The sequence below is a fragment of the Hyperolius riggenbachi genome, chromosome 5 (assembly GCF_040937935.1).
Source record: "Hyperolius riggenbachi isolate aHypRig1 chromosome 5, aHypRig1.pri, whole genome shotgun sequence".
Lineage (NCBI taxonomy): Eukaryota > Metazoa > Chordata > Amphibia > Anura > Hyperoliidae > Hyperolius > Hyperolius riggenbachi.
In genome coordinates, this window is record NC_090650.1 from 307610808 (window position 1) to 307899165 (window position 288358).

General features: G+C 43.7%; 3 protein-coding genes across 4 annotated transcripts; 1 reads left to right on the forward strand and 2 right to left on the reverse strand.

Moving 5' to 3' along the window:
- Positions 1-45300: 45300 nt before the first annotated feature.
- On the reverse strand, positions 45301-143816 carry VAPA (VAMP associated protein A). Its single transcript, XM_068237167.1, has 6 exons — positions 143453-143816; positions 76790-76942; positions 65470-65573; positions 63817-63897; positions 55500-55646; positions 45301-52516 (listed from the first exon to the last, which is right to left on the reverse strand). The coding sequence occupies exons 1-6, from the start codon at positions 143532-143534 to the stop codon at positions 52400-52402; spliced, it is 684 nt and encodes a 227-aa protein (XP_068093268.1). The 5' UTR covers positions 143535-143816; the 3' UTR covers positions 45301-52399.
- Positions 143817-143969: 153 nt separating this feature from the next.
- On the forward strand, positions 143970-163513 carry LOC137517697 (uncharacterized). Its single transcript, XM_068234704.1, has 2 exons — positions 143970-144198; positions 158557-163513. Exon 2 carries the CDS (start codon positions 158558-158560, stop codon positions 161222-161224), a length of 2667 nt encoding a protein of 888 aa, XP_068090805.1. The 5' UTR covers positions 143970-144198; position 158557; the 3' UTR covers positions 161225-163513.
- A 19373-nt stretch (positions 163514-182886) lies between these two features.
- On the reverse strand, positions 182887-258740 carry RAB31 (RAB31, member RAS oncogene family). 2 transcript variants are annotated; one of them, XM_068237168.1, is made up of 8 exons: positions 258620-258740; positions 253446-253600; positions 226456-226535; positions 222766-222847; positions 208231-208302; positions 204655-204761; positions 192039-192148; positions 182887-184488 (listed from the first exon to the last, which is right to left on the reverse strand). In XM_068237168.1, the coding sequence occupies exons 2-8, from the start codon at positions 253479-253481 to the stop codon at positions 184391-184393; spliced, it is 585 nt and encodes a 194-aa protein (XP_068093269.1). In that variant the 5' UTR covers positions 253482-253600; positions 258620-258740; the 3' UTR covers positions 182887-184390. The 2 variants fall into 2 exon arrangements, with proteins under 2 accessions (XP_068093269.1, XP_068093270.1); XM_068237169.1 differs by lacking the exon at positions 258620-258740 and adding an exon at positions 253908-253923.
- Between the last annotated feature and the right edge of the window lie 29618 nt (positions 258741-288358).

Sequence of the window (288358 nt, forward strand, 5' to 3'; positions counted from 1 at the left end):
GCTGCTTGCACACCAAGACGTTACAGGCGCACGTTAGTGCGCCTGTAACGCTCCCCCAACGCACAGCAATGTAACACAAGTGGGCTGTTCACACAGCCCACGTTGCGTTACATGTAACGCTGCACGTTCTGTGCAAAGTGCAGCATGCTACGGCGTTGGAGCGGCTATAGCCGCGTTAGACTGTTTGCACATGCGCAGTGGGGGGCGGAGGAGGCGGGGAGAGCCAGCTACAGTAGCCGCGCACATGGCTACTTAATATTCACTGCACTGGCGGGCGCTGATTGGCCGGCGGGACCACGTGATGCGGAGTGTCTCGCTCCGCATCACGTGGTCCCGCTGGCCAATCAGCGCCACTCTGGGAGATATTATGGGCATCGAGCAGCCTAACGCGGCTCACTCTACCGTCGGCTTTTGCAGCACCATACGTTGTGTTAGGTGCACGTTATGCGACCTTAACGTGCCACCTAACACAACGTCTTGGTGTGCAAGAAGCCTAAAAGAATCAAAAGAACTGGGCTAAAACTGTGAGAATAAAAAAAATAAAGAGTTGTAAAACCACATGCAGAAGAAAAAGTTTTTCTTATTTGATCACTAGTAGGGAAGCCAATGAGATACAAACAAAGTTGATGCAGAATTATGTAAATTGTGTATGCAAATATATGCAGCTTGAAAATGTCAAGGTGGAATTTGATTAGTCCATTTGATTGGTGGCTGGATGGTGTAATGGTTAAGGGCTCTGCCTCTGATACAGGAGACCAGGGTTCTTCCTGTTCAGTAAGCTGCACCTATTCAGTAAGGAGTTCTTGGCAAGACTCCCTAAGGGCTGGTGCACACCAGAGCGGTTCTGGAGCGTTATTTAAAACGCTTGCAGGGAGAAAAACGCTTGGCTAATGAAAGTGAATAGGATGGTGCACACCAGAGCGGTTCGTTTTTTCCTCAAACGCAAACTCGGGGGCTGCAGCATTTTTTAGATTTCTGAGGCGTTTCTGCTTCAATGTTAAAGTATAGGAAATTGGAAAACCGCTCTGAAAAACGTTAGATCAGAGCGGTTTTCCAGGCGTTTTTGTTACAGTAGCTGTTCAGTAACAGCTTTACTGTAACAATATATGAAATCTGCTACACAAAAACGCTCCAAAAAACGCTAGGCATGTTTAGAAAACGTCTCTAAACATGCCTAGAATCGCTCTGAAATCTGCTTCAAAATCCTCTAGCGTTTTGAGGATCTGCTAGAGGTTTTTGGTGTGCACTGGGCCTAACACTGCTACTGCCTACTGAGTGTGCTCTAGTGGCTGCCTTACAGGCGCTTTGAGTCTGCCAGGAGAAAAGCACTTTACGGCCTCTTGCACACTGCAAGTGATTCAGATTCCGCTTTTTAATCAGTTTTTACATCCGTTTCAGATTCCGATTTGCAGTGTGCAGGTAGCAAACTGCAAATTGGAATCTGAATCGGATGTAAAAACTGATTAAAAAGCGGAATCTGAATCACTTGCAGTGTGCAAGAGGCCTACAACTGTAGGGATTATTATTAGTAATCAGCAAAAATATGCGTACAAAATTTGTAAAATCCCAGGCCCATATACAATTCACTTTTTCACCTGAGTTATCTCCTAGGAGTTAATTTTCATATTCTCTTTAAAATTACTTTTCAGCATTTTAAAATTGAAAAAGTCACCAAAAGTTGGTGAAAAGTACTATTAAATGTATTTTGAGTATTTTCTTGCTTGCTGGTGGCTTAAAATACATTTTATGACATGTTGTGAAAACATCACGTTGGAGAAAACTCAGGTGAAAAAGTGAATTGCATATGTTTTTTTCTAGGAGATAATCTTTCATCTTTAATTTAAAATAGTTTTCCAGCACTTTTTAATTAAAAAAGTACCAAAAAGTAGGTGAAAAAGTAATATTAAAATTATTTTGAGTATTTTCTTGCTTTTTGATGGCTTAAAATGCATTTTATTGACAAGTTTAAAAATATCACCTAAGAGAAAACTCAGAAGGAAAAGTGAATTGCATATGGGCCTGGGGGCCATATGCAATTCAATTTTTCTCCTGACTTTTCACCTAGGTGATATTTTTACAACTTGTCATAAAATGCCTTTTAAGTCACCAGCAAGCAAGAAAATACTCAAAATAAATGTGATAGTACTTTTTCACCAACTTTTGAGTACTTTTTCAGTTGTAAAATGCTGAAAAGTTAGTTTACAGGGAAGATGAAAGTTATCTCCTAGGAGATAACTCAGGTGAAAAAATTAAAGGGGAACTGAAGTAAGAGGTATACGGAGGCTGCCATATTTATTTCCTTTTAATCAATACTAGTTGCCTGGCAGCCCTGCTGGTCTATTTCTCTGCAGTAGTATCTGAATAACACCAGAAACAAGCATGCAGCTAGTCTTGTCAGATCTGACTTTAAAGTCTGAAACCCCTGATCTGCTGCATGCTTGTTCAGGGGCTATGGCTAATAGTATTAGAGGCAGAGGATCAGCAGGGCTGCCAGGCAACTGGTATTGTTTAAAAGGAAATAAACATGGCAGCCGCCATATACCTCTCTCTTCAGTTCCCCTTTAATTGCATATGGGCCTGGGGGCCATATGCAATTCACTTTTTCACCTAGAGTTTTCTCCTAGGTGATATTTTTAAACATGTTAATAAAATGCCTTTTAAGCCACCAGAAAGCAAGAAAATACTCAAAACAATTTTGATATCACTTTTTCACCTACTTTTGGGTACTTTTTTAGTTAAAAAGTGCTGGAAAGTTATTTTAAATCAAACATGAAAAATTATCTCTTTGGAGAAAACTCAGGTGAAAAAGTCAATTGCATATGGCCCTCGATGTCTTACAGTCTCTCTCATCTTCTTTTCTTCTCTTACCCTTTTCTCTTCTTTTTTTTTCCAAGTTTATATCTTTTTTAATGTACAAGGCTTCACACTGACATTTTCATGATTATTTGCATGATTATGCTCATGGTTTTCTTTTCTTTTGTTTCCCATTATACTGTTTATTTGTGCTACAATGGTTTTGTATATTCTCAGTATTTTGGTGCTTTTACCAGACTGCCACATCATAGACAATGTAAAGATTCCTTTACTATTGTTCTCAATAAACCTTTTAGTGTAAAAAAAACCCCTAAAATTTACATAATCCTGCATCAACACAGAAAGGGCACCACCCCTAATCACTGGTGCCCTTACTCAGTTAACTGTCATTTCCAGGAAATATTGAAAAGAAATATCACTTTACTGAAAGAAACTTGTTGCTTTTAATTTGACTCAGTATAGTTCAATTATTAGTTGGCAACATTATTTTAACTTGGTCAATTTGTGTTTATCTGCACATAAAATGCTGTCACTCAGTGTTTCTACTCGGTTAGAATGTCAGCATTTGCTTTCAGTCAGTGAATTAGTGCAGTTGTGCTCCTGCCCTGTTCAGGTAATTACTCCTTTAGGAAGGTGGAAGCTTCTGAACAGCCGCATGACAACAGTTCTCCAAACAGAGCACTGCTGCCAGGGTAGCAAATAGTGCAGTTATGGAGATCCTCGAGTGCAGGGCCGGTGCTACCATAGAGGCAAAGGGCCCCAGAGCCTGTAGGGGCCCCCAAAGTGTCTCCCTCCATCTTAACTGTTGCTCCCCGGTGTCTCTGCAGAGTCTTTGGCAGAGCACCTTTATCCTCCATTGTGTGGGGGTGGATTGTTATTCTCCCGCTATATACACAGTAGGTCAAGCTTGTTTTCTATTACAGCCCTGGAAGATGTTACTGATGAAGTAACCTCTGATTCACGTATCGCATACAGCCAAGTACTAGAATCATCTGCAATGTTTCCATGATCTAATATTGTGTCCTTGTTCTTTGTGTAAAGATGTTCTACCTTCAGCTCAATCCACAAAGCTTGAGGGTCCACCAATCATACACCTTGTACATACTGTATACTGGAGCAGATGGTCATTATACACATCATATTGATATGATCATTCTTATTGTATCCACCATCTTTAATGGAGTTTATTTTACTGTTTTTAATCTCTTGTCTGTTGTCCAGAAAAAAAAAGACAAGGGGTATGGAATTATAATAATCATATATCCCTGTAGTAGTGTGAGTAATTAGAATTCATCTTTTCGTAATGTTTTTCCATAGCTTGTTATACACCTTCAAAGATAACTGGAAGCAGAAATTCTGCAGTATAAATCGTATTTATCCATAAGACTGGGCAGCGTGGTGGCGTAGTGGTTAGCGCTCTCGCCTTGCAGCGCTGGGTCCCTGGTTCGAATCCCAGCCAGTTCAACATCTGCAAGGAGTTTGTATGTTCTCCCTGTGTCTGTGTGGGTTTCCTCCGTGCACTCTGGTTTCCTCCCACATCCCAAAAACATACAGATAAGTTAATTGGCTTCCCCCTAAATTGGCCTTAGACTACGATACCTGCACTACAAGATATAGACATACGACTATGGTAGGGATTAGATTGTGAGCCCCTCTGAGGGACAGTAAGTGACAAGACAATAAACTCTGTACAGCGCTGCGTAATATGTCAGCGCTATATAAATACTTAAATAAATAAATAAGACTTTGGTCCTTGGAGCTGTGATGCAAGTAAACCTGTTTTCCTCTCAAGTCATTCCTGTAGCTGACTGCAGAGGGGCTTACAAATAATGCAAATCATTTTTGAAAAACAAAACATTTATAAAGCAATAAATTACAAACGTTATTGCTATTCAGTGCCTAGTCCAGTTACAAGAGCAAGAGAGCCTGATCCAATTAACTTTTTCTCCTACGTTTTTTCCTAAGAGATAATTTATAATTTTCTGATTAAAATAACTTTTGCACGCTGCAATTGAAAAAAGTACCAAAAATGTGAGAGTTACACTTAGGAGAAAACTTAGGAGAAAAGTGAATTTGATCGCGCCCAGAGAGAGAAATGTGGCTTGCAGACAGACCATCTTCATTGGGCTCTATTCACAAAACTTCTCAGAAATGACTTATCAGCCGGTTCTAGACTTTTTGCTGCCTGAGGCAAACTTGTGAGAAACTGCCGCCGACCTCGAGCCCCCTCCCCGTCCCCAGCCATTTCACTCTCATCACTTCCTGCGATGCTGTCCACTTACAATACAGTGGGCGGCATTGCAGGAAGTGAGGAGAGTGGGACTCACGCTGGAATGCGGAAGAGGTGAGTCATCCCCGCCCGCTGCCTCGTATTAATTTGTTGCTGCTGTACTTAACCACTTGCCGACCGCACGCTTATACCGTGCGTCGGCAAAGTGGCAGCTGCAGGATCAGCGACGCAGTACTGCGTCGCCAGCTGCAGGCTGATTAATCAGGAAGCAGCCGCTCGCGCGAGCGGCTGCTTCCTGTCGATTTACGGCGGGGGGCTCCGTGAATAGCCTGCGGGCCGCCGATGGCGGCTCGCAGACTAAATGTAAACACAAGCGGAAATAATCCGCTTTGTTTACATTGTACGGCGCTGCTGCGCAGCAGCGCCGTAAGGCAGATCGGCGATCCCCGGCCAATCAGCGGCCGGGGATCGCCGCCATGTGACAGGGGACGTCCTGTCACTGGCTGCACAGGACGGATAGCGTCCTGTGCAGCCCGGATCACCGGGAGGGAGAGGTAGGAGAGGGAGGGGGGAGAATGTCGCCGCGGAGGGGGGCTTTGAGGTGCCCCCCCCCCGCAACATGCCTGCAGGCAGGAGCGATCAGACCCCCCATGCACATCATCCATAGGGGGGAAAAAAGGGGGGCGATCTGATCGCTCTGCGTGCACCCTGATCTGTGCTGGGGGCTGCAGAGCCCACCCAGCACAGATCACAACAAACAGCGCTGGTCCTTAAGGGGGGGGGTAAAGGGTGTGTCCTCAAGTGGTTAAAAGCTAGAGAGGGGGAGCACAGGTGAGGTGAGGGATGGGGGGTCCGACACCCTCGCGCCGCTGTGCCCAATACTGCCTTCCTGCCCGCTACCCCTCCTGCTCTGCGGCCCCCCACGGCCAGGCGGGTGCCGCCCCCCTGACTTTGCCACCTGAGGTACCAGCCTCATGAGCGAACCGGCCCTGCCTAATTGATAAAAATTACCTTTCAGCACATCTACTACCAAAATAATCACTCAAAGTAAGTTGTTCCTGATTAACTTTATTTCAATATTACTTTTCTTACCTTATTTATATTATATTTTCGCTCTTTGGGAGCTTCAAAATGTAACATAGATAAGGTGAAAACAGAGGAAACCGGTGCAAAAGCTTTGTGAATCATGCCCTATGTGTTATAGACAAAACATTCATACAAATGGGGAGAAAATGTGTTGGTATCTGTCCCTGAAAAAAGAAGGTTCCACAACTGTCTCTAAAATAACTCCAAGCTAACAAAAGTAATTGGCTCAAGGCATTGCTTATTCCAGATTTAACAAAAATCCAGCTTTGCTGTGGAATTTAATTGGCAGTATTTCAAATAATATTGCCAATTAAATGGTGTGGATTACAATTATGGGACTCTTCTTTTACACAACCTTTTTGGAGGGGTTCACACTTAGGATGTGCAGAGGACACACAAGTTATTTTCCCACACACTGACAAATAACATTTATATTGCGATTTTCTCCTGGCTAACCCAAAGTGCCAGAGATGCAGCCACTAGGACGTGCTCTATAGGCAGTAGGGAGACTTGCCTAAGGTCTCCTACTGAATAGGTGCTGGCTTACTGGGAGAGCCCGGATTTGGTCTCCTGTGTCAGGCAGAGCCCTCCATGTGTTCACGTCCTTTGCATCACGTGCAGTTAAAAAAATTGTTAATGATGTTCAATAACGTGTACGGTGTGTGGTAAAATTACACATGGTTTTCCCACATGCTGAGGTCATTTATTAACAAGGGTTGTCAGACCTAATGCGATTCTGCATGTGGAAATATCGCGTGTGAACCCAATGTTTTTTCTTAGCCATTCCAAGATGATTTTACCTACATGTTTTGGGTTGTTATCCTGTTGGCGCTCGTTGTTGTTTTTATTTTAAAGTGTATGGGAGCTGCCATCTTACTAGTGATATTAGCACTGTGCACAGAACAGGAATAAAATATCACAGCAGGGCCGAGCTGAGGTAGAGGCGAGAGAGGCTCCAGCCTCAGGGCGCAGTGTAGGAGGGGGCGCACTACTCACTCAGCTATCATTCCCCTATTGTGTTTGAAGCAGAGAGAAATAAGAAAAGCAAATAAATGGCAGTGACTGCGAGCCAGATAACTAGAGATTAAGATGTTGGAGGTCCTGGGATGTCTCTTAGTTTAATATCATTCAGTGTGTGCCGGCTGGGGTGGGAGGAATGGGGGCGCACTTTGGTGTCTCAGCCTTGGTTGCTGGAGGACTTTGTCCCGACTCTGTATCACAGTAAACTCAGGCTGTCATCTGAAACTACTCGCTTCTGCAGATGAACATGTCTAATGTTAATTAGGACTTTTGTGCATTTAGACTTGTTATGTGCAATTTTTTTTTCTCTAGCAGAGTACATTTTGATATCTTCACCCAGAGGAAGGCTTGAACTCATGCAGTGTGACTGATCCATATTTAGAGAACCGTATTTAGAGAAGTCTTTAAATTTTGCCATTTTGACCTCTTATTTTGTATTTTGTTTGATGTGATGTGAACTTCAGTAACTAAGACACCGGTTTGCACGTCTTGATGTATATATACGATTTCTCAGACATGATTCATCATAGTTGAATTTCACGCCCCATTTGTAACAGAAAACCAGGACTGTGGGGGACAGGCGCATTGTTTTGGAGATCTGATCAGTCATGTCACTCAGTATCCGTTCTACTGTTGCTCATACTTCAGCACTTCAAGGTCAAAGCCTTTTACACTGAGAGGTGATTAGATGACAAGATCTCCTGCCCCAAGGCCAGTCACATTCCAAGGGTAAACACAATGTCTATACCACACCTGTACTGTCATGCAAAAGAGGAGGCAGGTGCACCAAAATACATGTGTTAGAATACAGGTTAAGGGAGGATTTAAATGATCTGCTGCGTTGTTCAGCAACTGTAAACAAACAGAATTCCCAAATTAAAGGATAAACCTACTCTTTAGACTATTCCCACTAGAATTTCTTTCTCATGCAGGCGATTTTGGTGCCAGGCAGCACAAAGTCGTTTAAAGTAAGAATGCAAATGGTGTGCAGAGAAGAGTAGCATTCTGCAGGTTTTTTTGTCATGTAAAATCTTAATTGAAAATGACAAGACTGCAGAGCCTCATTGTCTACAAACTATTGCAGGCCAAAGCCTAGTGTGTATGTTGTATAAGGTCTTTGGCTAAGACTACGTTCACAGTGGGGCACTGCGGTGCAATGTGACAAGGAATTTTAACACAGAAAGTGAGTTTATGAGACATTCAGAGTGCATCTGGTTCAATCCAATCCAATGTACTACAGTATGCCAATGCAGTGCCTTCATGCATAATGCACACAATAACAGTGGCAGTAAAGCATACTTTTCATTGACTGTATGCTTCACTGTAGGCAACGCAATGGGTGCATAATGTGTGGCGCAACTATTTTGTTCAGTTGCGTTCCTGTTTTTACAACACAGCTCCCTTTGTAAGTCCAACCTAGGGCTAGTTCACAGTGCACATGATTCCTGGCACTTTACAGCTCTAGAAAAATGCTAGGAGCATGTAAAATCCACTGCTTTCAATGAGGCCATTTCACAATACAAGCATGACACTGGCTTATCTAAAAATACCTGCAGAGGCTTCTAGTATGAACTGGTCTCATTAGGATTCATAGTGTTTACAATGTCCCTTGCATTTTAAAATGCTAGAGTTGTTTATGTGATCAAGTAAAAATCTAATCATGTCTGCTTATGTTTATAGTACAAATGTATCAGGTGTCTTTGGCCACTTTCACATGAATGGCTACCTGACAGCAGTACACGTAACTGCTTGTCTGCTGCTCCTGTTTATTTACTGGGTGGGCACTTGCCTCCTGTTGCAAGCATCCAGCTCTGGCAGTGGTCTCACATCTGACCAAATGGCAGCCACCCCTAGACATGAGATTCAGCTGTTTTGTACTGTGTAATAACTGCACCGCGGGTCAACTACAGACATGCATGTGGTTACCAATGCTCCCTTCATTTGATATTATTTTGCAACCGTAAGGTGCTTACATCCGGGCATTGAGTGGCGGCTATTTGCTATGTGTGTTCAGTCCCAGAGTACTCCCCTGTTGCATTTTATCTCATTTATATTCTACTTGATCCACCATTCAAACTTCCCACCAACTCGGTCTTCGGGTCTCTGAGTACTTCTGAAGATGAGCTGCTCGCAGTAGTAGTAGATTTGGGTGCACTCTTGTAGTCCTTTTGGTAAGCTGAAGCGAAGAGAGGTCAAAGAAGGCGGCAAATGGGCCCCTTGAGGCCCCAAGCCCCTGCCTAGGCTGCCTGGGTGATGATCCTGCTCTGGAGGGGACCTAAAAGCTTCTTCGACAATAACATTGAATGGTACAATGGGGGGCCCATCGGTAGAACGAAGGCTATGCAGAGAGGATCTGGAAGGCTCTAAGGGATCCAGAGCCTTCCCTCTTCTTAGGAGAGTATGTACATTTTTGGTTACAGGTATCCTTTAAAGAATTGTGAATAGGCTGTTGTGTTGATAGAGAAGTAATTTGCCTATAATCATGAATATACAAGTCAATTTTCAGCAAACATTACCCGGCAACATGTATTTGGTGCTGAACACTGTAAGGCTTGGTGGTGTATTCTCCACAGTCAGCATGCAACGCATGAGCTGACGTGGAGGAGGTACACACACTAGCACAAGGAAACAGGCTATCCCTAGTATAGTGGAGGGGAGGACTGACTCCAAAAGGAGATTGTGGCGCACAGGGCCGGTGCAGATCCGACAGCCACAAACAATGCTTTCGCTATAACGTCTCAGCGTAAAGTAGCGCTGAGCGCATAAACCAGAACTGAGGAGATCAGGACAGGTAGACAGAATGAACGCTTGCTAGCTAGCCGCTACTTAGTGACAGCAAGCGTCCACAACAAGACAGACTGGAATGAGGCAGCCAAAGCGTAGCGGCGATGGCGTGCCTCACAAAGACAGGACAGGATAGTCAGGAATTAGTAGGATCAAGATAGATGAACGTAACACAGATAAATATACAAATAGTATGATTTCCTAGCGTATTACAATTACAGCTATCAATGAAACTATTTGTAACGTCTGACTAACATATGTATATATCGGCAATGAACCGATATATGACAAAAGCAGGAACACTGACTTAGGACTGGAACGATACAGGGAACAGGACTCAGAAGGATTCGCTATCTCTTCGCAGAGATGAACGCAATCCACAAACGGTAACAGGACAGGATTCAGAAGGATTCGTTATCTCCTCGCAGAGATGAACGCAACCCACAAACAGGACCAGGAACAGGATAACTAGCTCAGCACGGGTGATCACGATACGCGCAGCCACCAAAACGTGCTGGAACTGACTAACTGAACATAGGATATAAACAGTTCGTGTACGTATATATCAGCGTCACTGATGTATCAACGTACCACGAATACAAGGAAAATAATAAACGTGCTGGTATGCATATATATGGGCAATGAACCAATATATGATGCAAAACCAGCAAAGTATCTTTAGAACAAGAAACACGATCGGGGGCTGAAGCGACAGCAAGACAGGCTTAAACTGAAGCTATGAAAACCCGAGGAGTCCTGCAGGAAGCAGATCTTTATACTGAGGTCATCCAATGGGAGCAGACATGCAGATTCCCACACAGGTGAATGATAATCAGTCACAAGCTGACAGCAGGGAAAGGCAGACAAAGCTATGCAGCTTGCATGGAAAGAGATCAGAACTGCCTGAGCTGCAGCACTACTACTTCCAGCAATACCTGCTGCAGCAGCGATCATGACAGTACCCCCGCCCTTAAAAGCGGATTCCAGACGCTTTTCAAAACTGGAATTCCCAACAAAACAGTCTGACTGATAATTCATGATGACCGGGACAGCCCGGCAAGACCAAATTCCAGAATCAGTCCCCACAAGACTGGACCCATCAGAACCAGAACCTACAGAACCATGCCCATCAGTACTACAAGTCTCAGTGTGACACCCATCAGAACCATGATTTCCAGAAGAAAGCCCCCCGAAGCTCTCTGAGCGATACCCACTGCCTTCCAGGGACTGTCCAAAAATGCCAAAGCCTTTGCAATGCCCACCGGAACTGTCTTTACCAACACAAAACCCACTGTTGAACCAGTCCAAGGTACCAGGACAAGCTTCCTCAGAGATCTCCCAGAACACTTTAAAGCTCCAAAGAGATCCCAAAAGGTCAGAACGCCCTTTAGGCTCACATGGAGAACTGTCAAGAATCCCCATGGAACCTATGGCAATTCCCGAGTCAGGGTTACAAGGACAAACATCAAGATCAGGGCTTTCAGGGACCAGAACCATCTCTGGGCATGCAGGCAGACTGGCAACATCAGAACATGTCTCCCCTAAGGAAGCATCTGAGTACGCTAACACCTTAGACACACTTGGGCATTCTGGCACACAAAGCACATCTGGGCACACTGGTACAAGAGAAACTTCTGGGCATGTCAAGGAACTGTGAACCTCAGGGTCAGCCAAGATAGGACCGAAACCAGGACTGGACAAAAATTCATCATGACTAGACTTCACAAGCACTGGACTCTCACTAAAGAATGCAGGAACAGACTTGGATGTCGCTGATTCTAGCAAGGTTGTTAACAAATCAGGTTCAGGGGCATCAACAAGACAGGACAAGTCTTCTGATGTATGACCTGAGCTAGATAGGAATTCCACAACTTCCTCTGGACTGGACAGAGACTCATCTAGTACCTGGGATTGGGGCTCCAAAGTAGCTGCAAAACAAGTCAATATTACAGCATCCCCCACTGAACTGGGCAAATCTGAGAAATTCCCTGGACAGGAAGGGAACTCCGGAATCTCTGCCACACTGGCCAGAGAATCAGAATTTTCCAAAATACAAGGCAGGGTTTCAGGAACGCTTACTAAACCAGACTGAAATTCTGAGACTTCTGTTATTTTGACCAGAGAATCAGAATTATTCATGTTACAGGGCAAGACTTCTGAAACATTCAGAGGACAGGGCTGGAGTTCCTCGGCTGTTACAACACTGGAGAGGGACTCCACAATATTGGTTAAATCAGACTGTGTACAGGGCAAGGTATCTAAGACACTTGCTGACGAGGACAATATTTCAATGACTTCTGCTTCATCAGACAAAGATTCATCAAGTTTATTTAGAGTGGACTCTAATTCTAAGACAGCTGCTAAACAAGTGAATATTGCTGCAACACCCACCGAGGTAAGCAGTGCCTCAGAGTCCTCTGCTAGAGGGTTTGAAGTATCCAAAGTACTGGGTGAAGCATAGGACTCTGCGACTCCAGCTTCACTGGACAGGATCACTGAACAGTCCATATTGCAGGGCAAAACCATGGAAGCACCTGCTGGACAGCATAAGGATTCTGTGACCTGAGCTTCATAGGAGAGATCTACTGCACAATTCATGGTACAGGGCAAATTCACTGGAACATTTTCTGAACAAGGCAATAATTCTGCGATTTCAGGTTCACATAGCAGATGCTCTGAGCTATTCACAAAACTAGAGCGAGGTGTAGAAACAGGAAGATCAAGACACAATGTTTGCGCATCTGAATCACCATTCATTTGTAAAATTGGAAAATTCAGATGCTGGGGTTCTGAGGTTTCTAGACAGGATTGCTGGGACTCGGAAACTGATGTAGTGCATCTATTGGCATCTGCTGGATCAGACAGGAGTTGAACTTTATTAACACAGGTAATTTCTGCAGAAGTGTTTGCAGAGACAGGCAAGATTTTTCTGGTGTCTGTTTCACTGAACAAAGACTCATGAGTACTGGCTAGGCTGGACTCAGAAGTCAGCAGGACCTCTGGATTCTCTGCTGAGAAATTTGTGCAGGGCAAAGTTAAGAAAGTATCAGTGGCTTCTGTTTTACTGGGAAGTAACACTGAGTTATCCATGGTACAGGGTGGAGTTACAGGATCATTCACAAGACATGGCAGGGACTCAGTAACTGGAGAAGTGGGACAGTCTCCAATTGACAGTGTGTCTTCCCTGGTATCAACTGATTGAATCGCATAAAAATCGTCCAAAATCATCTTCCACACATCGATCAATGGAGCCACAAAGTCATACCCACACACACCAGTTTTTATTAGGTTATAGGCAGACTTAATGCATGCATTCAATACTAATTCACTTTTTGCACTGTAAAATTGACAAAATGAACTTGAATCATTCTTCCATTCATTGACCAGAGCTTCCATCTCGCCTTTCTCAAATGGAGGATTCCAAGCATACTTAACAGGCAGATCACAGTTTGCAAATGTGGTTATGGCAGAAACATGCATTGGATTATTTAGCAGGCGATTGGCAGATTTCTTATTCCTAAGGATCTCCAATACCTGTAGCAAGTGTTGGACTGTAGTGTATGCAAATTTTTCTTGCTGCACGAATAGATTGATTTGTTCAATACTCTGTAATATATCCTCATAATCATACTCAGATAATTCTTTTAAACAAAAATCTTTATTTTCCCTAGCCAGTGATGAAAGTTCATTAGTAGTTTCATAAGTCCATTTAACTCCCCTGAAAGACAATTGCATTTCATTATCTGTTAATGGCAGAATCTCATTGCAGGTCTGATGCGCAGTCGCTAAAGATAACGATTCTGCAGATTGGACACGTTTCTTAGAACGTTTGCGTTTTGCCTTAGACCCTGCTGTTTTTGGTGATTTATTCAAAGCTGCAGGAAAATTATCAGTAACACTTTCTGCTTGCTGATCATTTTTGCAAGCAATTGAAGGAGCAGCTGATTGGCCTGCTGCCAGGAGTTCATTAAGAGGAAAAGGCAATGGATCTATGCGCAACCAATTGTGAATTACAAAAGCTACAAATTGCAAAGGACTTTGTCTAAACTGAGTGTGATCTAAGACATCGATTGCCCAATCAAAAAGTTTGCCCTTAAAAAGAGCACAAACGATCCAATCAGACCAGGTAGAAATTGCAGAAGCCCGAAAGTCGGGATTGGCCAGAACTTTAACCAATTCTGATATAAATTTGTCTGTAACTTCAGGATCAAGCTTTTCAAATTTTTTAAAGGCGCAGGACCCCTGACCAACAGTGTCATAATTTCTGGAAATCCCCCCCACAATAGGGATTGGTAACGGGGTTTTCATAATGTAAGGCTTGGTGGTGTATTCTCCACAGTCAGCATGCAACGCATGAGCTGACGTGGAGGAGGTACACACACTAGCACAAGGAAACAGGCTATCCCTAGTATAGTGGAGGGGAGGACTGACTCCAAAAGGAGATTGTGGCGCACAGGGCCGGTGCAGATCCGACAGCCACAAACAATGCTTTCGCTATAACGTCTCAGCGCAAAGTAGCGCTGAGCGCATAAACCAGAACTGAGGAGATCAGGACAGGTAGACAGAATGAACGCTTGCTAGCTAGCCGCTACTTAGTGACAGCAAGCGTCCACAACAAGACAGACTGGAATGAGGCAGCCAAAGCGTAGCGGCGATGGCGTGCCTCACAAAGACAGGACAGGATAGTCAGGAATTAGCAGGATCAAGATAGATGAACGTAACACAGATAAATATACAAATAGTATGATTTCCTAGCGTATTACAATTACAGCTATCAATGAAACTATTTGTAACGTCTGACTAACATATGTATATATCGGCAATGAACCGATATATGACATAAGCAGGAACACTGACTTAGGACTGGAACGATACAGGGAACAGGACTCAGAAGGATTCGCTATCTCTTCGCAGAGATGAACGCAATCCACAAACGGTAACAGGACAGGATTCAGAAGGATTCGTTATCTCCTCGCAGAGATGAACGCAACCCACAAACAGGACCAGGAACAGGATAACTAGCTCAGCACGGGTGATCACGATATGCGCAGCCACCAAAACGTGCTGGAACTGACTAACTGAACATAGGATATAAACAGTTCGTGTACGTATATATCAGCGTCACTGATGTATCAACGTAAAACGAATACAAGGAAAATAATAAACGTGCTGGTATGCATATATATGGGCAATGAACCAATATATGATGCAAAACCAGCAAAGTATCTTTAGAACAAGAAACACGATCGGGGGCTGAAGCGACAGCAAGACAGGCTTAAACTGAAGCTATGAAAACCCGAGGAGTCCTGCAGGAAGCAGATCTTTATACTGCGGTCATCCAATGGGAGCAGACATGCAGATTCCCACACAGGTGAATGATAATCAGTCACAAGCTGACAGCAGGGAAAGGCAGACAAAGCTATGCAGCTTGCATGGAAAGAGATCAGAACTGCCTGAGCTGCAGCACTACTACTTCCAGCAATACCTGCTGCAGCAGCGATCATGACAAACACATCTCACAATTGAACCCCTGTAAAGTTTACTTTCCATTTCAGATTGCAGACCGCAATGAACATAAAGGGTTCTTTATTCAAGGCTGAAATTTGTCCATACTTTGCGCTACCAACAGACCAGATATTTGCTTCTCTTGCATGAGTAGTTAGTTGCACAGAGCAGAAAACCAGGTTTAACTTCCGCATCTGTACTGAGCCCCCTTCAGGATCTGGGACACTCCCAATCAGACAGATATTCTCCGTTAGTAATCCCATGGCATGGATGTGTGTTTAGATGCACACAAAAAGTTTGCACTGAATGCGCTGGGAAGTGCGTGTGGCACATGGCAACGGATTGCAAAATTGATGCGTTGCAGAAACGGAAGGTACCTCGTCTGCATCCATTTGTAACGAGTAACATATGCGTTGTCTGGTAGCATACAGCTCGGCTTGCATTAGTTATTACGACAGAATCCAACGCTACATAGAGCAAACCAAATCACATGAATGGGTCCCATTATGGGACCAATGCAGGACATTGCTTTGTATTATAACTTACATTATAACGCACTGCACCACACATAGTATAAATGCACCTTAATCTTAGCAATAGGAAGTATTGGACTGGATTTGATCATTTTTCATCAGAGTGGAATTTCTAGATGATCTGATTTTAATGTAGCCTGAGTCCCCATTCACACTAGAGTGTTTTGCTGGCAATTTCGGCAAAACGCTCAAGCGCTAGCGCTTTTTAAAGGCCCGTTCTCAATTGGGCGATTTGCATTAATCGCCGGCAATTAACGCAAACACTGGCAAAGGCGATTTGCCAGTGATCACGTTTCAGTGCTATAGAAGCACTAACCACGATCGCGGGAAAATCGCCGCAGTGTCCAGTGATTTTTCCGCTTTAACTACTAGCCGTCCGCGTCACGCCGATGGGCGTGGCTGCGGCGGCAGCCCCAGGACCGCCTAACGGCAATCAATGTAAAGTCCTGGCGCTCTGTTTTGCAGGAGATCGCGCGCAGGCTGCACGTGCATCTCCTGCTTGGTGGGCGGAGCCTAGCTCCGCCTTCGGTCTCCGAGCAGCGATGGCCGCTCGGGAGACTGTTACACGGTCAAATCGCCGTCTATAAAGCTTGTACAGCGCTGCGATCTGGTGCAGCGCTGTACTGGGGAAGCCTCTGACAGCCGATCACAGTGATAGGCTGGCGGGAGGAGGGAGGGAGTGGCCCCTGCAGCACAAAGATACACATTTTTAATTAAAAAAAATATTTATAAAAACAAAAACAAACACCTGGGGTGCAATCAGAGTGCTCTGTTGGTGGGGAGAAAAGGGGGGGAATCACTTGTGTGCTGTGTTGTACGGCCCTGCAGCTTGGCCTTAAAGCTATGTTACAAAAAAAGGCCTGGTCTTTAGGGGGGTTTAACACTGTGGTCCTCAAGTGGTTAGATCGTGGAAAAATCACTCCCACAAAACTTTGCGTTTTTAAGTGTGAATGGGGCCTAAGGCTGTGTTTCACAAGGATATTCACTTTTCTATGTGTTTTTCCGCATGTGAATTTCTGTATTATTTTATGTGAGTTTTTATGCACATTTTTTTTCCTGCGTCTAGCGCAGGTGCCCAAAATGTTAAGGCCAAGGGCCATGTCATCATTGTTGAGAGTTCTAGTGGGCCGAACTGGCGTAATTAAACACAATTTTTGCTGATTGCAGTTAGGTACACTATGCCTGGGACATTTTATCAAATAAAATATTTCCAAGGGAAATAACTCATGTGCACTTATCATGTCCCATTCAGCATGCAGGCATAGTAATACTGGCACAGTAGCAGCTGCTAGATAGTGGCTGTTACGGCTGTTGACATATGGCACAGTGGCAGCTGCTAAATAGTGCCTGTAACGGCTGTTGACATATAGCACAGTGGCAGCTGCTAGATAGACAGTTACTGCCGTTGACATAGTGGCAGCTGCTAATCAGTAGCTGGTACTGCTCAAGTGGTGGCTGGTAACCTACAGGTGTGCAAAGGTGAAGGCAGAAAGGCGATATGAAATGGCCCCTGCATGTGGCACCACAGCTACAGCCTGCAGACTACTTACATTTAAAGAGACACTGAAGCGAAAAAAAATATATGATATAATGAATTGGTTGTGTACTATGAATAATTACTAGAAGATTAGCAGCAAAGAAAATATTCTCATATTTTTATTTTCAGGTATATAGTGTTTTTTCTAACATTGCATCACTCTATAATATGTGCAGATTACACAACACTCAGCATTCAAAATGAGTCTTTCAGAGCAGTCTGTGAAGTAACGAACTCTCCTCTAGCAGAGGAAAAGTAAACAGTTCAATTACAGTTGAGATAATAAAAGTCAGATAACAGCCCTCTCCATGACTAAGTTAGTCGGAGAGCTTAATAGCTTTTTTGCATAGAGATAACAACTGGAGTTTCTCAACTCTTCCTGTACTGGAAACAATTACACTGATGTATCTAATCTTAATGGGTTTTTTTCTTAGCTGTACTACACATACAAATCATAATATCATCATTTTTTTTCGCTTCAGTGTCTCTTTAACAACTGTAGAGAACTTCAGGGGCCAGAAAAGGCTTGGCAGGCTCCATTTGGTCCCCAGCCATTCTTGGTCTAGCGTAATTGACGATCGTTGCATGGGAAAGGAATGCCGTGTCCCCCCAAAAAATCTTCATGCTGCCAGTTTTTTCCCCACACGCAGAAAATTGCATAATATGGAAATTGGCCCATACACTTGCATTGCTGCTCGGTTTTTTTTTTTGTTTTTTTGTGCGGAAAAATGCAAGGATTCACACAATTTGGAAATGCAACTGTAGGCCTTGTTTCTATCTGTGCGCTTCTTTCCGTTTTTTAGCAACATGTATCAATCTGTAATATTGATGTGCTGATAAAAAGCGGACAGAAGCGCACAGATGGAAACAAGGTAATAAGGGATGGCAGCTCTTTTGCATGCAGCATTTGCAAACATTAGCGCAGTGCTTATGCAGAACTGTGGACAGAAGGATCGATGCCCAATCCCTCCCTTTCTAAGAAGAACACAGCTTGCACTTCCAGATGTCTTTATTGGAGAGGATCATTTGAGAAAGCACACCTGACCAGATAGTTTGAAATCTATCTACATCGTTAATGTAAAGGTTTCCACTCCTGTCCTTCCAAATAAATCTCAGCTGCCACCCCCAACCTCACAACAGGGACCCCAATAAGTTCCAGCGATAATATCATGGCTGGGGTTCAGTTTGGGTCCTAGTGAGCTTTTGGAGGAAGGCTACCATGTCATTGAGTACCCCGGCCCCGCGCATCTGGCGCCACCATAGACCGTAATAGGAATTACGGCTATAGCGGTGCTCAGTGAGTAACTTCGGCGCCGTCAGAAGACGGAGCTGAAGTTACTTTTAAAACACTGTAATTCACCTTCCAATAGCTGGAAGCCAATTTACATAATTCTCCACTATCCACGTCGACCTGGAGGGAGAATAGTAATTACCGCCGCCGGGACTTGTGCAGCAGCAGGATCAGCCATATACCGGCTGTATCCTGCAACCAAGTCTCCTGGCGGTGAGTTCATCTGTGTGCCCCACAGTGACATGTGGGAGTGGATATGGTGCTTGTCCAACTCACGCTCTGCCTTTTCCACCTTCTCCCCTACCACAGTATATTTACGAGCAGTGGGGGTTGTGATTATGTGATACAGCAGGAATGTGGCAAAGTGGGTGTTACATGGACTGTTGAGATGGGGTACAAGGAGTTGTGGAGGGAGAAGTTAGGGGAGCAGCGATCACAGCTGTAGTGGCTCAAAAGAGCTTCAGCTCCATGGAATGTTCGGCCAGATGGTAGGCTCACACCCAGAAGATAAAGACACTCAGCAGTTAGGTTAGACGGAGGGAGATTATAATTAGGGGTTTGTGAACATGGGTTTTGGCTGTGTTTAAACTTCAGTGTGATCAGTTTGACCATACTTTGCTGTTAAAGTTGAAAATAATGATCACCATTTTGCTTGATAGTGGTCTACTGCCAAACATCTGGAATATACTACACCCAGGGCCAGATTTAGCGTTAGGCACACTAAGCACCAGCCTAGAGGCACCAATATGCTGAGATGCGGCTATCCGGTTTGTAAACCCATGTTCACCATCCTGGTGTTCACCCCTGGAGCATAGAGAGCTGGATGGGCATCTGGAAGTGCAGTTCAATCCAGCTCACCTATACAGCTCTCTATATTCCCTCAGCAGTGACCAATGCCCATCTTAATGCAAGTAGCATAGAGGCAGGCTGCATGGCAGAGTTCAGGGTGCCAGAACTTTTGTACCTATAGGCTACTTAGATGTAAATCGGGCCCTGACTACACCACATACACATCTTTCTTCGAGTCTTCTGATCTCCAGGCCCCATATACAAGAAGGTCATTTTCTGTGACCACTTGTCTGGAAAAGATCGACCAGCCAGCATAAAGCGTGCAAGCATCAATGTGGGATATACTGTACTAGCCAACAATAGCGTTACATCTGCAAGACTTCAGCTTCTAGGAACCCTGCAGATGCATTTCCATGTGTTCCAATTATTAAATTGTATTCTAATCACTTTTTTTTGTATCAACTTAGGGACTCCATTAGCTGGAAGTTACATCCTGTTCTAGTGGGATTTGTAATGGTGCCAGAGAGAGAGATTCCTCTTGGTGTGTGATCTTTTATTGAACCAGCATGAAACAGTGTGTAAGTATTCTTATGTTTGAGCTTTCAGAGCTCAAGAGGTCTCTACTCCAGATGTGGCCGAGATAAGCACATCTAAAGAGGAAAGTGTTTTTCTAGGTCTGGAAGCTCTTGCAGGCAACCCACTCACTATTATTTTTACTTGAATCCGATAAAGTAAACAACAAGAAGTCATTGTGGAGCTATCAGCATTATTTTGAAACATAAGCCTTTGAGAACTTTTCAAATGGTTACTAACAGAAATTCATGCACATAGGAGTAAGAAGGGGCAATTTTTGCCTGTTAGACAACATAGGTAAACACTAAAAAGACAGCCATAATTCTATACTAAAAAAAGAAAGTGCCTGGAAGTAAAGGCTCCTACAGATGCTCAGTTTTGTCCCACCCACAGTTTTAGGAACAATCGCTGTACACACATGCTGCTCAACTATGGAAAGCTTTGGTGAGACAATAAGCGTAGGTCAAACAGAAGGCATTTGTTTGTATTCGTTTCACTAGGATTGGAAGAGCACTTGTTTTCTCACCGTGGTACAAATTGCATGTATATTTATATTATAGATTTTGCATTCACAATAAATATTATTGCAGTTCTTTTTGTATCTCAGTTTCAGTATTTGCTGCATACCGTGGTCCGCCACTGGTCATTTACCCAGTTCCATAAGACATCCTCTCATTTAGAGTACTTTCACACTTGACAGGTTACATTCTGTGGGACAATAGAATCGCTTAACTACCATGATGTGATTATATTACGATGATACATTAACATTAGTGCAGTTTAATCCATTGGAATATTGTGAGGCATGCTGTAACAGCATCTAAACACAAGGACAAAAGTGACCATAAGGACAAACTGTACTCCTTTTCAAGCCTGTATTTTTTTTGTAATGCTACATACACACTTGAGATAAAAGTCTTTGGCAAAGGCAAGATCACAGACCAATTTTACCCCCTTCCATGTAGTATAAGAGCCATACTCTACACAGCCTATTCTATTGAGCTGAACTCCTCATCAGATAAAATACTTTGCAAGATGTTGCACACAAAGATGCTGTAGGCATTCAAAAGATCAGTATCTGCAAAACATCCGTTCCTGCAAAATGCATTCATAGTCTATGATATCCACGGATCCTCATACACACCTTGTTTAACAGACATTCATCTGCCGATCAGATCCACCAGGATGGATCCTCAGATGATTGTCAGATATGCAGAAGAATGTCTGTTAAACAAGGTGTGTATGATGATGATCTGCAGATATCAGACTATGAATGCATTTTGCAGGAACAGATCTTTTGCAGATAATGATCTTTTGAATGTCTACAGCATCTTTGTGTGCAGCATCTTGCAAAGATTTCTGTCTGATAGGGAGTTCAGCTCCATAGAATAGACTGTGTAGAGCAGGTATGTCAAACCGGTCCTACGAGGGCCGAAATCCTCACACATTTTTGATACAGCTCAAATGAATTGATGGGTCTGAATCAGGATAGGTGTGGTTCATCAGGTAGAACACACTACTTTCTTTCTCAGTCCATCCTAAACACTGGCATGGATCTGGCCCTCCAGGCCTGGAGTTTGACACATGTGGTGTAGAGTATGGCTCTCATACTACTTGGAAGGGGGTAAAATTGGTCTGTGATCTTGCCTTTTCCAAAGACTTTTATCTCAAGTGTGTATGTAGCATAACACAGATAAGGCAATGTAGGAGGTAGGGCAACTGCAATAACGCGGCTTCTTTTCTTCCACAAGACATCAGGATTCTGGCCAGATGCTGTAGCTTGACAATGTCAATGCATATTCCAGGCACCCAGGTATTTCCTTCTTCCTGCATGAGTAATTAGCAGCAAAGAGCAGGAACTACTGTATTTTTCAGCATATAAGATGCACCTAGGTTTATAGGGCAAAAACTAGGAGAAAAAAAAAAAATATAAAAATATATATACTAAACCTGGTGCGGTCATGGTCCAGGAACATCTTGTAGATGTTATCCCCCACTTAGTGTCCCCCTTGTACCTCATGTATCCTCATGCGCCCCCCCCCCCCCACACCTGTATCCTCCGCACCCCTGTGTATAATTATAAGCAGGGGCTTACCTAATCCATTGGCTCCAGTGACGATCAGAGACCTCTTCTCTTCCTCCCTAGTCCCAACTTCTGCTAAAGACATGATTCTTCCAATCCTCCACGAGCCCTCCGCTCGTCAGCCAGGACCCTCTTCATATTTTTGGCCAGCTGCTCTCCCCTCCGTGTATGTGTGCAGCCACCAGTGGGTTCTTACCGGTAAAGTAACACGGAGCTGCTCTTGCATGGAGGAAAAGCGTGCAAGACCAGCTCCAATCTACTGCATAGCCTGCGACCGCACTCATACATGAAGTGGTGCACAGCCGCGGACAATTTTCAACTTCAATGTTGAAGATTGTTTACAAGGTGCCAGTGCAGGACGGGAGTAGGAAGACAGAGGAAGCCTTTGGACCATCCAGAGACTTCCACATGCTTTAGTAGGTTTCTAACTTAAACAAAAATGTGACAGGTACCCTTTAAGCAGCCTGTATCTCTGTGCCTTTGGGCCGGTTCACACTTGTTGTAAAAACGTATTCGTGGCTGTTTTTGGGCCCAGACCAAAAACAGAGCATGGATACAAATATTAAAAATAGCAGCCGTCTTTACTCACTTAAACGGATCCATGGGCGATCCAGGATATCCGTTTTGAAAAACTGAACAGAGTTCGGACTTGTCGGGACTTCATAGAGCCCAGATACACAGAGGGGTAATGGCAGGCTATGCAAAAACAGATCTCCCTCTCCACAGACACAGAAAAGGAGGGAGATCCGGATTGCATACTGCCTGCTCCTCCCATCAAAGTCATAGGTGTCTCATGGTAGGCTGTAGAGGGAAGCAGTGAGGAAGAGGGGCAGCGGGCACATCAGCAGGGAAGGGGGTCAGATTCCCCCCCCTCCCTCACCTGGGTCCCCCTTTCCACGCTCCCCCTCCAGCTAGTTACCTTTAAGTCAAGCCTATAGCGAGCTGCGAGCGGTGAACTCACTCACTTCCTTCCGTTCCACCGCGTCACTTCCTGCAATGCCAGCCTCTGTACTTCAGTGGACGGCGTTGCAGGAAGTCACATGGTGAGCAGTGGAACAAGGAAGTGAGATCCCCGCTCACCATAAGCTTAATTTTAAGGAAACTAGCTGGAGGGGAAGCACGGAAGGGGGGACCCAGGTGAGGAAGGGGGGGGGTATTACTGGAGCTGGGAAAAAAGGGCGCAGGCAGCTAGTGGACAAAAAGGGCGCCGCCATTCACTCTCATAATAAATAACGTTTAATGGGCGCCGAGCAGGAAAAAAGGGCGCCGGACATAAATAACGTTTACAAACGGCGCCCGGAGATTTTAAATGATTTATAAGTGTGCTTGTGGTGATTTACGTTTATAAAATGCACCCGTGCCGAATAACGTTTATAAAAATGTTATCCCTTACTGTTTGTAAAACATTATTATTCACAAAATAAAGCGATCAGTACGTAACGTAAATTGCAATATATTTTTTGCAGCCACAATTAGTAAAACATTATTATCCACATAATAAAGGGGGGGTCTTAGGTTTAGGCACCACCAGGGGGGTCTTAGGTTTAGGCACCACCAGGGGGGTCTTAGGTTTAGGCACCATCAGGGGGGGTCTTAGGTTTAGGCACCACCAGGGGGGTCTTAGGTTTAGGCACCACCAGGGGGGTCTTAGGTTTAGGCACCATCAGGGGGGGTCTTAGGCTTAGGCACCACCAGGGGGGTCTTAGGTTTAGGCACCACCAGGGGGGTCTTAGGTTTAGGCACCATCAGGGGGGGTCTTAGGTTTAGGCACCACCAGGAGGGTCTAAGGTTTAGGCACCATCAGGGGGGTCTTAGGTTTAGGCACCATCAGGGGGGTCTTAGGTTTAGGCACCACCAGGGGGGTCTAGGGGTTAGGGATAGGTACAGGGAGGGTTCTGTGTAAGAGTAGGCTTAGGTATAGTTTTAGTAAAATTTTAGTAATACTTACTAATGTTTTACAACACTTATTACGAACGTAGTTATATTTATATCATCGTTATAAAGAATATTTTCAGATTTTATTATAAGAACAAACCATAAATGAAGGTTATTCACAATAATATACAATTATAACAATTAAACATATATTATTGTTTCTTTAATAAACATAATTAGAAGTTTAACTTTTGAAACAGGGAAGATTGACGTTTTCACAATTGCCGATTTTTTTCATTTGCCCTTTTGTCCCGGTTATAAAACCATTTAAATTATGTCCCTATCACAATGTTTGGCGCCAATATTTTATTTGGAAATAAAGGTGCATTTTTTTCAGTTTTGCGTCCATCCCTAATTACAAGCCCATAGTTTATAAAGTAACAGTGTTATACCCTCTTGACATAAATATTTAAAAAGTTCAGTCCCTAAGGTAACTATTTATGTATTTTTTTTAATTGTAAATTTTTTAATTTTTTTTTAATTACAAAAAAAAAAAAATGGGGAGTGTGGGAGGTAATGAGTTAATTTTATGTGTAAAAGTCATTTATTTGTATGTGAAAAATGTGTAGGGTGTAGTTTACTATTTGGCCACAAGGTGGCCACAGTAACTTTTTGTTTTAATGCGACCTCCAAGCTTCCTTCCGGAAGCTTGGAGGAAGAATAAGGAGGCTGGACACGTGAGTTTTTTCTCACAATGATCGCGCTGCCCATAGGAGAGCAGCTGATCATTGCGGGGCTTAGATCAACGAACGGGAATGGATTTTCCCGTTCATTGATCTCTGGGCGAGCGGGCGGCGGCGGCGTGTTTACTAGCGGCGGGCGGCGTGTTTACGAGCGGGAGCGCGGGCAGCGTCGGGAACGCGGAAAGTACGTGTTTCTCCGTCCCTGGTTTTTAAAGGATGGAAAAAGGGGCGGAGAAATACGTACGCGCGGGGGTAAAGTGGTTAATGATTTATAATTTTGTAAAACATTATTTGTAAACGAAATATAGCACACTATTTTTATAAACGCTATTAATGATTAATTAGCGTTTACACCCCGCGCCTTTTTGTCCGGGCGCCCTTTTTGTACGTACGCGGTCTGACTCCCTTCCCCACAGCTGTGCCCGCTGCCTCCTTCAGCATGGCAGCCACTTCCCCACCCACGGCTATGGGGCACGGAACCGTTTTTGAAAACTTAAACAGACTGGAAACATGCTGCAAATGTGCAGCACGGATCCATTTTCCATCCGTTTACGATCCAGTTTAAAAAACCGTAGCCCAGACCACAGATTGTGTTCTGCAACCACAGGTAGTGTGGAGCGAGCCAAAGAGCTGATTCACGCTACAAGAGCTTTTTAAGTGCTAGTGATTTGAAAAGCTCTTGCTAATGCAATGCTATCGGGAATTTTTACAAAAATCACATCGCTCCAGTGAGAACAAACACATAGCATTACATAGTTACATAGTTACATAGTTATTTTGGTTGAAAAAAGACATACGTCCATTACATTATCAAAAGCTTTTAAAATCACAAGCACTTAGAAAAGCTCTTGTAGCGTGAATTAGCCCAAAATAATCACCTTGATGAGCAAGTTTTCTGACAATAACTGCTGGTTACATACTCAAATATCATATGCTCACTTTGTAGTTAGCAGGTTGGTGGAAGGTTTCCTTTACAGGATGCCCTTCCTGCTTGTAAACAGTAAATACATATTTAGCAGAACCAATGTATATTACTGTGGGGAAAAGACAGAAACTCAAAAATATTCTGTGCAAGTCTATAACCAGCCTGCAGAGACATCCACAGATGAAAAAAATAACATCTTTATTCAGGTTTGTACTGCCACCTGGTGGTACATTATTTTAGCAATAGTAAAACATTTACTGTGAACCTAGCATCCCATTATGCAGTTCACATTTTAACTGGTTTTGAAGGTTTCTTTGTAAATCTGCTTTGAAAAAAAGGAGATAACACAATTCTAAAAAGAAACAATGGGCCTGATGCATGTGCCAGCAGTAGTATTGGCGGGCACAAGTAGCGCACAGCAAAGATATTGGTACTCATCACCAAAACAGAGTACCTCTTGTTGTGCAATTAGCGCGTCCCTGGTCATATGGTTATTGTGAACATTGCAGTGGTAAAATGCGTTATTCAGCAATCTAACACCTTGGCCCAAATGCAATTAAGTTTTTCTTCTGAATTTTCTCCCAGGAGATTTTTCTTAATCTTCTTTTTAAAATAATTTTTCAGTACATAGCAATTAAAAAAAAAATCACCAAAAAGAAGGTAAAGAGTACTATCAAAATTATTTTGAGTATTTTCTTGCTTGCCTGCGTTTTAAAGGTATACATGTAAGAAAGGTGCCTGTAAAAAAGGGCGCAAGGGTTCACAGTTACTAGAATCTTCCTAAAATTAGCGATATTCTACTATTGAATTCCGACAGTAAAATATCAGTAATATTTACTGATATTTTACTATTACTAAACCTAACCCTACTCTCACACAGAACCTTCCCTCTACTGATGCCTAACCCTAAGACCCCCCCCCCCCCTCCCCCATGGCGGTGTCTAACCCTAAGACCACCACTGGTGGTGCCTAACCTTATGACCCCACCCCCCATGCTGCCTAACACCCCTCCCCCCCAGGCGTGCATTACTGCTGAGAACTGAGATAAAGAAGAGGACAGTGAGGGAGACATAGAGCATCATGAGGCTGGAGGAAGCCCCAAGCAAGTATAAATACACCCCTAATGGTCATATCAAGTACACTTTAAGGAAAACGGGAATGCTTCACGTTGAATAATGGTAAATATAATGTATTCTTTACTATAGTATTTGGCCCCTATGTGGGCAAGTTTATGCATTCTCATCATTCTGCTTTTGAAATGTAATGACCCTTTCTACAAATAAATGTATTATGTTAAAAAAAGGACCACCAATCTCAAATTTTTTTTAAAATGTACAATACGTGTACAATACCAGTACTGGGATATTCGTCCTAGAGTAAAATGCAACACAGAGTATTTTTTTTTTCCTACAATGCTGCCATTTACAGCAGGGACTGCAAATCTCAGTATTTTCTTAAGAACTTAAGAACTGAAGTCAGTTTATTTCACATACAGTACAAACTAAGCTTCAGTGCAACTTTTAAAGGGACACTTGAGCAAAATTTAGGCTACTGGGACAACCCTAGTGGTATGTTGCCAATAGGAAGAGCAACACATATTATGTAGTGTTTTTGTTTAAATAGGTCGGCTGGATAGGATAATTTACTGCACTTGCAGATCCTGATATCAGAAAGAGGCAAGCAATGTCCTCCCTATTCAGTTGGGCTGTGACAACAGCTGATATCTGTCCTCTGTATTCTGTAAGATCAAAGCCCATTCTAGTAACCCAGTCTCAAAAGTACGGATATGTGCTATGGGAGGTCTTCGGTACAGACAGCTTCCTGTTTATTTACCTAATACTTGTTGCTTTCCCTATTAGCAACATGCTACGAGGTTATTCCTAGTAGAATAAATTTCACTATAGTTCCCTTTTAAGCTGCACATTATGTGGTACCGCATGGATCATGTTAAAGGCCGTTTTCCACGGGCAGTTGATAGGCAGTGAAAAGACTGTCAAACTCTCACAACTGCATGCTGCTGCCTGGCAACTGCTCTGAGTGCGTAGTTCAGCCGACTGTGGAAAAGGGCCCTAAGGCATCAGGGAAGCCTCTGGATGCTCCATGCTTCTTCGATCCTTCTCAAGTCCACCACTGGTCATCCAAACCCCCTTATTCACGGCCATGCTCCCATCCGCTAACTAGCATGGCTGCACTAGGCAGGCACACAGACCTGCGTAGTAGCCAGGAGCAAATTGTGCATGGAGGAAAAAGCTGAGCACAAGTGGCTCCATGCTCCCGCGCAGTCTTGGGCCTGCACAGTGCAGCCACTCTCATTCATGGACGTGAGCAAGGCTGAGCAAAACTATTCACTCGCCCTTGTCATATAGGTTCAGAGGGTCCCAGCACTGGAATGGTAAGCTTGAGAGGGATGGTGGAAGCCTTTGCATTATCCAGAGGCTTCCCTCTACTGGGGTAAACATTTTTGCAAATTTTGCCTTCAGATACACTTTAATATGGTTCTGATTTCTCTATTCATTTTTTACCCCCGTGTGCATACACACATGCACATGTTCTTAAATGCTCCTAGGAGGCTTTTTATTATTTCCGCTCCAGCAAATGGGGCCATTAGACTCACAGCAACCCATATTCACTAAAATACCAATTCCAAATTCTAATTTTTTAAGTAGTTTAATTGATAAACTATGATAGAACCAGGTTTTTCTTTAAACAAAAAAAATAATTGTCGAAACTGAAACTAAAATAAATTTTACACAAGAGTTTTAATATTTGCCATTTAATTTATGTTCCACTTTTTGTGAAGAAAAACTTGGTACACACTTTCAATTATGAGTGGCCAATCACTAATCAATTTTACAACTTCTATGTAGCATGAAGGTCAAGGGTGCATACACACATCCAATTATGATTGGCCAATTTTACCACTTCCATGTAGTATAAGCGCTTACCTACACAATCTGTTCATAGTACTCAAAATCTGTTAGCTCTAATATTACATGTAGGTGGTCAAATTGGCCAACGAGTAGCCAAACACTTGAGCTGTAGGCATAGATATGAGAAGAAATAGGAAATGAAGTGTGACAGTGCACTGCTGAGGCCTGCATGTCCTTATGGCTTACACTGTGTGCAGTAGTACAATAAACCTGCACACAGGCAATAACATAGCTGTGCAGTGTTTTAACATGTTCTTCGTAAATCACACCGCAGTATCACGTATCACAGGGGTATTTCTGGTCAATAAGGAGCTTATATTTCTGGCTTGTCATACTGCCCATCAAAATCTATAGGAAGTGTGTTTGATTGGCCCAATTCAAAGCTGCACACAATTTGCATCCAAGCTGGAATTGCCAGTATCTCATTGACCATCCATCTCCACAACGGACTGATGGTCCTAATCTAGTAGGGTTAAGGTGCGTACACCTCCAATTTTTATTGGCTACTCATTGGCCAATTTTACCACCTACATGTAATATTGGAGCCAACAGATTTTGAGTATTATGAACAGATTGTGTAGGTAAGCGCTTATACTACATGGAAGTGGTAAAATTGGCCAATCATAATTGGATGTGTGTATACACCCTTAAAGGGATACTGTAGGGGGGTCGGGGGAAAATGGGTTGAACTTACCCGGGGCTTCTAATGGTACACACTTTCAATTATGAGTGGCCAATCACTGACCAATTTTACAACTTCAATGTAGCATGAGAGTCAACAGATATTAACAATGTAGCATGAGAGTCAACAGATATTAACAATGTAGCATGAGAGTCAACAGATATTAACAATGTAGTATGAGGCTTTATCTACACAATCTGCACATAGTAGTCAATATCTGTTGACCCTCATGCTACATAGAAGTTGTAAAATTGATCAGTGATTGGCCACTTTATAATTGAAAGTGTGTACCAGGCTTTAGCCTGTCTGCATAATACAGGAATGGATCCATGGATGGAATATATTGGAAAATTGCCACCATTGAGTGGAAAGGTTTTTTTTTGTTTTCCAAAACAACCCAGGATAATATACAGTAATATAGTAAAAGTTACTAGAAGCTGAGTAAAATAGCTGTTTTGCAGCTGCATTAGCGTACGTGCGAAGTGAAATTTCTTTGTGAGGCCTACTGATAATTAAAAAATATAAAAAAAAAACCTGTATACAGCAGGTGTGTGCCTCAGATGATCGCTTTAAACATGACATGGTCAGGAAGATGCTAGTAATATTGAACAGCAAGAAGTAGGCAGCGCTCCTTGGCTGCAAATGAAATGAAACCAACAGAGGTGTGCAGCACCCCCCCCCCCCCCAAGAACTTATACACACCTTTAATGCAAATCAGATGCAAACTATGCTCTAATCCTTAATCTAAATAAATTAAATGCAAACAAATACACATGAATGCAACTAGCCACAAGTAGACTTAAGGCTCATACACACATCAGACCATAGTCTTTTGAAAATGAAAGATCACAGACCAATTTTTCCCCCTTCCATGTAGTATGAGAGCCATACCTACACAGTCTATTCTATGGAGCTGAACTCCCCATCAGACAGAAATCTTTGCAAGATGCTGCACACAAAGATGCTGTAGACATTCAAAAGATCAGTATCTGCAACAGATCTGTTCCTGCAAAAGATCCGTTCCTGCAAAATGCATTCATAGTCTATGATATCTGCAGGTCATCATACACACCTTGCTTAACAGACATTCATCTGCAGATCAGATCCACCAGGATGGTGTAATAGATGCGGACTGGCAGCGAGGCAGCTGGTTCCGCATTCAGCTCAGCGGTTTACACGCGGCGGCATGCGTCTGATGTGGCTGGGCCTTCTAGTGCACACAGATTGAGGAATGCGCGCGCGCTGAGAGGCAGAACCTTTATGACAAACGGAGAGGGATCTGGTCAGCTGATCTCAGAGCGGGCGGCTATTGGTTGATCAGCGCTAGGTGGCGCCAGGGAGCGCCGCTCTATATATAGTTATTGCTGGTCAGTCTCAAGTTGTCTGCCGTTGCAAACACTTACGTGAAAGCACTCAGACCATAGTCACACCCCAGCTTAGTATTACTGTGTCATTACTGTGTTATACTTTAGACCAGTTCCAGGGTGTTGAGACCACGGACCTCACACCCCAGCTTAGGAATTCTGTGTCAATACTGTGTTATACCTTAGACCAGTTCCTGGTTGTTGAGACCACGGACCTCACACCCCAGACTAGGAATCTATTTGTTACCGGTTATGACCATTTTCTCTGTTGACCTCGCTCTTGCTTTCTGATTCGGTACCTCAGCATATCTGCCTTCCTGTTGCCAAACCCTGCCTGTCCCCGGTTACTGAATCAGTCTACTGTCTCTGTACTTTCTCTGCCCGTGTGTTGTCGACCTAGCCTGCCCGACCTTGCGAGCCATCACTCTCTCTAGAGAGATTAGCCTTCAGTGCTACCTGTGACGCCCATCTTCCAGGGGTCAGGTAGCCACAGGGCCTTCTTGCTATTCAGCCTGGGGCTCCATCCCCTTGGAAGTCTCAGGCTGCTGGAAGGTCTTCATACTTCCCAGAGGGAGGTATTCCTCATATTGCCAAGGACCGCCTGCTCCTCGGGTGGTCCTACTCAAAGTCATTACTGTTGCACCAAACACTCACACTATATAGGTGTCCAGAGGTTAGTCATATCTGTATTATTAGTGATCCTGCAGATCATCAATAATCAGATTCTCTCTGTGTGCTGACACCGATCGTTACAGATGGATTTTCAGATCTGCAGATGATTGTCTGATCTGCAGATGAATGTTAGTTAAACAAGGTGTGTATGATGATCTGCAGATCTCAGACTATGAATGCAATTTGCAGGAACGGATCTTTGGCAGGAAAAGATCTTTGGCAGATACTGATCTTTTGCATCTGTACAGCATCTGTGTGTGCAGCATCTTGCAAAGATTTTTTTCTGATGGGGAGTTCAGCTCCATAGAAAAGACTGTGAAGGTATGGCTCTCATACTACATGGAAGGGGGTAAAATTGGTCTGTGATCTTTCATTTTCAAAAGACTATGGTCTGATGTGTGTATGTGGCCTAACATTTGTGTACAAAAGGAGGAAATGGCAGCACTTTCAAATATAGGCTGCATCTCTTTTGAATGGTTTTGAATGAAAGTTGTGTAAGTTGCCCATATTTGGGCTCTGCACATCCATGCATGTAATAATTTTGAGTTAATGAAAATTAAATGTTAACTGCAACATAAAAAAAGGTATGCCGTTCAGAAATGAGCCAATTAAAATCTTCAGCTAGCGTATTTGACTGGTCCACTCCCACCATGTGTACATTTGCATAAAATTAGCATGTCATAGACCATGCTTGGCACTGCAAAACTATTGCTACCCAACAGATTATTTTTTTATAAACCCTCCTGGCGGTAACCCCGACCTGAGCTCGGGGTAGGAAATACATGCTACTAATGGTAACCCCGAGCTCAGGTCGGGGTAGCTAAAAATAGCTCTGTGCGTTGTGCAGGAGTCCCGCGCACCGATCGGCGCTGCTCAGCGGGACTCCTGCATCTGTCCCCCGCAATGTGGCATGTGTGTTTGGCCGCTGGGATCCCCAGATCCCCTGTAATCTAGCGGGGACCCGGCGGCCATGTGATCAGGGGTAGTGGCAGCAGCATCGGCTCTCCCCTCTTCTTCTGCACGGAATTCCGGCCTCCGGGTCCACCATCACCCCAGAATTCTCCTGGGGACCCGGCGGCCAATCAGAGCTGAGCGACGTGACGTCGGGCGGCGTGACGTCATGGGGGTGGCCGGGAAATTTGAAAATGATAATTTTTGATTGCCCCTAAAGTGCATTGTATTGGATACACATGTATGAATTACATGTGTATCCAATACACTGTTGCCACTTGCATCCCTGCTGTGAGCTGTGATCTTTGTGATCTGCTTTGATCTTTGTGATCTGCCTGGATTTTTTGGATTTCTGTATACCAACCTCTGCCTGAATTCAGACTACCTCTTTGCCTGCTGATTTTGCCCGATTGGATTTCCATGTACCGACCTCTGCCTGAACTTTGACCTACGCAGTGATGAGCAAATCCGATCCGGATGCTACTCGGATAGTAGCTATCCGGATTTCTCCCAGTAATGCATTGCGGCCTGGGCGGGGGGTTTAATCCTTACCCATCATGACGTCTTCTTCGTCCGTCCTTCGGCGCCTCCCACGATGCGCTCCACTCCGGCGTCACGTGACTAAAAAACACTTCCTCCTTCCGGGTTGAAGGAGAAAGTGTGTAGTCACGTGACGCCGGAGTGGACCGCATCGTGGGAGGCGCCAAAGGACGGACGAAGAAGACGTCATGATGGGTAAGGATTAAACCCCCCGCCCAGGCCGCAATGCATTACTGGGAGAAATCCGGATAGCTACTATCCGAGTAGCATCCGGATCGGATTTGCTCATCACTGGACCTACGCTCTTTGCCTGCTGATTCTGACCGATATTGGATTTCCGTGTACCGACCTCTGCCTGAACTTTGACCTACACTCTTTGCCTGCTGATTCTGACCGATTTGGATTCCCGTGTACCGACCTCTGCGTGGATTTTGACTACTCTGGGCAGCACGGTGGCGTAGTGGTTAGCTCTCTCGCCTTGCAGCGCTGGGTCCCTGGTTCGAATCCCAGCCAGGGCAGTATCTGCAAAGAGTTTGTATGTTCTCTCCGTGTCTGCGTGGGTTTCCTCCGGGCACTCCGGTTTCCTCCCACATTCAAAAAACATACAGATAAGTTAATTGGCTCTCTCTAAAATTGGCCCTAGACTACAGTACTTACACTACATAATATAGACATATGGCAAGGGATTAGATTGTGAGCTCCTTTGAGGGACAGTTAGTGACAAGATATATATATATATATATATATATATATATATACGCTGTACAGCGCTGCGTAATATGTCAGCGCTATATAAATACTAAATAATAATAATACTCTGCCTCCCGCCTGTACCGACCTCTACCTGGAATTTTACTACGCTCTTCTCCTGCCACCTGCCAGTCACCTGCTATGGCGTCATCTTCAAGGCATCTCACAGCGGAAGCGCTGATGCAGTTAGAGGACAGCGATCCGGATATGCCGTCGCTGGAGGACTCCAGTGACAGTGATGCGCCTGGCAACCTGTCATCAGACAGTGAGAGTGACAGCGACTCCATCCCCAGCGACACGGAGGTCAGTGACGCACGAGTTTGATGCCCAGTCAACACCACTCGGACCCCACCACCACCACGTTTCCCTTTTACTGGGGAACCCGGCCTGAAGGTTGCTTATGAACACTGCCCCCTGGCCTACCTGCAGCTGTTCTTCAGTGACACGGTCATTGAAAAAATCGTGGTGGAGACGAACCGCTACACCGCACAAGAAATTGTTACTTCACGAAGGCCCCTTTCCAGGACCAGGATGTGGGAGCCAATTACCAAGGAGGATTTGTGGCGGTTCCTTGGACTGATTATTCTGCAGGGGTGGTGGGGAAACCCCTGCAGAAATGGTACTGGTTGACCAACAAGGTCATCGCCACCCCGTTCTTTGGCATGGTCATGTCAGAGTACTGCTTTGGACTCATTAGGAAATTTCTACATTTCGCAGACAACACTGCCTTCGATGAGTCCACCCACCCTGCGCCAAAGCTAAAGAAGATATGGGAGGTTCATCAGCTGGTCGTGGAAAACTTCCGCAACACTAATGTTGATGAAAGTCTGATGGCCTTCAAGGGCAGACTGTCCTGGATCCAATATATCGCATCCAAGAGGGCCCGGTTTGGAGTAAAGTCCTACACTTTATGTGAGTCTGCCACCGGATACATCTGGAACAGCATACTGTACACCGGGAAAGAGACACAATTCAACCCTGCATTCAGCAACTACGGGCTGGCGACTTCATCCGTGCTGTCCTTGGTGGAGCCACTTTTGAATAAGGGGTACTGTTTGACGACGGACAATTTTTATAGTTCTCCTGAACTGTTTGAGTTTCTCATCAGGAACAAAACCGATGCCTACGGCACCGTTCGTCCTAACCGGCGAGAAATGCCTACTGCCTTCACCAAGCAAAAGCTGAAATCTGGGGACATTGTGGCTTGGCAGAAGGGAAAAATGTTGGCACTCCGCTGGCATGACAAGAGGGACGTGTGTGCGCTCAGCACTGTCCACGATACATCGTCTGTCATCACCAGAACGCGAGGAGGGAAAGTCCTGGACAAGCCGCAAGCCATCCTGGACTACAACCATACAATGGGTGGGGTGGACAGAGCTGACCAGGCGATGACATACTACCCCGCAGTGCGGAAACAGAAAAAAAACATTATAAAAATGTTTTTCGTCATCTGTTGGAACAGGCATTGTGGAATGCATTCATCTTGCATAAGCAACGCAGTGAAAGGCCAGTATCACATGCTGACTTCATATGGAAACTGTGTGAAACCATATGCCTGAAGTACCCAACTTCATCATCAGATGTGCGAGTTGGGCGCCGTGCATCATATGTGGTAAATCCTGAGCGCCTCACTGGCCGCCACTTCTCTGAATACATCCCACCCACTCCAAAAAAAAGCGACACCAACAAGAATGTGTGTTGTTTGCTGCAGCAAGACGGATAGCAAGGGTAAGAAAGTCCGCAAAGAAACCAGTTTTTACTGCCCGGACTGTGATGTCGGCCTGTGTCCCATTCCATGTTTTAAGATTTACCACACACGGGAGGTGTACTAGGGATATATTGTACTAATTATTGTATATACTGTACTGATTATTGTGTATATATAATCTGCTGCTTATTTGTACAGTTTTGCTATTTCAGTTTATTGATAAATTTATTTTTTTCAGTAAATTTGTGTTCCAGTGTTTTATTTATATGTAAAATGTCTACCATGCTTTTATTCTGACATATTTTGGTGAGTTATAACTTTTGAATCAGAGGCCCTAAAATTCTTGAAAACAATGTACCGCTTTTGACTCCTAATTCCAGACAGAAATGAACCGCCAGGAGGGTTAACCTTCCTCGTGGTATGATTATGTCCAGATTTTAAGATCTAAAAAGCAGTGCAATTTTTTTCACAAGTTTTTAGAACAAAAAAAATCATACTGCAGTGAGATCTACAGCAGCCCTACACTAAAGGCTCATTACACACATCAGACCATAGTCTTTGGAAAATGAAAGATCACAGATCAATTTTACCACCTTCCATGTAGTATGAGAGCCATACCTACACAGTCTATTCTATGGAGCTGAACTCCACATCAGACAGAAATCTTTGCAAGATGCTGCACACAAAGATGCTGTAGGCATTCAAAAGATCAGTATCTGCAAAAGATCTGTTCCTGCAAAACATCCGTTCCTGCAAAACGCATTCATAGTCTATGATATCTGCAGATCATCATACACACCTTGTTTAACAGACATTCATCTGCAGATCAGATCCACCAGGATGGATTTTCAGATTCTGATCTGCAGATGAATGTCAGTTAAACAAGGTGTGTATGATGATCTGCAGATCTCATAGACTATGAATGCAATTTGCAGAAACGGATCTTTTGCAGATACTGATCTTTTGTGTTTGTACAGCATCTGTGTGTGCAGCATCTTGCAAAGATTTTTTTCTGATGGGGAGTTCAGCTCCATAGAAAAGACTGTGAAGGTATGGCTCTCATACTACATGGAAGGGGGTAAGATTGGTCTGTGATCTTTTATTTTCCAAAGACTATAATCTGATGTGTGTATGAGCCTTTACTCACCTCCCCAGGACCCAGCGCTGCAATTGTCCATCCATCCTCCGGGTGGCACAGTAACCCTACAATGAGATCGCTGTCTGTCGTCATGAGGACAGACGGCAATCTCGCCAGAGGCATCCAGAGCCTCAGGGGACCAGAAGAATGGCTGCCAGCATCCGGATACTGGGGGAGGCGCGTTATGGTGCCCATTCATGGTACAATTTTTTCAGTTAGATCATTCAGTTTGATTATTTTGTTATATTGAGTATGAACCTATCCGATTTTTATATAAAAAAAAAAAACGGGATAATCGTTCATTTTTCTTGATTGTAAAAAAAAAAAAAAAAAAAAAAAAAGATTTTCATCTTTCATTCGATTCGATCTTTTAGGACGAACAAATTGGAAAAACCGAATGATTTTATTGTACCATGTATGGTTTTTATTGTACCATGTTTTTATTGTACTGCTCCTGGCTTCTCATTTCCACCCCGAGCCTGACTCAGGGTTACCGCCAAGGAGGTTAGAGCGCTAGTGACAACAACTAATGAAGAAAGACTGGTTAGGAAAATATACATACAGGAAAAGCACACACAAACATTAGTCATCCCTCTGCTTTAATTTGTGCGTATATAGATTTAAAATACATCACTGACCCAGGCATAGCGGTCTTTATATTGGACATACAAAACAGATAATGAAGGACAAGTTCATTGTGTTCCTGTTAGAAATAAAATGTATGTTTTAAGAAGAAATAATCTATGCCAAAAACATCAGAAGGGAAGAAAATGGTAGCACTGCAGTATCTCATATTCCACACCCACATTGTTAGAGCTGTGAGCAAACCACTCACAAACAAGGAGACACTCATGGGCTGGACACATTGCTCGGCTGGAGAAGACAGTATTGGCCGATTTGGCCCACCATTAGATCCGGTTACTTTACATTTTATGCATAAAATTGCACCAATGCAGATTTACGTATGTGCATCTCATTGTCCACTCTATTGCTATCATCAACTATTTGTCACACGTTGTGGGAAACTATTAGCCAGGATGGATTCTTTTCGCCCATTGTCAGAGCTACCAACCTATTATATCATCATCAGATGGTGAACAAACTCCCATTCACTTGGTCTAAAGCCGTGTAAATATTCTATATAGTTCTCAACTGAGGTGGTTGATCAGGATTGCCTCTGCCAAAAATCGAGCGCATGTAATGTCGTCCTGGATTCCCTTCCATGCATTGGTAAGCAATCAAACTGGGGAATCTGCTCGGCTGAAGACATTGTTTGCCTACACACCCTGCCCTCTCTGACATGTACCCCCACCATTGCCATTTCCCCTCCACAGTAACAGAACCTCTGTGCAGGACTCAGTCCCAAACGGTCGCTTGAGGGATCAAGTTCTGATGCCTGCGGACAATAATCCCAGTAGGCATGTTTTCATCAAGATATTTAACTGCTGTAGTAGTGGGTTGGTCAGAGAATGGAAGGCTGGATAAAATTTCTTGGTGGCCCATCATCTGCAGAATACAAATAAAAAAATGTGGTACAGAGTAACCTGGTAACTACTCCTTACCCAGCACTGCTAAATTAACAAGCCTTTCTCCTCCTGGAAGACCAGAGTCTATGTGCTATGCAGGAGCTCACAAACTCATGATGAGGAGCCCCCCACAAGTTAGGCAGGAATTACCATTCTCTATATCATTCTGCATAGATTTTAATAAATACTTTAGTGTTCAAATGTTTCACCACATATTTGTTAATCCAGATCATAATGTATCTAATAGTGCTCACCAGTTCTGTAGATTACAATCAGACAACCCCCATACTTTGCACCATGCCTTGGCTATTCTGCAAATGCAAACACTCCTCTGTGTTTTCAAGAAGGGAGGGCTTATTGCAGACAGACATCTTTAAATCTGGCCACTAAAATTTACTTCCTACTGAATACACTTGGCTGTCAGCCTGTGCAGTGAGGCTACGTTCACAGTGGTGCGGCAATCTTGACTCTCTGTAATGCAGCCTGCTTAACTGCAATGCGTGATCTATGCAACATTCACAGTTGGTTTTGCATTGTGGTATACTGTATGTTAGGCGTGCGGCATCATAATGCACTGCATGAAGCGCTTTACCGCAAAAAGCGTGTTCAATTACACTGAAGCATACTTTTCACCGACTGTACACTTCACTGCATGTGACGCAATACGCGGTTAACGTGCGGCAGGGTTTCCCTGATCCATTGTATTCCTGTTGTTGCAAGGATTGCAACACAACGGTCACTGTGACCGTAGCCTAAGCAGTCAGACAAGAGACTGCTACTTGATAACTTGAAAGATACCTTAAATGTGCAACGCCACTTTTGTTATAAATAAATAAAAGTTACGGAGGCCATTTTGTAGTTTAACTAAATTTTTTAAATATCAGCTTGCTACAAAACAAAATGGTAATTACAGTCGCTTAATCTGGACTGCTACCTCAGAGAGGCAATGAAAATTTTAAGATATTTATCAATTCTATCCTCAAGTCCTACCAGCAGTGCATGTTTTGCAGGTAACATTACAGGACACAATTTAATCAGTTCAGAAATGTGCAATTTGGCTACTTAGGCAAATCTATACATAAAAAAAACTGCTGGCATCTGACTTGCACTGCATTAATATGTTATGAAGACTGCACATATATGAGGCTGGAGAAAACCAAGGCATCATGTAAGACTGCTCATAGCAATCAATTATAAGTTGATGTATTTCTATTGCAACTTACAAAAAGAAGATTCACTTTTGTTAATCATCATCCATTTACTCCATCTCACATATGGCAAGAAAATGTTTTCAGTCTGCTTTAGTTTTAGGCCAAACTTTACCAGTTGCACAACTGTACATTTGCAGCATATGTTCAGATACATAGTATTCATCAGTGTGTCACCTCGTTCTTAATATACATCACTGTGCATTCGATCAGAGTCCAGACAAAAGCATAATCAACTGCTGGGGAAACAGACCAAATGGGACATCCCTCCCGGGGAATTATTGGTCCACGGAGTGATGCACCAATGAGAATTCTCCCAGGGGATGGAGAATTCCCATTGCTCCATTTCAATCCAGTGGTTTACACTCCTGACTGAGCTCCCACTGCCATAATTGGCAACACAGAAGAAGGTGACAAGAACATATACAGCAAACAGTATAGTGAGAATGGACACTGTCTGTTGTCATAGGCTTTCATAGTTTCTGTCTTCTGCACCATATGTGCACCAAAATTGTGCAGGTCGAGACTTTGCATTGCAATTACCAGAATGGGTCCAATGAATCTGTTGAAAATGCACCACTGTGAAGGGATTGTGAACCAGTCCTATGCTTTACATAGCATCAGTTCACAAAACTATTTCTGCTTTCCATAAATTGGCCAAAATTTGTGTTGACATTGCATGTAAACTAATTGGCCAAAATTTGTGTTGTCATTGCACGTAAACTAAGCCTTACTTGCATATAGAACACAGCCACTTTTTAGAGTATCCAAGGCCTCTTTTCCACAAGAGCAATTCAGCTCCAGTTAGTTGCTCTTGTCCACCAGTCGGGAACTTGCTAGCACTTGGCACAAGTGATAGACAGGCGGTCCTTACCACCCCCCCCCCCCCCCCCCCCATATGTAGTTGCATCTGAGCACATAGTTTGCCATGCTCATACGCGACAGGTAACACTGCCACGTGTCAAACATGACACGCGTGGCATTACCGAATGCTGCCATTTGGCTGCATGTAATTGCAGCTGAACAGCGCTTGTGGCCAGCTGCTTGATAAAGGAGTAGTTCTGCAGTCCACTGAAAAGAGGCCTAACAGGTGGGAATTGCAAAGTTTGCTGTTAATCAAGCTTAACAACTTCAGCTATGTGAAGTTAATTATTAAGAATAGTCAATTAAATACAAATTCCACATTGATGCAAATTTTATGCTAATATTTTGAAAATGTATGCAGATGGAAAATGAACCAAATTCCAAATCAGCAGCTGTATAGTCCATTCTCAAGCTGCAGACATTTCCATAAAATCCGCACGATAATTTGTATCATATTCAGATTTGTAGTTCACTGAGCAACACTTATCCTTGCAGTCTGATAGGAATTTTCTTGGCTTGCAACAAAATAATTTGAAATTATTTTTATTATCCAATTATAAAAAGATTTATATATCAATAAAGTTAAAGAGATTAAGACAAAAACATGATTTTACATTTACCAGGGGCTTCTTGCAGCCCCCTGAAGTCGTCCTGTGCCCACGACGTCCCCCCAATTCCCTCTGGCCACCCGTGACCAATACCAGCAAAGCTTGCTCATTGCCAGCTACTGTGTAAGCACGGCCCTGAGCCGCATGCACACCGATCACACCATCACGGCCACGACCGCTCTGCACATGCTCAGTAGGGATTTTCACGTACTGTGCATGCACACAACGCTCCAATCAGGGTGCGTGCAGCTTGGAGCCACACATTTGCAGTAGCCAGCAACTGACCAGCTTTGCAGGAGTTGCCATGGCTGGCCGGAGGAAATCAGGACATTGTAGGCACAGGATGACTCCAGGAGGCTGCAAGAAACCCCAGGTAAGTTAAAATCATTTTTTTTTTTTTTACTTAATATTCCTTTACGAATTCCTTTAAACCCATCTTATAAGTTGACTATTCTATCTAACCAACGTTTGATATGTATTAGATGTAATCTGAATGTCACACAAATGGCGCTCTATTTTACTGCTGTTTAAAGAGACTCCGAGCAGTGCAGAAACTATGGAAAGATGGATACCATTTTGAAGCTCTCTTTCTCCTCTTTCCAACGATATATAAACCGCCGCCCTACGCCTTTTAGTTTGCTATTTTCGCGATCGAAATCGTGGCCGTCACGATTTCAATTGCGAAAATATTGAAAACTAAACGGCGTAGGGCTGGTTTATGTGTCGTTGGAAAGAGAGCTTCAAAATGGTATGCATCTTTCCATTGTTGCTTGTATTACACAAGACGACTTTTTCCCCCAAAGTCGGCAGCTCCATTCAGCTGCTGACTTTGGGAAAAAGTCGTCCTGTGTAATACAAGCAACTATGGAAAGAAGCATACCATTTTGAAGCTCTCTTTCTCCACATAAACTGCCGCCCTACGCCTTTTAGTTTGATATTTTCACGATCGAAATCGGGGTGGTCGCAATTTCGATCGCGAAAATAGCGAAAACTAAAAGGCGTAGGGCGGCGGTTTATATATCGTTGGGAAGAGGAGAAAGAGAGCTTCAAAATGGTATGCATCTTTCCATAGTTTCTGCACTGCTCAGAGTCCCTTTAAGGTTTTTTTTAAATTCAGCTGAAAAAAAAGATTGTTTTACAATGTTAACCACAAGGTTTTTAATGTGTAATTTAAAAAAAAAAAAAAAAAAAAAAGGTCCATTGTTCATTTGTCATGTCCAATTATTTTAATTGAGAATATAAAGGTATTTTAGCAGCATAATTTTCACCATTTTAATTGATCAAAAGCATGAGACTTTTATAGAATAACTGGACAATATGTATGGCTGATTGAAAAAAAATAAAAAATTACTAAATAGTCATAGAACACTCATTTTCTGCAGGGCTCTACAGACAACGCTACACCTTTTATGTCTGTCAGGGAGCTCACAATCTAAACCTTACCATAGATTTTATGTGCGTACCATAGTCTAGCGGGCCAAATTTAGGGGGGGGGGCAGAGGTACAGTTAAACTTACCAGTGGGCTTTGGGACTGTGGATGGAGACTGACTGGCGCAAAACCTAATGCATAAAATGTCTGTGCAGATCAGGCCCAGGCTAAGGTTTGAATCTTGGACCAAAGCAATCCAAATCATTCATGCTGTCCACTAGCCACTGAACTGTGACCAAACATTTACTTTGAAATGAATAAATTATTGTGTGTGACTACTACAGGAAAGGACACTTCCTCTACCAAATTTTGAAATTATTTTTGATTCCTTAAAAAGGACTAACACCTTATAGATTTCTACCATAGTGCTCAACAATTTTCAGTAAAAAAATATTAAAAGTTGCATAAAGAGTACAGAATCTGTAGTGTGATTTAAAGCTACCTCATAATATAACAAAACTCCACTCTCAAAAGTTACAGCAGATCCCCAACAAAAACGCCAACAAAAAAATATTTTAAAGAGTATGTGGTATACTCCCCTCCACCTGGGAAAGTCCATTAAAGCTGATTTACCCTAGTTTCTTGGGCAGTGTTCTACCCAGGATTTTTTTCCAGCCGGTGGGGTGAGATGAAAGAATGCAGGGCCGATGCTTCTGTGTGCAACTCTGCTTACAGAATAGGAGGAGGTGAGCCAATGGCAGCCAGGTGCTCACCAAAACTAGTCAGGTGGAGCACCCGGCTAAAAAAGAGCCTGGGGAGAACACTGTTGGGTACTGTAACTTCTAGTTCCAGACACTCATTGGAGACAGGAACATTAACTCTAGAGTTGGGCGAACTGTTAGCGCAACTGCAGCCGAACTGTTCGGCTGCCCAACCTGTCATGTGGCTGTGGCTCTTACTACTTCCGGGTCGCAATGACCCGGAGTAGTACGTCTGCGCTGGCCCGGCGGAGCGCATCCTAGATCGCGCTCCCGTTGCTGGGCACTCTCTGCGCATGTGTGTGACGTCATGAGTGACGTCACACACATGCGCAAAGAGTGCCCGGCAACGGGAGTGCGATCTAGGACGCGCTTCCCCGGGCCAGCGCAGACGTACTACTCCGGGTCATTGCGACCCGGAAGTAGTAAGAGCCACAGCCACATGACAGGTTGGGCAGCCGAACAGTTCGGCTGCAGTTGCGCTAACAGTTCGCCCAACTCTAACTCTTGATCTTGGTAGAGGAGTTTGCATTTGTAAGCAGAATGTGGCAGGGATACTGAGGGACATGTCTGCATTTAGACTGCTTGGTGAGTACACTATTCTCCTTCAGACACCTTACATCATGGGTGGCTGAAAACGGTGAATTTATCATCTGTCAGCTGCTCACCTGCACTGGTGGCCAGGTGCTTGGTAACCCCCCCCCCCAAAGAGGGTTACATCTGAGCACAGCCATGTGACATATTGCGATGTTTTGCCAATGTGTAACACAGACACGCACCACCCTTACAAATGCCGCAAATCAGCTGCAAAAAAATTGCAGCAAAAAGACGCTCGTATCCGGCATCCTGAACTGCCCAACAAGCATCAAGTTATGGTCACAAGGGGTAGTTTATAAAAGTCATACTGGCTGTACTATTGTGTGATTTGTGTTATATAAAGGTGTATTCCATTCAGAGGAAAGTCATCTGATAAAGATAACATTTATGAGCTTATGGAACTTGAGCGCTACTACAAGGAAACAGATAAGAATTAACAGATTAAAGTAATCCATGGAGAGTGCGCGCTCCACCAGAACTAGGACATTTTTGGTTGCCAACAAAATAGGTGGCTGATGTTATGCAGGTTGAGCACAGCTGATATAATTTATTAAAGGGATACTTAAAGAGAATCTGTATTGTTAAAATCGCACAAAAGTAAACATACCAGTGTGTTAGGGGACATCTCCTATTACCCTCTGTCACAATTTCGCCGCTCCCCGCCGCATTAAAAGTTGTCAAAAACAGTTTTAAAAGGTTTGTTTATAAACAAACAAAATGGCCACCAAAACAGGAAGTAGATTGATGTACAATATGTCCACACATAGAAAATACATCCATACACAAGCAGGCTGTATACAGCTTTCCTTTTAAATCTCAATAGATCATTTGTGTGTTTACCTTCTGTCCCCTTCTTCTCTCATGCACTGAACAATACAGGCTTCCTGCAGACAGCTCTGCATGTGCCTGTGTTTGTAATTCCTCAGTATGTGTCAGCCAGCTACTTTCACAGCCTAACAGAGGAGGATTTTTATCCAGCTCTCTTCTATCACTGATAAGATAGCAGAGAAGCTGCTGGCTTATGTAAATAAAACACACACTGGAGTGTGCATAGAGGAGCAGACCAGCACGGAAGAGTTGGCAGCCTTCCAGACACAGGCCGACAAGTCTGAAAAAGGGGCCTTAATAGCCTCTGTTTTTGCTTGGAGATCTACTTTCAAACATCTCATCCCAATAACCTATAAATTCTTATTCAACCATGATACATTTTCCACCATTCTAGAACTGCTGTAAAAGCAGGTCTTTCCCATTATACAATATATATGGATGACAAAGCCTTCCCAGCAAGGTTGGAGACTGGATGAGTAATCATTCCACTCTTCTGTGCTCAATTGTTCATCAAAAACCCCAAAGCAGTCCAGACAATGCACTGTGACAACCTGACACAGAACTTCATGCTATCGTCTTTATGCAAAACACAGTGATTCTGGCAGTTCAGATGGCCATATACCATAGACTTTTCACTGTACAGCCTCATTCAATCTTACCACCTCTAAGTTGAATGAAACCTAAACAACCTTTTCAAAGTATTCTCAATTTGTTGGACATTAAACTACAAAGAGGTTACAAGACATACAATTGTACAATTAAGACTGGATAGTGTATGGGTAGCTTAAGACTTTTTTCAACATGGAGGACATTCACATTTAACAGGTAACGGTTTTCTGGAGTTCTAAAACCATCTGAAAAATGTGAATGTTTCCTCGTAAACAAGGCATTAGTTGTAGATTTCAGGTAGCCCCACCAATGTGCTGGGGTTTATTTCCATGAGCTTGTTATCTCTGCTATACTAGTCCATGGTGCCAAGCATTCAGATTCCGTTAAGAAAACACTGACATTGATCATGTGATGTTCTCAATTGCACTTTATTTTATCATTCTAAAAAATGCATCACCTGCCCCGGTATCTGTAAGGGTGGCCATACAATATTAGGTGAGACAACCAATCTATGTCTCCAGGATATTGATCGTTTACCTGCTTACCAACTTGTACTACTATATAGTAGATCAGATTTCATCAGGAATCTGAACTGACAAATTGCGTGCCGCCCTCACTCACTGCCCCACACCTACACCTGACCACTCAGAGAATGGCCTTTCTTGATCAAAGTTTGATTGATAAAATGATCAAACATCGATAGAGGGCCAGAATTTTTTATTGAATCTAAAATCAAACTGATTAACCCATTTCTGTTAAGGTGCCACTACATGAAATATTTGTAGTCAATTGACGTGCTTGCAAATGTGGATAAAAAGACTTGGAGAAGATTTTATTTATTTTAATCAAAACTGGAGTTTCACTCGCACTGTCTGCTTCTCTAGCAAGTATAGAAGGTGGGAAGAGTGATGGAAAAGTGTGCGATCCCCAGTAAATACACAGTTACTTTAAATGCAACATGAGAACTTTACTGCAACAAATTAACGTACCCATAGAGCAACTATTGTTTCTGTACAATGATGCAATGTGTAACTTTTTCATAAAGTACAATATAACAGAATGCAATTTTTTTAACATGAGGTTTAGAAAGCAAAATGGGTAATGTAGGAAAACAGGCTTAGAAAAAGAAGGCACAACAAATGATTAACAATAATCATAAACAGGCCATGCTACTGATCCATAATAAGATGCATATGCAGTAACAACAGGACAAAGCATTAAACACCATTAAAAAAAAAAAAGAAAGTTTGTAGTGTAACTGGTGAGGTCACCATACTTGCCTCCTACTCAGGTGTGTACTGGTAGATGTAGTATTCAGCAGCACATGACACATCATAGAACTACACAATGCCATTGCACCTATCTCTGCAGTGAAATGGAGACAATCAGGCTTATCCAATAAGGCAAAGTGCACAGCACAGATTGCAGTAACCCATAGCAGCCGATTAGCTCTCATTCACTTTTTTTTCTGACTATAATGGAAGTCCGATTGGTTATTTTGGATTACAGCATATACTTTTCTTTCCTAAAATTCGTCTTAGAAAGCTCTCACGTTGAACCATTTCATGCAAAATGTTAAAATTTAGATTTGAGTTCAGTTCACATGGATGTATAAACATTATAAAGCTCTGACATGGAACACACAGGTTAATTTACTAAGGCTGGAGAAAAGTTATAAAACAAAACTGGAATATGCACATCTGAATATAGTGAGAATTGCTGAAAGGTAGGAGAAATTAGTTGGTGTGTTGCTGCAATAGCAAAAAAGAGACTTTCTATAGCATAACCCATCTAGGAGAGCCTGAAGTTTTCACCACAGATTTGTGCCCATGATTGCAACTACACAATCACCAATTTACTACCCTTCATGCCAGTGTTCCCCAACCCTGTCCTCAAGGCCACCAACAGTGCATGTTTTGCAGGAACCTACAAGCCTTCACGGGTGGGGTGAGTAGTGTCTCAGCAGTGCACATTAACTACCTCTGTGGATTTCCACAAAACATGAACTATTGGTGGGCCTTGAGGACAGGGTTGGGGAACACCGCTTTAAAGAACACCTGTAAGGGAAAAAAATGCACCTGGGGGGTACTTTCCTCGGAAGGGGAAGCCTCTGTATCCTAATGAGGCTTTCCAAGTCCTCTTCAACATCGGGGATCCAATGCGGGCAGTCCCCAAACAATACAGCAATATTTACAATCTGTGCTCCTGTGCAAGAGCAGTACAGGCTTCCCCTCAGGGTCCAGTGGAAATGGTCAAAGCCGATCGGGGTCGTTCTACGGTGCAGGCGACTCGAGTAGAGTGCACCGAATTGGGTTTAGCTATACATTTCCACCAAATCCCGAGGGGAAGCCTGTACTACACCTGCGCAGGAGCGCAGATTGTAAATATTGTCGCGCGCTGCAACTGCTACTGCGTTTGTTGGCAGATTTTAAGGGGGTGCCTGCGCTGGATTCCAGAGGCTGACAAGGGGGAAGCCTCATTATGATCAAGAGGCTTCCTCCTCCCTAGGTAAATACGCCATAGGGGCACTTTTTCATTACAGGTTTACTTTAAGCAGTACTCACAATATTTTAATATGGCCTAGGCGAGCTACCCTCAAAACCAGCGGGTAATTAAAAAATGAAGCTAGCAGGCATGGTAATAGGTTTCACATTTTGCCAAATTTAAATTTGGCAAAATGTAAAACACTGCATGTATTCAACAGGATGTGGAAACGTCTAACATTTTGTTCTATTGCCTTTAAATCTATTTCAAGTGTGATCACCTTAGTGCTGGCTTACATGTCCACATGACTTGTAAGCCGTGGATAGCATTTAAAACAAAACAACAAAAACACAGGGCTGTCAGCACAACTGTTGTAATATCACAATGACATAACCCCCAAACATGTCTGGCATATATACGGTACTATGACTGGCTAGCTTGTGGTTTGTTTCCATGTTATGCTCAAGTAATCAAGGTAGCATAACAAGCCGCCAGCTGTAACTGGATATTTCCTCCAATAATCACAGTACTTTGTGGAAGAGAGTGGGGGCTGTCGCAGCAAGTTCCCATTTATAAGAAAAAAAATTGCCACAATTCAGTATCTAATGAGATACAATATGTCAATCATACATAACCTTCACAACACTATTCCTTAGATTTATGGTTTGAAATGTACCATGCAAGGCTTCAATAAGGTTAGCTGCCAATGCAGAACAGCAAGGAAATCTGACTCCGGAGCAAAGAGACTCACTACTGGACCACAAAACAGTTTAATACAGGAACCTGCTGGGTATTGCGGGATCAGCTGTAGAGATGCATCATCAGCTACAAAGAAAGATTCTATTTCCCATCGGCCCATTTGGAAGATTATTCCAGGAATTAAATAAAAGTGGAATACCCCCAAATTCACAGCTGAGCTCCAAAATCCTTTTTTTCTAACCGATTGAAAGAGGTCAGTAGTATTCTTCTATATGGCAAATTCAGAAACTGTAGTGATAAGGTAGGCATGGTTTATGCATTTACGCACTTGCAGCCTGCTAGGTAGTGGATGAAATTCCTGCTGCTAAATTGGGCTTAGTGTAAAGTTGTAGCCTTCACATGGGTGTATTGATGACGGGATTCCCTGTATGAACATGGCAGGAGGAAGCATGATGGAATCCAGCAGCTGTAAGACTCTTTGAGCGACAAGGGAAGCAGCAGGACACAAGTCTGTTTTAACTCTGCAAACTGTACTCAAAACTGAATTTCAAGAACGATCCTATTTATTAAATAATTTTGTCAGATTGGGCTTTTTTTATTTTTACCCCCGAAAAAAAGCTATGGCCTCATTCCATACAGTATATGCATTGCCAGGCATTTTAGCGCAATACTTACAGTATGTGATACGTAAGGCAATCACACTGCACTTTCTGACTGTTCCCACTTAGGTGCTGTGCAGCAGTGTGTTATAAGTATGCACTGCTGCATGCATTTTTGCATGCAGCACAGCACTGCCCCATTCAATATGGTTGAAAGTGGTCAGTGCTGCAACGGACAGTAATGCATTTCTTGTGAGTTGCTGTATAAATGCACAAACCTGTGCACTGCATCGTAGGAACAAGGCCTAAACCATGATGTAAGATCACTGGCAGAGTTCTCAACCCCCCACCACAAAAAAAATGGTATTATTAAAAGGTTTATATTTTTCATATTGTAGAGCATGGTGCAATGGGAGTGGTTTCAGAGCTGGGTGCCTCTGTCACTATAGTAGACCGTCCGGCTCCAAACACACTTCCATTGTGCTGTGCACTGTATTAACAAAAAGAATGTGTTGTAATGGGTAAAACCTGCTATAATTAGCAACTTTGTTAGCCAGAAAAGAAATCTATTATGGAATTGCAATCAAAATGTCTTGAACAGCAAAATGCTGCAGAAAACAAAACTTTACTGCATGGTCTGTTAACATTGTACTTTTCCTTTACGGCTGTAAAAAGAATTTAAATAATCAACAAATTTCCTGTTTGGGCTGTAAAAGTAGTCTAAGGGCTCTTTTCCACTATGAAATGCGATCGCGTTTCAATTTCCACCATGCGATTGAGCTACTATACTCATAGTACAGCTCAATCGCATACAAAACGCGGCAGGACGACAATTGCGCTTTGACCAAAATCGCATCGCAATCGGATCGCACTAATGGAAATTGCTGCTGCAGTGGCATAAATGCTTACAAGTGTATGGCTGTGTTGCAATACCAGACAACAATAGTAACGAGGCGATGGTTTAGGAGCTACTAAAACTGAATTGTGCCCAAATAATGCACACATATTTTTTTTTCCTGTTACAAGTTAAAACTTAATCCCAGATCTTAAAGGAATACTATCAAACAATGCTTTTTTTTAGCAAATATGATTAAAACATGTAAAAACATTGTAAATAAAGGACTCGCCATATATTTATGTTTGCAGCGATTTTTTTTCTTAATGTATGTAAGTATACGACAGCGTGCCCTGAGGACACTGACGGCAACGCGGCAAAGGAAGTGTTCCGCCCTCCTTTGCGACAGAACACTGTGCACATATGGAACTGCAGGACAGTAGCAAGAGAAGGCAGAGCTCCTCTTACATGCTATTGGCTGAAGCACTATTGTTTAACTCCTGGCATCACCTACAAACTTGGATTATTCCTTTACCGCGTTGCCGTCCGTGTCCTCAGGGCATGCTGTCGTATACATACATTAAGAAAAAAAAAATCACTGCAAACAGAAATATGTGCAGAGTGCTTTATTTACATTGTTTTTACATGCTTTAATGAGGTTTGCCAAAAAAAAAAAAAAAAAAAAAGGCAGTGTTTGATAGAGTTCATTTAACTTCTCCCCTCAAGCTGGCCCAAATATAGATTATTATAAATATTCATTTATATAGTGTTGACATCTTTTGCAGCACTTTACAGATTACAGTTATATCACACTCTTCCCCAGAGGAGTTCACAACATGATCCCTACCATGGTCGAAATCTCAAGCCTATTATATGCTAAGGGTTTTTTTTTGTGTGTTTTTAAGGGGGAGCCAATAAACTTATCAGCATGTCTTTGGGATGTGTCTGGAAACCAAAATGCCCAAAAGAAAACCACTCAAACACTGGAAGAGCATGCAAACTGAGAGGTAAGCGTCCTGGTCAAAGAAAGACCCTAGTGCTGCAAGAGTGCCATTTACTACACCATCATGCTGTCCCTACTTCTTTAAGAAAAAACAGTATATCACTAATCTGCAATCCAAAGTAAGTTAGATGTAAAATACTCATATTTCTTACTTTTTTTCTCATAATTTCACATGTGATTAGGCAGTTTAGTTACCAAGTAATGCCTTCAGTGGTGAAAATCCAAAGCAAGTTATCTTGCTGCTGAGTGTTGAGACTGGGAGCCCCATAGCAGCAATGTAATGCTGCACGGGGCACGTAGTGGTAATTTGGGGCTCCGGCAGTTGCCAGACCTGGAATCACATCTCCCTCCGAGTTGCGACAACTCGGAGGGGGAATAGTATTTACTGCTGCCGGGGAGTTTTGCGGCCCTGCGCTGAACTGCATGGCACTGTAACAATATGTACTCGTGAAAATCTGCTGTGCAAATGCATGATGTTTGCCAGTCAACCAAAAAATTCATGAGCCTCCTGCAATAATGAGGAACTTGCACAGGGAACTCTGTCACTCCCCACAATGGCATCAAACCTCACACACCTTCCAAGGATCTGGCATCCTGCAGAACAAGTATGGTTGTCAACATCTATGTTGAACGCTTTCCTCTACTTGTTTATTAGGTGCTGCTCAAATAAGCAACTGCAGTAAAGTTTTTCTAGACAAGCAGGGTAATAGTAGGGAAGAATCTGACCTAGTAAATCTTCCACAACCTTACAAGCAAGATGCTCAGTAGGTCAGGAGTGAGAAGTCAGCACCCTAGGGGGTGTGTGTCATTTAACTGGCATGGGGAGAGAGGAGAATGCAGCTTAGAGGGAACTGGTACAAGGTGACACTTGTGGCCAAATTGCCATTTTATAACAGATTGCCATAACCTATGCTTACATACTAGACACCACCAGCAGGGCAGCAGAAACAGGTTAATGCTGTAGCAGGTTTTCAAAAATGCAACAGTTCTGATGGCTTCAAACAGTGATTACAAGTCCATCTCAGATTGTAGAAGTCATCTCGGATAGGCTGGCTTGCTACAAAGAGGTTTTGTACAGAACAAGACTAGGATACAGACAATACAATAAGCTTCCACTGCAGTATTTGTTGAGATGGTGGACTTTACCTCATCTAATACTGATTGGATCTCCACACATACTTTCATTACTTCATTGCGCCTACAGAAAAAGATGTTGCTTTTTACAGACATAAAGAAACCATTATGTTACAGGTACCAAAATTAGCAGCACAATACACTGAACTCTCAGACCCTTTTCTACTAAATAGACACAGAAAGGCTAGCCATCAGGAAAAATATATATATCTATAGAGTTATCTGGTTTTATTCCTTTCAACCTTCATTATAATGGGACATGGATGCAGAAAAAAAAAATATGCCACATCTGCCTCACAGAGAACCTGAACTGCCAATACAGATATACATTGCAAAATAAAAGATTCAGCTTTTACACAGAAGAGAGACAACCCCCAAATACCTCAAATCTTATACCTGAATTAGATTAGCAATCTAAGGAAACAGTGTTGCAAAAAGTTGACAATTTTTTTTAAAATGATTAAAATAATATGTACAAAACAGTATTTCTGAAACCCATTAAAACCACAGAAATGAAGGTTTGTAGATTACATCTCTCCCCATAAAGGACTGGATGTGCGATGAGCTCCCATTCAATGCGTGAACACACTTTTGTCCCGCAGACAGTTTTTTTTCTTTTGTTTTATTCTGTTTATCGACTTCAGATTGAAAACTGTGATGCCAAAAATGCTGCTGTACATAAACTGACATGGCAGCTAAACAACTTTCCGGCCAAGAAGGGAACAAAAAGAGTGGAAACACTTCATGCCTTGAATTACAAGATGAACTTCCCTAAAAAGAAACCAATGAAAATTGCTGCAATAACGACGACGAGAGATGGGATGGGAATTCCTTGCTCTTTCACAATTCCTCGGCCCTTCCCTCCGTCATCCTGGAAAATAGAAACCAGAATATTAGCGATTACCTTATCTTAATATTAGAAATAAGAATTCTCACGACTTAAAGGACCACAATCGCAAAACATTGTAAAATACATACATGTAAGATGTACATTTGTCCCAGAGTAAGATGTACTATAGATTACTTTTTTTTCCTATGTTGCTGTTGCTTATGGTAGGCAGTAAAATTCTGACAGGTTTTGAACTAGTTCATCTCCTCATAGGATTCCAGAGGGTTTTCTTTTTTTTCTACAAAACCACTCAATCGAAAGGATCTACACAAGGACACTGGCCAGTCAGTCTCCTTACTCATTTGCACACTATTTTGGCTGCTGGACGCATCAGTCGATCTGGAAAAATTGCTACCACCCCAAACGTGTGGTCCGTTCAGCAGAATGGACCAAACTGATCCATTCCAACCAAACAATGTAAATGAATCATATTGATTAACATAGGATCTGAACGGACCCTTTTTTATGACAGTGTAAACTGACTAAGTGACAACAGAGGAGAAAATAAATATATAGTGCCAGTTACTCTGGCACAAGTGTACATTTTACACATTTGCAAACACGTGCATTTTAAATGTTCATGAAAGTGGTCCTCTGAAGTACCCACAGAAAGGAATCGCACACAGTGCAAGCTTACAGTTCAAGATCCGCCAAGACACTCCAGCTGGAGCTTGACATAACAGCCCTCAGCTCCGCCCATCAGTTTTCTCAAAGGCACTGGGAGCTGGGAAGTGCTAATGGCATACAATAGACTTCCCAACAGTATTCCTCTCAGTGGTTACAAAGGTTTTAAAGGAACCTGAAGCAAAAGGTATATGGAGGCTGCCATATTTATTTCCTTATAAGTGGATCCAAGATGAAAAACTATAAACAAGTAACTTGTCTCTATATATCTCATCTAAAGTTTAGATAGTTTACACAGTAAATCTAGCTGTAAACCGTATATTATTATTATCTCCTCCCCTCTGCTCTGAAATCTCTGGCTGGTAACGCCTCCTCTTCCTTCGGGAAAAGCCACCTTTTCCCCAGACAAAGCTCCCATGAGTACTTGCTACAGAATGCTTAGGCGCTGGAGGAGCTGTGGGTGAGGCTGGTTTAGTTTATAGGGAATTAAGGTATTTAAAGAAAAAAAGTATTTGGCTTGAGGTACGCCCTATATATGTAAACTATATGTAAGGGGCACAGTTATGCAATGAGTAAAAGTTTATCTCGGATCCACTTTAAATACCAGTTGCCTGAAAGACCTGCTGATATATTTGGCTGCAGTAGTGTCTGAATCACACCAGAAACAAGCATGCAACTAATCTTGACAGATTCGTCAATGTCAGAAATACCTGATCTGCTTCATGCTTGTTCAGGGTCTATGGCTAAAGTATTAGAAGCTGAGAATCAGCATGGTAGCCAGGCAACTGGTATTGGCATCCTCCATATCACTCTCACCTCGGGTTCACTTTAAATAAGACCTTAGCTGCTTATGTGGAAGTTTAGATTTACTAATGCTACCCATACACAAGTGCCATGACAAACAATGTCGCAATCGATATCTCCCCGTTGGCAATGTTAGTTGTTTGCCAGATCAAGTATGTATGTAAGCAATAAATAAATAATCCAAAGTTGGAAAGTTAATTTTGGCACATACAAATGCTGAAGCCTACAAGTTTTTCCACAGAAAGATCTGCCGAGCACCTTCATATGGCAAAATTGTTTTTATGAGGTTATCGGCTGTGTGCAGGGATGACAGGGCAGGTGCCTGATCAGTACAGTAGCATATCTTAAAATCCAGGAACAGCAAAGTACAAAAGAACAGGACATGTTCTGATGAGAGACACTTCCAGATAGAAATCAGACATCCCCTGAAAATAAGCCCTCGCACATATATTGGAACAAAAATTAATAGAAGACAGTGTCTTATTTTCAGTGAAAATCCGGTCCTACATCTCCCAGTGTGTATTGCAGCGGCCAAGGTGACACTTCCACTCCTGGAGCATTGAGCTCCACTTTCAGAAGATGGAGCTGTACAATTCGAAGGGGAACTAGGGAGCAGTCCCCTGAAGGTAATAATGCTTTTAATCCCCCACCTAGTGTTTGAGCAGGCCTATTACTGCTTTGTTTTTATTGATTTAAATAAAAAAAAAAATTGTATCTAAAAATAATTTGCAGTTATCCAATGAAAACTTAAAATGTGCATTTTAGGAGAAAACTGTAAAAGCGGGTTGTGGGTCGGGTTGAGTGTCAAATTGCAGGTCGGGGATTAGATTCACCAGAGAGCGGGTTGCAGTTCGGGTGCGGGTCTGAACAATTATACGTGTGCAGGCCTCCAACTCAGTGTGGCCCGTATATACCTTTTCACTTTGACAAAAACCGTACACAAAACTTCTATTTCCAGAGCAGCTGCCTTAGCTTCCAAAGCGATTTTTAACCTTAGTGGAAGTCTGTTGAGATCAGCGTTATGATAACTTATAGCATACTTTACTGCAGTCATCATAGAAATTATACGGCTACCAATGACACGACTAGAATGCTTTTGCTGCAAAGGCTAAACTATTTTCATTGGGAAGGTATTACAGTATTTCAACACAAAAGCAATAGTTTACCTTAAGGGTTGTCTCACTGTGTGTCAGGGCAAAACATAGATGAATAGCCCGAACTTGAACAAACTCCAACATTTTGGAGCTGCAATCAAATAACTGACCTCAGTATCATACCATATCTGCGTGACACAGTGTTGCCAACTAACCAAGCATCTGACCAATGTGGCACTGGCCCAATGACGGTCTGTCCTATCTGATTGTTTACCTATTCACCCAAGTGCTAAATGCATCAGCAAAGAATTGTACTCATTTTTTCAATGGTGACAAAATGTTTGTATCAAGAATTATGTGCCATATTGCTGCTTCAATTCTTCATTTTGGGAGAAGTACAACATACAAGAAAGATATTAGTAAGTTATAAAAATGTTCCTTACTCTCAGCATTTGATTTTCATCTGACAGTCTTATAATCTCAGACTGAAGTTTCTTGCACTCTTCCACAAGTTTCCGAGTTTCAGTATCATCCATAGATGAGCTACCTTTTGTCGGCAGACAGGTAAACAATTTGGTAGCTTCATGTGTCTGAAAATAGAAACATGACATGTCAATATTGTTTATACAGATATAAAAACAGTACTCAACACAAGCAGACTTAGAGTAATACCATAACAATCAGTTCCAGCACAGGTGCAATTTAAAAAACAAAGCAGTCTAATTACCATTAGTAATATTTTAATTTCATTTTTGTTCCGGGTTCATTAGGTCCAAAAAAATCATCATTCTGCAGGATACCATTCTAAAAGGTTTATTCACTAAAATGAGCATGCTACCAATATGGATGACCAATGAGATGCAAATAATTCCTACTTGACGCAGGATTATGCAAATTTGTATGCAGCTTTAGGGCTCGTTTCCACTATCGCGAATCTGCATGCGTCCAACGCATGCAGATCCGCACATGTAATGCAAGTGGATGGGCCTGTTTCCACTGTAGCGTTGTTGAGGTGCGTTTTTTTCAGCGTGAAAAAAACGCACAAAAGAGCCAACGATTTCGCCTGCGTCGGGAATCCGTGCGAATCGCCGCTAATGTATTTAATAGTAAAAACGCATGCGTTTGTTACATGCGTTTTTACCCGCGATTTCGCACCTTTTTCAATTTTATTTAGCCCTGGCAGTGTCATGGTTAATTTCGCATGGCACCCTGCCATGCGAAATCGCGGGTAAAAACGCATGTGGAAACGCATCCGCATGCGTTTTTACAAGCGTCGGAATGCGGCCGAAATCGCGTCGCAACAGTGGAAACAAGCCCTTAAAAAAAAAGTAAATTAAACCTTGTGCTACTTGGCTGGTCCATTTTCAAATTGCATAAATTTGCATACAAAATTTACATCATTCTGTATGAACCCGGAATTATTTGCATCTCGCTGTCCATCCCTAGTAATTAATCTTATAAAACAAAATGATTAAGGTTGCCACACACCCTACATTTTTTTTTAAATATCTGTTCAATTAAAGAATAGCAATCAATTTTTCTGACTGGTTTTAACAATTCAAAAATCTGATCAGTATACCACACACCTATGTTCAATTTTTCCCCAATCATGAATAAAATAACTGAAAGCTCAGAAAAAATTGATTGGAACTGTACATCAAGTAATTGACAATCCATCACACACCATACAATTCTTGATAACGTTGTCTGAAATTTCCAGCATGTCCAATATCCAAAAATCGAAACACAGAAAAACAAAGCAAAGCTCATTTTTTTGGGACAACCTATTGAAATTAACGAATTGGTAAAAAAAATGGATCTTTTAATTGTATGGTGTGTGGCCACTTTTAGGTTTCAGTTATAAATCCAATTCAGGGAAAAATACTCGGTTTTACTGTCACCCCACTCATAATCCTTAGGTGTAGCGGTTACCTGAACGGCCATTGAGCAGAATGGGAGAAGATGGTTAGTGGCTATAAAAGCCAACAGTTAGTGAAGGAAGAGGATGAGTGACAGATGTGTCATCCTCCCATCCCAGAAGAAATATCAAGACACCAGATTGCTTCAGGAGCACACAGAGCCCTGGCCAGGTTACAGTGCCATTTAATCTAATGAGCATTTGGGGGATTTTGGGTGCCCCTTACAATGTTAGGTGGAGAAATAATTTTTCTGTAAATAGGCTATGAAGTGAGCCAAAGCAAACATGACCAATAAACACTGGATACAAATGTTGTACAATTTAGTATACTAATGTTGTATAATGTATGAGGTTTCTGTGGTTTTTTTTTTGGGGGGGGGGAGGGGGGGTGACAAAATGACTACACAACATACACGCTACACTGAGTTCTATATTAGTGATTCACTACCTTCAAATGACAGTCTCGTGCATGAAGTATGTGGCTGCAGGAATAGCTCTGCTGTCTTTGCAACCCTCGGCACTCCTCCCTGCTTTCCACCAATAGCAAGTTACCTCTTTTTTTAAATTTTCCAGCTTTGCAGTTAGTGTGAGCCATGAAATCTCTATGCCTACAATAAGTAGAATTTTCCAAAAGGATATTGTATGCTAATCTGTCAGGTCAGGCTCTGCACTAAACAGAGGAAATTGCTCTTCCATAAGGTAAAGGAACTGTCCTATTCCCTTTTATTAATTCTGATCTAGTGAAGGCTCCAAAGAATCTGGCATATTGAGAAAAACCTGTAATTCTTGGTTTATTGCTGCTACGTGGAAAGGGTGCAACGAGTCTCACATTTCCAGGTGCAGCAATGTAAGATGCTAAGATCCCTTTGGTAATTGCAAACGGTTTCTCAACTTTTTCTAAATTCTGACTGTCTTGTGGTTTCACATGTAATTTTATCATCCCCAAAACTTGCTAATAATTTAACTTTTGGTTTATTACTGTTAGTTTCTTATGCATTGTGTAAGCTAGAAGCAGCGTGGTAATGATTAACATTTTTGGAGTGTAAACATGCTCAGTTTTTGTTGCCCAGCAGTTTATGTTGCCCCTTTCACAAAGAACAGTTCTAGTGTATATGTTTAGTATGGACTCATGGCAAGACAGGGCTGACAGACAGAGAAGTAGAAGCACATGGAAGGATGATCTTTAGGCTTTATACTATGGCAGGATGTATATAATGAAATGGTGTAGAAAACTGCCTTATGAGGCATGGTAAACAGGAGGAAATTAAGTATAAAGGAGTTCTGTGGAACAATGAGATGTGAAGTATATGGGGGTAAAAAGTGTATTGATTGAGGTACATGAAATAAATGGACCCAGAGATGAAAATTAGTTAGACATGAGCACAGAAAAAGATCAGGGTAATTAAACATGGAGGTAAAGAAAACAATGGCCTATTGCTGCAGAATCCACAGCGTTTCCCCACAATTGATTCAAGCAGGGAAACGCTGCCTATTACATCAATAAACTTGCTGTCTGAATCGCACTGTGGTTTATCACAGCATGCATCCATATACCTATAGGTGTGCATGGCACGGTTACAGGGAATCGGATACATCCCACAAGACGCACGCTGGTATAGTAAGCTGCGTCATGAGGCACAAGACAGAATGAAGCCTAATGCCCCTTGCACACTGGCAGTGTGACTCTGCATTGAGTTACCTTTACTTATTGCAAGGTGCCCCAAGTGCAATGTTAGTCAATGGAGTCTTGCAGAGTTAATGCGATACGCCAAAAGCATCTGATCTGCCGCAAAGTCTGCATCACGTTAACACATAAACTGCACTTACTGCAGAGTGCACGAAGGGAGTGTGGTGCGGCGTGCATGTGTGGTCCGACGGGAATCCCAGTGACATACTTCCTGCCCATTAGGGAGTACGTCAATAGCTGGAGGGAAGGCTTATGCATATGACCCTGTCCCGGGTTCATATTAAGCTTCATATCTGCAGTGCGATGCAGTTCCTTCACGGCATCGCACAAATCCAGTGAAAAAACAGCCTAAACAATAAAAATGGCCGAGAAATAATAGAGGTATATGCTACTGACAGTACTAATGTAAAACAAAGAAAAATGGCAAGAGACTAGGTAGATGCCAGTTGACACTTGGCCAAGGGTGATGTTCAGGACCATGTTTACAGTGTCCCAAAATTTTTGAAAACTGGGTTGTACTATCTCATGGCCAGACAAAAGAAAACGATGAAACCCCTGCGGTTTCTTTGGGCAAGTTTATATATAATATTCTACTTGCTTTAGGGGGGGCAAAATGTAACCGCCATGACGTAGATCGGCGATCCCCGGCCTCTGATTGGCCAGGGGTCGCCGGCATCTGATAGGCAGAAGCCTATCCTATCAGGCGCAGGACGGATATCCATCCTGCGCCGCTCAGAGGGGAAGGGAGAGGGAGGGAACGGGCAAGAGGGAGAACGCTGCGGAGGGGGGCTTTGAAGAGCCCCCCCCCCGCTAAGCAAATGCAGCCGGCGGCGATCAGACCCCCCCCCCCCCCCAGCAGGACATCCCCCTAGTGGGGAAAAAAGGGGGGGTTGTCTGATCGCCCTGCTGCACTCCTGATCGGTGCTGCGGGCTATAGAGCCCACGCAGCACCGATCATTGAAAAATCCCCTGGTCGTCAAGTGGTTAAAAAAATAGGCTTTTGCTTAATTTACCATAAAAAAAGGCTTGCTGACAGTATAAAACCAACCCACTAACGAAGTATTTCTTGCTTTATGTACTTAGAATACTTTCTCTAGGACTAAGTTTGCATTGCCTCCATGTTAGGAAAATAAGTCCTAACAGCAAACCTGAAATGTAAGTAGATTAACCACTTTAGCTTTCAGGACGTAGCTCCTACGTCCAAAAATGCATGCTGTACATGGGAGCTACGTCCACGAAAAAAAAAAAAAAAAAAAAAAAGACGGAGCCACGGGGGTTCACAGGGCTGCTACCGCCAAGGTGCGCAGGGCCGCCCATTAGCCCGGAGATCAATGAATGGAAATGCTGTTCCCATTTATTGATGTAAGTCCCTGTTAGAACGATCGCTGTCTTCTATGGAGAAACCACCATCGTTTTGTTACACATCCCCTCTTCACTTACTGTAAGCAGGAAGCCAAAAAACAAAACAAAAATTCACTGAGGCCATCATGTGGCCAAATAGTAAATCTACATCAGCATACTTTTTTTTTATGAATAGACACACTTTTCCTTTTGATATTAAATGTTTACCTCCCACACACCCAAAAATACTCAAAATGTTTAATACATTTTTTTTTACAATAAAAAAAACAAAACATAAATAGTTACCTAAGGGCATAAACTTTTTGTAATATGCATGTCAAGAGAGTATATTATTTTTTAAATTATAAGCTTGTAAATAGTGATGGACGCAAAACTGAAAAAAGCACCTTTATTTCCAAATAAAATATTGGTGCCATACGTTGTGATAGGGACATAATTTAAATGGTGTAATAACCGGGACAAATTGGCAAATAAAATAGGTGGGTTTTAACCACTTTACCCCCAGCGGTACGGATTTCTCCGTCCCTTTTTCCACCCTGTTACCACCAAGGGACGGAGAAATCCGTACCCGCCGCTGCTCCCGCCGCTGTCTGCGCTCCCGCTCGCTCATTCGTGCGCCCCCGCTCTGAGATCAATGAACGGGAAAAACCTTTCCCGTTGCTTGATCTAAGCCCCCCGCAATGATCAGCTGCTTCTACGAGAAGCAGCGCGATCATTGTGAAAAAAAAAGTTGCCCAGCCTCCCTGAACTTCCTGCAAGTGTACTTCCTGTACGCTTGCAGGTCGCATAAACAAAAAAAACTCACTGTAAAATAGTAAAACTACACCCTAAAGCATTTTTCATATACAAATACATTAGTTATACATTAAAAATTAACTCATTACCTCCCACACTCCCCAATTTATTTATTTTTTGTAATTAAAAAAAATACAATTAAAAAAAACAAATAGTTACCTTAGGGACTGAACTTTTTACATATTTATGTCAAGAGGGTATAACACTGTTACATTATAAACTATGGGCTTGTAATTAGTGAAGGACGCAAAACTGAAAAAAATGCACCTTTATTTCCAAATAAAATATTGGCGCCAAACATTTATCCTTCAGCCTTCAGTCGTTTTCACTTTATGCATCCGAGCAATGTTCACCTCCCATTCATTAGCCTATAACTTTATCACTACTTATCACAATGAACTGACCTATGTCTCGTTTTTTTCCGCCACCAATTAGGCTTTCTTTGGGGGGTCCATTTTGCTAAGAGCCACTTTACTGTAAATGCATTTTAACAGGAAGAATAAGGAAAAAACGGAAAAAAATGCATTATATCTCAGTTTTCGGCCATTATAGTTTTAAAATAATACATGTCTCCACATTTAAAACTCATGTATTGTATGTGCCCATTTCTCCCGGTTATTACACCGTTTAAATTATGTCCCTATCACAATGTATGGCGACAATATTTTACTTGGAAATAAAAGTGCATTTTTTCCGTTTTGCATCCATCACTATTTACAAGCTTATAATTAAAAAAAAAAAATAGAAATATTTCATGTTTACGTAGATATTTAAAAAGTTTAGACCCTTAAGTAAATATTTATGTGGTTTTTTTTAATTGTAATGTTTTTTTTTATTAATATCTAACATTTGATGTGGGTATTTTTGGGAGGGTGGGATGCAAATCAATTTTTTTTGTACAGATTGGTCTATTTTTTAATTTTTTTTGCATTTTCATGCAGTTAGCTTTTTGGCCACAAGATGGTAGCCATGAGTTTGTTTACAATGACGTCACTCTAAGCATAACACGGACGCTTAGAGTGACGTCGGGGGAAATAGGAACAGAAAAACCTCAGCTTCCGTGCGAAGCTGACGGTTTTTCTCGGGGGGAGAGCAATCAGAGATCGGGCACCATAGCCCAATTCACTGATTGCCTGTGATTGTTAAAATTACAGAAAAATTAGTTGAAGAATTTCTCAACTTGTCACATGCCAGTTAACTACTTTGGCCTCCTGGACATACTAGCTACGCCCAGGAGGCCATGTGCGCTCCCGCGCGCCCCCGCGGCCGATCACAAGCGTTCGCGCGCACTCCCGGCCCGCTAGCCAGGCAATCAGTGAATCGGGCTATGGTGCCCGATCACTGATTGCTCTCCCCCCGAGAAAAACCGTCAGCTTCGCAAGGAAGCTGAGGTTTTTCTGTTCCTATTTCCCCCTGACGTCACTCTAAGCGTCCGTGTTATGCTTAGAGTGACGTCATTGTAAACAAACTCATTGCTGCCATCTTGTGGCCAAAAAGCTAACTGCATGAAAATGCAAAAAAATTTTTTTTAAAAAATAGACCTATATGTACAAAAAAAATTGATTTGCATCCCACCCTCCCAAAAATACCCACATAAAATGTTTAATAAAAAAAAACATTACAATTGAAAAAAAAAAAATTTACTTAAGGGTCTAAACTTTTTAAATATCTACGTAAACATGAAATATTTCTATTTTTTTTTTAATTATAAGCTTGTAAATAGTGATGGATGCAAAACGGAAAAAATGAACTTATTTCCAAGTAAAATATTGTCGCCATACATTGTGATAGGGACATAATTTAAACGGTGTAATAACCGGGAGAAATGGGCACATACAATACGTGAGTTTTAATTGTGGAGGCATGTATTATTTTAAAACTATAATGGCCGAAAACTGAGAAATAATGAATTTTTTCAGGTTTTTCCTTATTCATCCTGTTAAAATGCATTTACAGTAAAGTGGCTCTTAGCAAAATGTACCCCCCAAAGAAAGCCTAATTGGTGGCGGAAAAAACGAGACATAGATCAGTTCATTGTGATAAGTAGTGATAAAGTTATAGGCTAATGAATGGGAGGTGAACATTGCTCGGATGCATAAAGTGAAAACAACTGAAGGCTGAAGTGGTTAAATATATGTTGTGCCTAAGATAGGACTGAAGTGGAATGTGAACGGTATGAGTATATTTTAGATATGGTTCTCTAAAGATTTGTTTGAACAGGCTAAAGTTGGTTGTCTAAAGATACTCATCAAATAGAAGAAAGACTGGGTCTCTACCTGGATTTATGCAAAATTTGTGGATTTATTAAAAGTACCATAACCACAAAAAAACCACAACGTTTCGGCCAGAGGCCCTTCTGAAGTGTCTTTCTTCAATTTGGACTTTGCTCTTATGCTGGATACACACGGTGCATTTCCGCACTCTATGCGTCCGCCGATTCACGTCTGCTCGATTATTTCCAACATGTCCAATTCGCGTTTCGATGGATTGTTAGGTCGATTTGGCATACTTTACATGTAAATCGACTTATCGAAATGCGCTCGGAAATAATCGAGTCGACGCGAATCAACGGGCGCATCGAGTGCGTATGTATCCAGCATTAAATACCCTTGGAGGATCCAGGTGTGGACTGGTTGACTCCCTGGTGGACTGACCTTGCAGTTTGAGCAGCAAGACCACATAGTTTGTCTATAAGATACTGATCAACCGTGTGCCCATTTACCTGAAACTGCCCCTAGGTAACCACTCTGTTGGGGATAGAACTGAATGGATCAGTTTACAAGCTCAGTGTGCAATTAGTGGCTCACCTATCCTGTGCAATAAAATACTTCAAAAACACAAACATTAAAATTAAAATGTACAGATGGGGTTATCGCTAAACATCCACACCTGTCCAGTATGACCATTTTTGTTTTCCTTCTAATCAAGTACTTGGCTGAGGCATTGAAAGACTGCATCTTTATCTTAAGACATAGCAAGTTTAAAAATGCTAACTTACCGGCTTTTCATGTTCATGTGGCATTTCAAAAACACACTTTAATTTAGAATCCATAAGATCATCAGGTTTTGCCTCTTTCCACTGCAACCACAAAATGATCACATTAAGCACTGCAATATCAAAAGCTATTGATCATACCTTATTACTGCAATTATTTACCCACTAATAATTTCCTAAAACCTTCCAGCTTCAAACTGCACATCTGCAATTCCAACACAACAACTGCACATATGAAAAAGTTCTTACTAACAGTGATCATAAAACACTATGGGATTGATTCACTAAACAGTGCTAGTGAATAACGCTGTAGCGCAACATGAATTATGCGCGGTAAAAAAAAAAATTAAAAATCACACAGCGTGCAGAATAACCACACAAAGCGCGGTAGGGATAAACAGCGCGCTTTACAAATTGACAGCGCGCTACAACTAGATAGCGCTTATTACTTTAAGCACATAGAAGTTTACGCTCGTAATGTTAACATTTGTCAGCTGTTTGCATATATAAGCTTTGCTCAACAGCACCTGCTTCAGAATAGTTTGAGATGGAGCAAGTAAGTGTTATTTGTTTGTATGTGTCCTTTACATTTCTCAGCAGTTTTTGGCATATCTGTATTTTTTCATTTTTTTTTTAAAGTAGTAATTCAATTGTATTGGTCATACGTACAATGCCAAGCAACCATAACTTTTATTGATTGTATATCACTGCAGGCAATGTAACATGGGGATACTGTGTAGTGTGACTTGTGTTGTGTGCCGTGTAGTGTGTGGTATGAATGCATACTGTGAATTTTGATAGTATAAATCAAATGTTATTGCTGACATAAATGTTTAATGTAAGACACTGTGAAGCTGCAGCAAACTGCTGGGGACACTGAAGCTGGGACACTGTGTACTGGAGCTGACAGAGATAAAGGGGACGATTGGCCTAGATTCCCTGAGCTCTGCAGGGACACCTGTACTGCTAGACCCCAAGTTACCCCCTTCCCCCCAGGTTCCCCTCATAGGGAACATTTACATGGTGTTGTTGGCCCCTTACAGATGCTCGAATGTGCTCGATCGCATAAATGAGTATTTATGGCATTTAAAAAGTATGAATAGTCCTGGACAAATGTTATTTTATTAATATATACATTTTTGCTTACATTTTCCTATAGTGATGGAACCGTTTGAGGTTTGGCTGGATGAGTGCAGGTTAGGTAATGAAAGCTTACTTTGCTATGTTTTTAAAGCATGCACTATTAAACTATTATTTATTTAACTACACACTATTTAACACATAATTTTGTATGCACGTAATTCTTTAACAGTGCAAAGTATTTTTTTATTGGAATTTCCAAAAAATTTTAACAATATGCCAAGACATATTAAAACAATATATACAGTGCAAAGTATTACTCGCATTGAAAACAACGCTCTTTGTTTCACTACCTACCTCTATCTAATGAATGTGCGCTATACCGTACTTGCTGATAGCGTGATTGCTTGTAGCGTTATGCCGATAGCACACACAGCTTTACGCCGTACGCGTGTTATGAAATAGCGATGTTTAGTGAATGAACGCCATTGAGGGCATAAGGTAAGCATTCATAAACCGATTATCTTTAAACTGTTTAAAGAGAAAAACAATGAAGTTCAGGGAGAATAAACTTACCACTGCTTCCATATCTGTGATATTTGAGGGTGCAAATATTGTCTGCACCATGAACTTGTGCTTACTTTTTTCATTTGGATCATAGTCAAAAGGTTGTAACATTACTGTGAAGAGAAAAAAGGTAAAGGCATAAAATAAGGGATGCATACTTGCATAAAGAATAGATTAGGCTGCATAACATACTAGGCACATTCAACCACGTACAAATTAAAGTCTTTCCAGTCTTGCAAAATTCCTATCTTTCAAATCAATGTGATCGGCATAAAATGTACACGATCAGTCAAATGTTTAAAAATCCAATTTTCCGCGTTTTTTCAAAATTGAAATTCAAGCAGTTCAATGTCTTATTACACTCTGAAATGAAGGCATACAAAACAAATTGAAGTTAATAAATAAATCATGAAATCCATGTATAAATCAAACCGTATTCTAAAATGTTTTACTCCGCCATTGGTAGAAATTGCTGCTGAACTCACCAGTGACATTTTTACAATGGAAATCAAACAAACATTCAGAAAGTTCTTCTCAACTCTGTTGTAAAAGTACCCATAAACGTGTGCCACTTGTTATCTTTGCTTTCACTCTTCTGCCCTGTTCTTCCCATATCAGCTCAAGGTGGTTTAAGTCTGGAGACAGTGCCTACTACTCCATATTTACACGCTTAACATGTTTTTTTCTAAGGTAGTTCTGGCATAGCTTGGACTTATATTTTGGGTCATTATTTTGCTCTAGGAGAAACCCCTGACCAGACAGGTGCCTATCAGAGCACAAGCGCATATCAAAAGATACTGCACAGATGATATACATTCCCAGGCTTTATAATGAGCACCAACTCCAGCAGACAGTGCAGTGAAAACTACCCTGTGTAGTGTGTGGCCTTTATTCCCAATTTGTCTGACCTGTTGTCCCTCCCCCCTCACAGTTTAGCACACTGTGCAGGTTCCTCCTCCCCTTTGTGTGGTAAAGGAAGCACCCTGCTGCTCTGTAGTATGGTGCCACACTCTGAAATGTTGCATGGGAGAAGAGACACGAATTATATCCACTAATTATGTATTTTGTATATTGGTGTATTCAAGTGCTCTGTATTATGTACCCCATGTTTGACTGTATTATGTACTACATTTGTCTGTATTATGTACCCCATTTGTCTGTATTATGTACCCCAAATGTGAACCAATGTTAATGAATGGCCTAATTCACACTTCAATGCGTTTTTTGCATGCAGAGAACTGATAGCAGTGCAGCACTGTGTGCATTTTCTCTATTATTATGTTCTGTAAAAACACAGGGTGAGCAGAAGAAGAAACACAGAAAACTCACAGACCAGTGCCGCCTCAAGGCTTGATCAACCCTCCATTGCTGTAGAACAGTTGTTCGTGGTTAGCTCATTTCTTGTTCCATGCAAAAGGCCATTTTGTAGAATTCTGAAACGTACATTATTTTTTTTAAACCTTTGGCAGTTCACCATCTACTGTGCCGCTTTGTGCTCACGTGGCTTGGAGCGCAGAACACTCCAGACCACGCGAGCGTGACCACAAGCAGTGCGCTTGCGCAGGTGCAGAAGATGCCGACAGAAGGGACCCTGGGACACCGGAGCTGCGGCAAGGGACATATCTGCTGTCAGGGGCTGGAGGAAGCCCCGGGTAAGTAGAACTCTTTTCGTTTTTGTTTTTTTGTTCAGCTCTTCCTCATTTAAGTTATTCACTGGACTTTTAACAGCTTGAATTTCAATTTGAAAAAGCGAGAAAAACTGGGGTGTTCTAAAACTTTTGACTGGTACTGTAGGTTTATCTGAGTAGTAAGTAATGTGAGCGAGTAGTACAAAATGATGCAGAACATTAGTTTGACAGCTTTTGGCTGAAAGCTTTCAGAACAACAGGTACTGTGTGATGAATGGACTAGTAACCGATCAGCATTTTCACTTAGGTGTGCGCATAGGTCTTCTACTGACTCAGGAAGTTCTAGGTTTGTCCAGCATGAATAACGCAAGTCATGTGTGATGGAAAGACAGGGCAAAAATCACAAGTACAGAGGACAGCCCTGTTTTGCCGTTCCTTGGAATCTGTTTCTGTGACTGTCAAGTCTATAAAGATGCAGCAAAGCATCCATGTGTGGAATAGAGAACAACATGCAGCCTCATCATTCACATGTTACAAAACCACAGGTGACCATTTAAAATTCCGACACACCTACTGCCTGAATGCAAAATTGTTGGTCAACATTTACTGGTGCTTTGAAAAGACACCCAGCAGGTATTCCATTGCATAAGGAATGGTTCACATCAGCAGCTAAAACAGACCTTTTATTGTTTAGGACAGCAGATCAGTAGATTTTGGGGACAGATGTTAAGTATAGGAGGCGTTCATACTTTTTGAATAGATCCACTGTCTCAAACCAGTACCGATGTATGTACACACGATTATTTATATGTGCTTGTGTAGGCAGATGTGTGTTGTGTCTGCCCGTTTGTGGAACTGCAACCATTTGTGTATATTTAGGAATGCAATTGTAAATGTGTGTGCGTATTGGTCTTAGGATCTGAAATCTGGAGAGGCCCAGTTATAAAAACATTAACACAATATGTCAAAAACATTCAATGGGCACACTGCTAAGTGCTGCATTGCATCTATATCTAGAATGGCAACGTCATTTTTATCACAACTCGGCCCAGCTGTATTTAGTCAGCATTCCAATGCACATTTATTATGGTGAACAGTATGAGAGATGCCTCAAAGTGCAGCGCTCAAGAACTGCTGTCACCAATCCAACTGCGTTTCTGAGCAATATCTGTGGAATGTATGGGTGACGGGGGATCAACAGTTGTAGAGCTGTTAACTGCCAGTTATTTCATTTCAAGTTAGACAGGATTTCACAGAACAATGAAACTGGGAGACGGACCAGCTGACTGTTCTGATCTGGGCTGGTCATTCTAATTGAAGGATTGCCTTACTTGATATTGTAGCACCGATGGAAAAATCATGCACCAATATGGGGAATGATTTGTTCATGGGAACCAGTTAGGACAAAGTTCATTTTATTGCAGAATAGGTGTTTTTATAGGGAACTAAGAGTCCATTCACAAATCGTTTTTTTCCTGCAGTTTAACATTCTCGGGAGAATTGCATCAAACCTCTGGTTAGGATGGGTAATGCTGCTGCTCACATCTCATAGTTCTGTGTCACATACAGCAGAATGCTGCCCATCTCCTACATACAGGGGTTCCAGTGGGTTTTTTAAAGAGATTAGTTAACCACTCTTCGACCGCCTAATGCCAATTGGCGTCCACAGAGTGGCTATGTTCTTCCAGAATCCATATGGAGTCATCTCGCAAGGAGAGAGTTTAGATGGGAGTTCTCGCTCACATGAGCGCCCGTCACTAAGCACAGCAGGACACAGATCAGCCTGCCATACCTGGGGCTTCCTCCAGCCCCATCTGCCTGGATCGCTTCCACTCCGCCCTCCTCCACTGCCCGCAGCTACAAGAACTGGGTACTTGCACTTCCGTCATTCGGAGCCAGTCTAGTGCAAGAGAAATGAGCTGTTTGCGTATCTCTCCAGAAGCCGCTGGAGAGATCCGTAGAGGGCGCACTTCTTCTGCGTAGGCTAGCTCCGATGACGTCAGTGAGGGGACCTGGTTCTTGTAGCTGCGGGCAGCGGAGGATGTTGGCGTGGGAGCGATCCAGGCGAATGGCGCTGGAGGAAGCCCCAGGTATGTATAAAACCTTTTTCATCTTTCATCTCAGAGTCCCGTTAAAAGCTGTGAAATGCACAATTATAAAAAAATAGCCTGGTCACTAGGGGAGTATAAACCTCTGGTCCTCAAGTGGTTAAAATCCCAGTTCCCTGGATGGAGGCTCTCCTGGCAGTCCCCTAGATTTCAATAAATGCCACTCAAAAGCTGTCCCAGCTTCAAATTCTCCACAGAACCCATTATACTCCGAAACAATTGTTTCATATGAGTTTGCTGGACTCGCCGGACTGCCCAAGATGCAAGAGAGATAATGGAGATTTTATCCATATGCTATGGAACGGCCCTCGACTTCGGCAATATTGGTCTGGGGTACTTGATATTATAGACCAAATGTATCAAACGTCTATCCCTAGAACAGTACTGGTCTATGTTCTTGGGGCGTTTAATGATGGAAACATATCAGTCCATGTGAAGTTGGCCATTATGAGGTCCCTATTGTCAGAAAGATGATTTTGCAATGCTGGAAACAAGAAAACCTCCCAACGGTGGTGAGGTGTGTGGGACTAATTAACGCCACCTTGAAACTCCAGAAAGTTATATATGCGCACAGAGGCTTTACCGCTAAATTAGAGAAGATTTGGGGTTCTTGGTTTTCTGCTCACGATTATGTACATCCAGACTTTATCAGAGACCAGATCCTGTCTAATATAGGTGTGTCCAGAAGAGGTGTAGGTGCTGAATGAACTTGGTGGTCTACTTGGTGCAGTTTGACTGCCTCTTTTGTATGAATCCAAAAACCTGACAATATTTTTTGGGGAAAAAAATGCATTCATCTCTGTGGATTTTTCTATACTATATGGCAATAGGATTATGCTGATTGGAATGTAATATTATTGTTTATTTCTTCTGCTTGTCACTGGGTGATGGTATTCAGAATACGACTGCATTGACTGTTGTACAATTTTCTTTGTCTAATTATTTAATAAACAGTTTTCTTGATTAAAAAACAAACAAAACAAAAACAAAAAAAACCCAGTTCCAGAGAGATTTTCTATTCTATCAATGGTTGTAACACTGAGTTCCATATAGTACCTGATGAATTCCAACAGGTATTGTTTGTTTCAGGTCCCTTCGACACGGGAGGCGTTGGATCCACCGCCTGTCAGCTGCTCCAGCGCTCTGTTCTGGAGTTTGCTAGCACTCGGCATGGGCAATGCAGAGGTATTCACCGCATTACATCACATCTGAGCGTGGCAGCAACATGATGTGCGGTTTTTGGGAAAAAGCAACCGTACTGCGTGTCAAGGGTGGACAGGCATGGGGTTACAAACGCTGCCATTCGGCTGCATTAAGCTGAAGCCAGAAGACACTCAGTAGCGAGTAGATGGAAGGCTGAACTGCCTGACAAGAGTGCAGTTTAGCCTCCAATGTCAAAGAGGCATGAGGATTTAAGAGGCTCAGATGTTAATGTGAATATTTCAGTTATTGCTATACACGGTACAATAAAACGTTCAATTTTCCCGTTTCATCAAACTAAAATGGTTGAATTGAAAGTTGAAAAAAAAAAAAAAAAAATTCTATCAAGAAAAAAAGAATCATCCAGAATTATCCAGTTTTTTCAATAAAAATTCGATCGAACATGTTGGACAAATCTTTATATTCAATCTAACAGAATAATTCAAAGAAAATTATCTAATCGAAAAAAATGAAAAAATTGTACCATGTATGGGCACCATGTATGGGCACCATTAGGGTCATTACAGGGTTAGGTAAAAGGTATTTGGTTGCTTTCTTGGCACATGTCTTTCTAAATCACCTAAAGGCCACGTATCAAAGCAGAATAAAGCCAATAGCAGCTCTACATTAGTTGTCTATCATTACACAAATAATTTCATGCACACAAAGTTAGGTTTCAGAGTGTGCAATTCACTCTGCTACTTGCACTTTAAAAATGGCTATCCATGGACTAAATCTAGATTAGTGCTGCCTCTTTCTGAAAAATGTTTAGGGCCACTTTACAATGAACATGTTGCGATGATCTTTAAAGGGGAACTGAAGTAAGAGGTATACGGTGGCTGCCATATTTTTCCTTTTAAATCAATACCAGTTGCCTGGCAGCCCTGCTGGTCTATTTCTCTGCAGTAGTATCTGAATAACACCAGAAAAGCATGCAGCTAGTCTTGTCAGATCTGACTAATATCAGAAACACCTGATCTGCTACATGCTTGTTAAGGGTCTATGACTAATAGTAATAGTATTAGAGGCAGGGGATCAGCAGGAGGGCCTGGCAACTGGCATTGCTTAGATGTAAATAAATATGGCAGCTTCCATATACCTCTCACTTCAGTTGTCCTTTAACGCAACACTATTGCAAAGGATTTTTTGTTTTTATTTCTCTATGGGTCCGTTTGTTAGTTCACATATATGCTTTTTCATGCAATGTGTTTTCACAATACACCACTGCATGTATTTTTGTGCAATGAGAATCTGTTGTACTTTAACCACTTCGGTACCAGCAGCCTCTGCCCCTTAAGGACCAGAGGCTGCGGGTACACTAAAACGCCGCATACCGACGAATCGCCGCAATAATACATCGCTCCCGCCGGTCACGCCGATCTGTTCCCGCAATAATCCGTCGCTCCTGCCGGTCACGCCGCTATGTCCCCACCGGTGTGTGCTGCTCTCTCTGCCGTCTCTATGACGGCAGAGCGCTGTGCGCCGGTCAGGAGCCGCTTTCATTGGCTCCTGACCCTGTCATTACTATAAGCCAATCCCATTGGCTTACATTAAATGACAGGGCCAGGAGCCAATGAAAAATTCTCCTGCCCGGCTCACAGTGCTCTGCCATCATAGAGACGGCAGGGCAGCACATTGCGGCGGGTAGAAAGTGTCGAGAGCGGTGGGAACGCGTTGAATGGGACGTAGAGCTTACCTCCGGTCAGAACCGCAGCGCCACCCGCCCGACGTAGATTTGTACTGCGTCTGTCCGTAATTGGTTAAAATAAACTCAAACATGCATGCATAACAACATAGGTTAAAGCAGGGGTCAGGAACCTTTTTGGCTGAGAGAGCCATAAACGCCACATATTTTAAAATGTATTCTGTGAGAGCCATATAATGTGTTTCAAACTTGGACAGTGCACATGCACAGCAGAGGGCTCACGTCCCTGTTGCCATGGTGATGTGTACACAGTTGATCCGCTGGGCTGCGGAAGTGTCAGACGCCTTCAGCTTCTCTTGGGTTTCAGCAACATCAGCAATTTCCCCAAGAGCCAGACAGGAGAAATGCTGACTGAGGGCTGGAACCCACAGGAGCGCTTTTGGCAGCGTTTTGGCAGCACTGCGATACGCTAGTAGTTTGCCAAAACGCTGGGCTAATGTTAATGGATGGGGCAACTTCCACAGGAGCGTTTGCATTTCCCAGAAACGCAAACGCAGGACCTGCAGCATTTTGGGAGCGTTAGCGCTTCAATGTAAAGTATTGAAACGTTAGCAGAAACGCTCAGCAAAACCTAAACTGAGCGGTTTTGCTAGCGTTTTGCGGTTCAGCACACTGTAACAAAATGAAAAATAATTCACAGGACCAATCAGGATAAAAAACGCAAAACGCAAAACGCTAGGCACCCGCTGGGGAAAAAAATACAATGTTGCAAAACACGACCAAAAACGCGCATGAATCCGCTTGCAAACCGCTCAGACAAAAAACGCTAGCGGTTGCGTTTTGCGTTTGCGGTTTTCAGTGGGTTCCAGGCCTAACAGCTTGTACAATTAGCTAGCTGACTTGGGGGTTGATTCACTTTGTAGGACGAGATCATCCTACTTTAGCCCAATAGGCTGCCTGTCAAGTGATAGGCAGCCTATTGGGCCATTGAAAGTGCAGGGATCTCGTCCTACAAAGTCACTGGACCTGACAGGGTTCAGGGTGGGACAATTGGAGCAGCTGTTAGTTTTGGGGGGAGTGCAAGTAAGTTAGTAGTGCATACTACAGCAGTAGCATGCCTACTTTAAAAATTTTACTTGTGCAGTGTAGCTTAGTGAATCAACCCCTACTGATTTGTCTGTGAGCCACATGTAATCATCAAAAGAGCCATATAGCTCCCGAGCTATACGTTCCCTACCCCGGGTTAAAGCATACACATTAAAGCACATATATTAGTGTACATATATAGCGTACATATTAAAGCACGTGATAGTAAGTACATATTCTATGTAAACGAGTCCTTACCCGATAGGCTATAATGCTGATTTAGTTAATAAATAACTTAGAACTGATCAGGAAAGTCTGAACACCTGACCTATAATCTTGCCCTAAACATGCATTTTAGAAATTACTTTAACCACTTAACGACTGCCTAACGCCGATAGGTGGCGGCTGGTCGCAGTGGTGTTTCCATGGAAACTGCTGCTCATTCGAGAGGCCGTTCCATGTCAGTTCACGGCGGGGGGCTCCGTGAACAGCCTGCGAGCCTCCGATCGCGGCACGCAGGCGAAATGTAAACACACGGGGAAGAAATCCCCGATGTTTACAGCATACGGCGCTGCTGTCACAGCAGCGCCGTAAAGGAGATCGGCGATCCCCGGCCTCTGATTGGCCGGGGATCGCCGCCGTCTGATAGGCTGAAGCCTATCGCCGTCCTGTACCGCCCATAGATAGGAGAGGGAGGGAAGGAGAGGGAGGGAAGGAGAGGGAGGGGGAGCAGCAGCGGCGATCAGACCCCCCCTCCCCCCAACAGGACATCCCCCTAGCGGGGAAAAAATGGAAGGGGGGGGGGAGGGGGAGTCTGATCGCCCTGCCTGCCTGCTGATCTGTGCTGGGGGATATGGATGTTTCCTTTTAAACAATACCAGTTGCCTGATTCTCCTGCTGATCAATTTTCTGCAGTAGTATTTGGATCTCACACCTGAAACAGGCATGCAGCTAATCCAGTCTGACTTCAGTCAGAGCACCTGATCTGCATGCTTGTTGAAGGGCTCTGGCTAAAAGTATTAGAGACACAGGATTAGCAGGAGAGTCCGGCAACTGGTATTATTTTAAAAGGAAAAATCCATATCCTCAGTTTAGGTTCCCTTTAAGCAAGAGATATGCAATAGAATCAGGAAGCTACCATTTTTAAACAGTGGTAAGCAGTTGTAGCTGTAAGCACGTCTCATGACAAATGCACCTTGTTACTCTGAACTTTGCTATTTAAATAGCAAATAAAGGTAAGGCCATCTTCCAGCTCCCTCATTTACCAGGCTTTTGTTGATGGTCTGCAAAAAAATCCTTATCTTTGTGTGGCTGTAGAAGTGTTTCAGCAGCTCCCCAGTCTCGTGACCACATCATGATGAAGAGTGACAGAGGTTCGGTAAGGGGTTGTCTGCACCTCCATTTCACAGACGTGCTGGAAAAAGCGTTACACAGAATGTTTGTAACACCATTGACACAAGCATTTCCAACTTGCGTACTAGTTTGGAGTCTCGCTGAAGTGATGCCCAGTTGTAAACGAGCATTATACAAATGCAGCTCTGATCACAACACCAGGATCCCAGCAATTCAAAGCTGAACGAACTCAAATGAATGCAATGTGACACTGTAATTCATGGAATCACTAATAATCCCTTTCTCAAGGATTTCATGTGACACCGTGTCAGGAGCTGCACAGGAAATGAACTCAAAACAGATGACAAATAAGGGCCGGTTCACACTTGCGGTTTTGCAAAAACCGCACCGGATGTCCGGACCGCACCGGAGCCGGATCGGACCTGAACCGTACGGTTCCTGTCCGGATCCGGTCCGGTTGCATACGGTTTCCGTGCGGTATGAACACGGTTGCGGTCCGGATCCGGATAGTAACAACCTGTATAAAAACAAAAAAAAATGTTGGGGTCTGGGAGGTCAGCAGAAGGGGGACCTGTGGAATCAGGCCCTCTGCTGTTTAGCACTCACCTCCACCTCCGACATGCTGCCAACATCTCCGGATCCGGATCCAGCTGTGCTGCTCCACTCCAAAATGCTTGCCCATGTGTCCCCAGCCAATATCGCCGCAAAAATCCGCAAAGGAAGTGGGGTAGAACATCCGGATTTTTTGCCAGTGTGTTGTGCGCTCTCCGGTTCTCATTGGTTTCCATTGGCCGGATGGTGCAGTCCGGCTCCGCCCCGGATACGGCTGCCGGAGGAGCCGGACCAAAAAATAGCGCATGTTGGAACGGACACCGGAGTCCGGATCCGGTCCGGCTCCGGTCCGGACGAAACGGACACATGTGAACCCTGGCATAGACTTACATTGCTATGCCGTGCGTCCGTTTCGTCCGGCCAGCATGCGGTGCGGCTCCGGCACGGCTATTCCGGATAGCCACCGCTAATGTGAACCGGGCCTAAGGCTCCACTCCAAAGATGCCCCGTAAATTGAATCAAATCTCTATGTTAATGCTCTCACATTTTACTATGTACCTAAACATGAGAGGCATTCCTTTGCGTACATTTCAACTGGATGCATATGCCTTTTATATAAAATGTGGTTTCATTCTTTTGCCATTTTAGGGCTAGCTTTTATTTCTTAAAGGTCCACTGTCGCAAAAATGTTAAAATGTAAAATACATGTGAACATATAGAAATAAGAAGCCCGTTTCTTCCAGAGTAAAATGAGCCATATATACTTTTCTCCTATGTTGCTGTCACTAACAGTAGGTAGTAGAAATCTGACATTACTGACAGGTTTTGGGCTAGTCCATCTATCCATAAGGCGTTCTCAGCATAGCATTTATTCTTTAAAAAAAAGACACTCCTTGAAAAAGATTTATACAAAGATGCTGGCAAGCTCACTGCACACTTTTTTGGCAATTGGACGGAGCAACTGCCATTCACCTAGTGCTTTTAAAAATAAAGAAAATCCAGAGAATCCCCCATGAACAGATGGGCTTGTCCAAAACCTGTCAGTTCCGTCAGATTTCTTCTATCTTACTGTAAGTGACAGCATTATAGGAGAAAATTAATTTATGGCTCATTTTACTCTGGAAAAAAACATACTTATCTTTACACGGTATGTTTACATTTATATTTTAAGATTTTCACGACAGTGGTCCTTTATCTTTATTAGCTGTAGTTAAAGCGGACCCAAACCAAACATTTTTTTAATGCAAAATATTTAGTTGCACCACTCTGACACATACAAATATAAATAAACACTCCTTCAAGCCTATGAGCATTTCAGTGCATGCTTTTCACCCTTCTCTTTTCATAACTAGGGTTATACAGGTGGCAGCCATTAGCAATTCCTTCTATGCTGGACACCATCTACTCCACCAGTTTGCCGGATTCTGTCCCAGCAATTTGAAAGGAAGGGAGGGGTTTCTCCAATAAATGTAAAATATTTTATATTTGTCATCATGCAGCTGAAAAAAGGCTGCTATTTATTATTATAATTTAGAAAATAGATTCCATTTCTGAAATCTTGTAATTTTAATTTGGGTCCAATTTAATTAGTATTTGTTTATATTTTTGCCAGATTTACTCATTTATAGACAGATGATATAAATTTAAAGGATAGGTCATTCGTTTTATGTTTCATTCGTATTCTGTTTCTGCCAACACCATTACAATAATAAATAAAGCAAAGAACAATAATGTGAATAAAAACCAGATATGATTACCAGAAACTGTTACTGTGGATCCAGGATCTATGATACCACTGTTTGGCCGCACACAGTAGCGCCTTGGAGCTGTAGTTTTCACTTTGAAGCATACTTTCTTGTCAGATGGGTTCCGCAGTTTGAGGTTTGTGGTAACAACATCTGTAAATGGACCTGAAAGAGACAGGGAAATATTGGACTACAGTACTTTCAAATGACAGATTACTGTGAATCAGCTAAATTTGAAGTAAGGATGTTATTGACATTACATTTGTGTAAAAAAAACAAAAAAAACAAACAACATCTATTGCAGATACAGAAAACAATAGCTGCCACTGGAGCATTGATGACACACTTATGCAATGCACAAGCAACTACCAGCAGTAAATACAGCTTAAAGCGGATCCGAGATGAAAAACTAACTATAACAAGTAACTTGTCTATATATCGTATATAAAGTTTAGATGGCTCGTGGGTGGCTGTCAGGGCGTAAATTTCAATCAACCGACGCCGTGCGTTCGCCACTTTCGTCACTCCCGACAATCTCGCCGCTGTCTCCCCGCAACAGTTCACTTGTTCTGCTGTGTATAACGGCAGAGCCCTGTGAGCGGGTCAGGAGCCGATTAAGTTGTTCCCATCGATAGGCAGGGGCAGGAGCCACTGAAAGCTGCTCCTGACCGGCTCAAAGGAACTCTGCCATCATAGAGATGGCAGAGTGTGTGGCCCATGTTCCCAATATGCGGCAGTGAAGGAGAGTATGTGCGGCGATTTGTCGTTATTTTGTCAGTGTTACGCCGTTTCTGGTACCAATAGTCTCTGCTACCTGTTATCTCTGTTGCCTGTCCTTTTTCTGTACCTGCTTGTGCCAAGCCCAATTCCGGGCACGACCAAGTCGTGCTTGGTGATTAACCACTTCAGGACCACAGTCTTTTCGCCCCTTAAGGACCAGAGCCTTTTTCTCCATTCAGACCACTGCAGCTTTCACGGTTTATTGCTCGCTCATACAACCTACCACCTAAATGAATTTTACCTCCTTTTCTTGTCACTAATACAGCTTTCTTTTGGTGCTATTTGATTGCTCCTGCGATTTTTACTTTTTATTATATTCAGCAAAAAAGACATGAATTTTGGCAAAAAAATGATTTTTTTAACTTTCTGTGCTGACATTTTTCAAATAAAGTAAAATTTCTGTATACATGCGGCGCGAAAAATGTGGACAAACATGTTTTTGATTAAAAAAAACCCATTCAGTGTATATTTATTGGTTTGGGTAAAAGTTATAGCGTTTACAAACTATGGTGCAAAAAGTGAATTTTCCCATTTTCAAGCATCTCTGACTTTTCTGCGCACCTGTCAGGTTTCATGAGGGGCTAAAATTCCAGGATAGTACAAATACCCCCCAAATGACCCCATTTTGGAAAGAAGACATCCCAAAGTATTCAGTGAGAGGCATGGTGAGTTCATAGAAGATTTTATTTTTTTGTCACAAGTTAGCGGAAAATGACACTTTCTGACAAAAAAAAGAAAAAAAAAAAAGTTTCCATTTCTTCTAACTTGCGACAAAAAAAAAAATGAAATCTGCCACGGACTCACTATGCTCCTCTCTGAATACCTTGAAGTGTCTACTTTCCAAAATGGGGTCATTTGTGGGGTGTGTTCACTGTCCTGGCATTTTGGGGGGTGCCTAATTGTAAGCACCCCTGTAAAGCCTAAAGATGCTCATTGGACTTTTGGCCCCTTAGCGCAGTTAGGCTGCAAAAAAGTGCCACACATGTGGTATTGCCGTACTCAGGAGAAGTAGTATAATGTGTTTTGGGGTGTATTTTTACACATACCCATGCTGGGTGGGAGAAATATCTCCATAAATGACAATTGTTTGATTTTTTTTACACACAATTGTCTATTTATAGAGATATTTCTCCCACTCAGCATGGGTATGTGGAAAAATACACCCCAAAACACATTATACTACTTCTCCTGAGTACGGCGATACCACATGTGTGGCACTTTTTTGCACCCTAACTGCGCTAAGGGGCCCAAAGTCCAATGAGTACCTTTAGGATTTCACAGGTCATTTTGAGAAATTTCGTTTCAAGACTACTCCTCACGGTTTAGGGCCCCTAAAATGCCAGGACAGTATAGGAACCCCACAAATTACCCCATTTTAGAAAGAAGACACCCCAAGGTATTCCGTTAGGAGGATGGTGAGTTCATAGAAGATTTTTTTTTTTGTCACAAGTTAGCGGAAATTGATTTTAATTGTTTTTTTTCACAAAGTGTCATTTTCCGCTAACTTGTGACAAAAAATAAATTCTATGAACTCACCATACTCCTAACGGAATACCTTGGGGTGTCTTCTTTCTAAAATGGGGTCATTTGTGGGGTTCCTATACTGCCCTGGCATTTTAGGGGCCCTAAACCGTGAGGAGTAGTCTTGAAACCAAATGTCGCAAAATGACCTGTGAAATCCTAAAGGTACTCATTGGACTTTGGGCCTCTTAGCACACTTAGGGTGCAAAAAAGTGCCACACATGTGGTACCACCGTACTCAGGAGAAGTAGTATAATGTGTTTTGGGGTGTATTTTTACACATACCCATGCTGGGTGGGAGAAATATCTCTGTAAATGACAATTGTTTGATTTTTTTTTTACACACAATTGTCCTTTTACAGAGATATTTCTCCCACCCAGCATGGGTATGTGTAAAAATACACCCCAAAACACTATACTACTTCTTCTGAGTACGGCGATACCACGTGTGACACTTTTTTGCAACCTAGGTGCGTTAAGGGGCCTAACGTCCTATTCACAGGTCATTTTGAGGCCTTTGGATTCTAGACTACTGCTCACGGTTTAGGGCCCCTAAAATGCCAGGGCAGTATAGGAACCCCACAAGTGACCCCATTTTAGAAAGAAGACACCCCAAGGTATTCTGTTAGGAGTATGGAGAGTTCATAGAAGATTTTTTTTTTTTGTCACAAGTTAGCGGAAAATGACACTTTGTGAAAGAAAAAAACAATACATATCAATTTCCGCTAACTTGTGACAAAAAATAAAATCTTCAATGAACTCATCATACACCCAATAGAATACCTTGGGGTGTCTTCTTTCTAAAATGGGGTCACTTGTGGGGTTCCTATACTGCCCTGGCATTTTAGGGGCCCTAAAACGTGAGGAGTAGTCTTGAACCCAAATGTCTCAAAATGACCTGTGAAACCCTAAATGTACTCATTGGACTTTGGGCCCCTTAGCACAGTTAGGCTGCAAAAAAAGTGTCACACATGTGGTATCGCCGTACTCAGAAGAAGTAGTATAATGTGTTTTGTGATGTATTTTTACATATAACCATGCTGGGTGGGAGAAATATCTCTGTAAATGACACATTTTTGATTTTTTTTACACACAATTGTCCATTTACAGAGAGATTTCTCCCACCCAGCATGGGTATGTGTAAAAATACACCACAAAACACATTATACTACTTCTCCTGAGTATGGCGATACCACATGTGTGACACTTTTTTGCAGCCTAGGTGCGCTAAGGGGCCCAACGTCCTATTCACAGGTGATTTTGAGGCATTTGTTTTCTAGACTACTCCTCACGGTTTAGGGCCCCTAAAATGCCAGGGCAGTATAGGAACCCCACAAGTGACCCCATTTTAGAAAGAAGACACCCCAAGGTATTCCGTTAGGGGTATGGTGAGTTCATAGAAGATTTTATTTTTTGTCACAAGTTAGTGAAAAATGACACTTTGTGAAAAAAACAATAAAAATCTAATTTCCGCTAACTTTTGACAAAAAATAAAATCTTCTATGAACTCATCATACACCTAACAGAATACCTTGGGGTGTCTTCTTTCTAAAATGGGGTCACTTGTGGGGTTCCTATACTGCCCTGGCATTTTACAGGCCCAAAACTGTGAGTAGTCTGGAAACCAAATTTCTCAAAATGACTGATCAGGGGTATAAGCATCTGCAAATTTTGATGACAGGTGGTCTATGAGGGGGCAAATTTTGTGGAACCGGTCATAAGCAGGGTGGCCTCTTAGATGACAGGATGTTTTGGGCCTGATCTGATGGATAGGAGTGCTAGGGGGTGACAGGAGGTGATTGATGGGTGTCTCAGGGGGTGGTTAGAGGGGAAAATAGATGCAATCAATGCACTGGGGAGGTGATCGGAAGGGGGTCTGAGGGGGACCTGAGGGTTTGGCCGAGTGATCAGGAGCCCACACGGGGCAAATTAGGGCCTGATCTGATGGGAAGGTGTGCTAGGGGGTGACAGGAGGTGATTGATGGGTGTCTCAAGGTGTGATTAGAGGGGGGAAATAGATGCAAGCAATGCACTAGCGAGGTGATCAGGGCTGGGGTCTGAGGACGTTCTGAGGTGTGGGCGGGTGATTGAGTGCCTGCAAGGGGCAGATTAGGGTCTAATCTGATGGGTAACCGTGACAGGTGGTGATAGGGGGTGATTGATGGGTAATTAGTGGGTGTTTAGAGGAGAGAAGAGATGTAAACACTGTACTTGGGAGGTGATCTGATGTCGGATCTGCGGGCGATCTATTGGTGTGGGTGGGTGATCAGATTGCCCGCAAGGGGCAGGTTAGGGGCTGATTGATGGGTGGCAGTGACAGGGGGTGATTGATGGGTGGCAGTGACAGGGGGTGATTGATAGGTGATTGACAGGTGATCAGTGGGTTATTACAGGGAATAACAGATGTAAATATTGCACTGGCGAATTGATAAGGGGGGGTCTGAGGGCAATCTGAGCGTGTGGGCGGGTGATTGGGTGCCGGCAAGGGGCAGATTAGGGTCTAATCTGATGGGTAACAGTGACAGGTGGTGATAGGGGGTGATTGATGGGTGATTGATGGGTAATTAGTGGGTGTTTAGAGGAGAGAAGAGATGTAAACACTGCATTTGGGAGGTGATCTGATGTCGGATCTGCGGGCGATCTATTGGTGTGGGTGGGTGATCAGATTGCCCGCAAGGGGCAGGTTAGGGGCTGATTGATGGGTGGCAGTGACAGGGGGTGATTGACAGGTGATTCACAGGTGATCAGGGGGGATAGATGCATACAGTACAGGGGGGGGGGGGGTCTGGGGAGAATCTGAGGGGCGGGGGGGTGATCAGGAGGGAGTAGGGGGCAGATTAGGGACTAAAAAAAAAAATAGCGTTGACAGATAGTGACAGGGAGTGATTGATGGGTGATTAGGGGGGTGATTGGGTGCAAACAGTGGTCTGGGGGGTGGGCAGGGGGGGGGGGGGTCTGAGGGGTGCTGTGGGCGATCAGAGGGCAGGGGGGGGGGGGGAAATCCGTGTGCTTGGGTGCAGACTAGGGTGGCTGCAGCCTGCCCTGGTGGTCCCTCGGACACTGGGACCACCAGGGCAGGAGGCAGCCAGTATAATAGGCTTTGTATACATTACAAAGCCTATTATACACTTTCCGTGCGGCGATCGGGCAGCTAGTAACCCGCCGGCGCTTCCGAACGGCCGGCGGGTTACAGCGAGTGGTGGGCGGAGCCAGTCCCCGGCGGCTGATCGCGTCACAAATGACGCTATCGCCGCATAGCCACTCCCGCAGCCGCCCCCGCCGATGGGCGTATTGCGGTCGTTTGGGCCCGGACTTTGCCGCCGCCCATCGGCTGGGGGCGGTCGTTAAGTGGTTAATAGAATCAGAATCATCAGAATCATTTTGACTTAAGTGGTTAAGCCCAATGTTCCACTGCAAAAAAACAAAACAAAAAAAATCTAACATTTTTGGGAATAGATTCCCAACAGATGAATCGAATCTGCAAGGAATCAAATTAGAAAAATCGATGATTGTAACGCACCCTTTAATCAGAGGGAAAAGCCCTAAAACCAAACTTTAAATAGAATCAGGGTAGAAACCTGTCTAGCGGGTGAGGAGGTACATAGCTATGCTACCCACAGCAACATGCTTCAACTAACACAGGAAGTCTCATGTGGGTCACAGTAAATAAAAATCAGTAGCCTGCATATGTCTCATGAGAGCAGCAAATGGGCTGTATTAACCCCCTCACCTGCTAGACAGGTTTTTACCTGATTTAATTAGTGCCATTTCCTCTTGTGTTTTCTACTTTATTGTAATTGATCAAAATTGGTTAATCAGCTAAAGTGGTTGGCAGACCGAGATACTCATTAGGTCTTTACTCTTACTGTAGTGTTGAGCTAACCTGATCATTTTATATTGATTGTCCACTAATACACTTGTTTGGACTTCTTCGTTATTGTAACAGATGAATCGTTGTTGCTTTTGCCGCTTTTTTCTACATTTATGTAGTATGAATATTGCCCAGGTCAGTGGTTATACTGAGGGAATGGACCAGGGGCCTAGCAATAGCCATAGCAACTGCTATGGGGCCCAGTGTTCTCCCCAGGCTCTTTTAGCCAGGTGCTCCACCAAGCTAGTTTTGGTGAGCAACCGGCTGTCATCGGCTCACCTCCTTTCTTGTGCATTCCCTGCATTCTATCATCTCGCCCCACCCGGCTACTTTTTCATGCCACCTGGCTGGAAAAAATTCTGGGGAGAACACTGAGGCCCTGGAGAGGAGGGGGCCCAGGTGGTACTTGATGTGTTTGCTTTGTTTCTCTACCCTCTGACTGTCTCAGTGTCCATGGACTATACACAGTGTACATGGCATGGAAAAGTCAATTGCTCAGTCAACTGATATTTATACAGTGGTATGAAAAACTATTTGCCCCCCTCCTGATTTCTTATTCTTTTGCATGTTTGTCACACTTAAATGTTTCTGCTCATCAAAAACCGTTAACTATTAGTCAAAGATAACATAATTGAACACAAAATGCAGTTTTAAATGATGGTTTTTATTATTTAGTGAGAAAAAAAACGCAAAACCTACATGGCCCTGTGTGAAAAAGAAATTGCCCCCTGAACCTAATAACTGTTTGGGCCACCTTTAGCAGCAATAACTGCAATCAAGCGTTTGCGATAACTTGCAACGAGTCTTTTACAGCGCTCTGGAGGAATTTTGGCCCACTCATCTTTGCAGAATTGTTGTAATTCAGCTTTGAAGGTTTTCTAGCATGAACCGCCTTTTTAAGGTCACGCCACAACCTCTCAATAGGATTCAGGTCAGGACTTTGACTAGGCCACTCCAAAGTCTTCATTTTGTTTTTCTTCAGCCATTCAGAGGTGGATTTACTGGTGTGTTTTGGGTCATTGTCCTGCTGCAGCACCCAAGATCGCTTCAGCTTGAGTTGACGAACAGATGGCCGGACATTCTCCTTCAAGATTTTTTGGTAGACTGTAGAATTCATGGTTCCATCTATCACAGCAAGACTTCCAGGTCCTGAAGCAGCAAAACAACCTCAGACCATCACACTACCACCACCATATTTTACTGTTGGTATGATGTTCTTTTGCTGAAATGCTGTGTTACTTCAACGCCAGACGTAACGGGACACGCACCTTCCAAAAAGTTCAACTTTTGTCTCATCGGTCCACAAGGTATTTTCCCAAAAGTCTTGGCAATCATTGAGATGTTTTTTTTTAGCAAAATTGAGACGAGCATTAATGTTCTTTTTTCTTAAAAGTGGTTTGCGCCTTGGATATCTGCCATGCAGGCCATTTTTGCCCAGTCTCTTTCTTATGGTGGAGTCGTGAACACTGACCTTAATTGGGGCAAGTAAGGCCTGCAGTTCTTTAGATGTTGTCCTGGGGTCTTTTGTGGCCTCTCGGATGAGTTTTCTCTGCGCTCTTGGAGTAATTTTGATCGGCCGGCCACTCCTGGGAAGGTTCATCACTGTTCCATGTTTTTGCCATTTGTGGATAATGGCTCTCACTGTGGTTCGCTGGAGTCCCAAAGCTTTAGAAATGGCTTTATAACCTTTACCAGACTGATAGATCTCAATTCGTTTTGTTCTCATTTGTTCCTGAATTTCTTTGGATCTTGGCATGTCGTCTAGCTTTTGAGGTGCTTTTGGTCTACTTCTCTGTGTCAGATAGCTCCTATTTACCGGTAAGTGATTTCTTGATTGAAACAGGTGTGGCAGTAATCAGGCCTGGGGGTGACTACAGAAACTGAACTCAGGTGTGATAAATCACAGTTAAGTTATTTTTTAACAAGGGGGGCAATCACTTTTTCACACAGGGCCATGTAGATTTGGAGTTTTTTTTTCTCACTAAATAATAAAAACCATCATTTAAAACTGCATTTTGTGTTCAATTACGTTATCTTTGACTAATAGTTAACGGTTTTTGATGAGCAGAAACATTTAAGTGTGACAAACATGCAAAATAATAAGAAATCAGGAAGGGAGCAAATAGTTTTTCACACCACAGGGTAGGGGCAGGTGGCATTGCTTAAGAGTGTCTACATTTTTTTTTTTTTTTTTTGCTATGGGGCCTCACAGTCTAACTACACCACTGGTATGGACTAGTCCAAATCCTGATTTTTCTACTATAAGTACAAGCAACGTAAGAAAATAATTTATAGTGCATTTTACTCTGGAACAAAATGTACATCATACATGTATATACACAACTTTACATTTTTAACACTTTTCACATTACTGGTTCTTTAAAAGTAAATAAATATGGCAGATTCCATTTCCCATTCACTTCAAGTGTCCTTAACCCCTTCCCGACTGCCTAAAGCTTATAAGGCCTAGGGAAGCCCCAGGACCGCATAACGCTGAAAGGAGTCAAGTCCTGGGGAAGGGTTTCTACAGGGAATCGCACGCGCTTCACCCCTAAGTGACAGAACGGAGCTCCGTGATCAGCCTGCCAAGCCGCGGCTTGCAGGCTGTTAAATGTAAAAAAAAAAAAAAAAAAAAAAAAAAAAAAAAACACGTTTACATTTGTACAGCACTGTGACCTAGCGCAGCACTGTACAGGGGACAATTAGCTGGGCGGATCAGGTTGCCGCCATCTCCGCTGGCCCGCCTCTGTTTAGTTTCTCTTTCGTGACCTCTGGGGTCACGACGCTGGAAGGAGAGCGAGCTGCTCTCTCAGCATGCAGGGAGGCGGGGGAGCAGCAAGGGCCCAGCTAGGGAGATACAGCTGCCCAATGGCAGCTGGGGAAAGCCTGCAAGAACACCAAACCAAAGAAACTCAAATATTGCTGAATTGACTGTTTTCATTAGTGTATAGCTGACTTTTAATGCGTTTCTGTAACTTTTTATAATAAGTATGGTAACACAAACCAGATACCAGCTGAAACCCTCTAACATGTCCATGGAATTTCAATTCAGTTGCCAACTCAAATATTGGGACCAAGTTGACTGAACTGGATCCAAAGCAGACGGAGGCAAATTCTACCAATACCACTAGTCAGGCATTTAGGAGACATCGGCAGGCCAGGTCTGGGTACGGCTAAGAACTATTTGTAGTTAATCTTCATTTGGAGGGGAAATGAGGGGAGTACTCCTCTGTTACACATTTTAAGGCAGTAGCTGAACCAGTTTTGCTGCCAAAACACCTCTGCACTTAATGTACACAACACTATCAGTGGACTTGCAACAGACCTGCAGGGAATGTACGGTATATTGTCTAAAGTATTGGGACAACTGCCTTTACAAACACACACACACATTAATGACCTCCGATTCTCAATCCATAATGCTTTAATACAGAATACAGAACAGTCTTCTGCAGCTGTAACAGCTTCAATTCTTCTGGCTTTCTACAAGGGTAAGGAGTATGTTTAAGACCATTCTTCCATAAGAGCAATTGTGAGGTCAGGCGCTGATGTAGTATGAGAAGGTCTAGCTTGCAGTCTCTGCTTTATTTCCTTCGATAGATGTTCATTTGGGTTGAGGGCAGGACTGTCTAGTTTCTCCACACCAAACTCACTCATCCTTGTCCTTATGGACCAACACCAAACTGTTCCTGTAAAGTTGGGAGCATTCAATGTCTTGGTCTCAAAGCATTTAGGCCAGATCCACACTCAGTTTGTTTTTTTTGTTTTTTTTTATTTCTCCCATTCACTTTTATTAAAATCGCAGTACAAATCTTATAAAATAAATAAATCCCTGCAATTTTTTGCGTATGCGATCGCCGAGATTACCGCGATTTTAATGAAAGTGAATGAGAGAAATTTTGAAAAAGTGCTCACTCAGCGTTAATCACAAAGCGCTCAGAAAAGCGCTTAGGCCTGGTGCACACCAGAGGAGTTTTTCTGAGCGTTTTGAGTTTTTAAATCTGATGCTAATGTTATCCTATGTGTCTGTGCACACTGGAGCAATGAGGTTTTGTAAAAAACCCCATAGCATTACATTGGGAAGAGCTTTTAGAGGTTTTAAAAGCTCTTCCCAATGTAATGCTATGGGTTTTTTTACAAAACCTCATTGCTCCAGTGTGCACAGACACATAGGATAACATTAGCATCAGATTTAAAAACTCAAACCGCTCAGAAAAACCTCCTCTGGTGTGCACCAGGCCTTATAGTGTGGATCCGGCCTTAGAGCTGGAACTAAGTTGCCAGGCACAACAACAACAACAAAAAAACCCACAACATAATACTAACCCCAATACAGAATAACCCCACAGATGAACTAAGTGGGCTATTTGACGCATACTGTCCAAAAGGTCATTAGAAATACTACATAGAAGACAAGAAGTTGTATTGTCAGAAAGTGCTGACCTGCACTATTTCCAATATAAATTCAAAGTATTGAGGGTTCCCCTACAGTAGCTATAGATTCCTGGCAACCAGTTGCATTGCCCAAACCCGACAAAAGGTGCAGCCTCCTTAAGCAAGCAGTCTATTGTACATGAATGCACACCACAACCACTAATCACATATAGTCAATGGGGGAAGAGAGTAGCTGGTCTTGCAAACAGTGTATTGTGGCAATAGCACCCACAGCAATTTCCACCGCCTGTGGTAGTGGGACAGCAGGATGAGTCCAAGTCCTAGTGGTGTATCAAATTAGACATAACGATCTCACCTGTCACCTTATGTGGGGTAGCCTTCCAGGTGCACATGGATATAAAAAAAAAAAAAACTTTGAAAAAGGACAAAGTCCAGCTTTTGGCAGAGAATTGTCACCATTCTCACCATGTCCTGTGTAAGATGTAAAGCCACCGTATGAACCACACCATAATCCCCCTAACTAAACACTACACTTGGCATAATGTAGTAAGGCAAAACAGTAAGGTAAACCATACAAAGGTTGGAGGTCTGTGGCTATTGATGCTATTCACACTGGAATCAATGGAATTCACAAAAGTGACCCATTCTTTCACAAAAGGTTTGTAGAAGTGGCCTGCAAGCCTACAAGTTTGGTTTTAAACACCTGTGGTTGTGGGAATGATTGGAACAACATCATTCAATGAATTGGAGGGGCATTTCAATACTGTTGTCAATATAGTATCTATGTAGAATAACGTAGCACTGCATAATACAAATTACATTATTTAAACCCCAAATGAAGGGGAATTAGACCAAAAAAATTCAGTAAGAAAAATTCAAATAAGTCTGGTTACATTTGTTGTAAAACGTATCCGTGGCTCTGTTTTTGGGCCCGGACCAAAACCGGAGCCACGGACAATGTTTAAAATAGCGGCCATCTTCACACACTTTACAAACCGGATCTGCAGGATCCGGGTTGAAAAAATTGAACTGAGGGTCCGGATTTGCAAGTTTTTCACGGACCCCAGATACACGGAGGGGTAGCGAAGGGCTACACAAAAATGGATCTCCTTTTACACAGAGAACTTTTGCACACAAACCAGAGGCAAAAACGGATTGCCTACTGCCTGCTCCTTCCCTCAACATCTTTATTATCAAATAGTAGCACACATGAAAAAACGACATACGTAAACAGACTGGAAACGTATACTACAAAAGGACAACATTTTGATCAGTTTTGCATCAGTTTTATAGAACGGATCTGTCTGAAACAGAACCGATCTGCAACTGGACAAGTGTGGACCTGTATAATAATCCACAACCACCACCTCATTTTGTCCCACTCCTTCCTATTCTATATCAGTTTTCCAATTCTTTGCCCATCTTACATAAAACCTTAAGTGAGGGGAATACAAATGCTGAAATTTTCACTCTCTTACAAACAATGCCCATTACCTGGCTATCATACTGAGATTTTGGCTTCAGTGTTCTCCCCAGAATTTTTTTCCAGCCGGGTGGCATGAAAAAGTAGCCGGGTGGGTCGAGATGAAAATGCAGGGCAACTCTGCTTACAGCATAGGAGGAGGTTAGGAGGTGAGCCGATGACAGCCGGGTGGTCACCAAATCTAGCCGGTTGCAGCACCCGGCTAAAAGAGCCTGGGGAGAACCCTGGGCTTCAGTTTTAAAGGACAACTGAATTGAGAAGGAACTGGAGGCTGCCATATTCATTTTCTTTTAAACAATACACATTGCCTAGCCATCCTGCTGATGCTCTGTCTCTAACACTTTTAGCCACAGACCCTGAACAAGCATGCAGCAGATCAGGAGTTTCTGACATTGTCAGATCTGACAAGATTAGCTGCATGCTTGTTTCTGGTGTACTTCAGACACTTCTGCAGCTGAATAGATCAGCAGGGCTGCCAGGCAACTGGTATTGTTCAACAGAAACTAATATGTCAGCCTCCATATTCTTCTCCTTTCAGTTGCCCTTTAAAGAGAACCCGAGGTGTGTTTAAAGAGGAGCTGTTAGGTATAAGGTCTCAGAGAAAATAAACACATATCAGTAGCTAAAGATTGGCTGTACTTACATTACATATGCATTTCACTGTCCACGTTTGTACTTCACAGAATTTTTATATAGTATATGCAGAGATTGATGCTCCTGACAGCTCATGGCATGTTCCATGTTTTTCTGTCAAATGTGTCGTCATGTCCTGCCTGCTTCCTGATCACAGAAAAGCTCGTACTGAATAACACAGTGTGCAGTGAATATTAATGAGCCATGTGGCTAGGAACAATAGCTGACTCCTGCAGTGTACTCGGCCCGGAGATTTATCAGTGCTACCTACGCGCTGGACTGATTACAAGCTGCTGTAACGTCTCATTAGCAGCCGAGGGGAGGGCCCCAGAATGCTTTGCAGTATAGTATGCGGCTTGCGTCCTATTAGGTCTAACAGCTTTTCTGATAAGCACACATCAAAGGTAACTGAGATTTTTATCTTCACTAATGGCTTTTTGGCTTCCTTCTAAACTGTTTAACACAGGAGAATAGAGGTTTAAATTAGCTTCTGCAGCCTGACAGTTACTCTTTAACGAATGTAATCTGCATACAGAGGCTGGATCTGCCTATACAGCCCAGCCTCTTGCTATCCCAAACCCCACTAAGGTCCCCCTGCTCTCTGCAATCCCTCATAAATCACAGCCATGCAGTGAGGCTGTGTTTACATCTGTAGTGTCAGTCTTAGCTGCTCCCCCGCCTCCTGCATAGCTCCGGTCCCTGCCCCTGTCCCTTCCCTCCAATCAGCAAGGAGGGAAGGGATGCAGGCGGGGACTGGAGTTCTGCAGGAGGCGGGGAGAGCAGCAGACTGACACTATAGAGATAAACACAGCCAGCTCTGTCAAGCTGTTTGTCAGCAGCATGGCTGTGATTTATGAGGGATTGCAGAGTGCAGGGGGACCTTAGGGGAGTTTGGGATAGCAACAGAGGCTGGGCTGTATAGGCAGATCCAGCCTCTGTATGCAGATAATATTCTTCAAACCCACCTCGGGTTCTCTTTAAGTCACACAGTGGAATCAGACCAGAGCCAAAGTGTCAGGCAACTGGCATAACAGAATTATTATATGAAAGGAGTTTGTTCAATTATTCGGTTTCTGCTCAATCTCTATTGGGAAGTTCTACAAAATGCATCTATTGCATCACAAGTTTTTAAAGTTGAATTTTAAACTAATTTTAAAAAGAGCAGCTTTGAGAACTTTTTGGTAATCAGATACATCTTTTTAGCCCAAGGGTTTTAGCCCAAGGGTGAAGGGTTCAGAACGAATGCTTAAATTTAGCTTAGGAATTTGAAGCAAATATTTTATTTATTATTTTTAACCCTTCCATATCAAAATGTTCTTTTATTATAAACATGTTCTATTACTATAATCGTCTTATGAAATACAGCCAATATCAAGCTTGTGTTGGGTATGAGCTAAAAGTCAAACATGCAAATCTTCACTAACCAAGGGGAAATTGAAATCCAGCCACAAAAAGTCTTTTTAGTTGTTAGCTTCCAGCTTGTTCATCAGTACCGTAGTTAACGTGTCTTTTAAGGTCAGTTTTCCTCTTCCTGGGCCAGTGAAAATATGCTTGTATGAAGGCGTTTTTGCTGATCACCCAAGGTGCATATACACACACATATAATTGTGCGACTGTTGTATGTAGGGTTCGGAACTCTATCCCACAGGCCGAGTACTGTATGGATGCATAACTACGCAATATGTTCTGCTGTAGAGTGGGGAGGAGGTACTACAGGCACAGCACTTTCAGAGCGGCTTCCGTTGGGTGGTGTAAGGATGAAAACATTGTGTGCAACGGCATGGGCTCATAATTTGTGATTTAAATGAGGCTTAATTGCCTCAGGTGTGCAGCTGGGAGAAATGGGTTAAATTACCCATAAGTACGCTGTTTTCTATGCGTTTCAAATGTCTTGCACGCATCCTATTGGACGCATGTAAGACTCACTACGGCGCATTTCCTCCTTCCGGCTTGAAGGAGGAAGTGCGGCAGTTAGTCTTGCAAGGCATCCAATAGGAAGCGTGCAAGACGTTTGAAACGCATAGAAGACAGCGGATTTATGGGTAAGTAATCCCCTCTCTCCCAGCCGCACATCTGAGGCAATTAAGCCTCATTTAAATCACGAAATTCAAGCCCACCACTGTCCAGCATACAGCGCAAGCTGATACGCTTTGTCTGGGGCACCACAAAAGCTAGACTCAATGGAAGAGCCCTAATGTACCCCAAGAGTAGGGTAGTCTGAATGCGAAACATTTAAAGGTATTATCAAGTTGGTTGCCATCTCAAATAGCATATTGGCATTGTCCTGCAACAACCAAGGTCTGGGTGAATCTAAAGATGGCGGTTCGCGGGCGTGCAGCTTAAATGGCAACCCTGGCTAAATATTTCCGATCGGAAACCATTATTAATCACATTCAGTCACTGCAACTTACTGTGGCAGCCTTACAAGGTTTTAGATGCATCTGTAAAGACATGAATATTACCTCATGGCCTAGCCTACTAACCTTGCTTAGGCAAAATTCTTTGTTTTTTGTGTGTGTTTTTTTTTTGTTTAAGATTCCTGGGCCCATATGCAATTAACTTTTTCTCCTAGGAGACAATTTTTCATCCTCTATTTAAAAAAAACTTATCAGCAATTAACCACCCTGACGTTCAATTTCCCCAGGATTTCCGTGCAAAAAGAGTTTCAATTAATTTTTAATAATTTTCAACCATTTTTTTTGCAATCAATTTTTTTTTTATATTGAATTCAATACAGGTTATTGTATTGAATTCAATTAAAAAAAAAAAAAAGTGTTTTCTGCAAGATGTTGAGGACGCTGTGTGTAATCAACGCCGATCAACGGCGAGTGATCAACAGAGTGTGAAGCAAAATCCGCTAAGGGACATGGAAGAAGACACTGGGGAAGCCATCAGAGGCACGTGACGAGGGATCAGCACGCCAATGGTGACGTCACCAAGTCTCATAATGTAACTGTACAGAGAACGAGACTTTGGAGATGGAGGAGTGTGCGCCGCAGTCGTCGCTGGAGAAAGCCCTCGGGTGAATAGATCTATTTACTCAATGGGCTGAGACGGGGGCGGGGGGGATGCTTGTTCTGCACGCTGGGGTAGTACAGATCGCTACCCACAGAGTGCAGTCAGGCATCCAGCCATCCTGGGGAATCCCTCTGATGAGAAAAAAAATGCAGCTGGCGGGGCAGAGAAACAGGAAATCTCCCTGTCGGCATGGACGAGCTCAGCTCGTCATTAACGGTTTTTGCAAGTTTTTGCTGGACGAGCTCAGCTCGTCCATACCGATAGGGTGGTTAAAAAAAAGAAAAAAAAAATACCAAAAAGTAGGTAAACCATACTATCAATATTATTTTGAGTATGTTCTTGCTTACTCATGGTTTAAAAGACATTTTATTGACTCAGGAGAAAACTCGGGAGAAAAAAAAATGTATTGCATATGGGCCCTTGTCAAATGCCTTTTAAAACACCAGCAAGCTAGAAAAATACTCAAAATAATTTCAATAGTACCCTTTCACCAACTTTTAGGTACTTTTTCAATTGTAGAATGCTTAAGGTTATTGTAAAGAGAATATGAAAATTATCTTCTAGATCACTCAGGAGAAAAAAGTTAATTGCATATGGGTCCTGGGCCCTTATTCAATTCCCAAGTTTTCTCCTAGGAGACAATTTTTCATTTTCTGTTTAAAATAACTTCAGCGCTCCGCAATTAAAGTACAAATAAGTAGGTGAAAAAATAATTAATCTGAGTGTTTTCTTGCTTGCAAGTGGCTTAAAAGACATTTTATTGATAAGGTGTGAAAATATCACCTAGGAGAAAACGTAGGAAAAAAGTGAATAGAAGGGGGTTCACCTGCCCGCACAGAGCATAAGGCCCCAGGATTAAGGACTTAAGGTTTGTTCACACTATGAGTGAGATTTTTGCATGTTTTAGCGCTTTCAGAAATCGCCTAAGAGTGCTTCTGCAATGATTCCTTATGAGCTTATTCACATGTAAGCGGTTTGATTGAAGTCCGCTTACAAAAGCACTGCCTGTACCATTTTTGGGGCGATTTGGCATTAATGGAAGCTATAGAGCAATCACAAAGTGCTTCAAAAAGCAATTTGTATAGCAATTTCCCAAGTGCTTTTATGAATAAATACAAATGTATTTATTCATTTCCGGGTTAAAGAGTTCACTTCCTGACTGACGCCAGGAAGGGAGTACAAAAATTGCTCCTGCGCAGAATGCTCCCGGCTGTAAGAGCGCAATATTGGACGTGTGCAGCCAGCGCATGTGCAGTAGCTGGCCAACTCGTCAGTCGGCCGGATTACAGAGGGGGACAGCAGAGGAGCGGCTGAGCGTGGGATGATGGCGAGGTAACAGGGGGACTTCAGTAGGCTGGAAAAAGCCCCATGTAAGTAAATGGGCAAATTTTTTTTAAACTTTAGGTTCACTTGAAGCGTGTGGGAGTAACGGCTGATATAGTAAACCCAGATACAATAGAACTGTTACAATGAATCAGATTTTGGTCCACTGCTGTATGTTGCATCTGGCTATAGTGGAAAATGAGCGTATGCATCATATGTCAGAGACCCATGAGCGGTGGTTGGTGGATAAGCTCACAGCCACTTGTAGCTTACTCATTAGCTGCACCCAAAGCACCAGCTGGTGCATGGGCTAAGGACCGCAAGCTACTGGTAAAAACGATGCTTCCTGTGCAAGTTGCTGCCTAATTACTGAGAGAACGGCCTATCATCTGTGACTTGCTTGTTTATGGCTGTAATACAACAGTATCATCCAGACTACAGAAAACTGTGGACAGTGGAGCACACCATCAGGACTGTATCTACATTAAAATGTGGACCTGAACTCTTGAACAGGACAGTAGAAAAACATAGAAATGCACCCTGTATGTATAGAGAGTTTAGCCTGTCTAATTCCCCTTCATCTACGAAGCACAAGCTGTAATTTGATCCATCAGCTGCCTGCCACAGCAGACAGCTAATTGGTAAACACAGGATGTTAACGATAGGTCTGTTTCCATAAAAGCAGGAAGTAGACAACACAGATTTATTGCAGGATTTATATCAGCAGTGACAAATAAATGTTTTTCTTTAAAGGTTATGCTGTTGCTTGCCTTTTAGAGCAGTGAGGAAGTTCTGAGTTCCGGTCTGCTTTAACTGGTCAGACCTATGTTACTGTTCGTGCAAGCTGTTGCTTGATTATTGCCTGCAAATCCCTGCATATTGAGCACTGTGCCTTTTGATCTAGTTAGATGCTTGTCTGTGCTCACTTGCTAAAGTACACACACACACACACACACACACACACACACACAATTATTGTTGGACAGAAACAAATCCCTGCCACTTAAAAGGAGTGTGATCCCACGCTTCTAGTGAAGGAAATGTCTCTGCCAATTTTGGCAACAAAGTAGGATTGCAAGGATGCACTTTACAGTAAGCTATCTTTAGCTACTGGGCAACCTTCTCAATTTGCAGCAATGCTATGATGAGAGCTAGATGTGCTACAACCATGCAAATACTTCAGACCCATGTCTTCCTGCTACTGGTCATGTATGTTAATTATACAGTGGTTTGCAAAAGTATTCGGCCCCCTTGAAGTTTTCCACATTTTGTCATATTACTGCCACAAACATGAATCAATTTTATTGGAATTCCACAAGAAAGACCAATACAAAGTGGTGTACGCGTGAGTAGTGGAACGAAAATCATACGATTCCAAACATTTTTTACAAATAAATAACTGCAAAGTGGGGTGTGCGTAATTATTCAGCCCCCTTTGGTCTGAGTGCAGTCAGTTGCCCATAGACATTGCCTGATGAGTGCTAATGACTAAATAGAGTTCACCTGTGTGTAATCTAATGTCAGTACAAATACAGCTGTTCTGTGACGGCCTCAGAGGTTGTCTAAGGCCTGGTGCACACCAAAAACCGCTAGCAGATTTTGAAACGCTTTTTCTTATTTTTCTGTAGCGTTTCACCTAGCATTTTGCTGTTTTGGGAAGAGTTTTTGGTGTAGTATATTTCTTATATTGTTACAGTAAAGCTGTTACGGAACAGCTTCTGTAACAAAAACGCCCGCAAATTCGCTCTGAACTGCCATTCTTCAGAGCGGTTTGTGTTTTTCCTATACTTTACATTGGAGGCAGAAACGCCTCCGCAATCCAAAATCTGCAGCAGCCCGGGAGTATGCATTTCTGCTAAACGCCTCCCGCTCTGGTGTGCACCAGCTCATTGAAATACATTACCCAAGCTTTTCCACTTCCGCAAGCGGATCGCAAAACGCTGCCGAACCGCTCTGGTGTGCACGAGGCCTAAGAGAATATTGGGAGCAACAACACTATGAAGTCCAAAGAACACACAAGACAGGTCAGGGAAAAAGTTATTGAGAATTTTATAGCAGGCTTAGGCTACAAAAAGATTTCCAAAGCCTTGAACATCCCACGGAGCACTGTTCAAGCGATCATTCAGAAATGGGAGTATGGCACAACTGTAAACCTACCAAGACAAGGCCGTCCACCTAAACTCACAGGCCGAACAAGGAGAGCGCTGATCAGAAATGCAGTCAAGAGGCCCATGGTGACTGGACGAGCTGCAGAGGTCTACAGCTCAGGTGGGGGAATCTGTCCATAGGACAACTATTAGTCGTGCACTGCACAAAGTTGGCCTTTATGGAAGAGTGGCAAGAAGACAGCCATTGTTAACAGAAAAGCATAAGAAGTCCCGTTTGCAGTTTGCCACAAGCCATGTGGGGGACACAGCAAACATGTGGAAGAAGGTGCTCTGGTCAGATGGGACCAAAATGGAACTTTTTGGCCAAAATGCAAAACCCTATGTGTGGCAGAAAACTAACACTGCACATCACTCTGAACACACCATCCCCACTGTCAAATATGGTGGTGGCAGCATCATGCTCTGGGGGTGCTTCTCTTCAGCAGGGACAGGGAAGCTGGATGGAGCCAAATACAGGGCAATCTCAGAAGAAAACCTCTGGGAGTCTGCAAAAGACTTGAGACTGGAGCGGAGGTTCACCTTCCAGCAGGACAAACGACCCTAAAGATAAAGCCAGGGCAACAACGGAATGGTTTAAAACAAAACATATCCATGTTAGAATGGCCGAGTCAAAGTCCAGATCTAAATCCAATCGAGAATCTGTGGCAAGATCTGAAAACTGCTGTTCTCAAACGCTGTCCATCCAATCTGACTGAGCTGGAGCTGTTTTGCTAAGAAGAATGGGCAAGGATTTCAGTCTCTAGATGTGCAAAGCTGGTAGAGACATACCCTAAAAGACTGGCAGCTGTAATTGCAGCAAAAGGTGGTTCTACAAAGTATTACAATACAATAACATTTCTATAGCGCTTTTCTCCCATAGGACTCAAAGCGCTTATTGACTTGGGGGGCTGAATAATTACGCACACCCCACTTTGAAGTTATTTGTAAAAAATGTTTGGAATCATGTAGGATTTTCGTTCCACTGCTCACGTGTACACCACTTTGTATTGGTCTTTCACGCGGAATTCCAATAAAATTGATTTATGTTTGTGGCAATATTATGACAAAATGTGGAAAGCTTCAAGGGGGCCGAATACTTTTGCAAACCACTGTATGCACATCAGCTGAAGAAAGCTATTCTATTATAAAATAATTATATAATTATATAATTAAAGCTATTCTATTATAAAATAATTATAGCGGAGCAGCTTAATTTGAGCTGCCCACATTCTGCAGAGTGCATACAGCGTGTGTGTGTGCGCGCGCGCGCGCGCGCATATGCATGCATGCATGCATGCATGCATATACAGGGCCAGATTTGCACTTTTTACTGCCCTAGGCCAACTATTACCAGCCGCCCCCTGACTAACAGCATCCCCCCCCCCCTTACAGCCCATCTCCACCCCTGCCCTGCTCTTTAGAGTGAAATAGAACCCATTTTATATTTCAATATGAACTGATAACTACCTGACTGATTCCTCAGTTTGATTACAACAGAGTGCTGAACAAACGTCGCTCCTGCTCCCTAGTGATGCGGCTCACATAAATGCACCTGATCTGTGCGGGTTTCCATAGGCCTGAACACTCTGTCAGTCACTTTGAAGTGAGCATGTTCAGGCCAATAGAAAGCAGCACAGATCAGGTCCATTTATGTGAGCCACTTCACTAGGGTGGAAGAGGCAGGTAGGATCAGGAGTGTGCTCGGCTGTAATCACACCGAGGTCGAGGAATCAGCCAAGTAGTTAGTAGTTCAGCAGCCTAAGGCCCCGTTTATACTTAATCAGTTGCTCTCAGTTATAACTGAAAGGACAACTGATTTTCAAAGTAATGCCCATGTTTTCCTATGGCACTGTTCAAACTTAACACGTTTTAACTGAAACGTTTTTCATAATGCACTGCTTTGGAGGAGAAAAAAAACCGCGTACCAACTGATTAAGTGTAAACGGGGCCTTAACCCCCACTACACACACAGTCATGAAGCCCTAGTGCAGTTCTACTGCAGGGCCTATGTCCACCCTAGCCATGCTTATTACAGAATACTAGGGGGGGGGGGGGGGGGGGAGCAAAGCTGGGAAGATCAGATTTTCCTACCTGAGGCTTCTTCCAGTTCCCAGCAGTCTATCAGATCTCTTGCTTTAGTTCTGATTCCCATTCCCTCCATGGTGCCGCTGTCCCCTCCAAAAGATCTGGCTACTGCGCATCTACTCGATCACTCTCCAATGACCAGGAGTGGTCTGTGTATGCACAGTTTGTCTTTGTGAACTACAAATGCTTCTGGCAGTGGATGTGCGATTGAGGAAGCACCCAGATGGACCTACACATGTAGGCCATAGCTACCGACACTGGGCGACTATCAGATCTTTTGGAGGGGCCAGTGGCACTTTGGAGGGGATCGGAATTATAGCAAAGAAGGGACCTGATAGAGTGGGAAACTGGGAGTAGCCCCAGGTAAGTAAATCTGAACACAACTTACCACCCCCCCCCCCCCCCTGCTTCCCCACAGTCCACTTCAGACAACACACACGCCCCACACACCCCCTTCTTTCCTGTGAAATATGCCTGAAACCTAAACTGACAGGAGTGTGAAATGCAATGCAACATTTTGGCTTGTAACAAGCATACAGGCAGCCAATGAAGAGAGATGGAAGTAAGAACACCTGGTCTGCATTGTTATACATCACCTTGTCCTTAGCAATTGTGGGCAGAAACAGACAGCACAGTAGCCAATAACACAAAACTCGCTAAAACAGACCTTTGCCTGAGTCCCCGGCAATTCCCTCACATCCCCCACACAGCATTCCAGCACAGGCAGGCAGCAAATACAACACACTATATACATACTTACACAGAAGCAGCAATGTACTGTGTCTCCCTTTGAAGAGAGTCCCTCTCAGCAGGACAGAAGCTATGTTCGGTGAGAAGCCTGACACTGAACAGCTGCTCCGGTGACCGGTCTCCTCCGTGAAGCTTCAGGGGGCGGGCAGTGGAGCCAATATTACAACAAAAACAAACAAAAACAAAACAGCCAGCGTGGATCAAGACTGAAGGCAGCAGCAGCAAGAATGGATGCTGCTCTGCACATCTTTGGGTGCTTTTTCTCTGACTGCCGCTTCCATGACGAATCAGCAGTTGGTCTTGATTTTGTAAAGTATTCCCGAATGAGGCCACTTTCTGTGCGTGTGCTTCCAAGCATGTTGATTGGTCACTGGCTACCAAGGCTCCTCTGCGTCCCCACACACTGCTCCTCAAATCAGCTGCCCTGCCTCGCCGCCGCTGGGATCCTTCTGCCAGCCTTGTGTTCTTACATCCCTGCTACAGTGTGAGTCACATGCCTGCCTGCAGCTGCTGCTACTACTATGTGTAAACTAGGGCGGCTGCTGCACTATAGGGGAGTTAGATGATTAGCGCAGTCGGGCGCTTTGATCCCGGTGTGTCCTGCCCTCAGCCGCCCTAAACATGGTTGATTTTCTGGCACCCTAGCCTAGGTGGCCTTGCCAGAAATCCGGATCTCTCTCTCTCTCTGTCAGGTTTCATGAGGTGCTAAAAATTCCAGGATAGTATAAATACCCCCCAAGTGACCCCATTTTGGAAAGAAGACATCCCAAAGTATTCACTAAGAGGCATGGTGAGTTCATAGAAGATTTTATTATTTGTCACAAGTTAGCGGAAAATGACACTGACAAAAATTAAAAAAAAAAAAATTCCATTTCTGCTAACTTGTGACAAAAAAAAAAAAAAAATGAAATCTGCCAAGGACTCACTATGCCCCTCTCTGAATAATTTCCAAAATGGGGTCATTTGCGGGGTATGTTTACTGTCATGGCATTTTATGGAGTGCTACATTGTAAGCACCCCTGTAAAGCCTAAAAGTGCTCATAGGACTTTGGGCCCCTTAGCGCACCTAGGCTGCAAAAAATTGTCACACATGTGGTATTGCCGTACTCAGGAGAAGTAGTATAATGTGTTTTGGGGTGTATTTCTACACATACCCATGCTGGGTGGGAGAATTATCTCTGTAAATGACAATTTTTTTTTTTTTACTACACACACACACACACACACACACACACACACACACACACACACACACACACACACACACACACACACGTCCATTTAGGCCTAGTGCACACCAGAGCGGTTCGGCTGCGTTTTGCGATCCGCTTGCGGCTGTGGATACGCTTGGGTAATGTATTTCAATGGGCTGGTGCACACCAGAGCGGGAGGCGTTTTGCAGAAACGCATACTCCCGGTGTGAGGCATTTTTTGGATTGCGGATTTGTTTCTGCCGCAATGTTAAGTATAGGAAAACCGCAAACCGCTCTGAAAAACGCTTGTTCAGAGCGGTTTTGCCGGCGTTTTTCGTTACAGAAGCTGTTCAGTAACAGCTTTACTGTAACAATATATGAAATCTACTACACCAAAACCGCTACACAAAACCGCAAAACGCTAGCTGAAACGCTACAGAAAAAGAAGAAAAAGCGTTTCAAAATCTGCTAGCATTTTGCGGATCTGCTAGCGGTTTTTGGTGTGCACCAGGCCTTACAGAGATATTTCTCCCACCCAGCATGGTTATGTGTAAAAATGCACCCCAAAACACATACTACTCCTGCGTACGGCGATACCACATGTGACACTTTTTTTGCCGCTTAGGTGCGCTAAGGAGGACAGGTGGTCTGAGGGGCCAAATTTTGTGGAACCGGTCATAAGCAGGGTGGCCTCTTAGATGACAAGTTGTATTGGCACTGAAGTGCAGGAAGCGCAAGATGTTCTCAAATCATGACCTGCACATGGCAGCAGAGAACATGGGCATGTGAGTAGACTAATAAGACCGCAATACATTCTTTTTGACTAGACCCATGTTAAGGAGAAGGCCCCCAAAAAGTTACGTTCGGAAACTTGGGAGTGGTTTCCACTGAAAAGGCTGGGCATGGTAGCTTTTTGGATGGGCGGTTGCGTATTGTGTGGCATAACAGTTGGTCTCAGCCACAATTAAGACTTCGAGACCAGTAGTGATCAGAAAAAAAAAATTCTGTCACTGCAGTGGGGCGGGTGAGGGTTTAGCTGGGTGATCAGAAGCCCGCAGGGCCTGATCTGATGGATAGGAGTGCTAGGGAGTGACAGGAGGTGATTGATGTCTAAGGGGGGTGATTAGAGAGAATAGATGCAATCAATGCACTGGGGAGGTGATCGGAAGGGGGTCTGAGAGGGATCTGAGGGTTTGGCCGAGTAATCAGGAGCCCACACGGGGCAAATTAGGGCCTGATCTGATGGGTAGGTGTGCTAGGGTGTGACAGGTGGTGATTGAAAGGTGTCTCAGGGTGTGATTAGAGGAGGATATAGATGCAAGCAATGCACTGGGGAGGTGATCAGGGGGTGGGGTCTGAGGGTGTGGGCGGGTAACTGGGTTCCCGCAAGAGGCAGACTAGGGTCTGATCTGATGGGTAGCAGTGACAGGTGGTGACAGGGTGTGACGGGGTGATTGATAGGTGATCAGGTTGTGATTAGAGGGGAGAATAGATGCAAGCAATGCACTGGCGAGGTGATCGGGGGGGGGGGGGGGGGGGTCTCAGGGCGATCTGAGGGTGTGGGCGGGTGATTGGGTGCTCGCAAGGGGCAGATGAGGTTTGATCTGATGGGTATGATGGGTAGCAGTGACAGGTGGTGATTGATGGGTGATCAGTGGGTGATTACAGCGGAGAATAGATGTATACAGTACAGCGGGGGGGGGGGGGGGGATCAGGAGCCCCCAGGGGGCAGTTTAGGACCGGATCTAAAATATAGTGTTGACAGATAGTGACAGGGGGTGATTGATGGGTGATTAGGTGCACACCGTGGTCTGGTGATCGGGGGGGGGGGGGGGGTTAGGGGGGGTTTGAGGGGTGCTTTGGGCGATCAGGTGGCGGGGGGGCAGGATCAGTGTGCTTGGGTGCATACATACACAGCTGCCTCCTACCCTGGTGGTCCTTCGATCACTGGGACCACCAGGGTAGGAGGCAGCCTGTATAATACACTTTGTATACATTACAAAGTGTATTATACACCTTATAGCGGCAGATCGAGGGTTAACAACCCGCCGGCGCTGCTAATTGGCCGGCGGGCTGACGTCGCGGGTGGGTGGAGCCTAATGTCGGCGGATGTGCGCGACCCTGGCTATTCAGTCCCCCAGGTGCCTCCTTCGATAGGCGTTAGGCGGTCCTGGGAGTGCCAATTTGCCGACGCTCAAAGGTAGTGGGCGGTCGGAAAGTGGTTAACTTTTGACTTCAGTGCAGTCACACACCGGGCTTGAACAATAATGAAGCTAAATGTGTCAGAGCTGCAAATTACTTCCAGGTCAGTGATTCATTTAACTAGGTTTCCAAATAGGAATATCAGGAAAATGTACTGATATTACTGACCAGTAAACCATGCCCCTTTTGACGTGCGGCATTTTTAAATATGCACCCTCAGGCACTTCTCCCTCTGTAGAACATGTGCTGTACAGCAGTGCAGAGAATGGCATACTCATGCACTAATGTTATTAGCAGCTGCAGATGGCTGACATATTGACATCTGGTATCCAAATGTCATCTGCATGCAGCTTTATTAACCAATTCTCACATTAGAACACAGACACGCACTAAATGCTTGATGCTCCTTATAGCCATTTTAGCCATATTAATTACCAAAAGGTACAAAGTATGGTAATGTTTATCTTGAAAGATGGATACTTACCTCACTCAATTGATTTTTATTCTAGCCTGAAGTACCACTGAAGTAGGAACAGGCTATACATTGACAAAGTAGTGTTTCCCAATACTTTTCTCCCATCCCATAATGCAAGCAGCAGCACTCCCTCCACCCCCAAACCATCCACTCTGCTGAACTTTCAAAAAGGTGCAGAGGGCAGGATAGGAGTAGAAGAAAGCCTGGCACTCCTAGCTGTTCCCCAGCATGACACGTGCAAATGCTTCATCATATTCGTAAACACACAGCATTCTTCTGTGAAATCTTAGTTAAAATCATATACAGATACAATACATGGAAATATAATAAAGAGTTTTTTTGCTGCGTTTTTTTTTTTTTCTTTTCTCCATAGCCTATACAGGTTATAATTCATGCTTCAACTCTCTGATGTGCTTAGCAAAGAAAGCCTGTCCTCAATGTCTCAAAATATGAAAGCATTTAAAGAGACTTTTTTTTTTTTTTAATACAAAGTCCCCTGAGGGGTACTGCAGGGTCCCAATGAGGCTTCCCCATTCCTGCAGGCAATCAGCGCTGGCTCCCCCAAATCCCCCTGCCACCTAGGCTCGATTTATTTACCTCGCCGGGGTGCAGCGCAGGCGCAGTAGCGGCTCTTCGTTCGGGCTTGGCGGAAAAGGCCGAACCAAATCGTATCCGCTGTACTGCGCAGACGCAAAAGGACTGTGCAGTAGAGCGGAACGATCAGTTCGGCCTTAACCCAAGGAAGAGCGGCTAGTGCGCCTGCGCAGGATCACAGAAAGTAAATATGTACATTGCCGCACTTCGGAGGGCTGCAGCAGGAGATTGCCGGGACACCGGAGGATGGGGAAGCATCGTTCGGATCCAGAGGCTTCCCACTCCCAGGGTTTTCATTAAGGCTGCTTTCACAGTGGGACGTTACAGGCGCACGTTAGAGCAGCCTGTAACGCACCCCAACGCACAGCAATGAAAAATCAATGGGCTGTTCACAGTGCCCACGTTGCGTTACACTGTAACGCAGCACGTCTACATAACGTACTGCATGCAGTACTTTACAAGCGGCTAAGCCGCGTTAGACTGTTTGCACATGCTCAGTAGTGTTTATTTTCCATTTTATGGGCGGGGAGGAGGCGGGGAGAGGCCGCTACGTAGCCAGGCACATGGCTACTTATTATTCACTGCACTTGCAGTGTTTACATCCTGGAGCGGCCGCGGATTGGCTGGCGGGACCACGTGATGTGGAGAGCTCCGCTCACGTGGTCTCCGCAGTGCCCCCGACAGAGCAGGCGCACCAAGAGCTGCTTGTAACGCGGTTCTTGGTAGCGTCCTGCGCCAACACCACCAGGCGTTGCGTTAGGGGCACGTTATGTACCCTGTAACGCCCCCTAACACAACGCCCTGGTGTGTAAGTAGCCTAAAGGTCGATTACTCTGAAACATTTGCCTTTTTTCATCTGTTTTACAGAGTTAAACTATACCTGTAGCAAAAAAAAAAAAAAAAAAAAAAAAAAAAAAAAAAAAAAAAGTCCCAAATGACTACTTGCCTTGGTAGAGACAGACTTGTTAATGGAGCTTGTTAATGGAGCTTGTTAATGGAGCTCGCATCTGCACATTAACTGCTTAAAGTGGACCCAAACTAAAAATACAAGATTTCAGAAATAAAATCTATTTTCTAAATTATAATAAATAGCAGCCTTTTTTCAGCTGCATGATGACAAATATAAAATATTTTACATTTATTGGAGAAACCCCTCCCTTCCTTTCAAATTGCCGGCAAATAATCCGGCAAACTGGTGGAGTAGATGGTGTCCAGCAAAGGAGAAATTGCTAATGGCTGCCACCTGTATAACTCTAGTTATGCAAAGAGGAGGGTGAAAAGCAGGCACTGAAATGCTCATAGGCTTGAAGGAGTGTTTATTTATATTTGTATGGGTCAGAGTGGTGCAACTAAATATTTTGAATTAAAAAAAATGTTTGGTTTGGGTCCGCTTTAAGGTTTCAGGACGTAGATTCCACGTCTTAATTAGTCCCTTTGTGTGTTCTAGGATGTAGAATCTACGTCCTACATTAATTCCCGCTGCCTGCCGCCGCACGTGCGTGCGTGCACAGTAACATGACTGGTCCTGTGGATGACTGTTGCTGTTAGCTAGCAGCAATCATTCAATAAGGTAAGGAAAAAAAAAAAAAAAGTTGTAAAATTAAAAAAAAAATAAAAAAAAATAAGTGACATGGGCTCAATATAATAAGTTTTTTTTATTTTTTTAATTAACCATTAATTTTAACCCAAACCTAGCCTATTAACCCATTATTACCCCTACAATACCTACAGTGGTTTGCAAAAGTATTCGGCCCCCTTGAAGTTTTCCACATTTTGTCACATTACTGCCACAAACCTGAATCAATTTTATTGGAATTCCACATGAAAGATCAATACAAAGTGGTGTACATGTGAGATATGGAAAGAAAAGGATTCCACTGATTTTTTTTACAAATAAATAACAGCAAAGTGGGGTGTGCGTAATTATTCAGCTCCGAGTCAATACTTTGTAGAACCACCTTTTGCTGCAATTACAGCTGCCAGTATTTTAGGGCATGTCTCTACCAGTTTTGCACATCTAGAGACTGAAATCCTTGCCCATTCTTCTTAGCAAAACAGCTCCAGCTCCATCAGATTAGATGGACAGCGTTTGTGAACAGCAGTTATCAGATCTTACCAAAGATTCTCGATTGGATTTAGATCTGGTCTTTGACTGGGCCATTCTAACACATTGATATGTTTTGTTTTAAACCATTCCATTGTTTCCCTGGCTTTATGTTTAGGGTCGTTGTCCTGCTGGAAGGTGAACCTCCGCCCCAGTCTCAAGTCTTTTGTAGACTCCAAGAGGTTTTCTTCCAAGATTGCCCTGCATTTGGCTCCATCCATCTTCCCATCAACTCTGACCAGCTTCCCTGTCCCTGCTGAAGAGAAGAACCCCCAGAGCATGATGCTGCCACCACCATATTTGACAGTGGGGATAGTGTGTTCAGAGTGATGTGCAGTGTTAGTTTTCCGCCACACATAGCGTTTTGCATTCTGGCCAAAAAAGTTCCATTTTGGTCTCATCTGACCAGAGCACCGTCTTCCACATGTTTGCTGTGTCCTCCACATGGCTTGTAGCAAACTGCAAACGGGACTTCTTATGCTTTTCTGTTAACAATGGCTCTTTCTTCTTGCCACTCTTCCATGAAGGTCAACTTTGTGTAGTGCACGACTAATAGTTGTCTTATGGACAGATCCCCCCCACCTGAGCTGTAGATCTCTGCAGCTAGTCCAGACTCTCCATGGGCCTCTTGACTGAATTTCTGATCAGCGCTCTCCTTGTTCAGCCTGTGAGTTTAGGTGAACAGCCTTGTCTTGGTAGGTTTACAGTTGTGCCATACTCCTTCCATTTCTGAATGATCGCTTGAACAGTGCTCCGTGGGATGTTCAAGGCTTTGGAAAGCCCCAGCTGCTTACCTGTAGCCGTGTTTCGGCGAGTCCTCCAGGACGGCTGCTGCTGAGACATTGCATGTCTCCGGTCACACTGGAAACACCTGAAAATAAATTAAAAATGTAAATGAAGTGTGAGCCCATAAAGGATCTCCTCCCTCCTCATTCACCAGTTCAAACTCGAGAACCCATTCGTGCATATTTACACATACATATATATACACATACACATAATAGATTCATATAGGGTTGGGAACTCAGGCAGCCGTCCTGGAGGACTCGCCGAAACACGGCTACAGGTAAGCAGCTGGGGCTTTCTCCCATCGTCCTCCAGGACGGCTGCTGCTGAGACCAACGAGAAGTCTTTACCTTAGGGAGGGATGATGGCCTGTAGGACCTTACGTCCGAAGCTTTGGTCCTGGCTTGACAGAAGTTCCACTCGATAATGTCTGATGAATGTAGTATGAGAAGACCAGGTTGCAGCCCTACAAATCTGCTCTAGACTTGCACCTGATCTTTCTGCCCAGGAAGTTGCCAAGGACCTTGTGGAATGTGCTGTTATTTTGGAAGGGGCTGCAGTATTTGAATCCCTGTAAGCTAATGCAATAACTTCTTTCACCCATCTAGAAATAGTCCCTTTAGATGTTTGTAGGCCCTTGGTAGCCCCCGCATAGGAAACTAGTAAATGACTTGATCTCCTCCACTCAGCTGTTCGCTGGAGGTATATCAAGATTGCTCTCCCAACGTCCAGAGTACTCCATCTTCTTTCTCGATCATTGGTAGGATTGGTGGAGAAGGAAGGTAGTACCACCTCCTGTGATCTATGGAAGGCCGAGGCCACCTTAGGTAGGTACGTTGGATCCGGCCTAAAAACTATTTTGTCTGGATGGATTACCATGTACGGATCCTGTATAGATAAGGCCTGGATGTCACTAACCCTCCTTGCTGAGGTGACTGCCACCAAGAAGGCTACTTTTAAAGATAAAAATTTTAATGGTACATCGGTCAAAGGTTCAAATCTCTCTGAAGTCAGGAAATCAAGAACTAGTGACATATCCCAAGGTGGGACTAGCTTCTCCGGAATTGGCTGAGTCCTAGCTACTGAGGAAAGGAAGTTTTTAACGAAATTGTTTTTTGATAACTGTCTATTAAGGAAAACAGAAAGCGCAGATACATGGACTCTAAGGGAGCTAACCGCTAGACCTAGATCCACTCCACTCTGCAAAAATTCTAAAATAAATTTTAGGTCATTAGATCTGACCCCATTCCTTTCCTTCCAAAGTAAAAAGGCTTTCCAAATTTTCCTGTATTTTTGCCTTGTTGAAGGTTTCCTACATTTGACTAATGTGGAAACCACCTTTGAAAACCCCCACCTTTCTAGGATGCTTTCTTCAGTATCCAAGCCGTGAGGTTCAGCATATGAGGATTGGGGTGTAGCTGGCCCTCCTGAACTAACATCCTCTCTGCTGCCCAGATACCAAGGACCCTTGAGGACTAGCCGTTGTAAGCACGGAAACCAAGTCCTTCTGGGCCAACATGGACCTATGAAGATCACACTGCAATCTGACATTTCTATTTTTCTTAATACTCTAGGAATTAGATTGAACGGAGGAAAGGCATAAAGGAGTCCCCTGGGCCAATCCACCATCAGGGCATCTAGCCGATCCTCTGGTACCGTGGGGTACAGGGAGCAAAAGTCTTCCACTTTCGCATTCTGTGGGGTCGCAAATAAGTCTATCACTGGCCACCCCCACTCCTGTACAATCTGTAAAAAGATCTCCTGATTGAGCTGCCATTCTGCCTCGATAGTCATTCCTCTGCTTAGAGAGTCTGCCCACCTGTTCCTGACCCCCTGAATGTGCACTGCTGTCAGATATCAGATTCGACTCTGCCCAATACATTATCTGTAACGAGAGCTCCTGCAAACTGTCTACTCTGGTACCCCCCTGTTTTCTTAAGTATGACACTGTCACTATGTTGTCTGAGTAGACTAAGACCTCCTTCCCTATAATTTGGTCGTGGAGTTGTAGAAGACCCAGCTTCACAGCCATCAGTTCTTTGAAGTTGGAAGAGCTGTCTATCATGTCCTGCTTCCAGCAACCCTGGACCTGAAATGTCGAGCAATGGGCCCCCCATCCTGATAAACTGGCGTCTGTATATATTCTTGCGGGGGACCTCTGAAACCACCGTCTCCCTAGTGACAGGTGATCTACACAAGTCCACCACTGAAGGGATACCTGGACCAGGTTTGGTACCTGTACTAGATTGTCCAATGACCCCCGATTCCTGTCCCAGCTTGACAGGAACCAGGCTTGAGGTTCCCTCGAATGAGCCCGAGCCCATTCTACTGCGGGGAAGGTTGAGGACATCTGACCTAGTAGAGACATGACATCTCGTAATGAAACCTTCTCTCCTACTCTGAATCTCTGTACCTTTTGTACTATTTTGTAAACCTGCTCTTCGGGCAGGTAGAACATCTGAGCTTCCGTGTCCCACAACAATCCCAGAAACAGAAGTCTTTGGGTTGGATTCAACTGGGATTTTTCCCTGCTTACTATCCAACCTAGTTTTTCTAACCAATGAATTGAAAAATCTAACTGCTCTTTTAAAATTTCCTTTGTTTCCGCGAGAAACAGGAAATCGTCCAGGTATGGCAGAACCCTTACATTGTGGAGGTGTAAGAAAGCAATTACCTCTGCAATCACCTTCGTGAAGATTCTTGGAGCGGACGTGATCCCGAACGGCAGAGCGCGATATTGGTAATGGCAAATAGCCTCCCCGATCTGTACCGCAAATCTGAGGTACTTGCAATACGATGGGTGAATTGGTACATGAAGATAAGCGTCCTCTAGGTCCAACGTCGCAAGGAACGCGCCTGGCATCATCAAATTCCTTACCGAGGTAATGCTTTCCATGCGGAACTTTTTCCCCACAATGTAAGGGTTCAGGGTTTTCAAATTCAAAATCATCCTGAATTTTCGTGAGGGCTTGATCACTAGAAAAACCTTCGAATAAAACCCCTGAAAATGTTCCTGAAGGGGCACCCTTTCGATTACCCTCTTTTCCAATAATGAAATTATCGAATCTCTTAAGGCCTGGGCCCTTAGGGGATCTCTCGGGATCCCTGTCACTAACCTGCTGGGAGGAGGAAATGAACTGAACTCGATTTTGTATCCCGACTGAATCAAATTCAGAATGTAAGGGCTCTCGGTTATTTCCTTCCAAGCAGGAAGAAAATAACTGAGTCTCCCCCCTACTGGTTGATAGTCATTTTGACTGTTTATTAGGAGGGGCCTGAGGCTTGTTGAACAGAAATGAACCCCTGCCCCTGCCTGCATTATAAGTCCACCTTTTGGACTGAAATCCCCCTCTAGAAGACTCCGAGCGAGGTGGGATTCTTTTATTAGTAAAGGGTCTTTTAAGTATTTTCCTTCTTTTGTCCGGAAACTTTTTCCCCTTATCTGAGGATCTCTCTAGAACTGTATGAAGGTCTTTCCCAAATAATAACTCGCCCTGGAACTGCATAGAACATAAGTTATGTTTAGACGCCGAATCTCCTTCCCAAGCATTTAACCAAACCGCTCGTCTGGAGGAGTTGACTAGAGCCGCAGCCTTAGCAGAAGCTCTTACGCTCTCCGAAGCTGCGTCAGCCAAAAAAGCCACCGATTTGGAAATAACAGGTAAGGATTCAAGTATTTTTTCATGTGGAGTACCTGCAACAAGATGACTCTGCAACCCGTCGATCCATTTAACCAAATTTCTAGCCAAGCAGATGGAAGCAATCGCTGGCTTGAAAGAAAAAGACACCGCATCCCATGCGCGTCTCAAAGCTTCTGCCTTTCTGTCCATAGGATCTTTAAAAGAACCCGCATCCTCGAAAGATAAGTCAGAGTTTTTTGAATACTGCGCCAGGGCCGCACCAACTTTGGACATTTAGTCCAAGGAGACTCCTCTTCCTCTTTAAAGGGGAATCTTCTTTTAAAAGATCTAGGCACAAAAAACGTTTTTCCGGCTCTCTCCACTGGGACCTTATGAGTTCCTTGATTGAGTCATGTATGGGAAAGACCTTCATAGTCTGAACTACTAAACCCTTGTATATGTCATCTCTAATAGAAGTTACCGGTAAATCAGCTTTAATCTGCTCAGAGTCATATATAGCCTTCAATACCTCCTCTGTGTCCTCAGCAGAAAACAGACAATCTTACAGTTTTTGAATTGTCTGATCTGTCTGAATCTAAAGCTTTACCCTCTTCCCCAGAATCTACAGAAGATCCCTCTAGGGGAGATATAGGCACATTTTGAGGCGCTGCTGACTGCTGATCTGAGTCCTGGCCAACCGAGGACTGAACTGACACGCCAGCCTGCCTAGAACCTTGTCCGGTCACTGCAGGTGGTTGAGATTCCTGTCCCATAATCTGCCCCTCCTGAGTTACAGATAATGCAGATCTGAAAGCTGTAAAAGTGTTGGAAATCTCCTCTTTAACTGTTTGCATAAGATCCAACAAGGCCCCTGCGGCTTGTGACCTCTCAGGGACCGTAGGTTGTTTGGATTCTAAGTGGCAATCTCTGCATATATTCTTAGTAGCCCCATCCTGAAGTCTAGCATTACAGACCCTACATCTAATCTTCTGCTTTTCCTTTGCTTTCTGTAGACAAAACAGACAGACAAGAAAGGCCCATTAGATCCTTTACAAACAGTATACTGGGGAGACACAGAAAAGCTATGCTTTTCTTACATACCCGCGGACTTGTGCCTGCATCCACCGGAATGGCTGCCGGGGCATTCCCATCTGCTGCCTTGGAGGACTGCATCTGCTCCATGTGCAGAGTGAGCGGTGTTCCTCGTGCGCTGAAGCGCGGCTTGTATAGCCGCACTTCCTGGTTTTCGGCGCCGCCCCCTGCCTTCCACCAGATGCCGGAAGTGGAAATGACGTCATGCGTCACACGCACAGTCCGTGCGCGCTGTGAGCCGGCCAGATCCACCTCCAGCTGCACGCTCCCCGAACACCAGGCATTTAGGCGGCTATGGCGGCTTCCCCCAGGGACACAGGAGAACAGGTAATCCACTACCATTCCACCTCCTGAGAGGCCCGGAGCGTCCCGCTCTCGATCCTGACCACCATAAGGCAACCTACCTATACTAACATACAGGTGCCCCAGGCCAAATCCTGTACAAATAAAAATAACAAACTCCCTATCTATTCAGGCGACCAGCGCGAATGGGAAACAGCAAAAAACTGGTGAATGAGGAGGGAGGAGCTCCTTTATGGGCTCACACTTCATTTACATTTTTAATTTATTTTCAGGTGTTTCCAGTGTGACCGGAGACATGCAATGTCTCAGCAGCAGCCGTCCTGGAGGACGATGGGAGAAATCTTTTTGTAGCCTAAGCCTGCTTTAAATTTCTCAATAACTTTATCCCTGACCTCTCTGGTGTGTTCTTTGGACTTCATGGTGTTGTTGCTCCCAGTATTCTCTTAACCCCCTTGCCGTTCCAATTGTGTCGGCAAGGAGCTGAATAGAGTACTGGTTAAGGGCACTGCCTTTGACATGGGAGACCAGGTACTGACTAGGGTCAGTACCTATTCAGTGAGGAGTTCAAGGCAAGACTCCCTAACACTGCAGGGTGGCCTCCTGAGCGAGTCCCAGTGGCTGCAGCTCTTGAGCGCTTTGAGTCCAACAGGAGAAAAGCACTATATAAATGTTCGGATTATTATTATAATAATAATAATAATAATAATAATAATAATAATATTATAAGTGGGCGGCGCAGCACTTTTTTTTTTTTTTTTTTTTTAAATCATGTAGCGAGCCCAGGGCGTGCTACATGATAGCTGCTGACAAGCTGCATCCCCCTACCTAAGGCGATCGCCGCTGGTGCTCTCTGAAAGCAGGAAATCCCGTTCAGAACGGGATTTCCTGCTGAGCTTCACCCGTCATGGCGACGGGGCGGGATGACGTCATGGATGTCGGGACGTCCGAGTGAATCCCGATCCATCCCTCAGCACTGCCTGGCACTGATTTGCCAGGCTGCGCAAGGGGTCTGGAGGGGGGGGGGGGCTGGTTGCGGCGAATCGGCGGCGATCGAAATATGCACGCAGCTAGCAAAGTGCTAGCTACGTGCAATAAATAAAAAAAAAAAAAAAAGTAATCAGCACTCATCAGGCGATGTCTATGGGCAACTGACTACGCTCAGACCAAAGGGGGCTGAATAATTAGGCACACCCCACTTTGCAGTGATTTGTAAAAAAAAAAATTGGAATTATGTATGATTTTCATTCCACTTCTCACGTGTACACCACTTTGTATTGGTCTTTCACGTGGAATTCCCAAAAAATTTATTCAGGTTTGTGGCAGTAATGTGACAAAATATGGAAAATTTCAAGGGGGCCGAATACTTTTGCAAGTCACTGTATACCTGTTTATAAACGTTTAATGACTTACTGCATCTTCCTGCTGTCAGCAACACGCTGTACATTTCTCCCTCTCTTTGATCATCTCCACAGGTTGCCTTTCACGAAACTTTGCTATTTATACAACCTCGCTATGCATTTCATGCTCCTTCTACCCATAAATCTAAATACTACCCTCTCCTCCGGTCTCTCTACCTCCTACTTCTCTTTGCTGCAGGTGACATTTCACCAAACCTCAGACCCTCTGCCTGCTCACTCCTCACTCTTACACTCTAATCGCACTGCTAACAGCCAGCCACATGCACACCGTAACTGCCAGAACCTTATTAATATTCCTCTTCTCCCCCCTCCTCCCCCACCCATCTCTGCTGCTCTCTGGAATGCCTGCTCAGTTTGCAACAAACTTCCTTTCATCCACGACCTCTTCAATTCCAATGCCTTCACCTTCTTTGGGGTCACAGAAACATGGCTGACTCCTTCAGACACTGTCTCACCTGCCGCTCTCTCTTATGGGGGATTCCAGTTAAGTCACACTCCTAGAAGTGGGAATAAACATGGCGGTGGTGTGGGTTCTTCTCTCCGATAGATGCTCCTTCAAGCCGCTCAACCAATTCCTTCTCTTTCTCTGCCTTCCTTTGAAGTCCATGCACTTTGTCTATAATCACCCCCTAACCTCCAGATCATAATAATCTACCGCCCTCCTGGCCCTGCTTCTTTCTTCCTAGATCACTTCTCTGCATGGCTCCTCCAGTTCCTGTCCTCCGAAATCCCTACCATCATTATGGGCGACTTTAACATTCATGTTGACACTGACAATTCTGCCGCCACTAAAAACTTCAGTCACTTACTTCCTCCTACGGCCTGTCTCAGTGGTCCACTGCTCCAACTCATTCCAATGGTCATACACTCGACCTTGTATTCACTCGTGTCTGTTCTATCACTGGTTTCACTAATACTCCTCTACCGCTCTCTGATCATAACTTACTAAACTTCTCTCTCTACCCCTCTCTTCCTACCACGCTGCCTCAAGCACACTCACATATACGCAGGAACTACCGCAACATAGACATTCAATCGGTCTCTGATGCCCTGGCACCTCTCCTCATACAACTGTTCTCTGAACCCGATTTAGCAGCTGCACACTACCACAGCTCAATCACGCAAGTCATGGATGCAATTGCACCTCTCACCAATATCCGCCCACACCATGTCAGTCGCCAACCCTGGCTGACCAAAGCTACTAAACAGCTAAAGGGGTGCCCTAGGGTAGCTGAACAGCGTTGGAGAAAAACCAATACTAATGAGGATTTCATTTCAAACAAAAAAAGACTTGGAACAAATTTATAATCACACTCTTCTGCAAAACAATCATACTTTTCCTCCCTCATATCCTCCCACTCGCACAATCCAAAGCGCCTGTTCAGCACTTTCAACTCCCTTCTCCGTCCACCCCCTCCTCCTCCGTCATGCTTATCAGCTGAAGATTTTGCAACATACTTTACTGATAAATTGCCAAAATCCGTAGTGTTTTTTCCATGCAGACATCAAACTCCATCTCCACTCCTCTTGTTCACTGCTCTCTTTCCAGTTTCTCTCCACTCTCCGAACATTCTCCTCTCATCTCCAAATCCCACCAAACCACCTGTTCTTTGGATCCTATCCTATCCCATCTCATTCCACAGCTATCCTCATACCTCATCCCTGCCCTAACATCGCTGTTTAACCTATCCCGCTCCACTGGAATTTTTCCATCCTCACTCAAGAAGGCTGTTGTAACACCACTACTTAAAAAAAAACCATCTCTAGACCCCACCGAACTTGCCAACTACCATCCAGTGTCACTTCTCACATTTGCATGTAAATTACTTGAACGTCACATTCATGCTGAACTAAGTCAGTATTTATCTTCAAATTCCCTGCTTGATCAGTTTCAGTCTGGCTTCCGGTCAAACCACTCCACAGAAACACTGCCGACCACACTTTACTCCTACAGATCATTTCATCTATAGGAATAAAGAACCTTGCTCTCTCCTGGAAATCTTCCTTCCTCTCTGGAAGGTCTTTCACGGTTTCTTATTCAGATCAGGCCTCTTAACATCCTCAGTCTGCAGGGGTACCTCAAGGCTCTGTCCCCTCCTCTCTTCCATGTACATGCACGGTCTCTGTAACTTAATCATCTAATTTAATTTTCAATACCACCTATATGCAGATGATACACAACTGTACCTCTCGGCCCCAGACCTTAACTCCCTCCTCACACGAGTTCCTGACTGTCTGTCCGCTATATCCTCTTTCATGTCCTCTTGCTTCTTAAAACTTAATATGAACAAAACAGAATAGTCTTTCCACCATCTCTGTCCACCTCTCTGCCTGATATTACAATAATACACGCCTATAACTTCAGTTCCCAAAACACTGTGCTTAGGGGTAATATTTGATTCTTCTCTCTCATTTTTATTCCTCACATTAACTCCCTAACCAGCTCCTGTCACCTGCAACTCAAAAACATAGCACGTATCAGTCCTTTTCTCTCTCATGACACAACCAAAATGTTAGTACATGCGCTTATTATATCTCGTTTGGACTATTGTAACCTACAAAGTTCTCCACAATCTCTCTCCCCTGTACATATCACTAGTTTACAGATATCAACCCAACCGCGATCCCAGATCTGCACAAGAGCTTGTTTTATCCTCTTCTACAATTACCTCCTCACATTCACGAGTAAAAAAAAAAAACAAAAAAAAAAACAAAAACAAAAAAAACACTTCTCACGTGCCTCACCTCTCCTCTGGAATGCCCTTCCACAGCACATCCACCACTCTGCCACCTTTGAAATCTTTAAATGCTCCCTCAAAAGCCACCTTTTCCGACAAGCATATTCTCTAGCTTAGGCCATGCACCCTTCAACCTCGCATCTACATTTACTCCTCACTAAATAACACAATCACGCACTGCCTGTACATATACTGTATACTTTCCCCCACCTCTTGTTTCCACCCCATTCCTTTAGCTCGCAAGGGCAGAGCTCTCACCCTTTTGTGTCATGGAATGTTATTTTAATTGATTGCAATCTGTTATACATGTATACATTTAGGTCATGTTAAATTTGCTATTGTAATCACCTGTTCTGAATTGTGTACCAGTGTTCATATTTGATGTACTGTATTTTTTGGACCATAAGACGCACCTAGGACAAAAACCAGGGGAAAATAAAATATATATACGCTAACCCTGGTGCATCCATCGTGCAGGGGCATCTTGTGGATCTTCTCCCCTCAATTCCCCCCCCCCCCCCCCCCCATTTATTTCCCTCTTGAGTCCTTCTCTGACCATCCTGTGTCCTCCTCCCTCCCTTTGTCCTCCTCTGTCTCCTCTGTTCCCGTGTCTTTTCTGTTCCCTTGTATCTCTCTTATAGCCCTGTGTTCTCCTTCCCCCCTCCCCATCTTTGATGTTCTCGGTGTCCTTTTCTCTCCCGTGTCTCTGATGTCACCCTCCCCCCCACCCCATGTTCCTGGTGTCATCCCGCTCCCCCATGTCCCCTGGTGTACTCCCCCCAACCCCCATCTCTAATGTACCCGGTGTCCTCCTATCCTCCCTCCCTGTCTCTGATGTCCCCTTGTGTCCTCTTTTTCTCTCCCCTGTGTCTCTGATGTCACCCCCCCCCCAATGTTCCCTGGTGTCATCCCCCTCCCCATGTCCCCCGGTGCACTCCTCCCCTCCACCCATCTCTGGTGTACCCGGTGTCCTATCCTCCCTCCCTGTCTCTGATGTCCCCTGGTGTCCTCCTTTCCCTTCTCCCTATCTTTGACATGCTCCTGTGTTCTGCTTTCCTCCTTCCCCTTGTCTCTGGTGTCCCCTTTTCCCCCAGTGGCTCTGATGTCCCTCTTTCCCTTCTCCCTTGTGTCTCAGATGTGCCCCGTGTCATCCTATCCTCATCTCTGATGTCCCGGTGTCCAACTTTCCTCCCTTCCACATGTCTCGGATGCCTCCCTTTCCCTTCTCCCCCATGTCTCTGATGTGCCTGTCATCCTTTCCCCCTCTGATGCCCTGGTTTCCGTCTTTCCTCCCTCCCCCATGTCTCCGATGTCCTCCTTATCCCATCTCCAACTCCGATGTGCCCCCTATGGCTTAATTTGCTGCCTCTATCCCCCTGAAGGAGAGATCGTTACCATCAGCAAGAACGATGTGGAAGATGTTCAGTGCAGACGAGCAGGGATTCGGTCCTTGTTCATTCGCGGCTTCAGCTTCAAAGTACTTCCTTCAGGCTTCAGACGCCATGCGGCCAATCAGGAGAGGCGCTGCACAGACACCATCCATTCACTGCTGCCACTGGTATAACGGTATGCGATGGTCCCGTGGGTGGGACAAGGCTCTGTCATTGGGCCAATCGAGTGCAGTGATTGGCCCAATGACAAAGCCTTGTCCCGCCCGCGGGACCATCGCGTCCTGTTAAAACAGTAGCAGCAGCGATTGGATGTTGTCCGTGCAGCGCCTCTCCTGATTGGCTGCATGGCGTCTGAAGTCTGAAGGAAGTACTTTGAAGCTGGAGCTGCGAATGAACGAAGACCGAATCCCTGATCGTCCGCACTCAACATCGTTCACACTGATGGTAATTATTTCCCTTGCAGGGGGACAGAGGCAGCACATTAAGCCACAGGGGGCACATCCAATACACTGGGTGGGGGAGGACATCTGGAAACACGGGACATCAGAGATGGGGAGGGAGAGGAGGATGACTAAGGCACATTAGAGCCCCTGGGATGGCAAAGGAGGACACCGGGACATCAGAGACAGGTGGAGGGGGGGGGGTGGAAAGGAGACAAAGGGGCACATCAGAGATTCAGGATGGCAGCCTCCACAGGACACCTTCGGACTATAAGACGCACTGAGTTTTCACCCATTCTTTTGAGGAAGAAAAAGTGTCTTATAGTCCGAAAAATACGGTATATCATTGTCTGTATTATTATTTATGTATCCCTTGTTTGTTTTATTACATTGTACAGCGAAACTGAATATGCTGGCGCTTTATAAATGAATAATAATAATAATAATAATGACAGCCGCCATTAGCGATCAGATGCAATCGCTAGGGCGAAGGTTTCAAGCCCCAATGCTCTACAGATATAATACTCTGCCATTGCCTAGTGATTCATCTGTACAGCTCTATGCCCCCTGAACTGTCGCCCTAGCGCACGCATTTGATTGCCACAGACACCCAGACTGGGGATAACGGTCCTCCCACATGATCAGCTAGAAGCAAAATGTGGGTATGGTGTATCATTTTAATCGGGAAGGGCCAAATTATTTGTAAATGTTTTATAACTGTGGGACATGTGATGTGAAAATTAGGAAGGGAGAAAATGAAAAAAATGTTTTCTGCATTTACGCCTAATTTTCCCCCATAAATGGGCTATAAAACAAAATAGTTTTCGGAAAAAAAAATGTACCCAAAGAAAGCCTAGATTGTACTGAAAAAAAACACAAGACATGTATCACAAGGATGGCATAGATAATTAAAAAGTTACTGCTCTATCAAAACGACACAGCTTAAGTGTCAAAAATGTCAGTTAAGGTGTAAAAACCGTGGAACGAGAACCAGTTAAGTGTGTGACTTTTGCATTTTATAAATGTCACAGGTTTCCTTTAACGAGTGACTGCAGTGAAAACAACAATGAAAAAAAAAGCTTAATTTTTACAATAATTACAGTAGTAATATAGTAAACTCCAAAGCAACAGGAACAGTAGTTTACTATCAGAATTTACTATCAGAATTGGCCATACATTGCATATTTTTACAGACGCATTTCCTGGGACCTGAGAACTGAGTTTACTATAACGAGATTCTACTGTATTTATAAATGATTTAGTCAGTGTTTGCCCATTGTAAAAGTTTTCCTCTCTCCGATTTACATTCTAAAATTTCAGACCCATTTTTTTACCTAGAAAATCTACATTAGGCTAAATCATTTCACAGCATTTGCCAAGCTGGACTGGGTCGTGCCAGGAGTTGGATTTGGCACATACATGACTCAAAGTAGGAGATAGGACTCACAATAGGCAGCAGTGTACGCATGATACATGAAAGAGGCAGTTATTAATAGAAAATAAAGGTAGCCGTACATCTAGTGATGTATGGGCAGATTCAACCAAGAGATAAAACTCTCTCTTATCGAATCTGATGAATGTTCTGTCAGCTGCCCATACACCACAGGCCGATTCCTGATCAAACATGTGCACTCTTCGAGAATCAGCCTTGTGCGCCGCTTACGTCCGCCTCACCGCCCCCACACTATACCGCCCTTAAAGAGAACCCGAGGTGGTATTTAATTATGTTACTGGGGCACAGAGGCTGGTTGTGCACACTAACACCAGCCTCTGTTGCCCCATGGTGTGCCTCCATGTCCCCCCTGCGCGCCGCTATACCCCCCGCAGTGCTGGCGATGCGCAGCGCGTCGCCAGCACAATGTTTACCTAAGCGCTGTCAGTCAGTGCCGCTCCCCCGCATCGGCGCTACCCGCCCGCGTCACTTCCCTCCTATCAGCGGGAGGGAAGGGACACGGGCGGGTAGTGCCGATGCAGGGGAGCGGCGCTGACAGACAGCGCTTAGGTAAACGTGCTGGCGACACGCTGCGTGTCGCCAGCACTGCGGGGGTATAGCGGCGCGCAGGGGGGACATGGAGGCACACCATGGGGCAACAGAGGCTGGTGTTAGTGTGCACAACCAGCCTCTGTGTCCCACTAGCATAAGTAAATCCCACCTCGGGTTCTCTTTAACCACTTCGCCGCTGAGGGGTTTTACCCCCTGACCACCAGAGCAATTTTCACCTTTCAGCGCTCCTTCCATTCATTCGTCTATAACTTTATTATTACTTATCCCAATGACATGAACTATATCTTGTTTTTTTCGCCACCAATTAGGCTTTCTTTAGGTGGGACATTATGCCAAGAATTATTTTTTTCTAAATGTGTTTTAATGGGAAAATAGGAAAAATGTGGGGAAAAAAATTATTATTTTTCAGTTTTCGGCCATTATAGTTTTTAAATAATGCATGCTACTGTAATTAAAACCCATGAAACGTATTTGCCCTTTTGTCCCGGTTATAAAACCATTTAAATTATGTCCCTATCACAATGTTTGGCGCCAATATTTTATTTGGAAATAAAGGTGCATTTTTTTCAGTTTTGCGTCCATCCCTAATTACAAGCCCATAGTTTATAAAGTAACAGTGTTATACCCTCTTGACATAAATATTTAAAAAGTTCAGTCCCTAAGGTAACTATTTATGTATTTTTTTTAATTGTAAATTTTTTAATTTTTTTTTAATTACAAAAAAAAAAAAAATGGGGAGTGTGGGAGGTAATGAGTTAATTTTATGTGTAAAAGTCATTTATTTGTATGTGAAAAATGTGTAGGGTGTAGTTTACTATTTAGCCACAAGATGGCCACAGTAACTTTTTGTTTTAATGCGACCTCCAAGCTTCCTTCCGGAAGCTTGGAGGAAGAATAAGGAGGCTGGACACGTGAGTTTTTTCTCACAATGATCGCGCTGCCCATAGGAGAGCAGCTGATCATTGCGGGGCTTAGATCAACGAACGGGAATGGATTTTCCCGTTCATTGATCTCTGGGCGAGCGGGCGGCGGCGGTTTTACTAGCGGCGGGCGGCGTGTTTACGAGCGGGAGCGCGGGCAGCGTCGGGAACGCGGAAAGTACGTGTTTCTCCGTCCCTGGTTTTTAAAGGATGGAAAAAGGGGCGGAGAAATACGTACGCGCGGGGGTAAAGTGGTTAATGTAAATATTCCCCTGTGCAAAGTATATACACATTACCTCTCCACGTCCTCTGCTGGCTTCCTCCACTGCATACAAGCTTGCCCCACGTGGTTTCCTAGCAAGGGTGCACGTGTGTGACGTCACACAAGCACTCTTACTAGGAATCTACATGGGGCACGCTTGTATGCAGTGGAGGAATGCACCCAGAGCAGCAGAGGGACACGCGCAGGGCGCAGAAAGGTAATGTATACTTTATGGGGGGGGGCGTTGGAAGTGGGGGGGGGAAATAGTGTCAGGGGGTTTCAACAATTATTGGTAAGTTGCACACAGTTACCGCCGTGCACCCTATCGAGCAACATCTTGCAGCATGCGCGATCGAGAATACGACCAATTTTCGGCCCGAAATTAGTTGTATAGTGGGTCGGACATGTACTTGGCGGTACCGAATTGGATGGTCGATCAGCCAAGTCGCCTGATGTACGGCCACCTTAATCAATAAGGATAACAACACTTGAAATAATGGTCATTCTTGATTGTTTTGGACTCCCTTCTTCCATACAAACACCATACACTGTTTTGCCATCTACTAAGCAACAGGTTTAGCTTTCTGGTGAAGGCTGGGTTGAGCACCATTACCACAGCACTATTCCAACATCCCAGACTGCTATCAAGCACTCAGCGGGTATTGAATGGCAACTGTACACACATAGATGAGGCCCCCAAAACTACCATTAATGAACATGTTGTGCAAACTAACCAGCATGTGTGTACAGGTGTTCATGAAAACTGGTCCTTTGTACTTCCATCTCGCATATCACATGAATAGAGATGATGAATGATTGCCAATTCAAGCTGCTTAGTAAAGGAGGAAGGGGTGGATAAAATTTAGGACAGTCGTGGATTCTATAAACTTTTCTCCCGTGTTTTCTCATGGAAGGAAAAAACAAACCAAAAAAAAATAAAAAATAAAAAAAAAAAAAAAAAAGTACCGGTAATCCATTCCAGCCCTAACAATACTGAAGATCAAGCTAATTAGCGAGAGAGGCTTGCTGTCTGCCCCTCTCACTCCTATCCAACAAAGTGGCAGTGCAATTCAGTAGGAAAAACGAGATAAGGACCAATGTGGCAGTAGCATCACACATTTACAGTTTTCAGAGTCTGTATTTTTACACACTTTGATAGACAGACTCCTTTAGGGTCATATAACAGCAGCAAGGTCTATGCCAAAGCAGTTGCAACATGTACTGGCTGTAACAGACTAGACTAGTAAGAGCTGCTAATAACTATGGTATCAGGGCTGAACAATTTTAGGAAAAACATGAATTATGCGATTTCTGTCCGAAATTGCGATTTCGATTCACAATTTCCTTCAAATCATGCTATGTTCCCCCCTCTGTGCCTCTCTGTACTAGTCTCTGTGCCCCCTCTGGGTCTCTCTCTGTTGCCCCCCTTGCCCTAGGTCTCTCTCTGCCCCCCAAGCTGTGGCACTGCTGGACATACCTTCCAGCATGAGTCCAGTGATTGCCCATCTATCCACTTCCAACTCCTGCGGGCTCTAAGGCATGGCATACTTTCTGTATGTCATGTGACATACAGGAACCAGGAAGTATGCCGTGCACAAGAGCCGGAAGGCGATGAGAGATGGATGGACAGCGTTGGTCGTGCCAGAAGGTATGTCCAACACTGCGGGCCACACACACACTAGGACTTGGGGTGGGTTGTTTGAAGCCGCTTCTTGGAATGACGTTCAAAATGGCGCCATTGCATAAATCTTCGCTTTGACGACATTACTGTACAGAACTAATGGGCGAGGCATGACATGGACCAGATCTTAATTAAATGGTCTTCTCGGTTAACAAGAAAAAAAAAAATTATATATTTTCCAACAGATCGATTTCATGCAATCTGCAAAGGAGAGACCAAATGTTGAGGGAGGGAGATTTCCAGTCCTTGGCTATGATCTCCTTGGCCATGTTGCAGAGTTGAATAAGCAATCTCTGGTCCTTGTCAAGGGATCAGACGACAACTGAACCTCAAGAATTTCAGAGGCCAGTTGGAAGCATCCACCCCCAAAAATTGTTGGACAATTTAGCAATAGCGTCAGCAATGCGCCTGTCAGCTGCCAGGCCGCAGCCCCTGAAACAGACATCCGTAGGAGCAAGACCTCTCTAATGTATCTAATGTAGAGGGGGCTCTAAACCAGTCATAGAATATCCTATAACCCTTTATAGGATAGAACAGTTTATTGGAGGATTAAGACAGGCACAAAAAGATCTCATCCCACTCCTCCGAAAGCCAAGAACACTGGAATCTGTCTTGCCATTTGATCATTGCTGGGAGAGCCCAAGATCCCAAGATTTTAACACAATTTTGCTAACTTGAGGTTTTCATAAAACCAAATAACCAAATCAATTAAAAAATTTAATTATGTATACCAAGATTTAGACCCTCTCAAGTTTTCTTACAGGAGATATTTCAATCAAAATAAGTTGTCAGAAGTTAACTGAAGTATGCCACTTCTTTTCTTACCCACATTTTCACTTGCTAGATGCTGTGCAGGAGAAAAAACTTAGAATGCTGAACTTCAAGAAGTCTAAGCTAAAGAAATAATTCACATGGCCAGTAGATAGCAGTGCATCCACTATCTGAACTGCTCCCATGGCTCTACTAGGTGCTGGGAGCTAAAGGTTTGGCACAAGCAGTGGGGTGACGTGCATCCCATGTATCTGTGCGGGGGTAGTCACCTGCTAGGTTTTACAGGTGGTGGTTTCCTACTAGGCAGTAAACACATAACGTGTGTCAACTACTGACAAGTAGTTGTGAATGCTGCCATGCAGATTAATTACATAGAAACTTGATGACATACATTATCTAATGCTGAGTACACACCATGCGTTTTCCCACTCGATCCGCGGGTCGATCGGGATCGATTCGACTATTTCAGACATGCTAGATTCGGGCTTCGATCGTTCCTGCTGTTGATTTGCATGTTAAGTATGCCAAATCGACGGCAGGAACGATCAAAGAACGAATCAAGCATGTTGGAAATAGTCGAATCGATCCGATCGACCCGCGGATCAAACGGGAAAACGCATGGTGTGTTTCCAGCATAGCAGAACAGAAGCTGAACTGTGCAGCAAAAAGACCTAAAACAAATCTAAGGCCAGAAACCCACTAGGACTGATTTCTAACCGCTAGCGATTCTCACAGTTAAACATGGTGGGAGCATCATGCTGTGGGGCTGTTTTGCAGCCTCAGGCACAAAGGAGCCTTGTTCAGGTGCATGGCATCATGAAAAAAGTAAAAAATGTGTACATTTTGAGGGAGAATATGCAGAAAGCTGCTCGTTGTCCAAGCTTAGTTCGTCACTGAGTCTTCTTATAAGACAATGGCCCAAAGCATACATCGAAGAAGTTAGTCCAACAGTTCCTCAAGTATACCAAAATAAAGATCCTGGAGTGGACCTGTGCCAACCTAGTAAAGACTTTAGTATGGGTCATTGCAATAGTGATAGATTAATTAAGGCGAAAGCTAGTAGGGTAAAAAATATGCAGACAGCAAAGCTGGGGCACTAGCTTTTAATTGTACAATATACAATGGTTACGTTTCACTTTAAGTGACCCTCGGACCCCATACATAAAACCAGTTTTTTTTTTTGTTTTTTTTTTAACAAGACTTGAAGTTCCTCCAAAATTCTTAGAGGGGAAAAACAAAGGGAAAAAAAAAAATAAAAAAAATAAACCTAGCAAGAACACCCCCCTCAACACACACACTATACCCTTTTACAGACAGAATGGGCTAAGGTTTTGTGCTGGCATACTGGAGGAACCTTATGATATACCTTGTTATGAAGACATGCATTGTCCCAGTTTTATCTTTTGAAGTTTGTTAAAGAGCAAATAAAGGAATACCCACACTTGTACATATTTCCTAAAGATGCGTACACAGCTTTGACCGATATTACCCATCGGGGATCGAGACTCAATCCCCTTGGGGGCGACCGCTGGGCCAAGCTGACAAATGCAAAGTCAGCTGTAAAGCTGACAACGCACTCTGTTATGCGGGAGGGGGGGCAGAGGTGTGACCGAGGGATGTATGCTGGCAGGGGAATCGGCGTGCACAATACAGTTGGTTATCGCTCGGCCAAGTGTATCTGCCAGGCAGAGTGCTTGCAAGGAGGTGGACGGTGGCCTCTGTACACATGCCTGACTATCAGCTGAGGTGGTCTTTATAGTACTCAATTTTCCCATTGGATGGGAATTTATTCATTTAAAGAGAACCCGAGGCGGTAATTTGAAATCTAAAAGACACTACAAAGGCATGTTCTGTGCATAATGACATGCCTCTGGGTCTCGCTATTGCCACCTCTAGTCCCTTTGGGGTCTCCTGTGCCCCCTGTAAAAAGCACCCGGCTAACGACAGTCTCCTTGTCGCTAGCTGTGTATTTACCTTCTATATGTCCTTCAATGCGCACTCCCCTGCCTCATGTGAGCTTCCTCCAATCGGAAGCTAAGCTGCGACCTGGGAGATACGTTTTGGGTCGCAGGTTAGCTTCTGATTGGCGGAAGCTCACAGGAAGCGGGCAGTGGCAGGGACAAAGGCGGGGGAGCGCACACTGAATGACATACAGAAGGTAGACGCCTAGCGACAAGGAGACTGTCGCTAGCCAGGCACTTTTTACAGGGAGGCACAGGAGACCCCAAGGGGACTAGAGGCGGCAGTAGCGAGACCCAGAGGCATGTCATTATGCACAGGACATGCCTCTGGTCTCTTAAGATTTCAAATACCCGCCTCGAGTTCTCTTTAACCTCCTGAGCGGTATGCCCGGCGCTGTGTCAGGCAAGGAATTTATGCTAAAAGCGGTATGCCCGACAATGTCGGGCATGTCGTTCAGGGGGTTTCTCTAGGTTCAGGAGCCCCACTGTAGAAGTTAAATAGGTGCAGGGGCTCTTGTACATTATAGGCAGCATTAGTCACTTTAGGCAGCGTGCCCCCCACCCCCAATTCCCTCCCCTAAAAAGCCGCTATACATACCGAGCCTCGTTCCAGCGAGCGCTCCAGCCTGTCTTCACAGCTCTGCATATTTTCCGGTATGCGGGGGATCGGGACAGGATATCTGGCAGATCTTCTGCCTCTAGACTAAAACTAGTCCTTGGTAAGAGTACTTGTAGAAGGTACAGACAGGAATCAGAATCAGTTTATTTCGCCAAGCATGACTGGGTCATGCCCGGAATTGGGTTTGGCACAACAGAGAACTCAGCGACACAAAATAAAAATACAAAATAAAAATACAAAATAAAAGGCAACACAAAAAGGCAACAACAGAGACATTGATAACAACCATGACATCTAGCACCCAAGCAAAAAAAAAAGAAACCAAACAAAACCAACAGTAGATGGATGACTGCTGGTTTTGTTTTGTTTCTTTTTTTTGCTTGGATGCTAGATGTCATGGTTGTTATCAATGTCTCTGTTGTAGCCTTTTGTGTTGCCTTTTATTTTGTATTTTAATTTTGTTGTGTCGCTGAGTTCTCTGTTGTGCCAAACCTAATTCCGGGCATGACCCAGTCATGCTTGGCGAAATAAACTGATTCTGATCTGATTCTGAACAAAGAACATCTATCAGACCCTAGGCAACATAAGGGCCCGTTTCCACTAGTGCGGTATCGCCGCATATCACCGCTGACAAAATCGCATGCGGATGCGATTCCGCATGCGTTTTTTGACGCGATTTCGCATAGGCAGGGTATATGCGATTTTAACCATGTCACTGCCTGTGTCAATTTACATTACTTTCAATGCGAAATCGCGGCAAAAACACATGCAAAAACGCATGCGATTTCCCTATTAAATACATTGCCTGCGATTCGCCTGCATTCCACACGCAGGCGAATTCTGCAGGGTCTACCGTGCAGAAAAATCCTGCACATAAAAACGCAAATGAAAACTGACAAGTGGAAACAGTCCCATCCACTTGTATTGCCTATGCGAATCCGCATGCGTTGTCTGCATGCGAATTCGCGCTAGTGGAAACAGGCCCTAACTGTGGGTACATGTAAGAGTGATGTGCAGGTATTCTGCAGGAGAATGAGGGGATTCTTCCTCTATTAGGCTCCCTGCACACTGCATGTGATTCCGATTCCGCTTTTTAATCGTTTTTTACATCCGATTCCGATTTTTAATCTTTACTGCATGCCGCATTTTTTATCAATTTTTCTGTTGAACGTATTCAAGGAAAATCGGAATTGAAAATCTGAATCGGAAAACTGATTTGCAGTGTGCAGGGAGCCTTATGCTGGGTACACACGGTAACATTTTCTGTGCGATTTTGCAACCCGATCGTTTTTCCCGCACGATTCCGCACTCTATTATCTCATCTTCATTCATTTTTCTTATCTTTTTCCATTCACCGATGAGAAATCAAGTGCGGAAATGATCGGGAGCAATATCGGACATGACAGATTTTATCTATCGGATCCATCGATCGCACAGAAAATCGTACCATGTGTATCAGGTGTTTGAGCGCTAGAGGTGTCAAAAGCTCTTCCCAATGTAATGCTATGGGGTTTTTTTTTTACAAAACCTCATTGCTCCAGTGTGCATAGACACATAGGATAACATTAGCAGCAGATTTAAAAACTCAAAACGCTCAGAAAAACTCCTCTGGTATGCTCCAGGCCTAAGTGAAGATTTGGAGCAACAATGCCAAGAAGTCCAAAGAACACACCAGCCAGGTCAGAGATAAAGTTATTGAGAAATTTAACCACTTGAGGACCACACAGTCTTTTCGCCCCTTAAGGACCAGAGCCTATTTCTCCATTCAGACCACTGCAGCTTTCACGGTTTATTGCTCGGTCATACAACCTACCACCTAAATGAATTTTACCTCCTTGTCAATAATACAGCTTTCTTTTGGTGCTATTTGATTGCTGCTGCGAGTTTTAGTTTTTATTATATTCATCAAAAGAGACATGAATTTTGTCAAAAAAATGACTTTAAAACTTTCTGTGCTGACATTTTTCAAATAAAAGTAAAATTTCCTATACATTTGAGCGCGAAAGTTATTCTGCTACAGGTCTGATAAAAAAAAATAAAAAAAAAATTTCAGTGTATATTTATTGGATTGGGTAAAAAGTTATAGCGTTTACAAACTATGGTGCCAAAAGTGAATTTTCCCATTTTGAAGCATCTCTGACCACCTGTCATGTTTCATGAGGTGCTAAAATTCCAGGATAGTATAAATACCCCCCAAATGACCCCATTTTGGAAAGGAGACATCCCAAAGTATTCACTGAGAGGCATGGTGAGTTCATAGAAGATTTTATTTTTTGTCACAAGTTAGCGGAAAATTGATTTTTATTGGGTTTTTTTCACAAAGTGTCATTTTCCGCTAACTTGTGACAAAAAATAAAATCTTCTATGAACTCACCATACTCCTAACTGAATACCTTTGGGTGTCTTTCTAAAATGGGGTCATTTGTGGGGTTCCTATACTGCCCTGGTATTTTAGGGGCCCTAAACCGTTAGTAGTAGTCTTGAAACCAAATGTCGCAAATGACCTGTGAAATCCTAAAGGTACTCATTGGACTTTGGGCCCCTTAGTGCACTTAGGGTGCAAAAAAGTGCCACACATGTGGTACCGCCATACTCAGGAATAGTAGTATAATGTGTTTTGTGGTGTATTTTTACACATACCCATGCTGGGTGGGAGAAATATCTCTGTAAATGACAATTTTTTATTTTTTTTTTACACACAATTATCCATTTACAGAGAGATTTCTCCCACCCAGCATGGGTATGTGTAAAAATACACCCCAAAACACATTATACTACTTCTCCTGAGTACGGCGATACCACGTGTGACACTTTTTTGCAGCCTAGGTGCGCTAAGGGGCCCAACGTCCTAGTCACAGGTCATTTTGAGGCATTTGTTTTCTAGACTACTCCTCACGGTTTAGGGCCCCTAAAATGCCAGGGCAGTATAGGAACCCCACAAGTGACCCCAGTGAAAGAAGACACCCCAAGGTATTCCGTTAGGTGTATGGTGAGTTCATAGAATATTTTATTTTTTGTCACAAGTTAGTGAAAAATGACACTTTGTGAAAAAAAACAATAAAAATCAATTTCCGCTAACTGTTGACAAAAAATAAAATCTTCTATGAACTCGTCATACACCTAACAGAATACCTTGGGGTGTCTTTTCTAAAATGGGGTCACTTGTAGGGTTCCTATACTGCCCTGGCATTTTTACAGGCCCAAAACCGTGAGTTGGAAACCAAATGTCTCAAAATTACTGTTTAGGGGTATAAGCATCTGCAAATTTTGATGACAGGTGGTCTATGAGGGGGCGAATTTTGTGGAACCGGTCATAAGCAGGGTGGCCTTTTAGATGACAGGTTGTATTGGGCCTGATCTGATGGATAGGAGTGCTAGGGGGGGGGGGGGTGAAAGGAGGTCATTTATGGGTGTCTCAGGGGGTGGCTAGAGGGGAAAATAGATGCAATCAATGCACTGGGGAGGTGATCGGAAAGGGGTCTGAGGGGGATCTGAGAGTTTGGCCGAGTGATCAGGAGCCCACAGGGGGCAAATTAGGGCCTGATCTGATGGGTAGGTGTGCTAGGGGGTGACAGGTGGTGACAGGTGGTGATTGATGGGTGTCTCAAGGTGTGATTAGAGGGGGGAATAGATGCAAGCAATGCACTGGCGAGGTGATCAGGGCTGGGTCTAAGGGTGTTCTGAGGGTGTGGGCGGGTGATTGGGTGCCCTAGGGGCAGATAGGGGTCTAATCTGATGGGTAGCAGTGACAGGGGCTGATTGATGGGTGATCTGTGGGTGATTAGATGGCAGAACAGATGTAATACAATGCACTTTGGAGGTGATCTGAGGGTAGGTCTAGGGCAGGGGTCGGCAACCCGCGGCTCCGGAGCCGCATGCGGCTCTTTTTCACCTTCGCCGCGGCTCCGGTGTCAGTGGCTGCGGGGCGCGTGTGACGTGTGCTGTCGCTGGCCGGCAGCCTATCAGAGAGGCCGCCGGACCAGTGCAGTGCAGGGCTTCGGGCGGCCATTTTCCCGTAGCCCTGCAGTGTAATGCAGGCAGGACGTGACGTAGGAAGAGGATCGTGGGAGTTGCGCGGCACAAGGAGGTCGGGACCGGAGGAGATCGTGACAGGAGGTCTTCTGACTAGGTGAGTAAATGGGTTTTTCTTTTCAGATCTGCTGAAGGATTGTGCATATGGGGGTCATATCTGCTGAAGGATTGTGCATATGGGGGTCATCTGCTAACGATTTGTGCATATGGGGGTCATCTCTGCTAACGATTTGTGCATATGGGGGTCATATCTGCTAACGATTTGTGCATATGGGGGTCATATCTGCTAACGATTTGTGCATATGGGGGTCATATCTGCTAACGATTTGTGCATATGGGGGTCATATCTGCTAACGATTTGTGCATATGGGGGTCATATCTGCTAACGATTTGTTTTATATTGGTTTTGCGGCTCCCAGTTTTTTTTCTCTTTTCGGAAATGGGTCCAAGTGGCTCTTTATGTCTTAAAGGTTGCAGACCCCTGGTCTAGGGCAATCTGATGGTGTGGGAGGGTGATCAGATGCCCGTAAGAGGCAGGTTAGGGTCTGATCTGATAAGTGGCAGTGACAGGTGGTGATTGAAGGGTGATTGACAGGTGATTACAGGGTAGAACAGATGTATACTGTACACAGGGGAGGGGGGGGTCTGAGGTTGTTCTGAGAGTGTGGGTGGGTGATTGGGTGCCCTAGGGGCAGATAGGGGTCTAATCTGATGGGTAGCAGTGACAGGTGGTGATAGGGTGTGATTGATGGGTAATTAGAGGAGAGAATAGATGTAAACAATGCACTTGGGAGGTGATCTGACGGCGATCTTATGGTGTGGGTGGGTGATCAGATTGCCCACAAGGGGCAGGTTAGTGGCTGATTGATGGGTGGCAGTGACAGGGGATGATTGATGGGTGGCAGTGACAGGGGGTGATTGACAGGTGATCAGTGGGTTATTACAGGAGGGATAGAGGCATACAGTACACAGGGGGGAGGGTGATCAGGAGGGAGTAGGGGGCAGTTTAGGGTTAAAAAAAAAAAATAGCGTTGACAGATAGTGACAGGGAGTGATTGATGGGTGATTAGGGGGTGATTGAGTGTAAACAGTGGTCTGGGGGGTGGGCAGGGGGGTCTGAGGGGTGCTGTGGGCGATCGGGGGAGATCAGTGTGCTTGGGTGCAGACTAGGGTAGCTGCAGCCTGCCCTGGTGGTCCCTCGGACACTGGAACCACCAGGGCAGGAGTCAGCCTGTATAATAGGCTTTGTATACATTACAAAGCCTATTATACCTATTACATGCGGCGATCCGGGTGCTAGTAACCTGCCGGCGCTTCCGAACATCCGTCGGGTTACAGCGCGAGGCGGGCGGGGACTGTCGCCAACGGCTGATCACGTCACAAATTACGCGATCGCCGCATAACCACGCCCGCCGCCACTGCCGATAGGCGTATTGCGGTCGTTTGGGCCCAGCCCTTGCCACCGCCCATCGGCTTAAGGCGGTCGGCAAGTGGTTAAAGCAGGCTTAGGCTACAAAAAGATTTCCAAAGCCTTGAACATCCCACGGAGCACTGTTCAAGCAATCATTCAGAAATGGAAGGAGTATGGCACAACTGTAAACCTAACAAGACAAGGCCACACACCTAAACTCACATGGCAAACAAGGAGATCGCTGATCAGAAATACAGTCAAGAGGCCCATGGTGACTCTGGACAAGCTGCAGAGATCTACAGCTCAGGTGGGAGACTCTGTCCATAGGACAACTATTAGTCATGCACTGTACAAAGTTGGCCTTTATGGAAGAGTGGCAAGAAGAAAGGCATTGTTAACAGAAAGCATAAAAAGTTCCATTTGCAGTGTGCCACAAGCCATGTGGGGGACACAGCAAACCATGTGGAAGAAGGTGCTCTGGTCAGATGAGACCAAAATGGAACTTTTTGGCAAAAATGCAAAACGCTATGTGTGGCAGAAAACTAACACTGCACATCACTCTGAACACACCATCCCCACTGTCAAATATGGTGGTGGCAGCATCCTGCTCTGCGGGTGCTTCTCTTCAGCAGGGACAGAGAAGCTGATCAGAGTTGATGGGAAGATGGATGGAGCCAAATGCAGGGCAATCTTGGAAGAAAACCTCTTGGAGTCTGCAAAAGACTTGAGACTGGGACGGAGGTTCACCTTCCAGCAGGACAACAACCCTAAACATAAAGCCAGGGCAACAATGGAATAGCTTAAAACAAAACATATCCATGCGTTAGATTTGCCCAGTCAAAGTCCAGATGTAAATCCAATCGAGAATATGTGGCAAGATCTGTTTGTGGCAGTAATATCACAAAATGTGGAAAAGGGGGCCGAATACTTTAGCAAACCACTGTAACTGTGAATACATGTAAGAGTGATATGGTACTCTGCAGGAGAATGAGGCGATTCTTCCTCTATTACACATTCTTCAGGTACAATCTAAACCAGGTTTATGGGTGAAGACAACACCTCTGTATTCAATAAGCACAACATTCTTAGTGGATATCCTGCAGCTCTGTGGAGAGTGCATATTATTATTATGTATTTTATATAGCGCCGACATATTACGCAGCGCTGTACTATATATATATATATATATATATATATATATATATATATATATATATATATATATATATATATATATATATATATATATATATATATATATATATATATATATATATATATATATATATATATATATATATATATATATATATATATATATATATATATATATATATATAGTGCATATGTAGAGTATAGTACTACTGTGTAACAAAGTAAACCTGAGACAGGTGAGATTAAAGTTTTATACATACCTTGGGCTTCCTCCAGCCCCCTTCAAAACTAATCAGTCCCTTGCTGTCCTCCTCCGCCACCTGGATCTTCTGCTAGGAGTCCAGGTACTTGAGCCAGTCAGGCGTAGTTCGCATGTCACACTCCACCGCCGGGAGCATTCTACACCTGCGCAGCACTATTGCGCAGGTGCAGAATGCTCCTGGCTGTAGGAGCGGCACGTGGCTGGACTGCGCTGACTGGCTGAATTACCGGGACTCATATCAAAAGATGCAGGCGGCAGCCAGCGAGGGACTAATTAGCCTGAAAGGGGCTGGAGGAAGCCCCAGGTATGTATAAAACTTTTCTTTTCATCCTTCTCAGGTATCATTTAATTCGTAGGCACCAAACCAAATTTTAGCAACATATCAAATTATTTGATTTCATGAGCAAAGTACATTTGCATAAATCAGAATCAATGCAGAATTATTTCCATCTCATTGACCATCTCTATTGGTGACACGGCTACACATCAGGCTTTACACTTACAGCATAGATGTTATGTAGTATATATATATAAGAGATTCCTGTGTACACATCATATATAGTCACAATCAGATGTTTATATCTGACTTTAAAAATACAGGGACTGCTTTATTGAAGCAGCACAAGTAACTAATTTTGATAGGTTTATTTCATTTTTGTGGACTAAGCACAGCTATTACTGTATGTATAAATGTATGACTTATCTGAGAAATAGAACATTTTATCATATTTTCTATTTTAATTACAGTTTAAATTCATTAGGAGTCGGTGCATTTTTTCCCGACTCCGGGCACCCAAAATTGCCCCGACTCCGACTCCACAGCCCTGCTCCTAACAAGCAATGTTAAACTACAAAATGTTAGATTCTAAAGGCAAAACTGAAGTGAAATGAAATTGCCAAAGCTCAGCTGCACAGACCTGGTACTGCAAGGTTCCTACAGGACATACATCTAGCCAAACTCACATGAAGCCAGTGGATACACAACACTTCCAAAAAAGCAAAACAATTCTTGGTTCCACATAACCACAGATGCAAGTGGACCACTAAGCCACAACAAGTCTAATCTAATTAAGCGTCCAACCCCTTTCCACATGAAGTTTTAGTATAACGGAACCTTCATTAAAAATGTATAGAGAGTTATACTTTTCTGAAGTGTATATTATGAGGGCAGGTCTAGATTGAAAGAAAATCAGAATTCCACATTGAGTTCATGCTCCTTGACAGATTTGCAGACACATCCAGTTACCATTTTCTCAAAGTGCCTGAATGCAATCAACTGAGTTACCAAATGACACAAAGAGCTGAAGGAATGTCAGCAGCTGCTACAATATCCTCTAAAGACAATGATAAAGATATGACACCTGGTAACGCAGCACCCATTCAAGACTGAAGAGAATTTCAAGTGCACTAGGATTTGTACATTCTGTTCAACTTTTCAAATCGTGATTTAATAAATAAGTTTCTGCATGGCAACAGGAAGAGGAACATCAGCTGGATTATTGACCTCACAAACAAGTAATGGACCCTCTGTCACCAGCCTTAAAAATAGACTTCCTTGAGCACAGTATTAGTTTTAAGTACCGATCTCTTTAGGAAAGGTGAGGTTTGCAGTGTAACACTAATGCTAGGTACACACGATACAATTTTCTAACAGATCTACTGTCAGAGCAATTATTTCCGACAGATCCGATCGATTTTCTGTTCACTTCCATGGAAAATGGATTGGAAAATCATCGGAAAACAGATCGGACCTGTCGGATAAATCAATCCGACAGTAAAGGTGGCCACACACACCATACAATTTTTTAAATTATCTGTTCAATCTAAGAATAGCAATCAATTTTTCTGATAGTAACAATTCAAAAATTTGACCAATGTACTACACACCTATGTTCAATTTTTCCACAATCATGAATAAAATAATTGAAAGCTCAGAAAAAAAAAAAATTGATTGGAACTGTACATCAAGTAGCTTACAATCCGTCACACACACACCATACAGTTTTTGATAAAGTTGGTCTGATACTTCCAACACGTCCAAACTAAAAAAAAACCACAGGGAATTCGATCAGATTTAACGATCAAAAAAAAGAAAAGCTCTCGATTTTTTGGGACAACCGATAGAAATTATAGAATTTGTGAAAAATTAGATTTACATTTTACACCTTAAATTTGTCAGAAAATTGTATAGTGTGTACCTAGCATAACAGCCTTACCTGCAGCTGGTAGCCTTAGGGCTCGTTTCTGCTATTGCGGTGCGGAATCGCCTGGATTCCACCGCTGATGAAATCGCATGCGGATGCGATTCTGCATGCGTTTTTTTGCCGCGAATTCGCATAGGTGAGGGTATATGCGATTTTAACCATGTCACTGCCTGTGTGAATTTACATTGGTACCTATGCGAATTCGCGGCAAAAAACGCATGGGGAAAACGCATGCGATTTCCCTATTAAATACATTGTGTGCGATTCGCCTGCATTCCACACGCAGGCGAATTCTGCAGGGTGTTCCGTGCAGATTTTCTCTGCACAATAAAACGCTCCCGCAGACGCATAAGTGGAAACAGGCCCATTCACTTATATTGTCTATGCGAATCCGCATACGCAAGACACATGCGTATTCGCGATAGTGGAAACGGGGCCAAAGAGAAAAACTGATTCCAAACTGATCATATATCTACTACTTTACGACATAATAGGAATGAATGCGGTGTCAATTTAGGTTAGCCAGTGCCATATCTGAATGCCCAATAACACTATACTCAATCAAAAGGAGACAACACCAGCAAAGCAGTTCACTAGTTCTTAATACTTGGGAAACACTATTGAGTAAAAAATTAGCTGTGCCATGTCACCATGAGCTAATGGTTACAGAATGATCTAGCTTGGGGAAAGAAAAAAAAAAAAAACCTGATATCCATCCATCGAGTTCAAGTTCCATTGTTATCGCACGTAAGAGAATATAAAATGCATGTTAAAAATTAACTTCTACCAAGTGATTCTCAGAGGTGTGACAGGTTTTCTGCCCAATGCACTCAAGCTCTGTATATTTCCTTGAACTTCAACTTCTGTGAAGACTGTGGGAAGCAGTCTTCCTTCTGTGTAGAACTGCCTCAGGAAAAATGTGACTTTAATTTAACTTTTCAAATCAAGCTACTTAAAAAAAAAAAAAAAAAAAAAAAAAAAAAAGGGTACCTGAGATGAAGGGAATAAAAGTATTTTTACATACCTGGGACTTGTTCCAGCCCACTGTAGTCTGTCAGTACCTTTGCTGTCCTTCCAGGTCCCCTCTATTGTGCCGCTGTCAATCACATTAAAGTTTACAGCTTGACTCAGTCGTAGACTACTGCAGATGCGCGGTCCTGGCTATGTGCCTCTCCGCATTAAGACCTGTAACTGTGCTTGCACAGAATGCTCCCAAGAGGTGGCGCATGGCTTGGAACAGCAAATGCGCAGTAGCCCCAACCCAGCTCGTTCGATGAATTTACAGAAGAACAGGGGATCAGACCAGAAGGACATCAAGGAAGCTGACAGTCTACAGGGGGCTGGAAGAAGCCCCAGCTAAGTAAATATCCTTCATTTCAGGCTTACTTCTAGTTTCAAAGGTTTTTATTAATATTGCACAGGGGCAACAAGACATAACAGATTAGTCACTATCCCCACGCAGGGGGGCAAATAAGGCAGCAAAATGACAAAAAATATCAACAATTCAACAGCAAAAGAACCGAAATACAGGACTGTATGGAAGGAGTGAACCAGATAGATCATCAAAAAAGGGAAGGTAACTATCTTGAAGTCCATCAAAGATCGATGTGAAGATCATGTACATACATGACCAATGGACACTAAAAGAACATCAAGTAACGAAGACCAACATTGTCAACATAATCCACCAAGGGTGTCCAGGTTTTCTCAAACTGAAGCATTCTATTCTCCACTAAGGCCATCATACGTTCATGGATCATGACCCTATGTACTCTAGATATCACATGGTTGACGTCTGGAAAGGCGTTTTTCCATCTGGAAGCCAAATAAGATTTTGCATAGTTGGCTATATGCTGGACCAACTGGTGTGAAGGGTGTTTCATAGAAGGGGGCTTATTGTCTAGCAAAAAAACGCTGGGTCCTTAGATATGGATACCTGGAGAACCTGTGCCATAAGATCTCTGACTTGGGTCCAAAAGTTGGAGACCACTGGACAGGTCCACCACATATGATATAGAGTTCCGCGGGAGCTACAGCCTCAATAACATAAATCAGAAGACTGAGGATATATACACGATTCCTGAGCAGGGGTGAGGTAGGCCCTATGAAGCAGTTTAATATTGGTCTCAAGAGTATTTTAGGTTTACTTATAAGAGGAACTTTACTGTGAATATTTTTATAAAATCACTTGTTTGCCCCAGGGCTGTAGAGTCGGTACAAAAATCATCCGACTCCAACTCTGACTCCACAGTTTATGAAACCACAGACTCCAACTCCGACTCCAGGTACCCAAAATTGCTCCGACCCCTTGACTCCAACTCCACAACCCTAGTTTGTTCACTGTAAAATATTTACTCACCCCGATTTACATTCTGAAATTGAAGCTCTAGTGAACTCCATGCCAAAGAGTTAAAAAAAAGTGCTGGAAAATAATGGTGGGAACAAAAAAAAAAAAAAAAAAAAAAAAAGACACTTCAGGCAGAGTTTTGACAATCTTCACTTTGGGGTGTTCTCGATTTCATTCTCAGGGGTTTAGCCATTATGTATTGAGTTTTTTTGATAGTGACAGCAAATTTACAGTGTTCAGAGTTTAACTTACCTGGAGTTTCTATTAACCCTCCTGCAATCCCCCTGTGCCCACATTGTCACAAAGTGATCCTCTGTTCCCCCGCAGCAACCATTTGGATGAACGGCCCTGGTCCACAAACCACCTGCAGTAGTTAATAAAAAAAAAAAAAAAAAAAAAAGGCGCATGCACAAAACATGATCGAGGACGCACGTGGCCATCGACTCGCGCAACCGGCCAGCCGGTAGAGGGACAGTGTGGGGGACTGGAGAGTAACATAGCGACGGTGCGAGCACAAGGCAGCGGCAGTGGGCTGGTAGAAGCACCAGGTAAGTTAAGCTTACTTTTTTTTTTTTCTTTAGTTTAGGCTCCCTTTAAAGTCTACTAGTATCTCCACTACTGTGCAATGCTTAATACAAAACAATATTAAAACATAACATGAAACACTATTCAATAATTCATCTCAAAATTTTAATGACATTTGCTCAATTACCAGCTATATAGCTATATACAGTTTCCCAAAACAGCCCTTAGTTGTAATGGAATTTCATAGCAAATAATTGTGTGCAACGCATTGTATCCCTCCCCAGTTTTTATCACATGGAAAAACCACCACAGCAGGATATTCCTTTTTACACACAATAGAACAAACAAAAATAAGAAAATGTCCTGCAGCTAAAGTCCAAACACATTGCGACCATAATACATTAGACTCTAAGCTAAAAGTAGTAAGACAAGAAATGCAGGACAGTAAATATTTTAAATGGTAAGAGTCATCTCCATTAACTTTCCCCCAATGAAGGCTTTTCAGCTTACATTTTAGCTACTCTAAACCCACCAAAGCTCTTCACAGCAATCCAAATTCCTACTAAAGTCCTACTAACAGTGCAAATTTTGCAAGCAACCTTACATATGTGTAGTAGATTGCTTGTGTGTGCATAAAGAACATTCATTCCTTTACCAGTGCTTTTCGGCAGTTCAGCAGGCTCTTATCAGCTGTGTCTCCTTCCTGCTTTAGCACATGACAGCCAAGTACACACCTTACCAATCCATCATACAAAATGATAATGGCTAGCGAGTCAGAACCTAGAGTCCTCTGCTGCGCTGGGGATCGAGGAAACATTGCAGGGCCGAGACTCGACAGACATGTTGCTAGCCTGCAGGCTGGTAATGTGGTCTGTTGCCATGCCGGGAGGCGACAGAGCGGCACAGGTGTGATGTCACGAACGAGGCAGGTGAGTGGGGAGAACCATGCATTTAGCCAGAGCTCGCCTGAAGCGATGAGCCAGGCTAGTTGCTGGCAGAGTTTTATCTAGTTTATGCTAAAGACCGAAGAAATGCTTTTGTAGTCTATTTCTTTCTTTACACTTGTGTGGGGTTGTCATACACAACTGATAGAAAGGATGATTGTCGCAAGAAAAAAAATCCACTGGGATGAATTTGAAAGAATGAGAAAAACATCTTTTGTCGTTAAGTTTTGGCATTGTTAGGCAACATATTCTCAAGGATTATCTGCTGATCCAGCAATCGTTTGTTTCTAAAGATTTTTAATTCACGTGTGTATGCAGCTTAAAAGGAAAGGTTCAGGGAGGGTGGGTAAAAAATAAAAATCAATTTCCACTTACCTGGGGCTTCCTCCAGCCCGTGGCAGGCAGGAGGTGCCCTCGCCGCCACTCCGCAGGCTCCCGGTGGTCTCCGGTGGCCGACCCGACCTGGCCGGCTGCCAGGTCGGGCTCTTCTGCGCTCCAAGGCCCGGATCTTCTGCGTCCCACGCCGGCGCGCTGACGTCATCGGACGTCCTCCGGGCTCTACTGCGCATGCGCAGTAGTTCTGCGCCTGCGCAGTAGAGCCCGGAGGACGTCCGATGACGTCAGAGCACCGGCGTGGGACACAGAAGTTCCGGGCCTTGGAGCGCAGAAGAGCCCGACCTGGCAACCGGCCTGGCCAGGTCGGGTCGGCTACCGGGAGCCTGCGGAGCGGCGGCGAGGGCACCTCCTGCCTGCCACGGGCTGGAGGAAGCCCCAGGTAAGTGGAAATTGATTTTTATTTTTTACCCACCCTCCCTGAACCTTCCCTTTAAGGATCAGCCGACAGTGAGCTGGGCCACAAATTGCCCTTTCAGCGCAAACAGTGCAGTGTCTGGTTGGAGTCCGGAGCATATGCGTTTTCCTTACAGGCTTCTGCGGGATGCCCATCCGCTACCTGGAAAAATCATACAGGTTGGGAATTTGATCTGTAATTCCAATGCCAATGGATCCTTTCTGGATCAACAGTGTGAACGGATCCTATTAACAACTAATGTCCATTTACTATCAGTTTTTGCCATCCGGCGAATAGGATTATTTTATGTTGCAGTATGAACCAAGCCTTAAGGCAAGTACACACCTTAGCGATCTGTTGCACAAAATGATCTTTAGACATACTGGGTGGAAACTTGGGAATAATAACTGTACAATCACACTGTGGAGCTCCCAATGGAGTAGCAGGTCCTGTTCTATGGAGAGGGATGTACACGTGGCTTCCTACTACAAGAACCTCCTTTGATGTTCCTACAGGAAATAACAGCAGACAGGGGACAGTGATCCCACTGCTAAGGCCACATACACACATCAGACTATAGTCTTTGGAAAATGAAAGATCAGACCAATTTTACCCCCTTCCCTGTAGTATGAGAGCCATACCTATGCAGTCTATTCTATGGAGCTGAACTCCCCATCAGACAGAAATCTTTGCAATAGGCTGCACACATGCAACAGATCAGTATCTGCAAAAGATCCGTTCCTGCAAAATGCATTCATAGTCTATGATATCTGCAGATCATCATACACACCTCGTTTAACCTCCCTAGCGGTAACCCCGAGTCAGGCTCGGACGGAAATCCGCAGCTCTGAGCAGTAATCCCGAGATGGATCCATCAGAGGTGTGGCATGTGCAGGGCTGCTGCAGATCTATCAAGCGGTGTGATTTTCAGGGTCTGAAAGCTTGTGAAAAAATTGCAGCGCTTTTTGAAAAAGAATCTGGAAATAATCATACCGCCAGGGTTAACAGACATTCATCTGCAGATCAGATCCACCAGGATGGATTTTCAGATCTGCAGATGATTGTCAGTTAAACAAGGGGTGTATCGTGATCTGCAGATCTCAGACTATGAATGCAATTTGCAGGAACGGATCTTTTGCAGATACTGATCTTTTGTGTCTGTACAGCATCTTTGTGTGCAGCATCTTGCAAAGATTTTTTTCTGATGGGGAGTTCAGCTCCATAGAAAAGACTGTGAAGGTATGGCTCTCATACTACATGAAGGGTGGTAAGATTGGTCTGTGGTCTTTCATTTTCCAAAGACTATAGTCTGAGGTGTGTATGAGCCTTAAGGTTACTATTATAGAGGCCAATGACCTAGAGCAGCCTTTCTCAACCTTTTTACCCTGGAGGAACCCTGCAAATAACTTTTGGATCTCAAGGAACCCCTGCAAAGAATGTTTTGATCTCAAGGAACCCCTGCATTTATTTTACAGGAGTCATGGTCTTTAAGGACTCTTTCACAGTGGGATGTTGCGTTTGATGCAACGTTAAAGTCGCACAACGTGCCCCTAACGCAGCGCATGTAGGTTATAAAATTGGAAGTCATTTTGCACTGCGTGGTGTGTCTTGGTGCGCCGTTTTCATCGCATACTGATGGAATGAAAATGGTGCATGCGTTAAATTTAAAAAAAAAAAAAAAAAAAATCAATTACTGAACATGTGCAACACATAACGCAGCAGATTTATTGCTAAACGCACAGCATGCAGCGCTTTCTAAATATTGCTACACGTTACACACAACGCAACGTATGCAATGTAAATGTCACACAGAATTTGTATTGCTGTGCGTTAGTCTGCATTATAAAATTTTATAATGTGCGACTTTAACGTGAAAGAGGCCTTAAAGTAGGTGAGACTTTATTTAACTCCCTCCTATTACACTGTCACTTATTACACTGTCTCCTTATCTTAGTGCTTTTTATTAATGGGCTCATTATTATTCTGACCCCCAACTTAGTGCATCTTTTTACAGTACCACCAATTATAATGTGCTCCATTATACTTCCCCTATGATGGGGAAAATGTAAAGGCCCCTGCAGAGTAAGGAACCCTGGTGTTCCAGGGAACCCTGGGTGAGAAAGCCTGACCTAGAGTAACCAGTGTATACCATTTTTTGGCCAAAACTATGAAAAGCAATCATTTTAGTTGAGGGTGATCTAAAGTGTGCATGCATCCTTAAAAATCTATCAGCTGATCAAACTGATCACATGCTTCTCTATGAACTCTGGTAAACACAAGTCACACCAGCTCAACGCTTTGGACTTCCAGTACAGGGATCACTGTCTAGGAAAAGGACAACATTTCCAACTAGTAATTATAATTACTGAGCATGAAGACACCGGTGAGGAAGCTTTTCCAACCATCCTTTATGCTTCTCAATAGAAAGGACAGCACAGGCATTTCACAACAGGCACATTGTTAAGTGATGCACTGCACCATGCAACAGCACTCTAAACACTTGTCATAAGAATTTGAGATTTTCCATGATCCCATTCATACCAACACTATCAGGAAAAAAAACAAAAAACACAATCTAGGTGACAGTGCTTCTCTGTGATGGAATGCATATTCCCATGCAGTTATTTTCACTTCAAATCCTCTTTGGACCGTGGTTGCAAGTAGTGGCAATACCTTTCATTTTGATAGTTTAGCAAGTCCAGATTCTCCTCATACTGCACGTTTGATACCTTTGAAATTATGTCCTGGTCCAAATGCTAGGTACACACGATGCGATTTTCTGTCAGATCGATTATTTCCAACATGTCAGATCTGATTTTCCACAGAAGTGAAAGGAAAATAGACTAAAAATAAGAAATCAGATCGGATGTGTTGGAAATAACCGATCTGACAGTAAATCTGGCAAAATCTCATCGTTTGTACCTAGCATAAAGCCCCAGTCTGCGATCTATTGAGGTGGCCAACTGATCGACGGGCAAGCAAGCGTGCTGAATTGTAAAATTGTAAGACAATAAGTATTTTAGAAAAATGTTTGACTAAATCAATTCTCAAGCAATCTGAGTTTGTTTTTAAATCATCAATTGGATTTAACGTAATCTAAATGTTATAAATTCCTTGAATGAATGTGTCACATTGCACATTACGCCAGTCAACCGAATAGAGACACAGCATAGACTTCAAGGTCCCCGTTATTAATTGGAAGTCAGTCCAACGCCTCTACCGACACCGAGCAAAGTGTCCCTGGTTTGAGGTGCAGCTCTACCAGTGCGCAATAAAAGAGGTGTGTCCTAGACACCCAGTGTGTGGTAAACCCAGCAGTCCTGGTAAATAAATAAGTGTCAATGTGTTCCCAAGAATGCTATATTTTAACTGGAGTAAAACGCACTCACTTATCCTTTTTCGAAACGCTTCATTCTTGTTACTTTTTCATAGTTGGTCTACTTTAGGGGACCCAACATGAAACCGCATAGTGAAATTCCACAAACTTGATTCGGTAGGTTGTCATCTATGCCCACACTATTTGGTCAAGCAGAACACTGTACTGTAGCGGGTGCTGTAATTGGAGAGCTGTTCCCTACAAGCTTTTCTGTTGGGTGCCCTAAATACAGCACTAGTCTACTTCAGGGGACCCAGCAGTAGGTTAGTGGCACTACCTCCTACTAACTTAACTATGCTAATTAAATAAGGCCCTGAAAGCAAAGTGTAATATCCTAGTGTAAACAGATTGCATAGATTATTATCTCATCTGCAGATATTTTGCCATTCATACATGTCCATCAGCAGATCTGGGTATCTGAAATTCAACATTGCTGGAGAAATTACCAGAATTAGCAGAGGACTAACCATTTTCAAAACTGAATCAACAAATATCTGATTGTCATTTTATTAATCATCTTTCTACATCAGATTATGCTACTGCAAAGTTCTGAATCAGCCTTTGCTAATCCAGTTCCTGCATAGATCAAAAATCTAATAGTTTAGAAATTATACTCTTATCTCTACTTATTAGCTAAAGCACAATAACAGTATTCATTCTGGCATAATGTCTGACAAACATACAGTCTGAAGGTTGTAAATACGGGCAGAACTGTAATTACACATGCAAAAACTCCTCCAGGAAGAAAATCAGCAGTGGTTTCTATGGGCCTGTAAAATGTACACATAGCTTGCAGCCCATACATACATGGCACACTAGCTGCCTTGCAGGAGCTGAAGGGAGGTCTAGGAAGTCCTGGCTCAGCAGCAGCAGCAGAAGCAGCAGCAGCAGCAGCCATGCAGTGACAGGGGCTGAGATGTGGGCCGTGCAGCTGTCAGCTGCCACTAGACCATATACAATCCATATATAGAGCGTATAGCTGTCTATATAGAGCTAGGGGAGCACTGCAGTCTCCTCTTTCTCACTCTCTTGCACACCATCCATTTACCTCGGAATTTCAGGTCGTGAGGCGGGTCGAGGACCAGGACCTGCTCGTGCTTGGACATGTTGGCCCCGCCGGCTGCACACATTCAACTCGCACCTTGGACACAGCGGGGGAAGGAAGGCAGGAGGAGGCCTCCGGTACGTGGAAATGCAGCAGGCCGCCGCCGGCGAGAAATGACACCAGGCCGGGTGGGTAGGCGACACCTTGAGGGGAGGGAAGAGAGACAGCAATGGGCTGAAGGAAGAGTGCTCGCTACTGGCTCCACCCCCTGCGCGCCGGGTCACAGCAGCAGATACACAAGCCAAGCCAGTTCCAGCAGCAGCAACAGCCGCACAATGCCTAGCTCCCGTCAGCGCCGGGTAGTGACAGGGAAGAGGTGACGTCAGTACGTCAGGCTTTACAGCCCACCTGTGACCACGCCTCTTTCCCATGTGACCACGCCCAGGTAGGCGCGCAGCTACTGTTCCGACGTTATTATTCGTGGAAGTCGGGCGGTTTTTCATTACGTGTCGTCACAGTCGACAAATGCCTTTGCTCGGTCTGGTTGTTCGCTGACGGGCAAGGCAGGTTGTTGGCTAGATAGACCCTCCTCGTTCACAGCTGATTGGCCAGGTGTCCTAGTTGGGTCTGGCTGGTGGTGGGATTGGATAACGGCGCGCGGGCCGCTGGGAGGAGGCAGGTGTGGATGCTGGATAGCAACACGCTTTGGGGAAAGGAGCTGGTGTGTTACGGCCAGTCGTGTACTGCAGGTAGGGTTGTCGCTCGCTCTGCACACACAAGACGTTCTATGCTATACTTCTTGCGGCTTTACCGATAGACAGCATGAAACTGGGAGAAACTTATGTGGTGAGCTCATGCAGGGATGTTGTCAAGTGGGGAGGGATGTTGTCAAGTGTACTGGAGCATTGGCATATCTAGGGCATATGACACCTGGTGCTGGGTAATAACCACTTCGGTACCAGCAGTAGCCTCTGCCCCCTTAAGGCCTAGAGGCTGTTGGTATGCTAAAACGCCGCATTCCGACAAATTGCCACAATAATCCGTCGCTCCCAACGGTCACGCCGCTCTGTCTCCGCCGGAGGCTGCTCTCTCTGCCGACTCTATGACGGCAGAGCGCTGTGCACTGGTCAGGAGCCGCTTTCATTGGCTCCTGATCCTGTCACTCAATGTAAGGCAATGGGATTGGCTTACAGTAATGACAGGGCCAGGAGCCAATGAAGACAGCTCCTGCCCAGCTCACGTTGCTCTGCCGTCAAAGAGGCGGCAGGGCAGCACATTGTGGCGGGTAGAAAGCGGCGAGTCAGAAAGTACGTCCAGTCAGAACCGCAGCGCCACCCGCCCGACGTAGATTTAAACTGCATCAGTCCGCATTTGGTTAATTTACACCCCTCTAAAACAAAAGGACAGGATTGAGTGCAGCCTGCTAAGGGCCGATTGGAGGGAAAGAATAGGCAGGGCAGACAGAAGGCAACAGATAGAGCAGACTGAAGTGACAGTCAGAGTGGACTGGAGGGAACGGATAGACAGGGCGGACTTGAGGGAACGGACAGACAGGGCAGACTGGAGGGAACGGACAGACAGGGCGGACTTGAGGGAACGGACAGACAGGGCAGACTGGAGGGAACGGACAGACAGGGCAGACTGGAGGGAACGGACAGACAGGGCGGACTGGAGGGAACGGACAGACAGGGCGGACTGGAGGGAACGGACAGACAGGGCGGACTGGAGGGAACGGACAGACAGGGCGGACTGGAGGGAACGGACAGACAGGGCGGACTGGAGGGAACGGACAGACAGGGCGGACTGGAGGGAACGGACAGACAGGGCGGACTGGAGGGAACGGACAGACAGGGCGGACTGGAGGGAACGGACAGACAGGGCGGACTGGAGGGAACGGACAGACAGGGCGGACTGGAGGGAACGGACAGACAGGGCGGACTGGAGGGAACGGACGGGCAGAGGCTAGAGAGGCTCAGGGCGCAGTGTAGGAGGGGGTGCACAATTAATTCAGCTGTAATTCCCAATTGTGTTTGAAGCAGAAAGAAATAAGAAAAGGGGATACATGACCGTGACTGCAAGCCACATAACTAGAGATTAAGGTGTTGGGGGCCCTGGGGTGCCTCTTAGTCTAATAGCAATCAGTGTGAGACGGCTGGGGTGGGAGGGATGGAGGGGCGTACTTTGCTGTCTCAGCCTTGGGTGCTGGAGGACCTTGTCTCGGCTCTGTAGACAGGGCAGACTGGAGCGAACGGACAGACAGGGCGGACTGGAGGATATGTCCTGATAGGGGAACTATAAGGACCCTGACACATTGGAGAGCGTTTTTTCTGTTGTCTTCATTTAAAAAAAATTGCTCCCATTGATTTATGGTAAAACTGCGGCAAAATAGCCATGATCTCATTTTGTTTTGTGTGGGGAAGGGGTGGGGCTTTTAATGCATATCAATGGGAGATTTAAAAAAAAAAAAATGAAAAGATACCAAAAGTGCTCTCTGTTGTGTTTCCAGCCTAAAAGTGGTGTAGGGTACAGCCAGGGTGCTGTCAGTCCTGAGCAAGTGCTCTCACCCACCCAAGTCATTGGTAATTAGTGGGCCTAAATGATGCATGTATCCCCTCCTTATTATGCAGCCGCACTGTAAACTGACCTGTCTGTCGAAGTAGCTCCTCCAGCAGTAGTCTGGCAGTCCTTCCCTTCCTCACTGTGCCTCTGACTGTTTGCACTGTGTGGTCTTGTGTAGGCCTGAACGATTTTAGAAAAAGATTGAATTGCACAATTTCTGTCTGAAATTTCGATTCACGATTTACAGTGCGCAACGATGGATCAGAACACTGATGGTGAGTATGAGTGCCCCCATTATAGGTCGCAGTACAGGTTAGCCAGAACAGCAGAGATATTATTATTGATTTATGAATGCACCGGCATATTCAGAGATGTTATTACATAGCAAAACACAAACGTCAAAACTTTCCAACCAACTAACAAAATGGTGCCAATTTGAGAACAGTTGGAAGTAGTAGGGAAAAAGTGTAGAAAGCAATATGCACAGAATCCAACCTCCAAGTTTGTACAAGATCAGTAAGCTATGAAACATCCCCATTTAATGCAGGTGTTACCTAAAGCTGTACTTTTGTTTTGTCATATCCAGCATATTCTACAGAGACTTGGCTGCTCAGTGAAGGGGACCCTCCATGCTGCAGTCTCTTTAGAGGTGACAGTACAGCAGGTAGTGTGGCAGCTGGAGAGAAGCTTCTCCTATCATCTGCAGCCTCACATTTAGGAAAGCTCCTACTCTTAGCCAAGCTGTCTGCCGGAGACAATGCACTGCAGGCTTGTCAGTGCATGCTGTGCTGGAGGTGAAGCATACCTCCCAACTTTTTGAGATGGATGAGAAAGAGTGACACTGTAGGACACGCCCCCAGCACACCCCTCGTCATGTATAGTTGCATACCACTAAAAATTAATAAGCAAAAGTGTATTTTTAGAATACTGAGAGCAGATAAGCCTGGCTTGTTTGACTGTACCCAGAGTTCAGCTTTGATGCACCAAACAGTCACTAAGTACACCATCATGTGAACCTTATGCAGCTGACCATAGGAATTTTGTTGTCAAGCACCTCAGCTGACCAGTAAATCAAGTACACAAGAAGAGCTCCTACATGTCCTGTATAAGATGTTACATCAGATCTTGCACCACTATAGATTTTTTTACAACAAATTATAAATCAGAAGTGAAGTAAAAGCCTAACAAACGCTGCAGTTGCTTGTAAGCCACCTTTACACCCAGTCTGCCAATCAACAGGACACCCACCTGGTGTAAAGTTTCTAAAGGGAGATGGGATGCTCTGAACAGAGATTACCCACTTCACTGCAGAGTCATCCACATAGCACAAGGAGAGAAGCTCAGAGTTAGGCTTCTGTGCCCATCCCCTCCTCCAGTAATTGTGCAGATAGTGTTCCGATGAGGAGGGGGAGGGAGGGTCAGAAGGCACGGCTGCTGAAGTGCGATAGCCTGAGCAGAGGACAGCGGAGTATTCCGCAAAAGACAAGTGATAGGAAGAAGACGCCATGCAGGAGAGGAGACTGTAGAGACAGAGCAGAGCAGTCACCGCGGGGCTTTGTACTGACGTCATTCATTGCTCTCTATAGGAAGCATGCCCCGCGGTGACTGTACTCTGCTCTCTTGTGTGATCCTTCTGCCTCTCTCCATCCTGATTTCTCCCCAACCCAGGACACAGGCTGGCTGTCGCAGGATCAAGCCTCACAAAGGGCTCTATTCATAAAAAATTTGTGGCGAAAAAACTCCTGGAGGGAAAATACTGCAGCGGTGTTTTAGACTTCTGGGTGGTAATTCATAAAAATATTGCCAGCTGCGATGCAAGTGCGGAGTTCTCCCGCTGAAAGCTGGCGGTAAGCTGTCGGAAGGCATGCGGAAACACTTCAGCCGGCAGAGTCCCTCCGTGCACTGCTCTCTCTGGGAGGTCTGTCCCATTCACTTGTATGCAATCCGCAAAATCAGAGGAAGCGGTATTTCCCGTCCACATACCGCTTCCTCTAATCTTTATGAATGGCCATTTTGTTACTTTTTTTCTAGATAAATCTAGAAAAACATTGGAGAAGGCGGAAATTTCTCGCTCTGCTGGGGGATTGTAGATTTTCATGCGGGAGCAGCTTTTATGAATGCCCACTTTGCTAAATGGACGGGAAAATCCGCTGTTTTAAGCAGAAAACTTGCGGTAACCTTTTATGAATAGAGCCCAAAGTGGGAAATCTGGACTGTTGCCAGGTTTGTGTGAAGGTGTGCTGACAAGGCTCCTGGTTGCCCGGCATTCTTGAGGTCAGAGCAGCGGGATATGCGCAGCATGTGGTGGCGGAGCTTCATGAAGTTTGCCCCTAACAGAGCTATGGGGGTGAATGAAGAGACTTTAGTGCGCCGTGTGGTAATGCGGTGCCATGGCAACAGCGGGGACGCTGCTCTAGCGTTCCCCGACATGAGAACTGCCAGCCGGGTCCCTGTATTCAATTGAAATAGATCCAGAGACAAAACCGCCGCTGTGACGATCTTGAGATCATCATGCCCCTGATCACGATTTTTGGTTTTAAATCGAAAATCGTTCAGCTCTAGTCTTGTGTCCTTTTTGCTGCAGCCAGGGTACCCTCACTCAGAGGCACATCACTACTGCAGCAGCTTGCATGCATGGAGCAAGCAGCACAGCCAGGGCTGTGGAGTCAGTACAAAAATCATCCAACTCCGACTCCTCAGTTTATGAAACCTCCAACTCCAGGTACCCAAAATGGCTCAGACTCTTCTACAATCTGGCTTTAAGAAACACCACAGCTGATCCAAGTCTGCAACAATCTGCTCATGGCAAGGGACAGAGGGGAATGTCCCATCCTAATCCTGTTGGATCTCTCAACAGCTTTTGATACAGTTGACCATGAAATCCTGCTCAACAGACTGCAGGAGTACTGTGGCATCAATGGATCAGTACTCCAGTGGTTCAGATCATTCCTGACTGACAGAACCCAGAGAGTATCCCTAGGAACTATAATGTCCAACCCTGCACCTCTAAAATTTGGAGTGCCACAAGGATCAATCCTATCCCCTCTGCTGTTTGCAATCTACATGTTACCACTCGGTACAATTATCCAACAACATGGCCTGCTGTACCACTGCTACGCCGATGACACACAGATATACCTGTCCTTCAAACCTGGTGGAACAGACCCTACTCCAAAAATAAATTCTTGCTTTTACAGGCGTGGAAGAATAACTGGTTGAAACTGAATGCTGACAAAACTGAGGTCCTTGTTGTTCAAAGCCAGTGCTTGCCATCAAAACAGCTCTATCCTAAATCAACACCAATCAGGATTGGGAATTCAGACATAAACAGCTCCAACCTTGTGCGCAGCCTTGGTGTGCTAATTAATGGGGAATTGAGTTTCAGAAACCAAATTCCATCCGTAGTCAAATCTTACTACTTTCATCTGAAGAACATTGCAAAAATTAAACATCTGATTCCCCCAGAGGAACTCCAAACCCTAGTTCACACACTTCATCACATCACGGCTGGACTACTGCAATGCCCATTATGCAGGCCTCCCCAAAAAGGACCTGCTCCGCCTGAAATTAGTGCAGAATGCTGCTGCCAGGTTGCTATCAAACCAGCCTCACCACTGTCACATTACACCGACCCTTCATTAACTACCAGTAGAATGGAGAATACTCTTCGAGATTGGACTGCTGACATTCAAATCCCTGTACAATTTGGGCCCTGGATACATGAAGGACTTGCTGAAGCTGCACCACACCTCTCACAACCTCAAATCAGCAGGTTCTATAAACTTGGTCACTCCCAGAGTGCACCTCAAAACCTTTAAGACAGAGCTTTCTGTCATGCTGCCCCTACTTTTTGGAACTTCCTACCACACCCAGTAAAGACAGCCCCATCCCTGGAGTTATTCAAATTCAGACTGAAAAGCCACCTGTTTAGCCTGGCATTTCCGGACTTATAGAACTCTTCCTCTGTATTTACCAATCAACCAATAATTGGTCTGAGCCATACTTATGCGCTTTGAGTCCTATGGGAGAAAAGCGCTTTACAAATGTTAGTTGATGTTGACTCCTTAAGGTGGCCACTAACGGTCCAATTTCTAGCGAAAAAATCGAGCGATCAGAGATTCTGATCGGACGAAAAATAGTTCACTACACCATCAACTAACCAATCGTTGCTTCCTATCTATCACGACCAACAAGAAAATCCAAATTTTGGTTCAACGAAAATTCAATCAGAAGATTTTTTATTTTTTTTTATAATCGTTCATTATCGATTGTGCCCATCAACTGAGATTTACAACCAATCTGATCAGAATTTCTGATTGCTCTAACGATTTTTCGCTAGAAATTGGACAGTTAGTGGCCAGCTTAAAGGAATACTGTAGGGGGGTCGGGGGAAAAAGAGTTGAACTTACCTGTGGCTTGTAATGGTCCCCCGCAGACATCCTGTGCCCGCGCAGCCACTCACCGATGCTCCGGCCCCGCCTCTGGCTCACTTCTGGAATTTCCGACTTTAAAGTCAGAAAACCCCTGCGCCTGCGTCGCCGTGTCCTCGTTCCCGCTGATGTCACCAGGAGTGTATAGCACAAGCCCAGTATGGTCTGTGCCTGCGCAGTACGCTCCTGGTGACATCAGGGGAAGCGAGGACACGGCAACGCAGGCGCAAGGGTTTTCTGACAGAAGTTACAGAAATTACAGAAGTGGACCGGAGGCGGGGCCGGAGCATCGGTGAGCGGCTGCACGGCACAGGATGCCTGCGGGGGACCATTAGAAGCCCCGGGTAAGTTCAACTCATTTTCCCCCGACCCCCCCCCCCCCTACAGTATCCCTTTAAGTCTAATACTTACCAGGGCTGTGCATTTGGTACAAAAATCATCCGACTCTGACTCCTCAGTTTATGAAACCTCCGACTCCAAGTACCAAAAATTGCCTCGACTCCGACTCCTGAGCCCAGAGCACAGCCACTGTTTTCTATATGAAGGAGGTGGAGCCTATACAGTGCACCAGTGTGACGTATGCGCAGTCACCCAGCAATTCCTGTTCCCTTTGCTGCAGATTTACCATAAAGCCTCAGACCCTGAGGAAATCAGGCAGTCAGCACTGCAGGCAAAGTAACCTTTTGGATTGGTTGGTGAGTCCACACACAGTCCAATTTCAATTGTATATACAATCTGGGCTCTCATATAGAGGCCAGGTCGCTGCCATCAATCCGTAATAAAGCGTGCGAATGCGCTAAGCCTAACTCTAGCTAAATCCTGTTGGAAAAAGGGTTAATTTGACAACCTTTCTAGAGATAGCAAAACTAACGATATTAATATCAAAACAGTTATGGTAACTGTGAGAAAACGCGGAAAAGCCGCCGCGTGTGCTCAGAACAAGGCGGCTGATTCCGCATCCAACGCTGCGTTTTGCATGCGTAGGCCTACATCTGCCAGTATGGCTGAACGCGGAGAAACCGCCGCATGCCCTGATAGCGGTGCGGCTGGTTCCGCGTCCAGCGTGGCGGGTGGTACGCAACACATGTCTGGTGTGGCTGGGACTGATAGTCCACACAGGTTCAGAAGGACGCGCGCGCTGAGAGGCAGAACTTTTATGACAGCCAGAAGGGAGTCAGCTGACCAAGCCGGTCAGCTGACGATTCAGCCAGTTCCCATTGGTCCAGCACTTAGGGGAGGCGCTGGAGAGCGCTGTGCTATATATACCGGGTGCTGGTCATTCGCTGGTTGTCTGCCGTTGTGATCACTACATGGAAGCACTCAGACCTTATTGTCAGAATATGTGTTATCATTCTGTTATACTTCAGACTAGTTCCAGGGTGTTGATGATCAAGGACCTCACACCCAAGATTAGGGTCATGTGTTATCATTCTGTTATACTTCAGACTAGTTCCAGGGTGTTGATGATCAAGGACCTCACATCCAAGATTAGGGACTTGTGTTATCATTCTGTTATACTTCAGACTAGTTCCAGGGTGTTGATGATCAAGGACCTCACACCCAAGATTAGGGACTTGTGTTACCATTCTGTTATATGTCAGACTAGTTCCAGGGTGTTGATGATCACGGAGCTCACACCCAAGACTAGGCATTGTTTATTATCTGTTATGACTTACTGCTTTCCTGACCACTCTTCTGTTCACTGATTCGGTACTTTGCTATATCTGATAATCTGTTGCCAAACCCTGCGTGCCTTAGGATTACCGAATCAGCCTCCTGTCTTTGTACTTTGTATGTCCGTGTGTTGCCGACCTGGCTTGCCCGACCTTGAGAACTATCTCCTCAGTTTAGAGATAGTTCACAGATCAGTCAGTGACATCCTCCTATTGGTGTCACTCACGCTCTGGTCCTTTCCTCTCCCAGTCTGACTCCTCCCTGCGGGAGATTCTCAGGCTGCTGAAAGGTACTCATTCCCTAGTGCAGTATTCCTTACTGCCTTTGTACCTGTCCTCCAGATATTGTTCTCAAAGTATTACTGTTGCACCAAACACTCATATTACTCAGGTGTTCAGAGGTTAGCAATATATCTGATTATCGATGATACTGCAGATCATCAATAATCAGGTATATATCTGTATTTTTGGTGATACTGCAGATCACCAATAATTAGACCCTCTCTGTGTTACACCGATCGTTACAGTAACGTCTCTAAGGAGATGCAAATCCGTTTGGCGGAGATTTTCCAGAACAGCACTTAGACAAACGATTTTTTATCGTTTAAGGAAATAATGCAGAACAAAAATATAACAAATGAAACCAATCTATACAGAAATAAGGATTAAATGGGAAAATAGCTATTGATAGTCTGAGCAATTTGTCAAGTTACCATGTCCTTTGCGATAATAAGTCCAACAGAAGATATGAAGTCCAGTTATGGAAAGTTCTGTGGAATAGATAGAAGTCCTTTGGTAGAATGAAATGCCAATCCTTTGATGGTATGCATGGCTGCAGCAGGACTCTCTCCCAGCCTGAGTGTCCAGTCAGTTGTAACCCTTTCTCTGCCAGAAGGTGTGGATGGTAATGAGAGGTTTTCCCACACTTAGCAATCTGACCTCAGGCTGCTGAAGCCCGCCCCTATTGTCTGAGGGACAGAATTGGCATTTTCTCCAATTATGCCATAACTCAGCGGATATCTGACATATCATATAAAAACCCAACATTTTACATTCTGTCATCATGCGCTGAACCAATCGATATCAAACTCGCTTGGAGTGACACCTTCCCTGTCTATGTAATCGATATCTCAGGCTGTGAGGCAACTATGTGATCGATTAACGTCTCAGATGTGCTGCGCTGGTCGCATGGCGCACTGCGAGTTGTGGACCGCTGGGCCCAAACGGTTCCGCAATATCCATCTAATTATGGACTACTATGAAATGAGATATTAAAGTCTCATTAAGGGACATGTCTCTGGGTTTCTGCCGGACAGGCTACGTGCAGGAATGTGAATGGGTCCTAATGATTTTACGACCCGGTCTGTTTGTCCAGGCATAGCTAGTATCACCTTTGAAGTAGGAACCAGTGACTCTGCCATCATTGGGCGGAATAAATACTTAATTGCCTCTGTGTGGCTGGCTTGGACATGCAGAATGTTTTCTTGTCCATATATCTTCTTATCAATACCTTTTGTAGTAGATTTGTGAGCTATGTGAATGGCTCTGGTTTTAGGGTAAATGGATTCTCTCAGTAAGTACAAACACATCCCCCCCCCCCCCCCCCCCCCAGTGCAGGGGTTGTGAGATGGAAGAACACTCATTTTCTAAAAGCAGGCTAATGAATTTAAAGGGGTACTCCATATCATATTTTGTATGATTGCGCATATGGCGTGGTTCTGCTGGTGAACCCGACCGTCACAACCAGCACATAGAAGAGTGGATGATGGGAGGAGCAAGAGCCCTAAGCCAATGCCCTGCACTCTCGCACGGCACAACGGCTGAGCATTGAGACAGCCAGGAGATACTTTCAAAACAAGTATCGCCCACAAAAAGCTTAATTTGTGTTGACAAAAATAAGGAATAGTTTATTCAGGTGTGAGATGCAGTGATAAGGTTATGGCCAAATGAATAGGAGGAGCACTGACTGGTGAAAATGGCTATTGATAGTAAGGGTAAAGTGGACTGAAGTGGTTAAAACTCAGGGCTGTGGAGTCGGTACGAAAATTCTCCGACTCCTCAGTTCAGGATTCCTCCGACTCCTCTAGACAAGACAAGACAAATAACATTTATATCGTGCTTTACTCCTGGCGGACTCAAAGCGCCAGAGCTGCAGCAACTAGGACACGCTCTATAGGCAGTAGTAGTGTTAGGGAGACTTGCCTAAGGTCTCCTACTGAATAGGTGCTAGCTTACTGAACAGGCAGAGCCGAGATTCGAACCCTGCGTCAGAGGCAGAGCCCTTAACCATTACACCATCCAGCCACTAATTGCTCCATCCAGCCTCTAATTTGCATATTGCAATCTTGTTGATTGAAAGTATGTAACACGAAATTCGTCTCTTAACTGCCAACGCTTAGGAATTTTAAAAGACAACTGAAGTGAGGATATGTAGACTGCCATATTTATTCGCTTTAGACTAAAACTAGTCCTTAGTAAGAGTACTTTGTAAAAGGTACAGACTGGAACAAAGAACATCTATCATGCACTAGGCCAGTGTTTCTCAACATTTTATTGGTATGTACCCCTTTTAAAACCCAGTAATCACCAAGTACCCCCTAGCATAGTAAAAAGTATCACAAGTACCCCTTGACAAATATATATTTGATTGTAGTACATGATAATTGGTTCTAAACAATTTCCAAGCATTTACTATTGCTTTTAACTAGCTAGAATGTTAACTTGTTGTTGTTTAAATAAGATTTATCATTTTCTAAATCTCTAAATTTGTTATTCTTGGTTAAGTATATCAAGCCCGAGTACCCCCTGGAACCATCAGAAGTACCCCCTGGGGTACGCGTACCACACGTTGAGAACCTATGCACTAGGCAATGTGACTGTGGGTACATGTAAGAATGATGTGCATGTACTCTGCAGGAGAATAAGGCGATTCTTCCTCTTAAACATTCTTCATGCACAATCTGAACCAGGTTTATGGGTGATAGACAACACCTCTGTGTTCAATTTGCACAACATTCTCAGTGGGGAGTGCATATGTAGAGTATAGTACTACTGTGTAACAAAGTAAACCTGAGGCAGATGAAATTTAAGTTTTATACATACCTTAGGCTACCTCCAGCCCCCTTCAGGCCATCAGTCCCTCGCTGTCCTTCTCCACCACCTGGATCTTCTGCTATGAGTCCCGGTAATTCAGCCAGTCAGCGCAGTCCGGCCACATGCCGCTCCCACAGCCAGGAACAGTGTAGTACGCTTTCGGTGGCAGAATGTGTGCATGCGCACTACGCCAGACTGGCTCAAGTACCTGGACTTATAGCAGAAGATTCAGGTGGTGGAGGAGGACAGCGAGGGACTGATTAGCCTGAAGAGGGCTGGAGGTAGCCCCAGGCATGTATACAACTTTAATTTTATCTGCCTCAGGTTTACTTTGTTACACTGTAGTACTAGGGGTGCATACATTTGCATAAATCAGCATCAACACAGAATTATTTCCATCTTATTGACCATTTTTATTAGTGACACAGCTACACATCAGGCTTTATTCTTACAGCATAGATGTTATTTAGTATATATGAGATTCCTGTGTACACATCATATATACTGTACAGTCACAATCAGATATGTATATAAATACGTGGACTGCTTTATTGAAGCAGCACAAGTAACTAATTTTGATTTGTTTATTTCATTTTTGTGGACTAAGCACAGCTATTACTGTATGTATAAATTATTTATGATGACTATTATCTGAGAAATAGAACATTTTATCATATTTTTTATTTACAGTTTAAATTCATAAGGAGTCGGAGTCGGTGCATCTTTTCCCGACTCAGACTCTGACTCCAGGCACCCAAAATTGCGCTGACTCCACAGCCCTGCATTTAACACTTTTTTTTTTTCTGCATCTGCTCATTGATTTCTGTTAATTAAATAAATAAAGTACAAAGCAGTTACATTTTATTATTCTATATAACCGTTACTTCTCCATATACTGTGCATATTTTCACATTGCATACAATACTATAATAAGCACACACACACTTTTATAATTCCATCCTTTTTCTTGTTTATACAAAGTTTGCTATGTACTCAACACTTCCATATTATTTATTCAGGCTGAATACAATTGACACTCTTATGACACACCATACAATTGTTGCCAAAGTTGGCCCAAATTTTTCCAACACCTCCAATAATAATAATAAAACAGGGAATTTGGTTCCCCAGGTAAATAATAAAAAAGTTTTTTTTCTTTACAATCAATCATTGTTATCAAATTGTGGTAAAATCGAACAGGAAAAAATGCAACCTGTGTGTGACCACCTTAAGGGTACATACACACATCCAATTTTGATTGGCCAATTTTACCACTTCATGTAGTATTTTTGCACTAAGTTCACTTGTTTTTTATGACAAGGTATCAATTATTGGCACTGATGAACAACCCATTGTCCAAGTATCATTTAAAAATCATAAATGTGACGGTTTAAGGGAACAATGAACTACATGTTACTACTACAGCTACCCATTTGGTAGCTGTAAATTCCACAATATTACAATGTGGATAGATTGAATTGACAGTGGCTCTAGGGGTAAATTCTTGTTATAGATGACTGTGGATTGGCCACTATATTCCTTAGGTCTTCATATGCGATGCTTGTTACTCCCCTAGAGCCACTGCCAATTCAATCTATCCACATTTTAATATTGTGGAATTTACAGCTACCAAATGAGTCAGATTTTGGACTGTAACGATTAAGTCATTGGGGACTGCAGCCCCTCTGATTTCTCTGGAGTCAGCCTGGTGAAATTGTTAATGTGTTAGTTTAGATATCACATAATTAATATCTTTGCTGGTTTCTAAATTTTGTATTTGTGTTAATGGTGTATTAAAAGTTCACATGCATCCAAGCGTCAATCCTTTTTTTGTGCAGTAACATATTTATTGTTGACATAGTGCATGTGAGTTATTTATTTGTATAATTATACATAGACTAGTAGACCCAAGCCCATTTAAAAACGGGCTATAGGTCTGTTTACGGCCGGCGCCGGCAGTGCGCATGCGTGCGCACGTAACCGCCACGCACCCACCCAGCTCCCTGGTCCCAGCTGTCCGTTACTGCGCACATGCGCAGTAACAAAAAACCTGAGACATGGACAGCTGCTGGATGCAGCGACACTTAGGTTTTATTAGGTAGGATTGGTAGTTTAATTTAATATTTGGTTTCACTGGATATTAATCCGTCATTTTAAGTGATTACAGAGTAACAATGAACTACAGATCCCCGACAGTGCTCGGGCATTTTGAACAACCAATTTTTCGGATCACGTCAACGGATATCATTCATGATCGTTCATCATCAGCAGTATGTATAGAGATAATCATTCATTATCAGCAGAGTGTACTGAGCTTGTTAGCTTTTTAAACAATGTCTGTGAAGCCTAGGGCACTCCCCCACAGTATTTTTCTACAAAGTCACATTTTGCATCGTTTAACAATCGCATCAGTTTACAATCGTTTGGCATTTCAGTTGCAGTCTTCTGCTGTTGTTCACATCACCTGATAGCTTCTGTATTTGATCATGGAACGATCTTCCAGTGTGTACGAGGTTTAAATGAGTGTTTGTTGCAGACTGGGGGAGATGCTGTAGCATGAGGAATTAACCATGGCCAAAATGTTCTATTTCATTCGTAGATATTGTTCAGGGCTCAAATATAATAGCAAGGTACCTGGGAAGCATGCAAAATGCTCACACAGTACTCTGCAGACTCTAGTTTTTCAACCTGGTAAGATAGACTTTCTCCTGCTACTAGTTTTAAAGGGACCTTGAGCAGAGGGGTAATTGAAAATCTGGACTTACCTGGGGCTTCCTCCAGATCCCCCCTTGTAGCCCGCGTGGTCCCCCAGCGTCCTCTTGGTCCCTTCTGTGGACCCGCTGGCGGCTCTGATAATCCAGCGACTTTGTTGAAGTCGCACGTGTGCTCCATCACTCGAGTTGTTGTAACCCTCCTGCGCTGCTCAGTCTTTAGAGAACCACACAGGACACTTACAGAGACCGGCATGACGATGCGGATTACCGGAACCATGGAAGGGACCATGTGGATGCCGGGGGACCTCGTGTGCTGGGGGGGCTGGAGGAAGCCCCAGGTAAATCCAGATTATCAATTTACTCCTCTTCCCAGGGTTCCATTAAATATTGGCCTACAGATTGGCTTTGAAGTCAGACAAGTAATTTTGGTATACTGCAGAGAAAACATGAAAGCTTTTTAAAAAAAATGCACTAAGTTATGGATGTTTCAGTTCTCGTCATAGGCACCATTTTCCAAAGCTACCTAGATAATGTGAACTCTATAAAAAATCAATCATTTTATTTGTAGAAAGAGATTAGTCATGCTGTATTGTTGAAAGTGTTTCTAAAATGTGGTTTCCTGTACATTTTTTCCACAGAATGCCTTCCTGTTTTGTAAAGGGATGCAAGTCCTTATGGAAGAAAAAAGGTGAAGATGTGAGGATGCATATCTTTCCTCGAGATATGAACAGAATAAAGACATGGCTACTTATATTAAAAGTTAATGAGAAAGAAGTTGAAGATCTCACCACTAGAATATTTTCAGATCGGCAAGGAGCATATAGAATATGCTCAAAACATTTCACCAGCCAGAGTTACGAAAAACGTGGTTTATATCTTCATTTAACAAAGGAAGCTGTCCCATCCTTAAATTTGGAGGAAGAGCAATTTTCCACACATAACTATGCAAAGCGAATGCGCACGGAAGAAACTGAATGGGGCACTTCATCATGGTTGCCTTCAACACATCACACCATCACACCATCTAGAGGAAGTATACAAGTAGACCACTCCTCTTCACTGTCTAAATCATTTGTCCATACCCATGGGGCAGAAGAACGAAGTTCAGAATTTACAGTTCTTACAGAGATGGAATCGGAATCCATACAGTTTTTGGGAAATGAAATTGAGGTCGTCTATGAATCTGCTGCTGCTACAACCTCATTAGCACCAGAAATATTATTGACAAAAAGAATTTCCAAAAAGAAGCCAGTAAAAAACACACGCTCAATTGGCATCTCTGCATACGCACACATAGAGCATATAAACAAGTCTACTCAGTCTGATAAGAGAAGGGGTGTTGAAGATAAAAAATGTGGAGCAAATAGACGTCCAACACATCGTTCCGTTGCAATTCAGTGTTCTCTTATGAAGAGCCCTCTCTGTGAGAAATCTGTTGAAGAAATTACGATACAGGAATCTCCTGAGCATTCTAGCGCTGGTGGATTAAGTCCTAGGGATGACACTTCAGTGGAGTCCTTTTCTCCAATGGATCAGTCAGAATTAAACAATATGAAATATAAACGACAACCAGTTGTATCTGGTGTTAATTTGATTTCCCCCGGTTTGTCATCATTTAATTACAATGCAGTTAAGGATCCAGTATTGGAAATCGAAAGCATTGGCAAAATCCATACTATTTTTGATCAGCAAACAAAAATGAATGAGAGTTATAGACCTATAGAGCAAGAGGAGGCCAGGTACCAAAAAGTAAGGTTTGGAAACGAGGCTACTGAAATGAATCCAAGAAATCTAGACATGTCTTTAATTTACATGCCTCCAGCAAAAAATAATGGCAATCACATTGAAGAAAACAAATTCATTGTGTTTGAATCTTGCATGGATCAATTACTTTTTTCCGCAGCCTGTCAGTGTTCAACAAAATGCAATGGTAAAATAAACAAAATCAAAAGATATAGAATAGGATCAGCTATTACTGTTTCAGCAAAATGCACTAATGGACATGCATTTTACTTGTGGCGGAGTCAACCCTTAATTAATCATATTCCTGTGGGAAATATCCTTATTTCTGCTGCAATTCTTTGCAGTGGTTTGCATTTTATGAAGATTGACTCATTTTTCAGATTCCTTGGTGTTTTCTCTATTAGGAATACAACTCACTATGCTAATCAAATGACTTTTCTCTTTCCAACAATTAATTATCATTGGCAAATGGAAAGATCAAAAATTCTGGAATCTGTAAAAAGTGAACCAGTAATTCTTGCAGGAGACGGACAGTTTGATTCTCTAGGTCACAACAGGAAATACTGCACATACTCATTAATGGAGTACAACTCTAAAAAGATTGTTGATTTCCAAACTTTACAACTACAACCTGAATTTAGTGCTATGACTCTAGAGGAAAAAGCCTTTCAAATAGCCCTTAATCGGCTTAGAACAGAAAGAGTAGAAATCCAAGTTCTTTGCACGGATATACATGCAGGAATAAGAACATTACTTCAGCAGTCTTACTGTGACATTTGGCATGAGTACAATGTGTGGCATTTGGCTAAAGCAATTGGAAATAAATTAATGATTGCCAGCAAAAAATCATCATGTAGAGACCTTGCAAAATGGGTATTGCCCGCTAAGAGTCACCTGTGGTGGTCAGCAAGCACCTGTGATCAAAGTCCTCAGTTACTCCAGGAGAAATGGTCTTCCATCATTTATCACACCACAAATACCCATGAGTGGGAAGAAGGACAAATGTATAGAAACTGCTTTCATTTGGATTTCAATTTTGAAGAAAAAATAAAACATGATTGGCTAGTTAATGGTTCTGTTGCACATTCCAAACTTAATGACATTGTTCTCCATAGCAGGCTTCTAAAAGATCTGAAACATCTCTCGCATTTCTGTAATACAGGGGAGCTTGAGGTTTTCCACAACACCGCTTTGAAATACCACTGCAAAGAAAATCATTACTTTAATGAACTGGTAGCTTCTAAACAGCTGGCTATCCTAGATCACAATTTCAATGTGTACAGAATGCAGACTCTCTGCAAAAGACTGACAAATAATCAACAAGCAGGTGATAGCCAGAGAAATCACCACAGAGACAGTAATACAAATAAAGAATTGTTAGCTGAAAAAATATACAAGCCTACAAATCAGGACTTTGCTAAAGTAATCCTGGAAGATGTTTTGGACTTGGTAGCTGGCAAAAAACGGTTCCCTTCTAGAAAGCAAGAGATACCACCTATCATCCCTCCTGTGCCTTGCCCTGTTAAAGAGGATTTGTCACACAAGATTTGTTTCTCATTATAAAGTACAGATACTTTGCATTATATGACTGCTGTACATTTCCATATAAGCAAAGGAACTCTCTTGCTAATATTTTTTTTTCTACAGGTTTTATATCTTAAATGCATATGTGCTATGTTAGCCATCCAGATGTCATAGTATTTGCAATCACAGGTGTATAGTTCTTGTTAATATTGATAATTGGGTTTTTCAGTGAAAAAACTCCTTCCATAATTAAGGCACCTATACATCTAGCAACTTGGCCAATTGATCATCTGATTCAATATTTATGAAACGGAGGAAAATCTGTGGCGCCAAATGCATGCCCAATTGACGATGTGACTTTCCGTGCCGAGCATGTCAATCAGACATGCTAAAAGATGTCGGCCCATTGTGGTCTATTGGGTGCACGGCGGTAACGGTGAACGATATTGGGACAAACGTGATGAAACCCCCGGCACTGTTCCCCCAGTTTATAAATGTGAGCATTTAGACATTACCTGTCCTGGGTTGCGGTGCCCATCCGTCTTTCATATCTGCCACTCTTCCATTTAGCAGTATAGCTGCCAACATGGCGCGTGTGTGACATAACACATGTGGTGCCTATAGGGCTAATGGAAGAGCAGCGGATTCAGAAGACAGATGGGCACTGCGACACGGGACAGATAATGTATAAATGCACACACTTATACACTAGGGCGAGGCGGCAGATGCAGCTGATTCCCGAGAGATTTCATGCTGATATTGTTTGGGCATCGGACTGCGGCATAAGGGCAGCCCACAGATCTCTCTCTAATCAGATTTGATCAGAGAGATTGATTTGTCTCTTGGTTGAATCTGCCCATCATCGCCTGAGGTATAGCTACCTTAACATACCAGAATTTACTTGTTTACAAACACTCATTTTCCTTGTCTTAAAGGACAACTGTAGTGAGATTATGGAGGCTGCCATATTTTTCCTTTTAAACCGTACCAGTTGCCTGGCAGCCCTGCTGATCTATTTGGCTGCAGTAGTGTCTGACTAATGCTAGGTACACACTAAGAGATTTTGTGGCAGATTTACTGTAAGATCTATTATTTCCAACATGTTCGTTCTGATTTCTGATCGATTTCAGATAGTTTTCTTATTAGAAATGAATGGAAAACAGTCGGAAATCATATTGTACATGTTGGAAATAATAGATCTGATAGTAAATCTGCCAGAAAATCTCAGTGTGTACCTAACATAACACCAGAAACAAGCATGCAGCTAATCTTGTCAGAGCTGACTATAATGTCAGAAACACCTGATCTGCTGCATGCTTGTTCAAGGTCTATTATTATTATTTAGTATTTATATAGCGCTGACATATTACGCAGCGCTGTACAGTGTACATATATATCTTGTCACTAACTGTCCCTCAAAGGAGCTCACAATCTAATCCCTACCATTGCAATATGTCTATATTATGTAGTGTAAGTACTGTAGTCTAGGGCCAAAAAATGTTAAGGGGAGCCAATTAACTTATCCGTATGTTTGTTTATTTATTTATTTTTTTGGAATGTGGGAGGAAACCGGAGTGCCCGGAGGAAACCCACGCAGACACAGAGAGAACATACAAACTCTTTGCAGATAGTGCCCTGGCTGGGATTCGAACCAGGGACCCAGCGCTGCAAGGCGAGAGAGTTAACCACTACGCCACCGTGCTGCTATGGCTAAAAGTATTAGAGGGAGAGAATCAGCAAGACAGCCGGGCAATTTGCATTGTTTACAAGAAAATAAATATGGCAGCCTCCATATCCTTCTTACTTCATTTGTCCTTTAAAACAACTATTAGTTGGGTATAGATTAAAGGGGAACTGAAGAGAGAGATATATGGAGGCTGCCATGTTTATTTCCTTTTAAGCAATACCAGTTGCCTGGCAGCCGTGCTGATCCTCTGCCTCTAATACTATTAGCCATAGCACCTGAACAAGCATGCAGCAGATTAGGTGTTTCAGACTTTACAGTCAGATCTGACAAGACTAGCTGCATGCTTGTTTCTGATGTTATGTAGATACTACTGCAGAGAAATAGACCAACAGGGCTGCCAGGCAACTGGTATTGATTAAAAGGAAATAAATATGGCAGCCTCCGTATACCTCTTACTTCAGTTCCCCTTTAAAAAAAAAAATAGAGAGGTGTTGTGAATAAAGAATTTTCTGGTACAGTTACAATAAATGTTAACAGTTTTTATTAAGTTGGAATGTAATCCTGCTGGTGTTTTTCATATTTTAGTGAAGATCACCAGGGATAGAAATTACAAGAATAACTACAGTACTAAAATGTTTAAATGCTCATGCACTATTAACTATTATATTTTATTTTTTTAATACAAAACTGTATGTCACAATCAGTTATTTTATTTTTTTAAGTTTGTTGAATTTATATAATATGATGGTCATTGAGATTAAACTATTTCACAGTTCATGCTAGCTTATGCACAGTTTGTATGTAAATGTTTGCAGCTTCAAAATGGACCAATACAATCTCAGCAAAGGTGCTAGGATTTTTGGACTTTTTCGAGCTGCATAAATGCTCTAATGGTGGCCATACGTGGTACAATTTTTTCATCCAATCTTACCATTTCTATGTAGTATAATTTTAAATTAAGTAAATACACTGAAAGGATAATTTAGGCAGTTCCCTTATATTACATAGAAATGGTAAGATTGTATGAAAAAATTGTACCATGTATGTGCACCATAAGAGTGATCACAAAAGTGGGGAAAAACACATGCGCGCCAATGAGCGACTATTACTGTCTATATAGCGACCATATCAAAAGATTAGTTTTCTAGGGTTTCCAACTACAAAGATGTGGAGCTCCTGCACTACCCCATAGAAGCTCCACATCTTGGGAGATAGAAACAACCATCCAACCTGGAAAAAAAACTAAATCATCAGAAATCATAATAAAGAATCTAATTTCTTGAAAGTAGCTAGAATATTTTGTAAGATGCATAGCCAAAGCCCTTAGGGCTAAATTATGGGGTATACACTAATATGATTGCACATCAAAAATATGAACCCTGCTACGTCACACTCTAGTGATTCAAGAACATGTAACCTGGGAAATGATGCACTAATGGTTGGAGGTGGTTGGCTGAAAGACCCAATTCCAGCCACTTGTAGGGTGATCCTCCGGCGGATCAAGAAGTTGCGGACCTTTGGTAATTGGTAAAATATTGGGATAACTGGACTAACAACCCTTAAATATGTGGCCCTCTTGTGATCTAACACTCTCATATTCTCACCAGCTGAAACAAGATTAATAACTGCTGCTGAAAACTGGTAGTAAGATCAGTCCGAAGTAATTGTTAAGACTGTACTGTCCTCCAGCTGCCAAAAGGCTTTTTTTTTGTATTCTGAAGAATTAAAGTAAACCTGTGAGATAAAAAAAAAGTTTCCTTAAGGGCTACTCCCATTGGGAGGGGGAAGCCTCTGGGTTATTAAGAGGCTTTCCTCTTCATCTGCAGTTTAGTTCCAGTGCTGGGATCCCTGAAAATTGTCCTCCCTGTACATGCTCGTTAGTTCCATCCTGATCTTGCGGAAATAGCAGAGCCTGATTGGGTCAATGCTACTGTAGCAATCCAGCCCAGCAATTTCTGAAGACAGCCAAGCAGGACGGAGCTAGCGCTCATCTGCGAGGTGTCGACAAGTCAGTACTCTGAAGCTGACTTTCAGGGTTCCCTCCACTGGAATTAGGAGGGCAAGAGTAGTCTATAGGATCTAGAGGGTTCCTATTCTCCCATGTTAGTACCCCATGGAGCACTTGGAAATCTCCCAGGTTTTAAGTATTACAATTCACCCCACTCCCCCCCCCCCCCCCCCCCCCCCCCCCCCCATTGTCTGCAGAGTGGATAACATTGTCCCAATTTTATTTGAGCATCCAGTGCTATCTTTTTACCATGTGACAAGTTAGAATGATGGGAAATGGAACGCTCCAGTCCCCAAAACTCGTTTGCATCAAGCTCTTGGAACAAGTTGACCGATGCTGAGTGCAAAACAAGGAGATAAAAATCTTTTTTTAAAAACCTTTATTGGTTGAACCACATCCCTATGCACTGTGCCAGTAGAATACAGCTAGCAAATGTTTCAAATCTTGCATAATGAATTACCTTGATCACCTCTCTCACTTGTTGGGGAAGGGGGTGTAGCATACTGTATATAACTTCACAGCATTTTTTTTAACTATGCTATGAGTAAGGGCCACACTGAGGTCTGAAACATGTAAGCCTGTCCTGTCACCAATGTTTTGCATTTTTACATAATGAAGAAGCAATTTTTGTTGGTGTGCTGCAGACTTCACTCTTTTTGTGGATTGATCACCAACTAGTTACATAGTTATTTGGGTTGAAAAAAGACATATGTCCATCGATTTCAACCAGAAAACAAAGTACAACACCAGCCTGCTCCCTCACATATCCCTGTTGATCCAGAGGAAGGTGAAAAACCCTTACAAGGCATGGTCCAATTATCCCCAAAGGGGGAAAAAAATTCTTCCCGACTCAAGGTGGCAATCAGATAAAATACCTGAGTGATAGAACAGGAGACACTGTGATGAAATCAGTAGACAAAAAGTTTAACCTGATTTCAAGCCACATGGGAGTTACATTTTCCCTTCCTTGGATCCAGCAGCAGGCCCATCTCCTATGGTGTTCATCAACATCGTTCCTGGAGGCTGGTGGGGACAGCTTGGATGGTTATTTAAACCCTCGCCAGACAGTATCTATTGCTTTTTTGTCATAGCAGCCATGGTGTGTTGCACACTGTTAGTCCTGTTGCTTGTTGGTCATAGTGCTGTTGCTGGTCAGTCGGTCTCAATTCCAACACCTATCAGTCAGTCACAGACCTTCCTGTTACTACAGTATCCCCTTTCAGTGTGCCCTGCCACTCACTACTGTCCTTCCCATCAGTATCTCCTTTCATTCCACCCTGCCAGTCCATGCAGCAAGGCATAGTGGAGCGAGAAGTCTTGGAACTTGGAAAGAACATGCATGGCATATGAGTCATCTCCTGAATTTAAAGAACCTCTTTAAATAATCAGAACAGATCCGCTTTAGACATTGGGTCTGATCCAAATTGCTTTTTCTCCTAGATGATATTTTCACATCTTATCAATAAAATGCCTTTTAAGCCTTCAGCATACTAGGAAATAATAATTTGCAGAGTGCTGAAAACTTATTTAACCACTTCACCCCCAAGAGTTTTTACGGACCAGAGCAATTTTCACCCTTCCCTTTCATTCGCTAATAACTCTATCAATACTTCTCACAATGAAATGATCTATAACTAGTTTTTTTCGCCACTAATTAGGCTTTGGGTAGTACATTTTGCTAAAAATAAATTTTAACGGGAAGAATAAAAAAATGTGAAAAAATAAAACCTGTTTTCAGCCATTATAGTTTTAAAATAAAACATTTACTGTGGGCAAAACCCACATGACAATATTTTATTTAGAAATAAAGGAGAATTTGTTCCATTTTGTGTCCATCGCTAATTACAAGCTCGTATAGGCAGAAATTGTAGTCATATACCCTCACAACATCCATATTAAAAAACGGGGGGGGGGGGGCATGGCAGCTAACAGGAAGTTTTAAAATTGCTCATCGTCCTGTAGTGGTTAAAACAGAAGATTTAAAAAATATCTCCTGTTAGAAAACTTATGAGAGAGTGGATTGGACCCACTCAGTGACCTTAGTCCTAGGACTAATTAAAATTCAGCCTTGGATGTACACCCTTGTAGGTAATAACCAATCACATCGAGTGCCTTCCTGATTTGCATAATGCTAATATTAACCACTTAAGCCCACAGTTTTTTGGAGTTCCTAATAAATTGTTGACTGTCTGAATCGCAGTCCTTGCCTGTGTCTGTTTGGAGGGGGTAAGACCACCACTGTTTAACCAGTTGGTTTTTTAAGTTAATTTAATTACCTTTTATTCTTTTGGCGCCTCTGTATCTTGTACACTTAAGACCACAGGGTTGTTTATTTTTTGCATCTGAGCAACTTTCACCTCCCATTCATTTGCCAATAACTTTATCACTACTCATCACAATGAATTTATCTATATCTTGTTTTTTCCACCACCAATTAGGCCTCGTTCACATCAGGGCCGTTTCTGTGCGCTTTCCACAGCGCACTGCCCTGTGCGATCAGCAAGGTATTGATTTTTCCATGTAACTAAATGTAGCTGGTTCACATCTATGCGCTGCGCTGAGCAGCGTTACAGAAACGTAGTGTTGCATGCATTTCTGTGCGCTGAGCTGTAAAGCGCACAGCAATGCAAGTGAATGGGTCCGCTTTTTTAGCGCATAGAAGCGCGTACAAGCGCATAGAAGCGCATGCGTTTTTTACCCCTAATTGGAGAAAAAAATACATTTACATACAAAAACAAAGTTTTATTGACAACTGCTGCTGCTACAATAAGCAAAACGTGCTTTAAAGAAGCGCAGCGCAACGCATAGAAACGCGGACTAAAGCGCGCACAAGCGCATGCGTTTTTTACCATGCGCTTTAACACGTTTTTCAGCGCAGCAGATGTGAACGAGGCCTTAGGCTTTCTTTGGGTGGTACATTTTGCTAAGAATTATTTTATTCTAAATCAATTTTAACAGACATATTAAGAAAGAAATGGAAAAAAATCATTATTTCTCAGTTTTTGGCCATCATAGTTTGAAATGAATACGTTACCATAATTAAAACCCATGTATTTTATTTGTCTATTTGTCCCGTTTATAACACCATTTAAATTATGTCCCCATCACAATGTATGGCGCCGATATTTTATTCGGAAATAAAGGTGCATTTTTTCAATTTGCGTCCATCACTATTTACAAGCCCATAATTTAAAAAGTATATTAATATACTCCTTTGACATGCATATTTAAAAAGTTCAGACCCTTAGGTAACAATTTTTTTTTTTCTATAAAAATTTTTATTTGGGTAATTTTTGGTGTGGGGAAGTAAACAGCTAATTTTTTTTTTTTTTATTATTCAAATTTTTTATTGAGAAGTAAAAGCTTGTAACAGAATATACTGCAAAGTAATAAAGCCATTGAATGATGTATACTCTCATTATCAGATAAAACAGTTATAAAACCTAATGCAGGTGTGTACCAGGATATCCAATATCACAGTGTCTATATAACATTATCAGAGAGGCATGGTTGTGGGAGTTTACCAACTCCCAAACAAACAACCAGACTACATGTGGATAGTCCTGGGGTATAAAAAATTACCAGATAACTCCTCAAGAGATTTTTTAAGTATTATTTAAGAGAGATGCCCCCAAGGTGGGAGAAGAAAGAAAATAAGGAAGAAGGAGAGGGTAGAAGAAGGATAGGAAAAAGAAGAAGAGACGAGTGTCTGGGCTGAATCTTAATTTAGGAGATTATAGAAACCGAGCAAACCTGGGGTCCGGTAGGCCCAAAATTAGTTCTCAATTAGCCATGCTCAACCTACAAATAATGGGGATTGTTCCCAGATCTTATTAAACCTATGAATAGTATCCGACAATTGGGCTGAGAGATATTCCATTTTATAAACATAGGACACTCTAGCCAAGAATTCCTGTTTGGTAGGGAAGCTAGAGCTTTTCCAGTGCAGAGCAATTAAACACCTAGCAGCTGTCAAGTAATGATTAATCAATCTTTGGGTATGTGCTCTAATTTTTGGAATTGGTTTTCCCAAAGCACATATCCAAGGATCTCGAGGGATCTCGATATCAATCTGGGAGTGAATAGTATCTATAATCATAGACCAGTATTCCTGTATTTTTGGGCAATCCCAGTATAAATGATACATTGTACCAATTTGGCCACACCCACGCCAACATAGTGGAGAAACTGTAGGATAATATTTGTGTAAACGTTCAGGAGTTCTGTACCATAGCATTAATATTTTATAAATATTTTCTTTCGTTGTAACACATAACGAGGTTTTAGCAATATTAGACCAGATCTTTTCCCACTGTTTTAAAGTAGTGGTTGTATTGCAAACAGTGTCCCAATACCTCATATATTGTAATTGGAAGTCCGGAGAGTCCTTAGGGTTATTGAGCCAAGTATAGAGCTGTGAAATGATTCCTTTTGAAGTGGGGCCCATCTCCCAAATTCGATCAAAATCCGATTTTGTTGGAAAAGTTAATGTTGGAGAAATTGAATAAAGAAAGCTTCGAATTTGAAGGTATTGCAGAAAGTCTGAGTCCGTCAGATTCATTCGTTCTTTCAGAGCTTCAAATGTAGCCAGGCGTTTGGTGAACGGGTCCAGAACATCCTCAATCCAGAGTATTTGATTAGCTTTCCAGTGTGAGAAAGAGTACTCTGGAATTCCAGGTAAAAATTGTGGGTTTCCAAACAGCGGTTGAAGACTTGTATTTTTAGGAAATAAAGTTATTGATCTGTGTAGACGATTCCAGAGTTTTAAGTTAACAGTGATTGAGGTAAATATTTTAGTGCCAGAAGGTACAGTGCAGTTTGTGTTTAATAGAGCCGAACTAGGATGCCATGGTAAAAATTGTTGAAATTCTAGTTTGGCCCAAGGGGCATGCGGAGCCTTAGATCCCCAAGCTAACATCTGTCTAAGCTGACAAGCTATATAATAATTGTAGATATTTGGGACCGACAGACCTCCAAACTGCCTTTGAAGCATAAGGGTTCGTATAGACGTACGATAAAGATCGTTCGTTACGAACGATTCGTGACGTTTACACGATATTCAAATTAGACGGAAAAGATCGTTCGTAATGAGCGATTGTGTACACACGTGAACGATATAAGTATAAAGTACTGAATGACGAACGATTAAAAAATGCGTGCGCAAACGGAAGTGACGTTATGACAGGCAATAAGGACATGCGTTATCGGACGATCTTTGTACACACTGCAACGATTGAACGATTATCTTTCGAAAAAATCCGCCGGGTTGGATCGGTCGGATTGAACGATAACGGTCGTTATCGTCCCAAAAAACGATCGTTGGAAAATTTGGAGCGCACGATTATTGGCCCAATTGTCGTTATCGTTCGTTTTTGAACGATCGTTATCGTACGTGTGTACTCAGCTTTAGAGTGCCTTTAGCTATCCTTGGTGGTCTATGGTTCCAGATAAAATGAAAAAGCTTCTTCTGTAGAGGTAAAAAAGAAGAACGTGGAATCCATATGGGCATAACAGACATTAAATAAACCAATTTAGGCAGAGAATTCATTTTGAATGATGTCATTCGACCTATCCATGAAATGGGGTATGAATCCCATTTCAAAAGATCCCTACTGATTTTCTGAATTGTTGGGGTAGTATTCAGCTGTACTGCCTCCTTGGTGTTTCGGGGAATAAGAACCCCTAGATATCTTAAAGAATTTGATTGGATCCTATAAGCATATCTGTCTTTTAATGAGGTGGTTTCCAAGGAGGACATATAAAAGAGTAAGATTTCTGATTTTGAATTATTAATTTTGTAGTTTGAATTGTGACCATACTCCTGTAATTCCTTCTGTAATATTGGTAAAGAAAGCAAGGGCTTGGACAATGTCAGGAGGACATCGTCTGCAAACAATGATAGTTTATAAGTAGAGTCCCCATGATCTATACCTGTTATATCAGGGTTGCCCCTTATCCTAGCAGCCAAGGGTTCAATAGATAGCGCAAATAATAAAGGGGACAAGGGGCAACCCTGACGAGTGCCATTTGAAATAGAAAAATAGTCATGTGGGTTCGAATAGGGTATTTTTAGAGCCACTTTTGGGGAGCAGTACAGCTTGAACATCACATTCAAAAAAATTCCAGAAAATCCCATTTGAGAAAGACATTGATACAGAAAAGGCCAACTCAAACGGTCAAAAGCCTTCTCTGCATCAAGGCTAAGCATAACCGAAGGTATCTGTTTATGATTAATTAGGTCAACTATGTTAAATGCTCTCCTGACATTATCCCCAGCATACCTTCCCCTAATAAATCCGACCTGATCCGGGTGGATCAACGAGGGCATAAGTGGTGAGAGCCGATTAGCAAGAATTTTAGTGAATATCTTCAGGTCCACATTCAGAAGAGATATTGGTCTATAGCTCCTATAATCTAATGGATCCTTTTGTGGCTTGGGAATGACGACCATATGGGAGTTCAGGAAGGAAGATGGGATATGCTCTGTTAATAAAAAAGCGTTATACAAATGGACCAATTTTGGAATGAGGATATCTGCGTATTTTTTATAATATGCCCCCGAAAATCCATCCGGACCAGGCGACTTGTGTGGTTTCAATGTTTTCAAAGTTTCCATAACCTCCTCCCTGCTAATGGGTTTATGAAGTGATGAGGCCTGGGATTCCGATAACCTGGAGAGACCACAGCTCTTGAGATCATTTTGAATTTCACTAATGGAAGAATTTAGAGAGGGATCTGAGTCCTGCAAATTATAGATGGAAGCAAAATAGTTTTTAAAGATTTTGGCAATTTTACCTATATCATGCTGAATATTGCCCTGACTGTCCCTGAGGGTAAACACTGCATTTCGTGATTTCATTTCCCTTAGTTTTTTAGCTAATAAAGTGTGGGCCTTGTTTCCTTTATCATAGAATAATTGACGTGTGAATAAAATGGATCTTTCTACTCTTTTAAATTGAGCTTCTGAGAGTTCGTGCCTCACTGACTGTAATTGGACATATGTCTCAGGGCGAGGATTCTTCTTAAAACTTTCTTCCAGCAAAATTAACTTAGAGTACAGTTTATCTAGAAGTAATTGGGCCTCCTTTTTACGTTTAGATGCCATTGCTATAATCTTACCCCTTATTGTAGCTTTATGTGCTTCCCATAATATTGCTATCGAATTAACTGAGCCCTCATTATGAGTAAAGAATTCCTGAATTGCCTCTAGTATTTCTATAGAAAAGGAAGCGTCATTAAGTAAACTATTGTTTAATTTCCAGGCAGTAGGTGTTTGACCAGCCCAAGCTAAATAGAGATCAATATCCATTGGGGCATGGTCCGACCAAGATATAGGGCCAATATGGGCGTTTTTCAATGTTGAGAGCAAGGCTGGGGATATAAAAATATAATCAATTCTGGAGAAAGTTCCATGATTATGAGAATAAAATGTGAAATCATTATCCAGAGTATATAGTACTCTCCAGGCATCTAGTAACCCATATTCTTTTAAGAGCTCCCTAAATTTGTAGGAGATTTTGCAGATTTCAGAGAAATTTAACGGTTTAGTAGTTGATTTTCTACCTCTAGTGGGGGAAAAGACCAAATTAAAATCTCCTCCTATTATAGTGTTAGGACAGTTAAAAGCCGCTATCTTCCTTAGAGCTTTATCTATGAAGGAGATCTGTCCATCATTTGGAGCATATACTGAGGAAATAACAATTGTCACTCCATGAAGGGAGCCTTTTAAGATAATAAATCTTCCTCCTGGGTCACTATAGGAATCAGATACTACAAACGGACAGTTGTGTCGAATTAAGATCGCCACACCTGCTTTTTTAGTGGGTGCACTTGCCAGAAATGATACTGGATAATTCTTGCTCTTAAGCTGACCAGGTCCTTTAGTAGAGAATCTGGTTTCCTGGAGAAATACAAAATCCGCCTTTGAACGCTCCAGGTCTTTAAGCGCGAGATACCGTTTGCGAATTGAATTAAGACCTTTTGCGTTCAGTGTCAGTATCTTAACCATTATCTATAATGTGGATATAAGCGCAACTGATAATATAGTGACCCAGAAGGAAACCAGCCTTATAATATATCTTCATTAGATTATATCTAAATGTATAGCCCAGACACTCTGAAAGAAGAAGGCAGAAAGGAGAGAAAGAGAGAAAAGAAGGAAAAGAAAGAAGAAAGATGAACAGAGAGAACACCGCCTTAAAATGGCGGGCTGCACCATCTGTTTGTAACTGTGACAGTAGAATTCCTACAGAAAGAACCATTAAGCAGAACAGATAGTGCATGAATCTGTTGTTAATGGGAAATATGTTTTCCCATCGGGTATGACCCTCTTCATACCCGTAGTGAGGGAGCATGGAACACTCACCAACCCGGTCATGCCCAGACCCGTGCTGCTCCTAGGCCCGGACCAGCCCAGTACACTGCCAACCATCTTAGTAAACATAATCCGTAAATTATTTCTGTTTCTAAACTGGAAGAACTGTTAAACGGTATACTAAAATATATAATGCAATATAATATATAGTATAAAATGTATGGCACCCTAGCTAAGGCTCTTTGTCTTTAGGCGAAGAATAGGCAGGAGAGAGCAATGGAGGATCTGAGGAATCGTGAGAGGAGTCCTTTTCCGGAGTTTTCGGGAGAGTGAGCCCCAATCCTTTGAGTAGATCGCCAGCGTCCACAGGATCAGATATTGCGTGATATACCCCTTCTTTCACGACAATTCGCTTTAAAGGATATCCCCACCTATATGGGATGCCTTTTTCCCGGAGGAGTGTGGTGACCGGGCGAAGCTTACGATGCTTCGCCAAAGTAATAGGGGAGATATCACTCAAAATTTGTATTTTCGAGTCCAGAAAGAGATATGATTGCATATTCCTGGTTGCCAGAGTTATTAATTCCTTTGCTTCATAATAGTGAAAGCGCACTATTATATCTTTCAGTTGCGGAGCGCCCGGAGGTCTCGGGCCTAGTGCACGATGTGCTCTATCCAACCTCCATAGTTCCTTCGGGGTTTCAGGAGACAGAGAAACACATAGATCTGTTACATACTGTTTGATGTCTTGCGGGCGAACTGTATCAGGTACCCCCCTCAGTCTCAGGTTCTGTCTCCTATCCCGATTCTCCTGGTCCTCCATCGATCGGTGAAAGGTGGAAACAGATTCCGTTAGCCTGGAGTTTTCCGCCTCTAGGTAGTCACAGTGTTGTTGGAGCGACGTCACCTCTTTCTCCAGGCTGGATGTACGTGATAGGGCCGAAGATACGTCTGCCTTCAGTTCCTGCAGCGCGGCCGTTATCGTATCTCTCATCATGTGGGAGACCTTTGCATAAAGATCTGCAAGGCATCCTTCCAGGACATCTTTGGTAATATAGCCCGAAGCGGGTTCCGACTGCTCTTCTTTAGACGCCATCTTGGGAGAAGCGTGCGGATCAGGCCTCAACAGGTACCGATCGAGCGTGTTGCGTCCTTTGCTTCTTCTACCTCTCCTCTTGCCCATAAATCAGATTTAGGCTTGATTCCCCAGCTGATGCTGTATGTTTGGAGTGCCAAAAAGAAAAATTAAATAGTATTAGGGCGATTAGATCCGAGCCATCTGGAGGAGCTCCCCGTCTAGGCAGCCATCTTGGATCGCGGCACGCATGCGCCCCTAAACAGTTAATTTTTAACTGTAATTTAATGTATTTATTTATTAAAAATGTATGTGGGTGAAGTTTACTATTTGGCCACAAGATGACCACAGTCAAAGTCCTGGAAGCTTACAATGACGCTTCCAGGAACTAGAATGAAGCTGGGGAACTTTTTTTTTTTGCAGAAATACCACGGCCTCTGATGAGAGACCATCGGTTTTTCTGTGGGGGACTTAGATCGGTGAATGGGAAGTATATTCCCATTCACTAATCGGGGGCAGGCGGCGGGAGCGTGCGCACCGCACACTGGAAGGTGCGCAGCCTATCTGGACGAACATATTCGTTCAGATAGGCTTAAGTGGTTAAAGGCTGATATCTTGAAACTCATACCTCCTACACATTCCAAATTTTGAGGGTAGGGAGGGGATGCCCCAAACTACCTCTCTGCCCCCCAGCCCTACTTATTCACAAGATAGCTTTTTACATGCCCCATTTCAGGAACCATCAAGGCTGGAGGGTTGCAGTTTGGTAGTACAGAGGTAGTTTGGTGTTCCCCTCCCTAACCTTAACATGTAGTGTGTAGGAGGTATGAGTGCTGAGATATCAGGGCTTAAAGAGTAACTGTTAGCCCCCAAATTGAAATTTAAAACACTATTGCAATGTTTTATTTATTATATAAGTGAGCCAAAAAGCCAATGTACAAGTTAAAAATCAATCTAATTTTGTTACTATCTAACCTTTTCCCCCAGCTCCGGACGCAAGCCGCATATCAGATACTGTAGCATGCAGAGCATGCCTATGTCTGGCCGACCCCCCTCTCCCCCCCAGGACCAGGTGCCAATATATTCTCCCCACCGCAGCTGACCGCTCTGACACGGAGAGAGCGGCAGCACTTCCAGAGCAGCACCGCAGAGCAGCCAGCGCCGTGCATCTCTCTCACATGTGATTCTCTCACATGTGACTCGGTGGCGGCTGCTCTGCGGTGCTGCTCTGGAAGTGCTGCCGCTCTCTCTCCGTGTCAGAGCGGTCAGCTGCGGTGGGGAGAATATATTGGCACCTGGTCCTGGGGGGGGAGAGGGGGGTCGGCCAGACATAGGCATGCTCTGCATGCTACAGTATCTGATATGCGGCTTGCGTCCGGAGCTGGGGGAAAAGGTTAGATAGTAACAAAATTAGATTGATTTTTAACTTGTACATTGGCTTTTTGGCTCACTTATATAATAAATAAAACATTGCAATAGTGTTTTAAATTTCAATTTGGGGGCTAACAGTTACTCTTTAAATATCAGCACCATAATATAAAACTAGAAAATGTGATCAGACACAGCTAGAGCAATGCAGCCTAGTGGAGAGCAGAGAAAAACAGCATCATTACAGGATCAGATACAATGCTGGCAATAACAGCCTAGCGGAGACTGGAGTGCAGAGAAATAGCAGCACAGGATCAGACACAGCACAGACCTAGCCTAGTGGATAGCAGAGAAATAGTAGAAAAAACGGTCTGTTTCACACGGAAACTGCGGCAATTGCATTTGCGATTCTCATTCAGAGAACGAGAGTTGCTCCCTGTCCCCTGAACAAGAATCGCTAATAGGTTTGTGGCAAAATAGCAGGCATTTACAGTGTGAAACAGGGCCGTGGCATGTTCAGATAGTAGGGTAAAAATTTGGTGTAAAAAGCATGGATCTATTTTGCCTTGTGTCAACAGATCAAGCTAGTGGTGGTGATATAATGGTGTGGGGAACATTTTCTTGGCAGACTTTGGACTCCTTACTACCAACTGAGCTTTGTTTAAATGCCGAAGCCTAATTGAGTATTGTTACTTACCATGCCCATCAGTTTATGCTCATAATGTACTGGTACCAGGATAACACACCATGGCTTTGGTTCACCAAATGTCAGGGAAGCACCGCTCTATTAGCGACGTGTGGTACTGGGAAAAAGTGACAGTTGCTGTAGTAACACATATGGACAGAATTTCTGAGGAATGTTTCCAACCTATTTGATGAACTGAGCAAATACATAGTAAAAAATGAGACCACTGCAGTTTATTTTTATTTGCCATCTCTATGAAAATCAAAACAGTTCAATGCTATTGTCTGTTAAATGTCAACTGCAGTGAGAAAAATATAGAGGCTGCCATATTTATTTCCTCTTACACAATACCATTTGCCTGGCAGCCCTGCTGATTTGTCTGCAGTAGTGTCTGAATAATTCCAGAAACAAGAATGCAGCTAATAATGTCAGAAACACTTGATATGCTGCCTGCTTATTATTAAGGCTAAAAGTATTAGACGCAGAGGATCAGCAGGAATGCCAGGCAACTGGTATTGCTTATAAGGAAATAAATATGGCAGACACCATATACCTCCTACTTCAGTTATCGTTCAAATTCCTACACTAGCACCCTCATTATATGTTTTATGAGGTAATGATTAAAGCGGACCCAAACCAAACATTTTTTTAATTAAAAATATTTAGTTGCACCACTCTGACACATACAAAGATAAATAAACACTCCTTTAAGCCTATGAGCATTGCAGTGCATGCTTTTCACCCCTTTCTTTTCATAGCTAGGGTTATACTGGGGGCAGCCATTAGCAATTCCTCCATTGCTGGACACCATCTACTCCACCAGTTTGCCGGAAAATCCCGGCAATTTGAAAGGAAGGGAGGGGTTACTCCAATAAATGTAAAATATTTTATATTTGTCATCATGCAGCTGAAAAAAGGCTATTTATTATTATAATTTAGAAAATAGATTTTATTTCTGAAATCTTGTATTTTTAATTTGGGTCCACTTTAAGTGATCACCTGAATCAGGCATTATTTGATGAAGAAGTTGAATCCATACCAAATGAGGTAACATGAAAAAGGTTTTGAGTGAGGTAAAGAAAGGTGCAATCTTGGCTTTGCTGACACAATGATACAGTGAGCATTTCCATCTACTTTGGCACGTTCCTCAATAAAGGGCCACTATGGCAAAAAAAGACTATAACGTAAATGCATGTAAACACATACAAATAAGAAGTAAATGTCTTTCACAGTATAATGAGCTATAAACCACTTTCTCCTATGTTGATTGACACTTGTAATAGGTAGTAAATGTCAGAGAAAACTGGTTTGAACTAGTCTTTCTCCTCAGGGGGGAATTTCCATATTTTTATTTTTTACAAAAGCACTCCAAACATGTTAGCCTTCCTGTTTGCACACTATTTTGGAAGGTGGTTGTAGAGAAAACATGCTGGCTGCAAAGGGCTACTCATCCTTTTAGGCCCCTTTTACATTTGCCTTGCTTGTGCATTGCGTTACCTTGTTTTACTGCAGGGTAACGCAACGACAATGAAAGACAATGGGGCCTAGCACTTACCGCTCACATTGCACTGTAAGTGCCTGATCGGCTAACGAGGCACCACAAAGGCAACAGCACATTTTTGTCGGACTTCCACAGCGACGGTGGAAGTAATTTCAGTCAATGGGCGAAGCAGAAAATGTAATTATGTTGGTGCTGCAGCGCGGAACAATGGAAATATGTCTGGAAAACCTGGGATTCCTAGTTATGTACTTCCGGTCCAGCAGGGAGTACGTCACATGGATGGGGAGGGGCGTGCGGGGGGTTGGTGGCGCTATGCATATGACCCTGTTCGCACACTGTGGCATTGGAATGGAGCATTGAACCGCAAACGCAATGGCCAGGTGTAAAACCGGCCTCAAAGGTACACGCTGCACATTCCAGCTACAGCAGGTGCTGAAATCTAATTATACTATTCACTTTAACTTCTTTACAGGAAAACAGGTGAAAAAAAGCTTTACTTTCCTTAGACATCCAGCCCCTAGAAGTGTATGAGATCCATCGCTGACATTCCCTTCTCATCAAGGGTCACACTTTCGCATGGCGACCCGGATCACAAGCATGTGTAGAAGCCTGCAAGGCTACAACTCTAGCCTGTTTCACCGAGCATGTGAAAGTGGGACCCTGGAGGAGAACGGAACATCATTGATGGATCTCATACACCTCTAGGGGCTGGAAGAAGCCTCAGGTAAGTAAAGCTTTTTTTTCACCTTGGTTTTCCATTAAGGGCTCATTTCCACTAGGAGTAAATTTGCTGTGTTTACCCGCATGCAAATTTGTACGGGGAACTGCAACTTATTGAAATCATGGCACAGCTAGAGGGATTCAGAGGTGTTCTCGCATTGCAGCAAATGGCTATAGTGGAAATGAGCCCTAAAGGAGATGTCGGTTCCAATTACTGCAACACGTTAGCAGGGACGCCACGTGCTGGCTGTCTTGTGCCCCTCCTAACATAAATTACAAAATCGAATAACTGAATGATTTGGGAACATGCATGCAAATTTTGACTTGGGAACGAACATACTGTACAAGGAAGGAGCGGGTGCAGCACCCCAGGTACTCACCAAATGGGGACACCACCTACAACTGCACCCCGATCTTGAGGGGAAAGAACAGTATAAATTGCATGAAGAAAAAGGAATGGGAGTGCTCTAAACCAAACCACACCTGATTCATCCTGGCTGCAAAGAGCTATGTGGCTTTATTTTGGAAGTTGAACTGAGCAACTGCAATTCAGTAAGTGATTTTGAAATTGAAGAAAACCCTGAGAATCCCCTTTGAGGAGATGGACTTAAAGGGAACCTGAAGCGAGGAAAATTATTTAAAATAAACACATGACGTAGCTGCAAATGAATATTACATACTAACCTCACTGTCAGTTCCTCTCAGAAGCTCACCATTTTCTGCTTACAGTGATCCCTTCCAGTTCTGACAATATTTTGTCAGAACTGAAATATACCAGTTGCTGTCAGTTATTTATCAGCAGCTGTCAGTTACAACTGAATGTGTAAGGTAATGTCCGTGTTTCCCTATGGCTCAAGTGGGAGATATTACAGTTTAACAGTGTGCTGACCAGGAAGCTGTTATGGGGTAATGGCCATTTTTAAAATGGAGGACGGAGAATCCCATTGATCACAGTGGACAAATGGGACACAGGAGAGGAGAAAGAGATTGAGTAGTAGACTACGCAAGAGGTAAGTATAACCTGTGTATGGTTACTTTTACTTTTTATTTTCAGTTCAGGTTCTCTTTAATGCTTGGACAAATGTGCATTTTTTCTGTGTGCATGTACTTTTAATTTAAGGCGATAGTGGTCCTATAAATGCCTGTCACATGGTTCCCCTAAGCTATCCTTTTTGAATGTATTTTACATATAAACAGGATTTTGTATATGTCAGCAGAGAAATGTTTAACAGCAAGTAATATCATCACTATAATATGCCTTCATTCCAAATTTATGTGGAAGAACTTTACTGGGCCGGAACCCATTGAACACAATTGTTTGGTTGAGTTGGAAACACTTTTGCAATCGGAGACCCGTTTCGAAAACAACACCTGACCGAAGCATTTGTATAAGGTAGAATTGTATCTATATTTAACTTAGCCTTTGCAGAAGGAGTAGCCCCGTTTGAACAATAAAACTGATACCAACTCCATATTAATGCCTATGATTTTGAAATAAAATTTTCAACAAGTGCATATGGTTCCGGTGTGCTTTCAATGTAATTGCATGAACTTGAATAGCTAAATATAACAGTCCACTACTTTGTTACAGCATTTTACAGCTTCACACAACAATAATTAAAAACAAATCTTTATTCAGTTACGTTTGAATAAAGTCATCACTACATAAAAGTATAATAAAATGTAGAATAATGAACATATTTTTCAGGGTGTTACATTAAGTTCAAAACTTGGGAACCAGCCCGATCATAGTTTATAGACTAACAAAAACAATAACAATTGCACATAGTGTCACTAATGTTTCAGGAAAGGTTTACATGAGGTGAAACTACTATATTTAACTAACAGATATGATAGATAAAATAGGACTATTTCCTGTTCACCATACCAATGATACCAAAACAAATGGTTATTCTCAGAAACAGGGATATTCCAAAGCATTTGTGTGAATCGGGCTATCTTGTTTTCTAAAAGACCAATGTGAAACAACTGACTTTATTAGGTCAACCATGGACAACCTCATTATAGTCATACCTAATCTATACATTCTCAAGGCTTCTGCATTTATGGCTGTGTGTCCATAGGTGAGCAATGCAGAGAGGGCATAATCCATGTGCTTATATAATTTATATCATGAAGTATGGCTTTTTCTGGACATACACTTTTTTAAAAGAAATGCAGACACCTTAACGGGGTACCATTTACTTATAAAGTGACGTTATTAGAAATTAATCTTAAAGTTTGATGCTATTACAAACGTAGTATAAAACTTTCTGTGTAAAGCAAGCTTGTAAACGCTCAACACTTCTAGGGCCATCATAACATTACATCATTGGTAATTTGAAAATGTGTTCCAAGGGACAGAAACATCTTAAAGCACCACTGAATTGGCCAAAAAAGTGGGTTTTTACTTACCTGGGGCATCTTCCAGCCCCTGTAGCCTGTCAGGTCCCTTAGAGTCCCCCTGGTCCCCTCATCAGTGCTGTCTCCTTTGAAAGATCTGCGACTAGAGCTCTAGCACAGTACAGTACAGTTCTTGCATGAACCATGCAAGCGCAGAACACTCTCTGCATCACCAGTACCTGCAACTAGAGTTTTAGTCACAGATCTTTCAGATTGGGCAGCCACACAACGGAGGAAATTGAAATTGAATGATGCTTGAAGGGTTGTCTAAAGAACAGTGCTAAGGTCAAGGATCCACCTTCACTTGGTCTCTTCCACCTGACAAGACTGCAGTAACTGACAGGTTAGCAGCTGTGTGTGCTTAACAATTAGAAATGTTGTATGTTGGAAGAGATCAAGTGAAGAGGGAACTCTAACCTTTTAGCTGTCCTGCTGACAAATAGCAGTCAGACACTGAAAAACATTTCTGGGCATTGTTTGACACAAAATATATTAGGACTTAATTCTGCTGCTGGAATATGAATGACCATAAAGGTTGCAGAATGGCAGAGTTTAGTCCCACTCTTTGATCTGAAGGGGCTAACCAATGTTGGATTATTTCCAACAAGGGTCCCCCTAGCATCAGCCATTATGCTCCTTGTTCGACTATGTCCAACATTGGAGCTGAAGGGGTCTGGCAGTGGATTGGAAAGGTTTAATGGTTCTTTAAACTAAACTACACTCAGTAAGGTGATACAAGAACGACCGATTGCCAGCAATGTTATTATAGATCCTACTATCTCATGCAAGGCTTGTTATCTGTAACTTTTAACACATCTAGATGTATTTATCTACATTTTCACATTTTTTAAAATCCATATGCTTTTGCATCAGTAAAGCAACATTTGGCTTTGTCAAGTAATCTAGGGGGTCTGTGCTGCCAATGGACCTCCTGAAACTGAGAAGATGTATTGGAATGTGCTCAGCTAAATTGTAATCTATTTCTGGCTATTTCATTCATATCTTAAGTATGAAAAAAGTTTCTAAAAGTCCAAGTAACCGGGGGGGGGGGGGGGGGGGCATCTGGTGTACTTACTAGCTGTTTCTCTATTCTTGTTTGTAAAGTGGAATAATCCTAGCTTGAAAGATATGGGCATATCCAACTGTGATGCACCCACCTCCCATTCATAAGTTGCAGTAAAGGGAGGGTGAGCATGGAATGATCTAACAGTAAGGGGCGCAGGCTGGTACTAAATCTGGGCCTCTTTCACATAGGAGGCTGAAGGCCGTGAATTCACTGCCTGTCAACTGCTCCTGTGCACTTGCTAGCATTCAACACAGGTGGTGGAGAGGTGGCCACTGTATTGAGTCACATCTGACAACTCCACCATGTGCAAATGCTAATATGCATGGAGTTACAAACACTGCTAGGCGTCATTCATCTGAAAGAGGCCTAATATTTGCCCACAGGTTACTGATGGGACACCTCTAATAGTGGTGTTCTATGCATAGATCCTCAGTTTGAAGTCAAAATTACGATTTTGACCGCAGCAGAGTGGGGCTTAATTTACCCATGTCGTCACCTACAGCTGATGCACTCCACGTTGCATTCCACATCACTCCAATGCTTCTTCCTTCCATATTTGAAGGAAGGAATATGAAAGTGACTCGGAACACAAGTGAACACGGCGTGAAGCACATTGGCTATAGGCGGCAACATGGGTAAGTGCCTCTATTCCCCCACCCCGGTCTGCAAGTTGTAATCATAATTACGATTATGAATGGCAGAGCTATGCGTACTTCACAACTAACCTCCACTATACAAAGGAATGGATGGGACTGCTTGGAAGTCCACCCAATCCAATGCTGTGTTCATTTTAGAAAGTGTGTCCACTTCAGGTATACTTGAATAGGGTGTAACCCAGGGAGTAATCTGTTCAGCCTTGTCACAGGAGTTAAAGTGTGCCTGAGCCAAATCTCAGGTACAAAATCAAATACTTACCGGTACCTAAGAAGGGGGAAGCCTTTGGAGCATCCTCCGGTACCCCATCACCCTCCAAAGATTAGTGACAAGGGATTGTCGGTAATCTGATTGGGGCTCCTCTATAAGCACACGTGCAGCCATAGTGCACCTATGTGAGTATGGCCACGCCTGCACAGTAAGCTGGAGCCGCTCCGTGCTACTCTGCCGGGGTGACCGCACTCGTACCAGCATAAGAGCCTGGCTCCGATCAGCAGTAGGATCCCAGCGAGCAGTGGAGGACGCAGAGGGAAGCCTCATTAGAATCCAAAGGCTTCCCTCTCCTTAGAAAATAAATGATTTGTGAACGCGCGCTTCGGGCCTGGGATCTCTTTGAATTATAGAACTATTCTGAAATATTGACAAAAGCATTTATGACTTTGCATTGCAGTGATCCTCTATTCAGATCTCCATATGCATTGCCTGGAGGTCCCTGGAGCACAGACAATCTATATTTTGTTTTAGTAAGCCCTTGTTACATCCCCCTATATCCTTAATTGTAATTTTATCATACCGCGTAACAGAGAGCAGAAATGCTTCTTGAGTTTGTTTAAACAAATAACACTAGATAAGAAATAATCTAGCACATTAATAGATGGTATAATTAATACATGCAAAGTGTACACAGACCTAGCACTCATTGCAGTAACATACAAAAGGAAATGAGGACAGGGTCACACTTTACCATGCGGTGACACAACCACACACTTCTACATGTCAGAATATAATATTTCATGTGCAAATATAAAGCCTATTTCTTTACTGAAACATCCCCAGGATAAACACTAAATGATGTGTATTCTCTGATGAAGTTGTTTGCTAACCACAAAACATGTTGGGATATTCTTCAGGGTCATTTTCTCACTTTATTTTTTAGGCAGATGTAATTGAATATACTTCCGTCATTTATGTGTTTGACCAGGTTCTGCACATTTTATACATTTTTTTTTTGTCTGTTAAAATACTAACTACTTCTTGCTAGTGTATACTAACAGCATTTTTATTTCACTTGCTTTTATTGCATATTTTCCCTGAATGCATCAATAAAGACACAATATATGTATACTGTATTTGTACAAGAAATATATTTTGAGGTACATAGAGGTGCTTGAGTGTGTCACTAATATTTTAATACATGTGACCTGGACTCCTATTTATTTTTTTTAATGTAGACTATAACTAGGCTGTTTACTGATTTTGCATGTATTTCACTTTATGAAGGTGTCCTATGGAAAGGGGTATGCAAGTGTAGAGATTCCTCCAAACCGTCAAACAAAAGTGAAAGTTATATGTAAACAACATAGTAAATACTGCATGCTGATGTTTTAGAATTCATCAGCCGTTCATCATCTGTCATGTGTACTCCATGTTTCATTTCCAGCTATACTGCTCATAGATGGAGGCCATGTGGGTGATGGCAGCAGTGCATGAGGTGGCCAGTGAGATCAGCAGCATCTGGTTGGTGCGGGTGTGGTTTGTCTCCCAAGTTTCATTGCTCCATTAGAACTGTTCTCATGGGGATCCAAGGGAGGGATTTTCCGACCTAAAATACATATAGATCTATTTTGTTAAGAACTCATAATGGAATTTTTTTTCTAAATTTAAAGTACATCTAAAATGTACATCTAGAACTAACTAGAGAAAAATGCAAATACAGTATACATTACAAACAGGTTGTGGTAGGTTGTTTGTAAGTTGAATGCATTTGTAAGTTGAGTTGTGTACATAGTGAAATGTGGATAAATGATTTACCATATTTTTCAGAATATAAGACGCACCGGACTATATGATGCACCTTCAGTAGCAGAAGACAAAAACCAGGGGGGAAAAATATACTAAACCTGGTGCGTCCATGGTCCAGGGGCATCGTGTAGATGTTCTTCCCCCAATTATTGTGCTGTACAGTATATATATATATATATATATATATATATATATATATATATATATATTGTCTTGTCACTAACTGTCCCTCAAAGGAGCTCACAATCTAATCCCTACCATAGCCATATGTCTATATTATGTAGTGTAAGTACTGTAGTCTAGGGCCAATTTTTAGGGGGAGCCAATTAACTTATCTGTAACTTATCTGTATTTGGAGACTTCCGAGACTTCTCTTTTCCTTCACTGCTCCCCTAGTGCTGGCTTCTACTGATTGTGTCATTACAGGCGACCAGCAATAGAGGAGCAGTGAGGGAGAGAAGTCTCTGATCACCGTGGGCTCCGATGGATGAGGTGAGAGATGCAATGCCACTGCTTTTATCTATATACGGGGAGCAGAGGAGGACACAGGAACAATACAGTGAATCCCCGACATTGCGTCAGGTCAGCGGTTCGTATCTACGGGCGTTCATAAGTTGGGGACTCCCTTATTTGGAATTAAAATGCAGCATCTTATATTTTCAAAAATACGATACTTTTGGACAACTCTATAGCATAAACAAATTTTTCTGTTGTTTTCAATGTGCCATTTTTTTATATGGTCCGATTTTTCATTCCAATAAAAAAAATGTAGCAGCTTGCAGTATTTTTTTTAATCAGAATCAAAAATCGGACCATATAAAGTCAGAATCGCATGAAGTGTGCAAGAGGCCTAAAACTACTTATAACAGTTTATACAATACTGTAACATGTAACAACAAAAAAAGGTAATAAAAATAGGATTATATATTTTGTATATGAAGTTGACTTAGTTTGTGTTTATGAAATGTTTTAATTTGAGTAGTTTGTGAGTAGGGGAATGTCTGTACAATTTTTGTATAGTATGCGCCAGTTTAGATGGACGGCTAGGGGTGGCTAGTTTAGCCGGTTCTAAATGCTTTTCTGCTACAGAAAAAGCAATTAGTAGAAAAGCATTCGGCATTGGTTTTCAACATTTCATTATTGTGTCACAATTGGAGTACCTAAGGGGACACAGAACCACAAACACTAGACGCTACATGCAGAGTCTCAGAATACTCAATCGACTGTGGCATAAATGACAGCAATCGATGGAAAATTCAATGAGATGAACACTGCCATTATCTACGTGGGACACGGTTGATCCCGGCAGTAAACACTGTGCACAGCTGCTGGAAGTCATCCATCTGAACTAGCCCCGACAGTTGTGGCTAAAACCTTATCTTGTTTACTGGCTTTGTCAGCAACCCTGCACAGGACTGGAGGAATGACAACTCTTTTAAAACAGAGAGTAGGTGGTAGGGAGGGGCAAAGTAATTAGGGCCGTTCACATCAGTGGCGGACATACGGCCTTGCAGGCCGTGCCGCCGCACGAGGGCCCTGAAGTTCCGTTTTCTTCAGGGGCCCATTAAGTTGTTTTTTTTTTAATATATATATTTTTTTTATTATGTTTTCCCCCGGGGGGCCCCCGACTCCTATCCTCCCTCCCTCCCTCACCTCGGGTGCCCCCCTCCCGGTATGCACGGCGGGAGAGCGGCAAATCCGGGTCTCCAGGCATGCGCTAGAGGGCTCAGCCGCTTGGTCTCCAATATGTCGACAGAGTTGGAGACATATTGGAGACCAAGCAGCGGAGCCCTCTAGCGTCTGCCTGGAGAGCCGAAGACATCCTGTATTTGCCGCTCGCTCTCCCGCCGCGCATATCGGGAGGGGGGCCCTCTGAGGTGAGGAAGGAAGGGAGGGAGGATAGGAGTCGGGCCCCCCACCCGGATAGCTACTAAAAGGGCTACCTGCCTACCCACCCGGCTACCTAACCACCTACCCACCCGGCTACCTACCCACCCACCAGGCTTCCTACCTACCTACCCACCCGACTACCTAACCACCCACCAGGCTTCCTACCTACCTACCCACCCCGCTACCTACCCACCCACCAGGCTTCCTACCTACCCACCCGGCTACCTACCCACCCACAAGGCTTCCTACCTAACCACCCACTCGACTACCTAACCACCCACCCGGCTACCTAACCACCCACCCGGCTACCTACCCACCCGGCTACCTAACCACCTACCCACCCGGCTACCTACCCACCCACCAGGCTTCCTACCTACCTACCCACCCGACTACCTAACCACCCACCAGGCTTCCTACCTACCTACCCACCCTGCTACCTGACCACCTACCCACCCGGCTACCTACCCACCCACCAGGCTTCCTACCTACCTACCCACCCGGCTACCTACCTAACCACCCACCCGGCTACCTACCTACCCACCCGGCTACCTAACCACCCACCAGGCTTCCTACCTACCTACCCACCCGACTACCTAACCACCCACCAGGCTTCCTACCTACCTACCCACCCTGCTACCTGACCACCTACCCACCCGGCTACCTACCCACCCACCAGGCTTCCTACCTACCTACCCACCCGACTACCTAACCACCCACCAGGCTTCCTACCTACCTACCCACCCGGCTACCTACCCACCCACCAGGCTTCCTACCTACCCACCCGGCTACCTACCTACCCACCCACCCGGCTACCTACCTAACCACCCACCCGGCTACCTACCTACCCACCCGGCTACCTAACCACCCACCAGGCTTCCTACCTACCTACCCACCCGGCTACCTACCTAACCACCCACCCGGCTACCTACCTACCCACCCGACTACCTAACCACCCACCAGGCTTCCTACCTACCTACCCACCCGGCTACCTACCCACCCACCAGGCTTCCTACCTACCTACCCACCCGACTACCTAACCACCCACCAGGCTTCCTACCTATACCCACCCAGCTACCTACCCACCCACCAGGCTTCCTACCTACCCACCCGGCTACCTACCCACCCACCAGGCTTCCTACCTACCTACCCACCCGGCTACCTACCTAACCACCCACCCGGCTACCTATCTACCCACCCGGCTACCTAACCACCCACCAGGCTTCCTACCTACCTACCCACCCGGCTACCTACCTACCCACCCACCCGGCTACCTACCTAACCACCCACCCGGCTACCTACCTACCCACCCGGCTACCTAACCACCCACCAGGCTTCCTACCTACCTACCCACCCGGCTACCTACCTAACCACCCACCCGGCTACCTACCTACCCACCCGACTACCTAACCACCCACCAGGCTTCCTACCTACCTACCCACCCGGCTACCTGACCACCTACCCACCCGGCTACCTACCCACCCACCAGGCTTCCTACCTACCTACCCACCCGACTACCTAACCACCCACCAGGCTTCCTACCTATACCCACCCGGCTACCTACCCACCCACCAGGCTTCCTACCTACCCACCCGGCTACCTACCCACCCACCAGGCTTCCTACCTACCTACCCACCCGGCTACCTACCTAACCACCCACCCGGCTACCTACCTACCCACCCGGCTACCTAACCACCCACCAGGCTTCCTACCTACCTACCCACCCGGCTACCTACCTAACCACCCACCCGGCTACCTACCTACCCACCCGGCTTCCTACCTACCTACCCACCCGGCTACCTGACCACCTACCCACCCGGCTACCTACCCACCCACCAGGCTTCCTACCTACCTACCCACCCGACTACCTAACCACCCACCAGGCTTCCTACCTACCTACCCACCCGGCTACCTACCCACCCACCAGGCTTCCTACCTACCCACCCGGCTACCTACCCACCCACCAGGCTTCCTACCTACCTACCCACCCGGCTACCTACCTAACCACCCACCCGGCTACCTACCTACCCACCCGGCTACCTACTTAACCACCCACCCGGCTACCTACCGGGCTAGTTACCAACCCACCCACCAGGCTACCTACCCACCCACCCGGCTACCCACCCACCAGGCTACCTACCTATCCACCCACCCACTAGGCTACCTACCTACCCACCCACCAGGCTACCTACCTAACCACCCACCCGGCTACCTACCGGGCTAGTTACCAACCCATCCACCAGGCTACCCACCCACCAGGCTACCTACCTACCCACCCACCCACCAGGCTACCTACCTACCCACACACCAGGCTACCTACCGGGCTAGTTACCAACCCACCCACCAGGCTACCTACCCACCCACCCACTAGGCTACCAACCCACTCACCCACCCACCAGGCTACCTATCCACCCAACCACCCATGGGAGCTGCGCGCCGGATGGAGGCTGGGACAGGAGGTCTGCTGCTGCAGGTGAGTAAATGTTTTTGTTTTTTTATTTATATTAGCAGGTGTATGTTCTGGGCAGGTCTGCCACATGATTGCATGTATTTTCTGCGCAAATCTGCCGACATGATTGCACGTATTTTCTGGGCATATCTGCCGACATGATTGCACGTATTTTCTGGGCATATCTGCCGACATGATTGCACGTATTTTCTTGGCATATCTGCTGACATGATTGCACGTATTTTCTGGGCATATCTGCCGACTTGATTGCACGTATTTTCTGGGCATATCTGCCGAAATGATTGCACGTATTTTCTGGGCATATCTGCCGAAATGATTGCACGTATTTTCTGGGCATATCTGCCGACATGATTGCACGTATTTTCTGGGCATATCTGCCGACATGATGTGTATTTTCTTGAGAAAACCTGCACAATTATGTGAATTTTCTGGGGAAAGGGTCACCAAAACTTGGGCCCACTGTCTTTGCGTTGCACTTTTCAAGGGAACCTGAGGTGAGAATAATATTGAGGCTGCCATATTTCTCTCCTTTTAAGCAATACCAGTTGCCTGGCTGCCGTGCTGGTCCTCTGCCTCTTATTCTTTCAACCATAGACCCTGAACAAGCATGCAGCAGGTCAGGGGTTTCTGACAATATTGTCAGAACTGAGAAGATTAGCTGCATGCTTGTTGCTGGTGTAATTCAGTTTATTACTGCAGCCAAATAGATCAGCAGGGCCGCCAGGCAACTAGTATTGTTTAAAAGGAAATAAACCCTCACCCCGGGTTCGCTTTAAGTTACAGTTAGCTCCGCCCTCATCCGGTCATTGCCACGCCCATTTTTTTGCCTATTTGTAGCCATGCCCAGGTCGTAGGGGGCCCACAATTACAATTTTGCACAGGGGCCCACTGCTGGCTGTGTCCGCCACTGGTTCACATTGAAAATCAAAATCGCTCAAAAAGCTCTGCATGCAAATGCTGTGATCACAACACTGTGAATTCTCCCATAGGCAGGGCCGGCCCTAGACTTTTTGCCGCCTGAGGCAAAAAAAAATTTTCCGCCGCCGCCACCCCCCCATGGGGGGCCGCCGAGCTGGAGGGGTAGCTGGCAGGACGGGGGTATTGGGCCTAGCGGCAGGGAGGGGGTCGTACCCCCCCCCTTCCTCGCCTGGGTCCCCCGAACTGCGCTCCCCTCCAGCCTTACATAGAAGAAGCAGCCGCCATTTGTAAGACGCACGGGCGGGGAGGACTCACCTCTTCCCAGCGTGCGCTCCACTGACATCACTTCCTGCAGCGTTGCAGGAAGTGACGTCAGTGGAGCGCACGCTGGATCGAGGAAGAGGTGAGTCCTCCCCGCCCGTGCCTCTTACAAATAGCGGCTGCTTCTATGTAAGGCTGGAGGGGAGCGGAGGACGGGGGACCCAGGCGAGGGAGGGGGGGGTCCGACCCCCCCTCCCCGCCGCTAGGCCCAATACCCCCGTCCTGCCAGCTACCCCTCCAGCTCAGCGGCCGGCTCCCTGCACGGACGGGCGGATGCCGCCCCTGGAAATTTGCCGCCTGAGGCAAAAGTTTCACCCCGCCTCATGAGCCCTGCCCATAGGGAGACACTGCACTAGCGATTTGCAGTCTCTGCGGAATCATCCATGATATGAAACTGCCCACCAAGTTTCCTAAAAGACCATATACTGAACTCCAGTTGCTATATATAAATGAAATAGCCAGTTGTGTGATGACAGAAAAATCTCTGCTTTAAAATCAGCCTGTCAGTTCTGAGGTCTGCAGATACAGAAATTAACGACTGAACCATTTCCTGCACAGAACGGGTTGCTACTAACTCCTCAAATTATACTCCAATAATCACCTTGCTGTTAGAAGGGGTTAAAGTGACCTGTACCTCAACTATAAAAATATGTAAAACAAACCTCATAAATGACGTTTACTTTATGGGAGTGGGGGGGGGGGGGGGGGCAGCATTAAATTAACTTATCTACGGGGGTTGCTCTATAGCCTCCCATCTCCACGAATGTGTCCATCTTACTGCCGCACGGCCGCAGTTCAAAGTGGCTGGAAGTCCCGCGCATTCACATCCACTGGTATATGCCAGGTGATATAGTGTGCCCGGCCACTGTGCATGTCGGGAGATGTAGTCTTTACATATTCCGGATGGGAGGTGTAAAGGCATTAAAGACTACATATCCCAGCATGCAGATCGATTGGGCATGCTACATCCCCTAGCATGCATCAGCGACTGGGAACACCACGTTTCCTGGCATACACCAGTGACTGGTAATGCACTAGACTGGTGGCCATTATGAACTGCGGCCGTCCATATGCCACACATTCAGACCATAGGACGCAGTGACGTTCCCAGACACACACACTGACACACACACACACACTTTTGGGGGAGAACAAGTGCGTCTTATGGTTCCTGAAAAATACAGTACTTTTTCAAATAATATCATTAATAATGTTAACACTATTTTAGTACATGTAAAATAACCACCTTTACAATTTTTACAGTTTCCTACTCACCCTTTTTTTCCTTTTTCTCATAATTTTTTTCCTACACTTTCACACTACTACCTAGTACTACTACTACTACCTTGTTTCTACATATTTCTAACAAAGTTATCCTCACAATGAATCCTACTGTACACTTGTTATTGGTTTTACTAAAATTGTCAATCTACAACAAACCATACAATCTTACAAAACATTTGATCAGAAATTTCCGCTACTCCCGATCAAGAAAATAGAAAACATTTTCTCGGATTTCTTGCTCAAATAGAAAAAAAAGCTTTACATTTTTCTGTACAACTGATCATTCTATCAAACTGCTGTAAAATCGGATAATTTTATTGTATCGTGTGTCGCCACCTTGAGAACTGCTGTGTAAAGGACTACAGACACAATTTGAAAGTTTGACTTTGTCACTCAGTGATAAATGCTGTAGCATGAGCTATGCAAATTAAAAGACATTATGTTATGGAACTGTAGAATAATTTCCTTACTTATGCCACGGAAGAGTTCTTCAACATTGATGGCATTCTTTGCACTAGTTTCAACTACAATTGCTCCAATAGAATCCGCATATTCTCGGGCATCTTTCAGCGACACTTCCCTGAAAACAATACAGGAGAAAGTTATTTAGTTTATTATGTTCAGGTGATTTTTGCAAAGACAAATTATATTTGTTTAGATCACTTGTTCTAAAGCAAATGTTACATAGTTATTTGGGTTGAAAAAAGACATAAGGCCATGGAGTTCAACCAGAAAACAAAGTACAACACCAGCCTGCTCCCTCACATATCCCTGTTGATCCAGAGGAAGGCGAAAAACCCTTACAAGGCATGTGTTCATGTAAAAGATTTGTGAAAGTATAGCCAAACTCCAGGAGTTCAGTTTGCTCTGGTATTGCATTGTCAGTCCCCCACACAGCCACAGAAGACAAGTCAATTATTTTGAAATACCGTATATACACGAGTATAAGCCGACCCCCAACTTTTGCCATAAAAACTAGGAAAAAATTATTAACCTGAGTATAAGCCGGGGGTAGAAAATGCATCAGCTATAAATATGTATGAAGTGTCAGAAAAGTGTAATCAGATTAGGGAAACAGTTTAAGTATTAGCAATATCCATGCACAAATAGGGGTGTTCATTACCAGCATAGCACCAATTAAACTCTAACAAGATGGATAAAGGAGAGCCCCTTTTGAAGCCCCTCTGGTCCAGGGGCCCTGATGCAGTCACAGCTTCTGCATCCCTATTGCTACACCACTGGCAGTAAAGTATAACACCACCACCCGTCTCCCCCCGCCAGTGCCCCCGCCATATGTCAAGTGTAGTAGTGACATCCTTGTCTACCCCAAGTGCCCCGTCCATCAAATGCCAGTCAGCTCGTCAGGGCAAATACTTAATTGTGCTGGTGGAATTTCCTTGAGCACAGCAGTGAGGTGACGAGGCGCCCGAGTCTCCAAACCCCCCTCACCCCCGCAGAGAGGAACAACAAAGCATTTTACCGCTGTCTGTCCTCTCACCAGCATACACTGAGTGGTCTACCATCCTTGCCGTCAGAGCGGAACAGCAAAGTATTTGCCTGCCGTGTGTCCCCCGCATATGCTGATTGTTGATTATCAGCTTTGGGAGCTTTCACTCACCCGTCATAGCGAGCAGCTAAGCATCTGCCTGCCGTGTGTCTCCCCAATCGGTATATGCTGACACGCTGATTGATGATCAGTATAGTGGGACAGTAGCGGCAGCTCGTTCTCGCCGCCAGGATTACCCTGCATGCCTGTCATGGTCTCGCTCCGATGATGCCCTCTAGTGGCGCCTGCTTGGCGTCATTAGAGCGAGACCATAACAGGCATGGAGGGGAATCCTGGCAGCGCCGGCAAGAACGAGTGAGTAAAAGCTGCCGCTCCCGTCCCGCTATACTGAGCATCAATCAGCGTGTCAGCACATACCGATGGGGGAGACACACGGCACGCAAATGCTTAGCTGCTCGCTCTGATGGGTGAGTGAAAGCTCCTGATGCTGCTAATCAACACTCGGTGTATGCCGGCGGGGGGAACAAATGCAGGAACATACTTTGCTGGGCATTTGGCAGAGGGTGCACTCAGGGGGGGCACTTTTACATGTGACAGGGGCACTTTGGCACTGCTATGGCTCGAATATAAGCCGAGACCCCCACTTTTGGGACCATGTTTTGGTCCCAAAAACTCGGCTTGTATTCGAGTATATAGGGTAGTTTGCAAGCACCTAATGATTCAATAAAACTTAAGAATCACATGATTGCTCCACTGCTCTTCTTCGGCCCCCTTCCAGCATCAATGGGCAGCACTGCATCTTTATGGTTCAAGCCACAATAGAAGCCCATAAGTGGGGCATGTCCTGGACTATCAGGACTCCAAATATTGATTGAAGGTTGCCTTGAGGCTAAAATAGTAGGTTTAATGGTGTATTGTCTCATATTCCAACACAGCTCTAAGCCAAAATCTATTGGCCTTTTCTTTTATCCATGCCATGCACTTAGAAGCTGTTCTCTGCCAGGCAAGATTTTTATGGCTGTAATTCCTTATTAGTGAGGATTACGCTATAATACAGACTAGGTCACAAATGGGAGAAGCTGACACTTGCATACTGGAATGTTCAACTCTTTCGGGCAGATAAAGAAGTAAAGGAACATAGTCTAGTTATGTGTATGCTTGGCACTGTACATACACGTCTATCTCATCATATCACATCAGGTACACTTTAACCACTTCAGCCCGCAGGTGTTTTCACCTTCAGGACAGAAGCAATTTTCCCCGGTCAACGTTCCTCCCACTCATTTGCCAATAACTTTATCGCTACTCATCACACCTAAATGTATTGTTATCTTGCTTTTTTCGCCACAAATTAAGCTTTTTGTGAGCGATGCTTGTTTTCAGTAATTACTTTATTTTCTATTCATTTTGAAGGCAAATACACACACTAAAAAAGAAAAATACACTATTTCTTCAATTCCACCCCCTATAGTTTTAAAATAAGCCATGCTACTATAAATAAAACCCACCCATTGTATTTGCCCATTAGTCACGGCTATCACAACATTTAAATTATGTTCCTAGTACAATGTATGGCGACAATATATTATTTGGAAATAAAGGTGTATTTTTTCTGTGGTTTTCTCTGTGTCCCATCAATTGTAAGCCCTTATCCACTAAAATTAATATAATGAAATCACTTCCAAACCCCCCTCTCCCCTCCCCCAGTTACCAAGCAAACAATTTAAAATTAAAAAAAAAATCAAACAACAAAAAAAATCCATAAATAGTTGCATTAGGGACTTATCTTTGTTTAATATGTATGTCATGAGGGTATTTACTGTTCTTTTTTTTTTTATACAAAATCTGTGCAAAGTAATTTCCCTTTTCGCCACTAGATGGCGATAAACACTCCTTGGTTTATAATGAAGTGTTTTAACATTAATGAAGTATAAAAAAACCTTAACATTCTTATGAATGGTTATGGCCTCTGATCGGGGTCATGTCCATTCATCACAGGCATTGCGATTGGTTCAGAGATGCGTTCTTCCTCTTCCCCAATCGCCCGACACGGAAAAGCGTCGTGGTGTGCGCACCCCGCAGGTACTACTGTTTGCAAACTGGACGAGAATACGCGTCCAGTTTGCCTTTAGCTGCGCCTATCTGGACAAAAATACTCGTCCAGATAGGCTTAAAGGGGCACTATGGCGAAAAATTGTAAAATGTAAAATGTGTGCAAACATAGACAAATAAGAAGTACGTTTTTCCCAGATTAAAATGATCCATAAATTACTTTTCTCCTATGTTGCTGTCACTTACAGTAGGTAGTAGACATATGACAGAAGTGACAGGTTTTGGACTTGTCCATCTCTTCAACCACCCTTTAAGTGGTTAAAAATAGATGCGATTGACCTGACTTAACTAGTCGTGTGGAGGGCAAGGGTAATTTTCTGAATTGTTTACTGCTACTACTTTTAGTAGTTACTTGGGAAAAAAATAATTTAGCCATTTGCCACATCGATTCTGCATACTTTGGTTATATTTATAATAATCTAGGCAATAATCCTGTTATTTTTGAAAAAAAAAAGCTATACAAAAACACTAAAAGTGCTAGACAGTACAAACAGGTGTGTAGCTGGTGTTGTGATTCTTGTTAAACTACAGCTGTTATTACAGAGCTATTGAAGCTCCAGTCTTGTCTAGAGATAGTCAATGAGATTCAAATAATTCCTTCCTTCATGCAGGTTCTGTGTCCACTTGTTATGAAAATGTACCCAATTGGTACATTTTCTACACTGCTAAGAATTACATGAAGTGGATTCTATTGTTAAAAATAGGGTTAGCTTCCACTTGTTTTCCACATTCCAACCTCCTCCGATTTTTCAGATGAGCAGATGCCTCACCCATAGTGAACACGACGTGAAACAAATCAGAGACTGAACAGTCTGCTCCGATCTGTGCCGAATGGATAGATCGCTAGTGGAAATTACCGTATATACTCGCATATAAGCCGACCCCCCAACTTTTCCATGAAAAACCAGGGAAAAATGATTGACCCCCATATTAGCCGGGGGTAGGAAATGCTGGCCGTGTGATCCCCCCAGTGTGTCCCAGTATAGCTAGTATAGTGCCCAGTAAGGGTAGGTAGTGCCCCAGTATAGCTAGTATAGTGCCCAGTAAGGGTAGGTAGTGCCCCAGTATAGCTAGTATAGTGCCCAGTTTAGCCAGTATAGTGCCCAGTATAGGTAGGTAGTGCCCCAGTATAGCTAGTATAGTGCCCAGTATAGCTAGTATAGTGCCCAGTTTAGCTAGTAAAGTGCCCAGTTTAGCTAGTATAGTTCCCAGTATAGCTAGTATAGTGCCCCAGTATAGGTAGGTAGTGCCCCAGTATAGGTAGGTAGTGCCCCAGGGTAGTGCCCCAGTATAGGTAGGTAGTGCCCCAGTATAGGTAGGTAGTGCCCAAGTATAGGTAGGTAGTGCCCAGTTTAGCCAGTATAGTGCCCAGTATAGGTAGGTAGTGCCCCAGTATAGCCAGTATAGTGCCCCAGTATAGCTAGTATAGTGCCCAGTTTAGCTAGTAAAGTGCCCAGTTTAGCTAGTATAATTCCCAGTATAGCTAGTATAGTGCCCCAGTATAGGTAGGTAGTGCCCCAGTATAGGTAGGTAGTGCCCCAGTATAGCTAGTAAAGTGCCCAGTTTAGCTAGTAAAGTGCCCAGTTTAGCTAGTATAATTCCCAGTATAGCTAGTATAGTGCCCCAGTATAGGTAGGTAGTGCCCCAGTATAGCTAGTAAAGTGCCCAGTTTAGCTAGTATAGTGCCCAGTTTAGCTAGTATAGTGCCCAGTTTAGGTAGGTAGTGCCCCGGTATAGCTAGTATAGTACCCAGTGTAGGTAGGTAGTGGCCAGTATAGTGCCCTGCTCGCCCCCCTCCCACCGCCGCTGCTGCTGCTATTACCTGCAGCGGCTTCCTCTTCCCCGGCGCTTCCTCTTCCCCGTTCTGCGCTCTCATGCCCGTATGAAGAGATCACAGCAGCGCGCCCGACGCTGCTGCTGTGACGATGCAGGGGGCAGAAAAGAGCGCGGCTCCCTGTAGCGGCGATCTGTATCGCCGTTAAAAAGGGTTTAAAAGATGCGCTCTGGAGTCAACAGATCTATAGACACGATTGAGAAAATCAACCAGAGAGTCACCGGATCAGGTATTTTCAGTTTTTTTTCTATTACAAAATATGCCAATATTTAAAAAGGCAACTATAAAACCTGTCCCTGATCTGGGGATATAAATATTTCAACTCCTATTTTATGTATGCATAAGTGGTTCACAAGTCTGTACAATTCAAATGAAAGAAATCGCATCATATCACATCATATGGACCTGCTTCATTCAAGTAGCAAGCCGACTTCCACCAAACTTGTAGTGCCACCTATGATGGCCACTAGAGGTCTCTAATCCATTACAAACCGAATTCCTTCCTGCTGTTTCATCCATGCTCTTAAAGTGAACCTTAATTAAGCTAAAAAAAAATAAAGAGTTTCACTTACCTGGAGCTTCTACCAGCCCCCTGCATCCGCCCTGTGCTCGCGCTGTCATGGAACAATGCTCCGGTCCCCGCATCCGCTAAGTTTAGTTTTCGATGACTGTCCAGTCACTGAGCCACTGCGCCTGTGCTGCCCTGGCCACATGCGTCCTCAATCACGTTGCCATTTTGCGCATGCGCAGTACAACATTTCTCTTCCTGCACATGCGTCCTCACTCACGTCGCCGTTCTGTGTATGTGCAGTATGAAATTTCTCTTCCTGCACATGCGCAGAGCAGCAACATGAGCGAGAGCGAGGATGCGCGCAGGGACTTGGCGACTGGCTCGAAATTTAGCTGCAGGGGGGGGGGGACTGGAGCATCCAGGATGATGCGGGCACACGGAGGCTGCAGGGGGCAGGTAGAAGCTCCAGGTAAGTGAAACTTTTTTTGTCTAGTTAAGGTTCACCTTAATTACACTGGATGATAATCAGACAGCAACTATTCTCTATACGTGAGCAATAGTAATATATATTCTGTAATAACTGCTTCTTACTGAAGACTTCTGGGTAAGTTCTTATAGACAGCTGACAGGAGTGGACTCCGGCCCCTCAGCCTTTGCCTTGTGTGTGCTGGCAGCTGAGAGTAGCTGGAAGTGATGGTGGTGTGATGTAGGGCCAACATCAGAAGAGGTGGTGTTGAATTGCATTATAATCACCTGGTTGATCACCACCCTGCAACCACCAACCCCTATCGCCCATGTGGATGATCTCACTCACTTGTTGAGTGGTGATCATTCATCAGATGCTAGGTGTTTAATTCTGCAGTTTTCCACTATGGATGTCAATGTTATACTTTAGTGACATATTTGGAAAGTATTATTGTATGATATGATTATTTATTATTAAAGGAAGTATTACTATTTGCATGTTTATTTTCCCTGGTAATGGATGTGGTGGTTTGATAATTGGTTGTGATGAGATTTTCCTCTTATTGCAGCGTATTGATGGCATTTACTATGTCAGTGGATTGCAGGATTGTCATATTTTGTTATGTCCATTGAGAGCATATTGATGTTTGTGGTAAGGAAATGTGGGACATAATGTACATAAGTGCAGCTACATATAATAGAGAAGCAATGGTGTCAGAGGATTAATGATAACATTGTCATGTGACGAGGTAGGTGCATTTTATGTAGATGAATACAATTAAAGTGTACATGTAGTGAGAAAAAAAGTGCACCAAATGGGTGCTAAGTAGAGGGAAGGCTCTGGATAATCCGCAGGCACCACACACCAATCGATGACTCCGTATTACTGTGCAGGTGCAGTGGGGCCATGCTTGTTCTCATATGGGAGTGTGGCCGTGAGGGGGGTCCCATCGCTGGATCGGTGGTGTGGAGGGGCATAGGGGAAGCCTCTAGAGGTAAGTATCCTAATTTCTTAAAATGTCACAGGTTTACTTTAAAGAGACTCCGTAGTAACAAAAACCCTCTTTGGGGGATATTTACTTTGGGAGGGGAAAGCCTCAGGGCTCCAATGAGGCCTCCCCCTCCCCTGTAGCTTCAGGGAATCCAGGGCTGACTCCCCCGACAAGCTTGACAAGGCTATATATATATATATATATATATATATATACATACATACATACATACACATATATATATATATGCCTGTATTTACCTCTCCGGGATCCAGCGCAGGCGCAGTAGCGGCTCTTCGTTCGGGCTAGGTGGAAATAGCCGAGCCCGACCGTATCCGCTCTACTGCGCAGGCGCAAAAGGACTCGTACATGTGCAGTAGAGCGGATCGACTGGGTTCAGCTATTTCAGCCTTAACCTGAATGAAGAGCGGCTAGTGCACCTGCGCAAGATCGCAGTAGGTAAATGTTTACCTTGCCGCACTTCAAGGGACCATGGCACTTGAACGGAGGGACGGAGGAGGACAGGAGACGCCTCGTTAGGATCCAGAAACTTCCCCCTCCCGAGGTAAGTATCCCCCCAGAGGGATTTTTTTACATTACAGATTCTCTTTAAGGTGCTGTGGTAAGACGTGGCTTTTTGAGTCTATGCCTGTTTTAAAATGATCTTCTTTTAGCTCTGTTATGCATTTTTGCTGAAGATTGTAAGAGGTTCAAACAGCTTACATGCTGTTTGTAATAGTTGTGTTCTTTTAAGTAGGTTATGATTGTGGCTTTGAGAATATTACATGATTGAGTCTTTTGTTTCTTTTCCTGAAATAGGAATGTCAGTATAAGTGTGTTCTTGTTTTGTAACAGTGAGATGCAGATATTTTGTGCATGTTCTTTTCATTTCATGCATGTCAGTTTATAGCTGTGGTGCCTGTATGCTATGTATTCTATTATATGATCGTGCTGCATTGTGTCACACCTTTTTGTTTGCTAATCCTTTGAATCTCATTTTCACAGTATTTAACCATTTACCGCCATCCTAACGTATTAAAACGTCATGCTTACCGCTATTAACAGCAACATGACGTTTTAATACGTCGCGCATTCCCGCCGCTGCTACCGCCGTGTGTCCGCCGCTACCGCCGCCATTACCGTCGGGATCCCGTGCTGGGCGATTGGGGAAGAGGACTGAACAGTCCTCTACCCAATCGCAGTGCCTGGAGTGAATGGACGTGACCGCGAACAGCGGCTACGTCCATTCACATAAACAGGAAATGTAACAGTTTAATAAAGTGTGTAAAAAAAAAAAAAAAAAAAAGTGAACACGTCCTATGAGTGTTCACCAGCGCCATCTTGTGGCCAAAAAGTATATTACACTTACAAAATACATACATTTTCAAGTATATACACATCATTAATAAAATTACACTTCCAACCCTCCCCCCCAAAAAAAACACTTGTAAAAAAAAAAATCAGCTTAAAAAAAAAAAAAAATAGTTGCCTTAGGGACTCAGCTTTTTTTATTCTATATTTTATGGGGGAAAATTAATTTTAATTTATTACATAGGGGCTTGTAATTATGGCCAGAACAAACAGAAAAATAACCACTTATATTTCAAAATAATATACTGTCGCCATACATTGTGGTAGGGACATAATCTAAACGGTTTAATTATCGGGACCACTGGGCAAATACAACGTGTTTGTTTTATCCACAGGAGAATGTTTAATTTTAAAACTATAAAGGCTGAACACTGAGAAATAATGATTTTTTTTCTTTTTTTTTTCTGTTTTTCTCATTAAAATGCATTTAGAATAAAAAAATTCTTAGCAAAATGTACTATCCACAGAAAGCCTAATTGGTGGCGAAAAAAACGAGGTATAGATCATTTTCTTGTGATAAGTAGTAATAAAGTTATTAGGGAATAAAAGGGAGGAGCGCTGACAACTGAAAATTGCTCTGGTCCGTTAGGATAAAAACCCTTGGGGGTGAACTGGTTAATACTCAAACGCACTATTTATTTAAACTTACATGTATCTAAAATCCTCACACTTGTGCTTAACCTGCCTGGCGTTCTATTAAGATCGCCAGGGAGGCTGCGGGAGGGTTTTTTTTTAATTAAAAAAAAACTATTTCATGCAGCCAACTGAAAGTTGGCTGCATGAAAGCCCACTAGAGGGCGCTCCGGAGGCGTTCTTCCGATCGCCTCCAGCGCCCAGAATAAACAAGGAAGGCCGCAATGAGCAGCCTTCCTTATTTTGCTTACATCGTCGCCATAGCGACGAGCGGAGTGACGTCATCGACGTCAGCCGACGTCCTGACGTCAGCCGCCTCCGATCCAGCCCTTAGCGCTGGCCGGAACTTTTTGTTCCGGCTACATTGGGCTCAGGCGGCTGGGGGGACCCTCTTTTGCCGCTGCTCGCGGCGGATCGCCGCAGAGCGGCGGCGATCAGGCAGCACACGCGGCTGGCAAAGTGCCGGCTGCGTGTGCTGCTTTTTATTTGAGCCAAATCGGCCCAGCAGGGCCTGAGCGGCAGCCTCCGGCGGTGATGGACGAGCTGAGCTCGTCCAGACCGCCCAGCAGGTTAAGTGTGCTCCATAGAGTTCTACACCACATGGAGTGTATTTTCCGCACAGTATAGATGTGCTTAATATTTTAATATCAGACGAAAAAGTTATCAATGTCCCTCTTCACCAATATCTCTCATGACAAAAACTAACATGACTTTTACATAAGGCCTTTAAGGGAACCTTAACTGAGAGGGATATGGATGTTTCCTTTTAACCATTTAAGAACCAGCGGTCTCTGGGCACTTAAAGAGACACTGAAGCGGAAAAAAAAAATGATGATATTATGATTTGTATGTGTAGTACAGCTAAGAAATAAAACATTAGGATCAGAGACATAAATCTAATTGTTTCCAGTACAGGAAGATTTAAGAATCTCCAGTTGTTATCTCTATACAAAAAAGCCATTAAGCTCTACGACTTTCAAAGTCATGGAGAGAGCTGTCTTCTGACTTTTATTATCTCAACTGTTAGTTAATTTTTTACTTTTCCTCTGCCAGAGGAGAGGTCATTAGTTCACAGACTGCTCTGAAAGAATCATTTTGAATGCTGAGTGTTGTGTAATCTGCACATATTAGAGAATAATGCAATGTTAGAAAAAACACTATATACCTGAAAATAAAAATATGATAATATTTTCTTTGCTGCTAATCTTCTAGTAATTATTCATAGTATATAATATATAGTAGCAAATATATTATTATTATTCATAGTACACAACCAATTCATTATATCATATATTTTTTTTCGCTTCAGTGTCTCTTTAAAGACCAGAGACCGCTGGTCCAATCCCGACGAATCGCTGCACATAACCGCCGTGATCGCCGCTCGCCGAGACCCCCAGGATATAGACTCTACCGTCTGTATGACGGCAGAGTCATGTGAGCCGGTCAGGAGCCGCTTTCATTGGCTCCTGACCCTGTTTTTCAATGTAAGCCAATGGGAACGGCTTACATTGAAAGACAGGGCCAGGAGCCAATGAAATCGGCTCCTGACCGCCTCACATGACTCTGCCGTCATAGAGACAGGCAGAGCCTGTGAGATGCGACGAGAATCGTCGGGTTTGAGCGGCGCAATCAGCGGGTAGCGGTGGAAACGGCAGATGCGCGCTGCGGACAGTGATTGAGATCTACGCCCTGCCAGCCAGGAGCCCACCAATACAGGGCGTAGATCTCAATCACTGCGGTCCTTAACTAGTTAAACAATACCAGTTTGTCACAATTCGCTCTCTGCTGGACTTGTTTCCCTGGACTGCCTTGTTTCCTATGCAGCTTGCATGGTTCAGTGCAGGGAAAAGAGTCCTTTCAGTCAGTTTGATAGGCTGACTGATTTGCATCCACTTGTCATGCAAATTGCTTACTTGCTTCCTTTGAAGGTTTCTAGTATAAATGTCATTTCCTCCCAGAATTCCTTGCTTGACATAGCTTTCTGATTAGGGAAACTTACCTTGGAGCCTCAGCCTTTTTGTACCTTGTGCGAATATTCTAGTGTAGTTAATTATTGGGGAGTGCGTTTTGCACTTCTTATAGTACAGTCAGGTTCTGTTTTATTTGTACTGTTTATTCCTGTCTGTATTGTCTTGTCCTTGCGATTGTACTGTCACCTGCGGTGGCTGACAGTGAATCGTTTGGTCACGCTCCTAGATCGCATTCGCCCTAGAGGTAGAGGCAGTGGATCTCCCTTGTCTGACTCTTGGAGTATAACCTTAGCTGCGGTTGCTATTGGTTGCTCCTTCAGTCTGTCTTGTCTAGCACGAATGCTTGCTGTTGTCTGGTGGGAGGCAACCGATTAGCAAGCGTTTGCGTTATTTGTCTGTCGTCATTTTCTGTGTTTATTTGTCAGTTAGGGTCGGTACATTTTGCCACTGTTGCGCTTCACGTGCGGTGGCCGTACCGTTAACGCGCTTGTCTCTGTTGCGCATATCGTGCAGGGACCGCGTTTAGCGAGTTCTTTGTTATTTTCCTTGGCGTTCAGATTGTGGTGATTTGCTGTGTCTTTCTTATTCAGTTCACGCTCTGTCTTTGCTCAATCTTGTGTCGCTGATAGCAATCGCCTCTCTTGCGATTAGCTTTCTCATTCTGGCCTGCTATGATGTGATATGTCTACCGTCGCAGGGTGGCGACTAGATTGGTAGACATTCATATTGTCTGTCTCTGTTTTTTCTTTCTTCTGACTTGTTGCTTTTGTGACTGTGGCGACTTCCATCTGCTTCAGCGCACATGGTGTGCGCTGGCTGGAAATCGCCCGCAGATCATTAAATTAGTCGGGCAATTTCAATCTGGCATCTGTGGAAGTACTGTACTCCGCAGTTCCATCTGCTGGTTGGAATTCTCTTCTGTTGTTCTATCTTGCTTAATCGTGCAATTCCTATCTGGCATCTGTGGCTGTGCAGAGGGTTTATTCCTCTGCACTCCACAGCTCCATCTGCCGGTTGGAATTCTCCTCTGCAAATTTATACTGGGTGCTTTGTTTCTGTGACTGTGGAGATTTTCTGCTGGAAATCGCCCGCGGATTATTACATTTCCTTCTGCTTCAGCGCACATGGTGTGCGCTGGCTGGAAATCGCCCGCAGATCATTACACAGTTGCTTGGCACTCCTGATGATCTCTTTTGCTACAGTAGTGGCTGAATCACACACCTGAAACAAGCATGCAGCTAATCCACTTCAGTCAGAGCACCTGATCTGCATGCCTGTTCAAGGGCTGTGGCTAAAAGAATTAGAGACACATGATCAGCAGTGGTGTCAGGGAACTGGTATTATTTTTAAAGGAAAAATCCATATACTTCTCAGTTTAGGTTTCCTTTCAGTTATAAAGCTACCGTAATAGCTAGGGATGATCAGTGGAATGCTAATAATGTTGAGTTGATGCTAATGTTTTTGTTAATTTTATGCAAATGTATGCAGCATGGAATTGGACCAATTAAATGTGGTAGATGATTTTGAATGACTTGAAATGAATAGTATCTTATTGACCATCCCTACTAATAGCTATGATTTTGTAGCAGGGACCTAAGGAGGGGCACCAAGCACTGATATCACACAGGGGCTTTCAAACCTGAAGAGCAGCCTTGTAACCAGTTAGCTGTATATGACCATTTATGTTTTACCTGATATCTGAGAGATCACATTTGTTTCCTGCGATGGCCATGACAATGTTCTCTGGACCATGTTCTTTCAGCTCCTTCACCCATTTCTTTAGTGTATGGAATGAGTCCTGTGCATAAATCAGAGTTAGACATCCATTTGGCCTGGCTATTGATTATTATTTAAAGTCATTGAACATTGCCATTGTTACTGCACTGCACACAAAACAAAGACTTACAAACTCATGACTTTTCTTTATAGTGATTCTTGCATAAAATAAAGCTTAGTGTGAGTTTCTTCTCTTTAAAGGGATACTGTAGGGGGGTCGGGGGAAAATGAGCTGAACTTACCCAGGGCTTCTAATGGTCCCCCGCAGACATCCTGTGTTGGCGCAGCCACTCACAGATGCTCCGGCCCGCCTCCAGTTCACTTCTGGAATTTCTGACTTTAAAGTCAGAAAACCACTGCGCCTGCACGCCCGTGTCCTCGCTCCCGCTGATGTCACCAGGAGTGTACTGCGCAGACACAGACCATACTGGGCCTGCGCTGTGCGCTCTTGATGACATCAGCAGGATCGAGGACACGGCAACGCAGGCGCAGTGGTTTTCTGACTTTAAAGTCTGAAATTCCAGAAGTGAAATAAGAGGCGGGGCCAGAGCATTGGGGAGTGGCTGAGCGGGCACAGGATGTCTGCGGTGGACCGTTAGAAGCCCCGGGTAAGTTCAACTCATTTTCCCCTGACCCCCCTACAGTATCCCTTTAACTAATGGTCCCTTGGCCATTTCCTGTGAAAGCAGTGTCCACTGTCTAGGCACACTTCAGCAATAGCACATACTAAAATAGGTAGACAGTGTATAATATATATAACATATGGTGCATATAGAGTGTGGAAATAAAAATGTATATTACGACCATTCCAAGAGTTTCACTGATGCAGAGGCTGCATGAACAGTATTAAAGGACAACTGATGTGAGAGGGATATGGAGGCTGCCATATTTATTTCCTTTCAAGCAATACTAGTTGCTTGGCTATCCTGCTGATCCTCTGCCTGTAATACTTTTAGCCATAGCCCCTGAACAAGCATGCAGCAGATCAGGTGTTTCTGACATTAATGTCAGATCTGGCAGGATAGGCTGCATGCTTGTTTCTGGTGTTATTCCGACACTACTGCAGACAAATAGATCAGCAGGGCTGCCAGCAGTGCCAGGCAACTAGGATTGTTTAACAGGAAATAAATATGGCAGCCCCCATATCCCTCTCACTTTAGTTTCCCTTTAAGCCTCCTACACACATACAAGGCATGTCATCCAGCAGGGATCAGGACTCGAGTCTTCAGACATTGTAGGGCCAAGGCTATACAAATGTGCCGCTAGCCTGTAGACTAGCAATGCATTCTGTTGCTATGCGGGGGGAGGACTGCAGACAGAACAGCACATGAGTTGTGTAACAGAGCGCTAGGGTGAGTGGGAAGAACAATGCTCTCAGCTGGTGCTTAGTAAAGTCAATCTGACAGGTTCATCGCTGGCCTAGATGTCAGGAGTCACCAGGGACTGCTGTACACATGCAAGATTCTTGGCTGAGGAGGTCATCTAGTACAGCTTATAAAGAGCTGAATGTAACAACACTGCAGAATCAAATATACAATGAAGTTTCGCCCTATTTCACCCAGCCAATCAGGTGCATAGTAAAAAAATAGGGTGTTCACTGCACCTAAAAGAATGTGTAAAGTTACTATGACTGTTCACTGGACATTTACTTCCTTGATCAGCAACACTGCTGGTAAAATCGGTATCATATATTTCCAGATATTGTTTTTCCCTCTAACTGCTATTGCTGATATAATTGCTGACTGAATTTCTGCATACTCATTTATTTTTGCTGAAGTTCAGTGAGAGCTGACATCAGCAATAGTGGTTAACTGGAATACAGGCATCCGGAAATAGCAGTTCTTTAATACCAGAACCCAAGGAATTCATACTAAAAAAGCCAAAGCAGAGCAAAAACGAAAAAAAATTACTAAGCAAACTTTTCTAATAAAAGTCAGTACTGTATATACCTGTTTGCTCACAATGACATCCGAAGACCCAGAATAAAACTCAAAACAGTTATAAAAACAATCGTACCTCAAAACAACATTTGCAACCTCTCTGTCCCCTCAGATTTACACCCTGTCATAGTCACCCCACACTGTTCCGCTATAACAGTAGAATCTCGCAATAGTAAACTGATATAGCAAACCTCTGGATATATTACCGGTAAACTCAGTCCTCAGGTCCCAGCAAATGCCTCTGTATAAATATACAATGTATGACCAATTCTGATATAGTAAACTTCTGATATAGTAAACTACTTTTCCTGGTCCCCTGGGATTTACTATAATGGGATTCTACTGTAGAGTGTCCTTTTAGTCCTCACCTTATATAATCACTTGGGTTATATTGCTGGGGGGCATTATGTATTGATTTGGTTTGTATGCACTTTATTCTAAACACAGCTGACAAAGCCCTTTGGGGTGAAACATGTTGAGTAGGGTTGTTGTAGGACTGTATATATGAGCACGTTTTAGTTTAGTTTCCCAGCAGATGTACATGCAGCACTGACCAGCAGCAGACAGGATGTATTTTAGAGAGGGATCCTATGTATCAATGTCCTAGCATTAGATAGGATTCATTTATGTCACCTCTCCAAGCATACAACTTGCAGTGTTTGTGGGCAGGAGACACAAGGGGTTAGGAAATAGTTACAACCCTCCCTGGATGTGTTACATAATTAGTTAAAACTTTGAACCTGTACATGTACTGTATAACCATGTACTATGTACCTAGAGCTCCCAATATATGGTGTTGCTCCCTGCTACTACTCTCCTATATGGCTGGATAGTGTAATGGTTAAGGGCTCTGCCTCTGACACAGGAGACCTGGGTTCGAATCTCGGCTCTGCCTGTTCAGTAAGCCAGCACCTATTCAGTAGGAGACCTTAGGCAAGTCTCCCTAACACTGCTACTGCCTATAGAGCGTGTCCTAGTGGCTGCAGCTCTGGCGCTTTGAGTCCGCCAGGAGAAAAGCGCGATATAAGTTTTTGTCTTTGTCTTTTTGTTTGTTTTTATATAGTGTACCCCCATATAGCATCCTGTGCAGTTTCCTCATCACATGACAATACAGATGTCAGGGATCAGAGGAGACACAAGATAAGATTGACTGGCAGCGGGCAGAGGTAGGTGATACATATAATACTCTCTCTGGTGGGATCGTCAGAGTCCCCCAACACTAGAACTGATCAGGTACCCCAGACAATCATCCAGTTTGCCTGGTCCTAGAAATGGATCTGGTAGGGGTACACAAAAATGTCAGTGGACAGGTTAGGGATTAAATCGGCCACCCTCATGCTAGGCCCTATAGCAACTGCTACAACTGCATTGTGTATGACTGTGCTCCCATCTTGTCAAATCACATGTATACACATTTTTTACACTTATAAGGAAGAAAAATGTACAATAACAATACTCCATATTGCACTACCGCGCCACACTAATAAACAAGTCATACGTTATCTATCTCTAGAATTTAACACACAATAATTCAAGTATAACACGTTGTACCTGCTTTGTAATGTCATATACTATAACAGCAGCTGCTGAGCCCCTGTAGTACATTGGTGCCAATGAATGGAACTGCAAAGACAAAATTCAAAGAATGATTTGAAGAGAAATCAGTTAGAGAATACATAGTCAATAACAAGAAAGAAAACAATAAAAAATCTACCTACATTCAATGCAAAAGGCGTCAGAATTCTCACTATTCTTACTTACGTCACAGTATTATGGATCTTACTTTTTTACCATTTTGCTAAAAAAAAATAGTAGGATCATATACAACAGTCAAAAGAGAGGAGTACAGCCTTAATGGATTTTCAGTTGTCCGAACAGAATACCCAAGCAGCTCAGGGTGACCCAAAACTACTAGGAAAGTATAGGGAACTAAAAGAGACTTAAAAACCCAACTAAAAAACAACACTCAGTGTAGTTTGCCTTTTAAAAATAGAAGTTTTAAGTGAGCGGCTGTGGTCTCCCACAATGCATCACTGCTGAATATGCAAATTATCTCTTTATGCCACTGAAGCCATGCTTACACCCAGAGCCGCTGGTGTATAGCAAGCCTATAGCTTATGAAATTTACAGAACCATCTCAACCCAACATGGAGACAGCCTGTTTTGGACTTTTGGCCCTCATTAGTGCATGGCAGGGATTGTTATGGCTCTATGGGATTGTGCTTGGACTGGTACAAGAAACTACTCAAGCAGCTCAGGGCAACCAGAAACCACTAGGAAAGTGAAGGGGACTAAATAAGACTGAAAGGCTCTCCTTAGTTGTCCAAACAATAGGTATATATGGTATTGGCTTTTTAAAAGGAACAAAAAGGCAGCAAACCCGCTCAAGTTCACTTTAAAGTAAACCAGAGCTCTCATGATAAGAGTTCTCATGATGAGTAAGATTCAATACTTACCCTGGCCTTCCTCTCATCTCGGAAGCCTCGAAAGGCCTCAGAAGCACTCTCGTCCCCAAGTCTGGGCTCGACCATACTGCGCATGCACAAGCTTGGAGTGCTTCCAAAGCCGTGTAATGTAGGCCAGTAAGCTAGCTGGTAATTTATAGGTAAACAGCTACTTTCTTATCTAAAATAAAGAAAAGTGTACAATATGTAGAGCATGCTGCTTATAAAAACAACTTCATCAGGTGCCCAGGTTTTTGCAGATGAGTAAACTGTCCATCATGTCCTTTCTGATTGGCTTCTGCTTTGTGAGGTCAATTACTTGCCCCAGTCCCATCAGTTTTCAATGCCTGTTGAGCTGACCTTGTGATTTTTTTTTTCTCAGATCTACTGCATCCAGCAGGATTTTTCCACAGCAGAGTCCGCTGCCAGGCTCGGGTTTGTTTTGAAGAATGTTAGGACATGGTTTGGGAAGTCTTGTAGAAAGCTATTTACTTTTGAAAATGAGTCTATGATTCGAAGTTGATACAGTAGCCAACAGATCACAATAAAGACAAGACCTTTTTGTCAGGCTGTGCTGTGACGCTGAAACTTGACTATTTTATGTCACTTTACTCTGACACCTTGAGCTGGCTAAACACTATTGCTTGTCACTGCCTCATATGAAAGTAATTACGTTGTTATTGCAAAGTCTAGAAGTGCTCAGCCACATAATTTCCAAATTAAAAGGACATAAGCAAAATTGCTTGTGGTTAATGGCAAGAGGAAAATGGAGTAAAACGGTGCAAGCTGAGCAATAGATTGCAAAAAATGAGAAGATGCCGCCTTCCAGAATCGCATTTAGTACTTATAAATGAATGCCACATTAAACATCATGCACAAAGGCATATTAATAAAGGTCTGGAATGTTTGTTTTTTTTGTTTTTTTGTTTTTTTATAGAATATACATTTTTCATCCTTTATTTTATTCACATTTTTAAATTGAGAGAAATGTATACTGCAAGTTATTTACTTTTTAAGCCTTTTAAGAGTTGTAGTGTTGATGAAAATTGTTGCTAAAAATCTGGAGAATAAGTAGAAAATTGTCCAATAAAGTTTAAAAATTGAAGATTTTGTCAGTCCCTTTGGGCGCACCATGCGCCGCCATAGACCGTAATGTGATTTACAGCTATAGCTATGCTCAGACAGTAATTTGGGTGCCGTCAAAAGATGGAACGCAAATTACTATAAAAACAGTGCCATTCTGGCAGCCAAATTACGCCTTTCCCCTAAGTCCATAGTGGCCTGGAGGGGGAATGGTAATTAACGCCACCGAGACTTTTGAAGGAGCGGGTTTTTTTGTCTTCACCCTGCACCCAAATTTCACGGGCCCTTTTTACAATGTGGTTTTCTCAACTGCGTTTCACTGCCAACAAATAAAAATGCCAACCTTTTTCTGGACAGCATATTGCATTGCCTTTGATGTGTGGCATGACTTCAATCTATTTTGGCAGTGAATCCTGTCGCGATAGCGTATAGTCATCATTATGGTTGGGGTACTGCTCCAGTACAACATGAACTCAGCCTAACTGAATGGTAAAACTGGTACACATCATGCAATTTTCACTTGATATGCTATTTCTAATCGAGAAATTAATTGTGCAGACAAATATACAGCCTACTGATTGGTAATCAAAAGCTCTCTCTTTCTCAAACGGAAAAAGATTTGACAGGACATGCTGGAAAATATCCATCAAAACACCGGCTAACGTACCGTTTGTATGTCCTTGTGATTAATTTTTAGTTTCAAAAATTTTTATTAAATGTTGGCAAAAAAATCAGAAAAGAGTATATCTAAATACCCCATGCAGGGGGCAAAAATAATAGCAAGATGTCGTAAACAAACAATAACAATAAAATAGTATAAAGGGTAACAATGCAGCAGGGAAGTAGGCTTGAGATGTTGCAAATAATGAAGCAGAATCTTTACTATACGTGACAAGTATGGTGCCAAAAAATTAGGTGAAGAAGGTGGCATAGCGAAGACCATTGTTATCAGCATAGTCAACCCAGGGTGACCATGTGTTGCTAAACTGTAGCATCAGGTCATCCGATATAGCTATCATTCTCTCCAAAATCTCAGTTCTGTGAATTTTGTCGATCACATGATCTAGAGATAAGAGAGGGTCTTTCCAGCGTGAGGCTAGGTATGTTTTTGCAGAATTTAAGATGTGCTGGATTAGCCTATGGGCTGGGTATAAATACATCAGAGGACAAAATAATAGCTTGGCGGATGAGCTTTTTGTCCCTTGGCCTTCTCAAAGGACTAGAGGACATGATCTGCGCATGCAGGAAAAACATTTTAGCCATTTATTTAGGAAAGGGTTCTTTACAGTAAGAGTGATTAAGATGTGGAATGCATTGCCACAGGTAGTCGTTATGGCAAACTCTATACCTGCATTTAAAGGGGGCTTAGATGCTTTCCTTGCGTTGAAAGACATCCATGGCTACAATTACTAGGTAATGCCTAATGATGTTGATCCAGGGATTTTATCTGATTGCCATCTGGAGTCGGGAAGGAGTTTTTCCCTTTTGGGGCTAATTGGACCAGGCCTTGTAAGGGTTTTTTCGCCTTCCTCTGGATCAACAGGGATATGTGAGGGAGCAGGCTGGAGTAGTACTTTGTACTGGTTGAACTCGATGGACGTATGTCTTTTTTCAACCAAAATAACTATGTAACTATGTTTATCTCCCATCAGAAAGACAGATGGGGTAGGAGAGAATGGTATCTGAAGAACAGATGCTATCAGTCCAGCAACTTGTGACCAATATCTGGTAACCAAGAGGCAGGTCCACCACATGTGAGCTAGAGTTCCCTTAGTGCCACAGCCTCTATAGCATAAGGGGGAAGCTTGAGGGAAGATGCCAGAGACCCACTCCGGAGTTGGGTAGGCTTGTCCTTGTGATTAATTTTTAATCAATATCCAACAAAAAAAAACGGTGTGTATCAGGCTTAAAGGGAACCTTAAAGAGGCACTCCAGTGAAAATAATGTAGTAAAAAAAAGTGCTTCATTTTTTACCATAATTATGTATAAATGATTTAGTCAGTGTTTGCTCATTGTAAAATTTTTCCTCTCCCCGATTTACATTCTTACATTTATTACATGGTGACATTTTTAGTGTGGGCAGGTTATGTAGCTGCTCCTAGCTGTTTTGGCTGTTAGAGACAGCTGTAAACAGCTAATTCCTGTCTGTGAACATTGTTACATTGTGGCAGTTTGCCCAGAGTACCGCGGTACTCAGAGCTTCTTGTGGGAGGGGTTTCAGCACAAAATCAGTCATACAGCGCCCCCTGATGGTCTGTTTGTGAAAAGCATTATATTTCTCATGTAAAAGGGGGTATCAGCTACTGATTGGGATAAAGTTCAATTCTAGGTTGGAGTTTCTCTTTAACTGCACTAAAAAAAAAGTTTCACTTACCTGGGGCTTCCCCAAACCATCTGCAGCCATCCTGTGCCCTCGCTGGTCCTCTACGATCCTCCACTCCCTGCCGCAGGCTAGTTTTGTTTTCGCCTGTCCATGCGTCTCCTTTTACGCATTCCCGTCGTCAAGCAAGTCCTGCGCAGGCGCAATACAAGGTTTTTCTTACTGCACTGAAAACAAACTAACCCGCGGCGAGGGAACGGAGGATAGTCGAGGACCGGCGAGGGCACAGGACTGCTGCAGGGGGCTTGGGGAAGTCCCAGGTAAGTGAAATCTTTTTAAGTACAGTTAAGGTTGCTTTTAAGGCAACTCAATTCACATTACTTTAACCTTTACAAACTTAAAGTCAGAGTTATAAAAAAAGCAGATACTTACCTATGGAGAGGGAAGGATCTGGGTCCTATAGAGCCTTCCCGTCCCTCATTCTGGCGCTGTCAGCTCATTCTTATCTGCCACCACAGGAGGCTTCAGAAGTCTTCAGAAGCCCGAGTCATGCATGACCCCCTTATCAGCTGGGCCACACTACTCTTTTGGTTTGAGCGGCTTTGGCTTACTGCACAGGCACAGTATGGCCATGCTTGTGCCTCAGGAGGAGCAGAGCACGATCTTATTACCGACAAGTGTCCATGCTGACAATTGCCCATTACCCACAAGTGTCCATGCTTGGCAACAGGGGACCGGAGGACGGCGTGGGACAAGTGTCCATGCTGACAAGTGTCCATTACCCAAGTGTTCCTGGAAGAAGTCGGCACACCATCTGTTATTTTGGAAAAATGTATGTGGAGGTGGCACACCTTACCCAGCTTTTTAGGTGGGTGCAGAGCCTGTGGGTGCCAAGCCTAGGCACTAATCCATATATCAATTGTCGTATAAGTCCAGGCTCGCACACCAGGTCAAATTGCAATAATCTTCTTCATTGCTTCATCAGCACATGAAATGTGACAATTGTTTCGGGGCCTATCAGGTCCCCTTCCTCAGACAGCAGATTTCATGTGCTGATGAAGCAATAAAGAAGATTATTGCAATTTGACCTGGTGTGCGAGCCTGGACTTTTACGACATCTGTTATTTTGGGGTGCTTGACAAAGTGACATAGGCAATACCACGTTAGATACAAGTTGAAAGGATTGTCAGCACACCTCTCTCTATAGCACACACTTTATTGTGCCATTTTCCACGAGATAGTACAACAATTGATTTGGGGGCCACGCAGGGTCCCCCATTATCAAGGCATGTGGTTACCAATTGTTGGACTATCTTGTGGAAACTGGCGCAATAAAGTGTGTGTTATAGAGAGAGGTGTGTTGACAATCCTTTCATCCATTACCCACAAGTGTCCATGCTTGGCAACAGGGGACCGGAGGAGAGCGTGGGAAACCTCTATAGGATCCAGAAACTTCCCTCTTCTTAGGTAAGTATTTCATTTTGGAGCAAAGGTTCACCTCAGGTACATGTTAATGTTTTTGGAATTACTGATGGCTTTATCAAAGGTAATGTCTAATTCTGTATTTACTCAACACAGTGTCATATTGCCACAGGTGTCATATTGCAACAGGATCTGGATAGGATGGCTATATGGGCACATACATGGCAGATGAAATTCAATGTTGACAAATGTAAAGTCATGCATTTTGGTCGTACCAATGGTCTAGCACCATACAAAATAAATGGGATACAGTTGGGGACATCAAACTTGGAGAAGGACTTAGGAATACTCATCGACAACAAGTTAAATAATCGTACTCAATGCCAAGCCGCTGCAGCTAAAGCTAACAAAATTTTGGGATACATTAAAAGGGAAATAAAAACTTGAGATGCTAGCATAATATTGCCCCTGTTTAACTCTCTAGTAAGGCCACATCTGGAATATGGAATTCAGTTCTGGGCACCACATTACAAAAAAGATATTGCAGTTTTAGAGCAGGTGCAGAGACGAGCAACAAAATTGATACGTGGGATGGAAGGTCTCGCTTACCAAGAAAGGTTAGATAAACTGGGTTTATTTAGTCTAGAGAAAAGACGCCTTAGAGGAGATCTAATTAACATGTATAACTACATCAGAGGGCAATATAATAGCTTGGCGGATGAGCTTTTTGTCCCTAGGCCTTCTCAAAGGACTAGAGGACATGATCTGCGCATGGAGGAAAAACATTTTAGCCATTTATTTAGGAAAGGGTTCTTTACAGTAAGAGTGATTAAGATGTGGAATGCATTGCCACAGGAAGTCGTTATGGCAAACTCTATACCTGCATTTAAAGGGGGCTTAGATGCTTTCCTTGCATTGAAAGACATCCATGGCTACAATAACTAGGTTATGCCTAATGATGTTGATCCAGGGATTTTATCTGATTGCCATCTGGAGTCGGGAAGGAATTTTTCCCTTTTGGGGCTAATTGGACCATGCCTTGTAAGGAGTTTTCGCCTTCCTCTGGATCAACAGGGATATGTGAGGGAGCAGGCTGGAGTTGTACTTTGTACTGGTTGAACTCGATGGACGTATGTCTTTTTTCAACCAAAATAACTATGTAACTATGTAACACATATTCAGTTTTATTGCCAAAGAATGAGCCCAGTTTGTTTAAAATACACAATGATTTTATTTATTGGTTTGTGTGTTTGAGCCTTACTGACACCCAGACGGGTAATGGGCTACATGCAGAAGCCAAGAACATTTCACAATACTTTTGTAAATAATCAATGTGCAGCGCTGGGTCCCTGGTTTGAATCCCTGCCAGGGCACTACCTGCAGGGAGTTTGTATGTTTTACAAATATCTGTGTGGGTTTCCTCCGGGCACACCTATTTCCTCCCACATCTCAAAAATATACAGATAAGTTAACTGGCTTCCCCCTGAAATTGTCCCTAGACTACAATACATACAGGAGACTATGATACAGGCATGCATAGACATATGACTATGGTAGGGATTAGCTTGTGAGCCCCTCAGAGAGACAGAGGGCAAGACAATATACTCTGTACAGCGCTGCGGAAGATGTCGGCAATATATAAATAGTAAATAATAATACATTCTCAGCCTTTGTGTGGTCAGGACAGCCACCTCATCTTAGCATAATGGCCAGGAACTGAGTGTATAACCCCAAGGGATGGGCCGTGGGGCCTCTGGTTACTAATTATTATTTTATGTTTCAGCTGGGGAGTACAGCTGGGTTAATTAGGTAAGCCTATGCGAGGCCTGCTGGAGGAAGCCTGCCTGGAGACAACAGGTGATTAGCCCCTGACGTGCTTATGAGATCAGAGTACATGGGGCTTAGCTCACTCACCTGCATCACCAAACGGAAGCTACAGGATTTTCCACACCTCTCCTCAAACCTTTTTTTGGTCTGTTGTGGGTTTTTCTTAGAGGGGCTGGTTGTTCAGTAATATCTGAACGTACTTGCGTTGTTATACATTGTGGTAAGATTAAGTTGTGTTTTATGATATGTTAATAAATTCAATTCGGTGTGAATTTTGAGTTACCCTTTACATGGCCGGATTTCTGGCAAGGCCGCATAGGCCATGGCCTAGGGCACCAGATAAACAAGGGGTGGCCTGCAGGCAGTGGGCTTTATTTGCAAATTAAGTGTCCAAACAAATGAAAGGGGTTGGGCTAACTGCACTATTAGTACCAGCTGGCATCTGCCCGTGCTGTGTTGTGCAACAGGCAGCTGCACTCAGTTAACAATCCGACCTGGTCCAATGACATAGCAGCAGCTATGTGCAGTTACGGAGGGCTGGGTCAGGCATGCACGTGGTGTGGAGGATGAAAGAACCCGGTGCAGCACCAGCAAATAGTACAGAATACAGAAGGCAGACTATCACAGTACCCATTTCCTAATTATTGATTGGCCAGCGCTGTTACCATGGAGACCGCAGTGGGCACAGTACTCACTTTTACGTATTGCTGACCCCACCCACTGTCCAATTGTGAGCCACTTTTGACTATGTGGGTGTTTTGGACGGCTCCCACCACGACCATCACCTGTAGATCGCTGATTGATTTACTTCACATTGCCATTAAGACCTTGGCACTAACCGCAATAGTGGACAGTGGACACCAGCAGCCCAAGATTGGTTGTGTGGAGAGAGGTGGTAGGATACGGTTTGGTTAGGGGCGGCTGGCAATAGTGGGCCTTGGGCGGTAAGAAGTACAAATCCGGCCCTGACCCTTTATAAAAGAGCCACAGCCTTTCATATCCAAGATAATGAGTGCTGTGTTTTCAGTTATATTATGGGTCCCGCCTACCATCCCATGGGTCTGGTTTACTAACACATCTTGGGAGATCTTTAAACATCCGGATGAGATACAATAAGTGATCCAGTGGCTGGATTTTTCAGAAATAGCTTGCTGTTATGTGATGAACACCTCCAGCCCTTATGCGGGTCATACTGGAACATGTGCAGGTTCCTGAAAGGTGGTTTTATGATTGCAGTCTCATGTCGGTATCTGTAGTGAGAACTTTTTGTTAAATAAACCCAGACTGTCCTAAATTAATAAAAAAAAAGCCGGCTGCAGTTTGATGCATACTAATTCACAAACCTCAATATGATCTGATTAGATTTAAGCCAAGAATAAAAAAAAACGAGATAAACCTCTATCCAAACTTACAGGTTTTTTCACATCCCAAACTAGCAGCTGCCAGCAAGATAATACTGTAAGCAGATTCTAACAATCTGGCTTTGTCGTCTGAAATAAATGTATCCCAAAATATCAAACCACTAATCCTTTATTATATCAAAATATAAAAACAAAAAGGCACAATGAAATGATCATAATGCACATAAAAAAAAACTTGTGGCCATGTTTGAGCATACCAGAATCCCCTGCTATTATGTCTCTATGAGAGAACCTGCTTCAGACCATATATTGATCAAAATAAAATAATTGCGGTTGGATTAGATTCACAAGCAAAAACAGTTCTCTCATGTTGCAATAAAAATCCAGATGTACCATGGACGAATATAGACAGACAGTCATACGGTCCTGCTGATAACATCAACATAGCTGATAAATGATGTCGTTATCCTATAAGCTGACGTCTTTATACCACTATACAGTACATAATATAGCTCATAAATGTCAGATTGTCAGTCTCCCCCCCCCCCCCCCCCCCAAAAAAATGAAGCTTGTGGCAATGACCAAGAAGAGATCAGACAACACAGACACAGATATCAGCAAGCACAAAAATATATGGACATTTAAAGTAAATGTGAATTGACTAAAAACCAAAAATGCAGGTACTTGCCTACGACAGGGAAAGCTCTGGATCCTATAGAGCCTTCCCTGTCCCTCTCGTTTCCTTTGTTCCAGAGCCATAATCCCTGTTTAAATTTGCAGCCTTGTAAGGCTTTGTATGCAGTCGTGTCCCCGAGCGCGTCTGAAGATGGGCGATTTCGTACTGTGCATGCGTGAGTGCGCACTCCTACATGCGCAGGACAGAGCCACTTGTCTTTAGAAGCACTCAGAGATAAGAGTGCTTCCAAAGCTTCCCAAGGGCACACGGACTGTCTTTGACCAGTTGGAATACACACAACGGGTGTGACAACACTGAACGAGAGGAGCAAAAGAGGACAAGGAAGGCTCTATAGGATCCAGAGCCTTCCCTGTCCAGAGGTAAATATCTGCCTTTTTTTATAAGTCACTTCACATTTACTTTAAGCAATCAATTTGCAGACTGTATAATCAGCATGGTTGGCTATAAATGTCTCCCCTTGTGGGCTTTTCAGAGTATCAACACATAGGCCTCAATTCACTAAGCTTTATCAAACACTTTATCGAAAGTTTGATAATTTACCTCACGAGTAAAATATAATTTTGAATTCACTAAGGTGTTATATATTTATATCTAATAATAAATATATAACACCTTAGTGAATTCAAAATTAGATTTTATTTTAATTATCAAACGTTCGATAAAGTGTTTGATAAAGCTTAGTGAATTGAGGCCATAGTAGCAGTCAATAAGAACCTTATCATGGAGCTAGCAGAATATGGTAATAATTCCCCTGCACTGGACCATCCAGCGTTAAACAATCACTCTGGTCACCATAGACAGATAGGGCCTGATTCACAAAGCGGTGATAACTCAGTTATCACGCCTAAAAGACTTTAGGCGTGATAAGCTTTGCACCACTGAGTTAGCACCGTTTTGTGCTCTTTATCGCGCGCAAAGTTTTGCGCATGCAATCGCGCAACTCCGCGCGCAGCGCCCATAGGGTATAATGGGCGCATCGCGCGCACTGCACAGAGCGCCGTGTGATTTTGCACGCAAAACTTTGCGCGCGGGATTTCGCGCGAGTTTCATTTTATCACGCCTAAACTGAGTTTAGGCGTGATAAAGGGCTTTTCACAGGCGTGCAAACACTTTGCACCGCTTTGTGAATCAGGCCCATAGTCATACGGTCCTGCTGATCATATCAACACAGCTGATAAATGATGTAATTATCCTATAAGCTGAATGTAACTTCCAAGTGAGACATCTTTATACCACTTCAACAGTACATAGAGCTGAACCAGCAGAATATAATTTCTCTCTGTCTAAGCTTAGAAGGCTAGGTTCACATCACAATGGGGTCATGCCAGGAATGCTTGCAGCAGATCTTATGTGGTCGCAGCCAATTGATTGCTGCACAACTTCAGCCAAGGCAAATACTTTATGTGGTGAGAAATTATAGTGAGCCAGAAAAGCACTTGTAGAATTCACCAATGACCAGGTTAAGGAGAATCTGTACTCTAAAATTCTTACAATAAAAAGCATACCATTCTATTCATTATGTTCTCCTGGGCCCGTCTTTGCTGTTTCTGCCACTCCCTGCTGAGATCCTGGGTTGTAATTGCCAGTTTTAGGCAGTGCTTACAAACAAAAAACATGGCTGCTAACCAGCATGTGAAAGGCTCAGAGAAGCTCAGTCTGTGACTCATACAGATCCTGCAGGGGGCGTGGAGAGGGTGTGCATAACGTCTATCCTATCACAGCAGAGCAGCACATTCCTGCCTGAGCCGACAAAGCCGGCAAAGGAAAGAAGATTAGATTAGATAGCAGAGATAATACAGCCACTGTGCACCTAGGAAAGGCTGCAGTAAGAAAGACCACATTAGAACAGGTGTAGGAACTTATAGGATAGAAGAAATAAGGCTGAAAATTTTGTTACAGAGTCTCTTTAATGTGTCTTCTCCCTGCAGTGACCACAAACAGAAGTAACAGAAAATATCACCACAGAGGAGTTTGTGCCTCCCACAGATGTCAAGAGCTGCCTCTCAGCAGAGGAGCAAGAACTATTCTGTTGCTTCTACTTTTTCAGGGACAGATGGAGAGGTATGCGAAAGCCAAATGCATAGAACACCACCAGATCAATCTGTATAAATTAAGACAATCATTGAGCCAAAATAAGAAGAATCAGCCCTGAACTTTAGGATTTGGCCAGCCACGTGTAGTCACACTGCATTCAGAATCAGAATAATTTACAACCGGGGGGGGGGGGGTTTAACCCGGAATTTGTTTTGGCTCATACAGGTTCTGGAAGGATGGGGGGATAGTGTCCGAAAGCCAAGAGCCAAGGCCAAGGCTGCCATACTACGGTGCCACCAGTCGCACTTGGCAATCATCTGTCATCCCTAAGGAGACATGGGGGGGGGGGGCGAGGGAGGCGAAAGTTCAGCAGTGATGACCCAGTTCTTCATAGCTGATGCTGCTAAGGATCCCGGTTGCTGACATCTGGCCGTGCTGGCCAAGGTGTTCCAGTTCAGAAGGTGAGGTAGTGTTCATTTCTATGGTGGATCCTGACTCCTGGGCAGCATTCAGCAGGGCTGGTCAAGATAATCTGGGTTTCACAGAAACATCTGGCTGCAGCGGCCCTTACTTCCGGTATAGTGGCTGGCATCATGGAGGGCTGAACTAGAGGTGCCCCTGCTGCAGTGGAGCAGCAGCCGATGGATGGAGCTGGCATCCAGCAAGGCCAAAGGTTTCCCGATCAATGCGGTGTCTTCCTACCTCAGTGGAGCCCTTATCTCCTGGGTAGCAGCGGAGGACTCCACAAGGCCTGTACCTGCACAGACAACGGACCCAGGCAGCGGAAAGGTGGAAAAAAACTCCAGGTCTCGAACTCCCCACGACGCGCACCAGCATCCCAGGCTACACCAGATCACACTGCACACCTTCAGGGGGGAAAGCAAGGTGAATTGGTAGGGAAAATTGAATAAAATAAGAAAAAGCCATAATCCTGAGGCCATCGCTGGCCATAGTCCAAAAAAACTCCACTATTTTGTGTTTTCACTGCATCAGCCGGCGATCTCCTGTATTGGCCAGTCAGAACTCAAAGTGACCGGATTTTGGGTCCTGGCCATAACAAATACAAAAAAAAATCAATAAAATGTCCCAGAAACCAAGTGTGCAGTGAGAAGTGTTATTGCTACCTAACCATAGTAGTTTTGTCAGCCATCAGGAAAAAGAGAAATATGAGTAATGCTAAATGGCAGCTCTTCTAAAGGGTCCCTCCACACAACTGGGGTCTAAGGTGTTGTCTTCCTGGTAGAAGGAGGATGGGATGTCATACTGGGGGCAGCAGACCTTGAATGTGGTATAGGCTCTGCGACATGGGCTAGTTCACACTTGAATGCGTTTTTCACATGCAGAAAAACAGTTGACAGCAATGCAGCGCTGTCAGACAACTCATGCAGAAAACTGACGCACAGAGTGGAGACAAGCCTTTACAGTGCAGAAGTGAACCCTACTGGCATCTGTGCAATACGGCCACGCTCGTACATGATTGGAAGTGCAGCCACGAGTATCATATTCCACGATATGATTGAATGAGTGGTGTAAGGGAGGAGTGCAAGGAGATCAGAGAAGCCTCTAGACTATCCAGAGGCTTCCAACAACAGAGGTAAGTATCTAGAATTTTTTTTGTTTTACTTCAGGTATGCTTTAAGAAAGAGAACCCAAGGTGGGATTTAATTATGTTAGTGGGGCACAGAGGCTGGTTGTGCACACAAACACCAGCCTCTGTTGCCCCATGGTGTGCCTCCAGGACCCCAGCGTGGACACGCAGCGTGTCGCCAGCACAATGTTTACCTATGCCTGTCTGTTAGCGCCGCTCCCCCGCCTCCTCTGTATCAGCGCTACCCGCCCGCGTCCCTTCCCTCCAATCAGCGGGAGGGAAGGGACGCAGGCGGGTAGCGCCGATACAGAGGAGGCGGGGGAGCGGCGCTAACAGACAGGCATAGGTAAACATTCTGGCGACACGCTGTGTGTCGCTAGCACTGTGGAGGGTATAGCAGCGCGCAGGGGGGTCCTGAAGGCACACCATGGGGCAACAGAGGCTGGTGTTAGTGTGCACAACCAGCCTCTGTGCCCCACTAACATAATTAAATCCCACCTCGGGTTCTCTCTTTCTAAAGTGTGAACAAATTCAAGAGTCAGTAGAATATGGCAATATTTCCCTGCACTAGTCCATCCAGTCAGTGCTCAACAATGACTCTTCTAATTCAAATATAACCATCTTGCCATCTTGTGGTTAAAATTGAGAATGCACTTTGGAAATTTTAATAAAAAGATATATACAGTGCGTGTGTGTATATATATATATATATATATATATATATATATATATATATGCACTCATCAGTTTTGTCCCACATTGATTTTTCTGTGTGTGATATTACGAGTGGTAATTATTTTATGTGCCTATGCTTATAGGGCTAGGTTCACATTACAACGGGGTCCTGCAAGGAACAGTCATGGCGGATCTGATGCGGTCATAGCAGATCGATTACTGCACAGCTTCAGCAGATGTATCAGCTCCTCCAATTGGCAAGTTCATGGACAGCATATAAAGATAACAATGTCGATATTTGTTTATAGCTCTTGATTTTCTGTAAGCATTTTCTGTGTGTCTGTATGTGTGAAAACATGCACATTTTATCACAGTAGCTAATGTAATTTGACAGAGAAAACACATGAAGTGCTTCACTGCTCTCTGTTTATATTTGCATGGGGAAAACACATTCAAGTGTGCACAAGCCAAGTGAACAACATTGGTTCTCCGTTTACCTGTGCAGAACGCGAGGGGAGGAAGGGGGCCCCATCCAAAGTTTATCAGGGGGGCCCAGTGATTTCTAGTTACGCCCCTGCTGAGGGTTATGTCTTCTTACTTACATGAACATCATAAAAGGTAGCAGGTATACTCACTCTTTCCTGACCAGCAGTGTCCCATATCAGAAACTTGTGCAGCTCGTTCCCACAGGGTACGGTTTTAGTCATGAATGATGCTCTGTAAAGAATACAAAAATATTTTAAATATCCAATTTGTGGGGACTAGGTAAATCAGCCATTGCTTACTCAAGTGCATACAATTCTAGTAACAAAAGTTCTTATGATTTTATGAAACTAACAATATTTTACCATCAGCCACGCTGCAAATGCCCGCAACATAAAGCAAAAATCAATATGAACATCAAAACTGTCCATTGCTGGACTGAAGCAAAACATGAATAGATGATTTATAGTGAAAATAATGTCTTCTACCATGATTTTTGAATGTTTGTTATGGCTGTGATATCACCAGTGGCAAAAGATTTCATGCAGCTAGCAAATAAAGACAGTAAATGGCCTGCAGCAATAGCTAGTCTTGGAGGGCCCATATTCTTGTTTCTAAGCTAAAAATTCAGTCATTGGTTCCATGCACTTGTAAACACCTTGATCAGGAATGCTTCACTAAGTTATGTCTTTTGTGTCCTTCTCCTAACCTCTGGAGATTTAGGCCTGGTTCACACTATACCAGAAGAAAAACTGATCCTGTGAAAACTGATCCGTTTTACATTTCAAACGGATCAGTTTGTTATGTTAGCATCAGTTTTTCATCAGTTATTCCAGTTCTGCATCGCCACCGGCTTGGTATGCCTGTGGCTGTCACGTTCCTCCTCCACCACTTGCACCACCACTCAAGTGCACTGCATGGGAGAAGCTTTGGTGTATAGATTTGATCCCCAGCAAAAGCATTGAGGCTACCCATTTGATTGCAAAAGACCAATGGGAATCCTACCTCAAATTAGAGAGTATTCTCACTGGTCTTTTGCAATTCAATGGGAGCCTGATGCTTCCGATGGTGCTTAGATCTGTTTCTTCCGTGCACTGGACCGAGTGGTGGTGACAGTAGCGGCAGAGGACCCTAGTGTGACAGAGGTAGTTGAGAGAAATTTAGGAAAACATACATGGCGACCAGCCTAGTGAGAATGGACACTGTCCATTCTCATAGGGTACAATTAATTTGGTCAGCATCTGCTTCATCCCGCCGATTCGGAAAAATCACAGACCGCAAGCTTGTCGGAACAAATGGGTCCATTACAAACTGTCTGATGTGAATGGATACGTTCCCTTTTGATCAGCTAAATGGAACATTCTTTATGCTAGTGTGAAATGGCCCTTACCTATGTTTGGGATCAGGTATGCAGTTTACCCTTGTAATCTGGGAACTGACTTACCAGGGAGGCAACCAATTTTAGCTTTAATGAATTTCATAAGTATATGGACGCAGGAATCAGCCTTAAGTCACAAAGCATTGAATATAAAAAAAAAGATGAGTTGTTGGGAAAACAGGAAGGCTCACCACACACCATACAATCTTGGTTGTACAATCTTACCACTTTCATGAATTATAAGAGCTTATCAAAACAATCCTCAAATTATTTTCAACCTGTTGGTCCTTATACTACATAGATTTGTTAAATCTGTACAACCTAGATTGTGTGGTGGGTGTAGAGCCTTAAGGTGGCTACACACAATACAATAAAATGATTCAATGTTATGGCAATTCGATAAAAACAATCGGCTGTACAGAAAAATTTAAAGGTTTTTTAATTTGTTTGAGAAATCTTCTCAAATTTTCTATTTTTGTTCGATAAAAGAAGAGTGTTGGATTATTCTGAACAACCTATATAAAAAATTGAATAGTGTAGGGTAGATTGACAATTTCTTGATATACAGACCCAAGCAATTTTTTTTTTTGCGGTTTCAATCATTTTTTTCATAATTGGGGAAAAAGTGAACCTGTGTGTGGTACATTGGTCAGATTTTTAAAATGTCACAATCAGACAGAAAAACTGATTGCAGTTCTTGAATTGAAAAGATATTTAAAGAATTGTATGGTGTTTGGGCCACCTATAGGCTACATTGTGGTGATCACCACACCGAAAAATCTTCAAATACAATACACTGCTAGGCCTTGGTTAATTTTTTAGCAATTCACAATATTATTGCTCTGTATAGACATAACTTCTATATACTGTATGCCATAATCCTCAACCCAGAACAGAAACGACCTCCTTTCAATCCTTGGGCACAAAAACTATATGGATCATGTCCATTTTTGGATCATATGAGATCCTTCTTCAAGCAGAATCCATATATAGAAAATAGTGGACACACAGGCATGCAATGGAAAGGTGCTGCTGGACAGGAAGCAACACAAAGCTTTGAAGGTAGCAGGCTAGCAAAACAGCCTGGAGACTAGCATTTTCTAAAGCTAAAGTTGACTCATTATACTTAATATTACAGGATTCATTTTACTACTGCCATGGCCGGATTTCAGGCAAGGCCTCTTAGGCAATGGCCTAGGGCACCAAGAAGCAAGGGGCGGGACGGCAAGCTTATACATATTTTTTGGGAATGCCCCGAGGCGATTAAATTGTAGGATCAATGGAAAACTATGGCCCTTCAGGTTTTTGGATTCCAGATTTCACTGACAGCTTCTCAAGCTCTTTTATGTACTCCCAATGTACCTGATATTTTTCACATGGTATATAGCTATATGCTTCTCGCTGTTCAGTGGACTGTAGCCCCTTCCAATGGAAATTCTCTACCCTTGATTTCTCTTTGGTTACTCAGAGATTGGGCATGATTATGTTAATGGATAGAATGTATTATTATAGTATAGAGAATCTAACTAAATTTGATCTTATCGGGGACAACTGGAAACTCTATAGACAGTTATGATGGGCCTACATGATTATCTATTTTATGGATATCTCCCATTCCCTGGATTCTCTCTGGTTTTATTTATTTTAAACCCTTCCTTGGTTATCAGGACCCATATTTGATGATACCTGACATGACCTGGTTTGTTTTATTCTGTTGTGTTTGTGTTTTTTTCTCTTTGCCTTTCTCTTCATACAGGTTCGGTGAGCTTACAAACTTTTTGGACTTTATGTTTGAAATGATCCCTGGAATCTCAGTAGAGTGGTTTTAGTCCCCCATTTTCCAGGTGGATCAGATTTGTACTTTATTCAAGCTGTGTGTGTATGCTTCCCGTTTTCTTTTCTTTTATGAACATTGTACTGTTCATTGTTTGTTAGTTTACATCTTCTTTTATGCTTTAATAAAGCTTTCTCTAATAAAAAAAAAAGGGAAGCAAGGGGTGGGCTGGCACATTCACGCAATCAACATGCCAACATGTGAACTGCAGCAGCTGGGCAAGTGTCTGGAACGCAGAGAGTGAAGGGGCAGCAAATATGGGCAGCTTATTGTCTGTGACTTGAGCTGTCATTCATCACTTTTCGAGTCCAACTCCGTCCTCCACCAGCTCCAACCTATCAGAACAGAAAGTATCGATTTGGCCCATAAATGGAATAAAAATTATTATGTTATTAATAAAAGTGTGTGTGTGGTAGGGCGCTAGCTGTTCGTCAGGGGGCGGCTGGTGATAGTGGTCTTGGGCGGTAAAAAGTACAAATCCGGCCCTGACTACTTCAGAAGCAGGTATAGCCATTGCACCAGTTCCAAAATCACTCGCGCCTGTTTTAAGTGATTCATGGTGGTGACCTCTTTTCCAAACCCAACTCATCCTTGTGCTACTTCAGTCAAGGAGTTTTGTCTTTTACTTACCCAATGGTGGGGCTAATGTTGTGGTCAAAGTGGTCTTGAACAAATCGGCAAACTATGCTTGACTTGCCAACCCCAGTATCCTGCAATAAAATATTAACATTATTAATCTACAGTTTACTTCCGACCATGATCATTTAAAGACTTTAAAAAACAAAAACAAATTAAATAAAGTAGGAGGTAACTACTCAGAACGAATGGTCAATAAGATGCAAATAATTCTGATTTGATGCAGAATTCTGCAAATTCTGTGTGTAATTTACACACCTTGGAAATAGACCGATAGAATTAAGTCAATTTGACTGGTCCATTTTCAAGCTGCATAAAATTGCTAAAAATGTTGACCATCCCTATTGCATAGCACCAGTTACATTTATGTTAACAAGAAGGAAACTCAGCAGCAGCTCCGATTTGACAGTTCACATGTGTATACAGAACACTGTAAAGCCTGCGATACACTGGCAGATTTTCCTCCAACGTGCCCAGTAGAGAGATCACGGGAACAATAGGGATAAAACCACGGTGTTTGCGTAAATGACGGGAAATGGCAGGAAACAACAGTACCGGCACTGCCCATTCAACTTGAATTGGGATACTTAAGTCATATTAAAAAAGGCAGTTTTACTTACCTGGGGCTTCTACCTGTCCCCTGAAGTTGCCCTGTGCCCGCATCGGTACTCAACAATCCTCCGGTCTCCCCACAGGTAAGTAAAAATGTCTTTTTTTATATGATTTCCTTTAAAGACGAGTGCTGCAGCTGGCGGTAAATGATGTGCAAGTGTCTGTCTAAGCCAAGCCTAAGGAAACTCTGAGAGCATTGCAAATAATGACATAAACTCCTCTTAGCCAAGCATTCATATTTATGCCCATGGAAAAGAGTGATGGGGGTCACAGCTCTCAGTACAAGCTATATGGACAAAGTAAGCGGTGATGGTAGAAGGTTTCAAAATCTAAAAATGTGATTTTAAAATGGACCTTTACCATTCAGTTCCTGTGATTTTTTTCTGTCTTTGAATACTTTGCAAGCAAGGGTTAAAACCGCATTTTGTTCCACATATGAAATATATTAAGGACAGAAAATGAGGACGTTCTGTATGTACCTAAAATATATGGAACTGGAACTTTGCTTACTCAGCCCTGGATGACAGCATCACAGAAGTGGGGAGTTAGCTGGGAAGAGCTTGTTTTCAGCCATCTCCTGGAATGTTATAGATACAGAGCTCTCATGCTGCTGGTGGCTGATCAGTAACACATGGTAAAGCTGTGAGAGAAGTCAGAAGGGATAGAAAGGAAAAAGGATAGGGAGGAGTTCAGGAGGAATACAGGAGTTCTGTCCCAACCATATGTCTCTACTGAGCCTAAAGTGATATTACACATTTGTTGACAAAAAATTATATGTATATGCAGAGCAGGATCATCCACTAGGTAACCTAGGTAGGTGCCTGGGACCTAGTGAGTGTCAATGGCCCCACCAGCCACCTTCTCTGATCTCTCTCCACGTCAGCTTACCAAAATGATCACAAGGAGCCCCAAATCTACTACCTTGCCTGGGTGTGTGTGTGTGTGTGTGTGTGTGTGTGTGTGTGTGTGTGTGTGTGTGTGTGTGTGTGTGTGTGTGTGTTGTTTTATTTAATCATTTAGTCAAGTTTGCAGTACCAGCAGAGTATTGTTCCATATTAGTCACTAGTTAAAGCAGGAAGATTTGAATCAGAGTTAATGGCTAGAGTAAGGCATAGATTAGAAGAGTTGAGTAAAGGGGTAGGGCAGGGGTGGCCAAAGTTTTTAGGCCAAGGGTTGTATCACCATTCTTGAGAGTGCTAGGGGGCCAAACTAGCGAAATTAAACACAATTTTTGCTGATTGCTGTTAAATCACTACGCCTGTGACATTTTGCCAAAACATTTCCAGGTGAAATAACCCATGTACCCTGTGCATTTATCACAGTGGCAGCTGCTACTCACAAGCTGTTAATGCTGCTGGCCCTTGCATGCGGCACCACAGCTACGGCCTGCGGGCTGCATGGAATTAACAACTGTAGAGAGCTTTGGGGGCCTCCAGAAATGGCTCGACAGGCCACATTTGGCCCCCAGGCTGGACATGTCTGTGGTAGGGGGAGGTAAGCTTTAATGATAGGTGTTAGAAAGGGTTTACTGATATAGGGGAAGGAAAGGGTTAGGCATCAGGAGGGATTTCATTTCAAGTGACTTGGACAGAGTTGAGTGTAGGAAACTGGAGTTTTAGCACAAATGATTTGTTAGTGTTCACTAAATGATGGGGGGGGGGGGGGAATATCAAAACCAACAATCCACCTACAACAGTTGCATCACTTAACCAATACCTCTTGCCTGCATCAAAATCATCCAAGCCAAAGGTACATTCATGCTCCTCTGCAAACTCTTTTGCCCCATAAGTACACCACTTGTAATGCTGGGGGGCCATACTTTGACCACCCAGTGCAACAAGGCTAAGTAACTGGATAATGGAAGAGGCTCCACAGATGGACAGAGGAGTAATAAACAAGGGAGCAAGATTGCCCAGAGTAACTGCAGCTCTGGGCCGCCTATCAGGCTAGATGCTATGTGATACAATACACAACAGACTTAGCTGGTAACAGGCTTGGGCCACACACGTCAACTCAGATGTCAGTCGTATTGGAAGGATTAGGCAGATTCGTAGTCGAGAGGCAGGCAAAGGTTGGTACACAATACAATATTACAATAATACAATACTGACTGACTAGAGTAAATATATATTGTGCTGATGCGCAATATATGAAATGTAGCTCTCAAATAACTCACTAGCTAAAGCACAAGTAATGACAATTAACAAGAGAGACGGAATGCTCAGCCAATCTAGTCGCTGTTTCAGCGACGGCAACATTCACACTGAGATAGACAAGACTAACAGGTAGGAGCTAACTTAATGCCAATCGCTGCTATAGTTCGTCCTCAAGAACAAGGCTAGAAGGAATACTACCAGTCACCAACGTGGTGCTGGCAGAATCTAACTAGGATCAGAAGGACTTCACTGACCCCTGCAGGTCAGTAAACGTCCAGCAGACATGACAATACAGAGCAAGGCACTATACATTTAAAATAACAACTCTCACAGCATAGACCCAACGATAACTCAGAGAGCTGATTGCTATGTTGGGCGGGGTCTGAAATGGGAGGCAGACTTTTATGCTGGCATCAGCTAATGGATGCAGGTATGCAAATTACCACACAGCTGAATGGTAATCATTCAATTCTGAGCTGGTTTGATTACCATTTGCTAGCTCAAAGACTAATATTACAAATGCATGCAGTACTATGCAACAACATGCATGCAGGAAATCCAAGGCTATCTGGCTGGAGTTCAACTGCAGCAAACCATAGGAGGAAACCTGACAGCATCCTGAACTGCTCTGAACTGCAGAGTGATTGCAAATGACAATAAGACTCACTGCGAATGCGCAACCAAATGCAAGCAGACAGGTCAGAACTGCCCAGTTGCAGCTCCACTGCAAGAGACAGAACATGCTACAGGAGAGATCCTGACACCACTGGGGAGAGTTCTTCTAAGCTGCCCATTCATAACTTTTGATATCTATTTAGCATCTGTAGATGCCATAATGTCATTTACTGTCATCAGGTCTGTAAGCTGTAAGCACTGCTTGTGTTTTGATCAAAAACAAGTATGCAAACTATATCAAATATTCATTAATGTTAATTATTTCAGAGACGATTCAAAGTTCCATTTCTGGACTCTAGACTTCCAGACTGACGGATCACAGCAACTAGACCACAGCAAGGGGCTAACACACCGCCACTGAGACAGTTAACCAGTCACCAGCCAGCTACGGCACTGCCGCAATCCCCAGGGACTCTCTCTTTCTTTTTTTGTCTGCTCTACTTTTTCTAAGGTGGTCTTTGTGAGACATCCAAATTAGCGCAGAGCTGTTGAGCGCCACAGACAATGTGGCAGCTCCACATTGTCTAAAGTTTAAAAAGTTTATGGCAGATGGGAAAAAGCTGTTTTTCAGTCTGTTTGGGTGGATACAGATTGATCTAAAACACCCACTTGATGGCAGGAGCTCAAACAAGGTGTTTCAGGGTGAGTGTTCTCCTAGATACAGTGAGTCTTATACTAGAGTTTGATTAATGATAGTTCAGTGCTGATAATGGCTTCTCTACTGGCCTGGGTGCAGCTATTGTACCACGCTGTCATGAAGTTGTTGAAGACACTTACTTCAATGCATCTGTATATGCGTTTTATTGTGCATTTCGCGTTTTCATTCATTACCCCAATCAATAGAATAAAATTCCAATAACATAATTTTTTTTTAAAATGCATCAAAAACACATGTAAAACCATATTCCGCTGCGTCTCCATTGAGATACATTATGTGCGTTTTACATGCGTTTTTGAAAATTATGTAGCAAGTTGTGTGTTTTCAAAAACGCACAATGCAAACCACACATAGAGTATATGCGTTTTTACATCGGCCCATAGATTTTAATTAGTGGCAAAAATGCTAGCGTTTTCTGAAACACTAGCATTTTTGCCTAGTGTGTTCCTAGCCTGAAGGCAATTTGTAAGACAGTCCAATAACCAGTTAAATATGGAGGGAGCAAGACTTCATGCATAAGGTTTTTTGATAAGCTGGCTGGGTACGATGGTGTTAAATGCTGAGGTGTAGTCAACGATGAGCATCCTAACAGCGCTTTTCCAGGTGTGAGAGGGCAGCATGGAGAGCTACACAGATGCTGTCCTTAGTATGGGTGATGTGTCATTCCCATTTTTGGCTCCAATGTCTCAGGCTGTATTACTTCTTCTTTTTAATAAATACAGGCTCTACAACTGCGTACATATGGTGCATATTAGCTTTTGCATAATCTGTCCATTTGTGCACAAAAAATGACCATAAACCATAAGGACACCTCAGCCAAAATATACAATAAGTAACTAGAGACACCCTTAGATGCACTTGTAATGCATAAAGAGAAGATGTCCCAGAGACAAGTTTATTTTTCAGTGCCTATGTTGTAACTCTTGGCTGGAAGCCCGAACTGTAAGATCACGGAGTGCTATGTACTTTTTCCAGTGCGTAGTGAATGAAAAACAAACAATAACACGCAAAGCGGTGTCCGTATTGTTGGATAGGCAGTTCTTAAGAGTTATTTTCTTTTGCATCCCATATTGTAGAAAGTAGCGTTAACACAAAGAACTGTATGAAAACAAATATATAAATAGGCATTTTGGTCGGGGGCTGTTATTCGCCTTCTGTTTTGGCACTTCAAAATGTTTCCTCCATCTAAAGTAAAATTTCACATTTACAGTAAGAACTAAAAATGTCAATACCAAAGCAATAGCAATGTAATAGCAATGATTTTCTGGGAGAGGTAGTGCATTTTCTAACATAAATTCAAGGGTGCCAATCAGTGGCGTAGCTAAGGAGCTGTGGGCCCCGATGCAAGTTTTACAATGGGGCCCCCCAAGCACTCTATACATAACTGGTACATCGCACCAAAACCTGCCAATGGCAACTACAGTGTCAGAGGTACAAGAAGGGGATGGGAAACAGTTTGTTAATAATTACCACTATTCAAAGTATCTATAGAAGTGATTATTATGAGCACAGGACCAACAGAAATCTAATATTATAGTTGAGGGAGGGCCTTTCAGGGCCCCTCTGGCCCAAGGGCCCCAATGCAGTCGCAACCTCTGCAACCCCTATTGCTACGCCCCTGGTGCCAATATTGTTGGCCATGATTGTAGTTGCTATTAGACTGAGCCTGACTGGCATTGCTACAGAGATCCAAATAGCAGCCAAGCGGCCACTAAGTACAGTCACAGTGTGTTCTGACTATGGATGGTCAATGAGATGCAAATAATTCAGAATTGATGCAGGATTATGCAAATGTATGCAGCTAGAAAATGGACAAATCAAATAAAGCTGTGGTAGGATTTGATTGGTCCATTTTCAAGTTGCATACCATTGCATACAGAGTTTGCATAATCCTGCATTAACTCTGAATTATTTTCATCTTATTGACTATCCCTGAATTCACCTAACCAGCAAAAACAGATAAGAAGGCGCTAGTTTAAAATACTAAAAAAAGAAAATTAATGGATCTGGGTCTACTAGATATCTTGTAATTGTTGTTCTTGGAAATTTTTGAAGATGCTTCAGCAAATCATATCTGTGTGAATAGCTAACTGTAAAAAGCTCTTTTTTGCGGCAATTTTTTTTCATAGTAAGAGGTTTTTTCACACAATATAATACAGTGATTTAGGCCTCTTTCATACAGTGAAATCAGTGAAGGCAGTGAAATCACTGACTGCCAGCTGCTCCTGTGCGCCAACTGGGCACTTGCTAGTACTTGCCATGGGCGGGGGAGAGGCAGCCACTGTATTGAGCCACAGCTGAGAGAAGTCATTCTCAGACGTTCATCCCTCCATATAAAAAGGGCCTTAGGGCCCTTTTACACTTAATGCATTGCTATTCGTTGCTTTGTGTTGCAGTGAGTTTTAATGTGGGTTTCTTCTCCACAGCAGTGCATTGCAAAAAAGCATCAGGTCCCTTTCACACTGGTGTGTTGTATTACCCTGTTTTCACCACAGGGTAACACTACACCAATTAAAGTAATTGGGACATTTCATACCTGTGTGATGTGATGGAAGTGACGTTTTTGCTGCACAGGGATGCTAGCGCAACAACGCATTGGTGTGTAACTTGTGTGGCGACTTGCGGCGAACCGGAAGCAATGTAAATCCATGGCGATGCAGTTTTTTTAAAAACAAATTTATGTTCACATTGCGGCGCGCATGCACGGAAGCATATTTTGGCAATAGACTTCCATGCAATTCGAATTCCAGACACAGTAAGTGAGCGCTAAAGAGCCTCTCTTCCTGCTTGGCCTGCAGCCAGAATGGAGATTATCACACACTGCCGCAGTAATCTCCATAGGCCTTTTTTGGTGCTGTGGTGCGATGCAATCAGCTGATTGCACCACACCGCTACCGTAGGTTAGCAGTGTGATGCCGGCCTCAGTTTTTCAGTGTATAGTGTGAAAGAGGCCACAGGGAAATATGGACACTGGATTGCATATCAGTTGTCCTTTTATGTACCACTGACAGCAACTGGTATAGTGTAAAAGGACCCTTAGTAATACTAACAAATGCCATCATGATATATGTCCAGGTCCATTTTACGTCAAAGTGCTTTGCCACAGGAGCCTGTGACTCAGCACGTGAAATTGGGTAATGTAGCAAACATTCATTATTGACTGCAAGTGTCAGCAACATGTGACTCCAATGGGAAAGCACACTAGCATCATACAGAACTTTTGTTATTCCATTAGTAGCATGTGTCTGTTTATGACTTTTCCTTTTTGCAAGTAAAGTAGGCGGTATAGTAGCAGAGCTTTTATGTCAGTTTCCCAGATGGAAATGTTATCTGGAAGAATTTCCAGGAAGCACATCATTTGCCTGCCTTCTCTGACTGAAACAAGGACAGAGGTTAACAAGGGAAAAGGGGGAGGTGAAACAGGCACCAAACTGAGGAAAGGACTCTCATTGCTCATCCTTGACTGCTCTGTGGTTGGATTTGCTTGTCCTCAAACAGCAGCAGAAATTCTTCACTTATAATGTTGCAAAATGTCCTCCTATCCTGCCTGCCCTGAGATGTCTTTACAGAAAACACTTTGTGTTTCACAGGATAAATAACAGCCCCGCTTACAAGCAAACAGTCTCCACAGCATTTCCTGAAGCTGCTAGAAAGGGTAAACAGTACTTTGAAACATTGTGCAAAAGTGAGCAGTAGAAAAAGTTTTCCTGCTTTCAGTGCAACAAAAATAAAATACTGACCTTTTGCTAGACTAAAAAAAATGTCTCAAATTGTCCATGCCACAGAGAATTCAAATAAAAACACAAAGGGCCTGATTCACAAAGCGGTGCAAACACTTTGCACGTCTGTGAAAAGCCCTTTATCACGCCTAAACTTAGTTTAGGCGTGATCTGAAGGAATTCGCGCGAACTCCCGCGCGCAAAGTTTTGCGCGCGTAGCGCGGTGCGCTACGCGCGCAGCGCACCGTGCTTCGCGCGAAGTGCCCATTAAGCCCTATGGGACTTTTGTACGCGCGGAAACTTCGCGCGAGTTAGAGCACAAAGCGGTGATAACTTTGCTGGTGCAAAGGTTATCACGCCTAAAGTCTTTTAGGCGTGATAACTGAGTTATCACCGCTTTGTGAATCGAGCCCAAAGTCTCATCCTGTAACAAGTTGTTTGGGTCACCCCGGGCTACTTGGTTACTCTTTTGTACTGGTGCTAGCCCTATCCCCATACAGCCATATCAATCCCTGCCATGCACTGATGAGACAAAAGTCTGAGACAAGCTGTCTGCATGTGGGGTTGATGTGGCTGTGTAATATTTAAAGCTATAGGCTTTACATTCCCTCCTCACATTCCCGCTTACAAGATTTTGCACGTGCTTCACCCCTTCTCTGGAATCCCCTCCCACAACACATCCGTCACTTGCCAACCTTGGTTACTTTTAAACGCTCTCTAAAAACTCATTTGTTCCGACAAGCATATGCGCTACCCTAGGCCACTTCCCTTTGTCCTAAGACCAAATTGCACTCCTACTAGGTACCCTAAAACACACTGCCTTTATATATTTTATCGTATACTACCCCTCCTCTTGTTTCCCCCCATTCCCTTTAGATTGTAAGCTCGCAAGGGCAGGGCTCTCTTCCCCTTTTGTGTCTTGGAAATCATCATACATTTTATTCATCATGTTACTTTTATCACTGTCATTACCACTTCTGTATGCTGTATCATTTTTTTATATTTTGTCACTAATTATGTATCTTGTATATTAGTGTACACCATTGACTGTATAAAGTACCCCATGTTTGTTTCTTACTTTGTACAGCGCCACGGAATATGTTGGCACTTTATAAATCAATAATAATAACAATAATAATATAGGCTTGCTAGACACCAGCGGTTCTGGATGCTAGCCTGGCTTACGGGGGCAAAAAGAGATAATTTGCATATTCAGTAGTGGTGCATTGTGGGCAACCACAAATGTTCACTTATAGCTGAATTATTGCAAATTTCCTTCTGTTTTAAGAAGGCAAATCACACCAAGCACTGCTTTTTGGTAGGAGGGCTTTTCAGTCTCTTTTATCCCCAAATACATTCTTCCTGGTTTGGGTCACCCCGAGCTGCTTGGTTACTCTGTTATCCTGTAACTAGAGATGGCACGAACGGTTCGACCGCAAACTTATTCGCGCGAACTTCGGTGGTTCGCATTTGCGGTGAACCTCGAACTATATGCGAGTTCGACCCGCCCCCTATACTACATTATTAGGGTCTACATCACAGTCAGCAGACACAGGGTAGCCAATTAGGCTACACTGCCTCCTGGAGCCCCCCCCCCCCCTAATAAAACGCAGGCAGCGTCAGTCTTTTCACTCACTCGTATGGCTGCAGTAATTAGAGAAGGGAGAGAACAGGCTGACATAGGGAAAGCTTAGTTAGGCTCTTGTGTTAGGCTTGTTAGGGTGCTCCTTCTTTCTGATACTTATTGCTAAAAAGCACTCCTCATACTCAACAGCTCTTTTGAGAGCTAATGTTGTTCTTGTGATCTATTTTGTGTGTGTGTGTGTGTGTGTGTGTGTGTGTGTGTGTGTGTGTGTGTGTGTGTGTGTGTGTGTGTGTGTGTGTGTGTGTGTGTGTGTGTGTGTGTGTGTGTGTCCCACAGACACTTGTGTTGCATATACAGCCCTGTCAGTCAGTCACAGCTGCTGGAACTTGGCCCCTTGGTAATTCCTACTGTGCCACTGCCAGGCCCAACACATTCAGTGACCACCTGTGTGTGTGACAGCTGCACATTTTTAATACCAATCACTGCATACCCACCTGTTCAGTGCACCTACCTACCTACGTGAGCGCACGCAGTGTTATATACCACCAGTCACTGCACCTGTTCACGGTACCTGTGTGTGACAGCTGCACAATTGTAATACCAATCACTGCATACCCACCTGTTCAGTGCACCTACCTACGTGAGCGCACGCAGTGTTATATACCAGTCAGTCACTGCACCTGTTCCCGGTACCTGTGTGTGTGACAGCTGCACATTGTATTGATACCAGTCACTGCATACCCGTTCACTGCACCTGTGTGACTGCACATTGTATTAGTCAAGTCAGTGCATACCTTTCACTTCATCCCCCCCAATATGGGCAAAACAGGCAGAGAGGCAGGCCACCCAGCAGGTCTGTTCGAGGTCATGCTGTCTTGATTTCGTGCGGCCCTGACCAAAGTACAGTGTTCAGAAGGCGCGTGCCATCAACCCCCAAAATTGTCAGGATGTAGTTGACTATTTAACACAGAACGCCTCATCTTCCTCAGCTTCCGCACGGAACCGTGACATATCTTCCTCCTCCTGCTCTGATTCTGGCACCCCACTTAACACTCAGTTGGCCGCCACCACCAAAGTGCCATCACCCCAGGGCTCAACAGTGTGGGAATTGTTTTGTGTGTCTACCTCAGATGAGAGCAATGCCATCTGTACTCTCTGCCACCAAAAACTGAGCCGTGGAAAGACCAAGACCCACGTAGGGACAATTTCCTTACGAAGGCACATGATGACAAAGCACAAACTGCAATGGGATGACCACCTGAGGAAAAGCAGCACACAAAAGTGGAAGATACCAGGCCACAATTATTTCTCAAAAAAGATGATACCCAAACTGTACTGTGATGTTGAAAGGCAAGTGGTTTCATCTCTGGTACAAAGTTTGGGGTCAAGGGTCCATCTGACCACGTGGTCTGCAAAGCACGGTCAGGCCTGCCCGAAGACTAAGTCAGTCCTCACACACAGCATCTCTGCCTGCAAGCTGTGTGACTGCCTGCCCCAAGACTAAGTCGCTCCCCACACAGCATCTCTGCCTGCAGGCCACTTGACTGCCTTCTCCGCCACCACCAACAGGCCCCAGGACTCCAGGCGGATTCCTGAATTTTTAAGGCCGCTGCTAGCAGCATCTGCTATGATAATTTTTCTGGTGCGTGTACATACCTGCCTAATTTTTCTGGCTGCACTGCAGCTGCAACAACCAAACAAAAGGCATGTACATGTGTCAATTCCCCTTCGTGATCATTACCTTGCCGCGGTGAAGGGGCTTGCGTATCACAATGAAGCAATGACCAATGGCTATATGAGTGTCATTGAGCTACCTCAGCCTGGCGACCATATGGGCTGGAAAGCTGCCATCGCCTGCACTCTGGCCATGGTGCGCACCAGTCCAGCATGGCCGTCACTACACAAACAGCTGTTTGCGGTGCGTTACACAGTGAGTTTGGACTGTCAGTGTGATGCAGTACACTTATTACAATACCTTATTGATGTATACACATGCAAGATGTTTTATCCTCCCTAGCGTTCTGGACGAACTGAGCTCGTCCAGAGACGCTAGAGGGCACCGCTCAGGCCCTAGTGGGCCGATTTTGATAATTTTTTTTTCAAACACGCAGCTCTGATCGCCGCTGCTCATCGCCGATCCGCAAAGAGGGCCCTGCCCGCAGACCCCGTGCGCAGCCTGGCCAATCGCCGCCATGCTGCGCTTTGGGGTGGATCGGGACTACCTGTGTCATCACGATGTCGATGATGTCGATGACATCACTCTGTTCGTCGCCATGGAGATGGGGGAAGCCCTAAAGGAAATCCTGTTCAGAACGGGATTTCCTTATGGGCGTGATCGCCGGCAGCGATCGGAAGGGTGGGAGGGAGGGAGCAGGAAGGGGAGAATATGATAATGAAATGATAAAAAAAAAAAAAATTGGGCCAAAAAACCCCTCCCGCGTCCGCACGGCCGTGGGAATCAGAATGCCCAGCAGGTTAACCTCTTGACGACCAGCTAACGCCGATTGGCGTAAACTGGTCATCTGCGGGTTTCCATGTAGGGTGTCTCCGTGAACAGCCGGAGAGCCGCCGATTGCAGCAAAATGTAAACACGTGGGGAAGAAATCCCCGCTGTTTACATCATACGGCGCTGCTGTGCAACAGCGCCGTAAGGCAGATCGGCGATCCCCGGCCGGGGATCGCCGGCATATGATAGGCTGAAGCCTATCCTACAATGCGCAGGATGGATATCCGTCCTGCGCCGCTCAGAGGGGAAGGGAGAGGGAGGGAGCGATGAAAATGCTGCGGAGGGGGGCTTTGAAGAGCCCCCCCGCAAAGCGCAGCAAGCCGGCTGCGATCAGACCCCCCCAGCAGGACATCCCCCTAGTGGGGAAAAAAGGGGGTAAGTCTGATCGCCCTGGCCAGGCACGTGCACAGGGGGGTGCTCTGGGTGCCCAGGCACCCCCCCTTTTAAAATCCTCCAAAAAAAGCCCCTCTCTCTGTGCAAAATAAGCTCCGCCCACCCGCGGGAAGCTCTGCCCCCACCTGGGACACTTTCAAGTGAAGAGGCCCAGACAGAAATCCTAGTGTGGCATACTGACCTCTCCCTCCACCTAGGACCCATACTGACCTCTCCCTACCCCAGCACCCATAGTGACCTCTTCCTCCACCTAGTACCCATATTGACCTTTCCCTCCACAGTACCCATAGTGACCTCTCCCTCCACCTAGTACCCAGTGACCACTCCCTCCCCCAGCACTCACAGTGACCTCTCCCTCCACCTAGGACCCATAGTGACCTCTCCCTCCACCTAGTACCCAGTGACCTCTCTCTCCACCTAGGACCCGTATTGACCTCTCCCTCCCCAGTAACCATAGTGACCACTCCCTCCACCTAGTACCCAGTGACCTCTCCCTCCACCTAGGACCTATACTGACCTTTCCCTCCCCAGTACCCACAGTGACATCTCCCTTCACCTAGCAATCACAGTGACACAGTGACCTGTCCCTCCACCTAGGACCCATACTGACCTCTCCCTCCCCCAGCACCCATAGTGACCTCTCCCTCCACCTAGGACCCATATTGACCTCTCCCTCCCCAGTGCCCATAGTGACCTCTCCCTCAACCTAGTACCCAGTGACCTCTCCCACCACCTAGGACCCATACTGACCTCTCCCTCCCCAGTACCCACAGTGACATCTCCCTTCAACTTTCACCCACAGTGACCTCTCCCCTACCCAGCACCCACAGTGACCTTTCCCTCCATCTAGCACCCACAGTGACCTCTCCCTACCCAGCTCCCACATTGACCTTTCCCTCCATCTAGCACCCACAGTGACCTCTCCCTCCTCAGCACTCACAGTGACTTCTTCCTCCACCTAGCACCCACAGTGACCTCTCCCTCCCCAGCACCCATAGTGACCTCTCCCTCCACCTAGCACCCACAGTGACCTTTCCCTCCCCCATCACCCACAGTGACCTCTCCCTCCACCTAGCACCCACAGTGACCTCTCCCTCCCCAGCTCTAGCAGTGATCCTGCCTACCCCAGCACCCACACTGACCTATCCCTCCCCCTGCACCCACAGTGATTTTTCCCTCCCCCAGTAGCTACCCTCCTGTCCCCTGCAGCACCCACAGGGACGTCCAATCCCAAAAGCAGCACCTACAGTGACCTCTCCCATTGCCAGCTCCCACAGTGGCCTCTCCCAACACCCAGCATCCACTCCTTCCTCCAGTAACCACACTGACTTCTCCCAGCACCCACAGTGACCTCCCCTTCCTCCAGCACCAATACTGATCTCTTCCTTCCACAGCACCCACAGTAGCCTACCCTTCCCCCAGCACCCACACTGACCTCTACCTCCCTTAGCAGCAACTATGCCATTCATAGCAGCACCCAAAGTGACCTCCCACCCCCTGCACCCACAGTGACCTCTACCTCCCAAGACCCACAGTGATCTCCCCCAATGGACCCACAGTGACCTCCCTTTCCTCCAGCACCCATACTGACCTCTACCTTCCACAGCACCCACAGTTACTTCTCCCCCCAGCAACCACACTGACCTACCCTTTCCCCAGCAACCACACTGACCTCTACCTCCCCTAGCAGCAACTATGCCATTCATAGCAGTACCCACAGTGATCTCTCACCCCTTGCACCCACAACAATCCTACCAATATTCAGCTCCCACATACATTACACTCAACCAGTAACCCCCACTATAGCAAGCACCCAGTACTTGCACCGAGCACCCTGCACCCAATACTCACATCCGGCCTCAACATGGCACTGAGTACTTGCATCAAACAGCCACATGACACCCAATACCTGCACCCCTTCACCCTATAGCTAGCACCCAGTACTCACACCTACATGGCACAGTACTTGCACCCAGCCCCAACATGGCACCCACTACTCACTCCTGCACACAGCCTCCACATGGCACCCACATAACTAGTACTAGCACCCAAAGTACCTGCACTCAGAACCCACATGACACAATGCCCAACCATAGCTAGCACCCAGGCATGGCACCAAGTATTTGCACCTATGTGATACCCAGTACCTGCACCCAACACCCACGTTTCATCTGCAATAGTTCCAGTTGCACTAAGCCTCCACTTGGTGGCCAGCACCCACACCAAGCACTCACATATGACATCCAGTACTTGCACCCAGAACTCACAAGGGACCGAGTACCTGCAATCAACACCTAAATGATGGTTGATACACACCCATACAGCCAGAATCCACATGACACCCTGTGCCAGCACCCACATGGCACCCAGCATCTGCCTTTAGCACCCACATGACAACAAATACCCCACTAGCCAGCACCCATCACCCATATGTCACCATGTACTCGCTCCCAGTACCCACTTGGCACTCAGTATTTGTACCCAAGACCCACATACCTCATAATCAACACCCACATGGCACAGTACTCACATGTCACCAAGTTGCAAAGCCATTATATGCACCCAGTACCCATCCATGGCCAGCACCCAAATAGCACCCAGTACCCATCCTTGGTCCGAACCCATATGAGACTCAGTGCTCTCCAATGTCACACATCCAGACCACACATGGCACTCCCTACTCACTCATGTCCAACATTCACATGGCTCCCTGTACCAATTAGCAGTCACATGGCACCCACTATTGTTTATCACCATCTGCCACTCATTCAGCACCCAATACTGCATAGCACCCACTGCAAATATACAGCCAATACAAACTAGACCTTTGTACCTACAGCAGCTTGATACAGACTTTACTGCTAACTTGCTAACACTTAGTGCCGGTTAGTGAATCAAGCCCCAAGTATCTGCACTCAGGCCTAAAACACACCTGCACACAGCTTCCACATGGCCCCCGCTATCTGCACCAAGCACCTACTTAACCCGTACCCGCACCCAAAGTACCTGCATTCAAAACCCATGTGATGCCCAAAGCCCACCTATAGTCTGCACCCAGTACAGGCATGGCGCCAAGTATTCACACCCATGTCACATCCAGTACCTGCACCCAGCATCCACATGACATCCAGTACATGCACCCAGATCTTACATGGCACTAAGTATTTGCAATCAACAACCGCATGAAACTCGATACCCAACCATAGCCAGAACCCACATGACACTCAGCACTTACACCCAGAACTCAAATGGCACTAAGTACTTTCAATCAACACCCGCATGGCACTCGATACCCAACCATAGCCAGAACCCACATGACACTCAGTACTTACACCCAGAACCCACATGGCACCCAGCATTTGCATTCAGCAGCATGACAATCAATACCCCCTAGCCAAAAACAAGGTGGGGGGGGGGCATGCGGGGAAGGCATTGCCAGGCCCCTTTTTTAAATTTGAGCACCCCCCACTTAAGGACCCTCTGCACGGCCCTGGCCTTGGCATAATCCTGATCTGTGCTGCGGGCTGGAGAGCCCACGCAGCACAGATCAGACAGAAATCCCCTGGTCATCAAGTGGTTAAAGCACTTTAGGTCTCCGATTTAACATGCAATGTGATTTCTGCCCTTAAAACGCGTCAAATCCAGATTTTTCCCCGGGACTTTTGCCATGTATCCCACTCCCCCATGCAAAAACTCAGATGTTAGACCCCTTGAAACATCTTTTCCATCACTTTTGTGGCCAGCATAAATGGTTTCTAGTTTTCGAAGTTCGCCTCCCCATTAAAGAGAACCCGAGGTGTGTTTAAAGAATGTTATCTGCATACAGAGGCTGGATCTGCCTATACAGCCCAGCCTCTGTTGCTATCCCAAACCCCACTAAGGTCCCCCTGCACTCTGCAATCCCTCATAAATCACAGCTGTGCTGTGAGGCTGTGTTTACATCTGTAGTGTCAGTCTCAGCTGCTCCCCCGCCTCCTGCATAGCTCCGGTCCCTGCCCCCGTCCCTTCCCTCCAATCAGCAGGGAGGGAAGGGATGCAGGCGGGGACCGGAGTTCTGCAGGAGGCGGGGAGAGCAGCAGAATGACACTATAGAGATAAACACAGCCAGCTCTGACAAGCTGTTTGTCAGCAGCGTGGCTGTGATTTATGAGGGATTGCAGAGTGCAGAGGGACCTTAGTGGGGTTTGGGATAGCAACAGAGGCTGGGCTGTATAGGCAGATCCATCCTCTGTATGCAGATAATATTCTTCAAACCCACCTCGGGTTCTCTTTAAAGTCTATTGCGGTTCGAAAAGTTCACCCAAACCCAACTTTTTGCGGAGGTTTGCGTGAGAGGTTCGCGAACCGAAAATCGGAGGTTCAAGCCATCTCTACCTATAACAAGTTAACTTTTGTTTCAAAAAGACAAGTTGTGCTGAAAAGTGAATGTTAGTTCAAGAGACTACATAGGCAAGGTTGGATTTAGACTTTTTTTTCGCCACTAGGCCAGCTTTCTTGTGGATCTACTTTCAGGTATGGCAGCGACCTCCCAAATCGCTGTGCAGCCCCCTCTTCCATGTGTAATATCCATGTACAGTAATCTCTCTCTTTCATGTACAGCTCCTTAGAGCAGCAGCTCCCCTCTTTCATGTGTTTTTCCCCATTTGCAGTCTCCCTTTTCTATCTGCACACCCTTCTTCTATATGCAGCAATCCCTCTTCCATCTCCAGGCAGTAGCCCCCCAAGGCTTGGGCCTTTTGTGGCTTTTCCAGAAATCCGACACTGCGTAAGCTAATTCTTTTTTGTTTGGACTCCTTCCATTTACAAGATGGATTAGAGATAAGCTAAGTTTGGCTAATGTTTGTCATCAAAGTTATGTCATAACCATTGGGTGAGAGGTTCAATGGATTCCAAAGCCAGAATACCATGGGGGTTATTTATGAAGCAGAGCTGCAACATAATTAATCTCTTAACTAATGCAAATCCAGCCGCTGCTTGTACAGGATCTTCTCAAAAAAATTAGCATATTGTGATAAAGTTCATTATTTTTTGTAATGTACTGATAAACATTAGACTTTCATATATTTTAGATTCAAATACACACAACTGAAGTAGTTCAAGCCTTTTATTGTTTTAATATTGGTGATTTTGGCATACAGCTCATGAAAACCCCAAATTCCTATCTCAAAAAAATTAGCATATTTCATCTGACCAATAAAAGAAAAGTGTTCTTAAAACAAAAAAAGTCAACCTTCAAATAATTATGCTCAGTTATGCACTCAATACTTGGTCGGGAATCCTTTTTTTTGCATAAATGACTGCTTCAATGCGGCGTGGCATGGAGGCAATCAGCCTGTGGCACTGCTCAGGTGTTATGGAGGCCCAGGATGCTTCGATAGCGGCCTTAAGCTCATCCAGAGTGTTGGGTCTTGCGTCTCTCAACTTTCTCTTCACAATATCCCACAGATTCTCTATGGGGTTCAGGTCAGGAGAGTTGGCAGGCCAATTGAGCACAGTAATACCATGGTCAGTAAACCATTTACCAGTGGTTTTGGCACTGTGAGCAGGTGCCAGGTCGTGCTGAAAAATGAAATCTTCATCTCCATAAAGCTTTTCAGCAGATGGAAGCATGAAGTGCTCTAAAATCTCCTGATAGCTAGCTGCATTGACCCTGCCCTTGATAAAACACAATGGACCAACACCAGCAGCTGACATGGCACCTCAGACCATCACTGACTGTGGGTACTTGACACTGGACTTCAGGCATTTTGGCATTTCCCTCTCCCCAGTCTTCCTCCAGACTCTGGCACCTTGATTTCTGAATGACATATAAAAGTTGCTTTCATCCGAAAAAAGTACTTTGGACCACTGAGCAACAGTCCAGTGCTGCTTCTCTGTAGCCCAGGTCAGGCGCTTCTGCCGCTGTTTATGGTTCAAAAGTGGGTTCATGCTTCCATCTGCTGAAAAGCTTTATGGAGATGAAGATTTCATTTTTCAGCACGACCTGGCACCTGCTCACAGTGCCAAAACCACTGGTAAATGGTTTACTGACCATGGTATTACTGTGTTTAATTGGCCTGCCAACTCTCCTGACCTGAACCCCATAGAGAATCTGTGGGATATTGTGAAGAGAAAGTTGAGAGACACAAGACCCAACACTCTGGATGAGCTTAAGGCCGCTATCGAAGCATCCTGGGCCTCCATAACACCTGAGCAGTGCCACAGGCTGATTGCCTCCATACCACGCCGCATTGAAGCAGTCATTTCTGCAAAAGGATTCCCGACCAAGTATTGAGTGCATAACTGAACATAATTATTTGAAGGTTGACTTTTTTTGTTTTAAAAACACTTTTCTTTTATTGGTCGGATAAAATATGCTAATTTTTTGAGATAGGAATTTGGGGTTTTCATGAGCTGTATGCCAAAATCATCAATATTAAAACAATAAAAGGCTTGAACTACTTCAGTTGTGTGTATTTGAATCTAAAATATATGAAAGTCTAATGTTTATCAGTACATTACAGAAAATAATGAACTTTATCACAATATGCTAATTTTTTTAGAAGATCCTGTATATAGAATGATGTTTTTCTAGCCTTGTGACCTCTAGCCTGTAACCCTCTGGAACAAATATACAAACATCCCAGGCAGAAAGGTTTACACTGGTAAGAAGTTGTCTTGGGGGGTTTCATTTTAATTCAGTACTATTCTGTAAAGAAGTTTATGAGTAAAGCTGGCTTGTTACTGTAAATCTACCACATTCTTCACCTGTTTTTCACTCTACATTTTTTTAACAAGAACACAGGTTGCAGTATGCACAGCTGTCCACATCTTTAGCAATAACAGCTTATGGGGGAAGGTAATATTAGTCTATGGAAGCTTAGAATCTGCAGAAATGAAAACAGTGACATGGTTCTGAGCCCCATGATCTACACCTCATTAGCAGGCGCAGTAAGCTGTGTTACTTGTGAGGACCAGAACTTATGAAGGAGCATGTGATCATATTATTTATAGATTCATAAAGATTAAAGCAGGAAGCAGGGTCAGATTTAGTATAAGGCACTGTAGGCACGTGCCTACAGGCACCTGATGATGGAAAGGCGGCTCACTCCCCTCCCCAAGTGCCTCCCTCCCGCCTTACATAGCTATGCAGTCTCGAGTGGAGTGTAAATGAGAGGTCACTCACCCAGGTCTCTGCATTCCACTGACCAGATCTATCTTCAGTCGGGGGCACCTCTAGCTACTTAATACTAAGGATATCTCTGGCTACCTAATACTGAGGGCTACCTTTATCTACCTATGACGGGCAAGGAAATTATGGGAGAAGTAACCGCTGGGAGAGCCAGCACAGTTGTAGTGCAGTTTGGTGGGTGTTTGTAGGTTCATGGAGGGTGAAGTCTAGGGTGCCAGGACATCTGTGTCTATAGGCTCCTGTGATGTAAATCTGGCTTTTCTTTACAGTGTGCACACTGCTGAACCACATTAAGGGCCGGTTCACACTGGTTTCTCCTCGTTGTCTCGTCTAAATTCTTTTCTGCTCACTTGTAGAAAAGCATTTGGTGGTTGCTTCTGGCGGCTTGCAGCGCTTTTCACCCCCGCAGGAGGACATGGAAAAGCGACCCTGGAAGCTACATGTTGCTGTGCGCCTAAGCACCAGGCAGAAAACATGTAAAATTGTGATAAAAACGTGGTGTTTGGGTGAACTTTGTTAAACGATGGTAAACTATGGTACTGGCACTGCTCATTCCTTTGAATGGGCAGTGCTTAACGACGAGCGGCATGACCATTTACAGCTCAGGAGAAGTCCACGAGAACCGTCCCTAAAGGATAGCTGAAGCGAAAATTGTACAAAAAAGTTACAAAGGCTTCCCAGATCCTCTTGCAGCCCACCAATACAGTGTAGGGTCCCACTAAACCTGTCTGACTCAACCCAAGTCAAACAGGTTTCTTCTGGCCATGAGTAGTTGTGGACAAGCACAACTGTACCAGGCATGTGCGAGTAAGGTTCGGACATGCCCTATAGAATGCAGCAAGCAGCTTCATTCTACTGGACATGCTTGGACCTTACTTGTGCATTGACAAGTATGAGTGCTCTCGTCCACAGGAGCATAGACAGTAAACAAGAAGGACCCAGCGCTGGATCAGAAGGCTTCACAAGGATGCGGAAAGCCTCTGGACCATCCAGAGGCTACCAACTACAGATATAAGAATCCAGCCTTTTATTTCTTTTAAACTTCATGTGTGCTTTAGCTCTCATGCTTTTTCTAGTGTAGCACAAAGTGTGTGTGTGTGTGTGTGTGTGTGTGTGTGTGTGTGTGTGTGTGTGTGTGTGTGTGTGTGTGTGTGTGTGTGTGTGTGTGTGTGTGTGTGTGTGTGTGTGTGTGTGTGCGTGCGTGCGTGCGTGCGTGCGTGCACACAGTGAAGGAAAGAAGTAATTGATCACCTGCTGATTATTATTTTTTTCAGTTTAAAACTGCAATGGGAGGTGTCATAGATAGAATGACAGAAAAAAAAACCCTCAAAAATCCAGTGCCCCAAAATCAGAGCTTGATGAGCATTGTGATGAGTGATATTGAAATACGATAGTAATGTAGTAAAATACATTGTGATGAGGGAAATAAGTATCCGATCCCCTATCAGGCAGCATGATTTCAGGCAACAAAATGTAAGGAGCACCCTCTGTAAAGGAGTGCTCCTAATCCCAGCTTTTTACAGGACCTGTATTAAAGACACATGTTTACAGAAGAAACAAATCAGATTCCACTCTAGCCACCATGGTCAAGACCAAATAGCTGTCCAAGGATGTCAGCGACAAGATTGTAGACAATCACTGGACTAGGTTACAAAACTATCGGCTACTGGGCATACGCAGTCCTGTCCACATGCCTCCATCAATTGCACTCTTGTAGCCAGGAGCATTCTGCAAAATAATATACCAACGCTCTCAATGGGAGTGTGATTGATGGAGGTATGTGGATGGGGCCGTGCATGCGCAGTAGCCCAGGACCTAGGCAGGTTGGAGATTTTCCTTCTGAGAAGGACAGTGGATCAATGGAAGGGACCCCGAATACACTGAGGTGTCTCAAGGACTAGAGGGGGCTGGAAGAAGTACCAGGAAAGTAAAAGTCATCTTTTTTTTGTCCCAGTTCAGGTGTACTTTAAGCACATTTGCATATAAATACACACAGGCCTCGATCCCACTGTGCTGCCGTGCACATTTCAGCAGCGCATATAGTGAGCGACACACAAGAACGGCAGAAGTGCATAGACAGCACTATTGTTAACATCCTGCGTTTAAAAATTAGCTGCTTTTTCTAGGCAGAGTAGGTTTCTGAGCGGAGAGCAAATTATAGTGTTGATTAGTCACAGACGAAGGGGGATTAGACAGGCTAAACTCTCTAAATACATCAGGCTGCATTTCTCTGTTTTCCTTCTGTCCTGTGCAAGTGTTCAGGTCAACTTCAACTGCTTGCCATCTGCGTCACGCCGACGGGCGTGGCCGTGGCGGCAGCCCCAAGACCGCCTAACGCCGATCGGTGTAAAGTCCTGGGGCTTCATTTTGCAGGAAATCGCGCGCACGCTGCGCGTGCATCTCCTGCTAGGTAGGCGGAGCGGAGCTTCAGTCTCCCAGCGGCGATCACCTAATTACCGTCTAATTACCGCGTACAATGCTGCAATCTACAGCAGCGCTGTACTGGGGACAGCCGTGTGACACGGCTATCCCCTCCAGAGTCTCGGCGGTGATCGGCTGGTGGGGGAGGGAGGGTTTAGTAAAAAAATAAATAAATAAGGAAATTTATCAAAAAATTAATACAAAAAATATTTACAAAACAAACAAACACTGGGGGAGCGATCAGACCCCACCAACAGAGAACTCTGTTGGTGGGGAGAAAAGGGGGGGGAATCACTTGTGTGCTGTGTTGTGCGGCCCTGCAGCTTGGCCTTAAAGCTGCAGTGGCCTATTTTACAAAAAAAATGGCCTGGTCTTTAGAGGGGTAAAGCCTGTGGTCCTGAATTGGTTAAGGCCCCTGGCACACCAGAGAGCGTTTTTGCGGGTCATTTTCATTTGTAAAAAGAATGCTTCCATTGACTTGCAGTGAAATAGCGACAAAATTGCAGCGATTGTGCTTTTTCTAGAAATCCCAATTGCGACTATTTTAATGCGATTTTAATGTCAGTGGAAGCGTTTTTTTTTTTGTTTTTTTTAATGAAAACGACTTGCAAAATGCTCTCCAGTGTGCCAGGAAAGAGGCGCCAGCTGATGGACTTTGAGTCTGGCACATATACCACATCAGGATCAATACTGGCGCCACAAGCAGCACTCTGACTGAGCAGTTTTTGTGCAATATTGTGCAATATTACCACATCTGGTATGAGAGTCTACCTAAACTATCTAATTATATTCAATCTGCTTTAACCTCATACTACACAATTGTTGATAATATTGGCAGGATATTGCTCAATCGGTTAGCTGCATGTTTGTCCAAAATAAAGCAGCCAGAACCAAGCAGGTGGCACATTTAGGTCCAATAAAGAGCCACGTTTGGGACGGGGTATTAGGTGAAGGTATTTTGAACAGTAATAAACTATTTATCCTCCTGACCTATCTGTCCTTAAAGTGGGATAAAAGAGTGGTTTTAAAATCATGAAAAAAATGTATATAACTCATTCCCCCACCAATTAATAGTAATTGCATTTTCAGGAGTATGTAACTGTTGAACCTGCAGTCCCTTGGTGACCTATACCGAAAAGGAGGAAGTTGATTTTTCTGCCAGGTGTCAGACACAGGAACAGTATATTTATTGTGAGGGTGCCAAATAATGTTTTGTTTTTTAATTTATAATAAATAGTTTCATCCTGCTTCAACAAGCCTAACCCTAACTTCATTCCTTGCTCTTTGCTATCCCTAACAACTCCCTCTACCAATACATTACTAACCCAATACCCCAATCTCCCTGATATCCCCAACTTAAACCTACTGATTCATTTTAACCCTTTCTCTACTTAGGGACTGGCACTAAAGTCTAGCCCAATCTCCAGCTAAAGTTTATCAAGTTTGGTACCTCCACCCAGACCTATAATCCTAGCCTAGGCTTGTTTAACCTTAACTGTTCTTGACTTTTTTGGTCTCCAAAAATAGCATTATTTAATTGACAGCATCAGAACTGCCCGAATCTATGGTACCAGGCATTAGGCTCAGCAGGCCCTGACTATTTCTCATCTTGTTTGGCAGATAAGTCATTCAAGGGTTTTCTTGAACCAGACAAACAATGTGTCTACTGCTTACTCCTGCCATGTACTTCATCTAGGCCCGGAGAAGGATGCTAGTGCCAGTTCCTTTTGCATGTACACAACCCCTGCCAGTCCACACAAATAATCAAAAGATAGGGACACCCCGCTGGTCAAAACCTGCATGTGAATATTGTATGACAGAACATGAATTTCTCTACATGTCTTGGATAAAGACGCCTCACTTGGTGATGAAGAATGTCATGCTCTAATACACATCCCCCCACCCACACACACACATATTTAACCTTAAAGCGGACTTAAACCCAGAACATCCTCTCTGCTCTAAAAAATGAAGAACAGAATAATAACCTTTAAACTAAAAAAAAAAATATTTGTTACAGCTGATACAATTCCTAAAATAAATCTGCACTGTTTCTACTTCCTGATTCACGGAAGCAGACATATTGTTAACATCATGTGCTTTCAAATAATCTTATCTGTCATGGCAGTCATGTGACAAAGAGAAGAGATCAAATTACAACTTGTAATTAGACACAAATGAGGGGGAACAAGTTAAACTCTCCAAATACATACAGGGTGCATTCCTCTGTTTTTCTTCTGTCCTTTGCAAGAGTTCTGATCCACTTTAACCCCCTGGCACTCTGTTGAAAAGGGTGCGAACTATGGCTACAAATAGCGGGCGTGAAGCTGCAGGTCGCATAATGGGCCCTTTTCCACAGGACGTGTCTTGCGCCCTTTTTAACTGCTCCACCCAAATAAGAACCTTTTTGTAAGTACGGTACAGCCTGTACATTGTCATTGACCTGGCTTGTCTTTGCAACTCGTTACATTGCTATGCCTGTTGCTAACCTGATGTGGTCCTGTCTACTCATTGTCTGTCACCTTGGTGTATTTGGTAATGACTGCTACTACAGTCTCAGGACAAATCACTAGCTGTCCTAGGCTTGACTTTACTGTTGCCATTTGTCCTTGTTCCATGCCACTGTTTTCCCCGAATGGCAGCCTTACACTGTAGCCGCTGTCTGATATGTTTTTTTTTGCCTGAAGAAAAGTTGTAACGCAAATCTGAAATAAAAATAAACTTATGAGAGAAATAATTGTAGATGAAGTAGTAATGAAACTTTCCTGGATTCTCACATTCTTATTTTCAATTTAAGAGGGGAAACTATAACTCTGAAGTGTAAAGAGTCGCCATGTCAGCGTTAGGGCCAGTGCATACCAAAAACCGCTAGCTGTAACTGAACAGCTTCTCTAACAAAAACGCTTGGAAAATCGCTCTGATCTAGCGATTTTCAGAGCCATTTTCCACTTTCCTATACTTCACATTGAGGCAGAATTGCCTCAGAAATCTGCAAAAATGCTGCAGGACCCGAGTTTGCGTTTGGGGAAAAAAAACAAATCACTCTGGTGTGCACCAGCCCTTTCACCTTCATTAGCGAAGCGGTTTCAAACCACAAGCATTTTTAAAAACTCTCAGAACCGCATTTGTGTGCACCAGCCCTCACAGGGGATTTGGTTAATTCAGCTCCTACACATAAGAGTTGATATATTTTTATTTTCTTTACTCTTCAGCAGTATGCTGCTACTATGGACAAAATATGCAATTAATTGTTTCACCTGAGTTATCTCCCAGGAGATAATTTTCAACTTCTCTTGAAACTAACTTTTCAGCATTTTACAATTGAAAAGTACCTAAAAGTTGTTGAAAAAGTACTATCAAATTTATTTTGAGTATTTTCTTGCTTGCTCGTGGCTTAAAAGGCATTTTATGACAAGTTGTGAAAATATCACCTAGGAGAAAACTCAGGAGAAAAAGTTAATTGCATATGGGCCCAGGAGTGATGAGTTAGACAGATATAGGGGTTTTTTTTTGTCTTCTAATCAGTGGTGTAGGTAAGGAACTTAGGGCCCCAGAGGTAGTTTTACATGGGGCCCCAAGTATTCTATTGATGTGAAGCCCCAAAACATACCAAGGACAGCTGCAGTTTCAGAGTGATGTGTTTAGAGTAAGGAAACAGTTAGCTAAGGATTACCACTATGCAATGCTCATATAGTGGTGTTCGTTACCAGCATAGCACCAATGAAAAGCTAAGAAGATAGATAAAGGAGGGCCCTTAGTGGGCCTCTCTGGTTCATAGGCCCCAGTGTAGTCGCAGCCTCTGCATCCCCTAATGCTACGCCACTGCTTCTAATTACTTTTCAGGAGAGCTGCTTCTGAGACTTCTCAGACTGCACAGATAAGGAGCTGGGCCATTAACCTTTGCAATTAAAAACAACAACAAAAATAATATTAAAAAAAGGAACATGGGCAAGTTCTTAAAGCAATTGGTAACATATGAAGATGTGTTTATCTCATCATGTCACTTCAGGTACCACAATAAGTAACTTTGGCTGAGCCTATGCTTTTTCCAGGCATTTAGGTAGATATAACACAAAAGCTACAACTCTACAAAACGTGTACAAAGATGCTGAGTTAAGGAAAACTGTGATATGTGTAACAAAATGTGCAGCAATCAATCATTTTTTTTCAAGCCTAACTAATTAATCACTTCCCATCAACACCTTGACTACAGCTATTATTTAGTCCTTTGGTAATAAAGCCCTGCTCGTTTTCAACACATAAATCCCATACCTCCCAACTTTTTGAGATGAGAAAAAGGGACACGTAAGCCACGCCCCTGCCACACCCCTGGTCACGCCCCCACCCTGTCCCTAGTCACGCATACCATAAAGTTTTCATAAGAAAAATATGTTGTTTTATCATACAAACCACACTGGTCCTTTCTGTCCTGGTTCATTTTCCTTCATAGTAACATTTTAAAATTAGTAATATATCAATTTAAAGGATGTGAATAAAGTTTAGAGTCAATCAAACACATTTTTAGTATAGAAATACATATATTAATATAGAAAGAGGGACAAAGTCCAGAAAGAGGGACAAAGTCCGGAAAGAGGGACAAATGAGAAGGAAAAAGGGACAGAGGGACAGGGCTTCCAAAAAGGGACTGTCCCTCCGAAAAAGGGACAGTTGGGAGCTATGAAATCCAAGTCATTAAACAGCCAACAATACGCTGGCATTGCAATGTAAGAAGAACAGCTAGAATCATAACTGTTTACATTTGCCAACACTGGTTGCCTCAATAGCTATTGGCAAGATAACTTTTGTGGTTATGCGTTATACAGAAAGCCGAGGAGAGGAATACAAAGAGCTAACTTCCTTTGTGAGCTCACAGTTACTCTTCTCTCTTTTGTGCAATACATTTTGCAATGCTTCTACTTTAGCCTTCAGAAGGTTTAACACTACATCAGAGTCAGATGATGTATAAACAATACACAAAAATGAAGAATCCAAAAGCCAAAGTAGCAGTTCCTCACTAATAATTCTCATCCCTTCTATGTATTTCTCTAGCAGCATCCTTTTCTGTAAAAGATTCCAAGCAACACTCACCCCCAGAAGGCAAACTTTCAGCTCTCGGATAGCCATCCTTTAAAGGAACTTTTGTTTCCTATAACACATCATCAAGAGGCAAGGGCTTCAGAGCACGGACATCTCTCAGGCTGCTTCTGTATGCTCATGTGGACTGCATGCAAATAATTTCCTGACTTCACAAAAAAAAGAGAAAAGAAAGAAAGAGAGGAGGTTTTAATTCCTACAAAACAAACGGAAACCAGTCTGGGCTATTTATGGGCAGTCCTGTCACATGGCCTGCAGACAGCTACTCATTTGCTGCTTTCGTAATCTCCCAAAAATGCTCCACATTATACAAAAGAAATATGTATTAGGGGCACACAGGGACTAAGGAGAATACCTTGTGTGTGGGAGGTGCAGCAATGACAGCCAAATACTGGAATGTTTATCACTTGTCTGAGCTCTTTTATGTGCTTCTGTGCTTGTTCAATAACTTCATACCGGCTATGATGAGCTACAGTGGAAAGTGATGGTAATCCAGGAATAAAGGGTGGAGAGGAATTCACTGCTGCAGCATTGTCGCTGGAAAACTCTACAGTCTACACATGTAATATCCTCTATTCTTGCAAGGGTTCCTTTCTGCAAGTAGAGGACACTAAATAGAGCACAACATTTACAACCAATAACCGAGAAAATGAATAACATTGTCTGATAACAGTGGCAAATTTATTGTGGTGGGATATTTTAGGCAGCAAGCAGTCAGTTCTTGGAAGCAGGAAAAATGGGCAGGCATAAGGCTTCTTTCACATTAGACAACGTGTGCAGGAGCCGTTACCTGCACACATTGAATAGACTGTGGCGTGTCATCGGGAATGTGCGGTGCGACACCATCAGCAGCAGTACAGTGGCTTGCAAAAGTATTTGGCCCCCTTGAAGTTTTCTACATTTTGTCATATTACTGCCACAAACAATCAATTTTATTGGAATTCCACGTGAAAGACCAATACAAAGTGGTATACACGTGAGAAGTGGAACGAAAATCATACATGATTCCAAACACTTTTTACAAATAAATAACTGCAAAATGGGGTGTGCGTAATTATTCAGCCCCCTTTGGACTGAGTGCAGTCAGTTGCCCATAGACATTGCCTGATGAGTGCTAATGACTAAATAGAGTGCACCTGTGTGTAATCTAATGTCAGTACAAATACAGCTGCTCTGTGACGGCCTCAGAGGTGGTCTAAGAGAATATTGGGAGCAACAACACCATGAAGTCCAAAGAACACACCAGACAGGTCAGGGATAACGTTATTGAGAAATGTAAAGCAGGCTTAGGCTACAAAAAGATTTGCAAAGCCTTGAACATCCCACGGAGCACTGTTCAAGCGATCATTCAGAAATGGAAGGAGTATGGCACAACTGTAAACCTACCAAGACAAGGCCGTCCACCTAAACTCACAGGCCAAACAAGGAGTGTGCTGATCAGAAATACAGTCAAGAGGCCCATGGTGACTCTGGATGAGCTGCAGAGATCTGCAGCTCAAGTGGGTGAATATGTCCATAGGACAACTATTAGTCGTGCACTGCACAAAGTTGGCCTTTATGGAAGAGTGGCAAGAAGAAAGCCATTGTTAACAGAAAAGCATAAGAAGTCCTGTTTGCAGTGTGCCACAAGCCATGTGGGGGACACAGCAAACATGTGGCAGAAGGTGCTCTGGTCAGATGAGACAAAAATTGAAGTTTTTGACCAAAATGCATAACGCTATGTGTGCCGGAAAACTAACACTACACATCACTCTGAACACACCATCCCCACTGTCAAATATGGTGGTGGCAGCATCATGTTTTGTGGGTGCTTCTCTTCAGCAGGGACAGGGAAGCTGGTCAGAGTTGATGGGAAGATGGATGGAGCCAAATACAGGGCAATCTTGGAAGAAAACCTCTTGGAGTCTGCAAAAGACTTGAGACTGGGGCGGAGGTTCACCTTCCAGCAGGACAATGACCCTAAACATAAAGCCAGGGCAACAATAGAATGGTTTAAAACAAAACATATCTTTGTGTTAGAATGGCCCAAAGTCCAGATCTAAATCCAATCGAGAATCTGTGGCAAGATCTGAAAACTGCTGTTCACAAACGCTGTCCATCTAATCTGACTGAGCTGGAGCTGTTTTGCAAAGAAGAATGGGCAAGGATTTCAGTCTCTAGATGTGCAAAGCTGGTAGAGACATACCCTAAAAGACTGGCAGCTGTAATTGCAGCAAAAGGTGGTTCTACAAAGTATTGACTAAGGAGGCTGAAAAATTACGCACACCCCACTTTGCAGTTATTTATTTGTAAAAAATGTTTGGAATCATGTATGATTTTTGTTCCACTTCTCATGTTTACACCACTTTGTATTGGTCTTTCATGTGGAATTCCAATAAAATTGATTCATGTTTGTGGCAGGAATATGACAAAATGTGGAAAACTTCAAGGGTGACGAATACTTTTGCAAGCCACTGTAGATATTATTTGAACCGGACGGGAAACCGCCAGCTCCCGGCGGTTCAACCTCCCGGGTGCGTTGAACCGCAACGCACCAAAACGCAGAGTTGGGTGTGAAAGGTAAAATGAAAGTCTGTGGACTTTCATTTTACCTTGGTTAACGCAAAGTATCAAGTTTATGTTGAAACTCAGAAACAGGGTTCTGGTGTGAAAGAGCCCTAACACTCTTAGGGCCTGAGCCCACTGATGCAGTTATATCCGCTTCTGTCCGCTTTTCAGCATCTCTAACATTGAGGTATAACTGAAAAGCAAATACAACGCGTCAGTGGGCTCAAGCCCTTATGCCCCTTTTACACTTAATCAGTTGCTTGAAAACTGATTTTCAAAGTAATGTCCATGTTTTCCTAAGGCAAACGCGCTTAACTGAAAGCTTTTTCACAATGCACTGCTATGGAAAATAAAACCAGTACCAACGTATACTAACGCACACTAATGCCAGAGGCACCTCTAGGGACCAGCTGATAAGCTAATTGCCTGAAGCGCAGCTTTATCTAGGGGCGGGCTTCCAGGGGAAAAAAAAAATTATTTTTCCTGTCCTTAGAGACTAAGGGTGCGGAGAGAAAAAGTTCTAATGAAAGCATCTGCCAAGCCTCTCATAAGGAGTCTACAAACCTTTTCTCTACAACATTTTGTATGACATTCCCTAATTAGTTATCTGGAGATCTAGAGTGTGTCTGTCTGTGCACTCCTGTCCCGCCCCTACTTATGACCATGAAAAGAAAACACATCAGAAGAGGAGGATGGTGTCTTTCTATGGAAGCAGGTACAAGGCATTCCAGAATGGACTGGTCAGGAGGAAGGGACTAGATTTTCCCCCAGGCTGCTGGTACAGTGTATAAGGCAATGTACAGGAGAACTGCAAGCTGGTAAATGTACACAGCATGATGCAGAAGAAAGGCTTGCCTCCTGCAGAGTCTGTAGAAAAAAACTCTGTCTGCTCTCTCACCATTGTAAAGGCTGCATGTGGACAGCTGGATAAGGTATTACACAGGGTGAAAAGTTTCACAGTCCCTAGACTCCAGGAGGGCTGCTGCAGCTTGTGTGAGAGATTGGCAGGGACAGGAGTCACATTACAGGCAAGTCGCCTCTGTGTGATGTGGCTGCAATACAGATAAGCTCTCTGCTTCATCTCAAGCTATTCTCAGTATCGCTTTACTCCCTCATTAACCTTCGTTTCCCCCCTTCCCCTAGTGCTGGCTGTCTTCTTGTAATACAGAAAGCTAAATAAAAGTGCTTTTCTTCCCTCTCTCTGGATAGTGTGATGGTTAAGGGCTCTGCCTCTGGCACAGGCGATCTGGGTGAAAATCTCAACTCTTCCTACTAAGTAACCCAGCACCTATTCAGTAGGAGACCTTGAGCAAGACTCCCTAACACTGATACTGCCTACTGAGTGATTTAGTGGCTGCAGCTCAAGCAATTTGAGTCCGCCAGAAGAAAATCGCATCGATAATACTTTCGATCAATCTGGTACAAAAAGATATAAAAATGTATATTAACCACTTAAGTACCAGCAGTCTGTGCCCCTTAAAGCGGTATTGTCACCATAAAAATCAAATTTCAACAGCAACTGGTCTGAGTATATTAAAGAGAACCCGAGGTGGGATTTAATTATGTTAGTGGGGCACAGAGGCTGGTTGTGCACACTAACACCAGCCTCTGTTGCACCATGGTGTGCCTCCAGGACCCCCCTGCGCGCTGCTATACCCTTCGCAGGGCTAGCGACACACAGCGTGTCGCCAGCAGAATGTTTACCTATGCGGTGTCAGTCAACGCCGCTCCCCCGCCTCCTCTGTATCGGCGCTACCCGCCCGCGTCCCTTCCCTCTAATCAGCGGGAGGGAAGGGACGCGGGCGGGTAGCGCCGATACAGAGGAGGCGGGGGAGCGGCGCTAACAGACACGGCATAGGTAAACATTGTGCTGGCGACACGCTGTGTGTCGCTAGCACTGCGGAGGGTATAGCAGCGTGCAGGGGGGTCCTGAAGGCACACCATGGGGCAACAGAGGCTGGTGTTAGTGTGCACAACCAGCCTCTGTGCCCCACTAACATAATTAAATCCCACCTCTGGTTCTCTTTAAGTGATAAAGATGCTAATCCTGCATTCAAAACTTGCAAAAAAACTTTTTCTCCTGTTATGGTTTGTAGTTATAACATACTTTTAGGAGCACTGGCCCTAGTGCCAAAGAGTTCAATGCTGGGAGTTCTTTTTATCTATAATATATTCCTCCTCTTCCATTTATTTCCCTATCTAGCTGTTTATCAGAAAAACCCTCTGATTACTTGTGTTTACAAGCAAGGCTGAGGTGACTCAGTGATTGGATGTGTAAATAAAAAAAAAGACAGTGCAGTTGTTAGTATACACCTCAGTGGGAGTGTCTGAAGACTCTGGGAGGAGGGCAGCTAATGAATACACAATGAGCAAGAGAAGGGAGGGGGGAAAACAAGAGTCAGGGAGGATATGATGCCAGCATTAGCTTGGCAAGATGGCCACTGCCTAGAAAAGGATCTGATTGCCGGTTGATTGGATCCGTTTTCACTCCGTTGCCACTTAGCTGCTTCCGTTCCGTTTTCCCATATTCCCCCCAAGACCCCCATCCCCAAACTGGATTTTGCTGGCAAGGACAGTCTGTTTCTGAAATAGTGTAAAGAAATATTATGTTTTTTCATTACCCCCAATGCAGTGCTTCAACATCCATTCCGCTGGACTCAGTGGTCCGGAAAAATTGCCGCAGCAGGAAATTTGTGGTCCATTGAGAGGATCATGCGGAACGGATCCATAGGTTAACATTGGATCTATTTGCATCCATTAGTATCTGTTCTGTTCCGATCCGCGAACAGAGCATTTTTTAATACAAGTGTGAACCGGGCCTTATGGGTTGTAGAGAAGACTGCTGCGCTCTCCAGACCTGTAATAACATATAAACTCCACATAGGGTAATATTGTAAAGTCAATGCAATTCCTCCACACCACCAGTGACTTGTGCTCCCCAGATGGCAATGTCTTCAGTACACCCGTATCCCCTATCTCTAGATGCTCACCAGATATGAGCCACCCCAGCTCTCAGGTGGATCTTAAACAGCAATAAGTAAGCAGCTCTCTTAGATCTGTAAGCAGCTCTCTTAGCTCTGTAGAGGGAGAAAAGGAACTCCACATAGGGTAATACAGTTCAGGTATCAAAACAGCTTATGCATCACTCCCATCAAACTCCACAGTGTCACCCAGTGAATATGTCACTCCACACTGCAAGCCAAACTTCTCACTAGATGCAGCCCACCTCTAGATTCAGGTGGAAAATGCGTTTGAATTGCTTCCAATTAAGCCACGAATGATGCCTCTTTAAAGGTATTTCTTTTAATTCAGTATAAAAATCTCCATAAAAAGATAAAAAACAATAGAAAACCACATAGCGTAATATTGTCATAAAAGATAGCCTCTGCACGCTCAATACATCTCACTTACGCGTCCAGAGTTTAAATCAGCGTGTCACAAAGTAAGCATGCCAATGCCCATCTGCAGTCCGGAGTGCCGCTTAGGAACCCGCGCTCTCAGCTGTCCGCGATGTCCCGCTCCGCTCCTTCCCCCCGGATCAAGGGTTATCCGCCGTGCACCACAATGTAGACCGGCCGGTCCGCTTCCTGGTGTGCGATCGACGTCAGACGTGGCTCCGGGCCTTATGGGTGTCCATAGCTCATTGATGAATGAGGGGAGTGAAGGTTGGTGGTCCAAATACAGCAGGGAACAACTGTAGCAAGAATTGCTAAAAATAATAATACAGGTCGTGACACAAGGTGTTGATGAATACAGTGCATCACACCTTGTTGTGTATTCAATTGCACAGCAGTAGATAAGTGATGCTGGTACATATGCATCATTTATCGCATACGTATGTCCCTGGCGGCTGCAATTTAGGCACAGGGAGAAGATCCTTGCATTGGGTTATCAAGCAGAAAGTAACAAATATGTTCCTTACTGATTACTTAATTTCCTTCTGCACCACTATAGCCGTAATTAACATCACAAACACTGGTGCGCACGACAGCTGGGGCCCCGGGCTCTCTCACTGGCCGGGGCCCCCAAACCACCATGCGGATACCTAGAGGGAAGTGCGGGTGGGCCCTGGACCTCCCACCACCAGGGAATTCACCCCCACTGCCTCTGAACTGAATGCTAGCTGCAACCCACACAAATGCTCACTTCCAGCTAAAGCAATTTCCTACCTTTATTTGGTCAGCAGGCGCCAGTCAGCCAATCAGGTGTACTTTCAATACACCCTTTATCTGCCATACCAAATCTAGCAGGAATTGCATAAATTAGGTAGCATTCAGGTGGGATGCTTTGGTTGGATGTAATCGTAGATTACATTGCTTGCAGGGACGCCCCGTGCAGGCAGGTCCCCTCCCTAACCACTCACTTGTCAACCGCATCCTGGAATCTGCAAAAAATAAATTTAAAATCATAAACACTGGTTTGCACAACAGCCAGGGGCCCCAGGCTCTCTCACTGGCTGGGGCCCCCAAACCACCATGCGATACCCAGAGGGAAGTAATTAACATATCAGGCGCATTTAATTAGGACGCAATGGTCACTGTCAACGTGGCTTTAGACTGCCAACATTTATAGGCGTTTCTGATGTCAGAAACAGTAAGTTGAGACATGGCAATTAAAAGATTGGAAGATTTCACAACTAATTAGGATAATTAGCAACAGGTTATTAACAATAATTGGGTATTAAAAGAATATCACGGAGGCTGAATTTCCCAGAAGTTGTTTCCAGTGAGCTTTGAGTAAGGACCTGTGTGTCTGAAATGCGTCAGCTGCCAGCCTATCTTTTGCATGTACTAATAAAGATTTCTGATTTTTATCTTCATACCTATATGTAAGATTTCAAATGATTTTCAGATTTTACATATCATTTAAAATATTCAGAGAACCCTGCTCAGTACAAAAGGGACAAGGCCAAAAGCCAGGTTTCAGTGGCAGTGACCTTTGCCCTCTGTGACAGTAGTGCATTAAAAATAAACACATAATTCTGTAGTGGCAATTACAGCATGGGCTCAGGAACACGTTATACTATATTTTCATTTACTATTCAATTTTTAGAAAACGGAATCTGTATCATAACATTTTCATTAATTAACTTTAATTTAAAACTGCTGCAAATGTATATCAGGGCTCTTCAATACCTTATTAAATTTAAAGTTACAGAAAAAATCTTTACTCACCAATCTGCAGCCAGCTATCAATTTTCAAAACTTACTGAAGTTGAAAAAGCGTTTTTTGGCAAGCCTGGAATCTGTACTTTCTTTGTGGAGTATGGACTACCAGATAATTTTCCATGTTGCTGCATGAGCAGTTAACTGTACACAGTAAGAGCGTGTTACTCCTTTTCCACATCTGGACCAATCCATTAAAGTGTACTTGTCAGGCATAAAATCAAAAATCAATTCTTTATTTTTATATGGTAAACAAGTAATAAGGATGCTAACCATGCAATCCAAAAGTTAAAATCACTATTACTTTTCTTGTTGATAAATGATAATTCCCCAGTTTACTTGACTCTTATTTGGTACACACAAAATTTGGTACACAAAAAGGAAGTTGCAGGGCATGCTGGGTTGTCCTTTCTTTGCTTCTCTATTTCGCCTCAGACTCAACTAATGCAGCCTGATTGGCTGAAGCCTCTTTCCCTCCTGTTTTCCCCTCCCACACCTCTGTTCCTCTCTGATTGGACAATATTTCTCATGCTGAGACAATGCACTTTCTATAAGGGCAGGTAAATCATGTAGAGGAGAGTAGGGCAGGAAACGACATCAGGATTGGCAGGAAACGACATCAGGATTGGCTTCAAAATAGCCACACTTAAAATGGGAAATGCTAAGAAGGATTTTCTCTTTTTTTTACTGTAGAAAATTCACTAAAATCAAAACGTGGATAGTGCAATACATATGTTAGGTAAGTAGAGCAAATATTTATCTAATTATATATGTGTTTTTTTCTGAGATAGTATGGCTGACAGCTCCTCTTTAACCGGTAGCACACTTTTAATGCTCTGGTAGGATCCATGTTAAATAACTGTGTTTCACACATGTGCATGGCATGCTTACATGTGAGCAAGCTAATATGTGGCCTGACATTAGACCTTACAGTCTATAGAAATGAAATAGAAACTATTCTCAGTAATAGTGTAGTTTCACTTTAATTACTAGAATAGAGAAAGCAGCAGCAGTAACAGAAGGCACTATGCTAACAGTACTATGCTACATTGATATTTCATATTTTCCTGTCTCCTTCAAAAACAGTGCCATTAACGTCAAGCTTTTATGTTTCCTATGTAAGGGTGGTTTGGAAACATCTGTTTGTGGTTAGCTATTGCTGCAAAATGTCTGTCAATAAGGAATATGCAGTAATATTCGTGGCTTATGGAGGTAAACAAACATAACAACTATCAACAAATTGAAGTTGGTCAACTCATATACATTTATTTTTATACCAGAGAGCCTACAAATTGTGATTAGCAATGAATTCAAGACAGAAATGCACTGGTTACTCTTGGAACAATGTCAAATAGGAGCCATCTAGTGGCAAAAAATATGCAGTAGTTAAAAAAAGGCTTTGCTCTTCAAAATTAAAATAAGTATTTATTGATGTTTTAAATAAAATTATGAGGCCTATATGTAATGTTACTTGCATGTTTTTGAGCTTTTTGCTTCAGAGTCTTTGTATCGAAATTCACAGGTTTGCCCATCAACATCGGGAGCGCGGACGAGGACCGGCACGGGACAGGGAGGGTGCAGGGGGCTGGGAGAAGTCCCAGGTAAGTGAATCTCTCTTTTTCACGTATCTTCAGTTCCGCTTTGAGGAAGTTCAACACAGTTATAAACAGAGATAGGCTAGGTTCACAGTGGTTTGTTGCGGTGCAGCATAACAGCCTCTTTGCCAACGTAGCTTGCTGCACTGCAATGCACCACCAGGGGTCACACTTGTCTATTTTCATGCGTGTTTTCTGCACAGAAAAATGCATTTAAAGCGGACCTGAACTCAGAACTTACTCTGCTGTAAAAGCGACACAACAGCATAATAACCTTTAAAGAAAAATATTTCTTTGTTACAGCTGATACAAATCCTGCATTAAATCTGCACTGTTTCTACTTCCTGCTTTCATGAAAGCAGACATATTATTAACAGCCTGTGCTTTCAAATTATATTATCTGCTGCGGCAGTCAGGTGACACAGGGAAGAGATCAAATTACAACTTGTGATTAGACACAAATGAGGGGGAATTAGACAGACTAAAGTCCCTAAATACATACAAGGTGCATTTCTCTAGGTTTTCCTTCTCCTTTTTCCTGTGCAAGAGTTCAGGCTCACTTTAAACTGGATGTTAATCAATGGGTTAGTTCCCACTTCAATGCATTTTTCACGTGCAGAAAAAAAAACTGCTGTAGAATTCTGCACATTGTATCTACGTCCCTGAAAACTGCACTTGAGATGCCAAGTGACATAAATACTCATTCTTTCTTGTGTAGGAATGTGCCCACATGCGCCCGCTGTGTCATGCGGTAGTGCACGGATTTTCTTTGGGAACATATGTTCCCATTCACCAATCTAAGTGTATAATGTATAATGATTACATCAAAGGTCAGCGCAGGTTTAGAAAGGGCATCACTAATCAAAGTAGGAAAGAGTCACCCAAATGTGTAAATAAAGTGAAAAACAGAACAATATGTAAATAGCATATTAATAGCAAAGAATGGTGTAAAAAATATAATGATATCAGTAGTAAAAACAAGATTACAAACAAAAAACACCTAGACTTTTGAAGATCAATAGGCAGCTTGATTACTCTAGTCTGCACAGGGAGCAGAGCAAGGGAAAAAAAAAAAAAGGGAGGGAATATTGGAACATACACTTCCTCTCTACACACAATAAGGAAGTGTCTATTGGGACATACAGGCACCCCTGCATATCAGCAGAAGAGGCATATAGAACACACAAAAAAAGATTCATTTCCACACAGTGGTAAAATAGTGCAATGGTCAAGGGCTCAGACTACGACACAGGAGACCCGGGTTCAACTCCCGGCTCCTCCAGCCCAAAAAACCACACCCATAAAGCAAGGGACTCTCGAAGACAAGGGGAAAGTCACATGGGGCACAAAAAGAGCCCCCAATTTTAAGGGGGGAAAAATAAATAAATAAAGTAAAAGCGCAAAAAGCGCTATGTGCTAACTAATATTACCGTAATTTATATAAAAAATATCTACATTCTAAAACTCATAAACAAAAGTGTGTATGAGGTATAGATGTGACTAGAGCTACGTACGTCAAAGGGTGAAAAGTGCAAATACAATAAAATGCGACTTGCACATCGCAAAGGAAAAACAAGTGTTTCTATCTGGATAGCTCTAGGGAGCAAGCTAGTGACAACAGGGCAAGTAAAGAGTACATGTGATCATGAGAATGGTGTAAAGTAACCCACATATTAAATAGCCAGGGTGACTTGGGAGATTAAAATTGTGTATATAATAAATTTAGCATAAAAACCTGTACGTAGCGATGATTCGACCAGTACATGAGCACCATTACAGATAATAACACTAGATACATAAATAAAGAATAAAAAATAATAAAAAGTTGCTAAGAATCATTAATAAAACAATTAACGTCTAATTCAATATTCAACCCTGCAGGGCATGATGTGCGAAGTTTAAAAATCCATTCCGTTTCAAGTCTGGAGACCTCCCTCTCTAGGTTTCGACCTCTCCAATTAATCCGAATAGTGTCAATGACGCAGTATTTCAAAAGTGCAGGATTTCTATCGTGTTGTGCTGCAAAGTGTTTGGAGACGGAATGTCCCCCAAAACCTTTACCAATCAGATATATATGTTCCCCTAGTCTTTCTTTAAAAGGTCTGGTAGTTCTACCAACATATTATAACCCGCAAGGGCATTCCAGTAAATAAACTACAAAGGTGCTATCGCAAGTAAAAAGACGCTTGATCTGAAATGTAGGGGAATAGGGGGTCCCCACCTGAAAAGGAGGAAATTTTTCTTGGCATATTTTTGCATGCTTTGCATCCCTTACATTTCCCACACCTGTAAAAACCTTTTTAATGGTACTATATCAGAGGCTGTCCTAGAAGGTGGGTGTATGTTCCAATATTCCCTCCCTCCCCTTTTTTTTTTTTTTTCCCTTGCTCTGCTCCCTGTGCAGACTAGAGTAATCAAGCTGCCTATTGATCTTCAAAAGTCTAGGTGTTTTTTGTTTGTAATCTTGTTTTTACTACTGATATCATTATATTTTTTACACCATTCTTTGCTATTAATATGCTATTTACATATTGTTCTGTTTTTCACTTTATTTACACATTTGGGTGACTCTTTTCTACTTTGATTAGTGATGCCCTTCTGAGGAAGTTTTTTCACCCCACCCTCTTTTCCCAGACTAAAAGCTATAAATTTGGTGCCTGCCGCCTGTTCGCCTTTTCTCCCCTGATGACGCAAGACTGCGAAACCGGTCGGGAAGGTAACAGGCGGCACCATTGTCTATTGATCTACGATTGACCATTACATGCGCGCTAATCTTCCGGGGTTCCCTTTTTATGGGCCCCGTATGTGAGTTATCGTTTTTATATCTACTGCCTTTTAAAGAAATTTTATCTAAATAAACGGGTTACGCTTAGATATTGCCGTTTTTGTTTTCCTATATAAATTCCTGAAACTTTACCTCCATACGGATGTCCACTGGATCTTCACGACGTCTAATGTTCCCTGGACGTTATCTGTGACCTGAGCCATTTTACAACCTTATAATGTGGGTTGTTGGGAGCTGGTAAGCCTTTTCTAGTTTTGATGTTTGGCGGATATCTACCTCTGAGCATTTGATATATTGTGGTGAAGAATTTACCATTCCCTAAATATAATGACTTTCTAAACCTGCGCTGACCTTTGATGTATGCCTGACTTCTGAACTTTTGGACATTGTTCTTCTCAGCGGCGGTTCCATTGTCCCTTGGCGCCGATATATTTGCTACAATGTATAATGATTACTGTTGCAATGAGCAACAGTGATCATAAGGTACATTGTAAAATTAAAAAAAAAACAAAACAAAAAAAAACTTCAAACTGTCACGTCCTGCTAGCTGGAATGCAGTTGGACTGGGTTCTAGCTAGCCATTTAAGCCTCCTGGACGTAGAAGCTACGTCCAGGAGGCCATGTGCGCTGCCGCGCACTCCCGTGGCCAATCGCGCGCGTGCGCGCTCGCGTTCCACGGATCGTTAGCCTAGGAATCAATGAATCGGGCTATGGTGCCCGATCACTGATTCCTCTCCCCCACAGAAAAAGCGATTGCTTCTCTCGGAAGCTTCGCTTTTTCTGCTTCCTACGGTCCCCTACGTCCCTCTAAGCGTACGTGTTACGCTTAGAGTGACATCATGTAAACAAACTCATGGCTGCCATCTTGTGGCCAAAAAGTAAAACTACATCTAAATGTGAAAAAAATAAAAATACACACATATTTACATTTAAAAAAATGCTATTTACATCCCACCCTCCCAAAAATACCCACATAAAATGTTTAATAAAAAAAAACAAAAAAAAACATTACAATAAAAAGAAAACCATAAATATTTACCTAAGGGTCTAAACTTTTTAAATATCAATGTAAAGATGATATATTTCTATTTTTTTTTGTATTATAAGCTTGTAAATAGGATGCAAAACGGAAAAAAATGCACTTTTATTTCCAAATAAAATATTGTCGCCATACATTGCGATAGGGACATAATTTAAACGGTGTAATAACCGGGACATATGGGCAAATACAATACGTGAGTTTTAATTATGAAGGCATGTATTATTTTAAAACTATAATGGTCGAAAAGTGAGAAAGGATTTTTTTTTCATTTTTTTCTTATTCTTCCTGTTAAAATGCATTTACAGTAAAGTGACTCTTAGCAAAATGTACCTCCCAAAGAAAGCCTAATTAGTGGCGGAAAAAACAAGATATAGATCAGTTCATTGTGAGAAGTAGTGATAAAGTTATAGGCTAATGAATGGGAGGTGAAAATTGCTCGGATACATAAAGTTAAAACGACTGAGGGCTGAAGTGGCTAGAAAGGAGACTGTAAAAAATAATACAAAATACATTTCCTATTTAACCCCTTCTGCCCCCATATAACACTTGAAAAAAAGCCAAAGTGACTACATTTAACCACTTGAGGACCACAGTGTTAAGCCCTCCTAAAGACCCGGCCATTTTTTAAAAAACAATAGGTCACTGCAGCTTTAAGGCCTCGCTGCAGGGCTGTCTAGCTCAGCACACAAGTGATCCCCCCCTTTTTTCCCCACCAACAGAGCTCTCAGTTGGTGGGGTCTGATCGCTCCCCAGATGTTTGTGTTTCTTTTTTATCAATATTTGTTTTATTTTCTAATATTTTTGCTTATTTTTTTATTTGTTATATCCCTCCCCCCGCCAGCCAATCAGCATGATCAGCTGTCATAGGCTTCATTATGACAGCCGATCACTGTCATGTCTCCCAGGGGGACAGCCGTGTCACACGACTGTCCCCAGTACAGCTCTGCCTCAGATCGCAGCGCTGTATGGCAAAAAAAAAACGGCGGTTTCATTGTCTGTCTCCGAGCCGCTGGGAGACTGAAGGCGGGGCGGAGCTCTGCCTACAAGGCGGAGATGCGCGCGCAATCTCCTGCAAAACAGGCCCGCAGGACCTTACGCCAATCGGCGTTAGGCGGTCCTGCCGCCACGTCCACGCCCGTCGGCGTGATGCAGTCGGCAAGTAGTTAAAAGGCAATACATAACTTTTTACTTTAGGGATTCAAACATGTATGTCATGAGGGTGTATTATAACTGGGAGTGAAGTAGCACGCATGCGCAGAGGCCACTGTCCTGGCCAGGTTGGGCGCTGCTACAGAGGAGACCCTGGGAGACTGGCTTGGAGCGGAGCTGTGGTGAGGAACACATAGGCTTCCAGGGGCTGGAGGAAGCCCCAGGTAAATAAATCTGATTTTTTTTTTTTACTTTCCCTGATGTTTCCTTTAAAGTGTACCCAAATCAGGGGGGGGGGGCTACAGGTGGGACACAGAGTCATGTTCCTTGCTGCAGGACATGCCTGTCCCCCCATGCCACTCTCTGCATCCCATCGCCACGCTATCACCCCATGACATTGGCAACGCGCGGTTGTCGCCAATCTCAATGTGAAAGGAGGAGAGGTATTGCCTGCTTAAACACCCAATGGAGGCATTCCTGCAGGCCTTCCCCAGCTGCCATTGGGCAGCTCTGACTATCCCGCACCCCCGCCTCCCTGCACACTGCTCTGTGTGAGACACACAGAGCAGCTCTTCCAGTGTCGTGACCCCAAGAGTCACAATAACGAAAGTTAGCCCTACCAGGCCACAAGAGTGGCGGGGATTATCGCTATTTGATCATAAGTAATGTCACACAATGTCATGCTATCTGTGCACTGTCTGATCTCCTTGTGAATCACACACAGACACGCATTGCTGAAATCTGCTCAGCAACACAACGTCTCCAGGTCCTAATCCTCACCAAATTCACTGAAACCTACAATAAAACAAACAAAAAAAACAACAACTGTGCTCTCTATTCAGTCTTACCAACTGCTCTTAGGCCCAGGGCCCACTAGAGCTATATACATAGAGAAATCATAGTGCGGGCACTGGTATTACTTCTGCCATAAAAAGCCTTAATTGGCACAGATTTTTTTATCTGTGCCAATTAAGGCTTTTTACGGCAGAAGTAATACTGGTGCCCGCACTATGATTTCTCTATGTATATAGACTGACTGCTGTCGGTGGTGGCACGGTGTTTGAAGTAGCCATAACAGATAGTACGGTCTGACATCTTGGTAAGCTAAGCTGTGTGCCAGAACTTGCTCTACCTATACACCCACTAGAGCTATTCCAGCAGTGCAATAGTGGAACCCTATGGGGGTTGTTTCACTGCAGTGCTGCCTGCAGCATTTTTGGAGCGATACCGCAGTGATCGCATTCAAGGGATGCAGGAGCAAATCACAATTTCTCCTGGAACTGTATTTAAAATTGTGGTAAATTTGGAAATCGCAAGTAATTAGTGAAACAATACTGTAGCAACTTAATTTCCTTTAAAGGAAACACGTCTGTCTCACCTCTCAAATCTTTCTTCAAAATGATGGTCAAATGAAATTGTTTCCCCACAGCCTCCACCCAGAACCTACAAGCAGCCCAATATTCAGCACATTCCACGGAAGTTCGGACTCCAGCACCATCTATAGCAACCCAGTCTCCAGCACTGCTTGTAACTCTACTGCTACCAACACGATTTGCAGCAACGTTTCCTCCAATATTGTCTGTCTCTAACAGGACTTTGCCTGTCAGGCTGCCCCTCCTGGAACATTGCCTGGCGTCCAGGCTGCCCCTACAAGGAAATTGTCTGGTATCCAGATTTAAATCTAGGCCAATGGATTCCCTACATGGCATGGGTCTTCATTATGTCACTCCAAATTGCTCCCAGTATGGCCTAAATTCACTAAGCAGTTTAGACTAGTCTACTGATGGTTTTTAGTCTACTGATGGTTTGGTGTAATGTTTTAGACCTGTTTTTAGACCTGGTCTAAAACATTTGGTAATTAGGTCAGTAAAGCAGGGGAAATGATCAAAAGTGCAATTCACATAAACAAACAAGGAGTAACCACACCCACATTTTCTGACAGAGATTAGGCCAGCTGATTTCTGTCGGTAAAGTAATTCTGTGAGGTATTTTAGACGTGAGGATGTAACCTTTTGAATTAATTATGCAGGAGTTTAATTGTATGCAGAGGAGAGCTCATGAGAGGAGAAGGATGTCAGTCATAGGTACTTGTTTGTGAATTGCATATTTTGATCATTTATCCCGCTTTACCGACCTAATTACCAAATGTTTTAGACCAGATCTAAAACATTTGGTAAGTGTTAGGGAGTTCCCTCTTGATGCAACTGATTTACACCAAACCATCAGTAGACTAAAAACCATCAGCAGACTAGTCTAAACTGCTTAGTGAATTGAGGCCATATACAGTATGTTTGCTATCCTGGGTCAGCTGGATAGGGTACTGGTAAGGCTATTGCCTTTGATGCGGTATTTGAGCCCTTTGACTAGGGTTCGAATGCCACCTCAAGCCAGTACATAAACCAGTAAGAAATCTAGTAAGTCTTTCTAATAATCTTGGTTGCCCGTGGAGTGCACCCAAAGTGGGTGCAGCTCTGGCGCTCTGAATCCGCCAGGAGTAAAGCGCAATATAAATATTCTGTGTCTTGTCCTGGTTAACAGCAGTGGTATAGAGTTACTCAAAAAACCTAAACAGCAGGATTACATGTTCAATGCCAGCCCTGGCACCAGTGTGCCCTTCTGAGATATCCCTATAAAAGGATGTGCCTTGGTCTGATTGAAGTGTCCAGTTTTGTCAGGCCTAGAAGTTTCCGAATCGCTGCCAAGCCAACACAAACGCTGCAACACGTTACCCTATGATGGTGGAAGTCATTGGAGTCAATGGGCAACACAGAAATTTCATATAGATGGGAGCATGGTGCATCATAGCATACATGCGCGGACCAATGGGAATCCCAGTGACGTACTTCCTGCCCAGCAGAGTACGTCACTGAGCGGGGGGCAGCGCTGTGCATATGACACTGTTGGTGTAAACTGCTGCAGGGTCCTATGTTTGTCATTTATTGCGTTGCAGTGGGATGCGGCACACGCATTGCATCCCCACCGCAAAAAATAACTGTAAAACTGGCCTCACTAAAACACATTTGTTGAAAAATAAAGGGTCTCTAAAATACTGCATTGGGAGCCTGATGCACTAAACTCCAGTAAAGTTGCCTTGCGCAGAGAGTTTTACCATTACTAGCGCAGGGGTGCACTACCATTAATCCATTACCGCCACAGGCATTACCAAAATAACAAGTGCGTTGCTATGGTATGCTTTCTGTGGACGGCAACTTTACTGGAGTTTAGTGCATCTGACTCTTGGTGTTTTAGACTTTTTTTTCCCCCAAATTCACTAAGCTTTTCACATATTTGGTAATAGTTTGGTATTCTACTGAAAAATTGCATGAGAATTTACTAAGATTTTTACTTAATGGGGTATTTAATTCATTATTTTTAGGATTATTGCAGTGCATGGAAAATGAATGAAAGATGTGGTACAGATAGAATTTTTATTATGGTGGTATTAGGATGAAATACCTATGGAATGACACACAAGTTTTGTCAGGTATAGTGTCTCTGGAATAACATGCAGTGTGTGGAGCACACACTGGGGTGACATGTTTGCTGTATGGGGTGCAGTGTGTCTCTGCGGTGACATGTATGGTGTGTGTAGTGTCTCTGCTCTGAAATGTGTGGTGTGTGGGATGCTCAGTGGAATGACGCATATATGGGATACGTAGGGTTTGTGAAGTAAGACGCATATTGGATGTGATGTGTAATGCATCATATATACGGTGTACAGTGTGTGCACATTGGCACGGGCCCGTCATAGCCACTATGGGGCCCAGGGTAAAAATTACATGGGCCTCCCTGACCCTCAAATCCCCCACCTCAGAAGCAGTAATGGTCAAGTGGACGCAAATAATGTTGAGTTGATGCACATTTATGCAGCTTGAAAATGAACCAATCAAATCCTGCTGAGGTAAAATTCGATTGGTTCATTTTCATTCTGCATAAAAATTTGCATCAACTCAAAGTTATTTGTATCTACTTGACCATCACTACTCAGAAGCGGCATTAGGTGACCTCTTTGTTCCTGAACTCCCTGCCAGATAATATTAAGGCCTCAATTCACAGAGCTTTATCAAACACTTTATCAAATGTTTGATAATTTACCTCATGGGTAAAATCTAATTTTGAATTCACTAAGGTGTTATATATTTATCGAACATTTTATCGGTAAAACATTCGATAAATATATAACACCTTAGTGAATTCAAAATTAGATTTTAGCCATGAGGTAAATTATCAAACGTTTGATAAAGTGTTTGATAAAGCTCCGTGAATTGAGGCCTAAGTGTTCCCCTGGGGCATAGCTATGAAATAGCTGCCGGGAGATTTGGGTGCAGGGTAAAGCCGATATACCGCTTACCCTGCTCCTGCACAAGTCCTGGCGGCGCTAATTACTATTCCCCCTCCAGGTCGCCGTGGATAGTGGGGAATGATGTAATTCGGCTTCCAGCTATTGCTGGTGGCAGAATTACAGTGTTACCCCACAGATCTCCTCCAAATGAATTTTCCACCAGGTCCCCTGCTAAGTATTGACAGCAAACTTACCTGTCTGGCTTATTCCTTCTCAGTCTGTGTGTTTCCGTTTTCATTTCCGCTGGTGCCTCTACTCTGTGACCATTGCAATTTCTCACACACATGTGCAGCAGGATCCTTTTTCTCAATTACAATTCAATTCTTTAAATTTTAGGCCTCTTACACACCCCAAATTTTGAGGGTATGGAGGGAACCCCCTGATCTAACTGCACAAATTTGCAGCCCCAGAGCCCTGCTGGTTCCCAAGATATGGCATATGAATCTATCTTGTGAACCACCAGAGATCGGGAGGCTGCAAATTTGCACGGAGGTAGATGAGGGGGGGGGGGGGGGTGCCTGCTTCCCCTCAAAATTTGGGGTGTGTAAGAGGCCTACAATTTAAACAATTTAAGGCGAAATGTAATTGAAAAAACATTGCGCATGATTATGCGCGGCAGCATGTACATACGCACATAACATGCTGCCAGGTAAGAGAGAAGCAGCAGCCAGCAGGGTCAAAGACGGTAGCACACACACTGATGGAATAGCATGCTGGCGCAAATATGTGAGCTTGCTCTGCTGCGAGTACTGTGCAGGGACCACAATCCATTAGAGTTTACCCCTAAGGAAGTGCTGCTAGCGCAGTGACATACACGTTATATGGGGTGTATGGTATCTCTTGGCGGACATGCACATTGTATGTGGTGCGCATTGTCTCTGGGGTAACATGCATGTATGATGAAATGCATGGTATATGGGATTGTACGGTGCCTGTGGTATGACATGCATGTTGTATGAAGTACAGTGTCTGTGGAGTGACATCCATGTTGTATGGTTTGCAGTGTCTCTGGGGTGACACGCAAGGTGCCCAGATTTACACAATATATGCAGTGTCTGTGTAGTGACCTGCATGGTGTAGCACGACATGGGGAATGCGGCGTGACAGTGGGTGGTATGCAGAGTGACCTGTGCAGTGTGCGTGGAGTGCGGAGCGCAAGGTGTGTGTGTGTGTGTGTGTGTGTGTGTGTGTGTGTGTGTGTGTGTGTGTGTGTGTGTGTGTGTGTGTGTGTGTGTGTGTGTGTGTGTGTGTGTGTGTGTGTGTGTGTGTGTGTGTGTGTGTGTGTGTGTGTGTGTGTGTGTGTGTGTAGGGTGCTGAGTGACCTTCAGTGGGTGTGTGTTTGTGGAGTGCTGAGTGACCTGCGCTGTGTGGGTGGGGCACGGACTGCACGCATGGTCTGCAGTTTGCTTGGAAGTTGTGGAGTGACATACATGCTTTGTGGTATGCTGAATTTATTTGGAGTGACCTGCACGATGTGTGGGGCGCGGAGTGACCTGCACACAGGTCTGCAGTCTGCGCAGAAGTTGTGGTATGTTGAAAGTCTGGAGTGACTTGCACGGTTTGTGGGGTGCGGAGCTAGCTGATGTGTGTGGGGGCCCTGAGCGACCTGTGCGGTGTGTGGGGCGTGGAGTGACCAGCACTCATGGTCTGTATTCTGTGCGGAAGTTGTGGTATGCTGAATGTCTGTAGAGTGACTTGCATGGTGTGTGTGGGGCACAGAGCACAGTGTGGAGTGCAAAGGCGACCTGAGCAGTGTGTGGAGCGCGGAGTGACCTGCACGCATGGTCTGTAGTCTGCACAGAAGTTGTGGTATGCTGATTGTCTGTGGACTTGCACAGTTTGTGGGCACGGAGTGACCTAAGGTGTTTGAGGGGCCCTGAGTGACCTGTGCGGTGTGTGGGACGCGGAGTGACCTGCACGAAAGGTCTGTAGTCTGCGCAGAAGTTGTGGTATGCTGAATGTTTGTGGAGTGACCTGTGCGGTGTGTGGGGCGCAGTGACCTGAGGTATGTGGGGCGCGGAGTGACCTGCACGAATGGTCTGTAGTCTGCGCAGAAGTTGTGCTATGCTGAATGTCTGTGGAGTGACCTGTGCAGTGTGTTAGGCACAGTGACCTGAGGTGTGTGGGGCGCGGAGTGACCTGCACGAATGGTCTGTAGTCTGCGCAGAAGTTGTGGTATGCTGAATATCTGTGGAGTGACCTGTGCGGTGTGTGAGGCACAGTGACATGAGGTGTGTGGGGTGCAGAGAGACCTGCACGAATGGTCTGTTGTCTGCGCAGAAGTTGTGGTATGCTGAATGTCTGTGGAGTGACCTGTGCGGTGTGTGGTGCGCAGAGCGACCTGTGTAGTCTGTGCGGAAAGACATACATGCTGTGTGGTATGCTGAATGTCTGTGGACTTGCAGTGTGTGGGGTGCGGTGTGACCTGCATGCATGGTCTGTATGGAAGCTGTGGATACATGCTGTGTGATATGCTGAATGTCTGTGGACTGACTTGCACGGTGAGTGATGTGGGAAGTGCCTGTGGAGTGACTAGCAGTGTGTGGATGCGGAGTGATCTGCAGCGTGTAGGTTATACTCTGTGGAGTGACCAGCAGTGTGTGGGGTGCGGAGTGATATGCAGCGTGCGAATATACTCGGTGGAGTGACTCGCACGGCGTGTAAAGAGGTCAACTCAGTACTGACTCCAGCATTCCATACACCGTGTACGGGCCGCGCTGTCAGGAAGAGGCGGTGCTAGGTGAGCTCACCGGAAGAGGTGGTGCTTGATGTCCGGATGAGCCGTGTGTGTAATCCAGGGGTGCAACTAGTAAACTGTGCTGAAAGACGGAGGTCCTATTCTGGCGCACCTCCCGGTATCGATAATACGCAAACACACACAGCCGGATTGGGCGGAGACTGGTGGGGTTGCAGACTCCATGTAGCTGCGCGGCCTGGGGCACAAGATGGCGGGTGAGAGACAGGGCGCCGTGTGCGTGTCAGAGAGGGTCATGTGCCCTGCTAGCGGGTGTATGTGTGTGCTGTGAAGAGGCCAGTACCTCATTGTCAGTCTGTGCTGTGACTGCTGCACTTTCCGCCACTGTGCAGCACTTGGCATAGTACTAGAGTGATTCTGGGTTGCAAGAAGTGCCTGTGTGTGAGTACTGGCGATAGTTAAGTGCAGTGACGCATAGTAGCAACATGGGTTTGAAGTTAATGGGTTCAGCATAGTTATGGATTGTGTCAGCTGTAAGTTTCTGCACTTTGAGCCATACCTGGGTTGGTGCAGATGCTGGTAGTGACCATTGGCATGGCAAAGAGGGTGTTAGCTTTGTGGTGGGTGGCCGGTAGGCATTGCTAGGATGTTGCGGAGACAGCCAGGAGGTGTTGTTGCTATGTTGCGGAGAGTACCTGCAGGTTTTGTCAGCATTGTTCGCAGGATCCCAGCATGTATTGTCAGCGTGTTGCGGAAGATACCAGCAGGTATTGTCAAGTTGAAAAGGAGGCCAGTGGGTATTGGCTGGCATGGTCCTGAATGGCAATGAATTGCAAAGAACACTGGCTGGTTCAGTTCAGAACAAGAAGGGTGTACAAAATAATAATAATAATAATAATACTACGTAGTTCAGTAACTCCAGTGTTCTCCCCAGATTTTTTTTCCAGCTGGGTGGCATGAAAAAGTAGCCGGGTGGGGCGAGTTGAGAGAATGCAGGGCCAGTGCTTCTGTGTGCAACTTTGCCTACAACATAGGAGGAGGTGAGCTGATGACAGCAGAAGTAGCTAGGTGGAGCACCCGGCTAAAAGAGCCTGGGGAGAACACTGAACTCTGAAGAGCCAATTCCTGTAACTTTAGAGATGTGCTTTAGGCTGGGTGCCCACTTTTTTTTGCGATTGCAAAATCACTCTCAAAACGCTGACAGCAATTTTGCAACTTTAAACCGGGCAATTCAGAAGAAAGTGATTTTGGGTCCTCACAATTCTTCTCATAATCACGCAGGATCTGCCATTGTTATTTTGGCAAATTGCAACTGCTCATGTGAGCTCTGCTTCATCCACTTGCATTTGCCTAGTGCTTTTTGAATCAATGGTGATCGTGGCAATTCCAAAGTGTGGCTAAAAGTAAAGTGTTCTGGTAGGCCATGACAGTTTGCTCTAATTTTTATTTATTTTATTTTTTTTGGGAGGGGGGGGGGGGGGGGTGTGTGGACAACTCTATAGGAAGTGGAGTTGGCAGTGGCAGAACTGGCACTAGAACTGGTTGCTAGTCTTCTTTAGGAGACCCTGCAGGAATCCTCATAGGGAACAGTTCTCCAATCACAGTACCCTCTTTCAGCATAAAGCATTGTGGTTAGCCAAATAGTGTGGGCGTGGTTTACTAAAACCTATTGGAAACCTAGTAGTACGAGAGGGTGCCATTCACCCAATCACGTTAACTGAATTTCCCTGTAAGGGTTTTTTTTTCTGCTGGGTCACCTAAAGTAGACTAGTGCCACTTTCTGAACTGTTATCCAGACCCATGCTCACAGCAAGAATTCAAGTGATGCTTCAAAGGAGAGGAGCTGGGCGTGTAGGTCCTTGCAATACAGTATTTAATAAAAACAAGCAGGAGTGCATATAGTGCATGATAGCAGTGGGGGGATAAAGACAGGTGTCACGACAAAGGCCAAGGATGTGACATCTCTCTCAAACGCCCACTGCTATCATGCACCATATGTACTTTTGCTTGTTTAGACTGTATTTTAATTACTTTCCCAGTTACTCTACTTTGATCAAGCACTTTGCTTTTGATTATTCAGAAGCTAGCCAATTCACTGACAGCTACATTTCCAGAATTATCCCATTCTGGGGTTTAGTTGAGATTTGCATTTTATGAGAATTTTCTTCTCAGCACCAGTAGCTGTGAAGAAGGCAAGGACATTGCATTATGACACTAGATTATGATGCCAGTTTGGGACTAATAATTATATCATTGTTACAGTGTGGGTTCTCTTTGGCATGGTGCAGAAGATAGTAGTGGTTAAGATATGTATATGCACTAGTAGTTGTAGTTTATCCATTGGCAGGAATGCATTGTGCCTGATTCACTATTCGGTGCTAACCTAGTTAGCACGCCTAAAGGCTTTGGGCGTGTTAACTAGGGTGCTAAGTAGTTAGCACGCACCAAGGTGAATCAGATCGCGTGCAAAGTACCGCGCGCAAGACAAGCGGTGCACCCTATGCGCCTATAAGGTCGCATTGGATGCGCCTTAAACGTCGCCTCTGTGTGACGTTTAGAGCGCATCAATGTGACCTTATAGGCGCATAGGGTGCGCCGTTTTGCGCGCGAGTGCTAATTAGCAAGTTCAAAGTTGGTTTACACGTCATAAGGGGCTTTTCACAAGCGTGCTAACAGTTAGCACCGCTTTGTGAATTAAGCCCATTGTGTGCTTCAGCGGTCCATGGCAGTGCCTGTTGCTCTCCATATGGGCATGTGGTATTTCATTGTACAGCATTTGCTGTGCAAAAAGTGCAGAGCAAGTTTATGCAGAACTACAAATGAGAAACCTGGAGACAGTAGAGACAAATAAGTGAACAGATCCGTGCTTTCCCATGGGGAAGTATGGGCATCCACTTCTGTCCTCTCTGCAAAGCGTACTGTACATAGTGTGAACTGGCCATCAGTCTTCAGTAATTGATTTAGCACAGTTGTATTGCAGCTTAAAGCGGATCCGAGATGAAAAACTAACTATAACAAGTAACTTGTCAATATATTTTATCTAAAGTTTAGATAGTTTACACAGCAAATCTAGCTGCAAACAGCTTTAATTGAAAATGATGATTTCTTCCTGTGATACAATGACAGCAGCCATGTTGTTTGTAAACATCTGTATCTTGAGCAAAAAAAAAAAACTAATCCTCCCCCCTCCTCCCCTGAAATCTCTGGCTAGTAATACCTCCCCCTCCTCCTGCCCAGACTGAGCTCCCATGAGCCATTGCTACTGTCTGAAAGTGCCTTGGCTCTCTGAAAACCAGTGGGTGTGGCTTGTTTAGTTTATAGGGAATTAGAGTATTAAAACAAAAAAAGTATTTGGCTTGAGGAATGCCCTATAAACAATAGGAAAGAAACACAATTATGCAATGAGTAAAAGTTCATCTCGGATCCACTTTAATAGGGAATGCTTCTTTACCTACCATCTTTATTCCCTCTGCTCTGAGGTCTGTAATGCTTGGTGGTGTTTTTGTGGTGATTTGGTTTAACTCTCTTCCAAAGAGATGACAGGATCCTAAAGGGACACGCTATGCGCAGGAAAACTATCCACTTACCAGCAATTTAAGTGATTTTAAGGAAGAAGTATTGCCTGAAATGTTGCCCTGGCCAAGACTATATGAATTACTGCCACTGAAAATTCAATAAAGGACACATTTCCAAGTTTTGGTTGAGTCCCAGTGTTCCTTATTTTTGCTTTCTGTCTCGCTGCAGCTAGTTAAAAGAAATCATTATGAAAGAATGGGGAAATTTTAATGTTTGACAGTTGTCCCTGAAATAAGTGTTACATTAAAAAACCCCACACATGACAGTTATCCCTGGAATAGATGTATCATTTGCTTCAACAGTAACATTTTGGAATACACCTTAATATCTACAGTATGGGAGTTGATGCAGTCAGTGTATGTGTGTTTCTCCACAAAGGGCATGCAAATTTCTAAAAAAAAAAAAAAGACAGTTTTGTACCTCCTGAGTTTATCCAAATGAAAGGACCACAAGGGTTAATTGTAGTCCTGTCCCCACAGTAAAAATATCAGTAAAGCACATCCTACATGCCAGTGAACAACAACTTGGCATAAACAAATGCTTTATGATAAAGGTCCATTATTACTAATGTAAGTGTCTAAGCAGCTACAAAGGTTTTTATAGTTTGGATTAAAATACTGCCGTAGGTCCTTTTTATTAAGTCCTAAACTTATTGCAGCAGTGCAATTTCTTTGGGGAATTTCTCTTTATTCCAGACTATGAAGGGACACAGAATGTCAGTTCATTGTATATAGTGTTGAAAGATAAATGTATTCATTACAACAGTACTGTACTAGAACACACTAGCAGAGAGAGCCCTGGCTCTGAGAGGTTAAGGGATGCAAACAACTGATGGAGAAAGCAGTGTTCAAGGTAATATTGTGGTGACTGACTGGTCACCTAAGGCGGTGAGTTGTTAGGTTGCACTTCGTTCATACTGTGTGTTTTTTTTGCACAGTGCAGAAACCTATCATGACAGCAAATGTTAATCAATGGGCTTATTCATTTTGAATGTATTTTTTCAGTTTGCATTTAAAATACTTGGTTTGGTATGGTTTTTTTTTCATCATACCATTCATGTTTTTGTAGTCCTTGTATTACGCACGCATGCTAACTGATTAACCTGTCTGATATTCATTGGATATGTGCAAGCTAAAAAGTTTGGTATTGAGAACAAAATCTAAAAGATGAGAATGATAAATGAGTCTGTGACAATGAGAAGAGCTGACCGGAGAAGATGTGTGAAGAATATCCTTAGCAGAGTAGAGATTGCATGAAGGATGGTATCTAGAGATATGTAAGGTGGAGCTAGACTGGGATGTTTGGCATGGCAAGCCGCTTGAGAGAGAACCGTGGTCTAACCCAATAGGCTGTTTTTGCAGTTATTCAGCATGAGGTCTCCGTTAAACCCTTAAAAGAGCAGTATGTGCTATTCATCGTTGTTTTTTTTGGTTGGTATGCATCTCTGAAAGCCTTTGGAGTTGGGCTGTGGCCTAGCCTCTTGCAGTGACCACTCACCCCTTCCCCTTGTGTAGTTACTGGAAGGAAAGCATGGCTTTTGTTACCAGGGCTGTGGAGTAGAGGAGTCTGAGTCGGGGCAATTTTGGGCACTCGGAGTCGTTGATTTCATAAACTGAGGAGTCGGAGTCAGGAGTCGGATGATTTTTGTACAAAATCCACAGCCCTGTTAAGTATTAGACTAAGGAGTCAGAGCCATTTTGGGTACTCGGAGTTGGAGTCGGAGTCGTGGTTTCATAAACTGTGGAGTCGGAAGATTTTTGTACCGACCACACAGCCCTGGTTGCTACCACATACCTTTCCCAGATAGTGGGATTGCAAACCAAAACTATCCAGCTGGTTGATTGCTGGCCACTCTCATGCTGGGAGCAGAAAGCTGGGGATGCCTGTACAGACATCAAACTGATGGCTGGAACTATCGGGAGCGATCATCTTGGCCAGATCATCATACAAGCCTCAAAGTTGAAGAAGACCAAGAGATCAGAAACTGTGCACTTAATTAAACAGTCCTTACTTAATGGTTACTTAGTGAAAATTGCATATTTACATTTTCTGTAGTTTCAGAGATTGGAGTACACATAGCATAGTTTAACAAAGTAAAGTGACCTGTGCTTTTTGAATGGTAATACAGTCTCTCAGCAGCATTCAACCAATGAGCTTGGCAGCTGGGTAATTAGCCAGCAGTGAGAGCCTTTAACTGCTTAGCACTATCTATCCCAATATGGATGCTCTAAAAAGTAAGGTGGGTTCACACAAACCAGTCAGGATTTGACTTAAACCTGTTGTTGGCGCTGTGGGGAATGAGCACTGTACAAATGCATCATCCGGCTATACCGAAACAGTGTGAACTGTTTCTATGGACATGGGAAGAGGTGCAGTGCACACTGGATCTTTAAGCTACTTTGGGAAATACACATTAGATTCTTGGCCAAGACTGGCTCAAATGGCTGCCTCATTCTTATTCAGTCTAGTGTGCATGCGAGGCTCAAGTTTGCATATTCTTCTTCTGGGTAAAACTCTGGAGCAAAAAAAAAATCAATTTTTGTGCAGTTTGGAAACTTTCAGACCGTTTATATTGTTGACATTTATTTCAGGATCACTTTCAGCCATTCTCCTCACCTCTACTGTTCCTCTTTAAGTTCACCTATTTGTGATCCAGATTGTAAGCATGAATGTGTAAAAGTATAAGATATTTACTGCAGTCAGTTCTGTTTATGTAATTTAAAAATGGAATGCTATGGAGACCCTTAATACGCTATTAACAGTCCAGTTTCTAAACTGGTGAAAGTCATTAGAGTGAGGACGCCAAACTCGACAGTAAGTTGACTCTCTTCACACACTCGGCCGCTGGTGACATCCAGAGCTTAAAAAGTCCCCCAAGATAGGTCAGGCATTACTTTGGGGCCTTCCCCTCGGCTAATCTAAGCAATAAGACTTTCCAATGTTAGCCTCATTTATCCTCCTGTTCCAATGTTCGCCTAATTTGCACCTCCAAATCAAATGGCTCTCAACAGTGTTAAACCATAAAAGTTTATGAAACTATAAAATCAATGACAGTTACCTGGGAAGATGTCTGATAACTGCACAAGTTTTTATGAGCTCTCACCCATGTCTGAGGGGGAGGCTGGCTCTTGCCCTGCATGTGGCATTTCTCATTAATCTGGCTTTCAGTCCTGGATCCATCTGCTGCTCCCACCGACAGTCCTCCCACTTTGCGCACCTCCACGTGTATAGACTGCCCCACCTTGCATTTTTCCTCATTACTAGACTATCGGTTATTTTAGTTCTAGTATATTTTATTGTTTTAGTTCTTATTTGAATGTGTATTCATGATACCGTAATTTCTTGCAGATTTGTCACTGCTACAGGATGATGTCCAGGAAGAGATAGATGGATGTAAGTGACTATTTCAAATGCATTTCTTAACGTATACCATTTACTGGTTGCTGTTCTTTTACTGGGAATAATTCAGATGATATGCTAAGTATGGACTTTCCAAAATTTTTAAATGATTTATTGGGTATCATAAAGGACTAGGCCGTAAACCTGTGTTTTCAAATCTTGGAGCATAAAATCGCCTTTTAGTTTCTTTTACCTGCTGGAGCTAGAAGATTGAGTCACAAGGTTGTTGCTTAGTCAGGTTTGCATATCTACTTTGGGTATTATCCACATATTGCTTTTTTCTTGTTCGACTAATCCTCTTTATTTTATGAAATGTGCTGCAAGAGGAGTGGAGACATCCTCAACTCTGAGATGCTGGCAACCGAGCTGGAACCCCAATCCTTTTTTTTTTTTTTTTTTTTTTTAACAATTCAATTTTATTGAGTTTAGGAACCCCAATCTTTATAGGTCATAGACCTAATACAGTCTAGTTGGTAGGCTAGTAAAAAACTTTGGTCTACCATCTGCAGGTTAGTGTCTGCAGAAAACTGTACACTGATTTTAAAGACAGGCTTAGAAAGAGATTTTGGGCAAACAAGTAATGTTATTTTCCAAATCGGTGTTCTACCCAAGCCCATTTAAGTGGGCGCTCCGCCCGGCTCAGCCCTGCCTCCCGCCCGGCTGCTGCTCGCTGTCACATTCTCTTAGCCAGCATGTGCAGAGGGGGCGAGCAGAGCAGTGAATAATAATGAACAGGGGCGGGGACACTCGCAGCTCTTGGTCCTGAGCCCTGTGTGCAGAGGAGGCGGGCGAGCAGTGAATATTAATGAACAGGGGCAGGACACTCGCAGCTCTTGGTCCTGAGCCCTGTGTGCAGAGGAGGCGGGCAGAGCAGTGAATAATAATGAACAGGGGCGGGACACTCGCAGCTCTCTGTCCTGAGCCCTGTGTGCAGAGGAGGCGGGCAGAGCAGTGAATAATAATGAACAGGGGCGGGACACTCGCAGCTCTCCTCATTCAGCGAGTCAACAGCAGAGAGTGTGAGGAGAACTGAATTGAAACGTGCAGACTGCTGGGGGAGATGACCATTAGTTGCAGCCCGGCAGTACATGGTAATATACAGTATTATACTTATAGTCTGTATAGTGTGCTCCCTCCTTTGCATTCCTGGGATTCTTTATGTTTACTTTTTGTCAGTCAGGAACAACAAATTGCAGGAATGGAGTGGAAAGGGCACACTATGCTACTGCAGAGTATATATCACTGTGTGACAGCATGGCTGATTCCTTATCATCTTATGTCAGTCCTGCTGGAGAGACAGAAGGCTCTGCACATTTGTTTTAGGTGCCCATTAACAGTACAATTTTTCTTTCAGATTTGATCTTTCTACGCCATTTGAATGATCAAAACTAATCTGATGGCAGTTATCGATAGTTCCCATTAACAGATCAATTTAAGAAGGTTTTACATTACAATTCAATCATAAAATCAAACTTTTGAATCAATATTCCCCCCCCCCTCCCCCCCCCTTTGCAAAATGACCAAAGAATTGTTTCACATCGATTTATGCCACATAAGGCACATTTTTCTATGGGTCTGAACATAAAAATTGTGTTGAAAGATCGAATCTGAGGGAAAAATTTTACTGTTAATGAGCACCTTTAGTTACGGTGATCACAGCTGCCAGATGCTGCTGATCCCCATAAAGCTAAACTGCAACGGCTTTTGCAGGGAACAGCACAACCTAAGAGGCTATGATTTCATATGCCTCTCCATCACCATTTGGTACACCCTACAGATTAATATTATTATTATTATTATTATTTAGTATTTATATAGCGCCAACATGTTACGCAGCGCTGCACAGTGTATATCTATCTATCTATCTCTCTCTTGTCACTAACTGTCCCTCAAAGGAGCTCACAATCTAATCCCTACCATTGCCATATGTCTATATTATGCAGTGTAAGTACTGTAGTCTAGGGCCAATTTTAGGGGGAGCCAATTAACTTATCCGTATGTTTTTGGAATGTGGGAGGAAACCGGAGTGCCCGGAGGAAACCCACGCAGACACGGAGAGAACATACAAACTCTGTTGCAGATAGTGCCCTGGCTGGGATTCGAACCAGGGACCCAGAGCTTACATTCCCATCTGCTTCCTGCAACGATGTCCAGGAACCACCTGAGGGGAGAGCTGCACTGCAATTGGGGGCAATGGTGCAGTTTGCCCTTATGGAAGCGCTAGTCCTGAATTCCCCCTCGCACCCCACCCGGCTAATTTTTTATGCCACCCGGCTGGGAAAAAATTCTGGGGAGAACACTGCAAATGAAGAAAAAGAAGAAAGGACTCCGGGCACCTTCCGTCCAGTGCTTTTATTGCAAGTGATGATCATCACTTGCAATAAAAGCACTGGATGAAAGGTGCCCAGAGTCCTTTCTTCTTTTTCTTCATTTGGAAAATTGCATTTATACTTTCTTCATTATTCATCCGCTGAGCACACGTCCCAGCAGAAGACAAGGGTTACCAAACAGATGGTATGGTGAGATTTTATTGCTTTCTTACGCACTGTCTGCAATTATAGATTAGGGAGTGCCACTCTCCCACTTTCTTTCTCTCCATATACAAACAAACAAGTAATGTTGCCATACAAACCATGTCAACCTGTGTGTTCTAATGGATCATATTGGAATCTCAGAAGATTGTTCTTGCAGCAGACTTTAAAATATTTTTTATGGATAGTTTCAGGGAAGGATATTAGCCTATAACACAACCCCCAAGACTCCATCTACAGAAAGAAACGCCATACAATTTTGCATGAGTGGAATATATTCAGTAGGAAGGAGTGACGCCTAGAAATCCGCTATGAAAAGAAGCAGCAATCTGCTGTTGGAGTTGATTGCTCTTACTTTGGATGTTTAGAATCCATAGGAGGGGAGTTAGGATGGGGAAGTTTAGTCGGTTGGGAGCTGGTGGATAAAAAAAAAATGAGGCTCGGTACAGCCCTGTTAGTGATCTGGAGGCAGCCTTGCTGAGAAAAGCAGAATCCATATTATGTAGCATTACTGCCTAGTTGTACTACAACTATACACTACACGGTCCTAAATAATTTTTCTATTTTTAGGGAGTAGCTTATAGCAGATGGAGGAGCTGTTCTCTATGTTCATTTTATACTGTGCTTGCTTGACTTTATTGTATTGGGGGGAGAGAGAGGGAGAGACTTGTTTACCTCTTATGGTTATACAGTTCTATGTGTTTGGGCTCTGTCCACCTAGTCATTCCTTTTGCATACCTCCCATGACCAGTTTTATGTTTCCTTTGTGATCTGCTTTCATGGTTTATGGTGTGACTCACACTATAGTGATGAGACAGGCCTGGTCTTGAGTATAATTTGCAGAATGGTGAAAATACTGTGCAGTGTTGGACTAGGTTCAAATAATATTTAGTTGTCTTTGGCCTAAAAACATTTTGTGTGTAATGTCAAGCATTATTGCTGTCAGTTTTCATTGCAGTACACATTAAGAATGTTTTTCCACAGACTATAAAATGCATTCAAAACTCCGGCAAAAACTTGTATTTTAGCTTTAGATAAAATTGAAAAGGATTGGGATTTTTTCTTCCTTCAGTTTGTGCTCCCTTTTTCTTCACCCTCTGTCTGGACAGAAAGGAGTGTTAAGGTGGCCATACATGGTACAATTTTTTTTATTTTTATTAGATAATTTAGTTCGAATATTCCGTTAGATCGAATATAAAGATTTTTCCAGCATTTCCGATAAGATTTTTCTAGAAAAAAAACGGAATAATTGTTCGAATTTCTTGATCAAAATTTTTTTTTTCATTTGTTTCGATCATTTAGATTGAATAAACTGGAAAATTGAACATTTTTATTGTATCGTGTATGGGCACCATTACATCTCTGCTGGCTAGCTAGAAACTGCAATTGATAGAATTATTTCGTTGTATGTATTAGGCTCGTACTGTATTAGCTTTTGATTTGTATTCGCTTTTGATTGTCTTGTGTGGGAACCATAGAGAGCACTCAGACTTGATAATGTTGGTACGCTGTTTGGCCTAGGGAAGTGCCTGCAGCCTGCCAGAGCTTTGCAGTTACATAACCTGCATAGTGAACACCTGTGCCAACACACGCTATTCATTTATACACTATTCAAATGAAACTCTTTCTTTTCAGTGGATTCCCTGACTCCCTGTCACTATCTGTCAACGCTATTTTTTTTTATCCCTCCCCCCTGCCCCCTCCTGATCACCCCCCCACCCCTCAGATTCTCCCCAGACCCCCCCCCCCCCTTGTGTACTGTATGCATCTATCCCCCTGATCACCTGTCAATCACCCATCAATCACCCCCTGTTACTGCCACCCATCAATCAGCACCTAACCTGCCCCTTGCGGGCAATCTGATCACCCACCCACACCAATAGATCGCCCGCAGATCCGACGTCAGATCACCTCCCAAGTGCAGTTTTTACATCTGTTCTCTACCCTAAACACCCACTAATTACCCATCAATCACCCCCTGTCACTGCTACCTATCAGATTAGACCCCTATCTGCCCCTAGGGCACCCAATCACCCGCCCACACCCTCAGAACGCCCTCAGACCCCAGCCCTGATCACCTCGCCAGTGCATTGCTTGCATCTATTCCCCCTCTAATCACACCTTGAGACAGCCATCAATCACCTCCTGTCACCCCCCCCCCCCCCCCCTAGCACTCCTATCCATCAGATCAGGCACAATACAACCTGTCATCTAAAAGGCCACCCTGCTTATGACCGGTTCCACAAAATTCGCCCCCTCATAGACCACCTGTCATCAAAATTTGCAGATGCTTATACCCCTGAACAGTCATTTTGAGACATTTAGTTTCCAGACTACTCACGGTTTTGGGCCCGTAAAATGCCAGGGCGGTATAGGAACCCCACAAAGTGACCCCATTTTAGAAAAAAGACACCCCAATGTATTCTGTTAGGTGTATGACGAGTTCATAGAAGAATTTATTTTTGTCAAAAGTTAGCGGAAATTGATTTTTATTATTTTTTTTTCACAAAGTGTCATTTTTCACTAACTTGTGACAAAAAATAAAATCATCTATGAACTCGCCATTTCATTTAGGTGGTAGGTTGTATGAGCGAGCAATAAACCGTGAAAGCTGCAGTGGTCTGAATGGGAAAAAAAGTGCCTAGTCCTTAAGGGGGGTAAAGCCCACGGTCCTCAAGTGGTTAAGTAGCAGCATATTTACATCCCATTTAGTACAGTAGATGCCTTTAAAGGATACCCGAAGTGACATGATGAAATAGACATGTGTATGTACAGTGCCTAGCACACAAATAACTATGCTGTATGTAAGTGGCTGACTCAGTCCTGACTAAGACAGGAAGTAACCACAGTGTGACCCTCACTGATCAGAAATTCCTTTTTTTTAACTCTTTCTTGCTCTCAGAAGCCATTTTCTGCTAGGAAAGGGTTCAGGTAGCCATACACTGGTCGATTTGCCATCAGATTCGACCAACAGATAGATCCCTCTCTGATCGAATCTGATCAGAGAGTGATCGTATGGCTGCCTTTACTGCAAACAGATTGTGAATCGATTTCAGCCTGAAACCGATTCACCATCTGCTGAGCTGCCGCTGTCGCCTGTTCTCCCCCCCCCCCCCCGCATACATTACCTGATGCCTGGTCCCGGGCATCTTCTCCGCATCACCTCCCGGCTGGCAACTTCTCCGCATCACGACATCCGGCATCCGCGTATAACTTTGTCACTCCAGTGACAGCGGAAGTTCAAATAGAGCGCCCTCTATTTGTACTTCCGCTGACACTGCAGTGACACAGGAAGTTATACACGGATGCCGTGATGCGGAGAAGATGCCAGCCGGGAGGTGATGCGAAGAGGATGCCGGGAGCCAGCTTCAATGTATACCTGCATTGATCGTACACAGCTAGCGATAAGCTCCCTACCCACGGGCGATCGACGGTAATTTCACTGGATCGATCTATTTCGGGAAGAAGTAGATCGAAGTTTAGCGTGAACGATGTGACAGCAGATTCGTTCCCAGTGATCGAATCTGCTGTCGATCGGCGGGTAATCTGCCTAGTGTATGGCCAGCATTATAGTTGGAATTTCTTATCAGTGAGGGTCACACTGTAGTCACTTCCTGTCTGAGTCAGGACTGAGTCAGCCACTTACATACCTGATATTTAACTTTCAGGCACAGAAAGAAAAAAAGGAACACGGCATAGTTATTTGTGTGCTTGGCACTGTACATACACATGTCTATCTCATCATGTCACATGTCACTTCGGATATCCTTTAAAAAGCTGCAGAAGGTGCTTCTATGGTATAGTACACTCTCTCCTTTTGCTGACAGCCCTTTTATTCTGAGAAAGGCAACTGTCCAATCCGTTTCATTGAGTGCAAGCTTTCTGTAATGTCTTAGGTATGTGAAGGAAGGAGCTTCAAAGTGACAAATTGCATTAGAGAAACTGCTCTGGATTGACCTCCTCTGATTGCAGACACAGTTTCTTTCCTAGTTACCCAGTTATGTGAGCTGTAGCTTCACTTTCAGGGGACTGCTAGTTTCCTGCAAAGGGCTGTCTCCAACTCCATGCTAGGCTATTAGAA

Bases quoted from the DNA above. Each gene is read 5' to 3' on its own strand.
- VAPA (XM_068237167.1), bottom strand. From the start codon at position 143,534: ATGTGTGCAGCCGGCGGGGCCAACATGTCCAAGCACGAGCAGGTCCTG. The intron at 65,574-76,789 runs GTAATCATATCT...TTCTCTTCACAG, and splicing joins ATCCACAGTAACAGTTTCTG to TAATGTTACAACCTTTTGAC. The intron at 55,647-63,816 runs GTAAGTTAGCAT...TTCTATTTTCAG, and splicing joins CACATGAACATGAAAAGCCG to ACACATGAAGCTACCAAATT.
- LOC137517697 (XM_068234704.1), top strand. From the start codon at position 158,558: ATGCCTTCCTGTTTTGTAAAGGGATGCAAGTCCTTATGGAAGAAAAAA.
- RAB31 (XM_068237168.1), bottom strand. From the start codon at position 253,481: ATGGCTATCCGAGAGCTGAAAGTTTGCCTTCTGGGG. The intron at 222,848-226,455 runs GTAAGTAAAAGA...TATTCTTTACAG, and splicing joins AACATTAGCCCCACCATTGG to AGCATCATTCATGACTAAAA. The intron at 184,489-192,038 runs GTAAGGAAATTA...TATGTATTTTAG, and splicing joins AGAACTCTTCCGTGGCATAA to GTCGGAAAATCCCTCCCTTG.